Source organism: Panthera tigris, chromosome E3 (genome assembly GCF_018350195.1).
Source record: "Panthera tigris isolate Pti1 chromosome E3, P.tigris_Pti1_mat1.1, whole genome shotgun sequence".
NCBI classification, from domain to species: domain Eukaryota; kingdom Metazoa; phylum Chordata; class Mammalia; order Carnivora; family Felidae; genus Panthera; species Panthera tigris.
Window position 1 is genome coordinate 33,973,808 of NC_056675.1, and position 280,325 is coordinate 34,254,132.

Genomic DNA, 280,325 nt, shown 5'->3' on the forward strand with positions numbered 1-280,325 from the left:
TTGGACGCTTAACTGACTGAGCCACCCAGGTGCTCCATTTTTATTTTATTTTTGAAAAAGAGAGAGAGAGAGAGAGAGAGAGAGAGAGAGAGAGAGAACGAGTGGGGGAGGGGCGCGCGCGCGCCCACACACACACACACACACACACACACACACACACACACAGAATCCGAAGCAGGCTCCAGGCTCTGAGCCATCAGCACAGAGCCTGACGCGGGGCTCAAACTCCCGAACCGCGAGATCATGATCTGGGCCGAAGTCGGATGCTCAGCCGACTGAGCCACCCAGGCGCCCTCTGCCTTATTTCTTTTAAGCTCAGACCCTCCTCACTAACCCTGTGGCTGTGGGGTTAGGTCATCTTTCCAGACATGGATTATCTACAAATTTAGTTATCCTGAAAAATAAAGAGCTCCCGTTAATCCCTTCTTTTTTGTCTGACACTTCCATCAAATCATTTTAGACCCTGGCCCACATAGCTGCCAGGTAGATAAATATTTTGGTTCTTAAGAAGAAAACCCAACCGGCTGTTTATGCCAAGTCATGGCTCTGGCCCTGGGAGCAGCAAAAATATGTTTTGCTCCGAGAGTAATGATAGGGTGGCCCCTCCCTGCACCTACTGACTCTACCTAATGACAAGTCAGCTGCTTTAGCAGTTCCTGTCTCCCCGGTTTCCCGTCTTTCTTAGGTCCCCGGTTTCTGAACCAGGGTACAGGGGTGTGAACTTTTTAAGAATTGGCAGTGATTAGAAATGGTGCCCTAGTAAGTCGCCTTGCCCTTTATTGCTCTAGGTCCTTTGGAGGCATCTTGGCATTCCAGCTCCCAGGAAGCAGGCATTACTCAGCTGATTGGTGTCTTTAGTGTTCTTCCCTACACATTCCTTCTGTGAGCAAATGGGCTTTACAGCTAATGCAGACCTGATTCCCCAAGGCGGAGATGCAGAGGCTAGCAGAGGCCTCTGGGATAACTGAGTCTGGACCTTCTTCGCAGGCCTCAGAGGGCACTGGTACTGCTGTTTTGAGTAGCTGAGGCGGCCTTGAAATGAGGCCTCCTCCCTGCCCCCCATCCTCTACTCCTAGGTGAAAGGCAGGAAGCTGCAAAGAAGTTCTGTAACTGAATCCTTACTAAAAGCCTTTAAAGCAAGCAGGCAGTCTTTTGTATCCCAGACAGACCCTGGCTCCTGGCAATTAGTAAACATTAGCTGAGGCGAAACCATTCCATCAGGCTTTATCAGGCATCTACTATGTACCAGGCACCGTGCTAGGATACAGCTGTGAAGTTTCTTCCCTTTGAGATGCTTCTAGGACTGGAGACATATTATTTGTGTGTATTCATTTTTTTTATTATTGTGTCATAAGTGACCACAAACTCAGAGGCTTAAAGCAACATTTCTTCCTCTCCCACAAACTCCAGCCTATCAGCAAGTCTAGCCAGTTTGACCTGTCAACACACCTACACCTGTTCTTTTTCTCCAGGTCCACTACACCTGTCTAGCTCACCTCCATCTCTCCTCTAGACTGTGACCAGCCTCCCTTCTGGTCTTCCTCACTCATTCTTGGCCTTTGCAAGATACCCTTTTTTTAAAAGAAAGTTTTACTGCCGTATGATTCACGTATCCTACAATTCACCCATTTAAAGTGGACAGTTCCGAAGGTTTTAGCATACTCGCACCATTACCAGAATCAAATTTTAGGATATTTTCATAACCTCCCCAAAGAAACCCCTGGCCTAGGAGCCATCACTGCTCAAAGCCGGAACCCCTCAATCTACTTTGTCTCCATAGATTGATTTGCCCGCTGGATGTTTCATGTAATGGGAATCATTCACTATGTGGTCTTTTGTGTCTGGCTTCTTTCACTCAGCACAGTGTTTTTCAAGGTGTATCCACGGGTACCATGTCTCAGTGCCTCATGCTTTTTAACTGCCAAATAGTATTTCATGGGATGGCTATACCACATTTATTTTATCCACCACGCAGGGTATCCTTTTAACTCCTCATATATTTCCCAGGTTGGCTTTGAACCCAGTCATAAAAATAAGGTTGGGCGGTGTGGACCCTAGTAGGCATTGTGTATTGCTCTCTGCCAACTGCCCCCCCCCCCCAAGGTCCTTTCTGCCCTCCCCAAGGCTCTGCAGAGCTGGAGGGGAGGATTCCTTTGCATCTGAGAACAGTTCATTAGCATTTGTGAGAATCTGTGTGAATAACAACACCTCTTCGGGATCTGGGGGTGACCCAGGGACTGGGACCGATTCTTGGTGAAGTCACTCCTTCCCTCTCATTTGCTGCCTTCCTTGGTCTAGCAAGAAATTCCGCTGGTGGGAAACCTTCGCATATATGAAATGCTTGGTGGGGGGGGGAGGGGCAGTCACATTTGAATCAAGCATTCATTTAACAAATATTCATTGAGTCCTTGCAATGTCCCACGCACGTGGGACACCACAGTGAACAAAACGTTCTTTTGTGGGTGTGGAGATGCGATCCTAACTAAACTGGAGAAGAATGCAGGGAAAGGAAATACGGAGATGGAAAGTGGGGTGGGAATCACAACTTCCTGGCCATTTTAGGGGGCAAAATTACATTCTCCTTTGAGACGGTCCCTTAGATGGGGACAGATGTACAGAGATGTATGTCCTTTTTGCCTATTTATTCACCTGCGCTGCCTCGGTTACCATAAAAAAGCTGAGACGCTACTCACCAGTCTGTGCTGATTTGAGGGGAACAGGTTAAATGCCACACGAAGAGCTTTTGGGGTCAGTTCTGAGGGACTTAACTTTTCTGGTTTGGACTACAATGAGAAAATAAGTTCTCCCACGTAGGGTATTGGGCACGTACAACACAGCTCGGTTAAGGGTGGAGAGCAATCCTACTACTACTGCTGACCATAGGCACTGGTGGTACGCGTCGCCCCCGGCTCTGTCCCAGACCCTGTTCTAAGCAGCCCGGTCAGCTACACGCCCAAGGTCACACGGCCGCGCCGAGGGCCCCAGGGTATGGGGAGGAGGGGGGAAGGCCCCTGCGCTGGGCCGGGCTCGGGGCTCTCACCCTCCAGGGTCGGGGTGCCGGGGGGCCCGCACCGGCGCGTCCCGGGACTCAGGGGCAGGCACCCGGGGCCGGGCGGCTCTGGGGGCGTGGGAGGCACGGGGGGGCGCGGTGCGACGCGGGCTGGAGCGGGAGCCGGAGCCGGAGCCGCAGCCGGCGGGCGGGCCGAGGCGGCTGCGGCGGCAGCGGCGGGCGGGCCGCTCTCTGCTCCGCCTCCCCTGCTCCGCCCTCCGCTCCCGCTCCGCCCTCCTGCTCGGCGCCCTCCCGCCCGCCCGCCCGCTCCCTGCGCCTCCCGCCCGCTCTCCGCTCGCTCGCTCGCTCGCTCTCGGGCCCCCCATGCGGATGTGACATTTCACGCCGCCGCCATTTTGAGAGCGAGCCGAGCCGAGCCGCCGGGCGCCGCGTCCGCTGCCGGAGCCCCGACGACGACGCCGAGGAGGCGGAGGCCGCAGCGCCCCGAGCGCGGCCGGCCAGTCGCCCGCCCGCGCCGCCGCCGCTCCCGCCGGCCCCAGGCCCCGCAGGCCCGCCGCGGCCGGCCAGGCCTGCCGCCCGCCGCGCCCGGCCCGAGGCGGGGCTGACTCCGCGGCCCCCGCCCGGCCGCCCTCCGCCCCCGGCCGGCCCGCGGCCCCGCAGCCCCGGCCCCGGCCCCGGCGGCGGGAGGCGGGCCCCGCGGCGGCGGCGGCGGCGGCGGCGGCCGCAGCGAGCGACGAGGCCGCCCGGCCCGGCCCGCCGGCCGCCCGCCCGCCTCGGCGCCGAGATTGGGCGAATCGCGAGCAAGTACGTGCGCGTCTCCCTGCCGCCGCCGCCGCCGCCGCCGCCGCCCGCCGCGGGCCGCCCCGGGGCCGCCGCCGCCGCCGCCGACGACGCGCGGGAGGAGGAGGAGGAGGCCGCCCCGCCGCCGCCGCCGCCGCCGCCGCCCCGGCTCGCCGCCGCCGCCGCCCGCCCGCCGGGCCCGCAGCCCGGGCTCCCGGCCGCAGGCGAGGCCCAGGCCGCGGCCGACATGAACCACCAGCAGCAGCAGCAGCAGCAGCAGAAAGCGGGCGAGCAGCAGCTGAGCGAGCCCGAGGACATGGAGATGGAAGGTGAGGCCCGCGGACCGGCCTCGGCGGGGCCGGGGGGCGCCTTCCATTGTGGCCGGGGGGAGCCGCGGGAGCCACGCGAGGGGCTCGCCATCTTTAAGCAGGCCCCGGCGGCCGCGGGCCTGGGCCTGGGCCGGGCCGGGCGAGGCTGCACCGTCATGCCGGGCCCGCGCGCGCTGGGGGCGGCCGGCGGCCCCCTGCCCGGCTCATTGTCCGGGGCGCCTTCCGGCACAAAGCGCCTGGATCCCGGGCTTGTGAATGAGGGCGCCCTGGCCGCCCGAGGGACGCTGGCGTGCTCCGGGGCTGCTGGCGGCCGTCGGGTCGGGAGCCGGGCTCCGGGGGGGTGTGGGGGGTGGGGAGAAGGTGGGGTGTGGGTGGGGGCGGGCCGTGCCCCGTGGCGGGCGTCCCCGGGATCTGCCTCGCCTGGCCCGGTTCTGGCCGGCGAGCTTGGGGAGCGCTCGCCCTCCGTGGACGCGGGGCTCGCCCGCACCTGCTCGCGTGCGCTCCCCCGGAGCGCCCACCGGGGCTGCGAGGCGTTCCCCCGGATCCCTTTAAAACGGCAATTCCTAGCGTCGGGCTTCATTTTGGAACAACACCTGCAAGGAAGGCACATGTTCTCCGCCTTGGGACTGGCCCCGAGTTCTGAGCCGGACGCTGTCTGTTTCTACTTACCTGTTTGGGCGGGGGGCGGGGAGGGGAGAGTTTGGTTACCCGACTGTGTGCGGTGCAGTCAGCATCCGGCCAGGTGTGTGTTTGCAACTGCGCGAGAGCCCCTCCGCACATGGCTACCTACAGCCGAATCAATCCTGACTCCAAAAGTAACTTAATTTTCTGCCCTTCTGGCAGCAGTTTCCTCAGGTACTTCCAGATACGGGGTCTTGGTTATAAAGGTTTGATGTCAAGAGTCTTTGGTTTACATATTTCGGGCAAGTTGGCCATTGGAAGGCATCTTTTAGTTCTCGTGGCCCCAAGTGTTTAAAAGAGCAAAGTCAAAGTAGTCTGGAAAAACAGCTTTTTTACCTGCCTTGAGGGGTCAGACCGGCAGGAGCCAAAAAAGGGGGTAGGGTAGCTAAGTGAACTGGGCACTGAATGTTCTTAGTTTGCTTTTAGCCAGCGATCTCGGGTTGCATAAATGAATGGAACCTTGCTCAGGAAGCTGAGGCAAAGGACCACATTTGTCCTGTCGGCTGGCTACACGTGTGGGGCACTGCCTGCCACCCTGGTTGGTGGGAACACTTAACCATGACTGGTGTTCCCCTGTGAATGACGTACTGCCAGTAATTGGATGTTCACTGAAAAAAATGGCTTGCCAGATTGCAAAAGGCAAAGTGGTGGAAATGCCTGCAGAAAGCACTTCCCAGTGGTACTTAACAATGGGCAGTCGTGGGGGACAGGAGAGCAGAGTCCGCGCCAAGGACCGGGCTATGTATTTCCTTTGGCTTCAGGAAGGCAGTAGCTTCACGAAGCTTTTGGCATGTGTGATTAAACCACCTAGTTGCAGGAATATGTTGCTGAGACAATTTTGGGTATTCCTTTTATGCCACATAACCAAACAGGTTGCTTTTCAGTCCCTCCCCCCCTTTTTTTTGAATAGCGCTCCATCAAGACAAAAATCCAACAGTGCTAGCATACTGATTTCCCCTATATGTCGTTTTACCCCTTTTCCAAGTGTTTTAAAATAGTAGTGAGAAGCAGTAAAGATGGACATCACTGAAGGACCTATTTCTGATGCAGAACCGTCTTTGGGGAAATTGTCATGCCCCGAGTTCTGCGGACTTTTCTGTAAGATTGGAGAGTGTTGAAGGGTACTGGAAGAATTTTCAGAAATCCACAGTTCCAAGAAATCCACACACTCCATGCTTGCAAGATGACTTCCTTTTCTCATGGAGTTTTATTTTCATATCAAAGTTCGTATTGGAAAGGTCACCCCTGAAATCATTAATCTGCGAATTTACTGGAATCTCAAAATTGGAGGGGAAGGTTGCGGTTATTAATGCTGATTTCTAAAACTTGAGAAAACTTGTTTCTTTTGAGTGGATCTCTGTCCCAAATTCATTATCCCACCGATACCTTGCCTCTGTAGGACTTGGGATTGTCAATTCCCTGTGAGCACCGACAGGTGTGTGGTTCACAAAGCTGCCTGTGTCTTAGGCAATCTATCAGCCTTTATTAAGCTTCCCACTCCTGAAATGTGCTGGCTTTAAATATTGTAGTTTAGGATCAGGAAGAGGGGAAGAATCCTTCCTACTAAAAAGCCAGCAGGGTGGGATTTAGTGACAATCAACTCCATTTGGCTTCACGTGCCAGGTTATGCTAGTGCCTTGAACCTGCCCTGAGTCCAATAGAACTGGCAGCTGGTAGCAGTTAGGGTTCTGATCAGCTTGAGGAAGGGAAGGCTTTGTCAATGAGGAGCATCCTACCTGCCCCTCCTGGGCAGGGCCTTTTCGGAGGAGCTTGGGAGACTGGTTAGGTCGGTTGTTCTTTCCTATCAGTAGGTCAGTGTTAGTTTGCTCTCTTTCTCACTCCACTTCTCTGGGATTGCATTTGCTTTTGACGGAACTTTGCTCGGTCCTTGCGTATCTGCTGTAGAATAACAATGCTCACGCTTCGTTATTTTAAAAATGACTTGTTCTGAGCAGTTGCAAAAGTTAGAAAGGGTGAAGGGCAGAGAGGGAAGAGACGAGGGAAAGGACGGCAGTTCATGGGGTCGGACCCCATGCCTCCTCTAGGTCCCGAAGCAGTTGATCACACGTTTCAAGTGGGGAGGCACACGCGGTGGCGGTGGTGTTATTCGGTCTGGCCAGGAAGGAATTCACTTAGCAGTTTATTCCTTGTCTAACTCAGAGGAGGTGCGGGCCGAGGGCCTGAAGGAGCGACTTGCGCAGGCCTCTGCCCTCTGAGTACTCGGAGCGGTGATCATCTGGTCAGTGCTGTGCCCTGTCCAGTCAACAGGAAGTTTTCCCAAGGCCCTTGCTTCTGCTGCATAGACGGGCCAGCACAAATGTAAATACCCTGATGTTTGTTCCCTGCTTCTTCGGCCCCTGTGAGCAATCTCCGTCTTAGACTGTTGGGGACAGACAGTTTTGTTTGACCTCGGTGCAACACTCAGACCACTGCCGTTGGGACACCAAGCTGGGAGCAAATCAATGAGTCATCTGCAGTTTGCGAAGAATTGATCATTGACTTCAGTGTTTTTGGTTGGGAAGAGGCAGCACTGGTGGATTTCTTTTTCTTTCAAACTTTCGTGGGGAGGTGGAGTTTCGAGTTACCCTTGTGCTAAGGCAGGTTTGGGAGTGAAAGGGAGTTTCCTTGCACACACGCACCCAGATAAACCAAACCGGGCACATTTTACTCTGTCTAAAATGCAAGTTGCCTTTTCAGATAGCCCTGTAACAAGACAAAAATCACGGGAATCCCTATTTTTCTCTCGCGTTAGCCTTGGTTGGTAAAACAACCGCGAAGCTACAAGATGAAAGTCAACTTAGAGAACCCAGAAGAAATACAGAAAAAAATTAGGCCAAACCTGGAAATGTCTGACTCTGAGCCTGGCAGGTTTTGGTAGGATTGGAAGTTACTCCCCACAGGCATCAACCCTCTCGATTTTCTCAGGCTGCTGATTTTGATGATCTGGGAACAAATAAAAGCTTGCTAACAGCAAATATGGGAAGAAAGTGAGTACCTTCCTCCTTGATTTTTATTTTTATTTTTATTTTTTTGCAGTCAGCTTGGTGGAAAGGGAGAAAGGGGCCGCTGAGTTCCAGCTCCTCGTGGTGCGGCAGTATGGTGGCTTGAGCACAGGCTTTGGGCCAGGCCTGAGTTTGAGTGTGGACTTTGCCATTTAATTGTGTGACAAGAGCACAGAGCTCTTGTAAAGTACTGTGCAGAGAACTGGGAGTGTGGATGTTCAATTCGTGGGGTTCCTGGGACAGTGGAGCCTTGCATGGGAGGAAGCGATCGACTTAGGACCAGAGCATGGCATACACAGGTAGGGCAGGTTGTGATTTTCCGTGGTGTGCAGAAATGTCCTACGGTGATTATGTCCTAGTGTGGACTAGGAAGAAAACAGGACCAGCCTCAATCTAAGCAGCATTATGGAATTCTGGGCTTGAGATGCCTAAAGAGGTACTTAAGGTTAATGGTATAATATTTTAAGAAACATCTGTGGATGACAGAGGACACGAGTGGACTTGGGGCGCTGACACACGGGCACTGAAGTGTGCTGTGCTCAGCTCAGTAGCCCTGTGATAAAGAGTATTCCTGTTCTGGGAAAAGTTTTAGAGCATGTAATGATGATTTGAGGTTGAGAATCAGGTCACCCAGTCTCCACACTTCGGGAGTTGGCCTTGAATTCTTCTCTCTGGATCCCCACATCCTGTTACCAAGCCCTTTGGTTTCAGCCACCACCCTAAATGAGGCCCCTGTTGCCTCATGCTGGGACTTTGCAATAGCCTTCTTGCTGGTGGCTGCTTCCATCCCTCCCGAACCTCACACGGCTCGTGCAGCTCTTTGAAAGTAGACTGCCCGCAGGACCGCTTGGCCCCTTCACCGCCCTGCTTTAGGGGGGCGCAGGTGTGCTGTATGTGGGGAGTCACACAGTCCCGTGTAGGCCATCAGAGTCCTCAGGATTGGCCTTGGCCTTCTTTGTGCTTTGGGGTCCGAACACACACAGGCTGGTGCTTCCTGGGGGGCAGCCCCGGCTTTGGGGCCTTGCATAGACGCCGATGGCTTCTCTTTTGGGAACGCGCACAGGATGGATACCCCAGGACAGGGGTTCAAAACCTGTTCCCATGCCACCTTCTCCCTAAACCTTTCTGGTTGCCACGGCTGTTTGGCTTGCACTGGAGTCCCGTAGACCGTGGTTGTCCCTCGCATACCCCTCTCTTCCTCAGTGTTGGCTTGTTAGTGTGGAAGGTGACCGTCTCCTGTTCTTGTTTTTGTTGTTTTGTTGTTCAATGTACTCGTGGGGGATATTCATGCAGGAAAAAGCAATTCTAAGGCTAAACGGCACAACAGGAGGCGGCTGGCTGGCAAGGTGGTGTGTGAAAGAGAAAGCCGAAGCCATAAACTGATGTTGCTTTGATAGCTGCTAATTCAGTTTTATTGCTTTTAACGTAAGTTGCTTCAGATGGCATTTTTGATCCTTTTGGAAGGAGGAGCTCATTTCTGTTTTCCAGACCAGGGTGTTGACGGGTCTATATAAATTACTGACTGTTTCTTCTGAGTATTTTAAAATTTGGTTTTGTTACTCTTTTGGTTTTTTGGACGAGTGGTATGTAGCCGGAGTCTTTTTGTTTGATTTCCAAGGCAAAGGGATCTTACTCTGGAGACAAAGTTGTAACGAGGCGCTTCTTGACACGTACCGTGACAGAGTTGACTGTTCAATGTCACCTGCTTCGTGAACTTGTCCTGAACTTACTTGGACTTAAGAAAGTTGGAGGAAGCAGGATTTTAAGTGTCATGCGTAGGCAGGAAAGTCAGTTATGCCATTTTTCTAGTGAGTTAACACATGCCTTGGCTAATGAGAAGTCAGACGTGTTGAAATTCTCTTGAAGAGAAGCAGGCCTACTTCTGAGGGTTGGTGAATTAGAACTTGGAAGTTGGGAATGGGGGTAATGAGAGAGTCAGGAAATACATGGACCTGGGCAAGAGCTGAATGCTTCCAGAACATGGGGACGACGGGGCTAAGTGGGAGTCGAGCAGGAGACGGGGGAGGGAGAGCTCGAGGGCTGCACCCTGAGAAGTGGTGGCACGGCGTGTTGTTGGGGTGGCAAGAGCTGGGGTTGGAAGGCCTCTGGGGGTAACAGGGAGCACGGTGCTCCTCGCCCCGCCCGGTGGGCCCTCCCTGGCCCCTGTGCTGCTTGTCGCCAGCTCAGTTCTTAGGCCAGCCTGGAGGTGTGGAGACTGCGCAGGTCACCGCTGCTAATGTGGACACACATGCCCAGGGGGGCCCGTGTCCTTTGGAAGAGAACAGGTTACCTGCCTGAGGGAGCTCTAGTCCACCGTTTGCCACGTGAGTGGTCAGAGTTTCAGGGTGGCTCAGGTCGATCCCTTTTTTTTTTTGGTCGGGTGTGGGGGAGGGGGTCATTGAGAGTCTGAAAGCTAGGGAGGAGGAGGTTCCCTTGTGTGACCACAGCGGTTCTGTGTGATTCTCCTGCCTGGCATAGAATATTCAAAGCCTAGGTCCTCCGGTTTTGATTCCGTGCCAGTGACTAAATTGGTTTTCCTGACATCCTGATACTGGTAGGACTCTTGTATCGTGTGCCAGCCCTCAGCATATCCACCTGGGGAAGGCCTTGCTCTCACAGTAAGTTGCTAAACTGGCCTCTGGTATGAGTTTACGAGAGTGGCCTGTCTTGTAGAGTGTGATACGCTCCAGGGCGTAGCCACAGGTGTCTGGGTGGAACTAAAACTTCTCTTGGCCACCCCTCCTGCCACCCGATTCATAGTACTTTCAGAAGGAGTTGATGGGGGATTTTCCGGGGGAGACCCTGTCCAGTGGCTCTAATTTGTTGGCTGAGCAAACCCCATCACTGCGGGGTCCCTTATAAAAGGACTTATGGGCCCCGTACCTGGAGTTGGAAGTATGTTTCATCAATGCGACTTTCGGGAATAGGTTCTGTTTCAAGGCTCTTAATTGACCCTGTGCAGTGGCTGTCTTAAAACGAGTGCGTGTAACAGTTCTTAACTGTCGGTGTGGTTATGCAGCCTAGCTTCTCTTAGTGTTGGGTGGATGATTTTGAAGTGCCTGCTTCTTGCATTCGGTGGTTTAGATCACCATGGAGGAGACATTATTCAGTCAAAGAAACTGTATGTGAAGTGGTTAAAAACATTCCTCAGTCCATAGTGCTGTTTTGTCTCCATCATGGACATTTACAAGAATTGTCCCCAAAGATTCTCAGCCTTTCTCTCTTCTATGCTGAGTGTGTAAGGATTAAGAGGATGCACAAATCGGGTGGAAAAGCCTGACTCGCAGAATGCCCTCAGAAGCAGCTGGTGGGGGCGTGGGTTGCTGTGGCCCCTTTGTGAGCCCCAGCCTTTGGGCTGACTCTCCCACTCGAGACTGGGAACGGTAGTGGCTGAGGGGTTGCTTGTCCTGGGTTGGACTGGAGTGGGGTGCTGTCCTAGCCAGGATTCCTCATTTCTCCGAAGCACTCCAGGTCTCCTCCTGGTTCTGATGAGAACAAACTGAGATCAGGTTCCTTCTTAGGCCCATCTTTCTCCAGAAATCCACTTGTTTTCATATGGGGGCGGGGGGGGGGGGGGAGGAGATGCCACATGGGTATAAGGACCCGTGCAGTGCATTACAGTGGCCACCAGCCCTGCAATTTTAGGTTTAAAATAAAATTGGGGCACCTGGTTGGTACATTTGATGGAGCATGCAACTCTTGATCTGGGGGTCATGAGTTCTAGCCCGTCGTTGGGTGTAGAGTTTACGTTAAAAAAATTAGGGGCACCTGGGTGGCTCAGTTGGTTGAGTTGTCTGACTTTGCCTCAGATCATGATCTCGAAGTTTGTGGTTTCGAGCCCCCCATCAGACTCTGTACTGACAGTGTGGAGACTGGAGCCTGCTTTGGATTCTGTGTCTCCCTCTCTCTCTCTGCCCCTCCTCCACTCATGCTCTGCCTCTCTCAAAAATAAATATTAAAAAATTAAAAAAATTTAAATTAATCCTATTCCTTAACTGACTTGCCATATTAAAAAATGTTTTTACTAGCCACATTTCAAGTGATGAATAACCACACGTGGCTGGTGGCCACCATGTTGGACAGTGCAGGTACAGGGTACTTCTGGCAACGGCAGAAAGTGTTAGTGGCCAGTGCTGGCCTAAATGATCTGGTTGGATCCTTGGCTGGTGGTGTTTCTGGAAGCATTGGTATCACATTGAATGTTGGGAAGTGTTCTGGGAGAGCTCAGTTAAAATGAATAAAATAGTTCTTGGGCAAACCCTATAGAGCTAGCTTCTCCAGTTATTTGTGGTGAAGAACCAGGTTTTTTCTTTAATTTCTAGTCCACTGTGGACATTCTAGACTGTATTTTGTAGAAATACAGTGCCAACAAACGATGTAAGTGAAATACAAGTAAACCTACAAAATACAAGCCCAAGTTTATTATTAATTCAACAAATGTACAGTTAACTGTTGAAATCAGTGATTAGAACAAACATACATCCTAAGAAAGAAAATTACAGAAACCGTTTGTGTTCATTGAAAGTGTGTGTCTAGACCATGAGTATAGAGAGACCCTATTACACTGGTAACTGCCCGTCGGTCCGCTCTGGTAACCAAACCCGACTTTGTGTGAAGTCGCAACCCCCACATCGAGAGCCTCCATGTGTAGTTCTTAAAGTAACAAATGATCTCGCTTCTGCTGCTCATGGGGGGTGATGTTTATCCCTAGTGTTTCTGTTTTGCTAATACTCCTGCGAATTCAGTGCTAGAGAGGTACACCGAGAATGGGGGAGATTTTTAAAGTGATTTTCTAGAATTTCTCTGTGGACAGCTTCAGCTGTATCTTATAAGCTCAGAGCTAAGTTCTCTTTTGTTCAAAGAAGTGGATTGCGGATCATATCTACTTTGGGGTTGCAGTTAACAAATGAACTCTGAAGTCTCGCAGGGTGTAATGTGGTCCGGTGTGACAGGCCCCTGCTTGGGTGTTGCGGGAAAGTCACATCACTGGAAAGTTCCTACATTCGATCTTCATTGTGGTTAGGTGCACAGAGGGGCACCTGTTCGCCGACCCTGTGCAGGGCTTCTCGTTTTTAGCCCTGTCCTCTTTGTCTTCTTGTCTGGCTTCCAGAGGGACCAGGAATGGAGGCTTGCATTCTCGCAGCAGCAGAGGTGATCTGTTGTGGTTCTCACAGAGCCTGGTTAGCGGGGCTCCTGTGTACCAGACATGTCCTGCCTACGGAGGGCCGGAGTTCAGGTGCCAGGTGCACATGTGCACGGGAGGGCCTCCATGAAGGGCTCCGAAGGGGTGGTGGACAGGAGGTGGCCGTGCCACATAGTAGGGACGGGACTGGCTTCCCTGGGAAGGGTGAGTCAGCAGAGGCTTTCCTGAGGGGGGCACATGACCGGTTTTGAGAAGGGGGCGCTGCGCTGGAGTGGTCGGAGGCAGATGTCGAATAGCACAACAGGGTTGGTCGGATCGGGACCTGTGCGTCTGTGTCCGCGGTTTAGGGTCTGTGGTAGGTGGAATAACCACAGATGTCCCTGTCCTAATCCCCAGAGCCAGCAACTATATTGCCTTACGTTGCAAAGGTAAGTGTCCCTCATGGGGAGAGTATCCAGTGCTGCCCAGGTGGGCCTGGTGTAATCCTAAGGGTCCTGAGGTTGCCGTGTGGGTGGTGTGGGGTGGGAAGGCCTTGTTGGCTCTGAGGATGGAAAGGGGAGCCAAGGAATGGGGAGGTCTCTAGAAGCTGGAAAAGGCAAGAAAATAGATTTCTCGGGGTACCTGGGTGGCTCAGTAGGTTAAGCGTCTGACTTCGGCCCAGGTCATGATCTCCCAGTCCGTGGGTTCAAGCCCTGCATCGGGCTCTTTGCTGACAGCTCGGAGCCTGGCGCCTGCTTCAGATTCTGTGTCTCCCTCTCTCTCTGCCCCTCTCACCCCTTCATGCTCTGTCTCTGAAAAATGAATAAACTTTAAGAAAGAAAGAGGGAAGAAAGAAAAAGAAAGAAAATAGATTTCTCCTTTGGAGCCTGCGGAAGCTACACAGCCCTGCTGACACCTTGATTTCAGCCCAAGGAGCCCAGTTTTCAGACTTCTAATCTCCAGAGCAAAGAATAAGGGTGTGTTGTTTAGGCCACTAAGTTTATAGTAATAAGTTCCAGCAGCCATCTGAAAGTCATAGCGGTCCAGGGAGGTGGGTGAGGAGCAGGTGTGTGCCCGATATTTGTAGCTGGCCTTGAACCTGTAGGGGGCTTTGGTGAAGCTTGATGAGTGCGAGGCTGCCCACCCTCACTGAGGACCCCTCACTCTGTTCTGGGCCACGTGATGTGCGGGCTCTCCGAGATGGCTGTATCATCATCCCTGCTTCATAGCAAAGCAGAACAAGACACCGAGTTACTCAGGGTCAGTAATGGGATTTGAACCCGTGCAGTCTGGCCTCACAGCCGATGGCGATTCGTCAAACCCAGTAGACCCTGTGGGTCGTGAAAGACGTGGTTACTGCTTCTTAGCTGAAACACCTCTGCTGCCTTCTCCCGCGTTCCTTCCCTCACCAACCCTGAATGGTGTGCTGCAGTCTGTCTTCCTGGTTGAGCGTTTTTGTGTGGTTCACCACACGCTTTGAATATAGAAAGTAGCTCACTGCCAGAAGTGGTTGGGGTCACGTGTACAGCTCAGCAAGTGGATGTGTGGGTCAAGAAGATACAGAGCAGAATATTATGTGCTTTCAGGGCAGGTGCCTCCCTCCTTGCGAGAATAGAATTGAAGTAACTGAGTCGGGTATTCAGTAACTGTTACATACTGAGATCCCTAGCTGAAATGGATCATCCCTAAAGCAAACCATTTGGGACTCTGCGTATATGGAGAGATGAAAAGTTGAGAAGGTTTATTAGCAGGGGTTCAGGACGTAAACATACTGCATTTCAGAGTTTCTGATTCTGTGGAGCTGGGTACCAGAGCCCCAGGTTCCTTTTCCTTTTTTTTGTTTAGTATTTTTTTGTTAAGTTTAAAAAAAATTTTTTTTTTAATGTTTTTATTTATTTTTGAGACAGAGACAGAGCATGGGCGGGAAAGGGGCAGAGAGAGAGGGATGCAGAATCCGAAGCAGGCTCCAGGCTCTGAGCTGTCAGCACAGAGCCCGATGCGGGGCTTGAACCCACAAACCGTGAGATCATGACCTGAGCCGAAGTCAGGCGCTCAACCGATTGAGCCACCCAGGCGCCCCCTCCCTTTAATGTTTGTTTATTTTTGAGATAGTGCCAGCGGAGAGAGGGGGAGGGGCAGAGAGAGGGAGAGAGGGAGACAGAGGGATCAGAAGAGGAGTCCGCGCTGACAGCAGCAAGCCCAGTGTGGGGCTCAAACTCACAAACTGTGAGATGGTGACCTGAGCCGGTTGGACACTCAGTGGCTGAGCCACCCAGGCGTCCCAGAGACCCAGATTCCTTAACCAGGTGGGTGCTGAAAGAAACGGGGTGACCTAAGAGGCCATCCTCCTTGCCTCATAGCCACCACCTAGCCGTGTGGCATTGCTTTCATGGCATATATTGAATATTTTTTTGGGGGGGGGGGCCCTCTTCCCCTGACAGGGAATGCGAAGGGAGAAAAAAAAAGACACACACACACAGACACACACACAATTTGTAGGCTTTGGGAAGCATGTTTAGTTTGGAAAGTGATTGCAGCAGTCAACGTCTATAGAATAGTTTTAAGAAACCCTAACATGGCTTCATGCAAGTCTTTGCATCTTGGACACAGCCGTGCGCTCCCACCAACCATAGGTGGGCGCTGGTGGTCCTCTTGGTGGCTAGCTCCGCTCCATTGCCGTGGGGTGATGTGAAAAGCACGGTTCCTGCCCCTTTAAGTCTTCAGGATGATTCACTTCGTTGTTAATTACCTTGGAGTGTATATGGGGAAGGGGAGAACTAGCACTGCAGATCTAAACGTTTTAGGGTCAGTAGTTCCTTGGAAATCAGAGGCTCTTATTTAAAATCTAATTTCTATTTTGATGAAGTTAGGTCCAATCATTTTTTAAAATTGTTTCTTAATGTTTATTTGTTTTTGAGAGAGAGAGAGACAGAGCCCGATCAGGGAAGGGCCAGAGAGAGACGGAGACACAGAATCCAAAGCGGGACCAGGCTCTGGGCTGACATCAGGGAGCCTGATGCAGGGCTCAAACCCGTGAGCCGTGAGATCATGACTTGAGCTGAAATTGGATGCTTAACTGACTGAGCCACTCAGGCACCCTGGTCCGATCAATTATTTGAAGGTCTCTTGGTTTTCTTGAAGTACTCTTTTCATTTTCGGTATGTTATCAGAAGCCGTTTGGTCGTATGATTGTGCGTTAGAGCAGAAAGTGTCTGTCATGCCTCTGCTCTACCGATGAAGAAACCAAGGCTCTGAGGGATGGAATGGTTTCTAGATTCACATTGACCAGTGTTGTAGCCGGTATTCACTCATGACTGAGTGAGTAGATTTAGGCTAATAAAAATTAAGTAAAATTAAACATTCAGTTACTTAGTCTCACGAGCTGTCGTTCGAGGGCTTCATAGCCACCACATGTGGGTCGTGGCTTTGGTATTGGACAGCGCAGCTGTCTATGGAGCATCTCCATTAGCACAGAAATTTGATGGGCAGGGATGCTCTGGACCCAACCTGTGGACTGGATTTTAGCTCTGCCTCTCTAGTGCACACTGCCTTGAACAGGATCATCTAGAATAATGGGAATTTTCATCTCTAATAATGGGAATTATCATCTAGAATAATGGGCATTTTCTTCTGTCATTACTTAGGAAGAAGGTTCCCCAAACCAGCTCATCATAGTGCATACTTGCTGGTAATCTTGGAATCACTGCTCAGGCACTGGGGATAGGGGTGGTTTCTCAAAGATGAAGAGGTGATAAGATGTCTTTGCTTAAGGAAAGTCAGCAGGATGTAGATAGGTCCCGTGAGCACAGAATTCGTGCAGGATACAAAGTGATGAATGCCACAAGAGGTGAGGAGATAAGGCTCTGGAGGTGAAGAGAAAGATTACTTTGGCTGTGGGGGAAGCAGTGAGGTCTGGTGCAGTGGTGTGGAGAGTGGGGTAGGAGGGCTGGCTGGGTGGTTAGGGTTTGAGTTCCAGGGAATTTGAGGTGAGAGCCAGAGGCAAGGCTTTCCAGTAGGTGAAAATAGAGGCATCTTTGTATTTCCCGATATGTTCTTTGTGGTATAATTAACACACTGCGTGGTGTTTCTTTCCTTTTCTCCCCATCAGACTTTGAGATCAGGGGAATAGGGAAGAGTCTGGGTCATTTGCTGTGCCTCCATCCACAGTTTCTCTCCCACGTAGTACAAATAATCAGTAGTACAAAAAATGCACTGCATTTTTGTATTTTAGTTTCAGTCAGATGGGAACACGCCACAATATTTGCTAACTCTTAATTTTACCTGCTTTGGTAACAGTTAACAGAGGATTAGATTTGCACCTGCCCTTTTGTAAGTCTTTTTGATAAAACGTGTTAGTCACCATGATTTGAAAAAAATGTTAATGTTTGTTTATTTTTGAGAGAGACAGAGCACTAGCAGGGGAGGGGCAGAGAGAGAGGGAGACACAGAATCTGAAGCAGGCTCCAGGCTCCGAGCTGTCAGCACAGAGCCTGACTCGAACTCACAAACCGCGAGATCATGACCTGAGCCCAAGTCAGATGCTTAACCGATTGAGCCACCCAGGTGCCCCTAGTCATCATGATTTTTAATTTTTTTTAATGTTTTTTATTTTTGAGAGAGAAAGAGACAGAGTTGTGCACAGGGGTGGTACAGAGAGAGAAGGAGACACAGAATCTGAAGCAGCCTCCAGGCTCTGAGCTGTCATCGCAGAGCCCAATGTGGGGCTCGAAGTCACAAACTCATGACCTGAGCCAAAGTTGGACACCCGTCTGATGTAGCCACTCAGGCACCCCCAAATTTCGAACATTTTCATTACTCCGAAACGAAATCCTGTACTCATTAGGGACACTCCCCATCTCCCTACAGCCTAGGCAGCCGTCCGGCTCCTTTTTTTTCAGATCTGCCCCTTCTGGGCCTTTGGTATAAATGGGATCCTGCATTGTGTGTGGTCTTTTGTGTCCAGCTTCTTGCACGGACTATCTCATCTTCAAGGCCTTTCGTGCTGTAGATGCGCCAGTGCTCCATCGAATGGGACCTCACCGTGATTTCTGTTGGAGCAAGAGGATGTGCGGGCTCCCATGATTCTGTCATCTGCAGTAGGTTTTATTTGATAAGTTAAAAAATTCTTTTTCCTTTTAGGGTTTGGTTATTTTCCAGCGAGCGAGAGAGACAGAATACGAGTGGGGAGGGGCAGAAAAGGAGGGAGACCCAGAATCCCACGTGGGACTCGAACTCAGAGACCGTGAGATCATGACCTGAGCCGAATTTGGACACTTAACTGAGCCGCCCAGGCGCCCCTTATTCAGTATGTTTTAAGGGGACTTGGAACCTTTCTGTGGCTGTGTATGTGCTTCACCACTAAATGAATGAACCGGGTGGCGCAGGGTGGGGCTCTCGGTGTCATTTGAGGGTTCGGTCAGAGCAGCAGCGGAGAGGAGGGGTTGGTTAGATTTTACCATGCACAACTGTGGGCGCCGCTGACCATCTGGTGACAAGGGATCTGGTGCTGGAGTTCACCGGGCGTGGGGTCTGAGGGGAGTTGAATGGGAAGCAGGGTGAGTGAGGCCGAGCTGGAACCACACCCCTGTGGGCCTCTCACCGCTTCCAGGTGCCGCTTCCAGGTGCCGTTCCGGAAGGGCCCAGAAGGCCGAGAAACCCCCAGGCATGAAGGAATGTGGGCTCCTTGACTGCCGCCTTCCAGGTTGCGGGCATGGTGGCTCCCAGGTGGGAGCTCTGCAGAGTAGGGCTTGTGATTCCAGTTTCGCTAGCCCCGCACAGCGCACATCCCCCGCTCGGTCTGGTCTTTGGACTCAAACTGTTTTTGCTGTCAGGATCCTGTTACGCTTTTTAAAGAGATGAAAACCCCCAAGAGCTTTAAGTAGGTGGGTTGTGTCTGTCATCATTTGCCATATTAGAAACGAAGCCTGTGCCCCGTCTTCGTTGCTCATTTAAGAATAACAAACCATTATGTGGCAACACGAATAACGTATGTTTTACAGGAAATAAATATTTTCCCAAACCAAATTCAATGAGCAATGGCATTATTTTTACATTTTTACAAATGTCCTTATTGTCTGGCTTAATAGAAGGCAGCTGGGTTCTGTGCTCTCTCTGTTCTCTCAGCTTCTGCTTTCTGTCACTTGCTGCATGTATTGTGGCAAAAGCAGAAAAGCCAGGCTCACAGAGGCGTCTAGTTAATACAGGGGACAGTAGGTTAACAGCCTGTTCAGATAGTCATAGCAGTTCTTTGGTACCACACCCAACTTTGGTAGCTTTTTAAAATTGACTGCACTGTGCCAGTTCGAAACCCTGAAGATCGCTTTTCTGTTACATTAAAATTCACTGTTCTGTCTTGTACTTTGAATGGAGCTGTTCTATGCCATTCGGTGCTCATTTGGAAAATATTGATTCACGGAGTTGTCCAGGTCTTGTAAATGTTGACACATTTCATTGTGCAGCTGCATTTTAAAGCATTGAGCGTAGGGGCGCCTGGGTGGCTCAGTCAGTTAAGCGTCCGACTTCGGCTCGGGTTGTGATCTTGCAGTTCATGACTTTAAGCCCCGCGTCGGACTCTGTGCTGACAGCTCAGAGCCTGGAGCCTGCTTCAGACTCTGTCTCCCTCTCTGCCCTTCCCCTGCTCACACTCTGTCTCTGTTTCTCTCTCTCTCAAGGATAAACATTAAAAAGATTAAAAAAAAAAACACAAAACATTGAGGGGGGCACCCAGGTGGCTCAGTCAGTTGAGCATCCGACTTCTGCTCAGGTCATGATCTCGCTTGATGGGTTCAAGCCCCACGTTGGGCTGTGTGCTGACAGTCTGGAGCCTGCTTTGGATTCTGTGTCTCCCCCTCTCTCTGCCCCTCTCCCGCTCATGCTCTGTCTCTCTCTATTTCAAAAATAAACATTAAAAAAAATAAATAAAACATTGAGTGTAAATGCATAAAATAACCCATTCATGTTTTATGCCCTTGTGCCTTGCTGTTACCTAATTGGGAACAGGATTGTCCTTAGAGTTCTAGGAAGCTCATCCAGACAAAGAGGGCAGTGGCTTTTTGTTGTGTATGAAAAGTCTTAATACTTTTCGGCAGAGTGGGTGAAGAAGGTTGGGTGGTAACTAGGGTGGCTGGGTGGCCGCTGTGTGCGCATGAGCTAATGCCATGGGGCAGGAGCAGGCAGGAGTGGGTGTCCCTGCCCCCCCCCCCCCCCCAGCCCCTCACGCGATGTGGAAGCACCCTGACTGGGGAGTGGACTCCAGAACAGCTTTCCCCCTACTTAAAGGTGTATACAAGATGATGCTGTTATGATCAACAACAGATTTCGTGAGCGTTCAACGAGGGAGGGCTTAAGCCAAAAACAACTTGTGATTTTGATTATTTTCCTTCCTAGTCATAATGGCGACCATTCCACTTGTTAATATTTATTGTTTGTATCTCCCTCCCCCACTTCCTCCAGTTTCCAGTAGCTTGTGTGGAACAGAGCTTGTGTGGAATTCTTGGGGAAATCAGTCTGGATTTAAACATTGCTCGTAAAACGGCACACCTTGTTAAATGTGCTTCAGTTTATTGGCGCATAGTTTGTGCGTGTTAGGAAACCAGTGTTTCTGTCGATACTTTCTTTCACTTCTGTTCTGACCTCCCGCTTCCCTGGTTCCTTGCCACCTGCAGCTCCCTCTCCCCCAAGAAGAATAAATTTTGATGCAAACAATGGTGTACTGCTTTGTCAAAGACCATCTGAAGGTCTTGGGGCAAAGAAGGTTTAGACTCTCCATCTTTTCTATAAAATCTTTTACTTCTCTCTTCCCTAAGAGTTAAGAGATCTGAAACCATACATCAAGGGAGTATTTAAAGAGTCAGTAAATTATTTCTTCTCTCTGCCCTGCAGGTGATTTTTTTCCCTTTTGGTTTTTTAAGTTACTGTAAAGTAAGATTGACTTGGGGAGGGGATTCTGCGAATTTAACAGCTGTATAGATTTGTGTCACCACTGCCACAATCAACATGCACAGTAGTTCACTCACTGCATGACCCCCCTCAAGTATTTCCTGTGCAGTCGCATCTTCCACTTGATGGGACCCCTGGCAACCACTGTTGTGTCCTCCATCCCCTGCGGGTTCGTCATTTTGCAGATCTCATGTAAATGGAATCGCACAGCATGTAACTTTTTAGACTGGCTTCTTTCTTCAGGGTGTAGCATCTGGGTTCGGTGTGTCAGCGCTTCATTTCTTTTTATTGCCGAGCAGTCTTCCTTCCGGTGTATGGACGTACCACTGTTTATCCGTCCTCCCACTGCAGGACATCTGCATTGCCTCCAGTTATGTTTGGCAGTTATGAATGAAGACACTCTAAATATTAGTGGCAGGTTTCGTGTGGACATGAGTTTTCCTTTGTCTAGAGTAAGACGCAGAGTTGTTGGGCCATATGGCACAGTATGCTTAACCTTACAGAAGCTCTTACCCAGACCGCTTGCCATCCTGCATCCCATGCCAGTGTACGAGAGAGCCAGCTGACCCACGTCCTTGTCGGCACTTGATATTGTCGGTGTTTTAGGTTTTAGTCATCCTAATGGCAGTAGTATCTCACTGTGGTTTTTTTTTTTTAATGTTTTTTTTTAATGTTTATTTATTATTGAGAGACAGAGAGACACAGAGCGTGAGCAGGGGAGGGGTAGAGAGAGGGGGAAACATAGAATCTGAAGTAGGCTCCAGGCTCTGAGCTGTCAGCACAGAGCCTGATGCGGGGCTCAAACTCACAAACTGCGAGATCATGACCTGAGCCGAAGTCGGTCGCTCAACCGAGCCACCCAGGCGCCCCTCTCACTGTGGTTTTAATTTGCACACACCTAAGAGCTGACGGTCAAACAACTTTCCACGTGTTTATTTGCCATCCCTACACCCTGTTGGAAGTGTGTGTTCAAGTACGGGGTTGTTTTACTCCAGTCAAATGTTGAGAGCTCTTTGTGTATTTGGGACACAAGTCCTTTGTCAGAGAGGCAACTTGCACATGCATTTTCTCCTAATCCGTAGCTGTCTTTTCTCTTAATGGTATCTTTCTGGAGCAAAACTTAGTTTTAGTGAAGTCTTATTTGTTGAAATGTTCTTTTATGAATTCTTTGCCCCACACTGTGTGTTTTCTTCTTAAAGCCTTACATTGTTAAATTTTATAATTGTATCTAAGGTCCATTATGAGTTAATTTTTGTGTAAGGTGTGGGGTTGAGGTTCCTTGTTTTAGCCTGTGGACGTCCAGTTGTTCCTTTACCATCTGTTGTAAAGACTATCCCTTTTCCGTGGTCACCTTTCTCAAAAATAGTAACATTTGTGTGGGGGTCTGTTTCTGGACTCCCCAGTTGCATGCATCTGTGTGCTCATCTCTTTGCTAATACAACATTATGATTACTTTGCTTGTCGTATTGATTACTGAAGCTTTAGAGTGAGTCGAATCAGGTGTAATTTCTCGGACTGTGTTCTTTCCAAAATGGTTTTATTGTCTGTATTCATCTTTCCATGAAAACTTTTTACTTGTCTGTAAGTATAAAAAAAATCATTTTGGGATTTTGATTGAAATTGTGTTCAAACACAAAGACAGATTTGTGGAAAACTGACATCTTGAGTCGGAGTCTTTCAGTCCATGAACATGGTATGCCTCCGGTTCTAATGATCTTACCTCTTGGAAGTCCAGTTTTCCCAGGGGATGTTTCTTGTGCATAGCAGATGGTCAAGGTCTACACTGGTTTGTAGACTGAAGTGTCCCCCTTCCCCCCCACCTTTTTAAACAAAACCAGAATTCCTTCGTTATTCTCTGAGAAACTAGTCTTCCTCTCACGAATTTATTTATTTACTTAGTTTTTAGAGAGAGACAGAGCTGGGGAGGGACAGAGAGTGAGGGACACAGAGAATCCCAAGCAGGCCCCATGCGGGGCTCAAAGTGATGAACCATGAGATCATGACCTGAGCCAAAATTAAGAGGCAGATCCTTAACCAACTGAGCCAACCAGGCACCACCCTCCACCCCCCACCCCCGAAATCAAACAATTTCTGTGGCCACTAGTGTTTTAAAAGGTCTTGGATTTGTCTGTTTATTGATAGCCTTGATGGGTCCCCTCAAAAGGAAGATGAGAAGAAGGTGTGGTGAATGGTGGTCGGCCTGCATCAATGTGTAAAAGAAATCAAACAATTTAGTCTTCTGTTCTAGGTTGCTGTTTTTTGCTTATTAACTTATTATTATTTCTTACATTTGCTCTGCACTCAACATGGGACTTAAATTAATGACCCCGAGATTAAGAGTCGCATGCTCAACCAACTGAGCCAGCCAGGTGCCCTTCTTAAGTTGCTGTTGGTGGTTTTATTCAAATAAATGAACCCATTTGAAATTGGTTGTGTTTGACTGCTTTTAAAAAGTTTTAATTAGCACAATCACGAGTTTGCTCTCCCCGTGTCTGAACTCATCCTCAGCCCCTAGACTGCCTTCTTTGTAACCAGTTCTTCAGGAAAACCCACACATTTAAGTAGATGCTGCCATTCGCCACGGTGTAAAGAGAACTTTCAGGACTCCATTCCCTCCTGACTCCACGTGTGCAACTAGTGTGTCATCTTTTTCCTTCTCTGGTGTGTTTTCTAAGGACTCTTGGACTGGTGTCCTGCCTTAGGAAGTATTTGGGTTGTATCTTTTGCACCATGGTTTGCTTTGCTGTGTGTGTGTGTGTGTGTGTGTGTGTGTGTGTGGTGCACGCGCCTCTTGTGTTTTTACTTTTGGATGAGGTAGTGCATATTCTCGGAACCATTGAGATGACACGGAAGCCAGAAGGCAAGGAGAAAGTGCCTGATTCCGTGGAAGTAAACGTGCACATAGCGTGTGGTGGGTCTTCTGTCCCAGGTAACACACACAGCCTTACTCATTGTGTAAGGACATCCTGGTGACCCACTCGGTGATTCGTCTCTTGGTGGGCATCTCCCCTCGTGACCGTTTTACTTTCCTTAAACCTACATGAATGTAGAGCGGACTTCACACATCAGTCAGTTTTGTAGATCACTGAACATTTAAAACACCAAAATGTTGCATATTCCTTTTAGAGGACTACTGCAGGAAGCCGAACAGTTCCGCTCCAGCTGGTGTGGCTCAGTTGTTCACTGTGCACGCCACTGACCCTGCGTAGCCTCAGAGACCATTGTGATTTCTGGAACTGTTTTGTCCCCACACAGAATGGCCCGTTTCTGTTAAGATCTTGTCTCTGTCTTTTGCATCCAGCTTTATCGAGCTCTAATTCGCCCTGTAGGTCATTCATTCACTGCACGCAGCTCAGTGGCTTTTAGTGTATTTACAGTTGTGCACCATCACCACGGTCCGTTTGGGAAGATTCTGACACCACACGAGCCCCTGCACTCCTGAGCTGCGACCCCTCCAACCTCCCCATCTCCCCAGCTCCGGGCGAGCGCTGATCACCGTTCTGTAGATTTACCTGTTCTGGACACTTCATAAAAATAGAGCCATTAACTTCTCTGTAAAAAATGGTGCTTCAGTGTAAAGCCTATGCTTGTGGAGATCTTTGGGCATGGATGCTAGTTTTCTTTGGAATGGGTTCCTAGGAATGACATTTGAGTAAAAGGGTATTTGGCATTTTGGTTTGAATAAATACAGCCCCTAGGTCGGATAGTTGACAGCCTTTTGACCCCACTCGTTTTGTGAGACCCACAGCATCAAGGGGGCATTTCCAGTATTTTTCACTGTTAAGCTGTTAGATGGAAATGGTATCATGTTAGTGAGGGAAGTCGAGCATGTTTATTAATCGTTTGTAGTTTATAGGAATTTCTCCTCTGTGGTAGTTGGATTGATTGTTCTTGATTTTTAGGAACTGTGTGTGTATTCTGGCTGTTAATCCTTTGGCCGTCGTGTGACGCAAATACTTCCTGCCTCTGTCCTGTGGCTTCCATGAGGCTGGGTCTCTGCTGGGCCTGCTGGGACTCACCTTTTCTTTCCCGCCAGTGGTCTGTGCTATACAAGTTAGTAGTTAGTGCCGCAACTCTAAGCTCTTCGGTGGTGCGGATCGCAGGCCCCTCTCCGCGCCAGCCAGTATGCACGCCGGCCGGCAGAATGTGGGACGTGACTGGCAGTTAGGGCCATCCTCTAGGGAAAGGATGGTTTTTACATAATCACGCTAACCTGGAGGTCCCAAACAAATATTTTTATTTAAGGTACACGAATTTATATGTGGCCGTCTTTGGGGCTTTTATTTTCATACTCCTAATTTAAATCAGGATTCAGAGCGTGAAGCTAACTGTCAGGTCTCAACACAGCGGGTCTGCTCTGAACCTTCAGGCTCTGTGACTTACAAGCTGTGCGGGCACTGGCCTTGGCCCCTGCGGTGGCCCGCCAACGGCAGAGGACCAAAGCAGGCCCTGGTTAGTAGGCCAGGACCGTGATCTGGAAATGGGCTCCCGGCCAGCCTCATGGGGGATGGGTGTAGCCACATTGTGTATAAAATCAGAAAAGTAATGAAAGCCGAGCACTTTGGAGTGGTGGTATTGATTCGGCCATGGTTTCATTGTTAACGATACCTCCAGCCTGGCAGGCTAGCCCCAAGGGGCAAGCTAGTAAAAACCAGTAACAAAACAAAACCCCCTCTTCCGCATCCATCCTCGGTGGCTTGGCAGAGGAACTTCTGACGGAAATAAGGAGCTTCTGACGGTCATGGGACCGACAGTCTCGACTCCGCGGCAGCAGACCTGGCCTGAGCAGTGGGCTGAGTAGCAGGAACCGACAGCCTGCGCAGCAGGGAACATAGGAGAAAGAAATTCAGAGTCCTTATCGGAGCCTTCAGGGCCCTCCATGGCCTTGGCCCTGCCCTCCTTCTCCGTGGCCCACTGCCCTTGACCCTGTTCGCTGAATCCAGAATAGTGTGCTTCTTTAGGATGTCTGACAGCCCGGCTCCTTTTCGTTCCGTGGTCTTTACCCACGTGTCATCCCTTCCTTCAAGGCTGATGGTCCCGCGGCTCCATCCCTGTACTCTGTTTCCCCCTCTGTTGGAATTCTTCCCTCTTGTCTGCTCCCACAAGAAAGGAGCACCAGGAGACCGGGGTGGGGGTGGGGGGCTTATCTCTGTGCTCCCTCCAAGGCCCAACCCAGCGCTTGGCACATAGGAGATACTTGATAAGCAGGTTGGCTCACTGGGTGCTGGTTCCACCCAGCCCCCCCAGAAATGGATGCCCTTACCTCTCGAGCTCTTCCCGCTCTTCCTGCGTTCAGCGAAGAAGTAATTAAAACATTGTCTTAGTTAGTAGTTACTGTAATTGCAGGCACACAGGGCCTGCCTGTGTTCTAGGGAGAGATGTTGAGTCCTGGGTAATGTCATGATAATGGATTAGAAAGGATCTTTTTGGGGGCACCTGGGTGACCCAGTTTGTTAAGCTTCCACCTTCGGCTCAGGTCATGACCTCACGGTTTGTGAGTTCGAGCCCCATGTCAGGCTCTGTGTTGACAGCTCAGAGCCTGGAACCTGCTTTGGAGTCTGTGTCTCCCTCTCTCTGCCCCTTCCCTGCTCTCTCGCTGTCTGTATCTGTCTCTGTCTGTCTCTCAGAAACAGACATTAAAAAAAAAAGAAAGAAAGAAAGGATCTTTTTGTTTTTTGTTTTTTGTTTTTTTTTTTAAATTTTTTTTTTCAACGTTTTTTATTTATTTTTGGGACAGAGAGAGACAGAGCATGAACGGGGGAGGGTCAGAGAGAGAGGGAGACACAGAATCGGAAACAGGCTCCAGGCTCCGAGCCATCAGCCCAGAGCCTGACGCGGGGCTCGAACTCACGGACCGCGAGATCGTGACCTGGCTGAAGTCGGATGCTTAACCGACTGCGCCACCCAGGCGCCCCAGAAAGGATCTTTTTGAAGCACGGTTGAAGTTTTCCAACTAGGACCGCATTCAGAAACTGCCTTAATTTTGTATTTTTTTAAAAAAATTGTTAACGGTTATTTATTTTTGAGAGAGACAGAGCGCGAGCAGGGGAGGGGCAGAGAGAGAAGGACACACGGAATCTGAAGCAGGCTCCAGGCTCTAGGCTCTGAGCTGTCAGCACAGAGCCTGACGCGGGGCTCGAACCCATGAACCGTGAGATCATGACCTGAGCCACCAAGTCAGATGCTTAACCCACTGAACCACCCGGGCGCCCTGGAAACTGCTTCTGAGAGGCTTCCCTTTCCTCCCCAGGCACAGAGAGTGACAGGAAAGCATCTGTGTTTCTCACAGCCCCCAGGCATGTGGTCTTTGTAACTGGGGAGGTGAGCATAGTCAACAGCCAGTGTTCCTGGTCAGTACCCGCCTCGTTCCACTCAGTGGCTGGGGGGGGGGGGGGGGGGGGGGGAGGTTCCCTTTAGAAATCACTGAGTCCTGGAATAGAGGAGGCCAGTTGCAGCTGCAGAGTTCTTGGGGCCCACCGTCCTCACCTTTACTGTCTCCTTGGTTGATTGCCACCCCCTTGTGACCTCCGGGTTCTGTTCAAGGCCTGGAGATGGTCCATGGTTCTGCCTGAGGCCCAGCCTTGCCTTAGAAGAATCCTCCACAGGGCCTGGCATTGACTCCACAGCAGCTGAGGCTTCCCGCGGTGCTGCGTGTTTGCCCGGACTCTTAGCCAGGTCTTAGGGGTTCCGGTTTCTTAGGGAGTATGCCATCTCACCGTGGCCTGTGAGTCCCTGATTCCGGGGATGTCCTTGGAGCACCCGCCTCCCCAGCCCCTACACGGGGGGGCTGTTTGGGACTGCCCACCCCCACCCCCACTTGCTGGATCCCACAGATGAGTCACCTGCTCTGTCTCCCTGTATAGCCAGCCTTCAGCGGCTGCACTCTCTGTCTCAGTCGTGCTGAGTGCATCCTCTGTGTCTCCCTGTTGAGTTATCAGCTGTCATTTTGCTCCTCCGGGTGAACTTAGAGCTAGGTTCTGTACGTTAGGATTCATGCTGTGGACCAGGACGTCAAGATGTCAATTGTAGTTGAATTCTGCAAAGCAAGAGTGAAGGAGCTGTGTCTGAGTTGGAAGAGCTCTCCGGAACAGCGTGTGAGCGTAGTGCAGGACGCAGGTGTTCTGATGTATTGCTGGGCATTAATTGGCAGCGTTGTGGGTCTTGGTGTGTCCGTGTGTCTGGTGGACACACAGACCTACGCGTGTCTTAGCGAAAGTGAACAGGAGTAGGATTAATGTGTTACTAATTGCCATTGGAAAGAGCTTGGATAATGACTTGGGGGGAGGGGTCCCACGAGTTTGAGAAAGACTACCTGGTGTTAAATCGTAGCCCAACAAAAGTCACAGTACAGATTGTCGCACCATTCAATGGCAAAAAACAAAACCCGACTGGAGGCAGTCCTTGTCAGGGAATGGTTGAATAAATCGTGATATGGTATGGTGCTATTCAGAATTAAATTAATACGCATATTTATGTGCACCGACTTGGGGTAGCTCTAGTTTGTTCGTGCCCTGTGAATACCATTTTGTGTTCAGAAGAATTTCACGTACGTTGTTGCACGTGCATGTATATGAACCTTGAAACCTGGAAGGGGGCGCATGAAACAGTGGCTTCCTTCATGTTAGGAGTGGAGTGGAGGAGTCCTTATTTGCCCATCTTCATCCTGTACTGCTTGCCTTGGTGCTGTTAGCATTTCATTCTTTGAAACCCAAAAGTAAAAGTAAATAATAGAACCAGGACCTGCACAAAAATGTTTATAGCAGCTTTATTTCCAATAGCCTCAAATTGGAAACAACCCAGCTGTTTGCAGGTCAGATGGTATGTCCCTGCCGTGGAATCCTACTCAGCGATGTAAAGAAACCAGTTGGTGACCTGAGTCTCAAGGGAATTATGCTGAGTGACAGAAGATGTTCCAAAAGGTTGTATGCCACGTCCATTTATGTAACATTCTTGAAATGACAAAAATATGGGGATGGAGATTAGTTGTTGCCGGGGGGTTGTGGGAGGGGGGGTGCACACTGGGAGCTGGGTGTGGCCATGAAAGGGCAACCCAGGGGTCCTTGTGTGGGACCCATTCACTGTCTTGACTCATGGACACGTAGACCTACTTGTGTCTTACGACTGCAAGTGAGCAGGAACAGGATTAGCATGTTGCTTCAGCACCAGTGTCCTGGTTGTGAATTACATAGTGCTATGATTTTGCAAAATGGTACCAGGGGAAACTGGGTAAAGGGAATTGGATCTTTATTCTTTCTTTTTATTTTATTTTTTTTTTATCAAAGAAATTTTTTTTTAACTTTTAGTGTTTGTTTTTGGGGGAGAGAAAGAGACAGAGTGTGAGTGCGGGGAGAGGCGGGGGTGGGGGGGGTGGGGGGCGGGAGGCAGGCACAGAATCCAAAGCAGGCTCCAGGCTCTGAGCTGTCATCACAGAACCTGATGTGGGCTTGAACCCACGAACTGTGAGATCATGAAACTTTTAACTGACTGAGCCACCCAGGCACTCCTAAAAAAATTTTTTTTTAATGTTTGTTTTTTGTGTGTGTGTGTGTGTGTGTGTGTGTGTGGGAGGGAGAGCACGATCAAGTGTGAGTGGGCAAGGGGCAGATAGAGGGAGACAGGATTGGAAGCTGGCTCCCTAGCTGACAGGAGAGAGCCCAGTGCGGAACTTGAACTCACGAACCATGAGATCATGATCTGAGCCAAAGTTGGCCGTTTAAATGACTGAGCCACCCAGGTGCCCTGGATCTCTATTATTTTTACAGTAATTGTGACTCTGTAATTTCACAGTATGTTTAATAAGGAATGAAATCAGCCTGATCTGATAGAAATTTGCAGGAGTACGGGTCATGTTGAGAGTAGGCAATTAAAAAAACCACATAAAGAAATTCAGCCTTGGGGCGCCTGGGTGGCTCAGTCGGTTAAGCGGCCGACTTCAGCTCAGGTCATGATCTCGCGGTCCGTGAGGGCTGTGAGTTCGAGCCCCGCGTCGGACTCTGTGCTGACGGCTCAGAGCCTGGAGCCTGTTTCAGATTCTGTGTCTCCCTCTCTCTGACCCTCCCCCGTTCATGCTCTGTCTCTCTCTGTCTCAAAAATAAATAAATGTTAAAAAAAAAAAATTAAAAAAAAAATTCAGCCTTTCCATAGCGTTGTCTTACTTTATTCAGGACCTCTTCCTTCTTTATTTCTTCTTGACTGGTGCCTCTGGGCTCATTTGGGGGCTCCAGTGAACTTTTAGTTTGTCTAAGGGGTGAGCATTTCTCCTTGAGGACAGACCACGTGGGCAGACTCAGTCTTGAGGAGGAAAAGCAGAGAATGCAGACAGGGTTCCCCTAGCAGCGGTGCCCCTCACATCCAGCTGTAACCCGAAGCCAGTGGGTCCATGTTAAAGAGGACTTGTGGTCTTCACCTGAGAATGTTTGCTCTGGGCCCACATTTATTTATGTATTTTGAGGGAGGGAGAGTGTGCATGTGCGGGCATGGGAGAGGGGGCCGAGGGAGAGGCCGAGAGAATCTTAAGCAGGCTCCACCTTCAGCGAGGAGCCCATCTTGGGGCCACAATGACCATGACCTGAGCCAAAATCAGGGGTCGGACGCTCAACCAGCAGAGCCACCCAGGCGCCCTTGCATCAAACTTTAGATCCTGTTTCTTCTGCTGGTCCTGCCCCAGCACTGACCCAAGCTCCCTTCCAGGCTACCTTTTTCTATCTTTAATTGTGTGAGAATCTCTGGCATGCTGGTGTGGATGCTTCATGCTGAAATTTCCCGCATGTATCTTTAATATCAGTTACATTCCTTGCTTCTTAGGCTTACGGGTCTTCTCTTTTGTCTATTTTCTCTCTCTCTCTCTCTCTCTCTCTCTCTCTCTCTTTTTTAATGTTTATTTATTTTTGAGAGGGAGAGACCGACAGAATCCGAAACAGGCTCCAGGCTCTGAGTTGTCAGCACAGAGCCTGATGTGTCACTTGACCTCACGTACCGTGAGATCATGACCTGAGCCAAAGTCAGACACCCAACTGAGTGAGCCACCCAGGCACCCCCGTTTTGTCTATTTTCAAGTGAACTTTTAATTTTGGATTAATTTTAGATTTACAGGAAAGATGTAGTTTGTGTACGGTGTGCCCATGTCAGCAACTAAGGAACTAGTAACCAAACTCCAGACTTCCTTTTTTCCCATTAACACCCGCTTTTTGTTTCTGGACCTCATTACCTTTTGGGAGTGATTCTCTAAATTGATGAGGTTTCTTGAATATGTTCCTTGTCCGACACCCAAGAATTGGGGGGGGGGAGGGGCTTTGAAAAAAAGAATGTTGAGGTAGAGTTCCTAGAGATTCTATGCATCACTCTGATGTGGATGAGAGAACCGTCCTGGCTCCAGCCCCAGCAGACTCTGCTGCTGAGCCATGCGGACATGGCGGGGAACCACAAGCTTGGACGAGAAGGTGACTTGGGAGTTCAGATGGGGATCTTTAGATGCTGATGGATTTCTAGAACCAGTAGTACCAATGTTTCTAAACTGTCCTTCTGAAGTACATTGGGGATTGCTAATTAAGAAATCATTATGCAGAAAGATACCCGTGTTCTCATTTACCGTGATAACCTCTGCTTCAGTAACAATCTTTAAAATGGGTTCAGGGTCTGGAGAGGAGATGAGGGGAGGCGGACTAAGCAGAAACCAGATGGCTTTTGCCTTGGAATTCCAAGTGAACCAGTGGGCCCGGAGTTGAGAGCGTGTGCTCTGCGTTGGCACTCCATATATTCTGGCCTCTTAACTGCGCTGTGGTTTTGCTCACTGGGTTGTAATCACTAGTTGAAAAGTTTGAGGGGGAATCTGGGGCCTGAGCGGAGACTGAATGGGAGGTGTGGCTCCATCTTTGTGGCTGACGCACCACCTGGTGGCAGTATACACCTCTTAGTTGGAAGGCTCTGAGGTCTTACTGTGGTGGTTCTCTGCCCCCCCTCCCCCCCCTTTTGGGGAGAGGCTTGAGTAATTTTTGTGAGGTGACAGAAAATGTCAAAAACGACAAATTGAAATTCTGCTTTGTCTGTTACTTCATCCAGGAGTGAGATTGAGATGCTGAGTTAGCACCACATCATTTCCATAGCAATCGGCCAGTGTTCTTTGTTGAGCGATCCTGTGTTATGACCTCACAAGTGGAAGTCTGTGGGAAGGGACGCAGAGTACAAGCATGGCCTCCTCAGTAACAGGAGGAGATATATAGGCTTCGTAACCAGCCAAGCTAGCCTTCTGTGGGTTTCTAGTCTTTAGAAAAGGCATTTTGTGCCCCTTCTTATACATATTAAAATATATGTACGTGTATATGTATACATTGTGCCTTGGGTGCTTACCACAGGGTTTGTCATAGCAAGGTTAACCAGTCACAAGTAATGGAAATGATCTTTGATTGTATTTGAGTCTCAAAAATACATTTTCAAATGATAACTCCTCCTCCGCACCCCACCGCACCCCTACAGATATTTGGCACATTAGGGAACTTTTGTCTTTCTATTTGAGGCATTCCATATTGTCATTGGTGCTTGCCACATGTCCCCAGTGTTATTTGAGACCATGTCTGTCAAAAAATTAGTGCTGTAGTTCATGTTTGGCCAAATGAGAGTTGACACATAAGGGAAAATTCCAATTAGATGGTATCTAAAATTCAGGAACAGGATCACTTTATACGTGGTGATAAATAGATACACACCCCAATCTTAAACTTCTTTGATGATAATGAAAGCAGACTTAATATTTAAGATAATTCTGGAAGCCTAGTATAGAGTTTTTGTGGGCTTCGGCTGCTTTCATCGTTGAATTCAGGTCCAGGGATTTACTGTGTCTTAATTAAATTTTTAATCCTCTTGCTGAACTAGCTCATTTATGAGGAGCTTTTTTTAACTGGATATATTCAGTCCCTTAGGAGCTAGACTTGAGTTGTCAACTTTTTCTACTAAGGCCCCATGGCACTTGGTTGGGAGCTTCACGGGGCCTGTCGTTGGTCAAGTTTCTCCTATACATGGTGGACCAACCAGGGACTTTTTGTCATTTCACAGCCACTGGCTTAGACTAGCATCTCCATGCTTTTGGAGGGTGGAAAAGAGCAAGTGGGTCAGCCCAGCACAAATGTGTAACTTGGTGTGTAAAAAGGTGAGGTGTACTGCTCAGGAGAACCCGGTTCAAAAGTAGAACTCTATTTACTTTGCCTTTAAGGGCCTATGGCAGAGAAATCCCATCTTACTAACACTAGGATGGGATCCCTTGTTTATAGATTACTAGCCTTTCATCAGTTGTCGCATTGTAGTTAATCCTGCTTCTGCAAAACTGTGACCCGATTTATTTATCTTCCCACACTGTACATACAGTAAAGTGCTGTGGAGGTAAGCCATAGATCTTTTGACTTGATCTTGATTTTTATCATTGCCATAACTTCTGGTGAGAAATACTCTATTTCAAGTCACAAAACCCTTAAAGATACCTTGTTTCAGCTATAATCTGAATTTGCTTGGATGTCAGAATCTTTGGCATTATTGGGGCGCCTGGGTGGCTCAGTCGGTTGAGGGTCCGACTTCGGCTCGGGTCATGATCTCCCAGTTTTTGAGTTCGAGCCCTGTATCGGTGGTCTCTGTGCTGACATCTCAGAGCCTGGAGCCTGCTTCAGATTCTGTGTCTCCCTCTCTCTCTCTGACCCTCCCCCGTTCATGCTCTGTCTCTCTCTGTCTCAAAAATAAATAAAATTTTTTTTAAAAAAGTAAAAAAAAAAAGAATCTTTGGGATTATGAATCAGTTGTCGAATTCTATGACCTACAGTAGTGCAGACTGCTTATATTTACACATCACCCTAGTTTTTAGGTGTGATGCTCTGTTTTGTATACAGAGATGATTTGTTTGTGCTTTTGTGCATTAAAAATCTTATTTTAGGGACGCCTGGGTGGCTCATTTGGTGAAGAGGCTGACTTTGGCTCAGGTCATGATCTCACAGTTCATGAGTTCGAGCCCCGCATCGGGATCTGTGCTGACAGTTCGGAGCCTGGGGCCTGCTTGGGATTCTGTGTCTCTCTCTCTGTCTGCCCCTCCCTGTTTGTGCTTTGTCTGTCTCTCTCTCTCTCAAAAATAAATATTAAAAAATAAATAAACATTAAAAACATAAGGCACTTGTAGTGGGACAGGTTTTGAAACAAGGAACTGAATTAAAATAGCAGGCATACGTGGAGCAAGTTACTGTGAGATAGTGCGTTCGTGTGATTGTGTGTGTGTGTGTGCGCGTGTGTGTGTGCGCGTGTGTGTGCGCGCGCGCGCACATCCCACTGCTGCTCCTCCTGCAGGACCTCTAGTTGTGTGTTTGTGTGTCCTTCCAGTGTTTGTCATGGAAGGGGAAATGAGAATTTATCCGTTCTTATTCCAACAGACTGTCTCTTTTGTAACTGAGGTTGTGTGTGGTAAGATTTATTGCTTGGTATCTTTAAATTTTTTTTTTTACTTAACATAGCTTAGAGACCTTTACATTTAGGTACATTGAGAACCTTTAAAAGAAAACTGCTGTATAATATTCTGTCGGTAGAATGTGCCAGAATTTATTTCATAGGCCTTCATAGGGGTTTTTCCTCATAAAATATTTTTAATGATGGTTAGATGTTAATTTAGGAGGATAAATGTGGGATGAAAGACATTTCAAAGTACCTGGTTTTTCATGTTGATTTTTAAGCACAAATGTTTTAAGAGTTTTTAGACTTTGAGGTAATTATAAGCAAGAGCAAACAAGAATTTGTCCTTCTCCCCCACCCATCCCAGGTTTTTGTCAGGGTGTGGTGGTCGAGACCAGTTTAAAAATGTATATGTGTTTGTTTTTAAAAATACCTTTAGCACAATTAATTGAAGTGTATATATATTGATAGTTACAGAATATCAGGATTGAAGTGATACAGATTTGGGTGGTAATATCAGTCTCTTGGCCTCCAAGGATTTTGAAGGTGTGCTTTGAGATGTGTAAGGGGAAAAGCATGGTTTATATCCAGAGATTCTTTGACGGATGTAATCGGATAGTTGGGGGTTTGGGAGAGTGTCTAGAGGGGAATGGCGAGGGTGCTGTCCGTGGTGCTGAATCAGACTGCCCGCTGATGGGGGAGACATGTCGCAAGACTAGGACACACTTAAGTAGCGCTTTTCAAAACCACATCTCCTGTTTGTAGCTGAGACTGCTAATTTCGATCAGAACGTGTACAGGCAACATATGGGGGCCCGCATTAGTTGCAGTGACATGACATGTGGAGGATGGAGAGGGTTTACACATGGTGTATGACCCTTTTGGCCAGTGGAGGCTATTTAAATCCCAAATCTTGACATAGTGTTTTTTTTTTCTTTTAAGACAAGGACCTATGTCAAAGTAAGAAGATTGTGCATAAATAGTGATGAGAATGTTACATTTGGCATTTACAAACCCTATATTTGCCCCTCCTTGCTTCGAAGTTTTGCATCCGTGCCTTTGATTATGTGTAAATGTTTGTCAAGCCAGATTTCAGCAAGCATTTAGAATGACAAAACCTTTTTATGTATTTCTCAATCCCTTCCAGACTCTTTATAAATGCCAGTCCTTCTAGGGACCCCCTTTCACACACCCTCTACCCCCTCCCCCAACTTCCAGTCCCTCCAGTTCTGGTTTTTGTGTGGATTTATAGTTTTTAATTATTACAGTAACTGCCCTGTGACACTTTGAGAGACACAATTTGATGTTTTAAAGCGTTGACATGTGGTAGAACATTCTAATGCACACTGCTGTGTATATATTTAGTAAGCTCAACAGTATTTTCTCTGGGGTTGAGTTTTAATGAGTATGAAGGCTATTTCAACATAGTGCAAATGGAACAAATGTGGTATAGTGATTGCATCCCATTTAGCATTTTGAAAACAACCAAAATTCATATTTATTTAGTAAACATACTAGTAAATACCTTTTGGGTTAGAGTATGTTTATTATGGCACACTTGGAACATACTAGTGACTGACAATCATCACAAGTACAAATGTGTTTTTAATCCAAGATTTGAGGATAAAAACCATGGAATTTCTTTGTTTTCTTTAAAGCTGGAGATACAGATGATCCACCAAGAATTACTCAAAACCCTGTTATCAACGGGAATGTAGCCATGAGTGATGGGCACAACAACACAGAGGAAGATATGGAGGATGGTGAGTACATGTGGTTTGTTTACTTGCAATGGGCAGAAACACAACTGGATGTGCTATAGAGTTCTTCCTTGAGTACTTGTGAGTTTCTTAGGAGTAGCTAGTTTTCAGGAGGTTTGTATCTGAGGAAAATTGAGGAACCTGTTTTGGTTTTGAATTTTAAGACGACCTACAAATTTCAGGGTAAGTTGGTTCTCCTCAGCCCAGGAGAGAAGGTTTCAGTACAGAAGTTTGTGATAGATGGGTATTTACTCAGGCTTGCCATTTCCCCACCACCGTTAGCGCTCAGAACAAGTGTATCTTAGTGTACCTTACTCTCCTTTCCTTTTTGTTTGCAGCAAGATACTTCTAGACATTGGAACTTGGCTTTCCATTGCATTCTTACTGTAGTGTGTATATCAGTTGTCTGTAGCCGAAAATCCCTCCCTACTCCCAATAGGTGTGAAAATCAGAATCCAGCTTTGGGCTTCATTCTCCCACACTAACTTTTGGTCTATATCCTCTATGCAAAAAGCGTTTGCATATGTGTATGCATGGACATTTTGTGCCCAGGAAATCCATTTCTTTCGAGGCTATTTCTTCTTTATAATTTGTCAGATACGTGACCTATACTTTTATTTGCAAGGTCAAAATCATGAGACGGTAGCAGCCAGTAATCACTTTATGCAGTCCCTGGAATCTTGCAGTGTAATATGAAACCATGTTCTGTCAAAAGCATGTCCATCAATCCTCATGAGGGTTGTGTCCTTCCCAGGGGAGTAACGGGGCAGTTGAAAGAAACCGTCAGTCACGGGCTGCACCACCAGAAGGACTGCTGTTCAGACCTCCTGCCAAAAGTTCAGCCTCCATGAGAAACTGCAGCCGTAGTTGAGAGTTCTCTCACAGTGCGGTTTACCCCCTGGCAGCTGGCTGAGGCAATATCTGAGGAAGGTAAAGAGGCGTGGTCTGAACCCCGCTGCTTTGTTACCTGTGGAGTGCGCTTTCCACCGTAGATCAAGGGCAACGGTGTGGGTGTGGTCTCTTTGGTTGCTGGGCTCTTGGTTTAATTTCAGACACCTGAGATGCCAAAAGTGCTTCTGTGAGCGCAGTTGGGAAGGTGTGACCAGGCCAGATGTGCCAGGTGTGAGTTAGAGGTGGGTTCCAGTCACTTGCAGAGCGGTTACTGGCCCACCCCAGGCAGCGAGCTCCCTGTCTAGTTCCACAGAGCAATTCCAAATGACTATTTCTGCGAGTGTTTTTGGGGAGGGCTTGGGAGGAGGTGCAGATGTAGATGAAGGGCAGGTTCTCAACCTTGGTGGCGCTGTTGCCTTTTTGGGCCGATCATTCTTTGTTGCGGGGCAGTCCTCTGTGTGATAGGATGCCAGTGCCATCCCACCCATAATCCTCGCTCCCCGTAGCCCCGACAACCAGAAACGGCTCTGCATTGCTAGATGTCTCCGGAAGTCCAGGTTGCCGGATTGCCTCGGTCTCCACACCGTACATAAAACCCCACTCCTTTTGAGGCAAATTCTACTACTAAATTAGTGGTAGTAAATAATGGTGCCAAACCATAGAACCTAAAAGTAGAAATATTGCTGTGGTGAGTTACCCCTTGGGAACATTACAGGAGAAAGCAGAGTGTGGTCTTCAGTTGCACGGCCTTCCCAGTTGGGGATTTGAGGTGTGTTTTGAAAGGTCCAGGCTAAGAGTGAAAAGATTGTATCTCTTTAATGGTAAAGAGCGGGAGGGAGATGGTTCTGGTTCTAGGAGTAGAATTAGTTTAGGGCAGCATTTTCCCAGTTGTGATAATTGCTTTGAAACCCTCTTCTGCAGGACGTTAGCATGTGGTGAGAGGGGCTGAGTCCAGTAACTTTCAGGGGCGCTGGGCCAAGCAAGGGTCTGCATTGTAGAGGACCTCCGGACCGTCAGCACCCTAACATCTTTCTCCAGAAGATTTGCTAATGATTCTCCAAGACTGAACTTTAGAACCCCCTTTCAGGAATCTCCTTCTAACATCGTAAAGTGGGGCACACAATCTGGGAAACGCTGGATTAGAGTGATGTACTGGGCAGAGGGGGGGTTTCCTATATAAAAGTTGAGTGGCTGACAGCACAGATGGACAGGTGTTTGCTTGAGACAAAGAGCATTTAAAAATCCTGTTAGGGGCCCCTGGCTGGCTTAGAAAATGTTCGACACTTGATCTCGGGGTTGTGAGTTCGAGCCCCACGTTGGCTGTACAGATTACTTCAAAAATAAAATCTTTTTTTTTTCTCTCCCCCCCCCCCCCCCCCCCCCCCGCCCAAATAAAATCTTAAAAAAAAAAAAATCATGTTAATGTGGAACTTGGACAAGAATTAGAATCATTTTCTGGTTACACCTACATATTCTACTTTGATTTTAGTTTCTTGCTTAGTTTTTTCCATAGATGACCGCAAGAAGTTTTAGAGCAAATACAGCCTCTGCAAATAGAGATTGTTGGTACCCGTGAAACAAAAGTAATTTCTGGGTATTAACTGGGACTTGGCAAAAAATGAAAAATTGAGGTTTGATAAGTTTACCGCAAGGGCGCCATTTGGGGACTCCGTAGGCCAGCCTTCTGATTTAAACAAAACAGAACAAAGTCCTGTATCTTCCTCTACCTTTTTCATGCAGTTGTACCCCAGGCCTCTGCCCTGCGAAGTTAAGGTTGGGGTACGAATGGGCGTGGTGGCCGCTTCGATGACAGCCAGTGCTGCTGTGGGAGGCACGAGTGGAGGTGATGGCTTCCCAGGTTTTCGGGCTGAGGAGGTGTGATGACAGCAGGGAGCGGGAGCTTTGTCGTCCTGTCCTTGACAGTAAACGGAGATGCGCAGTAATGCATTAATGCGCTGACGGCGGCATTGAGGCGGGTTACAAAGTCCCTGGACGAAAACTAATTCTGCAGGATGCGGGGCACCGTCCAGATTCCCAAGTGCACTGCTGTAAACATGTTTTTAATTTTTTTTTTTTTATGTTTATTTCTGAGACAGAGACAGAGCATGAGCGGGAGAGGGGCATAGAGGGAGGGAGACACAGAATCAGAAGCAGGCTCCAGGCTCCTAGCTGTCCTCACAGAGCCCGATGCGGGGCTCGAACTCATGGACCGCGAGATCATGACCTGAGCCAAAGACGGTCGCTCAACCGACTGAGCCACCCAGGCGCCCCATGTAAACATGTTTTTAATCGTGAAGTGATTATAGACACAGGGAAGTTGCAAAAATAGGACTTTTGAGTACTTTTCACCTGTCTCCTCGGGTGAAGACATTTAGGTCTCCTTTAATTCCTCATGGGACTGTCATCAGGCCAGGCCTTTCTGCCAGAGATGGGTTTCAAGTCTGCTCTACTCTTTTGTAGACCCCCCCCCCCCCGCCCTTATCTTTTGGTATATAATGTAGTTTTTCAATTCATTCAATTGGTTATGAAGAGTTGGGAACCACAGGGCAACATTTTTATTCTCATGAAGTCTCCTAGCATATTTCAGAAACAAGTCTGTCCTAAGGATATGCCGTGAATGCGAGGCGCAATCTCACATGGAGTGTATAAATGCACGTGTGAGCTGAGCTCTGTGAGGCAGGATGGCTGCAGGCACTGGCTCCTGGCTGCTCCTTCTGCCTCTGAAGGAAGGGCTTGCCATCTTGCAGTCTCAGGGCCATGCAGAGTTCTGGTTGGTTCTGTTGCGTATTTAAGATCAACTTCGAATTTGGGCTGAAGTTTGGGATGGAGAAGGCATTTATGATGCGTTTCCATTTTGTCTGTTTAAAAATCTAATCCTATAATGGGTTGAATTGTTTCTGAAAACAAGTAAGTGCGTTACAAGAGAGGCAGGACTTTGTGAAGTTGAACTCTTTAGGTCCCATGAGTGTGTGGCCTCTGGTGACTTTTATTTGGCTGATTGCAGTTGTTTGGTCTCCACAAAGAGCCCAGTTTTGTGCTCTGCCTTGCGGGGGGTATGCTAAACTTCAGAATATGGCATTTTACAAACCAGAGGCAAGGTCACTGTTCAGGGTGCACAGATCATGGGTACTGAAACCCACTGTGGTCATTTTGTAAAACGCCTCAGATAAGATAAAACCAGGTAATCTCAGCGAGCCTCAGTTTTCCTCATCTGTGAAGTGGGACTTCTAGAACCCCTGCCCTTGCCTATCTTGCAGGATTTAAGTGCTGCTCACGTGTGATTTGTGTCTTTGAAATAGTGGCCCACGTCTTTCCTGCGCCATTCCAAGACATTAGAACACATTTCTTGGCTTTTTGGTACTTTGGTCCCTCAGAGGGATTAGGGTCATATCTGCCACCTCAAGAAGCTGGAGTAAATACTGCATCTCTCAGACGCACACCCCCCTGTTCAGCCGCTCTTCCTCCCAGAGAGCCTCTGCGGTCTGCTGAGCAGGGTTGTGTGTAGCAGAACAGTTGGGGATGAAGAGTGTGAAAAGAAGGTGTCAGTGCTAACTGTCGCATTTCCTCTTGGTTCTTATTTCTTTGGTAAAGAATACTACCCTCTCATGAGGATTGATGGACATGTTTTCTTAGGAACAAATTCAGACAGTCACAAACGCAAGCAGTCTCTGTACCCTGAGAAGTCTCTGTCCTGAGCGTTTGGTTGTCTTAGAAGTTAGGAGACAGAAGGGTGAAGGAAGGCGGCATGTTGTTCTTCCGAACATGCCCTTCCCCGAGCCCGAGAGTCTCCTCTTGTGCGTCAGGAGCCTGGGGGGCAAGGATGGCAAAATAGCCCCCGCTGCCACACCAGAAAAAGCCTTCCACGGACCTTTGATTCTTGCATACGCCAGTGGTGGCTTTTCACATCGTGGCCCTCATTCCCCTGCCAGCCTGTGAACTGTACCCCGTCTCCAACCAGATAGTCACCGAAAGTGAGAGAAAGCATTTAGAAGCTTGTATGGCAACTTGACCTTGCTGTGGCAGCTCTCTGATGTCTCGTAAAAGTGCCGGTCAGTAAGGGTGGCGGGGCAGCCTTGGGAGGCTGCCACTCCCCAAGAGTTTGAGAAGCACCATATAGACAGCAGTTGGGGGCGGGGGGGCCGCAGATCTCCTGGCAGCCTGAGTCACTTGTAAATGAACAGTCACCATGGGCACAGGGTGGAATTCTAAAGTGTGACTTGTAATTGAAAGTCTGCTAAGAGGCACTCTATCGATATATTGCTTTCTATTGGAGGAAACCTTAGTTCTGTACATGGCCTTCACGTCTTGTTGAGTAAATTGAACAATTTTTACCATTCGTGTTGAGAAGAATACCGGTTTCTTTCTCTATAAATTATTCCCCCTAGGGAGTCCAGGCTGATATTTCACAGAAACTGTGAACTGATGATGTTAACGTTTGTTTGGGGCTAACTTCTCAGCAGTGTTGTCTCTAGAACAGCGGGAATGACTGTTCTGCCCCCTCGGGGCCTGGTGAGCCTGCGGGTGCAATGCCCCCTCCCCTTCCTTTCTCCAGACTTGACTCGGCCTGAGTCTGCCCTCCGCTTTTCCTCCGCGCGCCCTGACCTTGAGCAGCTGTCCCACAGCCGCCCCGGGCCTTCTCTGCAGAGCCTGTCCACTCACCAGGGAGGACTTGGCAATTTCGGGGCTCGAGGGTAGAGTAGACGTTCTTACAGGCCCAGCTCTGGAATCTATAGGAGGGCAGGCAGGGGTGTGTCGGTAGCCCTCTGGGATTTGGATTTCATTCACACACAAATGGCGTGTCCCCTCCCTCTTCTAGGTGCCATGCTCTCATTTTCCCAAGAGTTAGGCTCTAGCAGTTAGGTCGCAGTTGTGCGGACGGCTCCCCGACGTGGTTGGTTGTCCCGCGCGGGTCCCACGGTTGTCGGCTGTCAGGTGTGGTCTCACGACGCCCGAGCCCTGTGACTGACACGGCCTTTTCTTGCAGACACGAGTTGGCGCTCCGAGGCAACCTTTCAGTTCACTGTCGAGCGCTTCAGCAGACTGAGTGAGTCGGTCCTTAGCCCTCCGTGTTTTGTGCGAAATCTGCCGTGGAAGATTATGGTGATGCCACGCTTTTATCCAGACAGACCACACCAAAAAAGCGTAGGATTCTTTCTCCAGTGCAATGCTGAATCTGATTCCACGTAAGACAGTTTAAATGATGCCATTACGAACCCACAAATAGTTATGCTCCGTGATTGGAGGCTCAGTCTGATCGGCCTCTTTGAGTTTAAAACTTTTGCCTTTCCTTGCTGCCTCTACATAGCCCTCTGATTTTACATTAGATGAAATACATTTCTCTCTTTAAAACTCAACGGTAGGTATTCTCTCCAAGCTAGAAAAGTATATGTTTTTCTTGCAAACAAGACACTGAGGTTCAGGTACTAGAATCTGCCAGCCCAGGGAACACGGAATCAGGGTCCATCTGGACTAGCTGACTACTGGATTACCAGGTTTCCTTATTCTACCAGTAAGTGCCTGAGGGGAAAACTGTAGCTAAGGAACATTCCTCAGGTCTTGAGGCCTCGGCATTGTTGTGTTAACCAGCTCCTGTGTGTTATTCAGAGAGTTTGGATTAAAACATCCTTTGAGGGTTTTACCACATGGGCCTCCCCAGCTTATTTTAGAGAAACTGTTTTGTTCTTACAATTCTTAAAAAGAAATATGTAGTAAAATGTCTTCAAATTAGGAAAAGTGTTTATGGTCCCTTTATTCACATGAAAACAAAGATCAGAGGCTTCACGTTTTCTACCTATTGATAGATCCTCAATAGCTTGGTTCTTCCCTTAATTAAAAACTGTCACCGGTCAGCGTATATCAGAAGCTTAGTTGACATTGTTTGAAAGGGTCCCAGATCACTTTGTCACTGTGTCCTTCTCCTCCCATATCGAGGAATCTATGAGAAGGCTGCTTCCTTGGCCCACATCTGTCCAGGCTCCCTGCCACCCCCAGATTGTCGCCCTTTAGACCTCTCAGTGAAAGCTGGTCCCCAGAGGGCCACAGGGCACTGGCCTTGGCTGCTCTGTCCGAGCTCCAGGGAACACAGTCCGTTACATTTTTCTTTTTTACGTGGATGTTTAAGAAGTGCCAGGCCAATTCTGTGCTGCAGCCAGGGCCTGTATATAGGTTAAAATTTTCCTTCCTGTGTTCACATTCTGATCTGATTTCCGGTGAGTATTGAGGCTACATTTTAGCCTAACAGACAATTTGGGCCTGACAGTAGTTTGGGAACGCGGTGAGCCGTCCGGCCCCGGAGCAGGCAGCCTGGGCAGACAGGAGCGCCCATACTGGGCCTGCACTGCCGTCACTTCAGAGCTCTCTGGAAACTCTGCTGTGTGTGGCTCTGCTGTGGCTCCGAGCCCCCGGTGGCCCTTTAAAGGGCTGCGTCCATTTGGTTTTTATGCACAGATCCAGAGGCTCTGTTGTGACCCGCCCCCAGCCTGACTGCAGCCCGGACAGTTGGGCTGTGGCTGTGACTAGGCGCCCCTGCTCAGAGTTTCCTGGGGCTCCTGGAGGGGAGCTCTTGTGTTTTCACCCAACACCCAACCCAGATACCAGAACCACTGTCTGACCAGAAGCTAGTCTCTTACAGACTCTAAAGGCCAGTATCTAAAGTTCAGAAACTGTATTTTATTGATACCAATTAAAAAAAAAACTGACCTAAAAAAAAACTTGTAAAAATTAAAATAAAACCATGGCTCGGGGCACCTGGGTGGCTCAGTCAGTAAACGTCCGACTCTTGATCTCAGCTCAGGTCTTGATCTCAGGGTCATGAGTTCAAGCCCTGCGTTGGGCTCTGTATTGAGCTCTGCGTTGAGCTCAATGCCTACTTAAAAAACAGAACAAAACAAAAACAACCCATGGGTCAAATCAGTACAGTCCATACTGGGTGGGGGGGGGGGGTTCCCTCGGCCCCTTTTAGCTTCTTTCTTCATTAAAGGTAAATGTGTCCCCCCACCCCACCTCCCCAAATAGAAGGACGGGAAAAAATGTGGGAATTTTCACATGCTCTGTTTTGAAACAATGTGTAAACGTCAGTTAAGTGGGTCACCTGAGGCTTAGGTTCTCTTTGACCAGGTCGTGGTCTTGCCATGCACAAGCTGTGCTGAAGATAATAAATTACAGAGACGACGAGAAGTCCTTCAGTCGACGCATCAGCCACTTGTTCTTCCACAAAGAGAATGACTGGGGCTTCTCCAATTTCATGGCCTGGAGCGTAAGTAACCGTGCCATTTCACTGACTGACCTGAGCAGCGTTCCTTCTTCATTCTGCAGATCCTTCTTTTCGCAGTGAGAATGTTTGCTCTATCAGGTGAACAGGTGTCTGTGAAAATGTGATCTCTCCAGTTTGCAAGCTGAGGTTTTGAAGCAGCCAGCAGACAGGGCTTGAGTCTCAGCTCTTTGTCGGACGTCCGTAAGGTAGTTCCTAGCTTTCCCAACAGGCCGAATCTCCTTTAAAAGGGGGCGCTTCCCTGAGCCAGGCCTGGTTTCATGTACCCTCATCAGTTCCCCACTTAGTTTGAGAGAGAGAAAGAGAGCGCGAGCAAGGGACGGGGAGAAAGAGCGAAGGAGATGGAAAATCCGAAGCAGGCTCCGAGCTCCAAACTGTCAACACAGAGCCCTCTGTGGGGCTCGAACTCACAAACCTTGAGATCGTGACCTGAGCTGAAGTCGGACACTTAACCGACTGAGCCAGCCAGGTGTCCCTTGGCTGCTTTTTGCAGAAGTGGAAACCAGGGCAGGTTTTTAAGGGGGCGTCCTGCTGGGCTGTCCAGGCCCTGCTCCTGTGAGCAGGTGCGCGTTCCTTCCAGCCTGTGCCCTGGCGAGGGGCTCCCCGGGACTTCCCAGATGCCTCCAAGAGGAACCATGCTTTTGCTGGTTTTGTTCAGAGGCCACTATTTAAAACCAGTCAAAACACTGCAAAACCAGAAGCACGATTTGGGTGTTTTGAGAAAGCAGTCTTTTCCTCTAACATGCAGAGGGTGTGAGGGTAATTGTCTCTTTGGAATGTAGCACGCGTCCGTGTGTTCTTATGCAAGTTGGATATTCTTATTTTTTATAGGAAGTGACTGATCCTGAGAAAGGATTTATAGATGATGACAAAGTTACTTTTGAAGTCTTTGTACAGGCGGATGCTCCCCATGGAGTTGCGTAAGTTTTTCTTTAATTGGGCGCTCTTAAGAAATGCCTTTTGTGCTGTAGCGAAAGAAACATCAGCATATTAACAGTGCATATATTTAACCGATAAGCACCCTCCCTGTGTTTGCCCCTAGGCACACACACCTTCCCCAGCTTCACATTGACCCCTTCACTTGACACATGTATTGAGCATTTTTTGTATGCCAGACACTGCTGTGCACTAGGAGTGTAATTCTGGTCGGCCAGTTAGCCACGGGTTTCTGTCCCCAAGGAATACACAGACTGGTGGGACCGTTGTGGCGGGGAGGGGGCAGTTCCTACCAGTTCTGGAAGTGGCAGGTGTGATGGTGGAGGGGTGGTGGGCGGGAGGGTGAGGGAGGTGTAGCCGTGCTTGGCCTTGCAGAAAGCATGGGGTTGGGCTACATGTTAAGGAGGTTAAGGGGTTGGGGCAGGGAGAACACCAGGAGTGAAGGCACCGGCAGCGAAGTGTGGGGTTGGGTGGCGCGTCTGGAAGGGGCGGGAGTTGAGGTGGGTGCGCCGGGCCATGGGGACCTGCTGACTTTTCAGGGCTGGGGACGGGGTAGGCTGGGAAGCACGGTCTGGGAAGAAGTGGAGTGGCGGGCGCCCGGCTCTCCCCCCTACCTGTGTGTCTTCATGCGGCCCCCGCTCTGGCAGGAGGGTGTGGTTGGCCTGGGTGGAATCCGGCAGGGACTGTGGGGCAGCCAGGGAGGAGCTGTTACTTAGCCCGGGTCCTGGCTGACGTGGCCAGGGCAAGTACAGGAGGGATCCAGCTTTTCTTGAGCAGCCTTTTGAGGGCTTGAGTTGTAGCAGGGGTGGAGGCAAAAAACAAGAAAACTCAGTTTTTTGGGTTTGTCCCCCCCCCCTTCCCCCCCATTTTAAAAACCTTTTCCCTATGTTTATGATCTACTTTTCTTGACTAAAAAAGTGGACTGGGTTTTTCAGCCTTACCAATCAAAACTGATTTCTTGGCTTAGTGTTACTTACCACAACCTATTCAGGCATTATCACCTAAATCTTTGTGATTATGGATTTTAAAATAACCATTTATAATTTAGGATTCTTGCCTTTTCTTGCCAATTTTTAAAATGATCCACAGATAGGCACATACTGTAACCAGGGCCGTGTGGTATACCCAAGTGTGTCAGAAAGGACTGAGCCCTGGAATCAGCACTTACTGTTGACCCTGACACCTGGTCTGGTGTTGACCACAGCTCAGTGGCGAAAGTGTTCGTTCTTGTCTTCATGTTATGTGCAGATGGGGATGAGCCCGGGGGTGGTTTGACTGGTATTCCCTCGAGCTTCCTGTCACTATGGGCTGGGGGAGGGGCGTGCAGTGGGGACCGCCAGCTCTGAGAAGACCTACCCATTCTGCTCAGAGAAGACCACCAGCCTAGCAGGTTAAAGAGAGAGAGCGCTAGTTCAGAAGTCTGAGCTCAGCTTGCCCCGGTACACGTGCCTGGCTTCGCTCGTGTGTATGAGTCTGCAGAAAAGAAGGGTTTCAGCCGTTGGCATTTCTTGCTGACTCCACACGTGACTTAATACGAATGCAGGAGAGCCACACTGGGAGCCAGTCTGATAGAATCCAGCCAGTACGTGCGAGCGGCGATCTCGGTAGACGAGGACAGCGCTGCCGTCGGCGGCATTAAGCTGCTTCTCCAGCGCTGGGTTCGTGCACGTGGGTGAACTGAGCCCATGATTGTGCCCAGAACTCCGGGCCCTGGTGCCCAGGCAGGGGCCTCGCGGTGAGGAGTGCGTGGCAGTCGCTCCCACGTCAGGATGGCGGGAGACAGGCGGTGGTGCACAGCAGTGTGGCGGCCACACGCTCCACACGCACTTGCGGAAGCGAGGCGGTGTCCTGTGCGGTTTTCCCTCAACCTCGAACTGGTCTTGTAGGTGGGATTCAAAGAAGCACACGGGCTATGTCGGTTTAAAGAATCAGGGAGCGACTTGTTACATGAACAGCCTGCTGCAGACTTTATTTTTCACAAATCAACTACGAAAGGTAAATGGATGGTATTTCTCTCCCTCAACCTCCCGCCCACCCTCTTCTCAAGTTTTAAGGGACAAGCAGAGTCCTGTCGGCGGGCTTTGCCGTGTCTCTCCCGGTACCACCACAGTGCTGTCTCCGGACGGGGGCCCCTCTGGGATCTTATGCGTATCTTTATTCGTCCGTGTTTGGACACTTGTGAAACTAACTTGGATGATCAAAAGTTTGCTGGCTAACCTAATTTTGTTGGGCTAGAGATACTAAAAAAAAAAATGTTTTTTTTTTTTAAATATGAAAGGCATTAGCAGCAACATCTGAAAAGTTTTTTATGTTAAAATTGAATTGCAAAGCCACCGGCTGTGAAGTCTAATTTCACATACAGGTAAAGGTCATTTTCACGAGAGCGCTAATAGTGAAGACCGCAGACACCCCCTGAGTCTGGTACAGGCTAGCTAGTTGGCAGTCCTTTCGGAAGGCCATGCGAGGGTGCAGGCCACACGGACTCCGGGTTGGGGGCGGGGGCAGGCACTGGCTGGTCTGCTCTGCTGGCTTTTCCTGTTACGTTGGCACTGTAGTGACCACGACAGAACCGGGGGTGGGGGTGTGGATCATCCCACGGGCACTTAGGTTTCGTGACACTTTTTGTTCACAAGCGATGTGAAGCTAAAAAGTGTTGTTCCAAGAGGTGTGAAATACAAGTGGTTCTCTTTGGATGGCGAGTTGTACGTAAATTTTTAAATTCTTTTTTGCTTTCTCATGGTTTTTATGTTGCCTCTACAGACTTTGAGGATCTTTTAAAAAAGTTTCCTGAGCTATTTTGGAGGGATAGTTAGAAGCCCTACCAACTACCTTAGCCGTTGTGATATTGGAAATGATACTTTCACATAAAATTCCATTTTTATTTCTTAATCGATTATTTTAGGCTGTGTACATGATGCCAACAGAGGGTGATGATTCATCCAAAAGCGTCCCCTTAGCATTACAAAGAGTGTTCTACGAATTACAGCACAGCGATAAGCCTGTAGGAACAAAAAAGCTAACGAAGTCCTTCGGGTATGTATCGTATTGCCTTCTTGGCCTTCTCCTTCCTTCTGCAAGGATGGGTGAGCGCGTAGTAGGAGAATCCAGAGCGCAGTGTAGGCATTTCAGTGCGCCTGGGTGTTTCGATCACTGGATTTGGTTTGTCCTTTCCGTAATAAAAGGCTGTGGTTTGGAATTTGGCCTGAGAAATAATTCACCACTTAACGACGTCCTCTTATGCACCGCAGGACGTTCAGAACAGGACAGAGCTGTGAAGATGTCGGGGCCCTGATAGAATTCAGTGGTCTTTAAATTGGGGACCCCTAAAGATAATTCCCTTAGAAGATGGATTGACGAATAGTGGCCTGTCCTACAGCTCGCTTTTCAAGTCTGAGTTGCTTAGTTTACTCTTACTTGAAGTCTGGAAGTGTAAATAAATACAAACATTCCTTTTCTCTTTCCAAGGTGGGAAACTTTAGATAGCTTCATGCAGCACGACGTTCAGGAGCTGTGTCGAGTGGTAAGTTCTCCGCCGTAACCGCACACTACTTAACATTGACTGCTGTAAAGCACTGTCGGACGTGGTAGCAAGTACAACCTCAGACCTGCCTCGCGCCAGTGCAACTCAGGTGTGCCCATCTCTGTTCAGGACAGAGCCAGGCCAGGAAGGAAAGGCAGCATCTGTCTAGTTTACAAGCCAGAGAGAATGAGAACAAAATTGTTCTTGGAGAGGGCAGCGTGAGGGGAAACTTGAATTTCGGTAGTGGTAGGTAGTGTGGTTTAAATCTGCCGTTGGTACATGTGCCCTAGTTACCAGTCGGAGAAACCACAGATTGGCTGACGTAGCTGTCCTGGCCGCCCTGTTTCGCCGTAGACTAGGGACTCCTGTTACTCCGTAGCGCCCAGACTTGTCCTTTGCACAGAAGTTCTAACAGAGGCAGCTCTCTGTGCGGGTGATTCTCCCCCAAACCGTCTTTAGTCACTAGCAAATTCCCGTCCTTCCAGTCGTGACCAAAGACGCACAGACACACATAAAGTCACACACATACACAACATGAAACGGCTATTCAAGGTGATTGGCTGGGCAAGGTGTGTTTTCTGTTTTGCAGCACTAGCTGGATTGAATCCAGTTCATTAAATATCCATGGACAAACCAGTCAATCCTGTTGACAGGCTCAACCTCATTTATCTCTTGGTGTGGACCAATACGAGTTAAGTTTAGTGCTCAATTTACATGCTTTTCCACAGAGGTAAAATGAATATAAAAAATGCTTCTAAAGGCACTACAGATTACTAATTCATTCCAAAGGCTGTATAGAGGTTAATCTCAACTGTTGCATGTAGATATTTTTGTAAATATCCAACCGAGGACGAAGATTTTGTATGTTTTCATAATTGCATGCTGGAGGTCATAATATTCATAGTCTAGAAATTCTTTGACCATTGAAATTTCCTAGTCAAGTTTCGAATTACTGCCTGTTAATGAAGCATCGCATTTTCTTAAAGCCCAAACTTTCTCTTCCAGCTGCTTGATAATGTGGAAAACAAGATGAAGGGCACGTGTGTGGAAGGCACCATACCTAAATTGTTCAGAGGCAAAATGGTGGTATGTGGCTGCCAGCTTTAGAGAATGATTTTAAGATGATTTAAGAACGCTACGATAGCGACAATTAACACTTAAGGCCTCTTGTTTTCCTTATTTGTAGTCCTATATCCAGTGTAAAGAAGTAGACTATCGATCCGATAGGAGAGAAGATTATTACGATATCCAGCTAAGTATAAAAGGAAAGAAAAACAGTAAGTTCCGTGTACATAATCTTGGCCTTCCGCTCATTTCTGTTTTGGTTTCATGCTTCATTGACCCCGGTGATTTCCATTGAAATCTAGTGCAGACAGAGCCCCCGCCCCCGCCCGAGTGATGAGCGAACAGCTTCCCAAGTGAACGCAGGCTCGCGGCCCCACACGGGTCACGCATCACGACGCCTGCCGCCCACATGTTGGTTCTTCCCGGCCACGACCTCCTCGTCTCAAAGGAGAACCACTGTTGGGCCTTTTAACACCCCCCCCCCCCCCCCCCCCGTTATTTTTGCCTGTTTTAAGTATTTATAGAGATGGGATCATACAGGCTACACAGCCCCTGCTTCTCTCATTTTGCCCAGCGCCACATCTGTGCATCGTGCATGTCGTGAGGAGCGGTGGTAACTTGATGATTTTCGTTGCTTTACGGTACTCCACGTGAGGAGGATGCCGCAGGTTTTTGGGAACCACTCTTTCCTTGGTAGATGTTTGCGTTTTCAGTGTGTGGCGCTTGGACATAAGGTTCCTTTCCCGTTGCTGTGCCCGTCTTCGGCACGCATCCTTCTGCGTTCATGGTGAGCGGAATTGTAGGCTCCAAGGGTACGCATATACATTCAGTGGGTGAGGCCAGCGAGGCTCCCAGAGCAGTCTGTTGATCTGTGTTCCCCAGCCATGTGTGACAGTGGCCATCGCTCCGCATCCACAGCGGGACCACCGGTCAGCAGTCTGGACATTTTGGTGAGAGTGTGGCACTCTCGCTGTCTGTATGCATTTCCCCAAAAGTCAGCGAGATGGTCACCTTTCCGGCTGCTTACTGGCAATTTGGATGTCTTCTTGAACATCTCGGATGGAGTTAATAATAGCTTGATGTCCTTGATTGCCAGTTTTGTCACCTGTGATTTCTGGGCTGGTTTCTGTTGATTCACTTTGCTCTTCATCAGGGGCTATTTTCCAGCTTCCTCGCATGTCTGGTCCTCTTAGTGGATGCCTGCCATTTTGATTTTTACCTTGTTCGGGTATGGACGTTCTTCACCTTTGTTCTGGGACCTGTTGGAGTTGCTTGGACGCCATGTGATTCTTTGGAGGCTTGTTTTTACGCCCTGTCCAGTGGGAGCACAGCAGTTTGTGGTTAGCGCTACATGGGCCCCCACCTGAGGCCGTGCCCGGAGCTCCGTGTACAAGGAGGTTTTTCACCGTGGCTGGAGGGAGCACAGACTGTTCCCAGGCTCGCGTGTGCTCTGGGGGCTCTACCCCCGGCCTCTGGGTGGTTCTTTCCCTGCCCCCAGATAAGTCTTCACCCTGCTTGCTGGTCAGCCCTCCCTGGGGGCTCTGGGAGAGCTGCCACTTTCTTCTTGGGCACTCTGCGCTGCAGATGGCAGCAGCTGTGGGCCCTGTTTGGGTTTCTCTCCCACACGGTGAGCTGGGACAGTTGAACTGCTCTTACCCATCATGGTCCCGTACCGCCTGTTTTCCCGGGCCTGAAACCTCTTTTGGATGGACAGTCCCGGGGTCCTTGTCCAGCGCAGGAGAGTGTGCCTGGTGCCTCTCCTTCCCGAGGGAGCCGTGACAGGGGCAGGGAGCTGGGCAGGAGCCGTTCTCAGTGCTCTGGGCACTGGCCCGGCTGTGTTGCTGAGCTGCTCCCTCTGTGGGGCTCACCTATTTTCACTCTTCTAAGTTTGCCACGTGTTTAATGGAATTGCAGAATTTTAGTGAAATCACCGAACTTTTTCTTTGCTTTTTGTGTCCTAAGAACATCTGTCCTGAAGTCATAAGGTCGTCTCTGATCTATTACTGTTTTATCTTTTCTGTTTGTCTACAGTCCCCACACAGTGGTGTTTTGCATGTGGTAGGATGTCAAGACCAACCCTCCCCCTGTGGGTCTCAGGTGATCCCGTCACGTTTTCTGCGTTGCTCTGCACCTTTGTTAGCGGCCAGTTGCTCATATTTGTGTGGGTTTGTTTTTAGATTCTTGCTTCTGGTCCACTGGTTCTCCCTGAGCAAATTCTATACCTCCCACCCCCAGCTTTATTTTGGTTAAATTGACAAAATCGTAGGATATTGAAAGTGTACGTTGTGATCGTTGCGGATATACTGTGAAAGGAGTGCTCTCTCCCAGTGACCACCTTGACATGTCCCTTCTTCATCGCGCGCGCATATGCATGAGAGAGAATATTTAGGTGCTGCACTCTTGGCAAACTTCAGTTAGACAACAGGATGTTGAGCCCTTGTCACCGTGTTCTGCGTTAGGTCCTTAGTCCTTCTCTGACGGCTGGAAGTTTGCACCCTTTCACCTTGACCCCACGTTCCTGCTCTATCTACACGGTCTTTCTTACAGCTCTATGTTTGGGTTAGATTTTGTACTTTAATGGTACTTGATTTTGGTAAAGCTATTAAAACACTTGATTCCGTGTTATAGCTTCAAACACCCTCAAGGAACCGTGTCAGTGTTCTCAGGGGTCCGGGTTTTCATGGAGCAGCGGGGGCTTGGTGGCCGTCCGGGGCAGGGGCTGGAGGCCACCACTGGTGTCCTCCCTGGCAAGCTTGAGCGCATGGGGCAGCCATGCCATCATGAAGGCCTTTAGTGAGACCATTGGCTGACTCACTCCCTCCCTCTCCCTCCCTCTCCCTCCCTCTCCCTCCCTCTCCCTCCCTCTCCCTCTCTCTCTCTCCCTCTCTCAAGTATTTGAATCATTTGTGGATTACGTGGCCGTGGAACAACTAGACGGCGACAATAAATACGACGCCGGGGAGCACGGCTTGCAGGTAACGCGGGAACAATGCTCTGCCTCAGTTGTGGACCAAACAGTCACTTGGAGCTTTTCATAAGCTGCTCAGACCCAGAGCTCAAAGGATTTGAATTCTGAGTGCAGCCATTACATCTTGGGAGCTGCGATCACACGGGGGGGGGGGGGGCTGGGGGGAGGTGCAGCTCGTTTCTCAGGTAGGCCTTTCACCCAGCACACGGCGTTTTCTCACTGTGTCCTTCCCCCCTGCTCCTGGCCTCAGTGCTGCCCACGTAGAGCTTTTCCTCCGCTTCTCCGGCTGCGGTGGACCTTGTCGCTCGGACTCCACTTTGGGGTGTATGTGTGGGGTGCAGTTAGTTTTTGAAAGGGTCGTGACTTAGAGGATAAGGAGTGCGTCTTCTGTCCTGGTTCTGTGAACACGTGCTGTCCCTGCTTATCTTCCACAAGGCCCCGCAGGGACCCGAAGCTTCTGGCAGAGCAGTGAGCCTTGTGGACCGGTGACCGGTCAGGTGGAGAGACACGGCCTGGGGCACGATCGGTGGGGCCAGCAGCGCCCTCGCAGACGCAGCCATCCAGGGTCTTTGTTGCAGACTCCTAACCCGGACACATCGGCTCAGCCAGTTGCCAATTTCTCAGACCGTCCTGCTTGCCAGGCTTGCCGATTTATAATTCATGGTGCTGATGTGCCCCTTGTTTCAATGGGCTTCGGATCTGCTCTTCTCCTGCTTGGTCAGGCCACTCAGGGATGCTGCACTGTGGATCAGAAAGTCACGTTGCAGACACGCAGCTAGACGTGCTCAGGGAGCACTGCAGTCAACTCACGAGAATTGCCTTGTCCACAGTGGGTTTGGGGGTCTGGGTGAGCAGTACATAGTATTTTAGAATCACAGTCACAATGGACCGTGGTGGGGGAACAATTCTTTGATTCTTTCAAGGTGTAGAAAAACCACGCCATTCCTTTGTGTGGCAAGAGGTTCCCAGGTTTTCATTTTTCTTTCCAGAGAAACCTTGTCCTCGTAAGCACACTGATTGAGCATCAGAGAACATTGTGGCTTGTCACAGCCCCGTTCCTCCGGGTGGACATAGCCCAGAAGCAAGGTCTGAATTGAAAGTGGAGCTGTGACAGGACCCCGGTGGCCTGCTGGTGGCTGAGTTTGCCACAGAGGCTTATTTTAGTGAGCAAACCGGAGTCGGGCCTGCAGGGGGGGGCCTCGTTCAGGAGCGGCGAGTCCCGCAGCACAGAGACTGAGTTGCTGGTACTGAGGACAGTCTTCAGAAGCGGGTTGGACTGAGCACTGAGGGCGTGCTCTGACGCGAAGGTCCCGAGAGTCCAGGGTGAGGGAAGCTGATCTAGTCTAGACCTCCCGGCGCACGATTGTCTGTGCCTCTGCCTGTTCTGTCCAGGTGTCTGTGGACACCTCGAACCTTACAGAATTGTAATCGTAGGCTTCTGCCTCTCCATTTAATGACTTTCTGTGCTTTTCCATATATTTTCCATCATGTTTAATGAGCGTATAACATGGCAGCATGATTAAGCCCCCATTCACCTGGCTATTGCCTGTGGTTGGGCCTCAGAGAGAACATAACCCAAAATAAACCTCACACACGAGCTGCTGCAGCATGGTCTCAGTTTTTGGTAGCAGACACGGTGAAGGTCTAAGTAGAGCATCTTATTTTATTTAAAAAATTTTTTTTAATGTTTATTTATTACTGAGAGAACATGAGCAGGGGAGGGGCAGAGAGAGGGGGAGACACAGAATCCGAAGCAGGCTCCAGGCTCTGAGCTGTTAGCACAGAACCCAACGCGGGGCTCGAACCCATGAACCGGGAGATCATGACCTGAGCCGAAGTCGGACACTTAACCGACTGAGCCACCCATGTGCCCCTTAAATATTTATTTTTGAGAACTCGTGAGTGGGGATGGTGGGGGGGATGGGGCGGAGGTGGAGTGGGGGTGGATAGAGGGTCTGAAGTGGGCTCTGTGCTGACATCAGAGGAGATGATGTGGGGCTTGAACTCATGAACCACAAGATCATGACCTAAGCCGAAGTCTGACGCTCGACAGACTGAGCCACCCAGGTGGCCCTATTTTATTTTTATTTTTTACTTGAAATGTAGTTGACATGCAGTATTTTATTTTAGGTGTGCCATGTAAGATTTGGTGTTGAGCATTATGAAATGCTCACCACGACAGGCCTAGTGGCTGTCTGTCCCCACATAGCGTTCTCAGTGTCACTACATTGTACTTCGAATCTGTGACCTGTTTATTTTATAACTGGAAGTTAGTGCCTCTCGATCCCCCTCACCTGTTTTGTCACATCCTCCAGCCCCTGCCCACCGAAAACCACCCGTTTGTTCTCTGCTTATGGGCCTGAACATTTCCAAAGCACCCCCACCTTGGATCCCATAAACCACCCCCACCCCCATCTTGCCAGCCGCCATTGTTGCCCTTGCTCCAGGGACAAAGTAGGGCCCAACTAAACTTGGTTTCTTTTCCAATGTTCAGGAAGCAGAGAAAGGTGTGAAGTTCCTAACTTTGCCACCAGTGTTACATCTACAGCTGATGAGATTTATGTATGACCCTCAGACGGACCAAAATATCAAGATCAATGATAGGTAATCTATTGTGGGGTGTTAAAGTTAAGATTGAATCGTCACCTGACTTCGGGGGGTCAGTCTCCATGCTTTGTCTGTCTTTTTATAATGTCAGTTCATCTCCGATCTACTTGGGAGTTCCCTTGTGCCTCAGTTTCCCAAGAAGTATAATTTTAAAGGGATAATTTCCTTTAAGAGTTTCAGAGGCTGCTCCTCCCATAACTCCCTCTACCGGAACCCTGCCCCCCTCTGTGCTGTGGCGGATGGACGTCCTGGGGAGGTGGGGGGGGGGGAGGGTGCTTTCTGTTCCACCCGATGTAGCTTAGCTGTTTGCTCAGGAGTGGGATTTGATGTTCCTGTCTTATTTTGTACTCTCCCTATCGACTTCTAGAACGTGTTGGAATTTTCAAGAAGAGGATGTAGATGGACTTGTGTGCTTTATTGCCAGTGTTTTCAAAATTCCAGATAAAAGGGAATGATAGTACACACACCCTTACCTGGTTTAGAATACATTATTTTTGTCCTGGTTAGTTTGAGCTCAGGATAGAGTGGTTGGTCAGTCCCCCCATGAAACTGGAGTGAGAGTGGACCCAGTCCGATTATTTGCCACCAGCTGGGTCTTTGCTGGCTCATCGTAGTCCACGGTCGTGGAGTGTGTAGTAAAGAAACCGTCTCCACCAGACCTCACACGTTGGCAGCGTGCAGACTAAGCCCCACCTGCTGGTGGGTGTCGTTGGGTCCTCACCTTGCTTTTGTTTCTGCTTTTGGAATTAGTTGCCAACGTTAAAACAAAACAGATCGAAACCTTGAGATTTCACATAAAAGCCCAGATTTCTGGCATCTTTTAGGAATTCAGAACATGTGGCAGCGCAGCCAGAATTGCTGAGGGCAGCACCGGGGGCGCCGAGCCGGCTGCCCCTGGAGACTCCATGCGCCGCTCTCCTCCGCGTCCTCGCCGAGCTGCCTGCCCTTCTTCCTGTCTCTCAAGGCCCTCCTAGTAATTAATCGTGACCCTGTTATTAAAATGCTTATGAATCCAGTAATTTACAAACAAATCAAGTTCAGATGTCTCCCGAAATCCCAGGGTGTACGGGATCCTTCCTCAAGTGTGTCCCCTGTCAGATTCGATCCCTCCAGGTTTCTCAAACCTGCAGCGTGTCCTCAGTGGTCTTGGTCCGGGACAGTCGGAATCATTCATTAATACATTTGCAGCCATCCACATCCTAGACAAGTCCTCGTGTGTGTTTGTCCTGAGACTGGCTGTTGTGTGACATCCTCAGCTTAGAAATCTGTTGGGTGTCTCCATGCGTTGGGCACGTCTTTTCTCATACCTAGCTTCACATTTTGTACTGATGTGTGGATAATTGTCCTAATGAATAGGAGCCGCCACAGAAGTCCTTCGGAGGGCCTCCCGAGTCAGAGTGATACTTCTCTTTCCAAATAAAGACGAGCCAGTAAATTAGAATGTCTAGCAATAAAGTCTCCACATGAAATATTTTACATGTCAGTGAAACCTGGATTTCTTTAAAAATGTTTTTTTAATAGGTTTGAATTCCCAGAACAGTTACCACTCGATGAATTTTTGCAAAAAACAGATCCTAAGGACCCTGCAAATTATATTCTTCACGCAGTCCTGGTTCACAGTGGAGATAATCATGGTGGACATTACGTGGTTTATCTAAACCCCAAAGGGGACGGCAAAGTAAGTGCCGGGCAGGGGGCGGAGTCAGATGTCATGGTGTGTGGGGCACTCACCTAGCGCTCAGCTTCGCCTTTTCCTCTCCCAACCCGATGGCCTGAATAGTGCAGGATTCCACCCTGGGCTCTGATTTATCTGTGTTCCCATGCATGAATGGCTGATACCTTAAAGGTGATAGTGAATGAGTGCTTGCACTTGACGTATGCACTGAAGTAGCCTTGAACATTGGACCGTTATTATTGCATACCTAATGGGAGGCACTTGCTCTCCACTTAAGAAATCCTTGGGCAGGTGGGAATGCAAGCTGGTGCAGCCACTCTGGAAAACAGTGCGGAGATTCCTCAAAAAATTAAAAACAGAACTTCCCTACTATCCAGCAATTGCACCACTAGGCATTTATCTAAGGAATACAGGGATGCTGTTTCGAAGGGGCACATGCACCCCAATGTTTATAGCAGCACTTTCAACAATACCCAAAATAGGGGAAGAGCCCGAATGTCCATTGACAGATGAATGGGTAAAGAAGATGTGGTATATCTATACAATGGAGTATTAGTCGGCAATCAAAAAGAATGAATTCTTGCCATTTGCAACTACGTGGATGGAACTGGAGCGTATTATGCTAAGTGAAATTAGTCCGAGAAAGACAAATATCATATGACTTCACTCATATGAGGACTTTAAGAGACAAAACAGATGAACATAAGGGAAGGGAAACAAAAATAATACCAAAACAGGGAGGGAGACAAAACAGAAGAGACTCTTAAAAATGGAGAACAAACTAAGGGATACTGGAGGGGTTGTGGGGGGGGGGGAATGGGCTAAATGGGTAAGGGGCACTAAGGAATCTACTCCTGATATCATTGTTGCACTCTATGCTGACTAATTTGGATGTAAATTTTAAAAAGACAGAAAGAAAGAAAGAAAAATCCTTGGGCAGGGGAGGCTGGATGAATCACACGTTCTGCGCGCCTGCTTGTCCGTGCTGCGTGATGCTCCGTCGCGTCTCCTGGTGTTCCCCAGGGGTGAGGGTGTCCTCAGGGTCTGTGTCCAGGATCGTGGCGCCAGTGCAGAACAGAGCGGAGGCCGAGCCCACCTCCCTCATGTGGGGAGACTTGGGCAGGGGGTGCTCACACAGCACCAGACCACGACGGACCTTTCCCTGCAAGAGTTAGTGCCATTTAAAACACCTCGACCCACAATGAGGAGATCAGAAGAGAAGTACTCTGTACAACTCTGCTGACCTTTTCTTAAGCCAGGCCCTCTCTTGCTGCGATAACATATCCTGTCAAATGTCCCATTGAATTTCGTAACCACACCGTAAAATCTCCAGTTTTACCGACGAAGTCAGGTGTACTCGGTATGATTTTCTCAGATCTGCAAAGAGTTGTACTGTCGGGAGATCGAATCTGATTCGAAGTGGGCCATTTGAGCATGTGACGGAATTGCCAAGGGACAAACTCACAGTGGCCCCAGAATACGGGTGCTGGCCGGCCTCTTCCCTGAGAGGGCGGCCCGAGGCGGCGCCTGGCCCGGCACCTCCCTGCATCACTTGTAGGTAAACGCTGCCTCTCCGGTTGTGTGCTTCTCAAAGCGCTTTCTCTCTGCTGCGTCTTGTTGCCAGTGGTGTAAGTTCGACGACGACGTGGTGTCCAGGTGTACGAAAGAGGAGGCCATCGAGCACAATTACGGGGGTCACGACGACGACCTGTCGGTGCGGCACTGCACGAACGCGTACATGTTGGTTTACATCAGGGAATCAAAGCTGAGTGAGTAGCCGGCTTGTTACCTGGGAAGCTTGACAGCTGTACCCTGAGCTGTGCCACCTGCCCCAGCACGTTCCGCGCTCTGCCTGTGCGGCCTCACTCCCGACCTTCGCAAGCAAGCTGGACGGGGCCGTGTGGGTTTTGATGCGGGCTCACGGTACCAAGTCATTTCCCCCGAATCAGTTCCGCTCCATTTATGGCGACGCTGAATGGGGGCGCTCTCAGGAGGGGATCCTAGAACCCGCGCAGAGGTAAACGCGGGCACATTTGTCGTGCAGGTGAGGTTTTACAAGCTGTCACCGACCACGATATCCCTCAGCAGTTGGTGGAACGACTGCAGGAGGAGAAGAGGATCGAGGCTCAGAAGCGGAAGGAACGGCAGGAAGCCCATCTCTACATGCAAGTGCAGGTCAGCACCCCCACTCCCCGGGCGGGACCCGCGCTAGGCCTTGCTTCCGGAACGCCGTGGCCTCGTCGGGGGGACTGCTACCTGGGCACGTGTGCTCAGTTTCCCTGGCCCTATGGGGCATACATTCCAGCGCAGGCTGAGGGCTGATGTTAGACGTACTCAGACCCCCAGACACTGGGCCAGGGGGTGGATGAGAAGCACCGAGGGGTCAGAGGGGAACGGCGTCAGGCGGGCGAGCTCCTAGTGGGAGGTGGCCCTCCAGGCCGTGGAGAAGCTTGGCCAGTGGTGGGGACAGAAAAGAGGGCTGGACGGAGAGGTGAATTTCCGGGTGGTGTTGGCTCATGGTTTGGTTGTGATACCAGGAAACGGGCGTTCCTTTTAGCGAGTTGATTGCCGGGAAAAAGCCACCAGCTCGCATATCCTGGCGGTATGCTGTACGGAGACTGCCAGGCAAGCGGGTTTCCCGCTGGTGCTCACGGTCAGTGGGCAGCGGCTGTGTGGAAACGGAGGCGTCTCGATTCTGATGAAACCCCTGATTTCCTCCGGTCACTTTGATGCTTTTCTCCTTGGGTCTTCTGAAGAAGGTCCTTCGGAGCAAAAGACTAGCTGTTCTCAGCATACTACTCTTGGAACTTTGTTTTGGCTGGGGTGGTCGCGTGGCATTTATGTATTGTGTGGAAAGTGTTGTGTTTGCTTGTGGCTTTTCAGATAGTTGCCGAGGACCAGTTTTGTGGCCACCAAGGCAATGATATGTATGATGAAGAAAAAGTGAAATATACTGTGTTCAAAGTGTTGAAAAACTCCTCACTGGCTGAATTTGTCCAGAACCTCTCTCAGACCATGGTGAGTGCCACCCGTTCTGGGGGTGGTTATTTTGTTCTCCCACGTTCTCCTCCCTTGCTTATTTAACTGCACGGGATCAGATCGGGCACCCAAGCCCTGGAATACTAGGAGCCCTGAAGGGTGAGTCTTGGACCACATCAGCAGGGAGAGCTGTAACTGTAATATAATCCTAGAATCAGCACTTTCATATCGAATTTTTTGTTACATTTTTATTATTTTGAGAGAGAGTGCACACATGGGCAGGTGAGGAGGGGCAGAGGGAGAATCCCAAGCAGGCTCCACACCGTCCACACAGAGCCCGATGTGGGGCTCGAACTCAGGAACCATGAGATCATGACCTGAGCTGAAATCAGGAGTCGGACACTTACCGACTGAGCCACCCGGACACCCCCGTATGGAATTAAAATGTGAGCTGCTTTTAATTACTTTGGTTTGCTTTTCTCCACCACCCCCCCACCCCCCCTCTCCAGGGGTTTCCACAAGATCAAATCCGATTATGGCCCATGCAGGCAAGGAGCAATGGAACCAAACGGCCAGCGATGTTGGATAACGAGGCAGACGGCAACAAGACGGTGAGTGTCGCGGGTGCCGCCTGTCCTGATGGGGGTTTGTGGAGGCCCCGCCTGCGCGCCAGCGTGCCTTACCTGCTTCCTGCCCACTTTGTGGGTGGTGGGCGTGTTCTTCACCCTCACACAGCCGCTGACACAGTCTAAAACCAGCCTCTCTTTTGGAAATAGATGATTGAGCTCAGTGACAATGAAAACCCTTGGACGATATTCCTGGAAACCGTTGATCCGGAGTTGGCCGCCAGCGGAGCCACGTTACCCAAGTTTGACAAAGATCGTAAGTGTCCTTGGAGCGCAGAGCCGGCTCCCTGGACCACCGTCTGGACACACAGGGTCGGGCGTTCTTCCCTGGCAAAGAAACCGGCCCTCGGCCCCCTCCTGTGTTCGTGCTTCTTGGCAAAGCTGGGTGGGCCCCACCGGCCGCCGGTGGCTGGAAGGCACCGGCCGCGTTGAGTCCTCCTGTTCCACTTTTGTCTGGGCCCATGGTTTGCCACGTGCCTGACAGGGGCTGTGACAGCGCTGGGCCTGTAGACTCTCCGCCAAGGGCCGGTCCTTAATAGTTGGGGCTTTGCGACCCGCACGGCCGGTGCCGCCCTGAAGCGGCCGCAGAGAGTGTGTGGATGGACGGTTTGGCCGTAGGTTTACACAGCAGGTGCCTGTAAGATGCTGGGTGGTTCTTGCTACAGACCAGGCTGTCCCTTCCAGCGAAGACACCATATTAGCATATTTCCATGGCAACGCTCAACCAGCTTGTTATACCTGTTCTGGAAGTGTGAGATTCCTGATGAGTTCACTGCCCTGGCTCCCAGCCTCACTGCTTCAGATTAGTGTTACCCGGGGCCTGTTTGGAATGATGCTGTTGACCTGGGAACGGGGCTAACCCTCACCTGGAACAATTGCTTTTAGGCTCTATAAGCCTTCCTTTAGGATGCCACTAGGCTTACTGTTAACATTTTTAAAACATTGTCCCGAGTGTTAAGATCCTAACAAAACCTGTTTGTTAATCTTATAGATGATGTCATGCTATTTTTGAAGATGTATGACCCCAAAACGCGGAGCTTGAATTACTGTGGGCACATCTACACACCAATATCCTGTAAAATCCGTAAGTCCTTGTTGTGCCGACCTCGGAGCTGCTTTTGTTAGCGTGCTGGCATGTTACAGCCTCGGATTCTTTGTTTTCTTGAACCCAGGTGATTTGCTCCCGGTTATGTGCGACAGAGCGGGATTTACCCAGGACACTAGCCTTATCCTCTATGAGGTTTGGACGGCGTGTTTTTCCATAATCCACGTATCTTGGGTGGTTGGGGGAGGGCTATCTTTGTTCATTTTGCTGGCCCTGAGTTCACTGTTCTGTGAAGTGTGCAGCTCAGTGGTGGGGGCCTCGGGTGGTGTGGAAGGGAAGTGACTTTCCCTCATTTAGGCCCAGTGATTATTACGTTTTTATGGGTATTAGTATTTCCCTTAGCGTTTCACTTATGGAAAATGTAGGGCTGAGAGTACTGAATATGCAGAAAGTGCAGGCGGTGTCTGGCCATATTACACATAAGGAGATGTTGAATTGTAACCATTCATCTCTTTTCCTGTAGGAAGTTAAACCGAATTTAACAGAGAGAATTCAGGACTATGACGTGTCTCTTGATAAAGCCCTCGATGAACTAATGGATGGTGACATTATAGTGTTCCAGAAGTATGTACTTTTTGAAGGACTTTTATTACTTTGTATGGGCATTGAGGTTTTTCCATAAGCCCTAGAACCAGGAGACAAAATTGCATCTAGACCCCAAGTTAAATTTGTATCTGAGATTGTGGATAGAGGCCGACCTTCTCTTGGTTTGGGGACGATGGGCAGTGAACCTCTTCCTCATTTAACGAATGCTTTATTTCCGAAGAAACGGCGTAGAGCAGCAGGGTAGCTCTTAATGGGGTGGCAGAAGTCTTTACGGAACTGCACGATGGTTTTCCTTCCCTTAAAGCATGAGGTTCCCCTGTGTGCACCTGCGTGCATAATCCGTTCAAATCGGTGTGCATTAAAACCCTTGGGGCTGCTGGGCTGCTGTCGTGATCCCTGGTCTGAAAGTAGCCTTTTCCCCTGCTCTTGAAGGCTTCTGTTTGGAGGGCCAGGCAGTAAATAACCTAGACTTAGCGACTCCCCAGCCCTGCTGCTGGAGCCCGAGAGTGGTCGCCCGTCCCGTCCGCTTCTGGTCAGAGAGGAGGCTCTGCCCTGAGGCGCTTGACCCCGAGTCCACTGTTATTTCTGTATTGAGACGAGGGGCAGAAGGCAGCCAGCACTAGCACTGAGCCGACTCAGGGCACCCCTCCTGTGCCATCCTGGCTGCTGACCGGGGTGCCCGGGACAGACTGTGGCACCCTAAAATGCGAGTCAGAATTTATGTCTACACTGATTTCTGTCTGTGTCACTGTGGTTTGGGAAGATGATGCCTCCCCCCCTTTAACCAATACCCCTGGCCTGGACTTTGATTTAGTCTGCAAACTGTTTTTTTCCTCCCACTAGGGATGACCCTGAAAATGATAACAGCGAGTTACCCACTGCAAAAGAATATTTCAGAGACCTCTACCACCGTGTTGATGTCATTTTTTGTGATAAAACAATCCCTAATGATCCTGGATTTGTGGTTACATTATCAAATCGAATGAATTATTTTCAGGTATTTGATAAATGCTCTTTTCCCTTCATATTCTACAGCAGAAAGACCAAGTTGTTTTTAAAACCGCACTTGTTGAAGGCTATTGGATTTGGTTCTGGAAGGAGGGCCTCAGCCCTGCAATGAGGAAGTTCTTGATTGAGGGGCTTGGCCCTGGGCCAGCGGCTGTTCTTTCCCGAGACCCACCCCGCCCTGCTCCCCCCACACCCTCCCCACACCTGCCCCACATCCCTTCTATCCACCCCACCCCACGCTGCACCCATCCGACCCTGCGCCCACCCCGGCACAGTTTGGTTTCAGAGATGATAGTCTGAACAGCATCTTTGCTTCAGTTACAACATGCCATTGGAAAATAAACCTGTAGACCTCACCATTAAAAGTTAAGAGCTTGGGGCGCCCGGCTGGCTCAGTTGGAAGAACAAGTGGTTCTCGGTTTCAGGGTCAGGAGTTGAGCCCCGTATTAGGTGTAGAGTTTACTCAAATAAACATACCAAGAAAAAAGGGGAAAGACCCTGTAACAGCTGACTTCACCAGTGTGCTCCCCCCATGAGGGCACACTGGGGAGTATCATTTATTCCTGGTAGGTGTCAAAGGTTCAGGCCGTTTAAGTTCAGGCTGTTCGTTTCATACTTGCGTAAAAACATCAGGTAAATGGTTTCAGTGGTAAGGTGTATACGCAATTCTCAGTTCATCCCTGAAGGAGACTTCCTTTCTGTCTGTGGGCCCCTTCCCTCCTCCCAGGTTGCAAAGACAGTGGCACAGAGGCTCAACACCGACCCCATGCTGCTCCAGTTTTTCAAGTCTCAAGGGTAAGCCGCGGTCGCTCGCTGTTCTGTCTGTCCCGCATGCCGTCCCTAGTCCGTCCAGACATCGTGGAACTAACTCTGATAGGTTAACACCTGACATGCCCTCACTTAGTTTCCGATAGAGTCATCCGCACGCATGTCCTGACCACACTCCTCCTGGACGTCAGACTAATTGGCGGCCTCATCCAAAGCCAGACTCACTGTAGATACATTGTCAGCACATCTCCCACACGTCCGGCCGGGCTGCCCCAGCCAGGCTTGTGCGTGCCGGTGGGACAGCCAGAGGGACGTGGGCCTCGGGAAACGGGAGTATCAAGGGAGGCCCCGTGCCAGGCCCAAGTTCAGGTGTAGGCGGAAGGCCGGTGGTTTGCTTTTACTCACACTCACGGGGATTTGGTGTAGGCAAATAACCAACAAGGCATTTGTTTATGTGCTGTTTTCTTGTGCAGTTATAGGGACGGCCCAGGTAATCCTCTTAGACATAATTATGAAGGGACTTTAAGAGATCTCCTACAGTTCTTCAAGCCTAGACAACCTAAGAAACTTTACTATCAGCAGGTATGAGCCCGAATTCATGTAACTGTGGGTCATGAAGAGAAGGTTTGGGTTTCGTGGAAGCACATCTGACGGTCTCTCTTTTCTTACCAGCTGAAGATGAAAATCACAGACTTCGAAAACAGACGAAGTTTTAAGTGTATATGGTTAAACAGCCAGTTTAGGGAAGAGGTACGTTTTTTTTTAACGGTAGGAAGTTTTACTTTTATTGGCGTTTAATGTTTCTGTCTGTCTAGCCCTCGAAAACTAAAACAACAAAGGGAAGGTGTCAGAGGCCCTCAGTCCCCTCCAGCCACCACGACTGGAGCATTTTCAGTCGGGGCTCTAGCTGCTTGGCCCAAGGCAGTATCCTTCTGGAACCCCGGCTGCCTCTGGGCCTCCTCAGGTGGGGCGGGTGCCGGGGTCTGCCATTGCTGAGGCTGGTTCTGCACGGAAGGCAGGCCCAGCCCGCCTGCACGTGGTGGTTCTAGAGAGTCTGGCCCGGCTTGGACCCCGGTGTTTTCGCCTTTGTAGTTCCACCAGTCTTGAAGGCGCATGTAGGCCACGTGCTGTACGCGTGGTCCTCTGGTGGAATTGACAGGCTGAGCTACTCCGCGCCTCCTCTGGGCCTCGTCTGGGCTGTCTGACTGTCACGTCACCGTGCTGGATCTGGCAGGCGGGGGAGGGGGGTGGCTTTCCGTGGGGTTTCCTGAGGAGCTGTCCTGTGAAGGGCGACCTTTCTGTATCAGGGTTGTTTCCTAAACTCCTCTCGGGTCCTAAACACCTCTGGGGTGGGGTGGGCATCTCCGGTTTGGGCAGGTGGGCACAATTCACGTATCTGGAGCCCTCGGGGTGGGGCGTCGGTGATGTGGTGGGAAGCTAGAGACGACAGAACGTCCCTTGCCATTTTTTCCTTCCTCGAGGAACATGGATGTGTTGTCACAGACCTCTTATGTTTTCTTGAAAGCATCGATTTCCTCCGGTCCTTTCCTAGGAAATAACACTATATCCCGACAAGCACGGGTGTGTCCGGGACCTGCTGGAAGAATGTAAAAAGGCTGTCGAGCTCGGGGAGAAAGCGTCAGGGAAACTTAGGCAAGTATTTCCTGAAGCTGCCGGCAGGCCGCGGGGGCGTCACCAGACCACCCGACACTGGGACCCGCGTACAGTATTGCACACCGGCTTTCAGCCCGTCTTCTGTGGCAGTTTATAGACCTTTCATGATGGGACCCCCCCCCCGCCTTTTTCTTTGGAGAGCAAGAGAGAGCACAAGTGAGTGAGGGGCAGAGAGAGAGAAAGAAGTGGGGCCCACATGGGGCTTGTGCTCACCCGATGTGGGACTCGAACTCCTAAACCGTGAGATCATGATCTGAGCCGAAGTCAGATGTTCAACCACTGAGCCATATTTTCTTCTTTCCCTGTCTCCTGATTATTACTAAGCTATAGGAAGAACTTGAGATTCAGGTGGAAAAGCCACTCGGTAAGGAAAGGGTGCAAACGGATCAGCCAGAACTGCTGTTGGTTGTGCGTGAGGAATCAGGGCGCTTCTGAGCCACGTAGCCGGTGTTGAGGCTGAAGTCAGAGGCCCCCGATTGACGAGCAGTGTTCATTTCAGAGAGTTGACCGTTCTTACCATGGGGCCGGACAGGCGCTCGCAGGACAAAACAGCCCTTGGGGCTACTTGGTTCCTGGAATGTTTGCTCAGTGATGTTAATAAAAGAATGAGATCTTTATTCTCTAACGAGCTAGAGAGAGAAAGAGCGCAAGTCTGGCCCCACTTGGAACCATTGCGGGAAAGATGTGCCTGGTTTGGGGAGACTTGGTCTCCTCCCTCTCCGTGCCCAAATGCAGCCGCATCCCCTCCAACCGGAGCATCCCCCCCGGCCTTTCCTTGAACCACACGCTCCAGGGGGACCACCGACTAGTATTCTGTGCCGTGTTCCCTGAGGACGCCTGCTTGGGACATTCCCAGTTTTTAACAAGGAAAACCATAAGCAAATGTTGATAGCTTCGTAATAAAGAATTTCTCTGTAGGGGAACTGCTCATCAGCCCCTTTTCTCCCGTGGATTGGTGTGGCTCACTCCGTGCCTCCTCCCCCCCCCCCCCCCCCCCCCCCCGGTTCTGTGCAGGCTGCTAGAAATCGTAAGCTACAAGATTATCGGCGTGCACCAAGAAGATGAGCTGTTGGAATGCTTGTCTCCGGCAACGAGTAGAACGTTTCGAATAGAGGTAACGGCCCTCGTGGGCGTGGGGCGGGGTCGTGGGGTGGTGGGACGGCCGCTGGCGGCGGATGCTGCTTCAGCTTTGTCTGCGCGCTGGGAGAAGTGAGCCCTGCAGTTGATTCTGTTCTTCCGGCTGCTGAGAAGTTAACGTTGCGTTGTGAGGAAGTACACACAATGTGCTTTTTCGCGGTAGTCGTGGGGAGTGCATACGGCTCAGCTTCCGGAAATCCGTTGGCGCGTTGAGCGGCCCTCCCTGCCCGTCACACTTGCCTGGTGGCCCACTCTGCTGAGACGCTGTCCCTTCACGTGCAGCTCTGCCCTCCCCCCCACCTGCCCTCCCCTCGGGGGCTGGCCTCTAGGTGCCCGTCCACAGGGGATCCTAGGGGAATTGTCCCCAGATGGGAATTCTCGATGTGCGCCCCCAGGCAGGTCTGCTCAGAAGCTCTGGCTCCCTGCCCAGTGTGGAGCAGCTGAAGTGTCCACAGTGACCAGAGTCGCACGCACTTTGGTCGCTGGAACCCCAGAGTTTCCTGCCGACACGGAGATCCCTTCCAGCTCTGAGCTCCCTGGTTCTAACGAGACCCAGACACGGCGCTGGGCAGGCGTGGGACCCCGCGGCCTTGATGGGCAGTGAGGCGGGCAGACGCAGTGTGTGTCCGCGTGGACTGCACCGCCCGGCTCAGTGTGCGCTCCCCCCCCCCCCACCCCGCGTCCCAGGAAATCCCTCTGGACCAGGTGGACATAGACAAGGAGAGCGAGATGCTCGTCACCGTGGCGCACTTCCACAAGGAGGTGTTCGGGACGTTCGGGATTCCGTTTCTGCTGAGGATCCACCAGGTGAGGCCGGGGAGGTAGGCTGAGGGCCGCTGCCAGACGTGAGGTCCCGGGCGCCACGCCGGGGCTTCTGCCGCGGGGGAGTGCGCACACGTGTCCTTTACCCTTCGTAGGGCGAGCATTTCAGAGAAGTCATGAAGCGGATTCAGAGCCTGCTGGACATCCAGGAAAAGGAGTTCGAAAAGGTAGGCAGGACTCCCGGGCCGCACGCCGAAATCCTGGCTCCCGCGGTGGCCGGACTTTGGCCGGGGGGGGGGGGGGGGGGTTTGCTGGCCCCCGGGGCTCACGGAGGAGTGGCTCTTCTGTCTTTCAGTTCAAATTTGCCATTGTGATGATGGGCCGACACCAGTACATCAACGAGGACGAGTATGAAGTGAACCTGAAAGACTTTGAGCCCCAGCCTGGTAAGAGCCCTCCCGTGGTCAGAGACGCGGGCAGCCCTGGGTCCCAGTTCCTTCTGCGAGGCAGGGAGGCGCAGTGCGTGACCCATGGGTTCCTCTAAGACGCATTCAGGGTTGGCGTGTCGGTGGCTCTCCGGCGTGTGCTGGGAAGCAGCGGGGGGGTGGGCATTGCACTGGGCTCGGCCCCGCTTCCTCGCCGTCTACCCTCGGCCCTCAGCCCTGCGTCTCTCTCTCCGCCAGGTAACATGTCTCACCCTCGGCCTTGGCTAGGGCTTGACCACTTCAACAAAGCCCCAAAGAGGAGTCGCTACACCTACCTGGAAAAGGCCATTAAAATCCATAACTGACTTCCTCACCCAGTGCGTGCGAGGCGAGGGGCCGTGCGTGGGTGTGTGCCCCTTTTTAACAGCCTAGAACTTTGGTACACGCGCACCATCTGAAGTCTTCAGCAAGAGGATTTGCTGCTGATGTTAATTTTATTTTGTTGAGGCTGTTCCGTTTGGCTTCTCTGTATCTATTGACTGCCCTTTTTGAGCAAAATGAAGGTGTTTTTATAAAGCTTGGATGCCAATGAGAGTTATTTTATGGTAACCACAGCGCAAGGCAACTGTCAGCGTAATGGGGGAGAAGAGGTGAGGGCCACGCGGCTCCGGCTCGAGGCCTCTGGGCTGTGTCCAGTCGGCAGAGGCCTGCCTGGCTGCCTTCCTGGGGTCGCGGGCGCCAGCCCCACAGCTGGTCTTACGTTGAGGCTCGTCTGACGTTTTCCCCTCAGTTCTACTTTCCAACCTTTTGTGTGCATCTGTAAAGGCAAAACCGAGAAACTCACAACCTAATAAATAGAGCTCTTTCCTTCACTGCGTGTACTGTCCCCCTTCCTCGGTCCCCCTCCCCCTCCCCCCGCTGCCCGGGTCTCTCGGTAAACGCGTCTCAGTCCGTCAGCCGCTACCGTCCTTCAGCCCGTGTGCAGCGTGGACGCCCCCGAGTGTGAGCACGGTCCTGGCGGACGGCCCGGGCCCCTTTGGTTCGCTTGAAAACGCTGTTCGATACAATTGAGTTGTCAGGCTTGCTGCCTGTGGGCAGACTGACTCCACAATCTCAGCAGTTCATACAAGCAGGTGAAAGAATTCTCAGTAGAGTTTCCTCGGAACGGAACAGACGGAACAAGAAAAGGAGAGCCTTTTAGCAAAGAGGGCATGCTCACTAGTGGTCAGTACGCTGTTGACTTTGTAAAAAAAACAAAACAAAACAAAAAAAACAAAAAGAAAAAAAAAAGAAAAAAAACCAGAGAAATGAAATTGTATATTTAATGAGTGAACATGTATAATTCACCGCTGGGAGGAGGTGACTTTTTGTTGGGTGCATCTAAGTGACTCTTCACTGATGTTGATATTCATTGTGTGTAGTTTTATTTCAGTCCCAGCCTCGTTTCCTCTTATTTTGGAGCTAATGCCGGCTGCGTGTCTAGTTTTGAGTGCAGTAAAATAGAATCAGCAAATCACACTTATTTTTCATCCTTTCCCAGGATTTTCCTTTCTTTCTGTAGCATCAGTGTATACCAACTCTTCCTGTATATTGCCTTTTTGCTGGAAAATGTTGTATGTTGAATAAAATTTTCTATAAAAACTGGAAATCAGTGAGTGACGTGGAGGTCAAGGGGAGACTTCTGCTCCCCCTGGAGGTCTGTGTTCCCCCTGCTGTCGGGGTTGCTCGTGGATAGTCCTGGTCGTCCGGGGGTTGGATTTCGCCTCTTCCAGGTCATGGTCAAGCTCGAGCAGTGGAAGGTTTCCCGGGAGGAAACTGTTGCCCACATCTGAGGACCAGAAGCATGCCGGAGCCAGCCCGGCACGACTTTGTCTGCAGGTTTCCATGGCCCCGTGCGCGTCTCCGCTCCCCCGGGACCTGCCCGCTCCGTGCCCTGCGAGAGTGGAATCTGGGCAGGCCGGCGAGGCTCTTTCACCGTGTGTTTGACTCTGAGCATGAAAGAGTTGGTCTTTTGTTTGAGGTTTGGCCGTGGGTTGGCTCTAGTAGGATAGCTGGATCGGTATTCTCCCTTAAGTTACCGAGTGACTGCCTGTCGGAAAGACTGGTGATGTGGACATACGCTATGCTTTTACCTCTCCATTCCCTCCGAGCTACAGGGTTCGGCGTCTGGGCTCCTAAAACTGATTTTGGGGCACGGGGTGGAACCCAGCCTTTCAAACAGCTCACTCTAAGCCCCGAGGACGTTCCCATCTATTGACAGCCATCAGAGTTCGCAGAAGGATGAGTCCCTTGGGAACCATAACGCGACCGGAATGAGGGGCATGGCCATCGCACGGGACCCGTACGTGGGAGCCGTGTGCAGAGAAAAATTCGAGCGTCCCAGGGTACGGCATGTGCCATTTTCTGTAACGGCTGTTCTTTGTAGGCAGCCATGCCCTTCCCGCTGGGGGACCAGTCGCCTTTCTCTAAGAACTTCCAAGTCTGCTGCCTCGGGGACCCCCACTTCCAGCAGGAAGGGGTGCGCGTCTCCTGCGTGTTGCCAGAGCGGTAAAAAGCGGAGTCTTGTGTGCATGGCGCTGAGAGGTGTGGCTTTGGGGCTTTGGTGCGTGACACCATGCTGGGGTGAGGCCCCCCGCAGCGTGAGTCCGTCGGGGTGGGGGACCCCAGACCGGATCCCTGGGACTGCGTGGTGGATCCTCGTCCGGGGCTCCCCCCCTGCACAGCTCTGTGCTTGTTCGGAGGCACGCGGTCGTGGTCTGCTTGGTGTTTAGGATGGGGACACATGAGCGTCGTGCTGGAGTCCCCAGCAAGAAGCCGCAGCGTGGGAGAGGATGGCTCCGGGGGCCCCGTGGTGGTCTCGGGGACAGTTACCGAGCTTTGCTGCTGGAGCCTGGTAGCAGCCTCGCGCCATACCTGAGCAGATGAGCACGGCAGCGTCCGGGGCACGAGTCCAGGGGGGAAGGAGCCGTCGGAGAGGCCGCGTGACCACGAGCCCGGGGCCAGGCCTTGCCGGAAAACACTGCCAACGCGGACACGCACCTCGGACGTCAGCACGCCGGAACCAAGGGCCCCACGGACTTCTGTGTGGGGCTCCCGCCTTTCCCTCCGTCTTGCCGTTTCTGTCCTGGCCCGGCCCTGTCCAAGAGCGCCTCCTGCCACGGCAGAAGGTTCTGTGCGTGGCCCAGAGGGGTAGCCGCAACGACGCATCCCTGCCGGACGCCCGAGATGTGCCGAAGCGGCTGAGGGGGCGGATTCGTAATTTCCCTTAAGTAGCCGCGTGTGGCCAAGCGTCTACCCTGTTGGAGAAAGCCGCTCTAAGCCGATTTTCCTCCTGTTCGGTAGGGGTCGTTCCGGTGACTGGCTCACGCGGAGCCTGGACTTAACGTAGAAAACCGTGGCAGGTTTTCCTGGCCTTTTCTTGCTGGATCCATTTACCGGATGGGAGCAAAGTCAAAGACCAAGCTTCCTGAGGCCTTTGCCTTGTCCCCGGGGGAAGCAGAGCCTGTGCGGACCCGTCCTTCCCGCCTTTATCTTTGAGTGAGGCTTTGAAGCCAGGCCCGTGGGGGTTTTAAGAGCGGTCCGGGCAAGATGCAGGGAGGGCCCCCACGCGTCTGACCCGCCGACGGATGGGTGGATCCAGGAGTGGGCCTGTGGGTGCTGACGCCACGATCTGGCCGCAGTCGGTTCATGTTCACAGACGTGATCGGATGTTGGGAGGGAAAGCCACTCCCCAGCCCCCACGGTGCTCATCTGCCCGCTTTGCCGGCACCGAAGAGCCTGTCCCTTCAGGCTCGCTTTGCAAAGTCCGCCTTGCGTCAGGCAGGCGGCACAGACGCGTTTGAGCCGCATCTGCAGCCACTTTCAGCCTGAGGCCTCTCCACACCACCACCGCCCCTGGCCCTCCTTGCCCCTGCGCGCACAGCACGGCTTCGCCTGGGTGCCCACGCCCCCCATCCCGCCCCGAGTGCTCCAAGCTCCCTCCCGACTACGCCCAAGAAGCCCCACGCCCTGCGGCCTGGTTCTGGGATAGGGCGGGGGGGGGGGGGTCCCTGTCCCGTCTCTGGGCTTTAGCCCAGATTGGGGGCAAAGGAAGCTAAGAAAACTCAGGCGCTCTTGTAACGATCCTCACTGTTCACTGTGCCCTGCTGCCTCTGGGCCGCCTGGAGTAGCCAGGGGACTTCGACAGTTTGTGCCACCTGGCTGGGGTCTGGGCTCGCCTGCTGGAGAGCTGGCCTCAAGACCCAGACTCTGCTGGCCTCGGCATCCTGCTTTCCAGGCCCTCCCAGCTGGCCCTCCTGGGTGGAAGGAGCGGGGCTGTGGGATCCCAGGCTGGGGCCTCCCTCTGAGCCCTGGGCCCTTCCGGCCATGCCCCCAGGTGGCCCTCCAGGAAAGGTGTGCCCTGGGAGAGTGAGGCCTCGGGGCCCCACACCCCAGCCTGACCTTCAGCGAGATCTCGGAACAGGAGTGTGGCTGGGGGGGCTCCCGTTAAGGCGGCAAGTGTGGAGGCCCTGGGAACACGGGGCCAGTGGGGAGAGGTGAGGCGCAGTCACACAGCACTTAGCCCAACGGTTGCTGGAGGGTGCCGTGCGGCTGGACCATCATAGGTTTGGTTTTTATTTTTTTACTATTTTTTTTAACATTTATTCATTTTTGAGACAGAGACTGAGCATGAGCAGGGGAGGGGCAGAGAGGGAAGACACAGAATCCCAAGCAGGCTCCAGGCTCTGAGCCGTCAGCACAGAGCCCGACACGGGGCTCGAACTCACAAACCACAAGATCAGGACCTGCACCGAGTTGGATGCCCAACCGACTGAGCCCCCCAGGGGTCCCTCATAGGTTTTAAAAGAAGTCGGAAAGTCTGGATTTTCATCGTGAGTCTGCCAGTCAAGTCCCTGAACAACATTTTCTTACGGTGGGCAGGCAGTCTGAGTCAGAAAGGACCGGAGGCTGGTCTGTGATGTCACAGTCGGGAGGCGGCCGGAGCCGTGCGGGACCTCGAGGGCATCCCGGGGACCCACCGCCTTTAAAGAAAAGTACTGTGGGGGCTGAGCCAGGCTGACGGAGGAGGCCCGAACACCGGCACCCTCTGACGCACCGCGAGCAGTGTGTTTGCCACGAGAGGTGCCTGTCCAGGGACTGATGCTCCCGTCGGGACCCATCTGGGAATCACAGTCAAAACCAGCAAGTGCCCCGGTGATCATCGTGGAATCCGTGGAATCGGAACAAGGGCCTCGAGGCGAGTTCACCAGATGCATCTGGTTCTGGCTCAAGACGGGTCTTGGCTTCCTCAGCAGAGCCAGGCGCGCCGGTGACCATCCCCATGTGGCTTGGGTGCCTCCGCGCAGGTGCAGAGCTCCCCAGAACCGGAGATTGGCTCGGTCCCGGTGAAGACGTCCCCTGGGTACTGGCAGCCGGGAGGCCTGCCCTGGCCTCTCAGGGATCATGTCCTGCCGTGTTTGAGCTGGCACAGTCTCCTTCAGGCGTGGACCCAGGTGGGTGGCCACCTGTGTTGTCTACCTGGGCCTGGGCCTCTCTGTCTCCCCGGGTTCACCTGGCACCCCTGTCCCGGCTTGCTGTATCACAGATAATAGACTGGCTCTTGGGTCCAGGGGCCCTATTGGGTCCGATGCTTCCGCTTTTTTTTTTTTTTTTTTAATGTTTATTACTTTTGAGAAAGAGAGCACGAGCAGGGGAGGAGCAGAGTGAGAGGGAGACACAGAATCCGAAGCAGGCTCCAGGCTCTGAACTGTCAGCACAGAGTCCGACGCAGGGGTCGAACTCACAGACTGTGAGATCATGACCTGAGCCGAAGTCGGATGCGTAACCGACTGAGCCACCCAGGCACCCCAGATGCTTTGGCTTCTAACCCTCAACACCTTGCTAAGATGGGTCCATTTAGGCGTTGAAATGGAGGCTCCCGACCCTGTAGCTAGCACTGAGTCGGAGGTCGGTGCTCTCCCTGGTTCTCCAGAGCATCTGGGGTGTGGGCGGAAAGCCACCTTCCCCTGGCATCTTCAGGGGGCTGACATTCAGATCCAGAGAAATCTGTCCCAGCAGGTTATATGCAGAGGGGCTCTCCCCTGACCTTGTGAGGCTTTGGGGAACTTCTCTGCCTGCTGACTGGTAAACTGCTCCACACACACACACACACACACACACACACACACACACACAACCTACCTCCATACCTTTTCAGGGAGCCGGGCCCTGCTGCCTCCAGTTCCTGGAGCAGGGAAACCCTCCTGCCTGGGCTTCCGCATCTATAGGATGCCGAGGGGTGAACATCACAGCAAATTTAGTGCAAATTTATTTAAGTAATCTCTATGCCCAACATGGGGCTGGAACCTACGACCCTGAGATCAGGAGTCAGTTCTGACTGAGCCAGCCAGGCACCTGGTTCTCTTTCTTTTCTGTCTCCTAATTCTCCTGCATTCTTCCCCCCTTCTGTAGGAAATTCACTTTAATTGAAAAGGTGGGTGAATAGCATTCATCTTGTTTTGCAAAATAAAAATCCCTTAGGGGGTGCCTGTAGAGATTACTTAAAAATCTTTAGAAACAAACAAATTCTCTTAGTTTCCTCCCCCCACCCCAGGGTTTCCCCTCCCCCCCACCTCATCCCCAGCAGACCCCATGTTAATTCAAGGGGGATCCTGGTCCTCGTCAGCTTGGGGCCTTTTAATGTCCCAAGCGTTGACCAAATTCTCGTGGATATTCGAGGCTGTGGATAATGGGGAGTGAGGTGTTCCCCCCACCCTGCCCCCAGCTGGAGGTACAGAGATGTTTTCAGATGCTGAAGCTTGAGCTGAGGGGAAGGGGCCAGGAGAGCAGGAGGTACCACGCCGAGGTCTCTGAGGGGTCAGAATGGCAGGCAGGGAGCCTGAGAAGCTGGTGTGGGGAGTCCCGCTCCCCACGATTCATTCATGTGTCCAATGCTGACCCAGCCCCCTAGCTGTGCCAGGAGGACAGAGGGCAGGCGCCTTCACCCCCTCCCTGGGCCAGGAGGGACCCCAGCAGGACAGACGTGAGCAGGCAGAAGTCACTCGGTGGACGTTTATTTGGTGGACCTTCACAGGCGGTGGTAGCAGAAGAGCTCTTGCTGGCACACGGGGCACGTGTGCTTCACGTCCATCAAGCTGTCCATACAGAAGGGGAGGAAGCAGCAGCCCAGGAAGCACCTGCAGCCTCAGGAGCAGCGGGGTGTGGGCCGGCGCCCCCCTCCCCGCGCCCCGTCCCCCAAGCCCAGCAGGCCCCGCCCCCGCTGATGCCCGGGCCCCCCACCCCCACCCCCCAGGAGGCCACTCACCCAAACACAAAAAGACCTGTACACAGCAGCCAGGTGAGAACCCCTGGGACCGGGGTGGTCACTGTTACAATGCGGTTCCCACAGTAGTGACATATGGACTGTACCGGGATGGCAGGGCCCATCCTAGGCATTCTGGTGAACAGAGCTGGGGACGGGGGGGGGGAGGGGGGGGCGGGGGGCGCGGCGCAACTCAGACCGTGGCCCTCTCCTGGCACTCCTGCAGCCTCTCCGTGCTCCCCTGTACACCCAAGACCCCAGGGTGGGCTCCAGCTCCCTCTCCCTACCCCGTTTCCCCCACCCCTGCTCCTGCTGGCCTGCAGGGCTCAGGGGCCTCTTGCTGGTCAGGAGAGACCCAGGGAATTTGGAAGCATCTCTAGGTTTAAACTGGGCCCCTTCAGCTCAGCGAGCTACCCAGGATAGCATACTCATCCAGCCCCTTTTAGGGGCGTCTGTTGGATGCTCTCAGTCAAAAGCTTTGATGCCCTGGTGAAGACGGTACAATCCAGAATCTACCTGCTGGCGTTCTTGTGTCGTCCTCTCGCGTTTGTACAGCGGGGCCAAAAAATGTGTTTAGATATCTAAGCCCTGCAACCACGTCTGCAGTCTCGGGTGTGCGGAGAAAGGGGGGCTTGGGTGGTGGCTGAGTTTGTGGTTAAGAAAACAATTCCCACGAGTTTTAGTGTCCTGGCCAAAGGCTCAGGGTCTGGTCTGCAGCCGTGAGGAGGGACTTAGGGGCCTCGCAGGCCTTGATCCCTCTGGGGTCCCGGGTGGGTGAGGGGTGCTGGGATTTGGAATGGACGGAGCCCCGATGTGCGGGATGCAGAATCCCCAGTTTAGCACGGAGCTAAGGAAAGCTCTGTGGCTAGAATGGGTGTCCCTACGGGCCTTTCCATTCTGCCCACTGGGAATGTGCAGAACAACCCTGCAGCTCCTGACCCTTTGAGACCTTTCTCGAGTATTCTGCATTCCTTAACGGGGTTGTGTAAAAACCCCCTGAAGCCCAGGCCCTACCCTGGGCAGGGGCCACCTTCCGCTTCTCTGGTTGCGGCCGGTGCCTCGCACTGCGGAGTCCAGGGGGTTTGCCCCACGAGCCTGCCCTGAGTGCCCACTGCAGACCAGCCCCTGCGCCACTCATTTCATGTTGGAGAGGAGGGGCTGTGGCCAGCCCTGGGGGGGTCACACGGCTCCCGGGGGGGCAGCGGAGAAGGACTTTCAGAGGAGGTGCTGTTGGGGCAGAATCTCGAAGAGTGGGGAAGGGCAGCCTGAGCCCAGGAAAACCGAAGGGGAAGGAACAGAGGTACTCACCCGGGTGAATGGCCGGGGGGCCTTGGACATATATTGGAGGGGGCCTTTGAACTCTTGGAGGCCAAGGACCAGGAGGAGGAGGGGGACGAGGACGAGGAGGCTCTTTGGGAGAGAGGAAGGAAACACAGCCTCAGACCCAAAGTCCCGCCACTTGCCAGGCGCTGAGCTGACAAGGTGGCCAGCCTGCCAGCCTGAGGGTATCACCCATTTTACAGGAGGGAAAGCCAAGGCCTGGAGGAACGAATGCCAAGGCTTGCGTAGCATAGATGGAGCAGCTGAGGTTTGAACACAGACGTTTCGGACCCCAATTGTGTCCTCACGTCCTAGAATGAAAGCTCTTCCGGGAGGCAGTACCAGGAAACTGAGGACGTAAAAAGAGCACGGGGCCCATGATCTCTTTAAAAGAAACAAAACATCGAGCATTTGTTGTTTACGTGTCAGACTCTGTGTCAGACGTTTTACACACCTGGCTCCATGGATTCTGGTGAAAACACCAGGGAGGTAACCGTGTGGTATTACTCCAATTTTGCAGATGTGGACACTAGGCTCAGAGAGGTTAACCAACTTGCCTGAGGTCCCCCAGCAAGCAGGTATGTGAATTGAGGATGCCCACCTCCCAAGGAGGAAGGAGCTCCAAGGCTCCAAGAGTGGCAGCGCTTCATTTGCTCCATCCCGGAAGGACAGTTGGGGCCACAGCGCCCTCGCATTCCTCCCAGCCTTCATTCCCTCCTGCCCCACAAGGGGACTGTCACGCCGTGTGCACGTGCAGCTTGCTCCCACCCCCACCCCCACCCCAACCCCAGCTCCCAGTGGTGAGCCCTATGCCAGCCCTGGAGTCAGGTGCAAGGCTGTCTGGACAGGGAATTCTGGGATCTGGAAGCCCAGTGTGTGGTCTGGGAGGTGGGCGGATGAGAGCCCCATAATCGTAATGACTGTGGTCAACGGATGGGGGTCCACATGTGTCTCTATGGGGAACCATGGGGACCTGCCCCTCCCAGGTGAGGGGCCTCGTGGCATAATTGGAGCTGCCTGGGATCCCCCACCCCCACCCCGTGCCTCTTCCCACAATGGGGGCGGCCAGGAAAGAGGAAGCCGCTCTCCGTTTTTTGCCCTCAAGTCTAGACTCTTGGGAACAGGAAGAGATTTCATACCCATCCGGTGCCCCCAGGTGTCCCACCTGAGGCTGGTTTTAGTACCCATTTTACAGGTGAGGAAACTCAAGGCCAGAAAAGAAGTATGCGGCCTGGAGCTGCCCGCTGCCTGGTTGACACTCACCCGACCCAGCCGAGTTAGCAGCCGTCAGCCCTACACCGACCATCCCTTAATCCTCTCAGCCGTTTTCCAGACGGAAAACGGATCCAGAGAGATTGGTGACTTGGCCCAAACCTCATCAGCAGAGCTGGGACCCCCCCACCCTGCCGCCCCATCCAGTCTGGGTTGTGTCTGGCCACGGGGGTGGGGCAGGGGATGGGAGGGACAGGCCGCACCGGATACCAGAGAGTCATTCGGCTTCTTTCTTGGCTTCTTTTTAACACTTTAAGAGAGGGCACAGGATGTCGGGAGGCCCCGATTTGTCCCCATTGGGTCACACAGTCCCCCAGTTGGTGGGGGACAGCAGGACGTGACGGTGGAGTACTGGATTCAGCCCCCAGCCAGGCAAGGGGACCCCCAGTCTCCTCTCCTGCTTCCCATGGGCGCCAAAGTCAACTGGTCACCGGGATGGCGGCGGGGGGGGGAACTCTCACCCTGGGAATGGTTCCATCTTGGTGTCCTGGACGTGTTTTGTTCCAGCAACGGTATCCCAGCAGCGGCGGGTTCCAAGCTCTGAGCAGCAGAGTGCTTATCTGGAGTCCCCATGGCGAGGCCTGGGTGCCCTTGGGCCAGAGTGCCTGCCTGCCTGGTGCCTCTCCCAGGGCCTGGCTCAGGTGGAACAGCCATTGTGATGTGCATCCTCACAGGGGCCAGAGGTGTGGGCTCTGTATGCCCTCCCTGCAGGAGGAGGGGGGACCCTCCCGTGGCCCAGCCTGAGGACCCTTTGGAGGCAACCCTTCTCCCACTGTCCTTCTCGGGTTGAGCCGAAACCAGCCCTGGGTTCTTGAGGGCGGGGGCGTGGGGACCAATCTGGAGCCTTAAAAATATGAATCTAGGCTGGGCTGCACCTGGTGGCTCAGTCCATTAAGCGTCCGACTTTGGCTCAGGTCACGATCTCCCAATTGTTGAGGTCAAGGCCCGTGTCGGGCTCTGTGCTGACAGCTCAGAGCCTGGAGCCCGCTTCGGATTCTGTGTCTCCCTCTCTCTCTGCCCCTCCCCTGCTCGTGCTCTCTTTCTCAAAAGTAAATAAACATTAAAAAAAAAAAAAAGAAATGGGAAAGGATGTATATAATTTCCAAGATGAAGTAAAGGAGCGATTTTTTAAATTCTTTGAAAAAAAATTTTCTTAATGTTTATTTATTTTTGAGAGAATGAGAGACAGAGTGTGAGCAGAGGAGGGGCAGAGACAGAAGGAGACACAGAATCTGAAGCAGGCTTCAGGCTCTGAGCTGTCAGCACAGGGCCTGACTCGGGGCTCGAACATACAAACCACGAGTTCATGACCTGTGCCGAAGTTGGACACTTAACCAACTGAGCCATGCAGGCACCCCGATTCTTTTTTTGTTTGTTTAATGTTTATTTATTTTTGAGAGACAGAGACAGAGCTAGCGGGGGAAGGGCAGAGAGAGGAGACGCAGAATCTGAAGCAGGCTCCAGGCTCCGAGCTGTCAGCACAGAGCCCGACGTGGGGCTCAAACTCGTGAACTGCGAGATCATGACCTGAGCCAAAGTTGGACTCTTAACGGACTGAGCCACTCAGGTGCCCCGGAACAATTTTTTTTAAAACTAAAGGTTGATGTTGAGGGAGATGGGGTGGAAGCACTTTCTCTTTAAATAAGCCTTGCTTTATAGGTTTGACTTTGGAACTATATCATTATTGTTACTAGTGTAAAAGGAAGCACAGGCAAAAGAAAAAAGCAACACCGAAAAACGGAAAGCAACGGAAAACAAACAAATGTGACTGTATATCAAGATTTCTTCCACGGGACACAGAGCACAAGCCATAAAGGGAAAACTTGAAAGACCCGCTTCATCAAAGCACCGGCTCTTCAAAAGGGGAAGAAAAAATGCTTAGCCACAGGCAGGAAGACAATATTTGCAGTACAGGTATCCAGACTGTAAAAGAACTCCAACTACTTTATTCTACTTTATTTTATTGTATTTTCTATTTTATTTTATTTTATGTTTATTTTTGAGAGAGAGAGAGAGACAGAGCGCAAGCGGGGGAGGGGCAGAGCAAGAGGGGGACACAGAATCCAAAGCAGGTCCCAGGCTCTGAACTGTCAGCCCAGAGCCGGACGCGGGGCTCAGACTCACAAACGGTGAGATCGTGACCTGAGCCAAAGTGGGACACTTAATGCCTCTCTCTTGCTCTCTTACCAGTACCTGTGGCACCAACACCCGAGATTCTTGAAACCTCCAGTTCCTGGGCCACCTGCCCAGGTGCCTGGTCTCCTTTGCCTCCACTTGGTGACAGCCCACCGTCACCTCTCCTGTGCTCCGGGGCAGGGTCGGGGGCACATCCCAGAGCCTGTCCACACCCCTGTATGTATTGGCATCTGAGATTTGATGTTTGCTGCATCCCCCAGCACCCGGCACGCAGAAGGTGCTCAATTAATATAGGTTGAATGTGCGAATGAACGAACGAATGAACGAACGAATGAATGAACGAGCTGTGTGCTCTAGTCACCCAGCCCACCCCACGTGACTTAAAATCCTCTGGATATTCCACCCCAAGAAACAGAGTCTGTGTATAGAGTTGAGGTTACACATCTCCGGATGGGGTTGGGGACAGCCTCCTTCTCTGGGAATTTTGAGGCCGGCGGTGTCCCTCCCGCAGGGTTGGGATCCGGGCTGGGGCCCTCTTGAGGGTCAATCAGCGAGGCAGCTGAGGGGCAGTGCTCTCGGGAGGAGGGGGGAGGGCGGGGGGAGGGGGGCGCATTGCGGCCACCACCACCAGGGGGCAGCACCAGGTTGCACGAGTCAGCCTGGCTTCCTCCCTCTGGATCTCTGGGGCCAGGATCTGGGGCTTGTGGGGTGCCCCCCGAGGCTGCTCCGGTGCCGCGAGCTCCTGTCCAGACCAGGCTGGAAGGAGAGACGAGCATGAGAGAGGGCCTGAGGCCAGCCGAGGCCACACAGAAGGCTGTGGTGGAGCTGGCACGGATACACAGGGTCCCACAGGGGAGCCCGGAGGCCTGGCTGGGCTCCTCGGGGACCTCTCTGTGGGGATCACTTCTCCACTAGACTCAGGGCTCTCGGACAACTGGTGTTTGTCTGGTTCCAAACTTTGCATCTCCAAAACAAGGCCTGCCATAGAGGAGGAAGTGGTTAAAGTGTGGGCTCTGTCACTCGCAGCTGTGTGACCCCGGGAGGGCATCTGCATCTCTCTGCAAAGTGGGTCTGATGATAACCCTTGCTGCCAAGAGAGTTCGGGAAATTTCATGAGACAGTTTCATCTTGTTGGCTGATCCTTGGTGCATGCCTACTTTCTGTTCTGTTCTGTCCTGCCCCGGGGGCATTTGTGCTTGCCCTTCCTGCCCCGCCCTGCCCCCCAATGCTCTTCCCATGAGCTACCCCATGGCTCATCAACATCATCAAACTCTCAGTTCATAAGCCGTTCCTCACGGAAGGCTGCTGTGGACCCCTGCCAGAGCACCCAGCCACCCTCTACCATAACCACCTGGTTCAACTTTTATTTATTTATTTTAATCAGTTACTTTTTTAATTGACATCCAAGTTAGTTAGCATATGGTGCTATAGTGATTTCAGGAGTACATTCCAGTGATCCATCCCCGGTGGGTAACACCCAGTGTTCATCCCAACAAGTGTCCTCCTTATGCCCTTTACCCACTTGGCCCATCCCCCACCCACAACCCCTCCAGCAGCCCTGTTTGTTCTATTTACGAGTCCACCCGCGTCGATTTTTAATTTTTTTTTTTTTTACATTTGTTTTTGAGAAACAGAGTGAGACAAAGCGTGAGCAGGGGAGGGGCAGAGAGAGAAGGAGACATAGAATCTGAAGCAGGCTTCAGGCTCTGAGCTGTCAGCACAGAGCCTGACGCGGGGCTCGAACTCATGGAGCCGTGAGATCATGACCTGAGCCGAAGTCGGATGTTCAACCGGCTGAGCCACCCAGGCGCCCCAACATGGTTCGATTTTGGCGACAGTTACCTCTGTCTGGAATTAACAGGTTCGTGTATTAGTTTACTTGATTATTGTGTTTTGCTCCTAAAATGTCAGCTCTGTGAGAGCCCAGACCTCATCAGTTTTGTTCACATGTGTCTCCCCCAGACCCTACCACAGTGCCTGGGACACAGTAGATGCTTAATCGAGATTTGTTGCAGGAAAAATGAATGAATGAAAGGAATCTGTGTGAAGTCCTTAGCTCCGTGCCTGGCATATTGAAAGTTTGCAATGAGTTAGCAATTAGTAATATTAGTAAGCAAGACAATAATACATTAAATAAGCAGAGTCATAAAAGCCAAGGTGGGAGGCAGGCCATCCTAGGAGCATATGAGCCTGGAGTTTTGGCAGCTGAGGGTCCAGGGAGCCCCACCCCCTGCCTCCGCTGAGGTCCTCCCCCGCTGTGTGACCCTGGGCATCTCACTCCCCCTCTCTGGGCTATGCTATCTTCTTGAGCAATAAGGCTTTGCAGCTGGGGCTGCTTAAAGGAAAAAGGCAATGGGACTCCCCCCATCTGCTTCCTGCCCAGCCTCTCTTCCCAGAAGGGCTCGGAGGTGATGAGGTGACGAGAAAGGAATCTGGAGGAATGAGTTCTAACTGTCACTCTTGTGCAAGTGTGGGGCGGGGCTTTCCCTGGAGCTCCCCCTGACTCCATCTGTTGGGTGGTGGGGAGCCTGCAGCCCTGGGCGGGGACTTGCTGGGTCAAATTGGGTCACCCCCTAACCTCTCTGGGCTGACTTTCCAGCTGTGCCACTTCCCTGTCGCCTCTTCTGCCCAGGCTGTGGTGAGCTGGGGGCTGGAAGAGTGTGAGGTGGGGTGCACCCTAAGCTCCGTTCCCTACTTGGGCGAGGAAAGGAAAGCGGCAGGAGGGGGGTGGTTCTTGTGCCCTGGGCACCCACGAAGGTCCTCTCACTGATCAGCGGGGACCCAGATGAGCGAGTGACACGGTTACTTCTTCCCTGGTGGCTGCCACCCATCCCCTGTCCTCAGAACTCTGGGACAGAGCCCCCCCCCCCCCCCCCCCCCGGCCTGCCTGGAGGAGGAGAGGGGGACTTTCTAGACGGAGAAGAGCCCCGGGAGCTGTGGTTCTGCACCCTTCCATCCGTGCGGACTTGTGTTGGAGTGTGTGCATGTGTGGTGGGGGGTGCTGGTGTAGCTGTGCTGTGGGTCTCGTGTGGTCAGGGGGTGTGCTCATCGGCACAGGGTGTGTGTGGTGCAGGCTTGCACGTGGACGTATCTGTGTGTGTGTGTCCCTGCCTCTCAGGTGGGCTGTGTGTGGGACTTGTCATGTCTGGGTGTCTGTGTGTGTCTAGGTGGCAGGGGTGCGCGGCCTGGGTATCCGAGTGTGTGGGCTGTCCGCATAGGTGGCTCCTGGGTCCGTCTTTTCCTCCTTCAGCCCGCGGGCTTGGCCAGCCTACTTGGACCTCGTGCTTTCAGCCTCAAGAGCTGCCTGAGGGGCTCAGTCCCTTCCCTGGGTGCCCCACCCAACCCCTTCTCCACTCTAGGCTCTCCTGGTGCCATTTTACACAAGGGGAAATCGAGTTATCTGTCAGGCCCCTCATCCTGGACACATCTTGTTCCCTCCCATCACATGGCAGCTGCCCCTGTTTCTTCAACGTGTTTATTGAGCACCTACTATAAGTCAGACATAAAAAACCATGGGACGCAGATAAGGTACCTGCCCTGGAAAGCTCACATTTTAGCGGGTACCACATTTGGTTCAGGGTGGGCAGAGGTGGGCACCTCTTCTGAGGCATAATGACTAGAAAGAGGCAGCATGGGAAGATGTGGGGTAAGACTGTTCCCAGCTGAGGGAACAGCATGTGCAAAGGCCCTGGGGGCCCATTAGGGCCGCAGTGGAGTGAGCAGAGCTTGGGCAGGGAGTGCTGAGATCCAATGCATGTTATGAGACCTCCTGGGGCTCCTGCACAGAGGGGCAGTGGCTGGAGGCAGACCAAGAACGGGGAAGTGACTCTCCAGAAAGTGGTGGCCCAAAAGACACAAAGAGCACCAGGCAGGGAGGAGCTGGTGTTCCCATCCCTGCTCTAGCCCGGGGAGGCCCCTCTTGGGGACGCAGACTGGGGCGACACATCCTGGGGAGGAGACTTCAGTCTAAGTCACCTAGGGAAGGAGCACCTTGGGGTGTGACACAGCAATGTCCAAATCTTGGCCTGTCCAGGTATTGCTGCATGATCTTGGGTAAGTCGCATTGCTGACCTGAGCCTCATTTCCCCGTCCCCAGAGCGTGTTCTTCTGGGTTGTGACGAGGGTTTCAGAAGTCAACCTGTGCTGGTCTTCAGAGTTGAAGGTGTCCAGTGTGCCTGGCACATTGTAGGGGGCAGAACTGGGTGGCTGTGGTCATTGCTAAGGGCGACACCTAGATTTAAGCAAGTGGTGTTTTAAAAAGCAAGTAACAATAATCATAATAATTCTCTGGGGGCGCCTGGGTGGCTCAGTCGGTTGAGCGTCGGACTCTTGATTTCGGCTCAGGTCATGACCTCGTGGCTCATGAGACTGAGCCCCACGTTGGGCTCTGCGCTGACAGCACGGAGCCTGTTTGGGATTCTCTTTCTCTCTGCTCCTCCCCCACTCCTGTGCACTCTCTCACTCTCTCAAATAAACAAACATTTAGGCACGCCTGGGTAGCTCAGTTGGTTAAGCATCTTGATTTTGGCTCAGGCGATTATCTCCCGGTTTGTGAGTTTGAGCCTCACGTCGGGCTCTGTGCTGACAGTGCTTGGGATTCTCTCTCTCTCTCTCTCTCCACCCCTCCCCCATTCGCTATCACTCTCTCAAAATAAACATTTAAAAACCATTAAAAAAATAATTCTCACAACGTGCCTAAGCATTCATGCACTCTCTCACTTTAACACGGCAACCTTGAGAGACGTGCTGACATTGTCCCCATTTTACAGATGAAAAAACCGAGGTGCCAAGAGAGGGGACCTGCTGAGAGTTAAAGCATGTGGGGACCCAATCCTTAGGGCCTCCAGACCTGCTGTATCCACCCCAGACGTATCCCCTGCCGTCGTCTTTTCCATGACACGTGTGCCTCCAACTTGGTGATGCTCCTTACTGGAGTTTTCTTATGTTAAGTCAATCCTAAGTGCTACAGCACATGAGTCTGGGTCTCATTAAAAGGGCAACAGGGAGTCACTGAAGGGTTTTGAGCAGGGGCAGGACGACCTGGTGACAGAGAGTCTCTCCCTGACCAGACTTTAGTTGGGCTCCTCTGAGCCTTCGGCTCGCCTGGGCACAAGCTGGAGCTTCCCACTCTGTCCCTGTAAGAGTCCAGTTTTGGCAAGAATCCTGACAAGTTGGTTTAGCCAGAATTCCCTGCCCTCTAGGTCTGACCAAATTCCTCATCCCCTGCCTCCTCCCAGGGGATGTGTGACCACCCATGTCTTCCGCAAGAATCCTGCCAGGCCAGCTTAGCCAGAGCCCCCCCTTCCCCCTGCTATTTCCTCCCAGCAGTCTCGCACTCCCGGACCCTGCTCTGTGGCTACACATCTTCTCCTCCCTGTATGTGGACGTGAGCCCCATCTCTCTCCCTGAATGCAAACCCCACTGCAGGGGCCCCTGTCCCTATCGCGACAGTGCTGAACAAAGTCCGTCTTACCATTTCAGCAAGGGTCAGAAATAATTTTTTTTTTTAGCAACAGTCAGATTTATACTTTTGAAAGCTCACTCTGGCTGCTGCACAGAAAACAAGCGAGGTCACAGATATTAGGGGAGGCATAAGGCAGGGGAGGAGGCCACTGCTTCTGGTGAGACAGTAGAGGACCAAGTCATGGTGGGAAGGAATGGGGGGCAGATGGGTGGACAGTTATACTTTGGGGGGAGGAGTCTCCCTCTCATCCCTGCTTTTAGACCTTACCAGGCTGCTGTCACTCTTAAAGTGAAGCTCTGTAATTGAGACCCATCCACTTAGCCCCCTCTGGCTCTGGCCATATCACTTCTGTCCACGTCGCTTCTCGTGTCCTAGCCCCACCACACTCCTGTCTCAGGGCCTTTGCACGTGTGCTAACCTTTCTCAGGAATGTCCTTTCCTTTGTCTATTCAATTCCTGGTCTTCCAGAAGACCCCAGGTCAACCAGCACTTTCCAGAGAAGACTCTCCTGGCTTCTCCAGCATGATGCTGTCCCTGCTATGGATACAGCGGGACTTTATACCATTGTGATTACTGGTTTAACATCTGCTTCCCCTAATTAGACTGTAACCCTCTGGGGGACGGGGGGTGGCAGGACAGGACCAACATGAGTTTTGTTTAGTCTAGGGCTTAGAACACAGCTCATGTGCAATAACTATTTGTCACATGGCTGGACAGATGATTGGTCTTTATTGGGTGGAAAAGTTAGGCCAGATCTTCTCATCTGCTGCTGGCTGAAGTCTGGCCACTAGGCCAGTGCCATGAGATGCGGCCATGATAGTGGGCTGATGTCTCTGGTTGCAGGAAGCTCAAGCTGTGGCAAGTTGGGAGAAAGAATTTCTCCACGGACCCGTCTTCTCTGATAGGGCCAAGGGCAGGGCACTCACTGAGCCAGGGATGCTTATCCAGCCCACCACCTGACACCCTACCTTATCAACCTGCCTGCCATCCAGGGCGGGAACTGGGTGGGCACTTTTTTTTTTTTTTCCAACGTTTTTTTTTTTTTTTTTTTTTAATTTATTTTTGGGACAGAGAGAGACAGAGCATGAACAGGGGAGGGGCAGAGAGAGAGGGAGACACAGAATCGGAAATAGGCTCCAGGCTCCGAGCCATCAGCCCAGAGCCTGACGTGGGGCTCGAACTCACAGACCGCAAGATCGTGACCTGGCTGAAGTCGGACGCTTAACCGACTGCGCCACCCAGGCGCCCCTAGGTGGGCACTTTTTACTCTGGATGCTCAGCACCGCAAACGGAGGCCTGGCACCGATGATACCCCAGTGAATGACTGCAGACGGGAACTGCACCAAACTCAGGTGTGGGATTCTCCGAGGCTGGGGTGCCCGGGGGACTCAGTTGGTTAAGTGTCCAACGCTTGGTTTTGGTTCAGGTCATGACCTCCCGTTCTTGAGTTTGAGCCCTGGATCAGGCTGTGCACCGACAGTGCTGAGCCTGCTTGGGATTCTTTCTCTCTCTCTCTCTCTCCCCTCTCTGCCCCTCCCCCAATGGTGGTGTTTCTCTCTCAAAATAAATAAATAAACTTAAAAAAATAAAAATTAAAAATATTCTGTGGTTAGTTGAGGAGGAAAAGGCTGTTCCTGATGCCATAACAAAACACCAGACTGGGTGGCGTAAGCAACAGAAAGTGACTTCTCACGTTTTTGGAACCTGGGAAGTCCAAGTTCAGAATGCCCGAGATTTGGTTCCTGGTGGAGGACCCTCTTCCTGGCTTGGGGACAGCTGTATTCTTGCTGTGTCCTCAGTGGTGTCTTTGCACGTGGGGAGGGGAAAAGAGGGAGAGAGAGGGAGAGATTGAGAGGCAAGCAGAGCTGGTGGGCTCCAGCAGGGACCCACGTGCCACTTCCAGCCCTGGGACTATAGGCCCAGGACAGTTAAGGGGTTTCCTCCCTGCCCCTCCACCAACCTGAGCCACGGTCCAGGGCTGGGCTGGCTTTTAGGGGCTCCTCTCGCAGGGACTTGCAGTGGCCAGGCAGGGGACGGGGTGTGGTCACCCAGCTCCATGCCTCAGTTTCCTCTCCTGTAAAAGGAGAGTATTGTCAATTTTCTGCAGACACAGAGGACTCAAGGAGGGAATGCAAATTAAGAACAAAACAAGAGAACAAATGAACGGTTTCCCCTTTTTTTCCCCCCTTTCTTTTCCTCCCTTCCGTTCTACCTCTCTTTTTATTCCTTCTCATCGTTCCTGGAGCTCTTTTTCTCCGCTGAAACGGAGGCGCCGCGGGCCTGGCGGATCCTGGAGCAGAGGTCAGCTAGGCCCGGACCTGCCGCGGGTTGTTAGGGGAGGGACCTGAACGGGACCTCCACTTTTCAGGGGAATGTTCCGACCGTAGGTGCAGCACGGGCGGGCATCCTCCCGGCTCCCGCGCGGGACGAGGGGCCGCGCTCCCGCCAGTCCCGCGGGCGGACACAAAGGTCCCGTCGGGGCTGGCCCCGCGCGCCCCGCCCCCTGGCCGTCCGGCGCCCCGGCTCCCATTGGCTGGGAGCTTGTGGAGGCGGAGCCTCGGCGGGCCAGCCCCGCGGAACACGCCCCCTCCCCAGCGAGCCTCTTGCAGTCGGAGCCGAGCAGCCGGCGGAGCGGAGCGGGTCGCAGGTAGGGAGCTCTTCCGGGCCCCCCAGAAGGGGTGTGGCGGGGTGCCCACCCCGGGGCCCCAGGAGCCGCCGGGACGCGGCCTCGGCCTCCTTGCGGCCGCGGCCCGCATTCAGGCCCCTCGTGCAGGGTCTTCCAGGCCGCCGGCAGGGGGCTCCGGGCTGGGTCTCTGGGCCCCCAGGAAATGCCCGGCCGCCGCGGCCTGTTTGGGGAAAGCAGGTTACTCATGCCCGGGAAGGGGCGGGTGTGGCAGCAGCGGGAGGGATTGGGGGCTGGCGTCGGGCAGCGCTCGCGGCGTGCAGTGAACGCCTCCCCCTCCTTCTCCTGTGGGCTGGAGCGTGGGTGGGGGACCCGCGGACCGGAGCGGGGCGCGGCACGGGGAGGGGGCGCCGACTCCCAGCCGGGCGGGGCGGGGAGGGCGGGGGGGGGGACCCCAGCCCTCCAGGCGGGGGCGGTCGGGGGGAGCCGCCCTGGCGCCGTGCGATTGGCCGCATCTAGGGGAGGAGGAGCCGCCGGCCGCTCGCGGAGCGTTTGCGCCCGGATGGGGGGCCTCTGGGCGGAGCAGAAGAACTTCACCCGCGCCCACAGGCTCCCTGCCCGCAGGCCCCGCCGGCCGCCCGTTTGCAGGCCGGAAATACAACGTCGTATTTTGATTTTTTAAAAGGAAGCCCCCGGTCCCCACGTCTTCTCTGGGGTTGGGAGTGGATGTGTGTGTGGAGTGGGCGGATCGGGGATCAGCCGGTTCCACGCAGGGCCTCGGTTCCCCCTGGTGGAGCTGTCTCCAACTAGGAGGCCTCCCGGAGCCTCAGTCTCCCCACCTGTAGACCGGCGGTATAACTTCTCCCTCTCATAACGGGGTGCGAGAGAGTAGAAGGAGGAGGCTAACCCAGTCCCGGGAGAAATGTCGGCTACCGTCGTATTTTTTACTTGCTTTTGTGATATTTCTCTGTCCCTGTCTCCATTCTTGCTCCTCCTGCCCTTTGGTCACTCGGAAGCCATAGGGAACTTGTAAAAACCATCGGTTCAAATCACCCCCCTGGCTTGAAATCACGGGCTCATGGCCCTAATTGTCTAAGTCCCAAACTTGTCCACAGGACTTTCTGGTACCCACCACCGCGACCTTCCTTCCCCAGGGCCTTTGCCCCTGCAAGTTCCCCTGCCAGGAATGAGCTCCCCGCCCCATTGTCTTGAAGTGATCATTTTAAGACTCAACGCAGAGCCCCCTCCCCCCACCCCCCCACCCCGCCCTCCGCCGGTTTTCGGCCAGGGCCCTCCCCATCTGCGCTCCTGCTCTCGGGGCGGCCTTGGTGACCGCGGGCTCTCAGTGCTCGCCTGTCTGCCCTCCCGCCCCCACCTCCCCCAAGTGGCGCCGGAGCCTCTCCAGGGCAAGAGCTGGGTCCTGTAGCGTCGTGGAGCTGAGCCAGACCCAGCGGGGCCCTGGGGGCCCTGGGGCACGGCTGAGGGTGCGTTCTCCTGGGAGGCGGACGGTCTTCCTTTGTCCCGTGGAGTGGCAGAGTCAGGGCTTTTCGTTTGTGTGCCATCAGCAGGGACTGGAATGGGAGGGATTATTCTAGGTCGCCCCATGCCTGACAGTTTCACCATTAGCGACTCAACTATTGTTGGCTGAGCCGTTTGTAGCTGGCACCGTCTGCGCCACGTTCGCGGGCCTGGGGTGCTGCATTACTCTCCCGTTTGACAAATAAAGAAACTGAGGCATGGAGCGGTGAGGTCTCTCGCCAGGGGTCACATAGGGGAGCAAGCAAAGAGTAGAGTCAGGCCGAGACTCGGGTCGGCAGCCTTAGCCGCTGGCTGGTGGGGTGGAGGCAAGGATGCCGTGTGGGAATACGTGACCTGGGGGTGATGGGGTTCTGGTTACGAGCTGGGGCGGGCCCGGGGGTGGGGGCGGGGCGCGGCGCGGCGCTGGGGGACCTTCTCCGGGGTGGGGGGTGCTGGTCCTGCCGAGGCCGTCGGGGTGCTCCTGGGTGGGGCGGGCAATGCTGGAGGGGCCGCCGGTCCTTCGGGTTTCCGGCCTCTTCCCGGCACTCTGGGGCCCCCGGCGGGGGTGGGGGGCGGGGGGAGTGCGGGAGAGCAGTTCCCGGAGGGGCGCGGCCTGGAGGGGACTCCGGGGCCGCGTCTCTCCGCGGGCGGGCGGCACCCTCCGCCTTGTTTGTGTTTGTCTTTGCAGCCAGCTCTTTTGGCCCCGGGCGCTTGCTGGCGCTCCAGCAGAGGCCGTCCCTGCCCCCCGGCCGCACTCCCCGCCCCTCCCCTACAGCTCCCCTTGCCTCCCCCGCCCCTCCCCTGCATCCCCTCCATCCTCTCCCTCCCCCGCGGGAGCTCTCTCTCCCGAACAATGGAAGGGAATGTGGCGGAGGCCAGCCTCAGGCCCCCTCCTGGGGCCTCTCTTGCTTCCTGGGACCCTTCTGTCGGGCCTCAGCCGAGCTGACCTGCCCCTCAGTTCCCCCACGTTGGGGCCCAGCTGGACTGGAGCTCTGGAGGGGAGTCCCCGGGTCTCAGCCTCAGTTTACAAAGGAGGAACCTGGGCTGACAAAGGAGTAACTGGCTGACTCATCTAGAACCTCACCCCTTTCCGCCCCCAGTTTCCCGTTCACCCACCTGGTTCCAGCCAGGGCCCTGCCACCCACTGGCTGTGAGGGTGGGCAGGTCGTCAGCCCCCCCAACTCTGGGGTTCCTGTGCCTTCTGTGGACCAGTGGCACCTGGCTCACCGGGAGCACTTTTGAATTCCAGAGTCTCGGGCCCCATCCTCGACCTTCAGAATCAGATTCTGCATTTTGTCCCCCTCCCCAGAGACTTGTGGGGACACTAAAGTGTGAGCACCTCTCTGTGCCTTAGTTTCCCCACCTGTAAAATGGGGATGATAAAAGCACCTCCCCCTGTTGTGCGGGGACGTGGGGACGCATCTACTCCGCCTGGCCCCAGTGCCCTGCCCCCTTCCTTTTGTGTGGACTAGTTTGGAGCCCTCCCCACGCGGCAGCAGTGGCCTGGCCCTGCAGCTGGGTGTCTGCCTCCCCCCAGCCAGAAACCCACACAAGGCTTTCCGGTGTAAGCTTGGTGTGGTCTGGCTTTGCCAAGAGCCACACAGAACGAAGCATGCCACTTGGACCCAGGTCTTGCTCCCCCACATCTCCACCTTCCTACCCTCAGATGTGTGAAAGCTACCAAGAATGGAGCCTTGGGAAATGAATTGCGAACTCCCTCTCACTAAACTGTGAATGGTTGAAAACACTGCCACGGCTCCACTCCCTGGACTAAGCACCCCGCTCTTTGGCTTAAGACTGACTCATCCTTGATGGGTTGCTGGGTTCTCAGGGCAAGAGGGCAGGAGGTGGGGGCTAATGTAGGGTTATCTGGAGCCCCCAGATACGTGAGGGGGTTGATGGGGGGCGGGTTGGGAAGGCCCGATTCTGGTGCCTGGCTGAACTCTGACAACCTAAGAGGAGGACCTGCCCGGCCTGTGGAAAATTCCCAGGCTATTTTGGGTTGAGGCCCCCTGCTCCACCCTTTCCTGGGATCTGGTTGGAGGCCTTGCTGACATACCCCTCCCTGAGGGCAGCCAGGGTGGGCGTGGCTTCCTGACTCCCTCACCTCTAGACCCTGGGTCCCCCCTCCCCTGGCTGAGCATTGTTGAGGACCTGGGGCCGGAGCTGATGGGGGGGGGGGAGTGGGAGGGGAGCACCCCCCCCAGACCACCTGCTTTGAAATGCAAACCCTCATTCCCGCCCCCCTCCCCTGCTTGCTTTTTCTCCATAACATTTTCACTGTCCCACATACTGTGGGTTTCACTAGTTTACTTACTAGCTGGGGGCCCCAGGCAAGTTACTGGACACTTTGTGCCTCGGTTTTGCCATCAGTGAAATGGAGATGAATGAGCTGTGATGCGTCAAGTGCTGTGAGCACTTCCCGGTTGCAGCACACTCTTCTTGTCCTGGTGGTTGTGGGGCTCCAGTCCCTGAGCCCAAGCTCCCGTGGGCAGGAATTAGCTGTCCTGGTTTCCATTTCCTGTGCTAGTGGGGGGCCCAGTAACTGTTACTTGGAAAGGATGCAGCCTTCGTCCGTCCTCGTCCTCGGGTGCCCCGTTCCTCTGATGCCCTAAGTGGCCAGTGTGCTCGGGGAGTAGGGGGGCACGTGCGGCCCCCGCTGGTCCACTAGTGTGCACACACAGGCAGTGACATGCCCGTGTGTGTGTACACACATATACGTGTGCATATACACATATACACGTGCACACAGCACAGTGGCTGTGACGTGCCTTGGCAGGAGGGACGTTGGTCCGAGTTTGCTGCAGGTCGGAGGCCCATCCCAGGTCTGAGCTTCGGGCACCTGTCTGCACCCTGCTTCTGCTGGGGGGAGTTGAGTGTGTGGGCTGCTCGCGGAGGGCGCTGGTCACAGAGCGCGGCCCTGCCTCCTCCCGCCCTGGGCTGTGCTGGGGGGTGTGGGGCCGGGCTTCGGGACCCCTCTCCCCATCTGTGCTTGGGGGGGCAGCAGCGGCTGCTGGGTTGGCTCCTGGGTGACTGGCTGCCCCCTCCCCCAGCTGTTTTCCTTACAGCTGGACTCTGACCCGACCTCCCCCACACAGAGGCCATTCACTGCTGGGCCCTGGGGGTGGGCTGGCTCCTGGCCAGGCCCCAGCTGCTCTCCTCCAGCTCAGATGGCCGGAGAGAGGCAGGCAGGGGGTGGTGAAGGCCCCGGGGTCTCCCCGCACCCCTCCATCCCGGTTTCTGGACGGTCCCCACCCCCGCTGGACCGTGCCAGCTGGAGCACACCGAGCGCACAGTGGCCGCCAGCCGATGCTCCTGGTTCTGGGGCTGGTTGAGAAGGGAGCCCTGCTCGGGGCGCCTGGGTGGGTCAGGAGGTTAAGCATCTGAGTCTTGATTTCGGCTTAGGTCATGATATCATGGTTTGTGGGTTCGAGCCCCGCATTGGGCTCTGTGCTGACCGCACAGAGCTTGCTTGGAATTCTCTCTCCCTCTTTCTCTGCCCCTCCCGTTCACGCTTTCCCTCTCTCTCTCAAAATTAAAATTAAAATTAAAATTAAAACAAAACAAAACAAGAATTTAAGGAGAGAATCGTGCTCTGTGCCGGCCCCAGCTCTGGGCCCTAGGGACGTGGAGGGACCCTGTGCAGCCCTCAGGTTCCTTGCCCGCCAAGGCTGTGGGCTGCTCTTGGCATCTCTGAGGGTTGGGTGTATTTGGGGATTCGGGGATGCTGGGATGGAGAGAAAGGGGCCCCTAATTTGAGCCTGTTGCATTAATTCAGGGGGAGGTGGGTATGGTAAGGGGCATGGGACTGACAGATGGACAGATGGGTGTGAGGAGAGGAAGACGCACACGATGTTGTTGATCCCTGTAGTTCCTCAGCCGGCCCTCTCCCGGCTCTCTGTCCCTGGTGCCCACCACACTGCCCCCTTGCTGGCCTTCAGCCACACCTGGGTGGGCTCTTGCCAACCACAGGGCCTTTGCATAGGCTGTTCTGTCTGCCTGGAAGAGCCTCCCTCTCTTTTTGAAAGGTTGACTCTACTGTTCAGGACCCAGCTTTCCCCTCATTAGAGAATCATCTCCACCCTGGTACTCTGTCTCCCTGTGTATTTCTTACCAGCCCTTCTGGGAATCTGTAGCGATCTCATTCATGTGTCTATTTACCTGTTTATTCTCTGACTCCAGACTCAGGCCCTGTGTCTCTAGTGCCATGAACTAGGGCCTGACACTGATCACCTGTTTGTTGAATGACCTTATGATGGCATTTATAACAGTCCTAGCTGATAGGCCCTGCTCACTTGTTCTGGGTAGATAGTGTGCTGAGTGCTTAGCGTGTAGTATTTCATTTCAACTTCATGGCCGCGGTGTGAGGTCAGATGTGCCTGACTCCAGAGGAGGAGAAGGAGACTGGACGGAAGAAGAGAGGGCTGTTCCCTCCCCCTGGTGTCCCATCTGCTGTCCTGGGAGGCCTGGGCAAGGTGCTCCCTTCTCTGGGTCAGCACCCTTCCCAGAACCCCAAGCGTTGGAACATTCCAGGACTCTATGACCTGTATTGGTGGGTGGTGCTGGAGCCCTGACCCCCCAGCCGAGCAGCCGGGGCCTGCATGAGGTGGGGGCTCCCCGGTCCTCCTTGGCGGTGGCTGCAGCTGAGAGAAGGGTCAGGAGGTAACTGTGTCACTTCCTCCAGGCAGGCAGCCGGCCTTCTCCTTTCCCAGCCAGGCAGAACTAAGGCCAGACGGCTGTGTGGGGGACTGAGGGGAGACTCAGGGGGAGGGCGACAGGTTGGGGGGAGGAACCAGGCCTGTTCCTTGGGGGGTTTGGGTTGCGGGCAGAGGCAGCTCTGCTGGGTGATGTAGGTTAAAACCCCAGTGCTCTGGGGCCACTGAGTCCGTATAAATGAGGGAAGCAGGGGTGGCGAACGGGGGTTCGAGGTTGTCAGAGCTTCGAGTTTTGTTTTTCCAAGAGTAGTGGGAAGCCTGGGTTGGGATGTTTTCGGTGTGAAAACCCTGTGTGAGCCGCATAAGCCCGTCGGCCCTGCTTCCGTCCCACTGTGGCGTGCCTGGGTGAAGTAGGAGTTCGGGCTTCCCCTGCCATCCCTGCCACGGGGCCCTGCTCTGTCTGGTTTGTGTCCTCTGCAGGTGCCGGGGGACGCCCACTCGGCCGCCCCACTTTGCAGATGGGGAAATTGGTCCCAGAGAGCGGAAAGGACTTACCCAAGCTCCTCTGGCTCCTGAGCTTTGCTTTCTTTCCTGGTGACCTTGAGCCCAGGCCGAGGTAGCGCGGGTGCCTTGGCAGTCGGTCACGTGTTCAGTGCAACGGCCACGTCCTGCTCTTGGCAAAAGTGCCAGAGTCCGCTCCCCCCAGACCCCAGCCGGGTCTGATCCCACCTCTGATACATGTTAAGGGTCACTGAGGGAACTGGAGTTCCTGGCGGCCAGTGACCCAGGCAGGGTGCAAACTGACTGAGCGCCTGGTGGATATGGCTGTCTTGGCGATGGTCCTGCCACTGAGGGTCCCTCAGGCCCACTGTCCTAGATGCAAGCTTGTGACGGCCCCTGGGGGATCAAGACCTGGGGTCTCTGCCTCTCGGGTGTGTGTCCAGAGTTTCTCGGGGGAATGCTGTGTGCTCTGCCCTCTTTTACCTCCGCCTTCCGGAACCACAGTGCCTGGCTAAGTGCTTGACTTAGCAGGTCAAGGCTGTTGAGTAGCTGGAGTGTGACCTAGGTAGCTGGCAGTAAAGGATCCCTGCCCGCCTGCCCTGCCTCCCTCCCCGCCCCCTTCCTTCCCTCCCTTTCACGAGTATTGACTAAGTGCCCTGAGTGTGCCGGGGTCTGTGCTGCCTCCCGGGGGCACAGAGGGGACTGATGGCATCCGTGATGTGGGGCGAGCAGGCATTTCCTGGCAGAGTGATGCCCGAGGGAGGCCGCGGCTGCCGCGGGAGCCGAGGAGGCACCTGACCCAGCTGGGGCGAGCCTGGCCTGCTGCCGGATAAGGTGACCTCCACGCCGAGTGAGCCTCGCGCCTGCGTTGCGCAGCCGAGAATGTGGGTCTCCGATGGGAGACGGTCAGACACGGGGGTGGGCTGCATCCGGGGTCCCCCCTTGCAGGGCATGAGCCCCTGAGAGCCCTCGGTGTCTTCCTAGGTCAGCCATGTCATCTGAGCCACCTCCACCGCCACAGCCCCCAACACACCAGGCTTCGGTCGGGCTGCTGGACAGCCAGCGGGCCCGAGATCGGTCACCGTCCCCTCTCCGGGGCAACGTGGTCCCGAGCCCGCTGCCCACCCGCCGGACGAGGACCTTCTCGGCGTGAGTCTCGGGCTAGCCTCCTGCCCAGGGCCAGAGTCGTTGTATCTGACCATCTCTGTGACTCACTGTCCTGGTCTGTCACATGGGGAGACTTGGGTTGGGGTAAGGACTGGTGAGGCACCCTGTAAACTCTGGAGGACAATGCCCCAGGCCCCTTGAGCCTGTGGCAGGCTGGGGTTCATAACAAGTAGGAAATCACTGGGGTCTTAAATCAATGGGTTTTAACCACGCACAAGCCTCTTCCTTTGTGGGACCTTGACTTCCTCAGCTGCAAAATGGGGACAGCAGCAGGTTGGGGCACAGTGCTGCAAAGGACCTGCACAGTGCCTGGGAGCTGTAGATCTCAGGCCCAAGTTGTAGAGGCTGCTGCCGTCACTAATAGTCTTCAGAGGGATGCTCGGAGAGCTTTTAGTCTAACCTGCTTTTTGGATAGAGAAACTGAGGCCTGAGAAAATTTGCTGGGGTCATCAGAGAGTCACTCTTATTAGAGTCTTTGTGAATGGCTCCCAGAGTTGTGCAGTGCACAACCTGCACAGCTGTACATAATGGCCCTGGTTACTATCCGGGGCACGGCTTTTAAGGGGGCACTGGGATGAGCTGGGTATGCCTCAGGAGAGTGGGTGGCTGTTCTGGAGGGCTGGTAGGGGCCCCCACTCACACTTTCCCCCCTCTTTCAGGACGGTGCGGGCTTCGCAAGGTCCTGTCTACAAAGGAGTCTGCAAATGCTTCTGTCGATCCAAGGGCCACGGCTTCATTACCCCGGCCGATGGTGGCCCCGACATCTTCCTGCACATTTCTGAGTGAGTCAGGGCTGGTTTGGGCGGTTTGGGGCTGGGCAAGGAGGCAGGGGGAGTGTGTGACTGACGGGCGCTGCGTGTGAGGGCGTGAGCCTCTGCCTGTGACCTGTGTGTGACTGTTCGGGGGTGGGGCGTTGTGGGAGGCTGCAGGTGACAGTCTGCACGTGTATGTGACGGAGAGCGAGACAGAGGGAGAGAGGGAGAGACCGTTGAGAACCATGGGATGGGTCCGGTGGATGGGAGGGGTGTCACTGAGCTGTGGAGTGCGTGTGACCCAGAGTCTGACTTCCTGCCTGCCTTGGGGGAGCCGCTCAGTGAGGCTGGGGGCTGCCCAGCCCCTCTGCTCCAGGAAGGAAGTTTGGAGCTGGACCCTTTCTCCTGCGACTTGCTCACTGACGTCCTTCCTTCCTGAGTGTCTGGAAACCCTTGGGAGGCTCAGGCGGGGCCCGCACGTCCGCGGCCTTGAGGCTGGAAAGCATCCAGCGGCCCGTGCTTCGCTCCCTCCCCCAGTCAGCCTTCAGCTATGTGGGGACCGAATCGGGCACCGCCTTGCCCCGGCCCCGTTCTTTGGCCTCTGCACCCCCAATCTTTTAGTCTGTGGCAGGCCGAGTCCTACGCCACACGGCAGACCGGGCAATATATAAACACCCCATTTTTGGAGATAGGGTACCGTTGCAAATGTCTGTTGTGAGGGGAGAATTATCCCTCCTTTACCTCTTGCCCCCCCAAAGTCCTTACACGTCAGGCCTCGCACAGGCTCCCGGAGAGTACAGACAGCAGAAGGGTGTTAAAGCCACGCATCTGATGGGTGCGTGAATGCGTATGTGGCTGTGAAAATGTGTCTTCATGTCGCCTCTTTCCGGAAGGGATCTGTAGTGGTTTACAAGGATATTCGCAGTGCACCATGAAAAATCAGTAAGGAAAACCGGGGGCGGGGGCGGGGGCGGGGGCGGGGGCGGGGGCGAGTCAGAGAGATGGACGTGCGGCATCCTGGTGGCCCGACCAAAGAGGGAAGCACCGTTGGCCACGTGCGCTTTCCCTCAAGGCAAGCCAGTTCCAGGATCTGAAGGGGATTTTCCTCTTGCTGGAGGTGTCCTCGGGGGGGCATCAGCATGGGCACCTCACCAGGGTGGGTGAGATGGTGACTTGTGTCCCATAGGGAGTACGGTCACAGGGAGGGGACCCTCCTGGAACTCGCGTTCAGCACGGAAGGGACTTGCCTTCGGGCTTGCTGGGTGTCTGGGAAGCGGGAGGGCAGAGACGCACGCAGCTGGGGTTCCGGGGCTCCCCTGGGACCAGGGTGGCTCTCAACCGTGACGCAGACGGCCTTGTTCTCTCTCTGGCCCAGACCGGCTCTCCCTGCTCTTGTGTCCACAGGCCCGTGACACCCATGCGATGGACAGTAGGAGCTCCTGCAGAGGCAGAGCTCGGTCTGGGCCTCAGCGTGCGGGGAGGCTGGGGGGACCTGGTCGTGCAGAGACACGGTGGCTCCCTGGTGGCAGGGCAGGAGGGGCAGGTGCTCCGAAAGCTCGGGCTGGGGTCCTGGGTGCGGCACGGAACTGAGTGAGGGTTTTGTGGGCGCTGGGCGCTGAACGCTGTCTCCCTGCCCCCACAGCGTGGAGGGGGAGTATGTCCCCGTGGAAGGCGACGAGGTCACCTATAAGATGTGCTCCATCCCCCCCAAGAACGAGAAGCTGCAGGCCGTGGAGGTGGTCATCACCCATCTGGCCCCGGGCACCAAGCACGAGACCTGGTCCGGCCACGTCGTCAGCTCCTAGGAGATGCCGGAAGCATCCCTTCTCCTGGGCTCGAGGGAGACTCTGGGGGGGAGGAGGAGGCAGAACCAAACTGCAGATGACGGTCTACCGCTGGAGATGGGGCTTCAGAGCGGGGAGCACGGTCCCTTTCAAGCATCTTCCGGAGGAAGGGGCGATGGGGACAGACACTGGCGTGCTCTCGGCCACCAGCGCAGCCTCGGACCGTTCCAACAGCCTCTCACCATCTGAAAAGCATTAAAAGCATGGAAAAAGGAGGGGTGCCCGCTGGTGGCTGAGTGGATGGTCCAACCCCAGCCCCGGGGGTGGGTCAGGTGGGCGCTTCCCCAGCCCACAGAGTCCTTGTGCCCCTGGGCTGGAGGCTCAGAATCCCCAGATCCAGCCCGCCCCGGGGGCTGACGGGAGGCCCTATGCGTTTCCCACCTGCGCCTACCCTCCTTGTGTCTGTGTTTGGCCCTCAGCAAAGCGGGAACTTTTCTCTTGGTCTGTTTGGTTTGTTCTAGGGGAGCCGGCCTCACCGGGCGGGGGGGGGGGGGGGGCACGGCACGAGAGCGGGGGTCTTTGGTGCCTTTGCAGCGGGAAGAATCCCAACTGGGTGCCTGGGAAAAGAGTTTCCCCAGGAGCCCTGAGCCCTCCCCTCGGCCATGCCGTGCTCAGCTGAATCCTCTCTCCTCCTACCCTCAATTTAGCAGACAGTTCACAGCCGTGGTCGTTTAGGGGGTGGGTCGGGGTGGGGGTGGGAGAAGGGCGGGTCTTTGTTTAAAATCAGAGCTCGGTCCAGAACCCTCCGGAACAGAGTCGGTCGGTCGTGGTGGCTCGCTTCTCAACAGCCTGGTAAAGTCAAAACTTGGAGGAGAAAATGCCCCTTTGGTGGTGGGGTTTTCCTGAAAACTGGTGTTAAGAACAGCTGAGGGTTGGTTTGTTTGTCTGTTTTCTTCTCTAATAACCAAGGCTTTTACCCAGGGCCAACCCTGTTTGCACTTGGCTGCCGACATTTCGAACCCTTGTAGATGTTTTCCATACACAAGTCCTGAGGATTTTCTTTGCGGTGGCTTGCTTTGGCTCTAAGGGTGATGTAAAAATAGAAATAGCTGGGTGGGTGATAATGTTTTGAAATGTGTGGCTTCTGTGTACTCAAAGGTCCGTTTTGTCAGTTGCAGGGAAGTGAACCCTGTAAAGCTGGCTTGGAGGCAGACGGCAATGTTGCAAAGGAGGGAGGGCGGCCGATGGGTTGTGGAAGAGGCGAGGCCGAGTGCCTCGGTCTGTGGATGGATTTGTCTTTAAGCGTAGGAATGGCTTCCTTTGCAAGATAGAACTCTTTTGCTCATGACCGGTGGGAGCTGTCTGAAAATTGGCAAATAGCTTTTGGCTGTGTGCATGCGAACAGCCCGCTGCGGTCAGCGGTGGATCTGCCAATTTCCTGGCCTGTCGTGCCCCTCGAAGGGTCCTCGGTCTGCTGCCTCTGCCTTCTGCTGGGTCCAGGGTGGCCCTTGCCCTCCAGCCTGTTTCCAGCAGGCCCCCTGGAGACACCACACTTCCTGAGCCACTTCTGCCAAGAACCTTCCGGCTCCCAGAGGTCGAGAGCCTGCGTCTAAACCCCACCCCCGGGGGTGTCCCTGGTCTTGGCCTCGCCTTGGCGGTCGGGGCTCTTGGCGGACGCGTTCTCGTTCTTGATCGGACACAGAGTCTCCATTTACAAGAAGCTCTGGGAGGAGCCTGGTGCCGGTGCCGGTGACGAGCTGGGGTGGCGTCCGGGATTCCTTCCCTCTCTCCTCCCGCCCGCCACCTCTGTCTCAATAAAGTGTGTTCTGTGCAAGGCTGGGTGTTGTCCGTGAGGGTGGAGGCCGGCTTCTTGAAGCCAGCAGGTAAGGGCGTCTTCCCAAACGAGGCTGACCCCCCTGCTCCACCATCTGGCTTTTGTGGCTGCTGAATAAGAGAGTGGGATCATCCCCTTTTCTGTAATCATCACATTCTCCAGCGTAGGGCGGCTTAGCAGCAGAGGGTGGCTTTGCGTGAGCAAAATGCCACTGACTGCGTCAGCTGTGGCTAAATGGTGATGCATTTGGATGTCTCCCGCGTGAGCAGGAGCAGGGAGAGGCAGGGCCGGCGGACAAAGGTTAGTCGGGAAGCAGGAGGTGCGAAAGCCTGTGGTCTCCTTGTCCGGGAGCGCAGCGGGGAGATGCAGGGCCACGGGCGGAGGCTGGGCCGTTCTGGGTTGGACTTTGGGTCAGGCTGGGACGGTCTTGCCCGGCCAGCGTCTCCAAAGGGCGGGTAGATCATTTTTATTAGTGCAGAAGTGGATGTTTTTACTGTGGTACTGATTTTCAAAGTGTACTGGGGAAACGTCCAGTCAGCCCCTTGAACCTGGGTAGGGAGAAGTTGAAGTAGGCATTTATTCACAACAAGGAGACGTGTCCCAGCGCCGCACTCGACATCGGACGGGGGTGCTGAGCCTGGAGAGGGTGCCCCAGTCCAGCTCCGAGTGAAGGGTTGAGCGGTGGTGGGAGGGAGCCCGGGGCCTGGCTGGGGGGGCAAGTGGCCCGGCGGGCCAAGGACAAGAGCGGTTAAGCAGGAGGAAGCAGCGGTTGGAGAGGAAGTGATTCAGGGCCTCCGCCGCTTTGCCCGAATCTGCAAGATGGGCCCAGCTCTGTCGTCCAGGGGCCGCCCGCCCGCTGGCTGGAGAGACCTCGCAGGGCGTCCTGCGGACCCCGAGACCCGCGTTCCCTCCCTCGGGATGGAGAGCTGGCGCCTCCCTCCAGGCGAGGACGGCCTTCCTGGGGGTTCTCCCTCCAGTAGCCCCGGGTGTGCCCTCCTCGCGGCCGCTGAGTCCAGGGCCAACCTCTGCCTCCCTCCTGCTCAACACTCAGCTGTGATGTGGGTTTGTTGTGATGGTGTCCCTCCTGCCTGCTGAGGGACCCCCCTCCCCACCCTGCCCGGCCCCGGGGGGAGGGGGAGGGGGACTAACAGTGCCTGCCCTGCAGGGTTCCTGGGGGCTACTTCAGTTAGTAGTAGCTCGGCTGCAGGTACTTTAAGTCCCCCACAGAGGTAGGGCTGCACCCCACCTGACAGACGAGCAGACGAGCTGGGGTGAACCAGTCCTGAGTCCCCCGGCTGGTCTGCGGCACAGCCAGGGATTGAGTCCCGGCAGCGACGTGCACACGTTGTTCTGCCTTATGTGTCCCCGTTGCATTGGGAGGGCAGGAGGCAGTGCAGAGGGAAGGCCTGGGAGGTGAAGGGCCCAGCCTGCCGGCCTCAGGGCACCCGGGCAGGACTCTCCAGTTAAAAAGGTTAGGACAAGTTTGAGTGAGACTCCATTGTCTCGCTTTGCTGTAGCAAGTTAAGGGACCTTCCAGGGAATCGTGGGTCCTTACCCCTGGGCAGGAAAGCTCATGCCGGCAGGCCTGGATGCGCGAAGCCCTGCCCCTGCAGAAACACCGGGAACCAGAGTGTCACAAACGGTGGCTTTTGGATCTGCACGGGCTGGGCTTTCTTTCCTGAATCCGAGAGGATACCACAGCTAAGCGTTCACTTCGCCATTCGTGTGACAAAGGAAGAAAAAGTCATCAGAATGAGAAATAGGAAACAATAAAATCACTTTAATTTGCTTCTTTTCATTGTGAAAGGTCATTACAATATCATTTGCAAAATTCAACAAAAGGTGCCACGGGGTAGCTGTGTCCTGGGAACCACTGTGCCACGTCACCCTGTGTGGTCGTGCGGGCAGACTGCCCCCAACCGGACCGTGTGGAGACAGGCCTCGGGGGTCCCCAGCAGGCTTGGACGGAAGCCGCTTTGGTGGAGATGAAAGCACCTGGCGGGGGTGGGGGTGGGGGTGGGGGTGGTGGTGTGTGTGTGTGTGTGCAGACGCCCGGTCAGGTCTGCGGGCCCCGTGCAGAGGCTGTGCCGTGGACTGGAGTGGACTGAGGGTTTGTGGGTCCTGACACGTCCAGGTTCTAAAAGGTGACCTGTGAACCGTTTCCCTGGAAGGGCCTGTTCCGCTGGGCCCTGGGGCTGCCTTCCACTTGAAGTCCAAAGCAGGGGTGAGGGTCACGGGCCCAACCACCGGGCTGTTCCCACCCCTCAGGTCACTGTGTGGGGGAGGCCGGAGCGGGCATGCAGGTTCATGAGATCTGCAGAGAAGCAGGCCGCTCGCGTTCCGGGAACCCTCCAGGCTCTTCTGTGATCCCTGAGAAAGTCGAGGTAAGGCCCCTGGGGAGCCTGCCGGGCACAGCAGGGAGAAGTAGGATGCCCGGGGCTGGTCTCTCTCAGCCCAGCCCGGGGCCTGCACGTGGGGGCAGGACCGCCTGTCCCTTCCCGTCCCCCTCGCACTGGAAAAGTCAGAGAAGCCGTGGGCTCCCCCGAGTGTAGTGAATCCGGGCTCCCCTGCGCCCCAGGCCAGCTGAGGTATGAGGCCATTGGGGTCAGCGGTCACTTAGCGGCCACCATGGAGCCCTTGGTTCAACACCCCCCCTTCCCCTGCCACCCCTCCACCCCCAGGTGACCCTCGGGCAGGAGCTTCACTTCCGGGAGGTGATTTTCAACTTCAGTCCCGGGGTGGGACGGCTGTAAACATCCTGTCCTTTCTCACCACCAAATCCCCCTTGCGGTACTGACACCGGGGGTCCAGACATTAACGCCTGGTACGTTTTGCACAAGACCATCGAGAGGGAGGGGCCGGGCACATTCGTTCTTTGTATCATCCTAGGATGATGGGGAAGTGTCCCCAGAAAACCGTAAGTACCATGATCGCATGGATGGAGGGTCTGAGTCTCGGGGTTGGGGGCGAAATCTGGTTGGAGGTGTTCCTTCAGGCCGTTCGTGACAAGTCTGGCTCCTTCCGGCATCGCCAGGACCGGGGGTACCCGAGGCCGGACCGTGTGGGGAGCCTGGCATGTGAGGGAGGCCTGTCGGCAGGACCCCTGCCCTCCCTCAGAGGAGGGGCGCTAGGAGAACAGCTCTTCACAGATCCTGCGGGTGTCCTCGGGCGCTGTCACCGTGTAGCCCACGGTCCTCGGGTCAGTGAAGATCTCGTGGTCGTTCCCGCCCTGCAAAGACAGGAAGGCAGATGTGGGCACCGCCGGGCGTGGGCTGCGGGAGAAACAAGGGACGGGCCTCCTTCACGGCAGTCCCCGGTTCCCGGGACAGGAACAGCATGAGCACCGTCACTGCTGAGAAGGGGTTCGTCACCTCCTCTTGAACTGCAATCTAGCTTGGAACGTGTAATTATGCCTTTGAAAGGAATCGCGACGCTCCGGGGCAGATGTGAGGCTTATTTTTCTGTAAAGCAAGCACGGGTGACAGCACGCCGTCTGCCGTCCTTTGCCCGGACCGTGCCTGAGCTGTCCTCGCAGGTCACAAGGACACACAGCCCACAGCGGTGCTGCCTTTAGAACTTGGGACCACGTGGACACGCCCGTCTCCGAGCCTGCAGCAGCCACAGGTGACAACTGAGCACTGGGCGGCACGTGGCCGGGGCGACGGGGGAACTCGGTTCACGTGACTTCGATCCGTTTAAACTTCAACGGTGCCTGTGGCTGGAGCGAGAGCCAGGCCCGGGTGCAGATCCCGGCTGCACTGCTGACTGGGGGTGCCGTGGGGCCTGGCCCTGCCACCCGCCCCCCCCCCCCCCCCACCGTCTGCTGGAATGGTGGGGGGTGGGGAGTGGGGGCGGTCACCAGGTCAGCAGCTGCCTGGGGCTCCTGCGGCCCTAGGCGTCCACGTGTTGCTTCGCCTGGGGCGCCGCTAGGAGCTGAGGGCAAGGCTAGGGGGCCCCGTGCTGTGGGTCGCCCCCTCCCCCACTGCTTCCCTCCCCCCCCCCCCCCCCCCCCCGTAGTCCAGCCGCTCCCACCCTCCCTGAGCTGCAGGAAAGCCCCTGCTTTTGTTCTCCTGCAAGTTCCTCCATTTTCCTCATGACATTGGACAGTCTACAAAACCTAGGAAAATCACTTAGTTTATAATCTGATGAAAACAAGTGGAGAGAAAAAAGGGCTTTTTCTCATAAAGACTGTACAGGAGAATCTGACCTCCCTTTAAAGGACTGACGGACACCGAGGTCACCGCTGCGCTTGTTTCCCCCAGGCTGCAGGAGGGGCTGCTGCCAGGGCCCAAAGCGCGCCAGGCAGAAGCGGCACGTGAGGAGGCCCTGGGGCCACGTTAGGGACTGTCCTTGCCCAGTGCCGACGGGGGGGACCTGCCGGGGTCTTGCGCCCGCCTTGCCAACCCGGGTGCCGTCAAGGGGTCCGGATGGCTCAGATGGCTGACCTCACAGCAGCACGGGCTGCTCCAGCAAGTCCACGCGAGACCGGTTGGTGGAATCCTTAGCATTAAAGTCAGTCCCGTTCTCCTCGGGACCAGCACGGTAGGTAAAGACCCGCGTGAAGAAGCTGACACAGGACAGATTCGGGCGCCATCCAGAAAAACCAACTATCTACCTGGGACACGCTCGCTCTCTTGTCGCTCACTCACGTGAGAGGAGTCCCTGTTCACACTTGAGCCCAACAAGCCTGGGGAGCACCTAGACCCGTCGCCTTCGCAGCTGGGGCCGGGAGGGGACAGGAGACGGAGCCCGTAGGGCAGAGAAGAGAGGGGAAGGGAACCGGGGTGACGAGGGAGGCCCCCGTGAGCACCGGCCTGAAGGAAGGGAGGGGACGAGCCATGTCTGGGAAGGCGGCTCCGTGGCCTGTGGCCCACCCGGGGGGTGGAGGTGAGGACTCGGGATTTTCTGTGAAGCCACCCGGAAAGCGGCAACCTGGGGACACGATCGGGTCACCTTCCAGATTCTCCTGCCAGAGAACGGATGGGAGAGGAGGGCGCAGAAGAGGAAGCACAGCAGGCGGGAGGCCACACAGCCAGGGTTCGCGGGCGGACGCCACTGCCTGGGGGAGCGGCCGCTGGAGCCCGGAGGGTTTGCTGCTGCCACGTCGGTCCCTCCTCAGAGACCACATCCACGCGGGGCAGTACGTGCACTTGACAGATGGCTCATTTGGCGACTCTCCAGGGGCCCTGCCGGTGGGGGAGGGAGACGTCTGTGGAGTGGAAGGACGGGCCCTGCTGCTGCGTAAGTAGCCCGATGGGACCAGGTCCAGAGTCACAACACCACGGGAGCGCGCCGGCCCTCCCCGCCACCTCGGCTCAGCGAAGCCGGCAGGAGCGTCCACGCGCCAACACCAAGCTCCGGACTTCAATGCCTCTCCTGCAGGGGACCTGGCGGCCTCTTCTGTGACTCGAGGTATGAGGGGGTGGGGGGGTCCTCCCTGGGGGCAGCACAGAGCTTGCAAACCCGTCAGAGGGAGGTCAGGAGAAGCAGAAGTGGAACACTGAGCTAGTGTGCTAGAATTGCTACAATTCTTCTAGGATCAGGCTCAGGGCCCCTGGGTGGCTCAGTGGGTTTAGAGACCAACTTCAGCTCAGGTCAAGATCTCACGATTCGTGAGTTCGAGCCCCACGTCTGGCTCTGCAGTGACAGTGTGGAGCCGCTTGGGATTCTCTCTCTGCTCCTCCCCCATGGACACGTTCTTCTCAAAGTAAACAGAAAAACTTAAATCAAAACAGGCTCCAGAGGAGTGGAAACCCCAAGCGGGGATCCGTACTGGCACTACAGGCCTTCCTGCTGAGGAGGCCCAGCCTCTCCCGGGGCTCCAGGACCAGACCAGTTTCTGAAAGAAGACAAAGGAACAAAGCAGGAAGGGATGAAAAGACAGTGTCACCTGACAGCCCGAAAGAGAGGCCACAGCTGAGTGCAAACGGCCCAATAGTACTTAAATCCCTCCAGGGCCAAGGTTGGAGGATGATACAGAAAAGCAGAAGGCAGTGCCTGCCCCGTTCCGTCCAAGTCTGGTCTCCAAGCCACCCAGCCCCATTTCTGCACACGCCGTGGACCGTCGTGGTGAACCCCGATTATCCTGACGTTGCAGCTGAAGAAGGGAACGGATCAAGAACGTCCAAGGCGGTGGGCCCAACTCTGTAGGAAGCGGGGCAGGGCCAGCTGGACCTCCCCGGGGTCTCTGCTGTGAAGGCCCATCGGTGGTGGCGACAGACCGGACCCTGCTGCACATCAGTTTAACAAGCACGGATCAGATTTCTAGGTCCCATGGGTACAGAGGCCAGCGCGACAAAGGCTCTGCTCTAAGAGACCTGGGGCAGCAGCGCTCCCTGGCTGGGGTGACTGTTGCTGCGGGAGCTTCATCAATACCTCCAGGGCTACTGGGCCACAGCACGGGAAGCCAGACGGATGCGAGTGCACGCTACGTGACCGGTAGGAGGCTGCTTTCTCATGGGGTAATGATTAGAGGGGATAGAAACAGTCACAGCGGTCAGATCTATTTGAAAAAACATGTGCCCTTAGATAACTGTACTCATGTTTCCTACAAGAGTTAACAGTTATGCTTAAAAGGAGGAAAAAAAAAAAGCCTGGCCCCGTGGTCACGATGTTTTGAAAACAGGAGATTCCCACGTACTTCCAGATTGTGATCCGGCGGGGTAGAATCTGGTGACTAACCACAGCCTGGGGTGTAGGGGAAAGTGGGCTCGCTGTCCTGCCCATGCCCCCAGGGTGACCCTCAGGGTCTTCGGGTCCACCCCCTCACCCACAAAATGGGGCTGAGACTTGTGTGACAGGGCTGGGCACAAAAGGGCATGCGGGAGACTCGGCCTTTGCAGACATCAGTGACTGTATCGGGGGACACACTTGAGGGGCCTGGAACCTTGTCCCCCTCAACAGAAGAGCCAGTGCAGGGGCTGCCGCTCCTTCAGGGCTCATCCAACCAGGGGCTGTGTCCCCAGGGGCAACAGGACCACAGATTCTGGTGTCCAGAAGGCAGGCAGGTGAGCAGGGACCCCAACAAATGCTTGCAGTTGTGGTGCCCCTGCCCAATGTCCTGCTTCCTGTCTTCCCATAGGAAAGCTGGTGCCACCTCTGTATCTGGGTAGAGAACCCATAACCCGGTCCCCCTTCCTTCATCAGACTTCAGGGAGCAGCGGTTTTCCTGGGGCCCCTCTGGGCGCGAGGGACTCCCCTCCCCATGCTAACCCACGCCTGCCTGAGACCTGGGTCTCAGATCTCACACTGAAACACGAGAGCAGTAGGGCAGGTCTATGCACAGGACACATCCTGTGCCTTCACCAGCCCTCTGGCATCTGGAGAGCACTGGAGATGCCCGGCATGGTGAGGACGCCCAGGCCACGGCCAAAGTCCACGGTCATTGGCAATCCCGTCTGAAGCCGGACCGGGAACTCGAGGTTCGCTGGTTCACAGGCGTCGCCCACCCTGCAGGCCCCCATCTCTTCGAGCAACCTCATGCCAGGTGAGCGCTTGGTTGGCTGCCTCCCCTGCTGGGAAAGACACAGTCGGGCTACCTGTCCTGTGCCGGCCCTGGGGTAGCCACCCTCCCCTCGAGGACCTCCCTTTCCTCTCACTGCGTCAGAGGAACCGCATCCCATGGGGCTGATGGGCACGGTGGCTCATGAACACCCAGAGACGTGTGTGGTCACTGTGCGGGCAGCAGGGGCCAAATTTGGGCCTTTTGGGTTTCAAAGCCCCGCTGCCTCGTCCCACCGCACTGCTGGGGCTTCTTTTAAGCTTAGAGGCACATTTTCCTTTTTAACGTCTGTGGAAAATGGAGTGTTGCACGATTTAATAGCATTTTGGAGGCAATGTGGGAGGGTGACGAGAGAGGCTTTTGGAAGCCACTAGGCTGCTGACCCTGTGCCCGTCCCTGCCAGACTGCCCAGGGACTGGAGGAGATAACATCCAAGTGCCCGGCTCAGCGTCTGACACTGAGAAAGTGCTTTAGAAAGTAAAGATTTGTTTTTTTCCTTTTCTCAGTTTGGTGTTTTAAAGCTTTATTTTTCAACAGCCCATTCACGTAGTTCAAAATTTAAAACCAGCTCACTCTCACAGTGGTAAGATCTCTCTCATCCCTGTTCCCACCCCTCAGGAGGTCTGTAATCTGCGTTTTTGGGTGTCTTTTGACATTCCCTTTATATACTCACAAGCAAGTGTGGAGACATTATTACCCCCTTGAGACAAAACTGTCAGGTTACTTGCACTGTTTTACACTTTACTGGGCTCAGTTGAGAAAAAATCCCAGCGATGGGTCTACATCTGCTATTTCCACAGCTGTAGGGCGTTCTGCTGTGTGGACGGACCACCGTGTACTTGTGGTCAGTCCCCTCCTGCAGGTGGGCAGGCTTCTTCCCCATCCTGCCGCTGCGTGTCTGCCCTTCCCACATACAGGAGCGGACAGACGACTCCATCACCTGCATGGATCTGCCCAGCTATAAAGTCGTCAAGTTTTTCGTGCTCCAGCTGCCCCGAAGCCAGGAAGTGATAAGCCAGCACGAGCTGTCTCCCTGGGAGTTCGGGAAGGCTGGGCGGGGCTCAGCAGCACAGCCCCCTGAGGAAGCCTCACAGAGGGCTGTGGGGTAGGTCTCTCTGGGCCCCGGCCATCCCGTTCCCTGCAGCAGACCATGGCACACCAGGCTGCACTCGCAGCTGAGTTTTAACAGACCCTGGTTTTTGGGGCTGATGGGCAGGAGGGAGGGCTCCCCAGGACTGTCAAGATTTGGACAAGCAAAGGCCGACGTCGCATTTCCTCCCCTGCTCTCTGGGGTTGCTCCAAGCAGGGCAGGTGGCGAGGGGGGCTTCGTGTGACACCAGATCCCATCAGATGGCCGTGGCTGCTAGGCAGGCCTCTGAGCCTGTGGGGCTTGGCTGGTGAATAGCACCTGACCCCAGAGCTGTCCGTGAAAAGCCGTTTCCCTAGAAGCCAGCAAAAACACTTGCCTGGATGCAGAGAAAGAAAGCAGCTTTCCAAATGTCTGTCACGAGACACAGAATAGGAGAAGAAATTGAGAGCTAGTATTTGGATTGTTCTGTGCCTAAAGTTCCAAGAGCTGATGTGCTGTGTTGAAAGGTTTAGATGGCCGAACTGCTAATGCCCATTTCCAGGGAATCACTGACTGCGTCAGAGGGCAGACAATGGAGCAAGAACGTCCCCACGGCGTTGGCTACGTCGGCCCCCACGGCCCCAGTGTGTGTGCTGAGGAAAGGGCAAATGAACTATGTCTCCCTGGTAGAAGGTCACACAGCCCCTGAAAACTCCACTTCAAGGAACATTCATGGACGCGGGGAAATAAAATATGCACCGAGAACAAAAGCAGAAAATTGAACCATGAGCATGCAGACTCCAGCTCTGGGATCATGTTCTTGCAAAGAGGAAAGATGGGTCAGCTGTGGTCACAGGTGACTTAGATTTTCTTCTTTCCTCAGACTTTTTCTTCATTTAAAAAAAAATTTTTTTTTAAATGTTTTTTATTTTTTATTTTTGAGAGAGAGATACAGAATCAAAGCAGGCTCTAAGCTGTCAGCACAGAGCCTGACATGGGGCTCGAGCTCACAGACTGCGACCTGAGCCAAAGTTGGAAGCTCAACTGAGCCACCCAAACACCCCTAATTATTATTTTTTTAATGTTCATTCACTTTTGAGAGAGAGAGAGAACGTGAGTGTGGGAGGGGAGAAAGAGAGAGGGAGACACAGAATCTGAAGCAGGTTCCAGCCTCTGAGCTGTCAGCACAGAGCCCAACACAGGGTTCAAATAGACAAACCGCGAGTTCATGACCTGTGCCGAAGTCAGACAGTTAATGGACTGAGCCACCCAGGCACCCACCCTATCTATCTACCTACCTACCTACCTTTCCTTCTTCCTTCCTTCCTCTGTCTCTTCCTTTTCTTTCTTCTTTTTCTAGTTTATTCATTTATTTTGGGAGAGAGAAACAGCACGTGCACAAGGAGGGGAGGGGCACAGAGAGGGAGAAAGAGAATCCCAAACAGGTTCCTTGCTGTCAGCGAGAAGCCCTATGAGGGGCTTGATCCCACAAACTGTGAGATCACATCCCGAGCCTAAATCAAGGGTCAGACTCAACCCACTGAGCTTCCCAGGTGTTCCCTCACACTTTTTCTAATGCTCTACGATAACGGTATATTAATTAAGAAGTGAGGGCACAAAAACAGATGCTCAGATCAATGGAACAGAATAGAGAACCCAGAAATGGACCCACAAACGTATGGCCAACTAATCTTTGGCAAAGCTGGGAAGAATATCCAACAGAATAAAGACAGTCTCTTCAGCAAGTGGTGCTGGGAAAACTGGACAACGACATGCAGAAGAATGAACCTGGACCACTTTCTTACACCAGACACAAAAATAAACTCAAAATGGATGAAAGACCTAAATTTAAGACAGGAAGTCATCAAAATCCTTGAGGAGAAAGCAGGCAACAACCTCTTTGACCTTGGCCGCAGCAACTTCTTACCCAACACATCTCCAGAGGCAAGGGAAACAAAAGCAAAAATGAACTGTTGGAACTTCATCAAAATAAAAAGCTTCTGCACAGCAAAGGAAACAATCAGCAAAACTAAAAGGCAACCAACGGAATGGGGGAAGATATTTTGCAAATGACATATCAGATAAAGGGTTGGTATCCAAAATCTATAAAGAAGTTATCAAACTCAACACCCAAAAAACAAATAATCCAGTGAAGAAATGGGCAAAAGACGTGAATAGACATTTCTCCAAAGAAGACATCCAGACGGCCAACTGACACATGAAAAAATGCTCCACATCACTCATCACCCGGGAAATACAAATCAAAAACCACAATGAGATCACCTTACACCTGTCAGAATGGCTCACATTAACAACTCAGGCAACAACAGATGTTGGCGAGGATGCGGAGAAAGAGGATCTCTTTTGCATTGTTGGTGGGAATGCAAACTGGTGCAGCCGCTCTGGAAAACAGCATGGAGGTTCCTGAAAACATTAAAAACAGAACTACCCTATGACCCAGCAATTGTGCTACTAGGTATTTATCCAAGGGATACAGGTGTGCTGTTTCAAAGGGGCACGTGCACCCCCATGTTTATAGCAGCACTTTCAACAATAGCCAAAATATGGGAAGAGCCCGAATGTCCATCGATGGATGAATGGAAAAAGAAGATGTGGGGTGTGTGTGTGTGTGTGTGTGTATAAAATGGGAGTATTACTCGGCAATCAAAAAGAATGAAATCTTGCCATTTGCCACTATGTGGATGGAACGGGGGGGGGGGGTATTATGCTAAGCGAAATTAGTCAGAGACAGACAAATATATGACTTCACTCATATGAAGAATTTAAGATACAAAAGAGATGAGCATAAAAGGAAGGAAGCAAAAATCATGTAACAGGGAAGGGGACAAAACATAAGAGCCTCTTAAATAAAGAGAACAAACAGTTGCTGGAGGGGCTGTGGGAGGGGGGATGGGCTAAATGGGTAAAGGGCACTAAGGAGTCTACTCCTGAAATCACTTTTGAACTCTATGATAACTTGGGTGTAAATGGAAAAAAGAATCGAGGGGGGGAAAATACCTCTGTAAATAGTATCCACCTTTAAAAAGTAGATGAGATTAAAAACCAAGCAAGCACAACTGAGGTGTGGTAGCACAGCAGCTCAACAGAACAGAAAATGAAGGGTTCCCCAAAGAAGGCAAGCTCCCGGTTATCTCAAGACCTGGGTTCCATTCAGCAAAGTCCCGATGCCTCGGATGGCCACGCCCACAGCACAAGCATCACTGCTAATGAGAACCTGTCCGAACGGCTCTCTTCCTGGGGTGCACGGAGTGGCACCGAGCTGCACAGCTGCAGAGGCCCCCGCCCCCCCACCTCAGATCCTACGTGCAGTTTCGCGAGCCTGCTTTTTCCGAACACGTCGAAGTCAGAGACTTTCTTCCAAAGCTTACGTCCAAAGCACGTCACCAAAAGAAGTCATGAGCCACGCCTCTCTGTCCCTAAGAACCGGGCTAGAGGGCACAGCTGCCGACAAGCAGCGCCATGTGGTTTGGGACCAGGACAGCGTCTTGCACAACCTGCACCCTGACGGAGGGGCAGCTCGTTGGACCGGAAAGCCCACAGGCCCGAACAGCAGGAGGTTTGTTCTGGTGCCACTGGCTTGGTCGTTAGCTGTGTGACACTCTGAGTCCCACTTTTATCATTTAGAAAGATGGACGCGAGACCGTGCTGCCCAGAAGCACACTGGAAAACTGTATGTGGGGGCCTTGCTGAAAAGGCAGGAGGTCCATCCCAGAAAAACCTCAGCAGAGCAGCGAGTGTTCTGGACCTGGGACCACAGGGATAAAACCTCCACATATGCAGCATCTGTGAGACACTGGCTGGGTGCAGGATGGCCACAGAGCCCGAAACAGGACCTCTGGTATCAGGCAAGGGGACTCCCATAACCGGGCGGCACAGGGACGCAGACGGGCACAGAGCAGGACAGGGGTTGAAAGGGAGGTGTCCATAGAGGGGCCTGGGGCTGGGGAGTGAACGGCCGGTGCTGAGCCTTCTCTTGGGGCCTCTACACCTCTCTGACCTCCTCGAGGCCCACCTGTCCTGCCGCCACTGTGGCTCTGGGGAAACCCTCCTCCGTGCTGCTCCTGCTGGTGGTGGCCTTTGACTGCTCTCGGTCCTGATTTAGATTCAGTCCGGACCCGGGATTTCCCATAGCCCCGGGTGGCTCCCCAAAACCTCTGTGATGCCCAGCTCTAAACCATCCCTGGCGCTATTTCTTGAATTTCAGACGCATGAGAGTCCCTGTCTTCCTACCATTTAGGATTCCTGCCCCCAACTCATAACGCATGTCCCTGGCAGGAAAATGCAGTGGAAAAATGACAAAGCCCAGGGCTTTGAAATGCACAAAGGATTGGACAGTGGCTCTGGGGCAGGTGTTCTGGAAGGCATGTGAAACGAGCAGTACTGAACTCAAAACCACTCAATTTCTGCCTCCATTGAGGCGTCCCGTGTCCGAGCACAAAGGGGAGGGCGGTTAATCACACCCCTCACGTAGGACAGAAGTCGTCACCGAGTGTGAGCTGGATCAGCGTGGAAGGCGGAGGAGAGAAAGAAGCCTGTTTGTGCATGTGCCCTTTTGCAGCCCAAACCGGACAGTCGAACTCCAAAAAACACTTCGGTACTTACCGGCATGGTTTTGTCTCCGAAGAAATAGATGGTCTTATAGCCGTCTTTTTCCACATGTCCCAGGCAGTACCTCTTGTCCCATCCATCAGGAAAGACGTCAATGCTGATCTGGCCTCCTGTAGGGCCAGAAACACAAAAGCTAAAGGTAGAAAGGAGGCTAAGGGCCCGGCCCTGAAAAGAACGTGTTGTTTACTCAGCAGCAACTGGACGGCCAAGGTTGATTTTTACTACCCTTGTTTGCTACTTAGGGACAGGTTCTAGATCATGCGACATGTTGTTTTCCCAACATGCTTTCACCTAAAATCTACAAGCGAGACAAACTGCCAGCTCAGAACAAGGCACGCATCTGTGTTCAAGTGCTTCACCAAGCGTGTGGGTCTGAGTGAAGCAAGCTGGCGAAAGAACCGGTAACAGCTTAATTCAGCTTTTAACTCGAGCTTTTAAACAGGTTTTAACAGGCGCTCGCTCTCGGTGGACAGTGCCCAGAAGCAGACGGCGTGTAGATCATCTTGCAGGAGAAAGGAAAAGCACGTGGACGGGGATTGCAGGCAGTGTTGAGGGCAATGAAAGCCCCGTCAGACCTTTGTCAGGGAGATGAACAGCTCACACCTCAAGGATATTTAAAAAACCTACCCCTTCATCTATCAGACATAATCCCTTCGCACTTCCAGTTTTCCAAAAGCTGTACCCCTACAAGAGGTGGTAAAATGAGGGGGCTTTAAGTAATTACTCACGAGTGCCAGCAAATCGTTTCCTTAGAGCCTCTGACGGGCGCATCCTACCAAAACCCAAGGCCAAGACACCAGCGCCACAGGCAGAACTCTATCAGACACCAGAAACGCTCGCACGCCAGTTTGCCCGTGTAGATAAAACCTGTGTGAGCTCAGACAAGTCCCGTTTCCTTCCAGGTCCTGGGTTTCTTGATTTGTAAAACCAACCCTACTGATTGCCAAGGTTCCCCGATACTCAAATATTACTATATTCTAGAATCTACCCAGCCTCGCTCTATTTCGGGCCAAGGGGAGGGTCCGGCCAGGTGAGAATTCATAATCAAACCCAGCAGCCTGGGCAAGCCGCCGTGAGGGCTGATCACACAGGAGCCGTTTTCTCCTTGTCGAAGGACCGCTCCCGAAATCCTCCCACCTGCCTTCAAACTGGGCACAGTCTTATTTTAAGAGCACCCTGGCCCACGGCAATCCCACAGGAAACATTACCCGCTCCTGAAGCCCGTCCGCATGCATGATACCTATAGAGAACGTGATGCCTTTTCCTGCAAACTCCTTCCGCAGATCTGCTACGAACTTCTGTCTTATGTTTTCTTTCTGAGAAAAACGGAGATACCGATTATCGTAGTGCAGTTTAGAAGGCACCCTTTAGCCGCTGGCCACGTGGCTGCACATCAGTCCAGGCGGGGTCAGGGGGACTCACCTTATCGAGTTCGTGAAACTCCATGCGTTCTTCTTGGCTGCAGCTTCTTCCAATGGGGGACACGTTTAACATCCCATTTCGGAACTCAATGAAAGTGCCTCTAGAGAAGACAGGGCCAGACATACGTTATACTTGGGCAATGTTATAGATGGAAGAACGGGTGAGGAATTCCAGAAGGCAGAGGCTGGTGTGATCAACATTTCACAGGCTGTGCTTAGCCACATGGCAGGGCCACCAAGCCCTGAGGTGTGGCCAATCCCAGCTGAGATTAGATTTCAAAGATGGAGAATGTCACCATCGTTGGAAATATTTTATCCTGAGTATATGTTAAAATGACTATGTTCTAGATATACTGAGTTAAGTAAAACATGATTAAAATTAATTTCACTTGTTCCTTTGTTTTTTTTTAAAGTGGCTACAGAAAACTTAAAATTGCACGTGACTCATGTGATTTCTGTTGGACAGTGAATTTCACCGTTAATAAAGAGCTATGAAAATGATTACCATCTCTCAAGTCCCCCAAGGAGTCTGGAAATTCATGTATCAGATACCTTTGCTACCGACCCGTTGAACCCACTGATCTGACCAAGCAAACCTATGGGAAAAGGCTCTGAGAACAGCCCAGTGAGCCTCAGTGATCGCTAAGGAAACACGGGTCACCCGTGGCCAACTGCTATTAAATGATTGTTTAGTAACTTTAGTTACTTTGAATAAAGATGTTTAAAAAACCCCATTTTCCCCCCACCATGTTTCCAATTTCCATCTCAAGATAGTTTCTTAGAAAATCAAATACCCATGAGCTTTTATATTCTTAGGATGGAATTTAAGTGTTCTGTGACAAACTGTGCACTCTGAAATGACTTCCAGTTCTAAACACTGACGCCTGTGAACCTCTGACACCTTTTCCCCGGACCCTTTCCACTTTCTGTGCACAGCCCTGATCTTGAGAAACCAGCCACCTGTAAATCTCGGGGACACATGCCCAGTGTTGAGCAGAGGGCTGTTTCAAGGCCAGCGCTGCCTCCTGAGACCCTATGTGACTCAGGGTGCCTCTCAGAGCCTCACAAAGGGGCTGAGGCAGTCCTTGTGGGTACCTCTAAGGGGTCCCGAGAAAATCAGATGGCCAGGTTTTGCAAGCTGGGAAGCAATGAATACTCATCGCATAAAGTCAATGTGGCAAAATCTCATCACTGCATCCCTTCCCTGGCTGTGCTCAAACTGCACAGGAGGCAAATGACATAACCACACACGTGCATCTAAGATGCTTCCTCCAGCAGCCCCCCCGCCCCTCCCCCGCCATACATCCTGGAGCTGGTACAGACCAGACTTGTGCCTGTATCTGCTACGTGTACCCTGGTAATCGTTCCCAGGGGTGACCCTAGAGCTGTGGGTCCTAAACGTCAAAGAGCTCAATGAGTTGTCCCCAACTCAAGGATACAGTATCCCTCTCATTCCCACGGAAGGGAGGCTGATGCATTTGAGAAAGGCTTCTGTTCTCAAAAGGCAGGATTACGGCACATTTTCTGGTGTTCGATTCCTCCCCGAAGATCTGGACTCCTGTACAGTCTTACTGCACCCACGTGACCCACATGGGGCATACAGCAGCGCTGATGGGAGGGGTGGGCAAATGCTGATCAACGTGGTCTCAGGCCTGCTCCCCAATCGAGGGGGCACCTCCTGCGTCAGTGGAATGACAGCTGTGCACGTGGGTCTCCCTCACTGGGATGACAACCCCTCTGAGGACAGGATTATGCCTTATCCTTTCCTCTTTTTTAAGCCTCTCTTAATGCTTAACCCAAAGGAAAGCCTGAGTTGACCTGGGATACGTTATATTTCCACTTTCTACTATGGAGAATTGCCATGATACATAAAAGCATACAGAACAGGAAAACGAAGTCCCATGTGCCATTACCCAGCTGTGGCCAGGACTACCCTGGGCCCAGCCTGTCTCGTCCGTAGCCCCTTCTGGGAGATGTGAAAAGGGAAGGCCCTTGCCCCGAGTGGAGGTGCTGGGCAGGGGCACTGGCTTCATGGATTCTGGTGGTTTTGAGCAGTTCCCAAAGCACATGCCCTGAAATTCAGCTGCCGTTTAAAAAACGTTTCTCCCCCTCATCATCAAGGTGTTACGTATTAAGGGCAGAAAACTGAAAAGAAAATGAACGTATTTCTAAGAAAACACCCATTACATCACCAAGAAACAGCCACTGTTAGCCTATGGGTTCATTTTCTGCCAGTGTTTTAACTGCGGGCATGTAACATTACTGTTGGTATTATTTAAAAATGGGAATGGAGGTGAGCACAGTATCCAGGGTGAGAGGTAAGTCCCCAAATCAGATGCTTGCTGAGGTCAGAACAAGGAGGGAAGGGGTGTGGGAAAGACTGAGGGTGCGGGTGGGGGGAGTGTGGCTGAGCCGGCTCCCGCCGCGCAGGAGCGGGCCCCAGACACCACAGGAGCCGGAAGTGCAGGCACTTTAGCATGTGAGCTCGGGTGTCCAAATGACAGCAACTGATTCAGATTTTATTTCACACCGTGAACCCAGCAAACACGGCCACGTGCGGGGTCTGGCTGGGCCCCCAGGTGACTCGCGCGTCTGGGAGCTGTTTCACAGGCCTTCCCCGCAGCCTCGGAAAGCACCTGGTGTCAGATTTCCACCAGGTGCAGATGCCATCGTTTCTGTCCTCACTTCCGCTGGAAGGTCTCCAGCAGTTCCCTCCTAAGCACAGGGCCGGGGACTGACTCAGCACCATGCCCCCAAAGGACACTAGTTCAGCCTCTAGCTCAGCCTGTCTGCTGAGAGCAAACCCACCTCTTTCGCGGGAGCTTAATTTTCGCGATGTAGCTCAGGCAGTAGTTGATTAAATCTTGGATCAGGGCCTCCCCCAGGTGACCCTGAATGTTCTAGACAAAGGAAATACGGGTTACTTGATTCAGAGACAGGCCATTTTCAAAATTACTTTCTCGCAAACCCGGGTCTTCAGCCACTACCGCTTGAGGGTCACGAGGCTGGTGTGGCGGCCGGGGTGACACACCCACGCTGCCTTTTTCCTTCTTTCCCGTATAAGCAAACCCTGAGGGGCTTTAATTAAAGCATGTTCTGTCTCATTACTCAAGATTTTTGTACTCATTACCTTTCAAATGCTTCATGGAAGGCCCAAAGAGTACACTACTGCTGCTTTTATCCAATTAAAATACCTACAGACGCTGACAGAGAACACTGTTGTTCCACTCTGGCCTTCTCTTATGTCTGAACAGACGATCTTATTACAAAGAGCTACACGGTGCCTCCAAAAATGCTTGTAGCAAGGGAGCCTGCCTTACTCTGTGCTATCACTAATGAAAATATTCGATTAGCTATCCTTAAAAAAACAATTACGAAAATTCAGTTAACCGTTTGGAATATGCGAGTCGCATGGTTCAACATGCAAGATACAAAAAACACGGGGTGGAGATTCATTCCTTCCCTGTGCCTCACCTCCCAGGTACATCTCCCCAGAAGCACTCAACATCAAATATCCTTTCAGAAAACATTTTAACAGTAGCATGTAGTTGTTTGCATATTCAAGAACGTACCTGTTTACACAAGAGTTTCCCATCTTTGTATGCTACCAGGCCATTTTCTGGAAACACATAATCATATTTTTCAACCACTGCAACCGAAACGAAAGAAAACAGCACGTGATGAACTGAAGGCTGTGTTTCTATTTCCCTTTTTTTTTTTTTTTAATGTTTATTTATTGAGAGAGAGCACTCGAATGCGCAGGGGAGGGGCAGAGAGAGAATCCCAAGCAGGCTCCATGCTGTCAGTACAGAGCCCGAAGATGGGCTCAAACTCACCAACAGTGAGATCATGACCTGAGCTGAAGCTAAGAGTCGGATGCTCAACTGACTGAGCCACTCCCACTTTTTTTTTTTTTTTTTTTTTTTACTTAAAGTAGGGTTCATGGCCAGCGTGGAGCCCAACATGGGACTTGAACTCACAACCCTGAGATCAAGACCTGAGCGGAGATCGAGTCGCACGCTTAACTGACTGAGCCAGCCAGGCACTCCTCTATTTCTTGATTAACACGCATCACCAATAAGATTGCTGAACTCTAGTAAGGACTGTAAAAGAATACCTCGTCGTCACAGATTGGGCGAGTGGGGAAAGAGCTCCTCAAGTTTTTCTTTTTTTTTAGAAGACTCTCAATTACAAACGCAAAAGACGGTGGCCAGGCTAGAGACTGCACACGTGGTGGGCCCTCTCACATCTCTGCCTTCAGCCCCCTCTTATGTACACGGGAAGATGGGCGTCCGTGACAGCCCTCAAGCCTCACTGTGGATCTGCATCACTGGGGTGGCAATGGAAATGCGCAGATTCCCAGGATCTGCTCACATTTATTTATTGACAGTTTATTTGAGAAAGAGAGAGAAAGAAAGAGAGAGAGAGTACATGCACGCGCTAGGCAGAGAGAGAGGGAGAAAGAGAATCAGTCCCAAGCAGGCTCTATGCTGACAGCGGAGCTTGATCCTATGAAGATCCTGTGAGAGGATGAGCTGAGCCGAAATCAAGAGTTGGGCACTCAACTGACTGAGCCACCCAGGTGCCCCCGTTCTCGGGCTTTCTGATTACGAATATCGAGGGGCGAGGCTAAAATCAGATTGTTTTTTAAAAAAAGGTCTTTGGGTGATTCTTACAAGCAGTCAGATTTGGAGACCACTCATACAAATCTAAATGGGCCCTCAAACTTCAGGTGCTTGTTAAAGTGCGGATTCCTACGTACCATGAGTTGGGTGGGGTCCTCACATCTGTATTTTACCAAGTTCCCCAGTGATTCTGATACGGCTGGACCGTCAACTTTCTCCAGCTTGTGGATGTTTTGATTCTGTTGCTTTGACTTACAGTCTTTGAAATATACAGACAGGGCCCAACCCTGACACAAAACCTCTTCGAGCCTGTGGTTTAAAATCTGGCCAGAGGCAGAAAGGGCCATCAGGGCCAGGTAACAGGATTTCTGGGGCTTAATGTGCCCCTGTTAAATTGTTTACAGGCTTTCTAAGTAAGGCATCTACAGGAAAAATTAAGTATAAGCAGAACAGGGTTTTAGAGAGAACGCACAGATTATACTTACAGTGACTGAGCCTGTAAATATAGCTTACACAGATGCTGACTGTAAGATATTACAGCCAAAATGCTCGTTCTCAACCGGGGGTGATTTTGCCCCCTCGACATTTGGCAATGTCTGGAGACATTTCTGGTTGTCACACTGGGGGTGGAGGGGCTACTGGCATTAAGCGGGTGGAGGCCCAGATGCTGCTGAACACCCTACAATGCACAGGACAGCCCTCGACAAGAGAGAAGGACCTGGCCCAAATGTCAACAGTGTCCAAAAGACGATCGATTCATCTAGCTCTCCATCCTCTATTTCTTACAGTCCAGGCACCCTAGAGACACGGGCTGCAAGATGAAGAATCCATAGTCCTAGTCTTCAAGAAAAACAGACAAGCAGCCAGTTTCCAACAAGCATGGAGTGTGGCGCTAGGGGGGCTGTGCATGAGGCCATCCGGGGGGAGCAGCTGAAATACGATTCCCAGGCCCCACGGACCTCAGAGTCTCCAGTGAAGGGGCCAATAAGTATGCCCGGCTTCCTGGGGTCCTGTGCTGGAGAGTCTGGTTCAAAAGAAGGGGAGCAGCCTGGGTGACTCATGAATGGGGAACTCTGGGAAACACCGTGTTAGGGCAACAGACGGCCCCCACACCCAGAGGGCACCTCAACACCCGGGTGAGAAGGACAGTCAGGAGACAGGGTCTGAGCGGAGCTGGGAGAGTGGACGCGGACAACATAAGCATTCTGGGCAATGACACAGACACTGGAAGTTCTGGGGAAACGCCCCACGCGTCTGAGTACCAAGAGGTCCACCACCGACTCCAGAAATTTACTCATGGGATTAAAAACAGGAAAGAGAAAGCAGAGAGAATGATCCCCCCAACAAGGAAGCATGTGGGGAGGAGGCCTCGGGCCGGTGCCACTTAACAGCGACAGGCCCTAACTGCCTCCTAAGAAGTTAATCTTCTACCGAATGCAATCAGCAATGTCGCATTACCGTCACTTCCCAGCTGCTCCTGCACTTTCTCAAAGTCGGACCCGCCCACCACTCCAATCTTCATCTTCCGTCTCAGGTTTTGGAGAAAGCCGTCCATTTCCTTGGTGATTTTCTACGTTTCAAGAAGGAAAATAAAAAGTCGTGAGCGGTAAAGGGATCAGGAGACGAAACCTGGAGGGACACAATCCTTACGTTCATACAAACCAGTTCAGGCTCTAGGTGTGTAGACGAGTCCAAGTACATCAGCTTTTCACCAGAAAAAAACCTGTTAACGTTTACTTATTTCTACCTAAAACACACAAGTAATACATAAACAGCCGGTGTGTGCTGTTCTGGCTAGTCCTCTCTGCATTTCTAGGCTTGTTTCTATGCAGAAAAATAAATAGGTCTTGTTTTTGGAAACACGAGTAGACTCATTCTAAGTCCTGTGCAATGACTCGCTTTTTCAGCCTTAAGTGGTGATTTTTCCAAACCAATGGACACGGACTAGCGCACTTCCTACAAATGTTACCCTGCGCTCTACTTACGAATGTAGGTGGCTGATTTTAACGAAAATAACACAACACAATTAAAGAGGACGTTGAGAATTGATTTGTTATAACTACACAAAACCAAAGCAAAAACAAAAGCCATGAGAGTAAAATCACTAGATTTTTTTAGTCTCTCCTAAAAGAAAAGCTCCTATCTATAAACAGTGGTCACAACAGTATAATTTTATGCTGGTTAAAATCCAAACTGTGCACTAATTCAAAAGAAATTAGAAAGTCACATGAAAAGACATCTCTGTTAAGACAAATCACAAGTAAGTTTTAAAAGTTATGTTGTTAGGGGCTCCTGGATGGCTCAGTTGGTTAAGCTTCTAACTTTGGCTCAGGTCATGATCTCGTACTTTGTGAGTTCGAGCCCCGCATCAGGCTCTGTGCTGACAGCTCAGAGTCTGGAGCCCGCTTTGGATTCTGTGTCTCCTCTCTCTGTCCCTCCCCTACTTGTGTTCTGTCTCTATCAAAAATAAATAAATGCAAAAAAATAAAATAAAAAAGTTATTTTGTTATTTTTTGTCAATCTGAATTGTACATTCACATGGGTATTTTTATTTTTATTTTTTTAAAATAAACTCTGCCCCCAACATGGGGCTAGAACTCATGACCCCGAGATTAAGAGTTGCCAGGTGCCCCTCACAGGAGTGAGCCAGTGAGGCGCCCCTGACAGTTCTATCTTTAGAAATGAAGTTACCAGAAATTAAAAACAAAAATAAAAATGACTTAAATTCAGTACATAAACATCTGGAATTCCATCTTCTCTTTTTCTTAAAAACAAAACAAAACAAACTGGTTTAGAGTAATCCACACATAGGACTAACCAAATTGCACAGAGGGCTTGTAACAGAGTCTTTTCTGTATCTTCAGGGGAATCTTGATGTGTCACACACAATGTAGAACTACACTGGTGGCCTTTGTGAGTCAGTGACTGTGAAAATGGGTCCTAGACCCACCCCCCCACCCCGGGCCAACTGGCTTACTCTCACCTGAGGTCAGAATGGCAGAAGTGGGGGAAGACTCCCTGGATTGCAAAATACTAAAAATGCAATACTTCTGGGCGCCTCAGTGGTTCAGTCGGTTAAGTGTCCGACTTCGGTTCAGATCATGATCTCGCGGTTCGTGGGTTCGAGCCCTGTGTTGGGCTTTGTGCTGACAGCTCGGAGCCTGGAATCTGCTTCAGGTTCTGTGCCTCCCTTTCTCTCTGCCCCTCCCCAGCTCATGCTCTGTCTCTGTCTCTCAAAAATAAATAAATGTTAAAATAAATTTTTAAAAAATGCAATACTTCCATCTTCAAACAGAAGCCCGAAGCTGCAATTTATGTGATCTTAACCCCTGTGCACAGTGATGAGCTCCAAGGCACTGTGGCCATCAGACATGTGTCTGCAATGTGAATGGGTTGTAGAAGGCACCCTTTCACTTCCAAGTGGCAGCAAATATTTTTTTGACAGGAAATAAGACCCAGCTGCTTGTGACCACAACAGGCATCTCAATTACCCATTGTAGGAGACATCTTTAGAGCAAAATAATCACACACCAAAGTTGTTGTGATGTTCCCAAATAACTCTTGTGTTGACAATTACAAGGAATTCTTTATAAATCACCCTGGACAAAATAAACAGAGAAAGATTCAAAAGCTTGAGATTAACGTCAAAGACTGTTAAAAATTCACCTTCTGACTACTAGGTATTTATTCAAGGGATACAGGTGTGCTGTTTCGAAGGGACACACGCACCCCAATGTTTACAGCAGCACTATCAACAATAGCCAAAGTATGGAAAGAGCCCAAACGTCCATCGATGGATGAATGGATAAAAAAGATGTGGTATATTTACACGATGGAGTATTACTCGGCAATCAAAAAGAATGGTATCTTGCCATTTGCAACTACGTGGATGGAACTGGAGGCTATTATGCTAAGTGAAATTAGAGAAAGACAAATATCATATGACTTCACTCATACGAGGACTTTAAGATACAAAACAGATGAATATAAGGGAAGGGAAGGGAAGCAAAAATAATATAAAAACAGGGAGGGGGACAAAACAGAAGAGACTCTTAAAAATGGAGAACAAAGAGAGGGTTGCTGGAGGGGCTGTGGGAGGGGGGAGGGGCTAAATGGCTAAGGGGCATGAAGGGATCTACTCCCGAAATCATTGTTGCACTACATGGTAACTAACTTGGATGTAAATTAAAAAAAGAAAAATTAAAAAAGAAAAATAAATAAAAATTAATAAAAAAAAATTCACCTTCTGAAAAAACCAACTATGAGAGACTTTTTTTGGGGACAAGAAAGGAAAACCGACGGCAGCAAAGAAGACTCAGCAAAATAGGGCGCAGCGGCCAGCACCGACCCGCTGCCTAGTTCTGCAAGGTACGACAGCAACACAGCGATATCCATTCATTTGTGTAGTGCCTGTGGCCACCACAACACAGTTGATTACTTGTGACAGATACCACATGGCCTGCAGAGTCTCAACGAATTATTTACCATCTGGCCTTGTGCAGAAAAACATTTGCCAACTGCTGGACTGGGGCATTACGTAAGATGAGGGAACTGGTGATAATTTTCCCAGGTGTGACGATGGCCCCTGTGGTCACCACAGATGTCCTCAAGAGATGCAGGCTGAAAAATTTAGTGGTGAAGCACCATGATGACTATGGCTTAAGGAGTGGTACAGCGCGGAATAAACAAGTAGAGAGACAGTTGATGTCAATCAGTGCTGAATTTAAGTGGTGGGGATATGGCCGTATACTAGTTTTTCAGTGGTTCTGGTGCCTGAATGTTTTCTAACACACAGCTGGGAAACAACTGTTTCCCATTCAGGCTTGTGCCTCCCTTCTTTTCACAGACTTTTATTCTGAGTCTCAACTGTTTTTGTTTTTATGTTTAGTTCTTTTTTCAAATAAAAAAAAATTATTTATTTAGAGAGAGACAGTGTGAGTGGGGGAGGGGCAGAGAGAGAGGGAGAGGAGAGAGAACCCCAAGCAGGCTCTGCACTGTCAGTACAGAGCCCGATGCAGGGCTCGAACTCATGACACCGTGAGATCATGACCTGAGCTGAAACCGAGAGTTAGATGCTTACCGACTGAGCCACCCAGGTGCCCCTCAACTGTTTTTAGATGGCGTGGCAGTCCTTAGGAAAGTATTCAGCCCAAGAAGATTCTACTTAAACAGTGATATGTGCAAGGCTCTGGACTCCATTCAAACTAGATTTTACCTGTTTGCATCATATCGTCCTTTAGCAGCTGCAAGATAACCTATTCTGCTTCCGGATTGTAATGTGCTTATCAGTGTTGGAGAATATATGTATTGAGGAAGGGAAAGGTTGTATAATGAATAGATCTGTTGGTAAAGTATATTTGTTTTTACCTGGAGCACCCAGCACACAGAAACAATTTTCTTTTAAATTAAGACTTTTTTTTTCAGTGTTAAAATTGTTTGCTGCCAAGAATATCATATTTCAGGTATTTTAAGGGAATACGTTGTGGGTTTCTTTGCTCTTTCATACTGCACGCTTATCTATCCTGATTCCTTCTGGGAGTCAGAAGCACCTTCTGGAATGGCAGAACCAGGAGCCAGAACAGCATCCGTCTTACAGCAATGGCAGAAAATGGGAAACTTAGCAAAGAACAATGCCCAGTAGACCAGAAACTTGTACCAGATTTGCTGTGACAAATCGAGATCATGGTTTCACTGAATCTCAGTTTCCTTTATTTAAAACGGTAACAAAAATTATCCTATTTGGAGGGTGCCTGGGTGACTCAGTCAGTTGGGTGTCTGACTTGATTTCAGCTCATATCAGGATCCCAGAGTCGTGGGATCTAGCCCCCATCAGGTTCCACACTGAGCAGGGAGCCTGCTTAAGATTCGTTCTCTTTCCCTCTGCCCCTCTCCCTGGCTCATGCTCTTTCTCAAAAAAAAGAAAAAAAAAATCCTACTTGGGTAAAAGAGGGAGACGGCTTGAGAGGGAGAAGGTTCTAAAAAGGTTTGGAATGTGAACCATAGACCGTTACAGCCAATGGGCCAAATGGAGCAGCTGTTTGTTTTCATAACAAATCAGTAAAGTTTTATTGGAACCGAATGAAGCTGGTCTACCTGTCGTCTATGGCTGCTTTTGCATTAGAATTGATTAGTTACTACAGACCACATGGCTGTCAAAGACAAAAATTCTTGCTATCTGACCCTTTAGGAACAATGAAATGCTGACTCTGGCTCTGGACCAGCAAGAACTTGTAGCTGTCCACAAGTGCAGGCTGGTCGCTGAATCTGTGTCAAAAGGAGCCTTTGAAGAACAAGGCAGTTGAGTATCACCACTAGATCCACTGAACCTGCGGGCCAGAAAGGCAAACTGATCTAAAACCACATGCATTTAATGTGGAAATGTGGAGCACACCATTGCCACCACTCAGCCCAAATCAAGAAGGTAGGGATACAATGTGAAGATAGTGAGGTCACTTCAGTGACCAGTCTGTGCAAGGAGGAGGTCAGAGTGAGCTTCATCACAAACGCAGACCTTAACTGAAACCTATCCATGCCTGTAGCAGCAAAATCAGGAAGTGGGAAGCAAGCTTCCGGGAGTCCAAGGAGGCTCTCAGGAGGCAGTCTGCAAAAATCTGGGCCTCCTTGATCACTGGAGAAGGGGGTGGAGAGGGGAGGGGTGCTAGCGGCTACTATTTATTATTACTGAACCCAGCCTATTGTAGCCAAGATACTTTAGTGAATTTGTTCGATTTCATTCGAGCCTCACCAATACCATATGGAACTGGGAATGCCCCCATTTAAAACCACTCGGGTTGGGGGGGCGTTATGGGAGGAGCCAAGATGGCGGAACAGCATGTAAGTTTTTTTGTGTCTTGCATCCATGAAACACAGCCAGATCAACACTAAACTATCCTGCACAACTCAAAAACCGATTTGAGGATTAATACAACACCCTGCACAACCTGAACCACAGAACTCAGCAGAGAGAAACTTCATTTTCAATTTTTATTAAAAATATTTTTCGTTAATTTTTTCTACTGTATTTTTTACTTCTATGTAATTTTTTTTCTAATTCTATTTTACTTTCATCATTTCATTTTATTCCATTTCAGTGTATTCATTTTTTTCAAATTTTCAAACGATTTCCTTTTTTTTCTTTCCCCTTTTTCTTCTAATCTATCAAGTACAATTCAATACCCAGACCAAAACACACCTAGGATCTAACATCATTTATTTGATTTTTGTGTGTGTTGTTTTTAATTTTAATTTTTTTAATTTAGTTTTTTTAACCTCATTAATTCCCTTTCTCCCTTCAAAATGATGAAACAATGGAATTCACCCCAGAAGAAAGAGCAGGAAGAAACGACAGCCAGGGAATTAACCAACACAGATACAAGCAAGATGTCTGAACCAGAATTTAGAATCACGATCATAAGAATACTACCTGGAGTCGAAAATAGTTTAGAATCACTTTCCGTGGAGATAAAAGAAGTAAAAGCTAGTCAGGATGAAATAAAAAATGTTGTAACTGAGGTAGCTGCAATCTCGAATGGATCCAGGGCGGCAAGGATGCATGAGGCGGAAAAGCGACAGACTAAGGCAAAAGAGCAAGGTTTAAGGATTAGAGAAATCAGTGACTCATTTAAAAGGAACAACATCAAAATATAGGGGTCCCAGAAGATGAAGAGAGAGAAAAAGGGGTAGAAGGGTTATGTGAGCAAATCATAGCAGAAAAGTTTCCTAACCTGGGGAAAGACACAGACATCAAAATCCAGGAAGCACAGAGAACCCCCATTAGTTTCAACAAAAACCAACCATCAACAAGGCATATCATAGTCAAATTTGCAAAATACTCAGGCAAGGAAGAATCATGAAAGCAGCAAGGGAAAAAAAAAGTCCCTAATCTACAAGGGAGGACAGATCAGGTTTGCAGCACACCTATGCACAGAAACTTGGCAGGCCAGAAAGGGGTGGCAGGATAAATTCAATGTACTTAATCAGAAAAATATGCAGCCAAGAATTGTTTATTCAGCAAAGCTGTCATTCAAAATATAAAGAGAGATAAACAGTTTCCCAGACAAACAAAAATTAAAGGAGTTTGTGACTACTAAACGAGCCCTCCGAGAAATTTTAAGGGCGACTCTGTGAGGGGAGAAAAGACAAACAAAACAAAACAAACCCTAAAAAAAATACATAAAGACCAAAAGCAACAAAGACTAGAAAAGACCAGAGAACACCACCAGAAACTCCAACTCTACAGGCAACATAATAGCAATAAATTCATATCTTTCAGTACTGACTCTAAATGTCAATGGACTCAATGCTCCAATCAAAAGACATAGGGCAAAAGAATGGATAAGAAAACAAGATCCATCTATATGCTGTTTACAAGAGACACACTTCAGACCTAAAGACACCTTCAGATTCAAAGTAAGGGGATGGAGAACCATCTATCATGCTACTGGTTGACAAAAGAAAGCCAGAGTAGCCATACTTATATCAAACAATCTAGACTTTAAAATAAAGACTGTAACAAGAGATGAAGAAAGGTATTATATCATAATTTAAGGGGTCTACCCACCAAGAAGACCTAACAATTGTAAACACTTATGCTCCAAATGTGAGAGGACCCAAATACATAAATCAATTAGTCACAAATATAAAGAAATTCATAGATAATAATACCATAATAGTAGGGGACTTCAACACCCCACTTACAACAATGGAAAGATCATCTAATCAGAAAATCAACAAGGAAACAATGGCTTTGAAGGACACAATGAATCAGATGGACTTAACAGATATATTCAGAACATTTCATCCTAAAGCAGAATATACACTCTTCTTCAGTGCACATGGAATGTTCTCCAGAATAGATCACATACTGGGACAAAATCAGCCCTCAACAATTACAAAAAGATCGAGATCATACTGTGCATATTTTCAGACCACAATGCTATGAAACTCGAAATCAACCACAAGAAAAAACTTGGAAAGGTAACAAACACTTGGAGACTGAATAACATCCTATTAAAGAATGAATGGGCTAACCAGGAAGTCAAAGAGGAAATTAAAAAGTACATGGAAGCCAATGAAACTGATAACACCACACCCCAAAACATCTGGGACACAGCAAAGACAGTCATAAGAAGAAAGTATATAGCAATCCAGGCCTCCCTAAAGAAGGAAGAAAGGTCTCAGATAGACAACCTAACCTTACACCTTAAAGAGCTGGAAAAAGAACAGCAAATAAAACCCAAAACCAGCAGAAGACAGAAAATAATAAAGATTAGAGCAGAAATTAATGCTACTGAAACCAAAAAAACCAACAACAACAACAAAAAAAAACAGATCAATGAAATCAGAAGCTGGTTCTTTGTAAGAATTAACAAAATTGATAAAACACTAGCCAATTTGATCAAAAAGAAAAAGGACACAAATAAATAAAATCAAGAATGAAAAAGGAGAGATCACAACCAACACAGCAGAAATAAATAAGAAAATATTATGAGCAATTATATACCAATAAAGTGGGCAATCTGGAAGAAATGGACAAATTCCTAGAAACATATAAACTACCAAAGTTGAAACAGGAAGAAATAGAAAATTTGAACAGACCCATAATCAGTAAAGAAATCGAATTAGTAATCAAAAATCTCCCCAAAAACAAGAGTCCAGGGCCAGATGGCTTTCCAAGGGACTTCTACCAAACATTTAAGGAAGAGTTAACACCTACTCTCTTGAAGCTGTTCCGAAAAATAGGAATGGAAGGAAAACTTCTAAACTCTTTCTACGAAGCCAGCATTACCTTGATTCCAAAAGCAATTCCAACAATACATTAAAAAAAGTATCCACCACGAGCAAATAGGATTTATACCTGGGATGCAGGGCTGGTTCCATATCTGTAAAACAATCAATGTGATTCATCACATCAGTAAAACAAAGGATAAGAATCACATGATCCTCTCAACAGATGCAGAGAAAACATTTGAAAAAATACAGCATTTTTTCTTGATAAAAACCCTCAAGAAAGCAGGGCTAGAAGGACCATACCTCGAGATCATAAAAGCCATATATGAAAGACCCAATGCTAATATCATCCTCAACGGGGAAAAAGTGAGAGTTTTCCCCCTAAGGTCAGGAACGAGACAGGGATGTCCATTCTCGCCACTGTTATTCAACACAGTATTGGAAGTCTTCGCCTCAGCAATCAGACAACACAAAGACATAAAAGGCATCTAAATCAGCCAAACTTTCACTCTTCACAGATGACATGATACTCTATATGGAAAATCCAAAAGATTCCACCAAAAAACTGCTAGAACTGATTCATGAATTCAGCAAAGTGGCAGGATAGAAAATCAATTCCCAGAAATTGGTTGCATTCCTATACACCAACAATGAAGCAACAGAAAGAGAAATCAAGGAATTGATCTCATTTATAATTGCCACCCAAAACCATAAAATACCTAGGAATAAATCTAACCAAAGAGGTGAAAAATCTATACACTGAAAACTACAGAAAGCTTATGAAAGAAATTGAAAAAGACACACACACACAAGAAAAAATATTCCATGCTCCTGGAGAGGAAAAATAAATATTGTTGAAATGTCAATACTACCCAAAGCAATCTACAGATTCAATGCAATCCCTATCAAAATAACAACAGTATTCTTCACAGAGCTAGAACAAATAATCCTAAAATTTGTATGGAACCAGAAAAGACCCCAAAAAGCCAAAGCAATCTTGAAAAAGAAAACCAAAGCAGGAGGCATCACAATCCTGGACTTCAGGCTGTATTACAAAGCTGTCATCATCAAGACAGTATGGTACTGGCACAAGAACAAACACTCAAATCAATGGAACAGAATAGAGAACCCAGAAAAGGACCCACAAACGTATGGTCAACTAATCTTTGACAAAGCAGGAAAGGATATCCGATGGAATAAAGACAGTCTCTTCAGCAAATGATGCTGGGAAAACTGGACAGTGACATGCAGAAGAATGAACCTGGACCACTTTCTTATACCAGACACAAAAATAAACTCAAACTGGATGAAAGACCTAAATGTAAGACAGGAAGCCATCAAACTCCTCGAGGAGAAAGCAGGCAAAAACCTCTTTGACCTTGGCCGCAGCAACTTCTTAACACGTCTCCGGAGGCAAGGGAAACAAAAACAAAAATGAACTACCGGGACCTCATCAAAATAAAAAGCTTCTGCACAGCGAAGGAAACAATCAGCAAAACTAAAAGGCAACCGACGGAATGGGAGAAGATATTTGCAAATGACAAATCAGATAAAGGGTTAGTATCCAAAATCTATAAAGAAGTTATCAAAGTCAACACCCAAAAAACAAAGAATCCAGGGAAGAAATGGGCAAAAGACATGAATAGACACTTCTCCAAAGAAGACAGCTAGATGGCCAACCGACACATGAAAAAATGCCGAACGTCACTCATCATCCGGGAAATGCAAATCAAAACCACAATGAGATACCACCTGACACCTGTCAGAATGGCTCACATTAACAACTCAGGCAACAACAGATGTTGGCGAGGATGTGGAGAAAGAGGATCTCTTTTTCAATGCTGGTGGGAATGCAAGCTGTTGCCGCCACTCTGGAAAACAGTATGGAGGCTCCTCAAAAAATTAAAAATAGAATTATCTTACGACCAAGCCATTGCACTACTAAGTATTTATCCAAGAAATAAAGGGATGCTGTTTTGAAGGGGCACATGCACCCCAATGTTTACAGCAGCACTATCAACAATAGCCAAAGTATGGAAAGAGCCCAAATGTCCATCGATGGATGAATGGATAAAGATGTGGGATATATATACAATGGAGTATTACTCGTCAATCAAAAAGAATGAAATCTTGTCATTTGCCACTACGTGGATGGAACTTGAGGGTATTATACTAAGCGGAAAAGCAAAATTTGACAGTCAGATAAAGACAAATATCATATGACTTCATTCATATGAGGACTTAAGACACAGAAGTGATAAACACAAGGGAAGGGGAGGGATGTGGGATTTCGGGAACATGGAGGGGGACAAAACATAAAAGACTCTTCAATATGGAGAACAAACAGAGGGTTACTGGAGGGGTTGTGGCAGGGGGATGGGCTAAATAGGTAAGGGCATTAAGGAATCTACTCCTGAAATCATTGTTGCACTATATGCTAACTTGGATGTAAATTAAAAATTAACAAATAAAAAACAAACAAAAACAAACAAACAAAAAAACCACTCAGGGGTTCAGTGATTTGCTCTAGGTCAGACAGCTGTCAACAGAGTGAAGTTGAGACTCTATTAGGTCTGTTTGACCTGGAAACCTATGTTTTTCCTATTAGGTTGCAAGATGCAGCTCATAGGTGACAGGACTGAGGAGGGAACATAGCTGGTAAGAGGGCTGAGTTGGGGTTCAAATTCAGGGCATGCGGTGAGAGTCCAAAACTGCGTTTTCCAACCCCATACACGTTGTTTGCTTTCAAGGGTTTTCAGCCCGTCTCATCTCTCCGAGCACCCTGAGGTCTTGGGGATGTGTTTCGAGTTTCCGTTTCACCCCTGGAAGGCACCTAGAACGGAGTTCAGCCTTGCCGAGGAGGTAGGCGGCCCTCAGCCGCCCCTCGACCCCCACCCTGGGCGGCCGTCAGCCCCAAATGTGAGCAGCAGGCGGCTCTGCACCCGCTGCCGCCAGCCGGCCGGGTGCCGCCTACCTGTCGCGGGGCGGTCAGGGTCCCGTCCACGTCGAAGAGGCATAGCGCCGGGCCAGACGCCGCCATGTCCCCCGTTTCCAGCCGCACTTGATGAGACTCGTTGGCAACCAGGAACTCGGCCCGGAACTTCCGGGCTCGGCCCCCGTGCCACAGGGCACGCTGGGAGAAGGAGGATCCATTCCCACGTGTCTGGGACCAGAGTCAGTTGGTCTTTAGGAACCACAAATCCCAGAATGCAATGCGTCCACACGCCGACCTCCTACGGCCGAGCAGGCGCTCTTAGAGGTTCCGGGGGCGGGGGGAATCACTTCCGGCGGCAGGTGTCCGCGCGATGGTAAGGAGGCGGGTGAGGGGAAGTACGGGAGGTGAAGCGCCTTGGGGGTCGTGGTCAAGGTTAAGCAGGCAGGCGGATTTCTGGGGTTCTGATTTGGAGGATCCGCGGGAGGGAGCTCCGGCGTGGGTTAAGGCTTGCCGTGCCTTTCTACGCCCGGGCCGCGTGGGCCGACAGGGCACTCTCCGATCATCACAAACCTGGGGTCCATTGAATGCATTTGAGAGCTTTGAAACCATGATCTCTTGTGGTATGTTGTGAACCCCCATTGTGAAAGGGGAAGAAACCGAGGCCCAGAGAAGTGAAGTAACTTACACAAGGAGCTACAGCTAGTGACTGGCCCCCAAGTCCAAAGCATCTGTCGCTGCCCTACTCAGGGTGTAGAACGGCGCACCTAATAAAAACCTTGTGCTGTGGGTTGGCGCCTCCCATCCCCGCCTGCTTTGGTCTTCCCCCCTCCCCCAAACAGGGCTAAGAAATCAGCGGTTCCCTTCAGCACCGAAGATGGTGCTTTAACCTGACAGCATAAGTATCGCAGAGATTTGTTACCCATTTGGACATTTGTTGTTTGGCTTCCTGCTGGGGAAAACGTTCATATAGCCTTACGTCTTCAGTGCCCAGCCCAGAGTTGGTCGTCCCTAGATACGTGTTGAATTGAATGGAGGCTGTGTCGCCTTTCTTGTATCTCTTTGAACTCCCTGAAGGAAATAGGACCAGTTTGGGGGTCAGACTCTGCCACACTCACCGGGTGTGTGTCTTTGGGTATGTTTCTAGCCTTCTCTGGGTTTAGTTTTATCCGTGGTAAAGTACAGTTGACCCTTGAACAATGCGGGTTTGAACTGTGTGGGCCCACTTCTTCGCAGATTTAAAAAAATATATATGTTGTGAAGTTTTTTTTGGAGATTTGCTCCCATTTGAGAAAACCAGCAGATGAACTGCATAGCCTAGGAATACTGGAAAAAAAAAAAAGATGTATCATGAATGCATAAAATATATGTAGATGCTAATTTATCATTTACTTCCATGAAGTATAATACACAAGTTTGTTACAAAAAGGTTTATCAAAATGTACAGACTGTACATGGCATCGTTCATAGTTGAGAGAAATGGAAACAAAGATGCAGTATTAAATAACTCCATAAAATTAACTGCAGTACATACTCTACGACTGTAAGAATATCATAGCCACCTCCTCTTGCTGTGGGGATCTCAAGTGTTGTGATTTCCAAGCTTAAAACTGTGTTGCTAATCTTCTCTGCGAGATCAGTTCGTCACTCGTAAATTTCAAATGGCTGTAAAAAGTGATCCCGTGGTTCTTGCATATTTTTCATCATGTTTAGTGCAATACTGTAAACCTTGAATAACGCCACGGGACCCATACGAAACACCACTGGTGATTCTGGAAGCGCTCCCAAGAGGCAGAGAAAGGTCACGACATTACAAGAAAAAGTCGAATTGCTTGACATGTACCGTAGATTAAGGTCTGCGGCTGCAGTGGCCCGTCATTTCAAGATGAATGAATCCAGCGTAAGGACCATTGTAAAAAAGGAAAAGGAAATCCGTGAGGCTGTGGCGGCAGCTACGCCAGCAGGCGCGAGCACATTGCACTTTCTGCGAGACAGCTTTTTATCTCGTATTGAAAATGCAGCTTTTACGTGGGTGCAGGATCGCTATAGGAAAGGCATACCTATAGACTCTAACACGATTCGAGAAAAAGCAAAGTCATTGTATGACCACTTACAGCAAAAGGAAGGTGAAGGATCCAAGGCTGGAGAATTTAGTGCCAGCAAAGGATGGTTTGATAATTTCAGAAAGAGGTTTGGCTTAAAAAATGTCAAGATAGCAGGGGAAGCAGCTTCCCCCGCCCAAGAGGCAGTAGATGAGTTGCCACCTCAGGCGCCCAGAGTCACCGCACCAGAGGAGTTAACAGAGGGTGAGTCGGCGGAGGCGAGAGCTTCCGGACCGGTGCCGGATGAAGATGCGCGAGAAGCGGCGCCAGAAAACAAGTTGACGTTAGACAACCTGGCAGAAGGGTTTCGATTATTCAAGACGGCTTTTGACTTCTTTCACAACATGGACCCTTCTGTGATACGGGCACTGAGACTAAAGCAAGTGGTGGAAGAAGGGCTGGTACCCTCTAGAAACATTTTCAGAGAGAGGAAAAGGCAGAGAAGTCAAACGGAAGTTACAAGGTGTGTCCGTGAAGTTACACCGGGTGTGCCTGCCCCTCTTGCCTCCTCTTCCACCTCCTCTAGCTCTGCCTCCGCCTCCCCCGAGACGGCCAGACCAGCCTGTCCTCTGCCTCGCCCGCAGCCTGCTCAGCGTAAAGATGACGAGGACAAAGACCCCTTCCACGTAATGAATACTAAATAGTCGTCATGCCGTACGGTTAAACCGACCTGTTGTGTGTGTGTGTGTGTGCGCGCGCGAGTGTCTCCGTGTGAAAGTCTGGTAACTGTACGGCAGGAACTGTGTAGGACTGCATCATCGCCTGGGTATTCATTGGGCAGGACGTCATATGCAAGATTCGCCCGCAAATGGATGGCCTGTCCTTAGAGGCATAAGGTGGGTGATAATTTAATATAAAATTAATGATGTGTCTTATTGTTTTGTCACGTTGCTCTCAAAGAGTTACGTTGGGGTCCAGTATGCCCCCCTCTCCTAACTGGAGAGACGGCATATCAGTCTATCGTCACAGCTAAGTGGTTTTTTAAAAAATAGTGTTTCCGGTAGTGTGTATTATGAATCCAACTGGGACACGGTAGGCCACGAAAACTTTCTAACCATTCATTCCTTAGTGTATAGGCGAGGCCCCTGTGAAACAGCCGTATGGTTACACAGGGTTACACTAGGCCACCATCAAAGGATCCTACTAGTGCGTCTTTGTTATCAATCCTTGAATCATCCTACTTATAAATAAATAGGCATCTCCCTTATTATCTTTCTATTTTTGTGTCTAGTGTTGGCAGGTAACAAAACACCTGTTGATGTTTCGTATCCTGTAAGGCAGTTATCGATTTATGTACTGACAGACGATTCATCTTGTGAACAACGTAAACTGAATGGTCTGGATAATACAGTACAGCTCCGTAAATGTGTTTTCTCTTACGGTTTTCGTAATCTCGTTCTTTTTTCTAGCTGACTTTGCTGTAAGGATACGGCGTATGATACATGTAATATACAAAATATGTGTTAATCGACTTATCGGTTTAGGTCCTGGTCAGCCGTAGGCTATTAGTAGTTAGGTTTTTGAGGAGTCAAAAGCTACATGTGGATTTTTGACTGCATGGGGGTGGCCGTCCCTCACGCCTCCATTGTTCAAGGGTCAACCACAGGGAGCGCCTGTCTTGCACTGCTTGTATGAAGATCCCGTGAGTTAAAGCATTTGGCTTTCTCTGTCCCTCCGTCTCTGGCAGTAAAGGCAACCTCGCAGGGTTGGCGGGAGCTTGTGGGTGAGATGCTCCGCAAACGTTCGTCGTGTGATCAGCACGGCTGAGTTCCCTGAGAGCAGTGGTCTCCTTTCTCCCTTCCAGGCTGCCCTCCTCCGCGCTGTGCTTCGGCGGCCCGGCCCGGCCCTGTGGAGAAGGCCTGTCTGCGGGCTGTGGTGCCGCACAGTCACCGGCCGGGATCCGGGGAGGTGGGTGGGGAGCGGGTGCCCCGCCCTGAAGGAGAAAGCGGCAGGCGTGGAGACAGAGAACTTCCAGATGGTCTACCGGTTTGACGCCATCAGAGCCTTCGGGTACTTGTCTCGGCTGAAGGTGGCACAGACGGCCCTCACGGTGCTGGCCCTCCCGCCTGGCTGCTACTGGTACTCGCAGGGCTTCGTGACGCTCGGCTCCCTGTGTGTCGCGGGCGGGGTGGCTGGCTTTGCCCTGGCCATGCTCTGCTGGATGAGCTATTTCTTCCGGAGGCTGGTGGGCATCCTGTATGTGAACGAGGCGGGCACTGTGCTGCGGGTGGCGCACCTGACCTTCTGGGGCCGGCGGCAGGACACGGACTGCCCCGTGGCCGACGTGATCCCCATGACGGAAACCAAGGACCGGGCCCAGGAGCTGTTTGTGCGTATCCAGCAGTACAGTGGGAAGGAGACCTTCTACCTCACCCTTCGCTACGGACGCATCGTGGACAGAGAGCGTTTCGCGCAGGTGTTTGGGACGCTGGACTCCCTCAAGTGAATTGGGAGCTGGGTCTCCAGCAGGAAGGCCGAGGATGAAACAGGGGATCGGGCACCTGAAGACTTCGGCAGGGCCTCTGGGCACCCGTCTTTTGGGATGTACAGAGTCCTAAGACAGAAGCTAGTGATCGCGTTTTGGAAAGAGGCCCTTGGTACCAATCCATACTGCATTTGTGTGACATTTAGTCAGATAACGGCCAGAAGTTCACAGCTGGTTCTCGGAGGAAGCTGTGTCCGGTTCACTCAGGCAGGGCAGTGCCGCGAAATCGGAAGTCAGGGAGGTGAGGCAGAGCAAGCTCAGGACGTGGCTTGAGCAGACGCGGGTGCTGTCAGTTCTCGACTGCCTGTGCTGGAGTCCTCGTGTCTCTCAACCCTGGTTTTCTGAGAAAGGGAAAAATCCTGTCTCCTGGCATGGGTGTGAAAATAAACGGTAAATGTCAAGGTCAGTACAAAGGTGAGTAGGGCTTACCCGAGGCCTGTGCCGCCCCCATCGGGGCCTCAGCAGCAGGGAAGGACGGGAAGAAGCCCAGGTAGAGGCGGGTCGTGTGACCGCGGCGGAGGGTGCTGGCCAGGAGAGCGCAGCATCCCTTTGCCAAGGTTGTGGCCTGGGGCCCTCCTGTCCGAAGGCTCTGGTGGATAAAACCAGGCGAGCTGTGTTCTGGTGCGTTCTTTTATAAGCTAAAGCTAGTTGTGTGCACGATTAGTGGTTAGTAATAGATGTTTGTTTCAGTCTGTAGCAAAATAAAGAGGAAGGAAGAGGTGATCGTCAACAGTTCCACCACTCAGAAGTCAGTGACTAGATGCTTTATTGTGGGGACTTCCAGTCTTTTATTGTGTTAAAACACACATCATGTAAATGTATTCCTTCAGCCATTTTTGAATGTACACTTCAGTGGTATTAAGGACGCCTACAACGTTGTGCAGCCATCACATCTGCTCATTTCCAGAACGTTTTCATCATCCCAAGGAGAAACTCTGTGCCCATTAAACGGTCATTCCCCATCTCCCCCTGCCTCCGGCCTCGTAACCACTCATCTGCTTTCTGTTTCTGTGAATTTGCTTTTTCTGGACATTCCACGTAAACGGAATCGCCCACTGTGGTTTTGTGTCTGGCTTCTTTCACCTGGCGTGATGTTTCCAACATGCATCCGTGCTGTAGCCTGTGTGAGAGCCTCATTGCTTTTCGTGGCTGGATAACCACAGTAGAGACCACAGTTTGCTTATCTGTCTGTTGATGGACATTTTGATAGTTTCCACCTTTTGGCTGTTGGGAACAGTGCTGCTGTCAGATTTGGCGCACGAGTCCCTGCTGTCGCTTCTTTTGGGGCTCCTGGATGCCGACAGGCGGACAGGTGGAAATATTGGATCTTACGGTGACTGTGTGCAAGTTTTTGAGGAACCGCCGAACTTTCCCACAGCCGCCATGCCTTTTTTTACCCGTCTCAGCCGTGCACGAGGGTTCTGGCTTCTCCACATCCTCCTGATGGGCAGGAGGTGGTATCTTACCGTGCTTGCAGGCTTTTTAAAAACATAGATGTTATCCTGTACCTGGAATTGGTTTTTTTTTTTTTTTGCTTCATGTAACATAGCTATCTTACTTGTAAACACATTAAAAATATTCTCTCACAAGAAAAAAAATACCTCATTACTATGTGAGATGCCTGATGTTAACTGACCTTGTCATAATCATTTTGTGATATATACGTGCATAAATCATTATGTTGTATACCCTAAGCTGATACGATGTTATATGTCAATTCTATCTCAGTAAAACTGGGGAAAGTTATTTATTTTTGAAGGAGAGAGAGACCAAGTGTGAGTGGGTAACGGGAGAGAGAGCGGGAGACAAAGAATCCGAAGCAGGCTCTGGGCTCTGAGCTGTCAGCATAGAGCCTGACACGGGGCTCAGACTCACAGACCGCGAGATCATGACCCGAGCCAAAGTCAGGTGCTTAACTGACTGAGCCACCCAGGAGCCCCAAATCCTCCTTAAAAAAAATTTTTTTTAATTTGTGTATTTATTTTTTTTAATATTTTTAAATCTTTATTTTGAGAGAGAGAGCGCGCGAGAGAGTGCACAAGCGAGCAGGGGAAGGGCAGAAAGAGGTGGACAGAGGATCTGAAGTGAGCTCCGTGCCTACAGCAGACAGCCTGATGTGGGGCTTGGACTCACAAGCCATGAGATCGTGACCTGAGCTGACGTCAGATGCTTAACCGATTGAACCACCTAGGTGTCCTTTATTTTTTTGAAGTCGACTCCACACCCATCGTGGGGCTCGAACTCCCCAAGATCAAGAGTCGCACGCTCTACTGACTGAGCCAGCCAGGCGCCCCTCATTCAAATCATACTCTTTTTGCAAAAACAAATTCAGAAATTGCAAAATATTCCACCGGGTGGATGTGGTTGGTCCTTCACTTTTTACTTTCTTTTTAAAATTTATTTACTTAGTGTGAGCAAGGGAGGAGCAGGGAGGGAGGGAAAGAGAGAATCCCAAGCAGGCTGTGCACTGTCATTGCAGAGCCCATCGTGGGGCTCGATTTCATGAACCATGAGATCATGACCTGGAGCCAAAATCAAAAGCCTGATGCTCAACCGACTGAGCCACCCAGGTGCCCTGAAAACAGCACTGTTTAATTTGTGTTCAGTTTTAGTTAAAGATGCAAATGAAAGGTGGTAGGATCATGGATTTGAATTCTCTATTAAATGCCAGCTGGTGTGAATTCGTTCCTGTGGTTGGAGACTGAAGTCTGGGGAGTGTGTGGTTGTGTCCCTCAGATGTTTGGGGACACTGGGCACCCACTGCCTGGGCATATCTATGGTTTTCCCAGACACAACGGCTCTGCACACAGGAGAACCCCCACTGAGCAGTGACCCAGGGTCTGGGTGTGGGCCTGGGCGTCCCTGGGGCCTCTTTCTTCAAGGTAAATGGCATGTGGTTCCATTGACTTGTTTCATGCGACTTTAAACAACTTTTTTTTGATGTTTACTTATTTTTGACAGACAGAGACCGAGCGTGAGCGGGGGGGAGGGGCAGAGAGGGAGACACAAAATCCGAAGCAGGCTCCAGGCTCTGAGCTGGCAGCACAGAGCCCGACGCGGGGCTCGAACTCACAGACTGTGAGATCGTGACCTGAGGTGAAGGTGGATGTTTAACCCCAGACACCCCAATGCTGACTCTATTTTAAAACTACAACCAGAAGCTGACCACCTCTCACCCTGTCCACCTCCTGCCATTCTGATCCACACTGCCCTCGTATGTTCCCTGGGTTGTTGCAGCCTGCTGCTTCTATTATCCTTACCCATCTAGAGCCTGTTCTCACAGCAGCCAGCGATAATAAACAAACAAACAAACCACGGCATTGCGGTAAAAACTGAAGTGCTCACCGTGGCCTACAAGTCTAACGTGGTCTGGGTCCACCCCTGTCCCCAGCTGTGTCTTATCCACAGCTCTGTCTTCAACCACTGCCAGTCATATCCAGTTTGCTGTCCCTTCAGTAATCAAGGATGCTCCAGCCTCAGGGTCTTTGCGTTGGCAGTTCCCTGTCTGGAAACCTTTCTCCCCAATGTCTGTATAGAGCACTCTTGCGCATGTGTGCTCTCTCCCCCCCTCTCCCTCCCCTCCCCTCCCCTCCCCTCCCCTCTTTCTCTGTATAACAGGTGTTCTTTATGCTCAAGAAGTTGTTAGTGAAGATTCACTTGTATAGAGAAGAGTCAGTTACATAGCAATTACATGTAGCTCTTGGTTTCCTTCCATACTGTTCCCTCACCCGCTTACCAGCTCCTTCAAAGACTGTGAACCCCTTTCCCCAAAGACAGTCTTTGCCTATAAAATGTCTCAGGCGGTATTAACGATTTGACTTTGACCTCATTAAAGATAAGAATTAACTCAAATAGTCCCTGGTGTCGGTCTAGTTCTAAGCTATTAACCTGAGTGAACGTCACCCCCAGAGATTTTAGTTATGTCAGGGGTGGGTCCCCAGAATCTGTATTTTTGACAGTCTCGAAGCCAATTCTGAAATGCAGCCAGGCTGGAATTTTAGTCTATTTCAGTCTATTTCTGAAACAGACTCTAGTAGACAGAAAACACCAGAGTAACTCCTGCCTCTGTGGACTCTGTGTTCCCTGGCCAATTTTTCCCCCCCTTAAAGAATACATTCTCAGCTCTGGTTCCGTGTGCAGAATCACCTGGGGAGCTTTTTAAAAATATTGCTGCCCAGGCCCACGACCAGCCGTTGCCATTGTCAGGGCGATTCTTACCTGTAGCCTGGGTTGCCAGTCACTGCTCTGTAGTATCACCACCCTGGGAGGTGAAAACCCCGTCCTCACCAGCCCACCAGCCGTGGCATGAGAGAGCCTCCATTTCGATGTGTGTCTGCTCACACGGTACCAGCAGAGGGCACACACAGCAAAGGCATCATGCATGCGTTCATTTCCGAGCCGGAATCGCGATCTCCACCTGACCGCGGCGGGACTTCAGCAGCACCACGAGGGCGGTCCCTGGGAGCCGCCCAGACTCCCCGGGTCAACACCAGCAAAACTAGCAAAACCTGTGCTGAGTCCCTAAGGACGGATTCTGGTAGATGCTGGGGAGTTTGAATCTTTATGCTTCCCAGGTAATTCCAAGGCACCCTGACTTTTGAGAATCCCTGCGTGGGATTTACCCTTCCCAAAAGCCGTGCAGCAGATGAGAAAGCAGTGTCTCGGAAAATGCAAGTGGTCTTCAGATTCAGGTGATGGATATATGGGTGATTCCCCCACTTTGACAACAAATCCAAAATAATAATCTAATAGAAATACCCAAGGAGACATACGAAGATGTTCACTGAGTGTTCCTAATAGCAAAACAAACAGCAATGACAAAACTGGAAATAAACATTTTTAAAAGAAATTTTTAAGGTTTATTTATTTTTGAGAGAGAGACAGAATGTGAGCAGGGGAGGAGCAGAGAGAGAGAGGGAGACCCAGAATCCAAAGCAGGCTCCAGGCTCTGAGCTGTCAGCACAGAGCCTGATGTGGGGCTCATACCTATGAACCGTGAGATCATGACCTGAGCCAAAGTCGGAAGCTTAACCGACAGCCACCCAGGTGCCCCTAAACAGTTTTCATTAGTAGGCGACACAGTTAAATAAATGTCGGTAGAGCCTTACTATGGAATATTGCATGGCCCTTAAAAAGAATGAGCTTGAACAGTATCTGCTGATGTGGAAAGGTAACCATGGCAACCGCGATCAGTAGAAAAAGCAAGTCACAGAACCAATAGAGTTTTGTGTGGTCTTGTGTTTGTAAAAACCCCCATACACTGCAAGTTCACAGTGGTTACATCTGGGGAGAGGGTGAAGTGGGGGGGGGGTGTGGAATGGAGGGAAGATACCCATCTTCAACGTTACAACCTTCCAATACTATTTTTAAGTATTCATGATGAACATCTTGTCTGTCTTAAGTGAAAAATGCTGTAAAAAGCTCGAGATCTCTCAAGTCAGCTTTTTAGGTGAATCCACCGTGAATTCCCATGCTGGCCTTGGAAGCTGGGCTGACATTAGGAATCATTCCGTTGTGGAGAGCATCGGTGACATGGCTATGCCTGTCCCTTCTAGAGTGGTTTTCCTGCCTGTCCGCTGAGACCCGCCTGCACGCCCTGGGCTGTGTAGAATTTAACTGCAGGGAATGGCGTGGTCTGTGCTATGTCCATTTTCGTACAGTACTTGCTGTGGACTGAACATGTATATCTACCCCCCACCCCTGAAAACTCCTATGTTGGAACCGTAACCCCCAATGTGATGGTGTTTGGGGTGGAGCCTTTGGGAGGTGATTAGGGTCCCCTTCGTGTGATCAGGGCCTGTACGAATAAAGAGGCTCTGTGTGTGTGTGTGTGTGTGTGTGTGCGCGTGCCCCAAGGAAGGCCATATGAGGACATAACAAGGGGCCTCACCAACCAATCATGGCCTTGCAGCCTCTAGAACTGTGAGAAATCTGTGTTTAATGTTTAAGCTGCCCAGTCTATGGTTGTTGGGGAGGTCATCAAGAAGGCATGACTGCCAGTTGACCCTCAGGCTGGCCCTGGGCAATCGGAGGCTCCCCACCCCCTCCCCTGTCCTTGGAATGTAGGTTCTACTTGGCTTCTCTGTTTCCGGAAGCTGCCCAAGGACACAGCCTTGAAACAGTGATGTGGGGTTGAGGCCATCTGCACGGTAGACATGCCTGAACCCAGTTAAGGCCTCCACATAAACTCAGATTCTGGCAGGTGGGTGTGGAGGCCTTATCTTGCAGCCGCCCAAGACAAGCCTTGTAAGTTAAGGCCCCTCGTGAGTTAAGTCCTCTTGCAGGTATTAGTGAGTCCTGCCGCCTGCCCACTGGAGCGGCCTCCTCTCTCTCCAGCCTCTCTCTGCCTTCCCTGTATGGGAGCCAGTCTCAGTTTGCACCCAGGGAGCTCGCGAGTGGGTTGTAGGCCAGCAGTGGTATTCGTATTCTGTCATAGCCCCCTGGGCAGACTGAGACATGGTCCCCCAGACCGCGGGGAGGTCAGCTCTAGCTGGGGACATCTGCGGTGTGCACAGCTGGGAGCTGGTGTCCTACCTGCACTGGTGATCAAAGATGAGACTTCCATGTTACAGGGCCGCATATCTACCATTCAGCGACCATGTTGAATGCACTCCCCAGAGCCGATGTGGGGGACTTAGCCGCTTATGGGGGTGGGGGCAGCCGGGGGAAAACTGCCCAGATGGCCAGGGCTGGGGGCTTTCGTTTCACTGCTGCTCTGTGACTTCAGGACTTGTGAGTCCCCAAATGGAAAGTAACAGGGTCCCTTTGAGTCCCAGGCAGAGTCCAACTTTTATGGCTTTGTTTTGCTCCCGTGGCATTCAACTGTAAAATCCTGTCCGATTAATCAGGCAGGGCCATGTTTTACCAACTCTGGAGACAAAACATCCATTTTACTGATTAACAGTTGAGATACACTCCGAGACTCCGAGACTCTGTGGGGCTTGTATCTGCATTGGGAAGTAGGTTTACTGCTGTGAGCAGGAACTGGAAGGTTGACAGAAATGTATCATTGTTTGGAATCATGGGAGGCACTATGCCCTGCCACGTTGTGGCTGTGGCCAGAGAAGTTCTCCGTGTGCCTTGGGTTCTTCATCGGGGAAGCAGTGGCAATAAAAGTACCCACCTAAGGGGGTTGGGACGATGGACTTAGTACCTGGAATCCACCTAAAATAGCGCTTGGTCCAGGGAAGCATTTGATACGTGCTAGGCTAGCAGGATAGCATTACAGAGGAGGCTCAGAGGGGTGATGGGCCACCCAGCTAGAAAGTAGCAGAGTCGGGTCATTCCACTGCCTCCCCAGCATGGAAGGAGAACAGAAAATAGGAAGCAGTGCCTGGCTTTATTTATAGTTTTGAGAGAGAGAGAGAGAGAGAGAGAGTGAGCAGGGGAGAGGGGCAGAGCGAGAGGGAGAGAGAGGAAGATTCTCAAGCAGGTTCCATGCCCAGTGCAGAGCCTGACACGGAGCTCCATCCCACGACCCTGGGATCGTGACCTGAGCCAAAATCAAGAGTCGGACACTCAACCAGCTGAGCCACCCAGGTGCCCCACAGTGACCATTCGTAACGAGGAGTATTTGAGGTTTTGGTGCCTTCCAATCACCCACCGGCTCTAAGAAGGTATGCTAAGAGCTCACACTGATGTTGACCAGTTCAGATGGGCCTTCCAAGTCTGGCGGCCAGGCTGGCTGTGAGGAAGGTCCCGGGGTGGAGGACAGCCCCTGCCCTCACCCGATCCCAAGCTGACTGCGCGCATCTGTTGATACACTAGTATGCCATCCTTCCTACGTCTGGGTTTCAAATCCTAGCTCCCGAGCTGAATGGTTGGGGCGGGTTCCCCCAACCTCTCTGAGCTTGTTTCCTCATCTTACAAGTAAGCACACAACGGGCTCCTGGGTGGCTCAGTTAGATGTCGACTTCAGCTCAGGTCATGATCTCACGATTCATGGGTTTGAGCCCCGCGTCGGGCTCTGTGCTGGCAGCTCAGAGCCTGGAGCCCGCTTCGGATTCTGTGGCTCCCTCTCTCTCTGCCCCTCCCCCACTCACACTCTCAAAAATAAACATTAAAAAAAAAAGTAGGCACAGCTCATAGGTTTGTCATGAAAATTATAAAGCACCTGCAGCCTATGCTTGCACATAGGAGATGGTCAACAAACGATAATTGTTACTGTATGTGATTATTTAAAATTTTTCTTTAATGTTTATTTTTGAGAGACAGACATGAAGCACGAGCGGGGAGGGGGAGGGGCAGAGAAACAGGGAGACACAGAATCCGAAGCAGGCTCCAGGCTCCGAGCTGTCAGCACAGAGCCCGATGCGGGGCTCGAACCCACGAACCACAAGATCATGACCTGAGCCGAAGTCGGACGCTCGACCGACTGAGCCACCCAGGTGCCCCGTTTATATGTGATTTAATTATTTTTTTTAACGTTTATTTTTGAGACAGAGAGAGACAGAGCATGAACGGGGGAGGGGCAGAGAGAGAGGGAGACACAGAATCGGAAGCAGGCTCCAGGCTCTGAGCCATCAGCCCAGAGCCTGACGCGGGGCTCGAACTCACGGACCGCAAGATCGTGACCTGAGCTGAAGTCGGACGCTTAACCGACTGAGCCACCCAGGCGCCCCAATATGTGATTATTTTTAAAATACGTTTTGTTTTGTTTAAAAAATTTTTTTTAAAGTTTATTTATTTGAGAGCAAGCGAGCAGAGGAAGGGCAGAGAGAGGGAGAGAGAGAGAATCCCAGGGTCAGCACAGAGCCCAACGTAGAGCTCAAACTCACAAACTGTGAGATCATGACCTGTGCCGAAACCAAGAGTCGGACACTAAACTGACTGAGCCACCACCCAGGCGCCCCTAAACAATACATGTAATAGTAAACCTTGCCTTCGACGATAATCTTATACACGCGTTGAGTGTCCACGGTGGAAGGAACCTGGGAAACCATGCAATCCAAACCATGCAATTTGCAGGTGAGAAAAGTCAGAGCCACACGGGGGTCACTGACAGCTGGGAGCAGGAGCCCACGGTCCCTGTCCAGGTTGGGTCCTAGACACTCCTGACTGGTGTGTCGGTCTCTCCGTCCCTCATGTCCTCGGCATGTTGGATTTCCCCCCTGCTCCGAACCTGCACCTCCTGCACCCCTGCGTGGAAATCCCCTGCCTCGCAGTGTGGCCCCAAAGGCCCTCTGAGGCCCAGTCCTGCCTGTTTGGTCTCTGACTCTTGTGGTCTTTCTCTGATCCACACCCTGGGATGCCTGCCCTCACCCTGCCTTTGTGTCCGGGGTCTGGAATGCCCTCCATCCTGCCTCCGAGTCACTGGTGCAGTTCCTGCTTGACCTTGAAGATGAAACTCAGGGACCAACTTCCACCCCAGCTCGGGGCCCGCCCTTTGTTAATGTGCAGCGTCCAGAGTCTACCCGTGTCGCTGTGACCTCTGCCCCACCAAAGATGAGCTGAGCGTAAGGACCACGCCTTGTCCATCCTGTGCCCCCGTCACATGGTAAGTCCTTGATGAAGCCTGGTGAAAATAGTGGCCTCACAGTATGTCCTAAGTACAGGCACACTTGGGCAGGTAGAGTATAACCCCCCAAGACCTCCCTAAGAGGTACAGAGTAGGTGCTTAATGTGTGCTTGTCAAACAATTATTTAACAAAACTGTTTCCAAACCCAAAAAGGACACATTCACTCTGTTTCCATTATAAATTTTTTTTTTTAAATTTAAGAATACCGATTAACACAGGAAACATTTAATTTCACGGAATTGTGCGTATGGTCATCAGTTACACTGTGACATGTTAACTTCTTTATCATTTATTCGCACTGTCAACAGAATACCGTAAACAAGATTTGAATGCATTAGTGGGCGGTGCTCCCTAGCTATGCTTCTCTACCATGAGCTGGTATATGTATACATTTATATATATATGTATAGAGATAGGTATAGATATATAGATGTTTTAATGTGCACAATTTTGCATGGTTACTGTCAGTAAAAATTATAAAAAAACATTTACAATAAAAGTGAGGATGTGCTAAGACTTGCTATTACAGGACCTTGCTTTCTGTAAAAGACTTCCTAGAGATAGTTACTAAAGTCTACAGCACTGATGGGAGATGGGTTCGTTCCCAGACCGTCGGCCACAGAAGCGCTCTGCGGGCCCAGCCCTGGACAGCAACCTGTCGGCCGGGCTCCCCGTTGTTACCCCCCTCTCCACAGTTTCTACCATCTTGAGCCCTGCCGAGAGTCCTCTGCTTTGAAATCCTTCCAGCTCTACCCCCACCCTGAAAAGAAGATGCCTCAGGAACTCCTACTACGCCCTGAGCCAACAAGAACGTGTTGATAAATGGCTTAAAAAGTTTCACGAGAAGTAACTTCCCTTGGTAAGGAGGGAGTAAGTCTGGACATGACTTCCCAGATAAAACGATTTCATTCCTCTATGACTGCCCCGTGGGAGAGAACAAAATGTCTACGGCCACTCTCTCCACCAAAGAGAGCCCAGTTTCTGGTCGTGCCCTGGCTCGGAAACCTTTGGGACCCCAGGAACCTTACTGAATGTCTGCACCCAACGTTAAAGTCCTCCAGAGAAAGCGTCCTTGTGCCAATACATGAATTATGGTTTGGTTTGCATCTGGCTTGTTAAATAAGGCCTTGAATCTTGGGATATTGCCTTGGGATATTGAGAATCTGGATCCCCAGCGAAAGGTGCGAGACTGTGGGCTGAGGTGCCTTTGAAAGTGTGTTCCCTTTCCTGTGACACTCTTCCTTGCCTTGTCTGCTTGGAGAACTCTTGCTTGTTCTGCAAAACCCTGCTCAAAGGTCACTTGCCCCCTGAAAACCCCCGCCCCTGACGGACACTCCCTCTGATTTCCTGACGTTCCCGTACATTCCTCTCGGCACAGCACTTGCCCCTCTGCTTTGACTACTGACGTAAGAGTCTGTTGTCCCCGATGACATGTGAATCCCTCGAGAGGAGGGACCATGTTGTATTTCCCCTCTGTATTCCTGGGGCTTTGCACTGGGCCTGGGGGCAGAGCAGGTACATAAGGACAGTCCCATGAAGGAGTGACCGGTTAAAGGGACGAGTGAACAGACGAGTGGCATCCAGCAGAGAGAGGAGCAGACACCTCCATTTTGCTGGCAGAGCAGATAGCCTGACACACGACAGAAAACCAAAAAAAAACAACCGCTTTGAGGTCTTTGGATGATTAGTTATTGAAAGAACAAAGTGCCGAACTGGGAACCTTGATATGCCCCTGTCCCGAGCCAGCCGGCCAGGCAGCAGGGGGTGGGCCGGGAGGACAGCCAGGCTTCCCGAGTCTGCACGGCTGCAGGACAGCCAGATGCTCTTTTTAGGGGCATCTGAAGTCCAACGAGTCCCAAGAATGCCTGGCCTCCAGAAGAGGCCCCTGAGCCTCAGCCACAGGCCGACTAAGCATTCCAGTATCCTCCGCCTGGAAATCTACACGCCCTTTCATGTCAGGAACAGCTGTCCTCTGGAGTGCCCAGTATGAGGATGCCACCTTGAACCAGCGGGCAATCTGGTTTCTGGGGGAGTTTTGGCACCCAGTGTTCTCGGTGCTTCTTGAGGAAGACAGCTCAGCAACTGACTGCCTGTGATGGAGTCCGGCAAGGGCCGCGCACAAGTGGAGCAGGGGGGTGAGGAGAAGCTAGAGAGCCCCCCGGGCGAGGGGTCCACAGGTCAGACCCCAGATGCCCCGGGGAGACAGGAGGACGTGGCTCTGCCGCTCCTGGGAGACCGGCTTGTGCTTCTGACCTTCCGGCTCCTGTGTGTCCCCTTGGATGCTCAGGCTGCAGTCCCGTCCCCTCTCCCCCGCCACCGACGTCTGGGTTCACATTTAACAGAGGGAACAGAGTGTGGGGAACAGAGGGTTGGTGAGTAAGAAGTGCCAGTAATGGCACAGAGATTCTCCAAGGCAACAGCCCGTCAAGGACAGAATTCACAATTTAGAGGGTCCCCAGATGCACCGAGCAGGGTGGCCCCAGTCGTACGTAAGGAGGCCACAGGACCCCTTCCCAGACCACAGCTCAATCCTAATGTCCTTGCTCTCCTGCCCCCGTACGATCTGTCCCATCCGTCAATGAACTGTGCACGGCACCTGCTCAGAGCTCCAGGGCTGGGTGGGAGGGGAGAGCATGTCTGCCAGGGCGAGGGGTGTCAGCATCCTCGGTCACAGAATATGGCACTTGAGAGGGACCGGAGCCCAAAAGTCCCGCGAGCAGCTGTCATTCCCTTGCCTGGCTTCCAAAGAAACGGTTGGGGTTGAGGTGGGCAGATATATGGCCAGAACCCTCATGGCCCTGCCTGAGACTATGTCCAGGGCTCAAGCAGAATTTCTGGGCTTACACCAATGTACATCATTGGCTCCGCAGGGAGGAGAATCAAAGCCAGCCCCTCCCGCCCGTCCCCCCACCCCCCAAGCCACCACAGACATCCCCTCCCTGCAAAGAACCCTACAGGTCACGCATTCGCCTCTGATCCTTTAAGTGAAAACATGAATTAGGCAAACTAATCAATTTGACAACTGTTGAGATCGGGGCTTTCTCAGAGCGCAGGGGAGATGGCTCCTTTACTTGAAGCCTGCTAAGATGTCACTGAAGATGTTGAGGAACAGGTGTGCGTGGTGATCCCTGAAGACCAGAGTGGGGCGGAATCGGATAGATTTGTCCCCGCAGCCTCCCAGCACCACGCCTGAAAGCGGACGAAGGAGGGAGGTCAGCCGCCTGGGCTCAGAGCCGCACGCGGGGCACCTCCCGTCCGTCCATCTGTCCTTGCCTCCCTCCCTCCCTCCCACCTCCAACACCTGCTCTGCTGCCCCTGGGCGAGGCCCACTGAGACCTAAGTCCCGAGGCAAAGCCCCTGTCTTGCAGGAGCTCGTGGAGGAGCCGGGACGGAAAGCGGCAAACAGGTAAACGCAGAAGTGCAGGCGGGCAGCTCGTGCGACGGGCAGACTGTCACCCGAGAGGCACGGACCCGCTGATCTCAAAGGCGCCCTGGTCAAGGTCTCGTGGCGCCTCTGAAACTCCGTTTCTCACGGGAACAGGAGGCGAGTTACCCGTGCCCCTCTGGGATCCCGACACGGAGCAGAGTGCCTGCCACACATCCGCCCTCTGACCTCCCCGCCTGGAAGCCCCTCCTCACGCCCCTCCTCACGCTCCTTTCCAGAGGCTTCCGCACCTCTGTCGGCTCCACCCTGCCTCCTGTAATTGCGCCCATCCCTTCCTCTGCCCACATGCCCCTCCCCACCTTCAGCTGGCCAACCCTGCTCACGCGGCTACACTTAAGGTAAAACGCCTCCTCCTCAAGGATGCCTCCCCTGATTTCCTCCTCCCGACACCTCCCCCAGCTATTCCATCCTTAGCCCCTTTTCCTGCTTCCTAGGGTGCACAACTGCAACCGATGGTTTATGAAAACTGTCTTCCATGCCCCCTTCCTGCTAGACTGGGAGCTCCATGAAGGCAAGGCCCCGACGGTCTAGTTCACGACCACGATTCTCTCCCGTGTCACTGCAACTCACCTTCTCGGTGCGTATCTACCGAGTGAATAAGTGCATAAGGAAATCCCACTGCCCACATTCTCTTTTGAGAAAGAACACTCAGACGCTGTCCAGTCCCCCTGCCGCCCCCTGCCCCACAGCGCCCGTCCCAGGTGACGGGGGACGGGGTGGGGAGGACCCTGATGGAGCTCAGCTTCCGCTCCTGGTGGACTTACCTTTGTTTCTGGCCATTGAAACGAGTTTATTCCGTATGGACTCATCGGGAGTGTCGAAGGAGCAAAAAGTGCCTCGTCCTCTCACCCTGCTGATGAACTGGGGGTACCGGGCCTGCAGCGGGGAGACAGGCCGGCGTCAGAGCCCGGCACCCATGCAGCAGCTGGGAGCTTCCTCAAATGCCCCCCTGGGTCTGGCCTTCCGGCCTTTGCAGGACCAGCCAGGACGGCTGCGGTGTCACGGGCTCGGGCCCTGGAGACCTCCAGTCCTGGGTTCAAAACCCACTCTGCCTCTTTCTCCTTGGACACCTGTGGGCCAGTCACATAAGTGGCCTGAGCCTCAGTTTCCTCTTCTGCAAACTGAAAGATGTAAATGCTACTGCCCCCAGTGGGCCACAGTGGGAATTTAGTGAGACAAGATTCCTGCGTCAAGTGCTGGGCCTGGTACTCGGCAGGTGCTTGGGAGACACCGGCCATCTTTACTTTCCTTTTCTAGAAAAGCGGTGGTTCTTCTAGAAGCAGCAGCTCAGCCTCACTGCAGGGTCTGAGGCTAGAAGCTGTCCTGGGCTGAACGGTGCCCCCCTCCCCAAATTCATGTCGACCCGGACACTGCGAAGTTGACCTTACTTTGAAATCGAGTCTTTGCTGATGCAATTAGGTGAAGAGGACATCATGCTGGACGAGGGTGGGCCCTAACTCCAAGGACAGGTGTCCATGTAAGAGAGAAATCTGGACAGAGACACAGGCACACAGGGGGACACTGGGGGCAGAGGCCGGAAAGGGGCACCCACAATCCTTTGGATGCCACCAAGGTCTGCGGACCACCAGAAGCTGGGACAGAAGCGTGGCATGGGCCCTCCCCCACCCCTGCCCCGAGCCTGCAGCAAGAGTCAACACGCACGCTGCTCTCTCGATCTCAGACCTGTGGTCTCTAGAACAGTAAGAGAATGGTTTAAACCACCCAGTTTGTGCTCATGTGCTCCAGAGCCTGAGGAAGCTAACATAGTCACTTGGTGTGGAAGCTTGTGGTCCTCCTCCGCTCCATCGTTCGCACAAAGGATAATGAACGGGGCTGGATGAGCCCAAATGATCTCAGCGCAGTGGGGGCGGAGCCCGGGGGGCCAAGGTCATCTCCCTGCAGACCCGTGGTAGAAAGTGGAGACAAAGCCACATTCTGGTGGCAATAGAGGCCCGTATACGTGCCACGCATGGTCTTGAATTCTCATTCCACCAGCGGAGAAGGGAGTATTTGGTGTCCGCGGGGTGGGGGGGATCTGAGGCTCGGAAGTCACGTCAGCAGTTCCTCTGCTTGGTCTGGCCCCTGCTGATTGCTGGGAGCCTGCGCTTTGAACATACTCCTCCCTTCTAACCAGAGTGTTGTCTCTGGGGACAAGGTCTCATCTGTTCAGACACCCGGACACACACGCCCGTGCGCGTGTCTGGTGACCGCTGACGTGATTAAGCGGCGCAGGACGTGGAGCTCCCTCCCCACCCCTCCTCATGGTGGGGCCTCGACTGCTGCCCCACCCCTATGGGCATCCTTTTCTTTCACCCACTCTTTCAGGGGATCCTGTAATCTGAACTCCTCCTCGCCTGTAGCTTTGTAAGGCCCTGCTAGGGACCCCTGACCGTTTGCATCCCTTGAGATGAACCAGTCGGGCCTCCCAAGGCACCATGCCAGGCTTGGCAATGGGGTGTTCTCCCAGAACCCTTAGCTGTGGCACCATCTCGCATCTGGAAGCCGCTTAGGGTAATACTATCCACACCCCTTTTCAAAGCCAGGGGCCTTAGTCCAGGGCCTTTCGAGTTGCCTGGTGCTTAGGACCTGCTCTCATGACTAAGGATGGCTGGCATTAATTGGGACATTTAAGAGACCTACAAAGAAAACATTTCTGGCGCTCTGTCCGCCCTGGGCCTCGCTTTGCTGGGGTGGCAAGACGCCACTCCCAGGGGCAGACGACCACGTCTGCCGTTTATCCCTGGCCTCTGCCCAACCCCCAGTTTAAATGTAAATCCAGACCGAGAGAAGAGAAAGAAAAAACTTCCACGCAGAGCACACGCACCCACAGCCACTGGGAGGTCTCAGCTGTTCTAACAGCCACACTTGACCCCTGCAGCGTCTTTGCAATCAGGCAGAACTGGGGTTAAAGCCTGGCCTCCTTGCTGCTGCTCACCTCCCCGGGCTTCCCTTTTCTCATCCGGAAAATGAGGACAAACATCATTTCTCAGCCTTTGGGCTAAGATCAAGTGCAGAAAATGAGGATAATTATGTTTTCCTAATTTCAAACTGTTCTGAGCTAGGGGTGCCAGAACAAATACAGGACACCTGGTTAAATCTGAATTTCAGATCAACAACTCATAATGTAGTGTAAGTATGTCCCAAATGGCACACAGGATATACTTATACTAAAAAAAAAAAATCCGTTGCCGTTTTTCAAATTTAACTGAGAGCCCTGTATTGTAATTCATTAAATCTGGCATCCCTATCTTGGGGTGTGGGGTTTGTCCCCAGAGCTCCTGCCACTGCTCTGTGTCTGGAACCATGTCCTGTGCCTGCCCCTCCCCACCCCCCACCTGGCCTCAGACTTAGCAAGTTCTCAATTAATGGAAATAATAATTACTAGGTCATTGATCATATCAGGGAGGTAAATGCTGGCAAAGAACATAGAAGCTGTTACTATTGCCAACCACTGTCACCACCCCTTGGCGGTTCTGCTCAGGTCATGGGATCCTCCAGATCCCCGGCAGAAGGACTCTTTGTAACCATCTGAAGAAGGTCATCTGTCCTCCAACTCCTGGGCTGGATTGGCCAGTCCCGGAAGCACCATGGCTCCCGACAGCTCGCACCCCGTCTAGGAGAGTCAGGCGTGCGTGTGGGTTGGGGTGATTTGTGGGGCGGGGGGAGGTCAGGCAGACAGAATAAAAGTACGAAGACACCTGATTATAACTGAGAGCTATGCTGTCCCACGCGGGATCCACACGTGGCCTGAAACGTGGCCAGTCCAAGTTGAGGTGCACACGAGGGAATATGGGGGCACATGGGTGGCTCCGTGGGTTGAGCGTCTGACCTGACTTCGGCTCAGGTCACGATCTCACAGTTTGTGAGTCCGAGCCCCGCGTCGGGCTCTGTGCTGACAGCTTAGAGCCTGGAGCCTGCTTCAGATTTTGTGTCTCCCTCTCTCTCTCTGCCCCTCCCCTGCTCATGCTGTGTCTTTGTCTCTGTCTCAAAAGTAAATAAATATTTAAGAAAATTTTTAAAAAGCAGGGAACATGAAAAACCACATTAATTATTTCCTCTATTGGTGGCAGGCTGAAATCGTAGTATGGATAGAAGGGGTTAAAGTAAACTACATTATTACTAGCTTTGCCTCCTTTTGTACTTTCAGTCTGGTTGCTAGAACATTTAAAGTCCCTTCAGAGGCGTGCAGAGTCTCCCACTGCACAGCGCTGCTTGCGTGGGGGGGGGGTGTACATGGAGGACGGGACCCACAAGGGAAGAGGGATGCATCGGGGACGCTGTGAGTGGGGCGTGTTTGCGAGAATTCTCAAAGGACAAATGTCGGAACCTGGTGTCAGAGGAGAGCCAGGTGTTCAGGAGCTGGGGATGGGGGTGGTGCGGGGTCCACGGAAACAAGGCTCAGATGTTGCCCTGGGGGTGTGTGGGGAACCATGCATGGGTGGGGGTCCGGGAGGGGTACCTGGAGGTCCAGCAGCCCCGTCAGCAGGACCTTCCCGGCGCGGGCCGCGTTGTTCAGCAGGTCCTCCCGCTTGATGATGTTGATGACCTCGGCCAGCAGCAGGTTCTTGGACGGGTCCCCCAGCCAGGTGTTAAAGATCCGGTATGGCTGGAAGGAGGCGCGTGGTGTCAGCAGGGTCGCACGCAGGCGCACCCTGGAGGGGCCCCGCTTCGCCCGGACACACCCTGTCCCCCGCTTAGGAGGAGAGAAACTAACCCAGGGAGCATCTCCCGAGGCCAGGGAGGATACCACACGGCAGCTCAGTGCATTCCTTCCACAACAGCTACCCCACAGCCCGGCACTGCCATTAGGGAGACCAAGCTGGTCCATGCCCGGGACAGTCCCTCAGTCCTGGGGACACCGAGACAGCTGGCTCTGAACTACTACAATCCTCGTTTTATAGGGAAAGAGCCGAGGGTGCTCGCTTCGGCAGCACATATATTAAAATTGGAGAAAGAGCCGAGGTTCTGAGAGGTTAAGTGATTTGTCCTGGAAAAATACAGCCCGTAGGTAGTAGAGTCAGGAGTGGATTGAGAGCAGGCTGACCCACAATGACCACCCGATATATCCCTCCTTCAATTAATCGGGGTGTCAGTGCAGCCAACTAAAACATACTTCCCAGCTCCCCCTTGCAGATAGGAGTGGCCATCTGACCAGATCTCAGTCAACGTGTTAGAAACAGAAATGTTGTGAAATTTCTGGGAAGGCTGCTTTATAAAGACAAGAAGGGGGCTACTTTGTCCTTCCTTCCTTTTTCCTTCCTACTGCCTAGAATTGATATGTGATGGCCAGAGCTCCAGCAGTGATTGTGGATCATGAGGCAATCTTGAGGGGGGAAACTACATGCAGGATTGGTAGAAGAAAGGATCCCAGGGCCCTGGTAACTGTGTGTGTGTGTGTGTGTGTGTGTGTGTGTGTGTGTGTGTGTGTGAATCCCTATGTGTATCTGGCAGTGCAGTGTAGTGGTTTAGAGCATGGGCTCCAGGTTTGAGCTTTGTCACCGAACAGGCTGTGTGACCTGGGACAACTTACTTAACCTCTCTGTGCCTGAGTCTTCATTACTAAACTAGGAGAGAAAAAATAGCATCTACTTGGTTAGACTGTTGTGAGGGTTACAAGTACACGAGGACTACTTAGAACTGGGCCAGGACATAGCAAAGGCTCGGTCCACAGCAGCAGCGATGAGCTCTATCATTGTAGGTGCACAGGGAAATCAGGAGACGGACAGTGGGCTGCTAGGAAGCCGCCCTGCAGAGAGCTGGGCGACCACTACCGCTGGCTAGTTACACTGGTAAACAGCGGGCGTCAGGAGACCTCTGGGACTCGTCCGGTGTCCACTCAGCTCCTGGTTTGGAGAAGGGAGCGGTCCTGAGCGAGGAGACGAGGGCAGGGCTGCTACTCACAGCGTTGGGCCTGAACTCCTCCTTGTGGAAGTAGCCTCCTGTCATCATTTTCTTGCTGAAGGTCATCACGTCCGCCGGGTCAGCCAAGCCCCAGTGCTCGTGGGCCCAGAATTTGCCAGTGCAGCCCCCTCCTGTCTGGACCTCATCCACCAAGAAGGCGCAGCCGTGCTGACCAAGATGGGAGAGAAGAAGGAAGTCAACACCCACCACCGCCAACCAGCCCGGAACCCCGCACCCAGCCCGCCTCTGTGACCAAGCCCCCGTTCCGGGGCCGTGCGAAGCGAAACCGGGCGGCTCTGAGGTCTGAGCTTCAACTTGTCCTCAGACTGCTGAGCTGGAACAGAACCGTGACGTCAGGTACGCCCTGAACCCCAGAGCACAGCGACACTGCATTCGGCTCAGGCTGGAGTTGGCCAGCTGACTTCCTCCGCCAGCCTGCTGTCCCAGCAGAGAGGCCGAGACGTGCCTCCCAGGCCCTGGCTGTCCTGTCTGCCAGTTCTGTCACCCCCCCCACCCAATGCTAGTTCCCGAGCACTTGTGCTGAGAGCAGCTCCCATCTTACTGGCCGGACGTGCCCGTTCCGTGTGCACGACAAACTGAAATACACACACGGAAGCAACAACGTGTGCTCACTAGCGTCTGTTGGGTGTGGCTGAGAGATGAGGTGGGCTCTCTAGAGAGAACAGGGAGGAGGCTGAGGTCTTCCCAGGCATCTCTTGAGTGGGAAAGTGCCCAGCTAACACTGCAGGGTGGAGGCTGATTCTGCAGTGAGATTTTAGGGAGAAATTCCCTCCCTTCCTCCTTCCCTACTTTCCGATGCCTCTACCTGTGAGGCCACCAGGCAGCCTCTGACCACCTGGACGTGTACAAGGACCCCGCGGCTAACACTTTGCTCTGGGAAAACCGTTGGAAACAGCCCATGGCCCCATCCAGCCCCAGCCCTGTGCACTGACCTTCCTGGAGATGTCTCTCAGCTTCCGGAAGAAGTCATCAGATGCGTGGTTGTCTCCGCCCTCAGACTGGATGGGCTCCACGATGATCCCGGCCACCGTCTTCTTCTTTTTCCGATATTTTACGATCAGATCCTCTACCTGCATTCCCAAGGGGGAAGTAACCATAGCTGGCGGGAGCCCTAGAGCAGCATCCGCCGATGGGGATGTGGGTTCCACGACCCCCTGAAACGATGCTGAGTATGTGTTCGTGTGCACTCCGGTGAGGACTGTGGTGTCCACTCGGGGCCGCCCCTGTGGGTGGGAGTGTGCCCTACCTGGGCCTGCTGCTGCACCTGTGGGACAGAAACTAAGGGCTCGGGTCACAGAGCAAATGAATGAAACCATGCAGCATGGGGTCCGGCGTGCAGGACGGCGTAGCTGTGGCCGTTGCTGGTAATGCCATCGCTGTATCCTTAGTGTGATATTACTGTTGGCGGGAGAGTCCTTTCCGTGCAGAATCTGAGGCGTGTATTTGCTCAAAAGAACTGTTGCAAAAGTCACCTCTCATGATAGGAATCTAATCGGTCGTGTCACGGAGCGGGGTAGGGGGTGGGGGTCATGGGTTGAACCTTGGATTGACCTGAGGGTATTTTGTGGGGTGATAAGAGGCCTTTGATCAGGGTGGTAGTTCTATGGGTATATTTGCTTGGTAAAGCTTTTTGAACTAGACACTAAAATGAGTGCACTTGGTGGTAGATAAGTGATGTGTTAGTGAATTAAAAATAATTAACTAAACAGTGACAGGGTACTCAGAAAAGCACCTTTTTAAAAAAATGTTTGGTTATTTTAGACAGAGAGAGAGAGAGAGACAGTGTGAGCGGGGAAGGGGCACAGACAGGGAGAGACACAGAATCGGAAGCTGAATCTGATCAGAATCTGAGCTGTCAGCACAGAGTCTGACACGGGGCTCGAACCCACGAACCCTGAGATCATGACCTGAGCTGAGGTTGGATGCTTAACGGACTGAGCCACCCAGGTGCCCCAAGCGTCTGACTCCTGATCTCAGCTCAGGTCATGATCTCGCAGTTCATGAGATCAAGGCTCACGTTGGGCTCTGTACTGACAGCACAGAGCCTGCTTGGGATTCTCTCTCTCTGCTCCTCCCCCACTCAAACTCTCTCTCTCTCTCTCAAAATAAATAAATGTTAAAAAATGTTATTAAAATTAATTTTACCCATTTCCTTCCACTTTTTTTAATTATTTTTTTTAACATTTACTTATTTTTGAGACAGAGACAGAGCATGAACGGGGGAGGATCAGAGAGAGAGGGAGACACAGAATCGGAAACAGGCTCCAGGCTCTGAGCTGTCAGCACAGAGCCGGACGCGGGGCTCGAACTCATGGACCGCGAGACCATGACCTGAGCTGAAGTTGGATGCTTAACCGACTGAGCCACCCAGGGGCCCCTCCTTTCACTTTTCAAAAATGTGATTACTAGATCCACTGCAGTCACACATGGGGTTCACATCTCTGTTCGACAGGTCTGTACTAGACCCCCTGTAGGTGTTAACCATGAATTGATTGAAAAGGATGATGATGTGTCTAAGAGGCAAACCAGCCTCAAACCAGCCTCACTTGAGCTCAAATTCCAGACCTGAAGAGTTTCCAATTTCTTTTCCCCGCAATGGAATCCTCCAGTGTCTAACACGGAACCCCAATATTTGGAACAGATGAAAGGAGGGGTGCTAGCTGTGTCTGAGGCATGGCAACAGGGGGCTCCCTGTTCCCAGTCCCTCCCCTGGCCCCATTTCAGCCCCCAGGGAGCCCCAGGACTTGGAAGGAGGCTGAGAAGCAGTGGACAACAGGGTCCTGTGGATGCACTTTTCCTACGGGCTGCCTCATATTCTCATAAATTCCTTCCTATTCTGCAGTCAGTGAAGCTTGCCCCCAAAGAAACCTAAATACAGAGACATCAGTACCACAGGTGGGGTGACGGACGCCAGGTGGAAAAATCAAGGTGCCCCCTTACTTTTCCTGATGTGCCTCTCTGTCCCTACGACCCTCCCAGGGAGCACCACGCGGGTCCCACATAAACCCTGTGTTCTTCTTCCCCTGAGCTGAGCCTTGCGGCGGTGGTGGGGAGCCGGGGGTAAGGAGACAGGGAGGGGAAATCTGCAGGGTCCGCTGTTACCTCTTCCAGACAGCGGGCCTCTTCTTGCTGGTTCTCTTTCACAAAGTCTTCCAGAGGGTATTTTAGCCGTGGGAACGGTGCGATGGGCCAGTCGAAGGAAGGGATGTCGATCTTGTGAATAGCTTTGGAGTGCGTGGTCGCTAAGCACCCTAGGGAAGCAGGAGGAACAGTCTTGGAAAAGGGGATCACGGGCAATTCAGGCCACGTTCTCGCAACACCCAGGGAAGCCGCTGCCCGCAGTTCCTGTAACGTCCCGAAGCTGACCCCGTGAACCTGTGTGTGCGCGCGTGCGCCCTTGACTTTCTGATTCATCACAGATTAAGCACGGGCTGCGAAGGCACAGGGCCAGGGTTCGAATCTGGCTCTGCCCCTGGACGGCCTTAGAATGTTCCTTCCTTGCTGGGCCTCCCTTTCCGTGTCTGCAGAGCGGGACTAACAATCCTCCCCCCTCAGAGAATAGAGTGGAGTCCGTGAGAGACGCAAGGTGGAAACTGCCAAGGTGAAGATCGAAGCCGCCTACTGTGGTTGCTCTTATCTAACAGCCACCTCGGGGTCACGCTGCTCCGCTCCCTCCTTACCCAGGGTCCTCCCGTGGAACGCGCCCATGAAGGAGAGGATGCTGTACTCGGGGCAGCCGGGGGCCTAGGACCAAGAGACAGTGGTCACATCAGTCACCGCTGTGAGGACTGGAGGGCCGTGTTGTGGTCCCCACACACCCACAGAAGTCCATCAGAAGAACCTCAGTCCCTTTGCACGGACAAGTTACACACCAGGTCCCGAGACGTCCAGCCCACAGACGTTTTGTTTTGTCAATAAAGTAAAAGTTTTTTTGACTTTTTCTTTTGTTAATTTTAAGTAGGCTCCACACCCAACATGGGGCTCATTGAAGTCACGACCCCAAGATCAAAAGTTATATGTTCTACTGACTGAGCCAGCCAGGTGCTCCAGTAAAATTCTTTAAAAATTTTAATTTAATTTTTTATATGTGTATGTTTTTCTTATTTGCGAGAGAGAGAGAGAGAGAGAGAGAGAGAGAGAGAGAGAGAGAGGGAATGCGAGTAGGAGACGGGCAGAGAGAGAGAATCCCAAGCAGGCTGCACCATCATCAGAGTCTGACTCACGGCTTGTTCTCAGGAACAGTGAGATCATGACCTGAGCTGAAATCAAGAGTCGGAGGCTCAACTGACTGAGCCACCTAGGTGCCCCTCAATTTTTTTAATCAAGAGATTTCACTGAACTCTCCAAACTTCTGCCTTCTCACAAATTCCACATAATTTGGGCCCGTTGTAGTCAAACACAAAGGCTGCTCGAGCCGGGCTGCCCCAGGGCCTGACACCCGCCTTCTGCCCTGATGTCACCTGCCTGGGCTGCTGGGGCTGTTGAGCTTTCGGCCCCCATCTCTCGGCCCTGCTGGGGCTGTTGAGTTTTCAGCCTGTCTATGGGCTCTGCAAACTCCTCCTCCTGCAGATTGCCCTGACTTCCCTGCTCCAGGTGGGCCTGGTGCCTCCTGGGACAGGAGGCCGGACCAGCTGTCTCACTGGAAATGCCCCAGGGCTCTGGAAGGGGTCTGTGGGGCTGGGGCCGGAGCGGCTGCCCCTGGGCTCAGGAGGGACGCAGGGACTCCCCAGCGAATGGCACAGCTGCATTATTTCCTGACCCTCCACCTGGCCAGGGAATCAGATGGGTTTTCAGCTGCTTCAGGCACACTACCAGGGACACCACCGCAGAGGCAACCACGGGGCCCAGAGGCGCTGGGAGGCTCACGTAGTGTTTTCTCAGGCTGGCTGATCTCCTCTAGGTCCCTGAGACGCCCCCGGGAGAAGCACCAGGACCCCCAGCCCCAGCAAACTCTGGAATACCCCCCTCCCCGTCATTTTCCTTGTTTGTCCCCTAATGCAGCCACTCAACGTGAGGAATGGGGTCTAAAAGTGCTGATGGACTAGGATGTCCGCGGGTATCAGATGAGAAGGAGGGAGGGCACCATCCACTGTTTTTAAAGATGGCCAGAAGAAAAAAAAGAAAATACTTAAGTGTACGGAGGTCTGTATGAACACAGAGAAAGGGCTGGGTAGATTTGCCCGCAAGAGGTGGATTAGGAACAAAAACATTTAAGGAAGCATGAAAAAAACCAACCTTACCGCCCAGAGGCAAGGCCTGTAAACATGTGAGCGGGATTTCTTCCAGTAATCTGTGCATTTATTTACATGGTTGACAGCACAGCGTCCGTGTAATTTACATTCTCCCGTTTTCACTAAATTACGGCATGCGTGTCTCCGGGCCAAGAGAAACCCTCTGTGACTATTTCTGCACAATACTGTGGATGCATGCAGGGGGGTACTCGAGTTCAGTGGCTCTTGATTCTTTTTTTTTTTTTAAGCAGCAGACATTTCTGTCTAAATCATAAGCGGGGAGGGGCCCTCGCTGAAAGGGGGAGGACAGGCCTGCTGGCTGGTGAGCTTGGGATGTACCCACCTCGACCCCTCGCCTCCGGCACTGGCCGCCTTGCTGCCTCTGTGAACTGCCAGGGTTCCATCTGGAACCCCTACACTTAAGTCCTCTTTCCCTGTTACTGGCTGTAAAGGCGGGTTTCCAATCTTTTCTGGTTATCACGACTATAAACACCAGTGGGGTGAACACCCTGGTACATACCTTTGTGTTGACATTTTGAATTATTCTAGAGAATACACTAAAGGCTCCTTAAACAGTCCAAGTCAGGCAGTTGTCCTGGGAAACTGAGGAGTGCTGGTCAGGAAGGGTTCCCCTCAGCCTTGACATGAGGGGAATGGACCCCTCTGTATGACAGACTGTGTCCTTTCCAGTTTGAAGCCCTCTCCCTCAGTGTGATGGTGTTCGGAAGAGGGGCCTCTGGGAGGTGACGAGGGTTGGATGAGGTCATAGGGTGGGGCCCCTGTGATGAGATCAGTGTCCTTACAGGAAGAGACCCCAGAGTTCCTGCTCTCTCGCTCTCTCTCCCGCACACGTGAGGACAAAGCGAGGAGGCAACGTCTATAAGCCAGGCAGAGAGAGTGCCCCAGGGAACCAAATTGACCTTGACCTTGGACTCCAGCCTCCCGAACCGCGAGGAAATACATGTCTGTCGTGTAAGCCGCCCAGTCTGGGTGCGGAATTTGGTTACCGGCACCGAGCTGCGTAAGACCCCTCCTATTTGAGAAGGCCAGGGCCAGCCAGGGCCAGCTGGAGGGACTGTGGTGACTGACCCCCCGCAGCTGAGACCAAAGGGCCCGCTGCCCTTACCTGGTTGATCATGCACGTCTCCAGCTCCTCTTTGGAGAAACCCGTCTGGCCCCTTTCCTTGCTCTGACAAAACAGAAGAGACACAATCTGAGTCGCTCCGGGGGACGCGGGGCTTCCACTTTGCACTCAGAACCCCCACAAGTGCTCTCTCAAGGCTGACTGGAGATGCCGACCGTTCCGCTTGGGTACTAACACATGAGATTGTTCAGCAGGCTTGCAGCAAAGTAAGTGCACGGATACACAGGTGTGCTATTACTCTGTCCACAACAACCCAGGGCTGCGAGGATGGGGTCTGTGATGCCGAGGAAAACCCGTGTCGTCGCATCGGGTGACGGCTCTCTGCACCACATGCCAGGGGCCGTCTGGAGAGCCCTGTCCAGGCAGTGGCCCTCTCTGGATTTGACCGTGGCCAGGTGGGGTGAACAGCTGGACAAGGGGTGAGCGTGTGGCTGGGGGCTGGGCGCGTGTGCGCATGTGTGTGTGTGTGCATGTGTGTGTGCACATGATCATGCCCCAAACCTCACCCGGTACCACATGAAGATGGTCTTAAAGGCATTTTCGTTGGAGCAGGAGCCGCAGGACATGGTGATGAGCTGGGACATTCCTTTGGGAGCCACCTGCAGGGAGGGAAACGGCGGTCGGCTCGCTCCATCTGGACTCCCGCTTGCCCAAGACGGAGCTGAGCCTTCACAGGGGTACAGTCTGGGCTGGGGGAGGCTGGGCAGGGGTGGGGGGGAACCAGGACCGTCCCCCAGAGCAGCGGGACTGGGGAGAGTGGACGGAGGCTCTTCCAGGGGGTGGAGGACAAGCCCAGGAAGGCCCCGGGGCTGGAGGGGATGGAGGAGAACAGCATGAAGAAAAGCCCAGACTGTCCTGCCCGGTGCAACCACCGTCCCCCGAGGTGCCCATGTTTTACAGGTAGGAAGTTGAGATTCAGGAGGATTTGAATCATCATAACAACTAAAACCGAACTGTAGGGGAGGGTTGAATCACACGCAATGCTCCTATCGTGGAGCAAATATTCATTTCCCCTGGATCCTTTGTTCCTGCGCACAAGGAGTCCCTTCCTGTCCTTTGAAAGGAAAAGTGAAAATACTCTTCAGGAAAGAAACAGCACAAGAACAAGACCCAAGCAGACACATGGCATCCTCTACCCTTATGGATCTCCTTTCCCCCTGCTGGCATTGCCTCCCGGAGATCAGCTGGCCTTCCCGCAGGGGGTGGGGGGTGGGGATGGGGTTGCTCCCGGGGACTCACTGAGAGCAAGGACTCCCGGAGCTTCTCCACAAAGTTCTCCGGGGGAAGGATTCCGAGGGCAGGTCTGTTGATGAAAGTGCTCTGCAAAAAGGTAGGACACCGAGGGTGACTTCTCGGACTACTACGGGTGACTACTCCCTGTCGACCAAAGACCAACCAAGCTTTTCACAGCGGGTGTGTTCACACAGGCTCACGGTGTTTCCTAGGGGGTGGGATCGGCCGACCTCCCCGCACTCTCCTGAGAAATCCCCTGGGCTTGCTCTGGGTGTAAAAGACGACTGAGATATTTCTTTCTTTCTTTCTTTCTTTTAATTTTTTTTCTTTTTAATGTTTATTTATTTTTGAGAGAGTTAGAGACAGAATGTGAGTGGGTTAGGGGCAGAGAGAGGGGGAGACACAGAATTGGAAGCAGGCTCCAGGCTCTGAACTGTCAGCACAGAGCCTGATGTGGGGCTCGAACTCACGGACCGTGAGATCATGACCTGAGCCGAAGTCGGACGCTCAAATGACGGAGCCACCCAGGCGCCCCAGACGGAGACATTTCTTGGTTGCGATATCGCATTGCAGTTACAGATACTACCACTGGGGGAAGGGGGGGGGGTACACGTCGTACTATTTTTTGCAACTTCCTGTGAATTAGGATTCAGTTAGAATTTTATAATTATAGTATTATTTTATCACCGAACTATAATGATCATTTTAACAGCCCACCCATCATCATGGCTAAAAAACAAAAAGTGGACGACAGGAGGAATGGGTGAGGGAGCAGAGCCGCCAGAACCCTGGTCACAGCCGGAGGGAACCAAGTTTGGCTCTGGGAGGCAGCTGGCAGGGCTGTTTCTTACAACGATGAACATACACACACACCCATCACTGGGCAGTTCTCCTCCGAGGTATTTACCCACGCGAAACGGAAGCACACGTCCACACAAAGCCGTGAACGTACGTGCCTGTTTACAGTGGATTTTATTTTTATTTGCCCCAAATTGGAAACAAACCACATGTCCCTCTGCTGGGGGAAAGATAAGTAAACTGGTCCCTGCACACTGCGGAACACCAGTCAGCGACGGAACCGAACAATCCGCTGACACGCGGTGACGTGGACGAACACGGGAGTCTCAAGGTCACGATTCTGCGTGAAAGCGCCCAGAATCAGAGTTGCACACTGGGGACGCCTGGGTCAGTTAAGCGTCTGACTTTGGCTCAGGTCACGATCTCAGGGTTTGTGAGTTCCAGCCCCGCGTGGGGCTCTGTGTTGACAGTTCGGAGCCTGGAGATGCTTCAGATTCTGTGTCTCCCTCGCTCTCTGCCCCTCCCCCGCTCACGCTCTGTCTCTCTTTCAAAAATAAAAATAAAACATTAAAAAAAGGAAAAGAGGGGCGCCTGGGTGGCGCAGTCGGTTAAGCGTCCGACTTCAGCCAGGTCACGATCTCGCGGTCCGTGAGTTCGAGCCCCGCGTCAGGCTCTGGGCTGATGGCTCGGAGCCTGGAGCCTGTTTCCGGTTCTGTGTCTCCCTCTCTCTCTGCCCCTCCCCCGTTCATGCTCTGTCTCTCTCTGTCCCAAAAATAAATTAAAAACGCTGAAAAAAAAAATTAAAAAAAAAAAAAAAAAAAAAAAAAAGGAAAAGAGTACACACTGTATGGTCCCCTTCATAGGACATTCTGAAAAAGCTAAAACTATAGGGACAGACAACAGCTCCTGGCTGCCAGGGGCTAGGGTGGGACTGAGTACAAATGGGCTTGGGGTAATGTCTGGGTGATGAATTGCTGTTTGGATATTTTAAAAAATTGTGGTTAAAAGAAAAAACAGGTAACATAAAATTTTAACAAACTTAACCATTTCTTTTTTTTTAAGTTTATTTATTTTTGAGAGAGAGAGAGAGTGAGAGTGAGAAAGAGAGAGAGAGAGAGAGAGAGAGCGAGAGAGGCAATGCGCATGTGCAAGCAAGGGAGGGGCAGAGAGAGAGGGAGAGAGAGAATCCCAAGCAGGCTCCGCATGGTCAGAGCAGAGTCTGCTGCGGGGCTCGACCTCCTGAACTGTGAAATCATGACCTGAGCTGTAATCAAGTCGGATGCTCAACTGACTGAGCCCCCAGGCGCCCCACCACCATAACCATTTCTTTTTTATTTATTTATTTTTTATGTTTATCTTTGAGAGAGAGAGAGAGAGAGAGAGAGAGAGGGAGCACTAGCAGGGGAGGGGCAGAGAGAGAGGGAGACACAGAATCTGAAGTAGGCTCCAGGCTCTGAGCTGTCAGCACAGAGCCTGACACAGGGCTTGAACTCTTGAACAGTGAGATCACGACCTGAGTGGAAGTGGGATGCCCAACTGACTAAGCCCCCCAGGCGCCCACCATCTGAACCATTTCTAAGCATCCAGTTCAGTAGTGTTAAGGATATTGTTGTGCAACCATCCATCCATCTCCAGAACCTTGTCATCTTGCAAAACTGAGATTCTGTTCCCATTAACCACTAACTCCGTTCCCTCCTCCCCCAAGCCCCGGCAACCACCCTCTACTTCTCTGGCTCTGTGAGTCTGACGACTCCGGGTGCCTCATAAAAGTGGAATCACACAGCATTTATCCTTTGGTGACTGGCTTCTTTCGCTGAGCATCATGTCCTCAGCGTTCATCCATGTTGTACCAGGTGTCAGAATGCCCTTCCTTTCTAGGAGCTCAGTAATATTCCACTGCATGGATAGATCACACTTTGTTAATCTATTTCTCCATCCACTGATGGACACTCTGGTTTCTTCCACCTTCCCAGTGACTGAACGGTGCTGCTGTGAATGCGGGTGTCCGGGTGTGCCTCGATTTTGGCAGTGACTACATGACTGTGTGTTTGGTGAAACCCACAGAGCTATACAGCACAAAGGATGTGTTTTATTGCATGTGAATTATATTTGAAAAAAAATGGGGAAAAGTGCATTAAGAGGCAGTGGTGGCTCCGGAATTTCTACCCAGAGCAGGGCTTAGGAGAGCAGTCTGATCAAGGAGCTGGCTGCAGCCCTTCAGAAGTGGAATGGGTTGAGTGTGAGAAAAGCAATGTTAGAAAGATCACCTGACTCCTTACATGTTGATGTTTTATTCTAATTTTGATCGATGTGGGTCCAGAGATGTATTTCCCTCGGCAAGGAAATCAACAGTGCACGCCTGATTCTAAATGGACACTTGCTTCTGATAACCCAAAAGGGAGGGGGGCATGGTGGCCACTGAGGTCAACCTGTCCAGCTGGCCAAGGGTCGGTCAGCCCTTACTGTCACTTCAGAGCAGGAACTTGGGCCAAGGGAGCCAGGGCTTCCAAATTTGAAAAGGGAAATGCAGCTTTTAGTGGGAAATCACCTCACTTTAAAATGCTGGCCAAAATTATCTTTTTTTTTTCTTTAAAGTTTATTTATTTATTTATTTTGAGAGAGAGAGAGAGAGAGAGAGAGAGAGCGAGCAGGGGAGGGGCACAGAGGGAGGGACAGAGAATCCTAAGCAGTCTCCGAGTGGACAGTGCAGAGTCTGACATGGGACTCGAACTCAAGAACCGTGAGATCATGACCTGAACAAAAATCAAGAGTTGGATGCTTAACTGACTGAGCCACCCAGGTGGCCCTGGCCGAAATTACCTTAAAATAGCCTCTGGCCAAGGGGCAGTCCCACACTCAGGTAGCTGCGTTCTTGGAGAGAACCGGGCCCTGCCTGCTGGCTTCAAATCACAGGCACGGCCACTGGCTGCCCACACGACAGGGCCCACGCAGAGGCCCACGTAGGATCAAGGGCTCCAAATTTCCCCATGGGCTGGTCACAAATACTTGCTTTAAAGCGAGGCTGAAGGATAGCATTCAATTCTGGAGATGCTGACCTCAGTGGGGTGAGGCTCCCAGCATTTTATACTCTGACCCGGCTAAGCTCATTTCTCCACCTCCTCTCAAGAAACAATTTCCACCATGGACAAAGGTTATGCATCTAATTATTCAGGTAGCCTGAAAAAGGAGAAACACTCAAAATGCCAACATCAGGTTAAGTAAACTGAAGCATGCTAACTCAAGAGATGTTCTGCGGCTAGTCAAATAGTCTTTCTCTTTTTCTTTCTTTCTTTCTTTCTTTCTTTCTTTCTTTCTTTCTTTCTTTCTTTCTTTCTTTCTTTCTTTCTTTCTTTCTTTCAATTTAAATTCAAGTTAGTTAACATATAATGTAGTATTGGTTTCAGGAGTATAAAATGGTGGGTTTCTTTTTTAAGTTTGAGAGAGAAAAAGAGTGCGGGTGCAAGTTGGGGAGAGGTAGAGATAGAGAGAGAGGGAGAGAGAGAATCCCAGGCAGGCTCTGTGCTGTCAGAGCAGAGTCCAACATGGGGCTCGGTCCCACACAACTGTGAGATCATGACCTTAGCTGAAGTAAAGAGTCAGACACTTAACCAACTGAGCCACTCAGGTGGCCCTAAAATGGTGTTTTTTAAAAAGGTTACAGCTGTCCATAAGGGTTCACTCTTCGTGGAGTACATCCTACAGGTTTTCACAAATGGATAATGACATGTGTCCATCATTCCAGAAAAGACACAGATGGGAGCACAGATGGAATAAGACTAGAGCTGTCTTCCCCCAGAGTGCCCTGGGCACGGGTCAGGAAGAGTCTGGGAGGGGTCTGCACAATGGTAAACAAGGAGGATGGCACAAAAACAGACACTCAGATCAATGGAACAGAATAGAGAACCCAGAAATGGACCCACAAACGTATGGTCAACTCATCTTTGACAAAGTGGGAAAGAATATCCAATGGCATAAAGACAGTCTCTTCAGCAAATGGTGCTGGGAAAACTGGACAGCGACATACAGAAGAATGAACTTGGACCACATTCTTACACCATACACAAAAATAAACTCAAAATGGATGAAAGACCTAAATGTAAGACAGGAAGCCATCAAACTCCTCAAGGAGAAAGCAGGCAAAAACCTCTTTGACCTCGGCCACAGCAACTTCTTACTCAACACATCTCCGGAGGCAAGGGAAACAAAAGCAAAAATGAACTCTTGGGACCTTATCAAAATAAAAAGCTTCTGCACAGCAAAGGAAACCATTAGCAAAACCAAAAGGCAACTGACGGAATGGGAGAAAATATTTGCAAATGACATATCAAATAAAGAGTTAGTATCCAAAATCTATAGGGAACTTATCAAACTCAACACCCAAAAAACAAAGAATCCAGTGAAGAAATGGGCAAAAGACATGAATAGACGCTTCTCCAAAGAAGACATCCAGATGGCTAACAGACACATGAAAAAATGCTCAACATCACTCATCATCAGGGAAATACAAATCAAAACCACAATGAGATACCACCCTACACCTGTCAGAATGGCTCACATTAACAACTCAGGCAATGATAGATGTTGGCAAGGATGTGGAGAAAGAGGATCTCTTTTGCACTGCTGGTGGGAATGTGGTACAGCCACTCTGGGAAACAGTATGGAGGTTCCTCAAAAAGCTAAAAGTAGAACTACCCTACAACCCAGCAATGGCACTACTAGGCATTTATCCAAGGGATACAGGGATGCTGTTTTGAAGGGGCACATGCACTCCAACATTTATAGCAGCACTATCAACAATAGCCAAAATATGGGAAGAGCCTGAATGTCCATTGATGGATGAATGGATAAACAAGATGTGGTGTGTATACACACATACACACACACACACAGACACACACACACACAAACACACACACACACACACACACACACACACACACAATGGAGTATTACTCGGCAATCAAAAAGAATGAAATCTTGCCATTTGCAACTACATGGATGGAACTGGAGGGTATTATGCTAAGTGAAATGAGTCAGTCAGAGAAAGCCAAATATCATATGACTTCACTCATATGAGGACTTTAAGACACAGAACAGATGAACATAAGGGAAGGGAAGCAAAAATAATACCAAAACAGGGAGGGGTACAAAACATAATAGACTCTTAAATATGGTGAATAAACAGAGGGTTGCTGCAGGGGCTGTGGGAGGGGGGATGGGCTGAATAGGTGGGGGGCGTTGGTGGGTCTACTCCTAAAATCATTATTGCACTGCATGCTGGCTAACTTGGATGCAAATTTGGGGGGGGGAATAAAATAAAATTTAAAAAAATTAAAAAGAAATAAAAATATAATAAAAATAAAAAATAAACATTAAAAATTAAAATAAATAAAATACTTAAAAAAACAAAACAAAAAACAAGGAAGATCAGCAGCAGGTGGGTTTGGTTATGAGAACGGATTGTGCCAAACGCAATGTGGCACCCTGGACTGGATCCTGGAACCAGACAATGAGCATTACTGGGGAAAGTGGGGAAATCTGAATGCGGTCTGTACCACATAACGTGCCCTCGTTAATGTCCTAGTTTTGACAAAGGTGCTGTGGAGAGGGCGGTATGGGCACTGGGTGAACTTGGGGAAAGACAGGTGGGAACTGTCTCTGCACCTGCTGTGTGAATGTGAAACTAGCCCACAGCCGAATCGCCCGTCAAAAGTGGGAGGTACTGACTGGGCCTAGAGACTGCTCGGGTACCTCTCTCCTGACATAATCAGTGCAGTAAACCCAGTGCAAATCCGAACAGCGGCTTCACTGCATCAGAAGGCCCCAGAATGCGATCTCCTTGGTGGCTTTGGAACTTGCCTTGGACTGCTAGAAACTGGGGCAGATTCATGCTGCTTTTTCTGCTTTGTGACCACATGGGTGAGTCTAGGGTAAGTAGTGGGGGACGGTAACCCTCCTCGCTGTAGAACTGGGGAAAGTGAGGAGCAGAGAGGTCAAGCTACCTGCCCCGAGTCACACAGACAAGGAAGGGGCAGAAGCATGGCTCCAAGCGGGCTTGCTGACCTCAGATTCCATCCTCTGCCCGACCTGCAGGCAGCATCCGCCTGTAGATGTTGATGCTGGATCTGGATCCGAGTCTGCTTGGTGCAACCCAGAGACTTGGCTGGCCTGTGGGGGCCTTTGCAGGCATCTCCTTGCGGCTCCTGAGAAATCTAGCTCACTGTGAGACCAGGGTCGAGGCGAACTGCCAGCACCGGTTCCGGGGGAAGCAGCTCACGGAGGGGACGGCTGGGATGGCGGGCTGGCCGCCTGACTGCCTATCTGGGACCGCGGAAGATGTGGGGGTGGTGCTCCTGTTCGACAAAGTGTGACATTAAGAACAGAAGGTATCTGGGACTTCGGGTAGTGGGATCCAGTAAGGACAGGTTTCTAGAAGCTCTGCTGTCAGGCTCAGCATCCTGAAGTGCAGTGTGAAGGGGATGGGCTTTGGTTGAAGCGGCTGTGCAACCTGGAGCAACTCACTTAACCTCTCTGGTCTTCACAGTCCTTATCTGCCAAAATGGGGGCTCCTCCCTTGGTGCTTGTAGGCAGCCAGTGAGACGGCAGAGCAGAAGCTGAGGCAGCAACTCAGTCTAGATGAATGGTCAGGAAGGCGCAAAGGCCTGGGGGTCACGGTGATGGCACGTGTCTTACCTGACCGGGTCCACACTCCCCCATGTCACGGACGTCAGACTGCACCCATCACTCAGCGCAATGACTGTGCACTGACCATCGTACAGATAAATGATCACTGTACAAATTGTGGGCACTGTCACGAGTGACCCTGGTGACATAAGAAATGGTAACTGGAGCCCAGAAATTGGATCCAGGGGTCGTGCCTTCATTTTTGCAGCCACGTGAAATAATTATGTTGGAGTATGAGGATGGTGTGGTTGGGGGGCAAATGGGTTGATCAGCCCCTTCACGGGACCTCAACGGCCTGGCAGGACCCTGCCCTCCACTTGCAAATTACCATCATCACCGAGTGAGTGCACCCCTAGCCAAGAATTTGCAAGACGCAACATGTCGGCCAATGGTCCCCCAGCCTGATGCCCGGGGTGCACCCGGCTTCTCTAAGACCGTGCCAGGGGGCTCCTTTCACTTGCCCAAGCCCAGACTTCTGCAGCAGAATGACGTCAGCAGGGACTGTGGTCCCAATCGATCTAGACCGTGACCTCACCGGCACCCAGAACGGTGCCCGGCACGCAGTAGGTATTCAATCAATAATCGATGACTGAACAAATGTCAAGAAACGAGACTGAAGCAGCAGGAGCCAGACCGCGAAGGGCTTTGCATCTGAAGCGGGGGAGGTGGGGCGCACTCTGGGGGCCGCGGGTGCAGTTTGGAGGCAGTGAGCGTGGGCCTGACGGGGTCGGGGGGGCTGGTCCACAGGGGCCACTGGGAAGACGCAAGGTCAGGACAGGTCCCGACAGGGTGAGGGTTGAGAGGTGGGTGGGAGGAAGGGAGGATGAAGCGGCTCCCAGGTTCCTGGCACAGACAGGTGGGGGCAGGGCATCCCTGAAATCAGAATCCCCAAAGTCACGTGTTTTCAGGGATGATTCTGCCTCTGCAGGCAGCTGACACTGCAAATGTGTGTGACATGTTTGTTGACACATTTTTCCCAGCACCAACTGCCGAGGCATCTGGGATCCGCACAACGTTTCGAAACAAAGCCAGGCTCTGGATGTAAACACACCCGCGGAGCCTCCCCAGCGGCCTCGCCAGGCACCTTCAGAGGGGGACCTTTAGAGGGGGACGCCCTTTCTGCTCCCGCAGCTCCTGAACTTGTGCGTCCCCAAGCCCCTCCCCAGCGGGGCACAGCCGTTTGTGAGAAGGGAAATGTAGCTCTTTCCTATTCTTTTCAACTCTGCCAGTTAGAAGGGGCTTTAAGCTCGGGGAGTGGGCTCCCAATGCTCCGCGCCCCCCCTCCCCCAATCCCTGCTGTCTTAGATTCCTCTTTTTAGGAGTCACACTCCCTGTGCCACCCTGGGTAGGACACCCGGTGTGGCTGAGGATGTGCAGCAGCAACGGAACTCACACGCTACTGGGGGCAGGAACGTCCACAAGCAGCTGGGGACGCTGGCAGGAGCCGCTGAAGCCGCTCTCGTGCGCGCACGGCCATGGGCAGCAGGGTGGCTTGGCCTTGAGTCCCGTGGCCGCGCATGCACGTGTTCCCCAGAGCACACGTGTTCCCTGGAGCACACGTGCTCCGACGTTCTAGAAGGATGCAGCCCAAGGGCCCGTCGGCAGTAGGATGAAGTGGTCCCTGGCAGTGCGTGCACACAATGGAAGGCCGTGAAGCCCTGAGAGTGCACGGTCTGCGGCCACACACAAGGATGGACCCCGCAGACGGACTTCGAGGGAAACAAGCCACTGGGCACGCTAAAGACCACGCATGCTATGGTTCCATGTACGCGGGTAAAGAACGGAGGAAACGCACGTCTGCCGTTAGGGGAAGGGCATCCGGGCAGGGGTGCATGGTGGGGAGACCAGGTGCAATTCATGCATTCCCAACTGGGGTGAGAAACCGCTTCCCCCCCTGTGGTGTGGGGAGCACAACTGTCTACACGGTATGCGTTTACCATATTGCAGAGGGGTGCTCTAGATGGCACAATTTCTGCCCATCCCGGGACCCAGAACTTGTAGATGCGATTCAGGATCTTGATCAGCTCAGATGGGGACAATATTCTGGATTTTCAGGGTGGGTTGAGTGCAACCACATGAGCCCTTAGCTAAGAGCAGAAACAGGAGGAAGGCAGAGAGGACCGGCCACTGCTGGCTGGAGGACGGAGGGACCACACGGAAACCATGAGAACGAGGTGCCAGGGACCTGCATGAGCACAGGAGCAGATTCTGCCCCAGAGCCTCGGCTAAGAGCTTCTTGTGCGCCTTGTGAGACCCTACGCAGAGCCCGCCAGACCCCTGGCCCACAAAATCCGTGCCAAGATACCCGGGTGTTGTTGCAAGCCTCTAAGCCGGCGGTCATTTGCGACGGTAGTAACAGGAAATGTGGCGGCATTAAGACTGCGTGACGGCGGGAACAATTAGGAAAACTGTGTCTAAAAGGGCTCCTTAAGGAAGTGATAACAAAGCAGAAGGGAGACAATTCACTGAGCAGTGCGCTCGGGGCTGGAGGGGATGCGCGCTTCTGCGCGGGTTATATCCAGTGTGACTGATCAGCAGCTTCCTGCCCCTCTCCTGCAGGGGTGCTCGCCTCGGGGCCTCTCCACGCCCTCCGCTCCACTAGGGGCACCTGGCAATGTCTGCAGACAGGTTTGCTTCTCAGAGCTGAAGAGGGGACACTGCTGGCACCGAGCAGGTGAGGCCAGCAGGTGCACTGGAGGCCCCCCACTCTCGCAGAGAACCACCTCTGTAACCATCACCAGTGCCGAGGCTGACATCAGCCTGTGTGGTCCCTAAATCTGCACGCTGTCAGGTCCCTCCGGCTTGGCTCTGGCCACGCTGTCCTCTTTTACTCCTCAGCTTCGAAGCTGCTCTCCCACCCTCTCCCCTCTCCCTGCAGGGGCCCTGGAGGCACCTCCTCCTTCAATCTCAGCTCAAAGGTCACTTCCTCGGAATCCTTCCCTACCCACCCCCCCGCAATCCCCCAAACCCCCAGCTCCTGTGGGTTTAACTCCCAGCACCTCCTCCTGCTGTGTGACCTTGGATAAATACTTAACCTCTCTGTGCCTCAGTGTCCTCATCTGTAGGATGGGGATGACAGCAGAACCTGCCTCCCAGACTTGTCAACATCACAGCTGTGAAGTGGTGAACATGGCGTTTGGCACATATTATGCTCTCAAAAAATGTCCACCGTTGTCACCACCGTGACTGTTTCGTGCCCACACAGCACTGTTTGCCTCTCTCTGTAGCACTTAATATGGATGCAATTCGCTACTTACCTGTGTGGTTACCTACTGCCTCTGTGGGAGTGGGCACTGTGTGGCTTTGCTCACCAAGGCATTTCAAGTGCCTAGCATATAGTATGTGCTCAATAAACATTTGTGGAATGAATGAATAAATGAGTGAGCGAATGGGGTATTTCCCAAGGCTGCCCAATGACACTCTGGATCTCCATGAACACTGTGTAACCCGGGACTCACCGCGTTTTGAGGCTGTTGGACCAGCTTCAGGAGAGCGGGGTGGCTGTAGCCTGCAGAGAGGGGGCACGGTTAGGGTCTTGGTTAGAGGCCCGCACGGCACACAGGGTCCCTGTGCCCCTCCCCCACAGCCTGCCCCTCCCTTCACAAGGGGCCCTGTTATCTCTTGCAGACAACAAGACCCACTCCTCGGGTCCACCCAGACCTCTGGACTTAGAATCACTCAGGCTGCCGCCAGAAACCTTCACCAAATTCTCTCGTCGATCCTGAAACCCGGGTGTGAGCCCTACCGGGCTAGAACCCCAGACAAGGCAGTGAACGCAAGGTTAAGGCACATTCAGGACCGGGGCTGGGAGTTCTTCCCCGGGCCAGTGTGATGAACCGTGGCCCTCACCTTCTTCCCAGGGCCGCTGCTAGAGTCGAATCGCAATACCAGTTTGCTCAGGAACCGAGCACGTCAATGATGCAGTCTGCAAAGTCTGCAACCCCGTGACATGCACGCCTGACCCTTCGTGCGTTTGCTGCTTCCTGGAGCCCTGCTGTCTCGACTGCCCAGCACGAAAGGGCTTAGGATACCCCTTGACTCAGCAACTGCCCTGCTATGAATTCGCCCTCCGCACGCGAATATAGACCAATGCACAAATCTTAACCATGACGCTTCAATATCTCCAGGCCCAAAAGCAACCTAACACGCGCCAGAAGCCCTAAACCAAGAGAAAGCCCGCGATACTCTGTCAGCGGGAGCCTTCATCGGAAAAGAGGGAAACTCACTGGGGCCAGAGCGCCCCGGCCTCAAAGCCTGTGCTTCGAGTTTCTGTTCCTCGTTCCCAACACTGGCTGTGACTCCCGCGGGATGGCCAAGTCTGTGGGGGGCGCGCGGGGGCCACAGAGGTCAGGAGACCAGACTGGAAGACCCTCCAAGGCAGTGGCCAAATGTGCCGCTCAAAGGACACCAGGTGAATGATAATGACATGGGGATCTGTGTGTGACACGGCGAGAGCCTGGAACCTTCGCAACAGGAGAGACCTATTTTCTTTAAACCAACTCACTTTTTAGTTTAAATACACTTGCTCTGAAAGGAGAGAGGCCCGCCCGAGGCTCTGGGCCTGGGGCCTGCTCTGGCCTGTGAGAGGAGAGGAGGCTAGCAAGCTCAGAGGGGAGGGGAGGCCCCAGTGTCACCCCGGGCAGACTTTCTCCTCTGCGGCATCGCAGAGTGAAGGGGCTTGAAGAGCCTTGTGGTTTCACTCTGCCTGGTGGGAGGAGGGTGGGCCCCGGGGGGGGTGGGGAGGGGACCTGGTGTCCCAGGGGACAGAGCTGTGAGCAGCCTCTCTGATCTCCCACCCAACTTCTTGGCCTGCTGGGCCCACAGCTGCAGGGTGTCTGTTAGTCAAGGAAGCAGGCTTCTGTGGGTTTTTTTCCAGCCATACTGTGGCCAGAGGCCTTCAGTTCTGGTTCTTTATTGTGCTGCCTGGGTGTTTATGACTTTCTTGCCTCAGTAGATAAGCCAGTTCCAGGGAAATCTTACTAAGTCACAGATGCAGCCTGTCTTAGTGGCTTCAGAAGGAGAGATGAGAGCAAAGCCAGTCCATATGGATCAGGAAAATCCACGCCTGAGCTTTCAAAGCCGTGGGACCCCCGCACTGCAGGGCAGGGGTGGCCGTCTGCGAGGTGGCTATCACAGGAGTAAACTTAGAAGGCAGACACTGTTTGGTTCAAATCCTTGGGCTCCCTGGACATGCTGGGCAGACCCCATGGCCTCTTGAAACCTGGCCCCCGTGGGCAAGGTGGAGACGATGATGAAAGGCCCGATGTTATGGGGCTGCTGCAGGGGTCTAACGGGATAACATGTAAGGTGCTTAGCAATGTGCCAGGCATCTGGCACATCCCCAGTAGTGACCAGTTAGAAAAAAAATCCCATCAAAGACTAGAGATAGGGGAAGAAAATGGCCGCAAGAAAACTTTCACAGCTCCCAGTATTTTCCCAACTTGTGCCGGCCTGTTCCCCAGGACCCCACACGTTTGGCGGCCGGCTGGGGTTGAGAAGTGAGGGAGGCCCTCGGGGGCTTGGGGGGGCAGGGAGGAGCCAGCTGGGAAGAGAATGGCCTGCAGCCCGTGGCCGATAAGCCTGGCCCTTCCACTCCGACACAGAGCACGGACCAGGTTGTGCAAATCACAGAACCCCAGACACCTTCAGAGGCCAAAGCATCTCTGAATGACGGGCTTCCCAAAAAGAACAAGTCACCTTAGTGTCTAATCGCATCTTAACGGGAAATAAACAGGGGCTGGCATCACGCACCAAGGGACAGGCTTCACCAGACGAGACGCTTAGCCCACAGACCACTAAGCACAGCCGCAACCTTCGTGTCTGAATCAGCCCAAGCGCCCCACGTCTGCCGTGCCCTCCTCCGGCAGCGAGCCCGGAGGTGAGCCTGGTGAGGCAGACGCGGCCGTGGCCCCCCACTGCTCACCTTGACTAGGCGGCCACCCCTCTCCTGGCTGCCCACGTGGGGGTCAGGAATGGCTCCAGCCACCTCCTTCTCTGGAAATCTGCCCTTGGTGAATGGAAGCTCCTTGGCCCAAAAGATGAGCCACGCGCTTCCTTCTGGCAGCTAATGGGCAATGACTGACTAGCACTGGGTACAAAAAGGCCAGCCTCTTTGGCACAGTCTGGGACCAACTCTAGGGTGCAATTCATGTTCCAGAGCCACCCCCCCACCCCCCATTGTGGGATCAGGCTGTGGCTAGTCTCTGGCTGAAACCTCATCCTTCTTAGCCTTTCCCTGCCTCCCCAGTCTCCTGAGAGTGTGCCCTTAATAAGTGACTTGCACAGAACCCCTGCCTCAGGCTCTTCTTCCAAGAGACCTAACCTAAGACAGCTGACATTGGAGGCTGTGGTCCCGCAGACCTGGGTTCACATCCTGGCCATGCTTCCCCCGCAAGCTGCATTAATCCCCTCTCTGAGCTTTGCTTATCTATCAACAAAATGGGGGTATTAATACACACTCACCTTGCGGGTTTTCCAGGAAGAATAAATAAGAGAAGACATCTAAAGTCCCTATGATAGACCCTCTACCCATGACTTGTTCTTTTTCTCTGCCCTTGAGGAAAGAGTCTGGCAATACACAGGGATGGGCCTGCTGGAGGGAGCAACTAAAGTCAGGACGGCCACAACTAACAGAGAGAGGACATACATCCAAGGGTGGATTTCCCAGCTCTTACCTATGGGGACAGAGGAAATCTGGGAGTAAAGGTCCAACATCCGGTTGCCATCCACATCGACCAGGTAATTGCCTCGGCTCTCTTCGTAATTGCAGAAAAAATGCACAGCGTCTGCATTCTTGGGGAAAGTAGAGACTGGTTCAGGATCGCTACAATCCCCTAGACTCCCCATCTTTTGGGATGAAGCTTGAACTGGTGAGGTAAGCCATGTTTTGTCCATTCTATGGTCACACAGAGGGTATATTTGGTTGCTTACATGAATGGTTTGCTTTATAATGGTTTATTAAGCTGTGAATTAGTATTTTATGAATTTTTCTGTATGTGTTTTATATATTATAGCAACAGAAGGTTCAGATATAAATCTGAAGAAGATTCTGATGTTAAGATGTACATGGTAAGCATTAGAGCAACCACGAAGAAAACTGAAAAATATATAGTAACTATGAAAGAAATGAAAATGGTACATTAGAAGATATCCACTGAATGTAAAAAAAAAGAGGAACAAAAAATATGAGACACAGAGAGCACAAAAGGTAAAATGGAAGATGTAAATACCACCATACAGGTAATACATTAACTGTGTGCACATGAAACAACCCAATAAAAAATCAGAAACTGTCTGACTGGATAAAAAGATACAACTATATGCTGTCTACATGAGACATACTTTTGATTCAAGGATACAAATATGTTAAAAATAAAAGGATGGAGAAGAGTACATGATTCTCACAGCAATCCTAAGAAAGCTGAAATGGTTTATACTAATTAGACAAAATCACCTGTAAAACAAAGAAACAAAAATGCTTCTGGAGGTGAAGTCCACTAAGAAGATATAACAATTATAAACATGTAAGCACCCAATAACAGAGCCCCAAAATACAGGAAGCAAAAATGGGCAGCATAGAAGAAAAATATAGTTATAAGAGAATGGCTGGCAAATTTAATATTTGGTTTTTGATAGTGTATAGAACAACCAGGCAGAAGATTAGCAAGGAAGGGGAGCCTGGGTGGCTCTGGCATTTAAGTGTCACACTTCAGCTCAGGTCATGATTTTGTAGTTCGTGGGTTCCAGCCCTGTGCTGGGTTCTGTGCTGACAGCTTGGAGCCTGGGGCCTGCTTAGGATTCTGTGTCTCCCTCTCTCTCTGCCCTTCCTAGTTCTCTGTCTCTCTCTCTCAAAAATAAATAAACATTAAAAAATTAAAAAAAAAAAAGAAGATTAACAAGGAACCAAGACTGGAACAACACTCTCAACCGACAGATCCCACAGACACTTTTACACAACACTCCACCCAATAGTGGTAGAGTACACGTTGTCCTCAAGTGCCCGGGGAATATCTTCCAAGACAGACCATATAAAAGCCTCAGTGAGAGGACTGCATTCACGCAAAATATATTTTCCAACCACAACAGAATGAAATTGGAAATGAGTAACAGAAAGGAGAAGCTCACCAAAAAGTGGAAATTAAACACCATATAAGTAACAAATGAGTCAAAGAAGAACTCACAAGGGAAATTAGAAGCAAAAAAAACAAAAAAGGTTTAGAACAAAGTTGCATTTTTTTTTTTAAAGAGCCAGCACAGAGGAAGTGTGTCTCTCAGCTAAGTCATAACCGAGAAGCTTGGAGGGTGAGCTCATCCTCACTTACCTGAATCATATTCAGCTGTTTCATTAACTCCTGCAGGCAAGAATAACAAAGGATTAGAGCAAGGACACACTCTTGCCCAACTAGCTTCAAGTCTTTCATATCTTCCCAGGTCTTGGGGCGTCTCCCCCTCCCCCACCACTTATACCAATAACTTCACAGTCAATTAGCCAACAATATTATAAATATTTAAAAATTGCTTAATATAAATAATTGGCAGGAAACTATTCCTGCCAGTTACATTACCAGGATAGCAGGGATTTAGCAATTTGGAAAATAATAATAAAATAAACTAAAATATTTAACACACAAAAAAATTTAAGCACAAGGGGTTTATCTGGTGCTCATAAAAGCATAGGTTCCCCTTTTATTTTGGGGGGAAAAAGGCTTTAACACCCTGTTAGAAAATATAAAATCAATTGAAAACAGAAACTCGCACATCAAAGAACGATTTGTAATGATAATCTAAACACTCCATAAACCACATGTACATACAGAAATTGGGAATTATAAATTGGGAATTGGGACCTAGTTGCTTTGTTATTACAAGTATTTAATCTCTAAAAATAATCCAGCCTAAAGTCAACCAATAGCAATGACAAGAATATAAAAAATTATTCCAGGTACTTCTCCACTATGAAATGAAAATCTGCCTCTCCTCCAGAGAAATATGCATGAAAAAGTCTCTCCTTCTGCTAGCAAAACACTATCAAAACAACTATAATCACTTGCATTAATACAAAGATTTCTGGATTTGTAAAGTGGTTGCAATGACAAAAGGCCTATCTTTTTTTTTTTTTTTTTTTTAAACAGGAGAAAAGCATACAAATCTAAGTTTTACATGACATGGGGGGTCTTCACAAGGAAATGAAGACTGGAAGAAACAAGTTAGAGACTTGTTAGAACACTAGTTAGAAACTAACATTTTTACATTAGTTTCGATAAGAATGGACAGTCACGTAGAAACACGGTAGGTTAAGGAGTATATAGTAATTATAATTAACATCATCTTCTAAAAAATTCATTTCTGCTTGTTGCTGGAAGATATAGATGCCAAATGACTTTTGTGCCCACAAAACTGCTAAACTCTCACGTTCATCTCAGTAAGTTATGTACGTGTTCTTTTGAATTTCTTTTTTTTTTTAATTTTTTTATTCTTAAGTTAGTTATCGTGCAGTGTAGTCTTGGCTTCAGAAGTAGAACCCAGTGACTGATTGCTTACACAGGACACCCGGTGCTCATCCCAAAAAGTGCCCTCCTCAATGTCCATCACCCATTTACCCCATCTCCCCACCCACCTCCCCTCCAGCAACCCTCAGCTTGTTCTCTGTATTAAGAGTCTCTTATGGTTTGCCTTCCTCTGTTTTGATCTTATTTTTCAAAAAGGGGCATCTTCTGACAGTAAAAAAAAAAAAAAAAAAAAAAAAAAAAAAAAAAAGTGACACTGCAGATAAAAATCTGCAAAACCTGCAGAGAAAAAAGCCAGTGTGTATTAAAAAGGTTTACACTGCTATTTTTTAGGTGCGAACATTAGAAACAGTATTGTACATCACAACACAGAGTCAAGGTTAATCAGCCTCCTGAAGGGTGTAATATGCAGGCTTTGTAGTATCTTTGAGGAGGAGTCCCAGCCTCCCTCATCAGACTCGTCTTGTGCCTCTCCCATCTCACACAATAACATCTATCCCAGTGTGTCTCATATGCCACGTCCTGTCACCCTGCACACCTCTCTCCACTGGGTCTACAACAGAATGCACTCCTCTGGTGAATTCTTCCTTTTTATCCTTCAAGGTCAAGACCAAGGGCCTTTGCTACCTCACCCTCGGCCATCTAGCATTGCCATCTGACTTGGTTTCAAGGTCAAGAGAATGAGGTAGGAGTGGTGGCAGACCAGAGTGGAGCCTAGACCTCACGAGACTCCTTGTGCGGTCACCTCTGCCATCACCGTGAGGACGAGCCCGGCCCCGCTTGCTGGAGGATGCTAGAGACATATGGAGCAGTGCCACGTCACTGCACTGGCCAAGACAAGCTTAGCCTAGATCATCCCACAGTGGCCAGTCATCCCACGGGAACATAGATGGACCCACCAGAGCTGCCTGGCTAACTCCCAGTGAACCCTAGATGCAGCAGCAAGCTGTATGCTATGGAGGTTTTGTGCTCGTTTGTTACACAGCAGTACTGTGACAACAAATAACGGATACATCTCCTCCGAGAAGCCTTCTTTGACTTGTTATGGCAGAATGTCTTGGAACTCTAGTGGTAAGCTCTCTGAAAGTAGCTAAGAATACAGGTCTCTAAGCTCGGCTGTGTTCTTGCCTCATGGACCCTTCTCACTCTGTTCTTAAGAACACCACTCAAGTGTGCTCAACTCACCCGAGATCTAGGCCCAGGGACTTCGGTCTTCATCAGGGGCCCGTCATAATCAAATTCGACGTCGATTTTGGCTGCGGCCTGACTGATGTGTCTGGAGCCTGGCAGTAAAGAGAGATGATGAGGATCCCTGGAGACGGTAGGTATGAGAATTCTGCCCTAACAGATGCCCAACGTCCCCAACGGAGGCCATGCCAGGACCTCAACCCCATCTGAGCCAGACCACCCACACACACAGAGTCTGGCCAGACCTGGGCACCACCAAAACATTGAGGATTCTAAAAAACAGGAAAGCCCAGTGCTAGTGAAGTTGTAGGCAAACAGGCATTCTCATGTCCCGTTGGCGTGAGTACCAGCTGATGCTGCCTTCCTATTCCTTTCGACTGAGGCATCTCATTTCAGGGTTCATCCTAAGAGAATGATGGGACCAGTACACAAAAATGTAGGTTAAAATATTCATCCTAGTACTATCTTTTAACAAAAAATCAGTGGAGGGCAGCTAAACAGACTATGACACCTTCCACCATTTCGTGGACAAGGAACATCAGGTATCTGTTCATGGGACTGAGGTGGGCAGTTTGAATATTTATGGACATGGAAAGGTGCCCGTGGCATTAGCATGTGAAAGGTCAGATTATAAAAACTACCCAAATTTTGTCAAAATTTAATCCGTATGCAAGTGTATATCCAAAAGTACATAGAGACAAGAGTTTCTCAGCAGCACCACTGACATTTGGGTCCAGATAACTCTGTTGGGGGGTCGTCCTGTGCCCTGGAGGATGTTTGGCTGGATGCCAGCATCACCTGGCCCTGAGTTGTGCCCCGAGTTGTGACATTCAGAAATCACCTGGGAGTGAATAATCAAATGGCTCAATACAGGTGGTCCCCACTTACAGATGCTTTTTATTAAAAAAAAAAGTGTTGGGTACAAGTCACTGGTTGAGATCCATTTCACACTTTTGCATGGTAATAAATGTAGAGAGGGGAGTTCCCAGGCTAGACCCACAAGGCTTTTGAGCTCAGCATGTTGCTGAAGTAAAGGGCAGTCTTAATCCCAAGTCTTTTTAAAAAGAATTAAAAATGACATTTATCATTTTTGAGAGACCGTGAGCAGGGGAGGGGCAGAGAGAGAGGGAGACACAGAATCCGAAGCAGGCTCCAAGCTCTGGGCTGTCAGCACAGAGCCCGACATGGGGCTCGAACCCACAAACCGTGAGATCATGACCTGAGCTGAAGTCGGACACTTAAGGTCACCCAGGCGCCCCTAAAATGTTTTTATTTTAAGTTTATTTATTTATTTTGAGAGAGACAGAGAGAGTGTGAGTGGGAGAGGGGCAGAATGAGAGAGAGAGAGAGACAGAAAGAATTCCAAGCCGGCTCTGAGCTGCCGGCACAGAGCCCAACGCAGGGCTCTTTCCCAAGAATGGTGAGATCATGACCTGAGCCAAAACCAAGAGTCAGATGCTTAACTGACTGAGCCCCCTAGGCGCCCCCCAGGCTTGATCCCTTACTGAAAGACAGCTGTGGAGAACCTACCATGGTAAGTGTGGGGTGACTAACCGTCAGTAACCCCCAGAATCCCTTCAACGTCTCTGCTCGTCTTTGGCCTTCCCAGGACATGTGTGGCAGCTGGGAAATGTTCCTTCCTCTTTCTTGCCACCTTCCATTAGACTGGGGAATAACTAGACACTGTATTATTATTTCCTTTACATAAGAGAGAAAACCAAAACTCAGAGAAGCAAAGAACCATTCTAGGATAGGTCTCTCCCTCCATTCCTCTCTGTCACGCGCGCGCACACACACACACACACACACACACACACACACACACACACACAGTGTGCCAAGCTATACAAAGCAATGATATGAAAAAACCTATTTAAATGCATTCTTAATTTTCCATAATTGCTTTGGATATCAAAGAGGGTTTTTGAATTAATTATGTAACACAATGGAACCCTGTGAACGTAAAGTCCAGTTAAAATCCAACGCTGCCCTTATTTCAAGGCATGAGGCAGCCGGCTTTTATTGTCTTCTGTTTGATCTTAAAATGAAAAGGGAGTCCCTCGAGTCTGTTCCATTAGCAGAGAGCTAAAAGGTCGTGGAACACACTGATGACTTCTTTTTTACATTAAGCTGTTTATTTCTTCCTTGGCCAGAACTCAGGGCTACAGGTCAAGACCGATTCCAGCTACACCTGCATAACACGGGGACGTGTGTTTGGATAAAAACAGTTCTTAAGTGGTGCTGATCCTGCTTTGTTTCCAGTAAGGGGGAGAGTGCAAAGTTCAAAGTTTGCAAGGTATCCTCCAATGAGGACACGCAAGTCCTCTCTTCCTTCTCCAGAAAGTGTCCTGACGCCATGCTGCGGCAGTCAGATGTCCCGGGGTCTGCAGGATGGAAATGCTGGCCCCGGAAGCAGGTCCCAGTGGGAGCTGCGGCTGAAAGGGTCTCAGGGGAATGACGGGGTGAGTGGGGTCTTGTGGGGCTACAAGTACGGGGATGCCAAGGCTGCGGGCAGACGCAGGGCGGGGAGTGGAGAGAGGGCGAGAACCTGTCCCTGGGGACTGGGGACGGGTCAGGCACGAGACGGGGAAGCTGAGGGCCAGGTGCCAGGCAGACAGGTCTGTACCGAGAGCTGCGTGGGTTCCTTCCATGTGCCAAGTCTTCGCGGGTGTGGATGGAAGAGGGCCCAGGGGCTCTGGGCAGAGATCCTGGAAACCACAGCCCAGTACGTTTGCTGGGTTCGTGCTATCGAACAAGGGGAGACGGGGTAGCAAACACGGATTCAGCATCCACTGCGTGCTAGGCAGGCAGACTCCCATCTCCCATCTGTGTTAATCCATCCACAGCCCTCTCGAGTGATGGTTCTCAGGTTATAGATGAGGAGCAGAGAGGTGAAGCGACTTTCCCAAGGCCACACAGCTAGTGAGTTGCAGAGCCCAGATTTGAACCCAGGTCCAATACTTTTGCCTTTCCTACACTATCTCAACTTTGACCTCCTGTAGAGGAAAAGAGCCAAATTCCAATACAAAGAATGTTCTCTTAATGATAATATATAGTGCCGTAAGCCAGGAGAAGAAAGAGCACAATTTAAATTCCCTGGGATCACTTCCATCAAGTCACATGAGGAGAGAGCCATGTGACTCTGCATGCCGGGCCTCGTCCTGAGCACTGCACGCGGATTGCCTCACTTAAGCTTGAATCCCCTCTGGGAGGTAGATGTTGTGATTGCTCCCATGTTACGGAAGCAGACACTGAGGCCCAGAAAGGTCAACTTATCTGCCCACGGTCACGCAGCTAGTAGGCGGCTAGGCTGAACATTTGACCTCTCCTGTCCCAGACGCTCCGAGTATAAGTGACGCTGTTCACGTCATCTTGCGCCGGTCTTTGAAATGAAACGTTTATACTGAACCATCCGGCATTCTCACTCACGAACGACGCAGCACAGCCGGGAGAGCTGGCACGGTGGGGAAGTCCAGCCCAGCCCTCTGCCTCTGAAACGAGGCCGGCCACCCTCGCGGCCTTGACCAACTGGAGTCAATGTTTAACTCCAAGCTATAGAAACAGCCATCAGATGCGTTTAATGTTCTCTTGATCTTTATACTGAGAGTAATAAATGAATGCTGTTTTCCCAAACAGCAAGGGCTCCATATGTGAGCCAGGCCAAAGTCAAGGTCAAGTTCGATCGGAGTTGGGTGCTCGGCTCTTCTTTTAAAAAATCTCCCCCTCCCCAACTGTCCACCCCATTTATTTTTTTTTAACCAATTAAGATCTGTATCTTTAATAAACATCTGGAGAATACCAGTAGCCTAAATTGCTATATTCCACGCTGTCCCGGAGAAGTGTTGTTCCGTAGAATCTGTTTACGTCTGATAGACCTCCAGGAAGAACATGCAGTGTAACCTATCATCCCATACAGGTGCCCAGACTCATACTGGAGGCACACCTGGCTGGAACCCTCTTCCCAAGACGGGGGAGGCCAGAAGCTTCCTGAACCGGTTCTGTGTTATCCCCATATCCTCAGCATGTTGTTCAGCCTCTTTGGATCCTCTCCCAGCAGCGAGAAAGAGCATCACAAGTCTTCCAGCAACGTATCAGGGTTTGAACATTTGGATTCGTGTGGTCAGTGAGCAAATGTGGTTGTGAATGATCTACACACGCTGAATATCAGAGCGTAACTGTGCCACGGACAGTGGAAATTTTGCAGCGGATTTAGCCTCACAGCCTGAATGCTGGCATCATATCAGCCGGTATAAATCATACTTTCAGGGAAGGTCGTGCACACAGTCTTGCCTCTGTGTCCTCCATAAACTTGCAATTGCTCGTGGCAACGTAACTCACAGACAAGGACACATTTCTCCAGGCAAGTGGTCACCATTGCTGTTCCTAGGATCCGACACAGTCACTGTGAGATCGTGAGTTTCACAGACCCACACACGGTCACCAGTACGGATGCTGTGGGCATGGGTGGACTGATCAGGGCTGCAGCCACTGAACACAAGGTCATGCACCCGCTTCGCGCAAAGCTCGGTTTGCTGGGGCCCTCTGGAGGACCCAGAGCAGGAATCCATTCCGTGCATTTAATGCTACAGAATGTGAGGCCTGACCATGAGCACCTTTGGGGCACCTTCCTAAACTGTGGCAAGACAGCTGACAGCCCGAGGGCCACAGCGTTCAAAGATCTCAAGTCGTGGGGCGCCTGGGTGGCTCCGGAGGTTGAGTGCCCGATTCTTGATCGTGGCTCAGGTCATGGTCTCACGGTTCGTGCGACTGAGCCCCGCGTCGGGCTTTGCATTGAGCGTGGAGTCCGCTCAGGATTCTCTCTCTCTCCCTCCCTCTCCGCATCTCCCCTGTTTGCGTGAGTGCACGCTCTCTCTCAAAATAAACCTTAAAAAAAAGATCTCAAGTCATTTATTGTTCTTCACGTTGAAGGTGACCACAGTGCCACCTGCTTGTCCCGCAGAGAGGATTCGCCATCTAGAACGAAGGCAGAGAACTCCTCTTGTAGCTGAGGCTGTTGCACACACTCTCCTGTCTTAACACTGTAGCAGCGGATGGTGTGGCCACTGGAACCAGCGTAAAGGGCAACATTCTTTCAGTACCCAGGAGGCAGCTCACTTTGGAGACATGGCCAACGCTCTTCTGACTTGCCACATACAAGCTCGGCCGGTTTTCTCTGCTGAACAGGAAAGTTCCCCAGTATGTGAATGGCATTCGATGTGGCTTGGGGCCCCTCAAGTCTCCTTCGGGGGGCTCGTCAGCATCTCCTGGCTCTGAGGATACTTATAAAGAGTTCTTTGATCCCTTCGTGAAGGTGTGAGTTTTTGCCACACGTACAGGGACACCATCTCACAGCGACTCCCAATCTCACTGGTGGAGTCAACTCCATCACAATCAGAATGAGGAGTTTCTAATGAGTTTTGCTCTGTAGGGGTCTCAGATATCCTTTCCAGAAGGACTGTCTGGTTTCTCTTGTCCCAGATTCAGAAGAATCCATGGGCACTCCTTGAAACCGAGGACTGAAACTTCTAGGACTTCTCCCCTCTGACACTCTTGTTCTGGGCCACTTCCCACGTGAGGGCTGTAATTCTTCCTGCTCCAGCTGGCTTTCCTGTTTTTACTTTCTTGCAGGTTCAGTGGCAAACACATCCTGTTTGGTGTCACTGTTCTTGGGAACATGAGCCTTCTTCTTCCTGTTTTTCCTCCTCGTTTTCCCTCATTCCAGCAGATGTCGGAGCGGGTTCTGGCTGCCGTGCAGTCTGGTCAGCTGGGGCGTGGGGGGTCCTTCTCCAAGGGGGTGTCCCATGCAAACGACAATCGTGGCAGACCAGCTGTTGCCTGTGGGTGGTCTTCACCTTTTAAATTTGTGCTCGGGGGAGGGGGGCTGTTGTGAAGGGGGAGCCGTCCCCCTGTTCCTGGTATTTCCTCGCTCCACGGAGAACTTCGCTTCTTAGGCTCCTGGAGACCTTCTGTTAGCTCTGAGAAGGACAGTGTTGCAGTAATGGCCGGATAAAAGGACAAGCCTCACTGTCCTCTGAGCTTGCCGTAATTCCTCAGACACATCACAGGCCACAGCCTCGGGACACAGAGTTCCATTCTGGTGTCGTTCAGGAGATGGTGGCATCTCGTTTCACCTGAGCTGAGGCATCTGGAGCAGGGACATGGCCACGGACTTGGAAAGGAGGAGACAGGCCCCTCGCAGTGGATGATGGAGACGTAGGGGACGGTCCATCTCCAGTGGTTCTTCGTTTCCTTCTAAAACTCTGGCGGTCCTTTCGCTCAGCACAATCTATGTCTGCACCTGCCGGGAGGGAGACTGCGGGCTGAGGATGTGCCTGATGATGCAGGGTTTCCTTCTCAGTTACTCTCCTGGGCACTCTGTTCTCTCCAAAGGGGGCGGGAACTCTCTCGGCTGTTCGGGTCTTTTGCCAAATGCATCGCAGGTCCGGTACGGCCAGAGGGGAGTTGTGCACTATGTCGCCACTGAGTAGCAAACTTCCAGCCCTTTCTTTCACCTGCTCTCGTGGAGGCAGCACCCCACTGAAGTTTTTGAGAACATGTTCATTGAGGAAGGTATCAGTGATTTCACCACCCGGACATAACGGCTTTGCTGTCCAGTCTCCCAGTCTCTGCGCTCTATTTGCCGACATCAGATTATCAGTGATTGTGGGGGAGGGGCAAGAAACAATGCCGCTGGGAGCACTGATACACGAGCCACCACCGTGTCTAAGGGCTCCACAGCGGTTCATGGGTGGAGATGCCACACAAACACCTAAACACTGTGGGTGTGGTGGTGGGCTGAAGCACCCTCCCTCCCTCTGGGGAACACAGGTGCCAGGCTGTGAGCTGCGCTGTGGAGATGTCCATGTGGAACCAAATCCAGCCAGTGCCACGAGAGTGAGCTTGGAAGCGGAACCCCCAGCTTCCACGGTGAGCCTTCCGATGAGACCACAGCCCTGACTCCTAGACCACAGGAACTGTGACATAATAAATGTGCATTATTTTAACCAGCTAAGTTAGGGCTATTTAAAAAAATATATTTTTAACGTTTATTTATTATTGAGAGACAGAGAGGCACAGAGCATGAGCATGGGGGGTGGGTAGAGAGACGGGGAGACATAGAATCTGAAGTAGGCTCCAGGCTCTGAGCTGTCAGCACAGAGCCCGATGTGGGGCTCAAACTCACAAACTGTGAGATCATGACCTGAGCCGAAGTCAGTCGCTCAACCGACTGAGCCACCAAGGCGCCCCAGGGCTATTTGTTATACGGCAATAAATAACTAACATAGTGGTTAAGGTTGGAACTTTTGGGGCCAGCCAGGCTTAGCTCAAAGCCAGGTTCAACCACGTCCTAGCACCAAGGTTCTGAGAAAGTTACGGAATTTCTCTGAGTCTCTGCTTTCCTCTCCCAGGGGACTAAATGGGTTAAACGTTACCTACCATTTTAAAACTATTTCCCCTGGGCACCTGGGTGGCTCAGGCAGTTAAGTGTCAGACACTTGATCTCAGCTCAGGTCTTGACTCAGGGTCGTGACCTCAAGCCCTGCCGCACTGGGTGTGGAGCCTCCTTAACACACACACACCTCAAAAAACTATTTCCTTATTGCTACTTACCTATGAGCAGTGTATGAACACACATGCTCCTCTATCTTTGCCAACACCGTGGCTTAGTATTAAAAAACTCTTATCTCTGGGGCGCCTGGGTGGCTCGGTCGGTTAAGCGTCCGACTTCAGCTCAGGTCACGATCTCGCGGTCCGTGAGTTCGAGCCCCGCGTCGGGCTCTGGGCTGATGATGGCTCGGAGCCCGGAGCCTGTTTCGGACTCTGTGTCTCCCTCTCTCTCTGCCCCTCCCCCGTTCATGCTCTGTCTCTCTGTCTCAAAAAAATAAATAAACGTTAAAATAAAAATTAAAAAAAAAAAAACTCTTATCTCTAAATCTGGCACAAGTGTGCCAAAAAAAAGATTTAACTCTTGCCAAGAAAATGCAGACCTGATAACTCTGATTAGTCGTTTGTCTCTTTTTTTCTATGCATGCTTGTGTAAATATAAACGAAGGGTGTTTGCATTGTTAAAAAATATTTACTTATGTTTTGAGGGCAAGCGTGCCTGCTGAGAGAATCGGAGTGCCCTGGCGCCCCTGAACTGTTCCTTCTGATAGAGAAGTGTGCGAAGCAAGTAGGACCCCAGCACTGCCCTCAGTCTCCCGAGGAGACCCACTTGCCTGATAAGAAACAGAGGCTCAGAGTTCTGCCCGTGGGGGAGGCTGACTGGGTGGAATGTGGCCCAGGTGCAGGAGCCTTGACTCAAGGCTCTCCCCTGCTTGTCTCCCTGGGAAGGGATGTCCTTGAGAATGACCTACAAAGGCGGAGCCCCACAGGCCATGCTTTCTTGTCAGTGAAGCGTCCCCAGCACCTAGTACGGCACTCGGCCCCCAGCGGGTGTGAGCAGTACTAGTTATGGCCGACTCTCCCTCCCGCTAGGGGCGCACTACTTGGGCATCATGCGTCGGTCTGGGTTCATTTTTAACATAATAATGGGTAAGCGTTAAGATGCTTCTCTTATAATTGAATAAAATAAAACAAAACCTCAAACCTACTCACTTCTTGAGGCGATCAGGGCCAAGAACAAGGGAAGACAGACACGGTTGCCGACCGGATGATACCGGGGAGTTGGGACCCCAGAGTGCACTGTGGGAACTCGCACTGGATCCTGGGAGGGAAAGAGGCACTAAGGGAAAACCTGGTGAAATCCCCAGAGAAGTCTGGAGCTCGGGTAGCAATAATGTACAAGGTCAGCTTCTTAGTTATTGACAAGAGCATCCTCGTGATGTAAGATGTTAACCAGGGCGACGCTGGGGCCGATGGGATCTGTCTGTACTGTCTTAGTACTTTCACTGTACTTGTAAAATCATCCCAAGTTAAGAGATTTATTTCAATATTTTTATGGGTTTTTTTTGTTTGTTTGTTTTTAATATTTGACAGAGAGAGAGCGAGCATGAGCAGGGGAGGGGCAGAGAGTGAGAGAGACATAGAATCCGAAGCAGGCTCCAGGCTCTGAGCTGTCCACACAGAGCCTGACCCGGGGCTCGGACTCACAGACCACGAGATCATGACCTGAGCCGAAGACGGACGCTCAACAGACTGAGCCACCCAGGTGCTCCTAAAAGGTTTATTTTAAAGTAAAACCTGCTAATACTCCTGTGTGTATGGGAGAGCATGCCTGCTTTTTTACCCCACCCAGGATATAAACCCCAGCATTAAAGATGCAGACCAAGGTTGTGGGCAGCACTCTTTCTTCAAAAGGCAGATGAGACTAACAAAGAGACATCGTGATGGCAAAGCACGGGGCTCTGAGAGAGCTGGGACAGATGCGGGTGGGGGGGTACAAGGTGCCCACAGGAGGCCACGGCCAGCCCCTGTGTCTCCCAGAACCCCAGGGAGGCACATGGAGGAGGGATAACAGCCCGGCATCTGCAGCCAGACTGACCTGCATTCAAGTGGCCGTGTGACTTTGCCTCTCTGAGCCTCAGCTTTCTCCCCTGTAAAATGGGCTTCATGCGTGCCTTCCTCGTGGAAAGGAGGGAGGGAGGTCTATCGTGAGACCTCACCGGCAGGGCGACTGCTGATGGGGCCAGCCTGGCTAAGCCGCCTGAACTCAGTGAGGCAGAGAGAAACAGAAGCCCCGGAGAGATGCGGCCAGCGGTGCCGCGGGCCGGCTGGGTGCGGGTGAGCGGAGGTGAGGGACAGGGCAGCAGGGGGCTGCTGCCTCATGTCCAGGGCCCTGGAAGCACACTTTGCCTTGAGGTCAGTCACAAGGACGCTTGTAGCCTTCCCTTTTTCTGGCAGCAAGCTCAGCTGTGTTTCCCCCAACAGTCCCTGTGAGGGCAGCCTGGAGCCTCCCGGCTGCTGGGGCCACCACCTCCAGGCCGCATCAGCTTCCTGCCCGACCCAGAGCTGTCCACGCAGGGACAGGAGCATGTGGCGGAGACGGGAGACGGGGGTGGTGGTGATGGGGACGGTTTTACTGCGTGTGTGGCCGGGGAGAGGGAACAGCCCCAGAACGTTGACTGGCTGGTCCCTTCACCCGCCAGGGCTCTCCCAGCCCGGATTGTGTTTCCCATCAGGGCCAGTTCTTGCCAAGACCCCCCAGGGCTTACTGGGCACGAGCAGGCGGTAGTTGTGCTGGAAGGTGCAGGCCAGCCGCCGGGTGAGCAACATGAAAGCCATGATCCCCTCCTTCAGGAACAGAGGCTCCCTGCACACGCTTCACCCTGAAAGAAAACAGAAATGCACAGTCAGACCAGCCAAGGGCTCGTCCCTGCAGCCAAGAATCCCATGCCCTGCGATTTCCCACGTTGTGGAGAAGGTGCTTCCGACATCACATCCTTTGCTTTCATGCTGAATATACACTTGAAAAAGGCAGGGGGGCACCTGGCTGGCACGTGACTCTCCACCTCTGGGGCGCGAGTCTGAGACCCACCGTTGGGTGCAGAGATTTACTGAACTACAAACCCGTTCGCAAGTGTTTTCATGGGACCCTGGCCACACTGCAGGGAGGGTCATTATGCCTATTTCCTAGATGGAAAACTGGAGAAAGGGGACAGAGCTGGCTTGAGAGCCCTCTGTAGGCAAGCTGATAAGTTCAGTGCGTCATCCACGGGGGGGACAAGCAACTGCACTCGGCGAGATTGGGGGTGGGGCTCAGATGGAGGAGGATTCAGGGCAGCTGGGAGCCCCCCTGCCCTGCCCCCCAACAGAACACTGGTCTCCCCGGGGCTGTCTGGGAATCCTGGGACCCAGAGCAGTATCTGATGGTCCGTTTTGGGGAGTGCATGTCTCCAGCGTGACCAACTGTCTAGAGTTTGCTGGGGACGGAGGGGGCTCTCGGGATGCGGGGCTTTGTTCTGAAACCCACGGAGGGAGGGTTCTCGGCCCCCGCGCTACCAGTCTGTTGGCTGCCTCCAGACGGCTCCCCAGTCCCGCGCTCCCTGGCTAGATCTGCTAGTCGCCCTTTGCACTGTGGGCCTGGAGCAAGCCCCCCACTTTGTTTTCTTTTATCATCTCCCCCCGCCCCACCCCAGGCCACCCCAGGCAGAACAGTGATGGAGCCCTTCCCGACTCGCGGACCCCGTTTCCTTTCTGCAGCTGCACACCGCGCTCGGCTCTGCGTGCGGCACAGTTAGCATTCGTTATTGTTAGGAGTGCCCACAACAGTGCTCTGTGGTCCCCTTTTTGCAGACGAGGAGACTGAGGCACAGAGAGGTTAAGAGTGGATCTGTAAACAGATCTGTGTGGCCCCAGAGTCACTGAGTCACAGGTGTCCCTCATTCACTCTGCGACGAAGCACCAACTCGATGACAGTGTGGAGGAAGTGCCAGCTGGAAGTGGCAGGCGGGCTTCGCAGCACGGGTGAGGAAATGTGTGGGCATCTGGCACCAGGCTCAGGAGGACGGGCTGGCAGGACTCCCAACCCAGTGCCCCCAGCGCTAATGGGACGTCGGGCTGTATTATTAGAAGCAAAGACGGAACAAAGGAGCGTAGGCAGATGGCACTGGCCTGAGGACGCACCAATTCTGTGGACACGCACGGAGCACCTACTCTGTGCAAGCCGCCCAGTGGGCACTGGGCACTGGGCACAGGGATCAGTCAGGAGCAGCGCTTGCCCTGCGAGCATCATCACGCCCTGAGAACCTAGATGTGCTGCAGATAGCACCCTGTTTCACCCCAGGGCCCCGGGAGATACGCCATCATCTTCACAGACGAGGCAACGGAGGTGCCCTCTGGGAAGTGGGCACAGGAGGTACTTTTTGGGGTGTCTGTTCCGCACACCATGCCTCCCCGCCGTCAGAAGCCTCCCCCTCTGTCCGCAGGGGAGCAGACCTGGCGGCCGCGTCCGTGCCGTGGGACCCACTGGCTGCGGCTCACCGGACCAGGATAGGCCAGCGTCCTGGGCGTGGTGGGGTCGGCCACCTTCCACCCCGTGAGGGCAGCGGGCACGCAGACCGAACGTGCCACAGAGTGCAGCTGCCAGACAGGATGCAGACCCTGGACGCTGAGGCTCCCTGGTTCCATCTCAAGCCTGGAGCCCAGTGTGGCCACATGTACGGCACTCACTGCTGAACAGTGCTGGGGCAGACCCGAGCCCCGCTCTCCCTGGGGGTGAGCCGGTGTGGAGGGGGAGGGCCGGGAACATCGGGCTCATCCACGTCTCGCCAAATGGATTCGGAAGGAAACATCAGGACTGAGGGAGAAGGGCTCGCTTCTACCCGTCCTTGGTAACAAAGCCCAGAAGAAAGATGCCACCCCACCTCCCCCGCCTCCTTCTTCTCCTTAGCTTGCTTGAGTTTCCAGGTTTTCTATTGCTTGCAAACAGAGTCCGGCTGACAGTGCGGTTAGAGTATCAGACTGACGAGCCCCAGATCTTGGGAGGCATGGGACTGCTGATGGTCTCTCCTCTGGGCACCGCAGCGGGAATTAAGCCACAGGGTGGCTAGGATAAAGTCTTCTCTCCTGGTGAGGGATCTGGGATGCCTCCAGAGTGGCAGTGACAGTAGTCTGAGGGCCTGGGGAGGCTCTGAAGGGCACTTCATGCCCTCCAATCCCAACCATCCAGCAGGGAGGGTGTCTCCCCATTTCAGAGGTGAGGGCCTGGAAACTCGCACGGGTTATGTTCTTGGCCTTGGGTACAGGAATGCTTGAGACTGTCTGACCCTGAAGCCCTCGCTTTTTCACTCATTCCAGCATCGAATAATTCAGCGGGTAACACAACACCTGAACGCAGTATATACTGGGGCTTGATGATTACAAAGGGTCTAGCTCGGAGAGGCAATTTTTGCTGCTTTTCGCCAGAGGAAAGCACGGGCGTGGACCGTGTGACCATAAATTAACTGAGAACCCATTCTTTCCTTGATCACTCAGTGGACGTTTTTTCTTCTTTTTATCTATTCTGGCACGTCCAACTCAAAGCGGGCCTGTTGATTCAGCGGCAAGGTAACTGTGTAGAAAGAGCGGTTGCTGACTCTTGTTCAAAACCATTTGTCTCCAAGGGGACTACTTAAGGCTGCACACAACCCAATTTCCATTAAACACGTGTTTGCAACGGCGAGAATCTCCGAGAACTCGCGTATCAACATTTGAAAGCTCTGCCAGAGTAGGAGTGACACCTGCAGCACTTTCAATTACAAAATGTCACCGCGGGAGATATACGGTGGTGACATTTCGGTGGCCTGCACTTGAGACTGACCTTATAACAGAAACGCGATCTCCATCAGACGGGAGCTCTTAGCACGATATGCCTCCAACAATCAGAAGAGTCTATGTCACGCGCTCACTCTCTCCAGCCCGCTAATTCAATCAACGACAATTAATTAGGCTCCTGTTATGGGCAAGGCACTGCATTAGGTAAGTTCTGAGATGGAAAAAAGGCCCCTCTCTTTCTGAAACTCATGATTCAGTGGCGGGGCTGGGGGGGGGGGGAGTACCGGGGAGGGGGGAGAATGGGAGAATTTAATGTATGAGGCTGCTTTCCCTTTCATGGAGATAAATCCTTAAAATAACCCGGTGAGAGATGTGTATAAAAATTTTCCAGTTCGCTGTCAGCGAGTAATTCTGTATAAGACGGGGTGAAATCACGACGTTTGCCTGTATGAGCAAGGCGCTGTGGGAACGTGGACAGATGCGTTCTGGCAGGTGCGTGGTGATGCCAGTGAGATGTCACCAGAGCTGCCCCTTCAAAGGGGAGCAGATTTTTGGCAGCCACCGAGGAAAGGGGAGGTGAGGCCTGGGCAAATGCTCTGGTGTGACGAGATGTGGAATGGTGCACGGGGAGGGTCAGGTGCACGGGGAGGGTGAACAGCACATGAGACCACAGAGCGCTGGAAGAAAAGATGAGGTGCAGGGCCTCCTGGAGACCCCCTCTATGGGGGAGGAGCCCCAGCTCTCCTGTCTTATTCACAAGGGTCCTGCTCAGCCAGGTCCGGGAGTTGGGTGGGGGGTGGGGGGGGGCAGGGAACAAGCACTCAACATGTCAGTGCGATGCAGGGGGGTCACCGTGAGCTGAGGAGGGAGGCTCCCCAGGCATGTGGGAGGGCACCTTCTGGGTGAGGGATGATAGGGAGGGAGCCAGAGACCAGCTCCCACACCTCCAGTCTTTAAGACTTAGGGGTTCTGGGGCGCCTGGGTGGCTCAGTTGGTTAAGTGTCTGACTCTTGATTTCAGCTCAGGTCATGGTCTCACAGTTTGTGAGTTTGAGTCCCTCATCGGGTCTGTGCTGACGGCACAGAACCTCCTTGGGGTTCTGTCTCTCTGCCCCTCCCCTGCTCTCTCTCTCTCTCTGTCTCTCAAAATAAAAAAACATCAAAAACAAAAAAGAGGGGCACCTGGGTGGCTTAGTCGGTTAAGCCTCTGACTTTGGCTCAGGTCATGATCTCCCCGTTCGTGAGTTCGAGCCCCATATCGGGCTCTGTGCTGACAGCCCAGAGTCTGGAGCCTGCTTCAGATTCTGTGTCTCCCCCTCTCTGCCCCTCCTCTGCTTGCACTCTGTCTGTCTCAAAAAACAAACATTAAAAAAAATTAAAAAAAAAGAGTTACGGGTTCCTCGGAAAGTTAAGCTTTCCCACATGGTCCAGCAATTGTACTCCTAAGCGTACAGCCCAGAGAGTGGAAGATAGGAGCTCGAACACATACGGGGACGTGCACATCGACAGCAGCACTATTCACAGCCCACATGAGCACCAACGGCCGAAAGGGTAACCCAGAAGGGGTGCAGCCTCACCACAGAGCCTTCCTCCACCATAATAAGGGATGACGTACTGACAGAGACCACAGATGAGCCTCAAAACCATGATGTTCAGCGGAAGAATCCAGACATGAAAGGCCACACACTATGGCATGTGCAGAGTACTTCTAGATCAGGTGCATCCAAAGGGAGAGAAAGCGATCAGTGGTAGCCAGAACTGGGAAGAGGGGATGGTGGGGTTTCTGCTCGGGGTGATGAGAAGGTTCTGGAGCTGGTGGAGACGTCTGCCTAACACGGTGAATGTGCCAAGGGGAACCAGATTGTTCACTTATACTGGTTAATGGGTAATCTTGTTATGTGAATTAGACCTCTGTAAAAAAAAAAAAAAAAAAAAAAAAAAAGCAAACGAGGGAATTAGGGAGCTGGCTGTCCCCTTTTACAGGTGGGAGGGGACAAGACAAGGTCTTGTACACTGAGGTCACGCAGGCCTGCGTCTGAATTCCTGCCTGCTACAGTTTGCCATTTACCCGCTCGCTTCAGTTATCCACTTAGCAGGTAATGACTTAGCTAAGTCACTCACTTAGTGCCCCGTGACAGGCCAGGCACCGTGTGTAGGTGCTGGAGGTGAGCTGGGGACCCGCACCCAGCTGTGATGCATTAGCGATGTCTGTCATGTGCCCTGTAACGGATGCTACAGACGTGTGTGCTCTGCCTGGAGCTTGGGCTTCAGCTGTGAAACTCGCTGTCTTTTTTTTTTTTTTGAAGAAGAAGACCGTGAGCGGGAGAGGGGCAGAGAGCAAGAATCCCAAGCAGGCTCTGTGCTGTCAGCACAGAGCCCAACACGGGGCTCGATCTCACCAACACTGAGATCATGACCTGAGCCGAAATCAAGAGTTGGCCGCTTAACCAACTGAGCCCCCCAGGTGCCCCAAAGCTTGCTGTCTTAATGTAGCTAACAGAGTAAAGCTCATGAAAACACTCTGAGCCTCAGTGTCCTTATCTACAGGATTCGAGGGCGATGCCTCTCTTCCTGGTTGTGCTGGGAATTAGGCACAACTGATGTGAACAGCCTGGCGGATCACAGGCTCTTGAGACAACTGAGTTTCCTCTGTCTCTGACTGGCCCCTGTCTTTTGTATTCTCTGCTGATGATGCAGTCCTTGGGTCTAGAGCTTGATGCCTGACGTCCCTGGGAGTTTTGGGGGTCACTGAGGAAAGGGGCCTGACAGATGGGCACAGTCTCCCTGGGGACTTGCTCAGGAGCCTCTCAGATGCTCGGCAGTCACAAGGGAAGGCTCCCTTTCCCTGATGGTGACGGCAGGGAGCTGGGTGCCCGGGGGTTTCACTCTGCTCGAGCAATATGGTCCCTCCTGGACTGGAGCACTGAGTTCGGTGTTCTCTCAGTTTCCTCTCCTGCTTTCCTTCCATCATTTTCTACTTGGTCCCTGACCTTTCTAGGGATAATTCATCTCACATCACTCTCCTTCCTGGAGCACTCCAGTCCCACTTAGAAACATGCAAGCCCCAAGAGAGAGGGAATCAGGCCTTTCTTTCATCTCATGGTACCCAGAGTTTAGCAGTTCTCCAGTCAATATATGCAGCGAGTGAACTCAGCACATCCGAGCCGTGGAACACGGACAGCAACATCTGCCTTTTAAGGTGCCCCTGAGGACTCACATAGTGAGCAGAGGGGCGCCTGGGTGGCTCAGGAGGTTGAGCGTCCGACTTTGGCTCAGGGCATGATCTCACGGTCCGTGAGTTCGAGCCCCGTGTCAGGCTCTGTGCTGACAACTCGGAGCCTGGAGCCTGCTTTGGATTCTGTGTCTCCCTTCTCTCTCTGCCCCTTCCCTGCTCACGCTGTTTCTCTCTCTCAAAAATAAATAAAAACAATTAAAAAATTAAAAATACAAAATTAGGGAGCGGGACCGAAATTTGTGTTAAAACAGTTTAACAATAATATTCCCCGCCCCCCACCAAGTCAGAAGTCATCACATACATGATTGCCCACCACTGTTCCAGTTTGGCTCCAAAGACACATCCCTCCCCTGGTCTCAGTTTCCCCACGTGTTGGGTCACATGGCTTTCACAGCCCCTTCGGATCCTGAGAACCATCTGACAGGCACGTGGCCAAGAACCCCAGGGCTAGGATTCCTCGCTGCAATGCTCCGGACCCCCTAGTCCTGCACAGAGGCGGTGTGAGTAGCTGTCTCCCTGCTCTCTCCACCACGCCCTGGGCAACGTGCACCAGTGGAGACAGACGGCAGTCGGCAGTCTGTGTTAAGGCAGGCTAGCTTCCCCCAGGGCCGTCCCTCCTTGACGTGATCAGAAGTGCAAGAGAAATTTAAATCAACCCATCAACTAAACAGAATAGGAACTATCCGAGTGCAAGGCGAGGGAGGGGGATTTTGGTTTCGGCAGGCAAGGCATCTGCAAGAAATGCTGTTTCTTACCGTGTGCCTCCGTGGAAACAATTCGCAAACCCTGGTGCAACCAGACAGTCAGCCCTCCAGGCCCACCCACCTCTCCCCGTCCCCTTTCCTTTAATTAAAATGCTAATTAGTTCTCTCAGCTCCCTCTTATCTGCCATTTGCATTTGGAGGGTGGGATGGGATGGGGCGAGGCCAGGGCAGTTTTAAATCAATGGGGAAACCAGAACGCAGGGAAAGGGCAAAAAAAAAAAAAAAAAAAGAAAGAAAAAAAAAAGCTCTGGAGGGAGAGTAAAAGTCATCAAAGCACTGGCTGCTGTTTAACGCTCACCTACTACACACGACATAGCTTCCAAATGCAATTCAGCCATCTGCAGGACGGCAGGCTCAGAAGGTTGATGGGCTCTTCCTGGGTCCCAGAGCTCAAGGCCAGTGGTGCTTATCCTTGGCTGCTCCCGAGAACCTCCAGGACCACAGCGCCTATGACCCTATGACGGGCTCCACCCACCACACCTAAACCAGGGTCTCCTGGGCGTGACGGTGTCATCTGGGCACTGGTAAAGCTCCCTAAGTGAGGCTGGGAACCACCGTCCTAAGAGGTGGATGGTGGACCCTACACTTGACCCAGGCCTGCATCATCCCCAGGTCTCCGGAAACGGAGGGTTTCTGACTTTGAGAGGCAAACGCCTCAGAAATGCAGGGAGAAAGAATCCGGTGAGGGCTGTTTGGAGAGGTGGCCCTCAGGGCGCTGACTGTGAAACTGGACTCTTTGACCTGCTGTGTGTCCTTGGCATGTTAAGCAACCTCTCTGTGCCTCATTTTCCCCCTTTGCAAAATGGGGATCATACCATTTGAACCTAACCTCTGGGCTAGCAGAGTGTGAACTGAGACCCGAGACTTGGGTCCCTGCTGTATCCCCAATCCCAGAGCAGTACCTGGCTGCAAGAATCATTGAATCAATAGTACGTGCTCCAAAAACGTCCTGAACACGGTGTGTGACGCACCTTTCCACTAGATTGCCCCACAGGCCCTGTGAGCATGAAAGCTTTGCATGCGTCATTGGCTAGAAATGGACCCCCAGACCTCTCTGGGGCCCCCAAAGATGCTCTCATTCTGTCTGCTCTCAGGGCCAAGACAAAAGTGCAGGCAGAAGTGTGGGACACTCGTTTCCTGTCTGCAGCCCCAGCTGTCGGCTTTTCCGCAGACTCAGTGGGACAAGACAACACACTTAGCCAAGGGCGCCTCCGTTGTCAAGGCCAGGGGTCGCCATGGCAACCAATAGAGCCGCAGCCCTGGGCCAGTGCAGATGGCTAGCAGGGCCTCATTCATGGGGCCTTGATGGATGACGCCAGGACAGAAGATCCAGCTCCTCGAGCCCCCCCCCCCCCCCGGCTGCCTCTGCAGCAGTGTGGGCCCCAGCCCTTGCTCTCTGCACGCCGCATGCGTGATTTCCTATAACCTGCATCTTGGGCATCACACAGTCCTCCGCGACTTGTACGAGGGGAGGGCAATACTGTTCTTGGGAACAGGCAAGTGTTGACTCTTGCAAAAGACAGAGGGGGCAGCTGAGAGAGTCCTGTGACCCATAAATTGGGTCCGGGTGTGCCATGTACTGGCTTGGTGATTCTGGACAAGCCACGTGACTCATTGGGGCCTCAGTTTCCTCAGCTGCGAAATGGGAAGAATGAAATCTACCCACGAGGTCACGAGGCGCTTGGTTTGATGAGGGCCGACCGAAGGATACACACAGGACCCACACCACCTTCTCGGCTTCCAAAGAACACTCTATCCGGCAGGGAAGGTTAGTTGCACAGCCTGAAGTGCGAGGAAGAGCTGTTGACACAGACAGTGGCCCTGCTATGAGCCTGAACTTCCAGGCTCCACCAGAGGGAAGCTGGTCTGCGCCCCAACCTCCTCTGTCCTCCTCATGCCTGTGTCTTGCAGCTCGCCCACCTGCCCCGCCCGCCAGCCTCCACCAGGAAGGATGAGGTGGACTTAAGTCACAAGTGCAGGAGGCATGAACACTCTGATGCTGGGAGACAGGCAGCCCTCAGCCTGTGAGCAGGGTGAAGGGGAAAAAGAAGAGGCAAGGCTTCAAATCGGAGCCCTCCAGGAGGGGAGGACGCAGACCCTTGGTTCTGGAGGCAGTAAGGATTCGTCAAGAAGCGTCTTCAAGCGTTTGAGTTGCTGTGTGTCTCCGAGCCTACGAAGGGGAAGGACGGAAGGAACTGAATCTGGTCGGAAGGGATGCTTGTGCTAACACGGCAGACGCCACTGCGGGTCAAAGCCGGGAAAGGTCCGGCCCTTAATGTCTGTTCACTTCCACAAGTGCTAAGGCCCCAGACGCCATGCGGAACAAGGACCTGTGTCCCGCTTTGTTCTCGGGACTCTCGCTTCCCGTGGGAGGACCAGCGACAAACAGATAAGGTCAGCACGACTGGAGGAGATACGTTTCCTGTGCAGAGAAAACGAAGCATTTTAAGGACTCCAGGAACTGCTAAGGCCCAGGACAGAACAATGGAGCCATTTCGTTCCCTCGCAGGTCTGCAGGGCGGGCGGCCTGGAGACGCTGTTGGGTCATTTGAGTTACAAAGTGCACCTGACACTGTTCCCACCATCCCTTGGGACTGTCTTCGCTTTTAGTAATTCAGAGGATCGTTCATTTCTACGTGCATGGGGGGATCTGCTACAATTCAGGAGAGGAAAGCCTCCTGGGTCAAGGTTCAACACACTGTCTCGCCTGATCCCGGAAGGCAAGTAGTACTCTTCTCGTTTTTCAGGTAAGGGGGAGGCTCAGAGAGGTTTTGCCACTTGCGCAAGGACACACAGCTGAAGACTACAGAGCTGGGTTAGAACCAGGGCTGGCTCAGCCTGCAGGCCAAGACCTGGCCACATTAGCAGGTTGGTAGCTTCTGTCCTCACCCAGAAATCTCATCAGACAACTCAGGCTGATAAAGATATTTTTTACAGGAACCAAGAACTTCAAACCAACAGTTACCACTGTCCATAGCCTTCCCGAAGACTCTCATCTTTTGGCTACATGCTCATCGGTAGGGGCCTACCATTGCCCTAATTGACAGTTCCAACCTCAGGCCACATTTGGCCCTTCCCCTACACCCAGACACCTGTCCCTGGCGTCCCTTCCAGGGTGCAGAGGCCCCAGTTCTACGAGGAGCCCAATGCAATGGAAGGTCCTTTCAGTGGAAGAACTGGAATTTTTAGAGTTCCTTAAGTATCTAGGACCACAGCTCTGGGTAATGGAGAAGGCTTGCTGAGCGACTGATTGACTGATTGATTGATTGATTAGGCTTTCTGCCCAGGGTGAAGCCCAATGTGGGGCTTGAACTCCCAACCCTGAGATCAAAACCTGAGCGGAGATCAAGAGTCAGATGCTTAACCGACTGAGCCACCCAGGTGCCCCGGCTTGCTGAGCTTCTAGAATATTAATCTGTGAAAAAGAGTTTGTCTACCTTTTCTTGTTTCCTCATTTTTCTGGCAAACTCTTCACACATATTTGGACAGGTGAGGCAGGGGAGGGCAGGTCCAAGGATACAGTAATGAAAAAGCATCCCAATTCATCACCTTCTGTAAGAACTATTCCAACCACACAGGCAGGCTCACCCCTTGCTTTTGATGTGGCCACAGTGGCCGTCAAGCACGTGACCTCGGCCGAACAAGGACTCCGGAAGTCCTCATGCCCAGCCCTACCTCCCCAGCTGGTCTTCATTTTTCCGAGACAGAAAAGGTAATCTGTTCACCTGGGGATGCCTGGCATCTCCTCAAGGGGTGCCAGAGGGCAGCCGGTGGGAGCCATTAACCACACAGCTGCCAGTGCCTCCTTTAGCTTATGAGCTAAAGGAGTGGGGCCCCCAGAGGACAACACGGCACCAAAGAAAGAGCTGGGCTTTTGAGGCCAGAAAAGTGTCCCTTTTGTCCCAAACCAAACGAACGCACAAAAGACAACTGTTTTCCCTATGTTTTGTCCACACAGAGCCAAATACTCGGAGTGAATAAAATTGTGATGTAATTTATCCTGGCTTGGCACTTTTGATGGTGGGGAAACCCATTCAGGTGTCCAAACCTCCCTGGTTGTCTGACTCTCAACAGGAGGCGTCTCCACCTTCCTTCCCTTTGAGAAAAATGCCCCCGCTTATGACTTTTTGATACCTTTAGGGGAAAACAATCTTGCTAAGTTAAAAAAAGCGGATCTCTACAAGGATACTCCTTGAAGCAAACAAAAACCCTGGACATCCTCCAGGGGAAAAGAGAAGGGTTGGGGGAACAGGTAGAAGGCTTGAATGAAACCATTTTACTGTTTCACATAGCAAAGCTACCCAGATGCTCTCTGACTTGAATATTCCCTGGCTCTTCACTACTCCCAGAATAAAGGCCCGCTGCTTGGCTGGGCACACGGTCGTCCCTGCCCCAAACCTGTCCTTCCTGCCCCTCCCTGACCTCTTGACACTGACTTGCTCACACTCTGCTCTTTCCTGTGCCCAGGTCGTCACCCACACGCCACTGTTTGTTGAAATGTCCTTCCTGCCGCCCACCTCCTGTTTACATTCCCCTAACTCTGGCATACTTTTTCCTAGTGCCCCTCTGGCCACTTCCACCAGGAAGCTTTCCTGATTCATCAATTCAGGGTTAGATGCCACTCGTCTGTAATTTCTCCAGCACCTACCTTTTTTTTTTTAAGAAAAAATTTCAAATACTCATGATGAACCTGTCCGTACCCACTGCCTCCTTTCAACAACTGCCAACCCCTACCATGTGTACGTTATCCATAAACTTATATGCATGTTCTTTCCCGGTTCACTTGTAATGTGACAATCTCTGTCTCTCCCTTTAGCCTGTGAAATTCATTCATTCATTCATTCATTCATTCATTGCCTGACTGCCTACTGCCTGAAGACAGAGTACTCAACCCTAAGGACCAGGTGGGGGAGGTGGAACCGGACAGCACTCTCTACTTTCTGTTTCCAGGGAAGGAACCAACAAGAGATAAGACAGTTTCACATTGTGATGAGGACCATCAGTGTAACTTGACAGCAAGCGACCGATGTGGCTCAGCACCCCCAGTGCCTAGTGCCATGTCGCACAGAGAAAGCTCCATGAACGTGTCCTACACCCATGGAGCTGAATGCCCGACCACGGGGTCCCACTGAGGCAGCCTGTGTTCTGTGGCCACTATGGCCAGGGGGACAGCGGGGGGCACCAAGATGGCTGAGGATCCATCCACCTGCTCAGGACTGAGACCACCCCCCTTCCACAGCTGGCTTGCTTTTCAAGCGTGTGAGCATCCCACTCATGACACCAAAGGGCCACGAGAGAATTTAAACACACTGCCTGTCTAGGTTCTGTTTTGATCACTCTGAGGAGCTATAACCTCAGGGCAGGGCAAGTCCCAGGTCATGATTTCATGGTTCCTGAGTTTGAGCCCTGCATTGGGCTCTGTGCACACAGCTCAGAGCCTGGACCATGCTTTGGATTCTGCGTCTCCCCCTCTCTCTCTGCCCCTCTCCTGCTCAAGCTCTGTCTCCCTTTCTGCCTCTCAAAAATAAATTAAAAGAAATTTTTTAAGGTGGGGAAAGAAACACAAAACAAACAAAAAAAACCCGCAAGAGGCTGGCTCCTCTGGTGTGCCCGTAGAGACTCAGGGCACTGGGGCCTGTCCTGTGTCACACGACTCGTAAGACGCAGAGCCAGGCTGCAAACCCAGGTCTGTGAGACTCTGCAGCGAGGGCTGCTCTGTGTCCCTGCACAGGGAAGATAAGCAAAGGGCCCAGGCTCACCCCACAAAGGAGAGCTGATCTCTTAAAATCCTCAGGATTTTAATTCCTGAGTCAGTTTTTCCAATCCCAAGTTCAGTGCTCCTGGGGCCACTGTGCTGCCTTGCAAATCTATTTAGGCCACTCGACCAACTCTTTGGGTATAAAAGTATCTTGGGGGCATTTTAAGAAGGAAAGGAAAAGAAAAGAAGGCTGGCCAGCAGCAGTGACCCCCCCAGAGAGAGGTGCCTGATGGATTCTGGTGGGGGAGATATGGGTTAAAGCTAGAGCATCAGGCCTGGAGTCTGGTTAAAAGCCTGGAAATTAGGGTGCCGGGGTGGCTCAGTCAGTTAAGCGTCTGACTCTTGATTTGAGCGCAGGTCATGATCTCACAGTTCCTGAGCTCCGGGTCAGGCTCTGCACTGAGAGTATGGAGCCTGCTTCAGAATCCCTGTCTCCCTCTCTCTGCCCCTCCCCCACTCATTCCCTCTCTCTCTCTCAAAAATGAATAAACATTAAAAAAAAAAAAAAGCCTGGAAATTGATTCACTGGGCTGTCATCTCTTGGTTTGGTTGACAGTCATGACAGGTAATCTGGCGGGAGGCAGTGCTGTCCAACAGAAATATAATGCAAGCCTCAAGTGCAACCCACAGAAGTTGTTTTACACTTTCTAGTAGCCACATCAAAAAGGTAAAAACAGGGGCGCCTGGCTGGCTCAGTCAGCGGAGCCTGCGACTCTTGATCTCAGGGTTGTGAGTTCGAGCCCCAGCTTGGGTGTAGACGTTACTTAAAATTGAAATCTAAAAAAAGAAAAAGTAAAAGCAGGTGTAATATAATAACGTATCTTATTTAAACCTACAATCTAGAAATACAATCATCTCAACGTGTAATCAGTATGATTATTAATAAGATATTTTACACTCTTTTTCTTTTCTGCAACATCTTCAAGAGCCGGTATAAATTTCTTACACGCACAGCACGTCTCTACTGGGACTAGATCCCCATTGCAAGTGCTTGACTGTCACATGTGGGGAGCGGCTGCCGTATTGGGTGTTGCAGGCGGACGACACGCGGTGTCACGGCTGGAATGTGCCTAATGTGCCTGGGCCCGCCTGAGCTATGATGCGGTAACAGGGAGTTTAGTCTAAGAGCTCTTCCCAGTGGGGTCTGATAAAAAGCCTGTGCAGACAGAACTGGCTGGGTGATTTGTGGGACCCAGAGCGAAGATGAATATTCAAAGCCCCTTGTCGAGAAAGGATTAAGAATTTCAAGATGATGGAGCGCCTGGGTGGCTTAGTCTGTTAAGTGTCAGCTTCGGGTCAGGTCATGCTCTCACAGTTCGTGAGTTCGAGCCCCGAATCTGGCTCTGTGCTGACAGTGCAGAACCTGCTTGGGATTCCCTCTCTCCCTCTCTCTCTGCTCCTCCCCTATTCCTTCCCTCTCTACTCCTCCCCTGTCTCTCTCTCAAAATTAATAAACTTAAAAAAAATAATTTCGAGATGGAAACAGGAGGGCATTAAACCAAGCGTGGGGTGAGGCTCTTCTGAGCATGGGTCCTGTGTGATCACCTGGGCCGCAAACCCATGAAGGCAGTTCTGGGTGCAGAAGAGAAAGACCCTTCTGGCACACTCATCGCAGGGTGCCAGGATGACACTAGGTAACCAGCAACGGCAACAGCAAGCATCTACCGATCACCTACCTTGGGCCAGATCCTGTGCTATGCTCTTTACACAGGATACGGCACCTATAATTTTCAGAACAATCCTCTAACATAATTACTATTAGCATCCTCTGTTAACAACAACAACAACAACAACAGAAGGACAAGGACGTTCCATGTGCCCTCAGTACAAATGATCTGACATACAAGTATTTCATGTTCAGGTAATTTATCACTAACGTAATGCTATTGTCTGAGAGACAGCCTACATTCAGATTCGCTCACTTGCCCCCATGACGTCCTTCGTGGCCGTCCTTTGTGTTCCAGGAGCTACCCCAGGACCCTTCGCTGCATCTGCTCACACAGCTGCTCTGTCTCTTAACCTGCAACCGTATCCCAGCCGCTAGGCCTTTTATGACCTGGACGCTGTAAGAGTCCGGGCCAGTTGCTCTGTGTGTATTTTGTCTTGGTTGATATTTTTCTCGAAGTCCTTGTAAAATAAAGTGCAGCTCATGGGCAAATGGGGAAAGGTGTGTGGGGTGCGTAAGCCAGAGGTACGAGGTATTCAGGGACAGGGAGAGGAGGGCGTTCAGCGTCACCTCTACTTGACTGAGTTAACTAACGGTTTCCCGGAGGCAGTGACAGTGGATGTTGGAAGGTGATGAGGGCTTTGGCAGGTGGACCAAGGTGGTGTAGACAGAGGTCACGGCGTAGCGGGGGACAGAGTGCCATCCTTGGCCTGCAGCCTTCCTGAGGCCGTGCCAGTGTCTAGACCCGTCCTCTCCCCCAAGGCGCCCCGGGCGTGCCCAGCCTGCAGTTAGCATCCACCCAAAGCGACCGGCCACCAGGTCCCCCAGTGTTCGGGGTCAGGCGAAGCACGAAGGACCCCCGTGGCTGCCAGGCAAGTTGTCAGGTTCCCACATCTTGCCCTGCAAGTGAAATTACGCTTTCTAAACCTGCTTCCTTCTCGCCACCTCTCGGGGTGTGAACAAACCCAAGATGAAGTTCTAATTGACTGCAGAAGTGAAAGACACGAGGGGGGGGAGTCGCCGTCCAGAGTTTCCTTGGGCCAGCTCTTGGCACGAGCCATCCGGGCTGGTGAGCGAGAGATTCTCCCTACAAAGTCCGGTCTTGACGAGGGCAAAGCGAGGTGCTCCCGAAGGCGACCCCCCTGAGCCTTCCATTCCCGAGCGTGTGCGTGTGCACGTGTGTGTGTGCAGAAATACTTTTTCAAGGTGACCCTCACCTCATTTCCTGGGGACGGAGGCAAACGCATGTGGTGGTCCTTCTGCGAGCCCACCGGCAGAAGCAAATCCCTTATCATTTTCGTGCCGTTTTTGTTCATTTTGTTCCCACTTTAAAGGGGCTCATCCCACTGTGTTCCCTCGGCTAAGCATCCTTGAAAAATCCGTCATGGACATCTGCATGTCCTTCAGACCAAAAGCCACACACAGGCATACTTGCACACATATGCATGGGCACACACGTGTGCACACACTTGCACACCCAGCACCACAGATCACAGCCACCGATACGAGTTGAGACACACCTCCACATACCAGTAGATGTGTGCAAATACATATCGCATGCACACACGTGTGTGCACGGGCACGTGCACACACACAGACACACGTCTGCACTCACAGTGCCTGGCAGTCGGGGTCCTGCGGCAAGCCCAGCTCCCGCCTGCTTAAAACGCCTCCTCTATGCCATTCTGCAGAGTCCCAGGGATGAGATGCGCCGGGATCATCCTAAGAGATGCCTCTGTGTACCAGCTCTCCCTCCGGAGGACGCTCCGGACTTCCAGCCAGTCCCCGGAACATGGGCTCAGATATGGGAGGAAGGAAAGGAGCCTGAGAAGCAAAGCAGATTTGGGCAAAGGATGCTCTCAGCTGGTTCCCAGCAAGTGCTGGAGGCAGGGGGATGCAGAGGGGGTGAAGAGGGGGGAGGGAATGAGTGAGAGGCTGAGAGGTAGCCTCACAAAGAGGTTTTCAGATAGGAACAGACAGAAACAGAAAGGAAAAGATCCTCAAAGAAACAAAGAGACAGGAAAAAAAAAAAAAGAGATAAACACACAGAGAAAAATAGAACAGGGCCTTTTTAAAAAGACATTTTAAGCCCAGCTCAGCTTAGACCGGAAGAATGAGCCACCTGACCTGGGACCTTCTGAAATGGGGTCCCTGTCCCCGCCCCTTCTTCCAGGATGCTCTTCCTAGATTTTTCTCTCATTCGCTTTCAGGACCCCTGGAGTACAAAGCAAAGATCCAAGGCTTTGGATTCCTAAACGACAACCCCACCCCCCCACCGGCACTCCGGTGGGGACGCCCCAGCAGATCCCGCCTATGGCATGGCCACAGCCAGGAAGGGGCTCTGAGGGCCACCAAGTCATCTCCGAGACCCCCGGGGGCCAGGGGGGGCGGCTCTGGCTCTGACAATCCACCTGACCCTCTCTCGGGGTGGGGGTTCTGGGGCACTGATTACTCTAGTCCCCCCCCCCCCAGTATAGCCCAAGCTGGGGTCAATGCCTATCCACAGGGGGCTGAGAAGTGGGGAAGGGTGCAAGATGGGGAGGGGCGGGGGAGGAGGGACACAGAGCTTTTGGTCACGTGCTGCTCCTCAGTTGCCATGACGACAGCAAGGGGGTGGGGGCACCCGGACCGGAGGCTGCAAGAGACATGTTGGTTCTAAATCACCGTGACAGCACTTCAGTTGAGCTATTACCGCTGTTGCTGTGGCAACCAATGGGATCAAATCGCAGAGGAAATCTATAATTATTACAAGCTAGATACCAACGAACTTGGTGCAGCAATCGCCTCATTAGGGCAACTCAGCATTAACTTTGGGAGGGAGAAACGCTGACCCCCAGCCCCCAGCTCTGGGAAGAATAAGGCCAATTCACAGATGGGAACCCAGAAGGTTCTCCTGGCCAAACGAGGGAGAAATATTAAGTGAAGTCACGGGGAACTGCTAACATTTGGAAAAACGTTGTCCCTGAATTTACTGTGCAAATTTCCAACAAACAGAAAAGTTGAATTTGCCACTGAATACCTGTCCACAGCCTCCACCTCCCAGCTCCTGACGATGACATTTTACCAGTCTCGACCCTGTGACCCATCCATTAATCCTCTCCGTTTTTTGATGCATTTCGAAGTAAATTGCGGACATCATGTTGTACCTTCCCCCTCGAGTACTTAAGCCTGCGTAAACTTAAGTATTTTGTTATTTTTGAAAAACAAAGGGAGCAATTTCATATGGTTCAGTCGAAACAGAATCAAGTCTAGATGTCTGTCATCCATGTGCCCATCTGTCCATCTGTCCAGCCACCCACCCACCCATCCATCTTTTCTTCCATCCGCCCATCCACCTGTCCGTCCGTCTGTCCATCTATCCAGCCAGCCACTCACTCGTCCATCCACGCAGTCCAGGGAGATCTCATGTGCACTCATGATTTCCACCAATGATTCACCATCCCTGAATCTTCCTCCCTAGGCCAGTATAAACACCCCCCAACAGGATGTCCTGAATATTAAAAAAAATTTTTTATGTTTATTTTTCAGAGAGAGAGAGAGAGAGAGAGAGAAAGTGCTAATGGGGAAGGGGCAGAGAGAGAGACACACACACAGGATCCGAAGCAGGCTCCAGGCTCTGAGCTGTCAGCACAGAGCCCAATGCGGGGCTTGAACCCACAAACCATGAGATCATGACCTGAGCCGAAGTCTGAAGCTTAACGGACTGAGCGACCCAGGCGTCCCCAGGATGTCCTGCATATTGAACTCAGTAGGTTCACACTTACTCCCTGTCCTGTGTCAGCACCTCAGTAAACAGACCCAATTTGCCGAAGCTGGAAACCCGACACCCGCGCTCGCTTCCTCCCTCCTGTCATCCTCGCTCAGGACCACGTCCTGGGTATTACTTCCACACTAGCTCTGGCCTCCACCCTCTCCTCTCTCGCTCTTGTCTGTTTCCTAGCTGGATGGCTGCCCCAGCCTCTTGACCGGCCTCCCAGCCGCCACCAAACCCTCCCTCTGCTTTTTCCACGCTGACCTCCTACCATGAACTCTCTGGCCATGTTGATGGTGTGGGGGAACCGACACCCCATATTTAAAAAAAATTTTTTTAATGTTTATTTATTTTTGAGAGAGAGAGACAGAGTACAAGCAGGGGAGGGCAGGCAGGGGCAGAGAGAGAGGGAGACACAGATCCGAAGGATGCTCCAGGCTCTGAGATGTCAGCACAGAGCCCAACACGGGGCTCGAACCCACGAACTGTGAGATCACGACCGGAGCCGAAGTCAGGCACTTAACAGACTGAGTCACCCAGGCGCCCCCAGATCTACAAACTTCTAAATGCACTAACCACTCTTTCCCAGCATCGGTGTACCTGAAGGAATTTTTCTCACTGATATGAACAGAAAGCGACCTAGATGTCCATCCGTGGGAACTGGCTGAATACATTTCAGTGGGTCATGACACAGAATCACATTCGGCCAAGACAAAGAATGAGGTAGCTCTCTCTGTACTGACGAGAGAGAGTGTTGCACATCTTAAGTTACAGCAAGCTGCAAAGCAGCATGTGTGGTGAACTGTCCCCTGAGCCCCCAGCAGCGCATACATCTGGGCATCAGGCTGGTCTGAGACGTCAGCGGGTGCCCAGGTGTCCAGGGAGCGTGGCTTTGTGAGCCACCTCTTATCTGCCTCAAGCCACAACACTGCTGTCCACCAGGCTGGAGAACAAGAGGCCCACGGGTGTGCTTCCCGCCTTTCAAGTCGGCTCCGATGACGCACTGCCCCCCGCCTGTGCTGGCAGGCAAGGGGGCCCTGCAGGCTGCTGGGGCACATGAGGTATTAGTTTTCTCTCTGGATCAGGGGACAGCGGTGGACGCCCTCTGAAAGTGAAACCCGCTTCTGGGAAGCTCTGCAAGTTTCGGGAAAGCGCGGGGTTGGCAGGAAAGCATCTGGTTTCCAGTTCCTGCTCAGACCTTGAAAGGCTCCCGTGCCTCCGTCTCTCCAGCTCCGTAAGGGGCTGACGGTACCTCCCAGGGTCGTTCTGAAGGTCAAATGTGGCAACGGAGGTGAAAACAGCATGCCAACGTAATCTTGCTGGACAAGGCAAACCAGGGTCAACTCAGCCCCCCCTGAATACTAAACACCCCCAGCACCTGTTACAAAAGCTATGACCTTTGTTTCCATCTGAGCACCTTTCTTGTGTGCCGACGGCGGAGCTAAGCACTTCACGTATATGATTTCATTGAAGCCTCAAAACAATTCTTTGTGGTAGGGATGTCTGCTCCCACTTTGCGGATGAGAAAACTGAGGCGCACCGAGGGTAAGGGACTTCCCTAGTGGCATACAGAGCGTGGTGCTACCCAGATAAGCCCCTAAATCTTTCTGGCTGGAGAGTCTACGCTTTTCCCACTTCTTAATCATTCCTCTTTCTTAAATCATGCCTCTAGACCACTGCTGTCGAAAAGAAAGATAAATGAGAGTCTTAGAAGCAATTTGAAATTTTCTAGTGGCCACATTACAAAAAAAGGGGCAACAGATGAAACTAATATGAGTTGTATGTTCTATTTAACCTGATATATCCAAAATATCATCATTCCAGCAGATAATATGAAAACTAACTAATGAAATTTTAGTATTTCCTTTTTGGTCATCCTACCTCTTTGAAATCCCATGTGTACTTTATTAGTTGTTATTTATGATATGAGGGTTTTTTTTCATTTTCTTTTCTTTTTTAAAATTTAAATCCAAGTCAGTTAACATTTAGTGTAATAATGCTTTCAGGAATAGAATTTCCTGATTCACCACTTACACAGAACACCCAGTGCTCATCCCAACAAGTGCCCTCCTTAAGGCGCCTTGCCCACTGAACTCCTCCTTCCACCTAACACCCCGCCAGCAACCCTGTTTGTTCTCTGTATTTAAGAGTCTCTTATGGTTGGCTCCAAAGTTTTCTTTTTAAGTTTATTTATTTTGAGAGAGACAGAAAGAGAGCGGAGGAGGGGCAGAGAGGAAGAGAGAGAATCCGCACTAACAGCACAGAGCCTGACACGAGGCTCGATCCCATCAACTGTGAGATCATGACCTGAGCTGAAATCAAGAGTCAGATGCTCAACCAAATGAGCCACCCGGGCGCCCCTGAAGCCCCGTGTGTATTTTATGCTTACAGCACATGTCTGTGCAGACTAGCCACCTTGCAGGTGCTCAGAAGCCACGTGTGGCTTACTGGAGAACGCAGCTTGGCTTACAGATAGCTGGAATGAGTCCAAACCTTAGTGCTATTGGCCGCCATTTAGTGAGGACCTGCTGTATGCTTGAGCCTGTTCTAGCTACTTCCTTCACGTATGTTAAGTCCACTTATTCTCACGACTCTGAGAAGCAGTACTCTTACGAGCTATGGGGGGGGGGGAACACGAAGCTAAGGTAGTTTGGGGAACACACCCAAGATCGTAGAGCTGATTAGCTAGCCTAGCCACTGGCGTTGGAACCAAAGTTCATCCAGAAACCTGGCCCCTCGCGTAGCCGCCGACAGATGCCGAATATCCTATTACAACACGTCAGTCACACGGGTCTGTGAAAATTAAACTCCAGAGAAGACGATTTGACTTGTGGCACTTAATTTTAAACAACCTGATTAATCAATACATGAGATCATGTAAGCATTAGCTAAAAAGTATACAGCTCACTCTGAACTTTGCACCAGCGTGGGACCTTAAGAATTGATAACAAACCAGACAACGAATGCCCCCACCAGAGGGCCTTCTTTGGTCCCAATGGGATGTGAATTCGAGGGACCAGTCAAGTCCGGCCACTACCCACTTAGAGCGGCTCCCTGTCAGACACAGTGGTGGCTTTGCTCCTTCACGGGCTGACGTGTGGGATGGCCAGCCGGCCCTTGCTTGCCCCTCCCGTTCAGGCCAAATCTGACCTCACCTGTGACATACAAGAATTGGCTGTCTCACTCGGGATGGAGACGGTGGTGGCGACTTTGTGGCTGGTCCCGGGATGATCCTGGCCAAACGCCAAGAGATACACGCCCTGGAGCTGCCAGCATCCCTGACTCCTGGCTCAGTCCAGCCTGCTTTTTGGTCCACAGCGTGGCTGCTGCTGCAGAAATGCAGGCTTCGCTCTTGCCCCTTTGCCAACTGGCATAAAAGCCTACCACACTTTAGTGTTGACTTCTTGAACTTGACCAGAACAACCTCATCATCAGCTGGAGGATGAAACCAGACAAGGGAGAAGAAAGGGAACCCAGATCTGCCTCTGAAGTAGGTCTCTGATTCATCCGTTTCTCTCCCTCATTTCCACTGCCTCCTTCAGGCCACCAAGGTCATCTACTGCTGGGACAGTCCCCTTCCTGCTCCCACGTTCTTGGCTTGGCACTTCAAAGCTCAGCGTGGGTTACCAGGCTTTCAAAAGGTCTCTGAGACATTGCCCAAGCAACCCCTGCCTCTGATTCCTAGAAAGCACAAAGCTCTGTGGCCTCAGGGCCTTTGCATGGGCTATTCTTGCTGCCTAGACTGCTTCCTTCACTCCTGCTTGGCCAACTTCCGTGCATGCCTCAGACCTCAAACATCCTATGCTATTTCCTCAGAGAAGCTGCTTTATTAACCTCATGGAAATAAAAGCATCCACTGTAAATTCTCAGAGTGGTCTGTGTTATGGTTTCTTCCCACTTGACCACAGTTTCCACGTGTATATTTGTGTACCATCCGAATGCACACCTTCCATGCCATTCCCCACTCCCCAGGGATGTGGTGCATCCCCAGCAGACATTACGGGCCTGGCACGTAAGACGGCCACGGTCAGTGTCTGCTGAATGGATTCTTACTATCCCTGTCTTACAGATAAGAGACCCGAGGACTTGGAAGAAAAGAAACTTCCCCACAACTATTTTTTTTTAAGTTACTGATATCCTACTGTGTGCAAAGTCCTAACTCAAAGGGTCTAGAGGCTCTACCCAGAAATGTGGGCAAATGGCTGGTATACAGTTACACTCAAGAAACAGCACTGTTCCCCACAGGAACTATGAGGCCTCTCTTAACTGCTCTGTGAAATGAAGGGCGTGCGTTAGGTATGGAGTAAATGTCCTTTCTTAGAAATTATGCCCAGAAGGAAAAACCAACGGACCAACCCGGGGTTATGCTAATGCCTTTCTGATCTCCGGTTCTGAGCATCAGAATATCACACCTGGCTCTCCAAACAGACCTTGCTCCAGGAGTATCAGGGTCTAGCCTTTTTGGAAAAGGATGTAGCCACAAAGAATCAAGAGATAATAAATATTTTAACCCCAAATAATTCCACCTCCAGAAATTTAGCTAATGCAAATAATCCTGAATAAAGGACCTCAGAGAGGGCCACAGGAGTGTAATTTACAAGAGCGAACAACTGGAAACAATGTCAATAAACCTACAGTAGACGATCCCTCAAGTAAGTTGTGATAGGATATCTTAATTATTTACCGAAAACTGTGTGAAAAGGCAGGGAAATGATTTTCGAAGCAACGCAACGAGAGAGAAAGGACCATGAAGGTTCACGGGCAGTCTGGCTATAATCTTGTTAAGGCGCAAAAACAAAACCAAAAACCAATACATGGGGAAGCGACGCTGAAAGAAAGACATCTATTTTCTGTTCAGTACTTTTATCTCTGGGGTGGCAGTCGACTTTTTTGTATTTTCTGGATCATCGCAATGACGTGTTACTATTGGTTCATTCAAATGTTTGGAGGAGAGATACCTCTCTGGCTTTCTCCAATAATATGCACAGAGAAAGTATATCAGGGGTGGGTACAGCCTCAGTCAGCAGCCGAATGCGTCTAGACGTTTAATTATAGGAAAACAACTGCTGAATAATTTGACATGGCATTAATACAGAGAACCAGAGGCACTCGAAAATTGATCCGTGTTCAGTTTGGTTTCCGAAGGTGTGGAAAGAGGAGATGAGCTTCCACATGGGTTATAAAAAAGTACATTAGTGTTCTGGCACTGAACCAGGTCAAACTGGGTTCCAATCCCCAGGTGGAAATGCTCAGCAGGAGAAAGTGGGTCAACGCGGGGGCAGGGAGTTTAGTCCACGCAGAGCGGGACTCGTCCGTTCACCCCCAGACAGTCAGCTCCAGCTTGGAGTCTGGGGTCCACTGAAGGCCTCAGGAGAGGACGCTCTCCACCCTGTGATTCAGACTCAAGGATGGGGGTCTACAGGCTCTGGCCGGCTGCCTGCTTTTGCGAAATAAACGTCTTCTGGAACATGCGATCATTTGTGGCTGCTGTGGCTGCCTTTAAGGGCTACGCGAGCAGCAGAGCAGAGACCGCGGGGCCACAGGCTGATGGCATTTACCATCTGGCCCTTTGCAGACAGGCCGCTGACCTGCGATCCAGGCACCTGCCGCCTCAAAGCCACAGATCTGTCCCATTTTCCTGGTAAACCGGCAGTCCACCTCGCTCCCTTCTGTGAAGAGTTCGGTTTTTCGAGAGGACACGTGCACCCTGCCGCTTTCCCAAAGCAGACACTATCTCCTTTTTCTGCCAACACGTCGGCAACACCAGAGGAGCGCGTTTCTCCAGACGTGGCACCTGCAGTCTGCCCAACTTTCCTGTATTTGCCATTACTTGTAAGACCCTTTCCCTTGAAATGATCTTGCATTTGAACAGAAAAAAATTTAAGTGATTTTGCATCACCATTCTGTCTGGAAAGCAGGATATCACTTGCCATGGACATCAGGGCCCTGTAGAAATTATGCGACAGCAACAGAGCTGTGCCGGTCCACGGCACCGGGACTCAGGCATCCGCACGAGGCTCCAGGCTGCCCCATCCTTCCGGATGGCCCCCCTCCTGAATCCCCTCTAACCCATCAGAAATCCTGCTGGCTTCACCTGGAAACAGATCCAGAATCTGCCCAGTTCTCCCAACTCCCACCTGCCACTCATGCCCAAGCGCCCAGGGCGCCCCCCCCCCCCCCGTGGCCTCCCAACTGGAAGCCAGACACAGAAGGAGAGGGTACGGTCTACTTATATGAAATATGTTCACCAGGCAAAGTCCCAGACACGGCAAGCAGATTTAAGGTTACCAGACCTTACTAGAGCTGGAGCTCTAGCTTTTACTGGTTGCAGAATTTCTGTTTGGGGAGGTGAAAAGGTTTGGGAACCAGGTGGTGGTGAGGGTTGCCCAGCACTGTGTGTATAATTCATGACGCTGAATCGTACACTGAAAGATGACAGATTTTGTTATGTATATCTGATCACGATTTAAAAACACTGATAATGTCATATCGCCAAACCCAAGCTAAATGTCTTTGAAGGGGTGAACTGTAGGGTATGTGAATTGTTTCGCCATCAAGCTGTATCGTGGTGGGAGTGATGTGGTGCCAGTCCAGGCATGGCCTCTGCTTGCCTCCACGGGATGACAGATGTCCTGTGAGACATTCGAGCCGTGAGAAGCCCAAGTCATGAGGAGAGAGAGATCAGGCACACCGTGGTGCCAGGCCTGGGGGTGAATAAGCCACCTTGGAGGTCCAGCCCAGTTGAGCCTTCAGATGATGCCAGCCCCAGGTGCACCCGGCCCAGCAGTGCATGAGAGACTCCCCACCCACAGGCCAAAAGGGCCAGGTGAGGCCAGCCAACCCTCACGAGTGCAGGAGATGAGGGTCACTCATTGTCTGAAGCTGCTAAATTTTAGAGGCTGGCACTGTGGGAGCCATCCGGTGGAGGGAGAGCTCTCGGGGCACCGCCTGCCACAGCAAGGAGAGTAAGCAAGCTTTGCATCAAATATTGTCTCTTCTGGTCACGGCCCTTTCGCTCTGGCAGGTCACTGAAAGGCGGCTTCCTTAAAACAAAGGTCATACCTGCTTTACCAGGCGGTTCTCAGGACAGACGCTCTAGCCGGGGAGGTCGTTCCACTTTGTCCCCCTCTCTGGCTGACCCTGCTGGCTGGCCCAGTCCCCCTCCCCCTGCTCTCCCCTCTCAGCAAACTATGATACGGCATGTTTTAGGGGCCATGGGCTGAGAGGGGGCAAAGCTACTGCTGGAGACCTGTGAGCTCAGCAGCAATCTGTCCTCCCTCTGGCAGCAGCAGCACACCCCTTTGGAGGGAGCACAGCCCTGCTGACTTGACTTTGGAGTTCTGGCTTCCAGCACCTGGAGAGAGTAAACTCCTGCTGTTTATTTATTTTTTTAAATTATTATTATTTTTTTTACATTTATTTATTTTTGAGACAGAGAGAGAGAGCATGAACAGGGGAGGGGCAGAGAGAGAGGGAGACACAGAATCTGAAACAGGCTCCAGGCTCTGAGCTGTCAGCCCAGAGCCCGACACGGGGCTCGAACCCACGGACCGCGAGATCATGACCTGAGCCGAAGTCGGCCGCTTAACCGACCGAGCCACCCAGGCGCCCTAACTCCTGCTGTTTAAAGCCACCTCGTCGGTGGTGCTTTGCTTATCAGTGCTGAGAAACGAGGGTGTTATCTCAAAGAATGTTTCCAACAGTCCGGGAGGCCCCCTTCTCATCACCTCCGATCTACAAACCGTCATGTCCTCCACCTTAACACGCACACACAAGGGGAGTAGGGCCCGAGCTCATCCATGTACCACACGGGCTGGGGTCTGAACTCAGGCACGGACTCCTGCCCTCGTGGCCTGACTCCACTCCACACAATTCCAGGACGTCCTCCCTTCCGCCTCTACCTGAATCCTAGCCACCTCTGCCCCAAGCAGCCTCCTAAACGGTCTCCCTGCTTCCACTGTGGCCCCCGTGTGCAATCCACTTTCCTGGGGGCCTGCTGGAGGCACTAAGCTCAAAGTCTCCCCAAACCTGCACCATGCACCTGCTGTGCCCCCTAGTCCCCCATCTCTGAATGGCCGGCACCTCCTTCGGCTCAGATATCACCTCCCTCAGAGAGGCCTTCCTTGATCCCCACTACCACACGTCACCGAATGTTATTTTCATCGTGGCCACTCACTCTTCTCTCATTTGTTCATGGATGCGGCTGTCTTCCTGCCCGGAACTCAAGCGCTTCACCTCTCTTGTTCACCTCAATTTCATAGTGAGTGTGCAATATAAATTATGTGTTGAATGTTGCCGAGTTCTTGGGATGTGCACCCGTCTGGGGATGGTAACAGCAGGCTGACTTCGTACGAGGGAAACCTAATGTCAACAAATGATCATTCAATCCAGGCAGCTTCCCTCTGGGCAAGCAGGCGGTCTTGTTAACACAGAGAGGCCTGTCCGATATCAGTGCTCTTGTGTCTACCTCCCAGGGCAGCTGGCTGCTGGGAGCACTACTCCCCCACCTCTCCTGCCACAGTCCCACCAGCTGGTCAGCGTCTGCACACAAGACGGGCTGGCCCGGACCCCAGGGACACAGTCAGATTTCCGACTCCTCAAATTCTGGAGAGCTCATGGGCAGAGGGCAGCCTTCTTCCCCAGGATTCCCCTGCAAGGTCATACTGGCCCTCTGCTGAGTCTTGGGCAGGGTGGAACGAGCGAGAGGACCCTGAATGACAGAGGTAACAAGGTCCGGAGGTCGTGGGCGTGAGCTGCGCAGTGAGACTCAGACTCGAGTCCCAGTACTGTCTGTGCTAGGGTGGCCGTCTTGGATCACTTATAAAACAAGAGAGAAATAACCAGAATGGGCAGATGTCGGGTCCATAACTAACAAAGCTTCTTATATTGGAACAGGTTCCGCTACAGAAGCTGGACATCCTTTCTAGGCTGCAGGAGAGGGGCTTCGAGCATCAGGGAAGGGGCTTGGTGAGACTGGATGGGCTCAGAGGTCTCCCCCCACTCCCGCCTCCACCAGGTTGCAGGTTCTGAGATTCTGTGCCTGTTTGATTGCCCGCTCTCCTGGGGCCACGGCTGTGCTCCGAGGAACAGCAGGTAACTGGACGTCCCCGGGGCAAACTCCCGCACGAATAGCTGCTGTGCCTGAGCTCACAGCAAGTGCTATTCGTTTGAGACACAGCATCCCTCCCTCTCAAGCCAGACTCATTCCCATTGCACAGATGGGGAAACTGAGGCTCAGAGAAGTTTAGGTGAAACTCACCCCTACCCTGGTAGCAAATAAGTGGCAGCCGGGATTTGAACCCGCATCTGTCTGGCTGCCTGGCTTTTCTGCAGAATCACAAGCACAGTGCTATGGGGGGATTCCACAGAGGCGGAGAAGTGCCATCTCAATAATCACTTGGCTCCTGCAGAAAATGGAAATGACGGCAAGGCGCCGGCCTCTTACCGCAGCCAGTAGGAACCATCCATCTGCTTCTCATTCGGTCTTTTAACAGAAATCTCTGAGGAGTGCCCCCCGCCCCCGCCACGGTGCCAGCTTAAGTGGGGAGATGTATACTCAGCAACTTTCTCTTGAAACCTGTGGCACCGACATGCCACTCTTATTGGTGAAGGCCATCCCCCAGCAAAGCTTGAGGACACTCAGAACAAAGAGCTCTGGTCACAGGGTGGATGCCAGTGGCCCCAGTCCCAGCGGCTTGGGCTCAGCTCAGGCATGGACAGAACAGAGCCCGCGGGGCCCTGTGCTCCTGTGCAATGCGTCGGGAACGGGGAGGTGGTTGGGGAAGAGCAGCACGTGGGTGACGAAGGGAGCACGGAGCTGTGTCCCCAAACTGGAACTCAGGATGTGGTGGCCTGACTCGTTTTTCTCTTCCTTCTCTGCCTGGGAGCTCCTGCCTGGACGTGATGTGAGGTCAGATCCCTAAGTCACTCTGGGGGTGCCTCAGCCTCCGGAGTGCACCTGTCACAGCCACCTCCAACTGCCCATTCCGCCAGAACACGAGCCCCTCTTTTATCAAAGTGGAGGCAGCGACTGGGAATCTCAAATTTAAAACCTTTAAGAGCTAGATAATTAGCTCTTAAAAAATGGGTCCCATCTCTTGAGGGTCCTTGACAACCAAAATCTCATGTGGGTTCTAATATCATGCCCATTGTCCAGAGGAGGAAACTGAGGCTCAGAGTCACGTGCCTTCCCAACACACATGGGTAGAAGGCACCTGCTGAGTCACTCCAGATCCTAGGGTCTAAAACTGCATCAGTGTGTGGATACGGGTGCCTGGGAGCAAAACTCTGTGAATAAAGCAAATCAATTCAATTTAAAGAAATAATGGCAATGATAATGCAGGGGTCCACCGAGCAATTACTCTGTGTCAGGCACTCTTCCGAGGGTCTCCGTGTACTACCTCATTTAATCCCCACAGCGACCATTGAGGAAGATATGATGTTATTACCCCATCTTATACTGGAGGCACAGACAGGTTAATCAGGGTTTCACTGCTGGGAAGCAGCCGGCCTAGGATTCGAACCTGTGGACAGGTTACTGATCTCAGGTAACCAGGCACCTGCAGGGTTGCCCAACCTCACCATCCACAGCCTCTAGCTCTGAAGATCCCAGACCCAAGCCCTGAGTCACCCTGAGATGCTGTCACCTTTCGGTTTTAACTATCCCCCTCGTGGGGGCGGAAATCATTGTTGTTTAAAGACGTACAAGGTGGGGGCACGTAAAACAGAAGAAATCTGAGTATGCTCAGTGGATGGCATCAATATCGATTTTCTGGCAAGACGCAACCACTGGGAAACTGGGTGAAGGGCACACGGCATCTCTCTATTATTTCTTACAACTACGTGTGAATGTACAATGATCTCAAAACAAAAAGCTTATTGGGGGAAATAAAAACAAACAGGAAAGATGAAACAAAAGAAATCCCTCTGAGCAAATTTGGCTCCTAAATATACACGGAACCCTGTCAAGAACTTCTGCGAAAGCGTTAATCCAGATAATGTATTCATGTATTCATTCAACCAACACTGGCCTCATGTTCACTTTATGCCAGATCCTGGGACGATGCTGGGGACACACAAGGGACATGGAAGGCCTGTATCCTCATGGGATTCATGGTCTAGTGCTGGAGACAGAGGAATGGAGAATTACAGCAGAGAGGGTTAAACCCCTGTGAGAAGGGGAGCCCGGTGATGACGAATGAATGACGGGGACCTGTCCCAAACCAGAGGCGGCTGCCCCTCTGGGCCAGGCTGTCCTTGAACCTTTGATCACTTCAGATGGAAATTTCAAAATTTCAACCGTGTAGGATCTTGGGCAAGTGACTTAGGCGCTCTGTGCCTCAGTTTCCTCGTTTGCAAGATGTGGATGAGACCAGGACCTACCCTGGGGGTTAGATAATAATACGTGTAAAGCACTAGGAACGGAGGTTAGTCAAGGCGTTACGTGCGCCCTTTAGTTGCCTGTGAAAAGCAGAGCCCTGAGCTGCCTCCGGACCAGTGACGAAGCTACCTGACGGCAAGGGCTGTGCGCCTCCTGCACGGACTCCCCTGAGCCCTGCACATGGCTCTGCTCACTCACGTTGGGGGCAGGATGCAGAGAGGGGTCCCTGCGGCCCTGAGCTGAGCCTCGGCAGGACTTTGTGGCACTGGAGGGGGAACATGCCTCATTTTATAACCTTCTCCAGGTTAAAGATTACCAGCCCCTGGGGAAAATTCAGTTACAGCCCAGGATCTCCTACGACAGAACTTTCGCTCCTTCCAAGGCCTGCACCAGGCGAATCTCTCCCTAACCGTAGCGGGAAAGCGTTTTTCCCGTTGGGCAGAGCAGCACGACCCCTACACACAGGGCACGGAGAGGCTTGCGGGCTTGCTCATTCCCTCCAGACAGGCGTTCACACAACACCCCTGCACGAACACCGCGAGGACCTCCGGCCCGCCGTGCTGAGCAGCCCGGCCGGAGTTGATGAGCATTCCTCGTCCCCAGAAGGAGGGTAGGAATGCGATGTGGCAGGAACTCAGGGTTTCAGGTCCCTGTGGGGGATTTTTCATTTTTCTCAACTCATCCACAACACAGGGGCGAGTCTGTACCGTTGGAAGCGCTCTGGAATGAGGATCCGGAAGGGTGAGTTAAAATCTACGCTGAGCTAAACATCACGGGCTCCGCTGCCCTCTCCTTACTGTCGTCACCTAAAACATTTTACCGACTCCCAAGGCAGAGTTCCCCCAACCCAGTGGGAGAAAGACCCAGAAACCCCGTGAGAAGCCATCGCCAGGGACAAGGTGCTAGGGAGAGATGAGCTCCCCAACAGAAACGCCCTCAGATAACTCTAGAAAAGGTATGGAAAAGGCGTGCCCCTTAAGCAGGGTCTCTCAACCTCAGAAGCCTCGATTTTGTGGGCCAGATCATTCTTTGCTGCGTGCGGTGGGGGCTGTCCTGTCCACTGCTGGATGGTTAGCAACATCCTGACTTCTACTCTCTGGGTGCCAATGTTTCCGTCCCCCGCCCCAGCTGTGACAAGCCAACATGTCTCCAGACCTTGCCAAATGTCCTCTGGTGTGGGGGGAGGGACGGGGTACAGTTGCCCCGGTGGAGATCCCCTCTTATTTATTTATTTATTTATTTATTTATTTATTTATTTATTTAGAGAGCAAGTGAGCACGCAAGCAGGGGAAGGGCAGAGACAGAATCCCAAGCAGGCTCCTCACTGACGTGGGGCTCCAATTCACGAGCCTTGAGATCAAGACCTGAGCTGAGTTCCGGAGCGGGACGCTCAGCTGGCTGAGCCCCACAGGCACCCTGAAGTCCCCTCCCCCTAAGGGACAAAGGCAGATCACCCCCGCCAAGGCGATGCAATACCACGTGGGCGTGAGCCAACCAACAAAGCGCTTCTGCTGAAGCCGTTCCAGCCCCAGTTCCCACACTTGGTTTCTGGGGAGCTGGTGCAAGTTTTGTAATGGCTCTTTCTCCACGAAATAGTCTGAAATCACGTCACAGGGTCGTCCGGGGGCTCCCAAGAGGGTGCTTGCAGCACACTGCCTGCCCAGCACAGAGCAGATGCTCCGTAAGCGGAGTGTGCCGAATGCAGGCAGCACGGTCGGCCAGAGGCAGGGACTCAGGGCAGTCTGTATTCCCCCTGACACATCCCACCGCACAGGGGAAAGCCAATCCGTATTCACAATCTACACCATCTTCTCTGGGCTCTGAAACCTTCCCGAAGCTCCCGGCTTCCTTATTCTCTTGCCAACAAATTCCTGCCTTGGAAACACACAAGGAACACAACAGATGCCTGGATTCATGAAAACAACATCAATCTTGTCGGCTCTGTCTGGATCTGCCGTCCCCAAACAGGGACGGGCCCGTTTAATGAGATTTTGAGTGCTGGTGTATTCAGATCTCCTCCACACCTCCCGATCCTGCAAAAACCCAGCAGACATATCTCGTGACTAAAAGCCTCTCAATTACTCGACTTAGTGCAGAAAGAACCAGAACCCCACACTGGCGACCAAATTAAAACATCGGTGTCAACAGCAGGACCAGGGGCCTTAGGCCTAGGAACCCATCAGTGCAGCCCCAGGCAAGGAGCCTGACTCAGAACAGTGTGGCACTTACTCAGGTGAGTTTCCTCATCAGTCTGACCCACTCCTTATTCTGAAAAGAAACATAAAGTACCACTCGGGTTTAAGAAGTTAAATTTGGGGGCATCTGGGTTGCTCAGTCGGTTGAGCGTCTGACTTCGACTCAGGTCATGATCTTGAAGTTCACGAGTTTGAGCCCCATATGGGGCTCGCTGCTGTCAGCACAGAGCCTGCTTCAGATTCTCTGTCCCATTCTCTCTGTCCCTCCCTGCTTGAGCTCTCTCTCTCTCTCTCAAAAATAAACAAACATTCAAAAAAAGAGAAATTAAATTGACAGAGAGCTGGAAACAGTCATGTTTGTCCCTTGGATGCTGTGTGGTCTTAGGCAAGTGACTTAAGCTCTCTGGTTTCCGTTTTCTCATCTGTGGAGTGAGGATAGCACCGCCCGCCAGGGTGATGAGCAGAGATGATGATGAAGAGCAAGAGGAAGGAAGAATTCCGGCCCACGGCACCAGGCGCACCCAGAAGGGCCCAGCAGGCAGGACGCGGCTGCCAGGCTGGGGGCAGAAGGGCTCCAGACCTGACACCGTGCTGGCAGAACCCAGGCAGACCCACGTGGGAGGGCTGGGCTTGCACGGCTGGCAAAACCGAGACGCTCGGTGCCAGGGGCTAGAGGGAACCGAGCTGTCGCTCTGGAGGTTGCTGCACTATTTCCTCCTGTAAAGAAGCCACCCCAGGGGTGCGGAAAGGGCTCCTGGAACTGCTCTTAATCTGGAAGATTCAAGGAGACTCTTGTTATTTGCTCAGGGTAATTGTTCTTGGTGCATAAAACCCAGCCCTTGAACACAGTTCAAAGGCCTGGAGGCCTGGCCCTGCTCACTGTTCTAATCTCCACGCATATCACCTTCCCCTCCCTCTGAGTCCTGCCAACTGGATCCAGTGTCTGTCCTATGCAGGCTTCTGCCTCAGAGCCTTTGCAGATGCTGTTCCCACTACTCCCAAATGCTTTTCCTTTGCTTCTGATTCCTTAATTCCTATTCCACTCATGATGCACCTCCTCCAGGAAGCCTTCCCTGACCCTGTCTCACCAGATGAAATCCCCCTCTTCACACACTCTTGAACCCACAGGCCTCCCTCTCCCTTTGGTGGCACCCCCACATTTACATGGCACCTCTGTTTGTACAATTATTTGGCTCATGTCTGACTGCTTACAAGACCGCAACACTCTTTAAGCTGTACTTAAAACCATATCCCTTGGGGCACCTGGGTGGTTCAGTCAGTTGAGCATCCGACTTCGGCTCAAGTTATGATCTCACGGTTTGTGAGTTCGAGCCCCACATCAGGCTCACCGCTGTGATCACAGAATCTGCTTCAGATCCTCTGTCTCCACTTCTCTCTGCTCCTCTCCGGCTTGTTCTCTCTCTCTCTCTCCCTCTCGCCCTCTCAAAATTAAACATTAAAAAAAAAACCAACAACAATAACCCTAACATCACACTGTCTGGCACCACACTGGGCTCTCCATACATTTTTGATAAATTGTTGGAAGTGTTGACTGGTAAGTCTCTTCGGCGGGCAATCTGGCACATTCTATCATATTCTAAAGCTACTGTAGTTAAGACAACGTGGGGTAAAGACAAACATACCAATGCAACAGAACAGAGAATACAAGAACAGACCTATGCTAATATGGAACACTTGGTTTCTGACAAAGTGGCAGTGATATTGGGCTGGCTGCATTATCCCCATGGGAAGAAAAATGTGTTGTGATCCTCCCTAATGCAATATATAAAAATCAACCCTGGGTGGTAGGAGACATAGATCTGAAAGCTTTTCGGAGATAAGAGGGGAGTAACTATGGATGACCTCGAGTTTCTCAAATAGGACACAAAAAGCATTAACCATAAAGGAATGTGAGCTACATAAAAATTAAAAATTCCTATTGCCAAAAGTGACCACTGAAAATGAAAATCACACCACAGGGTAGGAGATACCTACAAAACCTATAACTGCCAAAGGGACAATTTTACCAAGCATGACAAAAACTCCTACAAAGCAATCAAAAAAATGACAATTCAAAAGAAAAATGGACAAGAGATATGAACAGGCTAACTTTAGAAAACAGCAAATCCAAATGACCAAGAAACACATAAAAGAGATGATAAAATTCAGTTAGTAAGCAGGGAAATTAAAAAAAAATTAACATTCATTTATTTTTGGGAGAGAGAGAGAGAGAGAGAGAGAGAGAGACAAAGTGCAAGTAACAGAGAGGCAGAAAGAGGGAGACACAGAATCTGAAGCAGGCTCCAGGCTCTGAGATGTCAGCACAGAGCCTGATGTGGGGCTTGAACTCATGAACTGCGAGATCATGACCAGAGCCCAAGTCGGATGCTTAACCGACTGAGCCACCCAGGTGCCCCAGTAAGTAGGGAAAATTTAAAAACCACTATGTACACCCTGGACTACTGGCCAAGAAAGGAAACAAATGGACGATGCTACAAGGTGCAGCATGGATAGATTGCAGATGTCATGGTCTGCAAAAGAAGGTAGACACAACGGAGCACGATGGCAAAAACCAGACAAAACTAATCTGCCACAAAGGACGTATCCTCAGGTGGGACAAGTGCAACTACGGAAGAGCAAGGAAGGGTGGGAGGGACCGGAAGGGGCACCACAGGGGTAGGATGACGACTGAGAAGGGCACGAAGAACCTGCTGTTTCTTGCTGACCTGGTTCTTGGTCATATGACTGCCAATTTCGTGAAAAAAGACTGAGCTGTTCTTTTTTGTTCGGGGTTGGCTTCTGTACACAAAATACTTTCCAAAGTATTTGGGAAAACAACAACAACAACAACAACAACAACAACAACAACACACACACACACACACACACACACCTTTTGATGTAGCAATTCCACTCCTAGGAGTTTATCCCATGGAAATATTCGCACATGTGTGAAATGACTATGATATATTAAGGATAAAGAACAAAGCACAAAACGGTGACCTTGTGTAAAGTATGGAGCTGCCTCGAGGGAGAGGAAGGGGCCCAAGAGATGTGGATGAGGGAAATTTGCTTTTCTCTGTAAACCGAGGTGTATCGCTTGAGTATTTTACCACATGCTACTTTGCCGATTCGGAAAATGAATTAATTATCACTTAAAAACAGAATAAGCACATACAGGGGTGTCTGGGTGGCTTAGCCAGTTAAGCATCTGACTTCGGCTCAGGTCATGATCTCACGGTTCGTGGGCTCAAGCCCCGTGTCAGGCTCTGCACTGACAGTGAGGAGTCTGCCTGGGATTCTCTCTCCCTGTCTCTGCCCCACTTAAATGTGCCTGCGCGTGCACGCTCTCTCTCTCTCTCAAAATAAATAAATAAATGAAGTTAAAAAGAAAAACAGAACGAGCGCATACAGACTGGGCAGAGGAAGGCATGGGAACAGAGGGATGCGGGATTTTGATTCTCTGAACCTTGGAGGTCTCCAGTGAAACATGTTTGAAGACGGGTTTTGGAGCCAGGCAGGTCTCGGGATCAAGTCCAGTTTCTGGCTCTTCCTACCTCTGACCTTGGTAAAGAGATTTTAAAACTCTCTGATTCTGCCTTCATGCACACAAGACAACCTTACCATCTGGGTTACTGAGAGCGTTAAGGGAGATTATCCAAACGGAGCCTGGTGTCTGGCAGGTAGAGAGCACTCAACCACGTTCGCCCTTATCATCCCCCCAATAACCAGCAACATGCTGCCCCAAGACGTATTGTTGCTGCCATTTTACAGATGAGGAAACTGAGGCCCAGACGTCACAATCTCCAGCACCCTGAGCAAGCCGGCACGACACAGCTGCTTTCTGAGTGTGTGACTTTTCCCTGGACCCCATAGGAGCAACCAAAAAACCGACCTCAACCCACGCTCTTACAGCAGGCCAGCGAGGGGGTGCCCGTGGCCGAAAGGGATCAGTCACCACAAATAGTCCGAGTTGTCTGTGGGCGGTGGCTGCTGAAGGAGGTGCTTTGGACTTTCTCTGCCCACCATAGGTCTTATTCAGAGTTTCTGACTTTTCAATTCTGCTTTCTCATTTGCCACACAGCAGCTGGTCCCCCCAAACTGCCGGTCAAGGGATAAGACATTGTTTTTTAAAAAAAATTTTAAGGTTTGTTTATTTTTGAGAGAGAGAGAGAGAGCGCACACAAGTCGGGGAGGGGCAGAGGGAGAGGGAGACACAGAATCTGAAGCAGGCTCCAGGCTCCGAGCCGTCAGCACAGAGCCTGATGCAGGGCTAGAACTCACAAACCACAAGATCATGACCTGGACTGAAGTCAGACACGTAACCGACTGAGCCACCCAGGCGCCCCAAGTGATAAGACATTGTGATTACCCTCGACTGAGAAGTAGCAGAGGTCAGAGAGCATGGGGAGGGGAGGGGAGGGGAGGGGAGGGGAGGGGAGGGGAGGGGAGGGCAAGGGTGAGGGCAAGGATGGGGTGGGGCTTGGGATCGGGAGGGCACATCCAGGGGCATCCACATGGCTCAGAGTCAGGGCTTGGGGCCTCGGAGTCTGTAAGCCTGGGTTTCTCCGCACACAAGCTGCTGTTACTCTGAGGGCCAGGTTGAGTGTGCCATCTTCTCTGGGCCTGCATTGCCCACCTCAGCAATCTGACCGGCCTTTCCTCCAGGGTTGTTGTACACAATGACATGAGCAACTACACAGAAAACCCTTAGAATAACCCTAGCAGCCACTGCCTTCTCGGCAAATACGAGCTGCCTGCTATTTATGGGTGACGGACTGCCATTAGGTGGGCAGAGACTAAGCTGAAACTCTGTTCCAGGGTCCTCCGAATGTTTCCTCTTGTCCCTCTGGCTTCTCATTACTCTGACAGCCCAGCTCTGAATCCCTCCTGGACCCCGTCCCCGGGTCAGGAGGCCCATGTCCTTGTGTGTGTGGCTCTTCTGTGAGCCCTGCCCTCGGCCCCGGGGAGGACTGTGCACTTAGGCCTGGGGAAGGACGCCAGGCGCGCAAACCCGCATGCAGGCAGTAATTTGCACAAGTGCTCCTTCGTGTGCTCATTTCCAGCCTGTCCCCAGAAGGGCGCTCAGCCTGCAAAGCCAGCAGAGAGCTATTTACAGCACTGGCCAAGGAGACAGGAGGCAGGCTCTGTTCCCACCCGGGAACGGCCCTGCCACGGTGGCTTGCTCTTTTGGCTGCTTATAAGAGGCTGTTGGGTCAACCTTGCCCCAGAGGAGCTTTGAGGTCCTAAAAGCTTTTGCTTGAAGGCCAGCGATCTGCCCCAGGGGTTGTCTGGTTCCCTCAGGGAGCTCGTGCTTAAAGGCAAATGGGAGAAGGTGTCCCTGGGTTCCCCCAGGAGAGCTGCCAATGGGTTCTAAACATCTAGGCGCAGGAGGCCTGTCAAAACCATGGACAGCTCTAGCCACTCAACTACCACTCTTGGACAACTGGCCCAGGCCCACCGGCCCACTTTTGTTTTATTAGAACATAGACTCCCCATTCGCTACATTGTCTATGGCTGCTGGACTGTAACTATATGGCCCCAAAGGCTCAAGTATTGACTATCTGCCCCTTTACAAAAGAAATCTGCCAAGCCTTATTCTAGGCGATGTCCCCATCATCTCATCTTTTAACAGGTTTCTCTGTTAAAAGCCACCTATAGTTGGGGTCTGCTCTCCACCCAGCTTCCGGAAGGATCTTTCTCCAGTGCTAATCAAATCAGGTCACATCCTTGCTTAACATCCTTCCGTGGTTCCCTACTGGTCTCTGGTCAAGTCCACTCATTGTCGTGGGTCACCTGGATGTCCACGATCTCTCTGGCCCTCCAACAGCTTCGCCTCTCCTCACTCACCCATGCTGTGCTCTACCAAAGACCTCCCCCCATCCTCTGAACACAGGTTTTACAGGGGAAAAAAGTATGCCTCAATGGAGTATTTTGCATTATCTGTGTACAGGACAAACTTTCAGGTTATCTGATTTCTAGCCCTGTTCACTCTCTTTGAGCTATTTTTCCCAAAGCTTTGTAAGTTGCAGGAAATGGATACACAAGCAAATTCTGTCTTGTCCAATCATTTCCCCCCGCCATTTGCAGTTAATTTCAATATTCCTTTCCTCCACATACATAGTTGTGCTTTAGTCGACTTTGCCTTTGGGCCAGTTCTAACATCTGCCGGTTCCCTCACTGAACGAGCCTAAAACAATCTTGAACAAGTGTTCCTTTTTGCATCTGCACAGGACTCATGGTTTTACCCCCCCCCTTTTTTTCCCCCTGAAGATTTCAACAGTTTCCCACAAAGTCTCTGAGCTTCTGTTCATGTTATCTCTGTCAAGAACATCTTGCCTGCCCTTTCTTTCTGAAATTTCTTCCCCAGCATCCCCAGGGTTCCTCTGAGTTCCAGCCTCTGTGTGCCCCCAGCCTTCCCCGGGGACACATCTCACTGAATGGCAATCGTTCTGGGTCTGTCTCCCCACAGCCAGCCTAGAGGATCCTCCAGTGAGCAGCTGGGTCTCCATCTCTCCCTCGTCACACGCACACACACGCCTAGTAATGCACAGGACACATGAGAGTTGTACAATAAATGGACACGTTAATGAATGAATGAACGTCAGACTGCCCACCTAGGCAGAAGCCACTGAGGGTGACGCCTTGTTCTCTTTGCTCAATACCATATACACGATGCTGGGGTCTGGCATCTGCTAACCCAATTAATACTTGTTGGATAAATGAAAGAATACACTTACATTCTGGTTCTTGGCCTACTTTTTCACCAGTCTCCCATTTCTCCACTTTGGAACAGCAAAGCCAGCAGCTTCAGGCCAGTGCCCTCCCACCCAGTGATTCTGTGTCTCACCACCGTTGACACTAAGCCTCTCCGGGTGCTCCTCCCCAGTTTCCATTCTGCTTCACCGTAGTCGCGACCCTGAGCAAGGTACCACCCCTCTGGGCCTCTGTCTTCCCCTGCACGAAGCCATCAGTTCAGACATTCCAGGCCATAAAGTGGGTAAGGCAAAGATAGGACCGACCAATAATGCCTGAATGATGTTCCGGCCCAGATACCATTTACCTTGGAACAGATGCTGCCGGAGTAACTCATCAGCAAAGCTACGCCGGGCTTAGCTTCTTAGCACAAGCTTCCCAAACTCGAATGTGACCATGAGTCCCGCCTCCCCCAACCCCCACCAAATGCCAACCTGGGATAATGTTAAAATGTAGATTTGCATTCTGTAGGCCTGTGAGGGGCCCAAGAGTCTGCATCTTCTTTCTTTCCTTCCTTCCTTCTTTCTTTCTTTCTTTCTTTCTTTCTTTCTTTCTTTCTTTCTTTCTTTCTTTCTTTCTTTCATGTTTATTTATTTTTGAGAGAGACAGAGCGTGAGCAGGGAAGGGGCAGAGAGAGAGGGAGACAGAGAATCTGAAGCAGGCTCCAGGCTCTGAGCTGTCAGCACAGAGCCCAACATGGGGCTCAAACTCAGGAACCGTGAGATCATGACCTGAGTGGAAGCTGGGTGCTTAACTGACTGAACCACCCAGGAGCCCCAAGGGTCTGCATCCTACTGAGCACCCAGATGTCGTGATGCTGCTGGGCTCTGTACCTTGCTTTCAGCAGCAAGGTGCTAGGACACAATGGGTCACAGCTTTGAAGAAATTCTCAGTGTGGCCAAGGGACAGACTTCCAGCCTGCTGACAATAGTTCAAGGCAGTAAATGTGAGCACCTAAATGGGAGACGTTGGGAGTTAAGCCTATAGACCTCTGAGGACAGACAGATTGGCAAGGTTGGGGAGTCTGGTGCAGGGATGTCAAAGAACATGGAAACTAGGCTCAGAGCATTCTGCCAGGCCCGCGATTCTACTGAATCATCAAGTCTGGTGGTGGGGCCCACCAATCTGTGTGTTAACAAACCCTCCAGGGGCTTCTTATGCTCAAGTGTGAGAACTACCGTGCTAGGCAGAGAGAAAGGGGTAGAATATTCCAGTTTGAAGAACAGTGTTTTGTTTGCCCACAGGAGAATTTCGGGCACGTGTCTGGGCTTTGTAAATTGCATTCATTTATTCATCCATCCATTCGTACACTCCTCCATCAATTTATCCAACCAAAAAGTGGTCGGGTCAATGCATCCATGCACCCATCAACCCATCCACTCACCCACCCAACATCCAGCAAGTATGTCCTGAAACGCCCACCATGAACCCTCTTAGGCACAAGAGATATGACTGAAATTGCAGATACGCAGATCTCTCTTAGCCTCTAAACCAGTGATTCTCAACCAGGGAGAACAAGTTTGCCCCCATAGGACATTTGGCAAAATCTGGACACATTTTTGGTTGTCACACAGGGGTGGAGGCACTACCGGCATCTGGTGGGGTAGGGGCCAGGGATGATGCTAAGCATCCTGCCATGCACAGAACAGCCCCCCACAGCACAGTTAATAGTGTTAAGGCTGAGAAGCTTTTCTCTAGACCGTGAGCCCCTTGTGGGCAGTAACTGTATTGTAGTCCCCTGGGTATCCCAAGGTCACAAGACAGTGCCCGACCCACAAGGAGCTGAGCAGATGTTTCCATGCAAGAGGAAAACGCGCAACACAAAAATACACTCATGTCTATAAAGAGCTCTGAAAGCTCAACAACAAAAAGACAACCCAATTCAAAAATGAGCAAGGGGCTTGAATAGACGTTTCTCCATAGAAAATCTACAAACAGCCAACAAGCAGCTCATGAGTCACTAGAGAAATGCAAATCAAAACCACCATGAGGCATTGCTTCACATATGCTAGAACGGCGGTAACAGTGATAATAACAACAATAACGATAATAATAATAATGAATATAATTGGAACACAACCAGCGTTGGTAAGGATGTGGAAGTACTGGGCCCCTTGCACACCTACTGGTGTGAATGGAAAATGGCGTCTCTTGGAAGTTCCTCAAAAGGTCAAAAGAGGAATTATCATGTGGCTGATCACATGACCGAGGAGTTCACTTCCAGGCTGATGAGCCCAAAGAACTGAAACCAAAACCTGTATATACGTATTCTTAGAAGCAGAAAAGGCCAAAGATGGGGAAATGAAACCCTGAGGGGTCTAGTGGTCACGACCTCTAGTGAGGCCATCGTGCTGGTAGAAGCCCAGTCTAGCTGCACTCATCCAACCCCCGGGCCCACTGGGAATTTTAGAAAGAGCTCCCTCAAGGCCCAGGCTGAGATTCGGCCTGGGGCCTGGGGCCTGGGGCCTGGGGCGGGGGGCCTCAGCTTCCTGTCTCCAGAACTCTGAGACTCCAGAACTCTGAGTTTCAGCAGCTAGAACTGCTGGTTGAGTGCTTTCCCCAGAGAAAGGGACGGGTCCAGGCAGAAATGTGCCTGACGCTGGGGCCGGGGGCTGGGCTTCTCCAGCGGCGGGGTCAAGGCAAAGGGCCCCAGCCTGGGCTTCAGGACTAGGCCTGAGTCCCAAGCCTGTATTTCCTGGCTGAGTGACCTAGAGCAAGTCTGTCAACCTCTGTGTGCTGTGCTTTGCTCATTTTTACTCTTGTGTCCATCTACCTGTGTACACGAGTGAACATTTCTAGAAGAAGGAGAGGTGGGCCAAAGGGCATGCAGTTTGAGTTCTGGAAGAGGTGGCCAGATGACCTTCCAAAGAAGGCTCCAGAACCAGGTTATTTCTGAAACTCTTGCTGGAATCAACATTTCTTTGACCTCTAGCAGGGAAGGGAGTAATGCCCTTAGACAAGCCACGTAACCTCGGTGAGGCTTGGTTTTGCTCATCTGTAAGATGGGAGGCCCAGAGCAATGCACAGGAGGTGCTCTGGAGGTAGCAAAGGGCTTTTAAAATTTTTTTTTAATGTTTATTTATTTTTGAGAGAGAGAGACAGAGTGTGAGTGGGAAAGAGGCAGAGGGAGAGGGAGACACAGAATCTAAAGCAGGCTCCAGGGCTCGAACTCGTGAACCATGAGATCATGACCTGAGCTCAAGTTGGACACTCAACCGACTGACCCCCCCCGGGCGCCCCAGCAAAGTATTATTTAATATGAAGGACTGAGGTTCTCATTAACACAGGGAGGCTCAGTGGCTGGACACCACCCCCCTCCATCGTGCAGAAAGCAGAGAAGGGAGCCCGACCGAGCAAGGAGAAGGAATGTGTTTTAAGTCAGGCATCAAGGGTATGCAAGACACCTGCGGTAGTGGGAGGGGTGGGCGTGATTCTGCCCCCCAGGGGACAGCTGGCAATGGCTGGAGACAGTTTAGTGGCCTAACTAGAGAGGTTTCTACTGGCACCTAGTAGCTAGAGGGGCAAGAATGATGCTAAACATCCTCGGTGCACAGGACAGCCCCTGACACTGACAATTATTCCGCCCCCAGTGTCAGCACTGCTGAGGATGAGAAGGCCTGGTCTACAGCTCTCTCTCCTCTGAGGCCTACCCGCCAACAACCTCATTCAGAAGTAAGGAAACTGAGGCTCAGAGAGGGAGTGACTTTGCCCAAGATTCCCCCGCCAACAGGAGGCAGGAGTCAACTCTTGGCTCCCCCTGACTTTATGGTCTGCGGTCCTAAAACACAAAGGTTTTATGACTTTGCACTTGAAATCACAATCATTGCTCCCACCCATTTGCGGTAGCAGCTACGCACATGACGAGGATTAGCTCATTTTATGTGGATATAAGATTAATAATCTCCTCAAGATCACACACCAAGGAGCAGATTTGGGTTCCAGACCCAGATAAGAGGGGTCCAGAGACAGATCTCTTGCCCCCTGTGCAGGCCAGTTCCCTTGACGCTCTGAACTTTCGCCTTGGCACCTTGGACCTGGCTCCCTGCTCTAAAATGGAGCATGACAGCCAACCCTTTAGCTGGAGGTGGCGGGGGTGGGGGGAGGGGAGAGAGAAGCCCCCACCTCAAGACCCTCCCATGTGCAGGGACCCAGTCGCTGTTGCCCCGCTGGGTGGTTCTGGAGAGGCTGCTGCTGCCCGTTCCAGCTTCTGCCCCATCCGGTGGCTCAGGAAACGCAGCCATGCTCTGAGCGGGGACAGCAGACTGCTGTAGGGTGGGCTCAGTGCCACGATCACATGGGGTGAGCGGTGAAGTGCAGACCCCCAGGAAGAGATTCTACAAGGTGGCCTGTGGGGTGGGGGGGCAGTGCTGAGTTCCAGCTCTGCTCCTTCCCACCTCCGTGACATTCTCAGAGCCCCTGCGCCTCCTCTGACAAGCCGAGGGGCCAGTGCCAGCAGGCGCAGTTGTAAACGTGAGGCCTGGAGCCTGTGTCCTGGACCCCAGCACCCCACGATCCCTGGAAAGACTGTGACCAGATTTGCCACCCACTGGCCGGATGACCTTGAGCAAGTGTCTTCCCCTCTTTGTGCCTCTGTTTGCTCAACTGTCAAATGAGGGAGCGGATCTTTAACCAAGAAGCCCTTTGGGGCTTTGGCACTCCAGACTTGCCTCCCCCCGGGGCTGACCTCTTTGGGCCTCCCGGACACACATTTCTCCATACCCCATATCCTGCGTGCAGGTCTAAGGAGTAAGGCAAAGCTCCTCGCCTTTCTCCTTCCTGTCCTCCACCCTGGCCTGCCAGATAAGAGCTGGTTCCGGCCCCCCTCAAGTCACCAACACCCTGACCCTTGGCCCAACAACGGCAACATTGTCTCCAGCCCAATGGATGGTTCCTGCAGCATCTGCCTCCCTTGGCCGAGTGCCCAGGGAGTCCCACTGAGCAGTGCCCACTGGAGCTGGAGGGAAGGGGAGCCCCAGGGAGCAAGCTGGGCCCCCCTCTTTGCATCTGACACCCCCTTCTCCAGGGAGCCTGGACTGCCTCAGGGGAGAGTATCCTGAACACTAGCGGTGGTCCTGTTGCCTTTAGGGGCCATCTCTGCTGTCAGAGTTCAGAGGGTACTAGAAAGGGCCCCTAGGCTCAGGATCCTGACTTTAAGGGCTTCATTCTTACTCAACATCCTCTGGTCCTATCTCTGGCCCAGGGGGTGGAGGGGTCGGTGGGAGAGGGGAGGTGGGATGGAAACAGGTGGAGCAGTGAGGTGTGGGGGTACAGTCGGGGAAGGACTGGGTTCTGGAGGGGCAGGGAGAGTGGGTGGAGGGTGTTCATGAGCGGGGAGTGGCTTGGAAGGGTTAGAGGGAGGTGGAGTCAGGTGGGCGGCTTGGTCCAGATGGGTGGCCAGCTCCTTGTCCTGTTTCTGAGTATGAAAGGCCCTCGCCTTGCATCTGTTGGAGGAAGAGGGTAGCTCCCCCAAATGCTTTTACTGTGGTGGTGTCTGAGGCAACCATGTCTCCATCATGGGTGGGAAGGGGGCCATGGGCGGGGTGGGGGAGGGGGAGGGAATCCTCCACATCCGAAGGCAAATCTCAGAGTCCAGTTTGGGAAGTGGGGTACACAGGGCAGTCCCTGTTGGGTGTGAGGGGCTTCATGTGAGACATACTGAGTCTCTGCCCTCCTATTTCCTGGTCTTAAGGAGGGGCTTATTTCCCAGGACATCTGGGGGGGCCTTCGTTTTCCATGGAGGGAGGGTCCTGTTATCTACGTGCTGAGAAGACCCCCACCATTCCGAAGCGAGGGTGGAACAAGAGATCCAAACTTAGTTTCCGAGGGAGGCGGAAGGTGCATCCATCTCCGAAGAGATGAGAGGGGCCCTAGATACGCGTGGAGGCTGGACCCCACTTTGGGGGGGGGGTGCACATTCCATTGCAAGGGGTAAACCGAGCAGGGGAATCCTACCTCTGGAGCCTGGGGCCCGGAGGAAGAGCCCTTTTCTTTTGGGAATTGGAAGCTATTTTCCTCTCTGGGAGGTGAAAGACCCTCTCCTTTTACGGGGAGGGGACCCGCGTCTCGAGAGGATGAGGGCCCCGTTTCTGGGAGAAGACGCCCCGTTTTTGCTCCCTGGGGGCAACGCCATCTCGGTGGACGGGCCCGCCTCATGCGACCCGGCGCCTGGCCCTTACCTCCAGGCCCGGGCTCCGGTCTGCGGACTCCGGTGTGCCGGGCGCCGACTTGAGGCTCCTGCGCTCTGAGCTCCGGGTGCGTCCGGTCTCTGCCCCACTTCCCCCAGCGACTCGCGGGGTTTCCTGGCTCCGCCGAGCCGCGCTGGCCAATCAGCGCTGCCGGCCCCGGCCCTCGTTCGCGCCGCAGCCAATGAGCGCGCCCGCCACGGGCCACCGCCCCCGGGGGGAGGGGGAAGGCAGGGCGGGGGCAGAGTCCGGCCTCCGGGGGCGGGGGAGCCGGGGGCCTGGAGGAGGGACCTCGAGGGCCGGGGAGCGAGGGTTGGGGCTGTGGAGGAGGAGGCTGAGGAACCCCACCAGGCCGGAGGGGAGCCTAGCGAATGCGGGGTGGAGGACGGCTCCATAGGTTGATTTAACCTAGACCTTAATTACCTCCTGTCCCCTTTCCTGGATCCTGGGGTCTGCGGGTGAGTGTAGCTGCCCCACCTGCTCCCCGCGTTCTGGCTCTGGAACCCTAGATCCAGAGTCAGAATCCGTAAGATGCCCTGCTCCTCTCCGCCTCCTAGTGCGGGCGCTCAGGGCCCTCTCCATCAGCCCTCGGAGCTGCCCCTTAACACCTCACTTAACACCTCCTGGCCCACCAGCTCCGCAAGACAAATGGCTTGTGCATGCTGGAGGCAACGCTAAGAGCACTGGACTAGAAGTCCATGGTTTTGTCTGCATGATCTAGGTCCGGCCACTCCACCGATCCGATCCTCAATTTCCTCAAGAGTAAATGAAGACAACAATAGTGGTAGTACCTCCTTCATGGCTGCAGATGAGACCGTAGAGGTGGTGAAGGTGCTCTTATAAAAATTAAAATGCCCTATCAAAGCTAGGTAATACTAATCTGTGAATGAGTAATAGCCCAGGAGCTTTCTAAAGGTATTTGGAGAGAGAATGCATTCATTCATTCAGTGGTAGAGTCAAAGACACAGAAACTGCCCATCAGAACAACATGAGATCACCAAGTGCTCACAGTGATTGAATGAATGGAAATTCCAGACCCTAAAAGGCCAAGAAAGAATACGGCTTGGTTTTCCCTACTCATCCTGATCACTAATTATTTCCCTAGTCTGCACATATCTTGCGGAAACCTGAGGTCCCTCCTTTCTGCTTTCCCGCAATCCAAGCTGCCCTGTCTCTGGTTAGGCAAGGAAGACTGTGTTCCTAGAAATCAAGGAACTAAGATAAATATAAAACAAATAACTAAGTAAATAAAAAACAACAAAAAAACCCCTACCTGCCCTCTAGTATGGTCTATGACCGTAGGGACCAAAAAGAAACAATAAATAAGAATCATTCAAAGGAACAGACAGAAAATTGATCCAAGGTTTTGCTGAAATTGAGAGAGCTTTGCCAATCTCTTTGGTATGTTAATCCTGCCACCTTGCTTGCAGAACTTTGGGAGGGTTATAAATCTAGCAATTTTTCCTTAAAACTTAAGCCATGCAGATAATCCTCTTTATTGCCCGTAACTCACCCAAAGAAATAAAATGGTTAATAAACATGGGAGGAAATAAAGTTTGTCAAAGAAAGGCAAGATAAAGAGACAGAAAAATTCCATCTACCAAAATGGCCTAACTTTCATCATTATAACTACTATTATTTGTGGGGGTTTCAAAGAAGTAGACAATTTCATGAATTGCTGATGGGACTATAAATGGTCAAAGCCTTCCTGGGGAGAAACTGGGTATTCCTATTAAAAACATTTTTCAAATGGGCTTACTCTTTGACCAAGAAATTAAGTCTCCATGAATTTATCTTAAACAATGAATGGTACAAAGCCTTAGTGATAAAGTGGTTTACTATCATTTTGTTTATTGTGGCAAAAAACTGGAAGCAAATGTACAACCATAGAGACTCTAAAGGGACACTCTGTCTGTTTCACGAACAGAATACCTCCAATAAAACATAAGTATTGAGTATTTGAATGGCATGGAAATGTCCTCTCTAAATATTAAGTGAACAAGGATATTCACCAAAAAAGTATTGTCCTGTATTTGTTAAGACTATACAGAGAGATGTGGAGAGATCAGTGCTATCTAACAGAACTTTCTGCTTTGGGTGGAAATGTTCTGTATCTGTGCTGTCCAATATGGTAGCCACTAGCCAGACATAGGTATTGAAGAATTCACATGTGCTGGTTGACAGAGAAACTGAAATTGAAATTTTATCTAATTTTTGTTTCAGGTCAAATAGTCATATGTGGCTACCGGCTATCACATTGGAGAGCATCAATATAGATAGAGAGGTAGAAAGATAAATGCCCATTAGCATAAATAGTTATAGCTGTATGTTGAAATTATGGATGATTCTAATTTTACTTTATTTGCATGTTGCTAACTTCTAATTGTTTTATAACAAATATCTATTACTCCTACACTAAGAAAAAATATTTAAAATGAAAAACAAAAAAGCAAAGGTTTAAGCCCAATGTAGCCTAGCCCACCATTTGTTTTGTATGACCTGCAGGCTATGATATAAAATTCGTTTTATGTTTTATTTTATTTATATATTTTTTAAATGTTTATTTATTTTGAGAGAGAGCGAGAGACAGTACATGCGTGAGCCAGGGAGGGCAGAGACAGCGAGAATGGATCTCAAGCAGGCTCCACACTCAATGCAGAGCCCAACGTGGGGCTCGATCCCATGACTGTGAGATCATGACCTGAGCTGAAAACAAGAGTCAGATGCTTAACTGACTGAGCCACCCAGGCGCCCCGGGTTTTATATTTTAAACAGTGGAAGCAATCAAAAGAAAAATGATATTTTCTTTCACATGCAAATGACATGAAATTGAAATCTCACTGTGCATAAATAAAGTTTTATTGGAACACAGTGATACCCCCCCCTCACCTATGCATCATCTATGGCTGCCTTTGTGCTATGGCAGAGCTGAGTAGTTCTGACAGAGACCGCACAGCTTGCAAAGCCAAAAATATTTACCGCCTGGCCCTTTTTTAGAAAGTTTGCCAAACCCAGGTCTCAGATGATTGCAGGAAACAAACATTCACAGCATCCACTGTGGGTTAGGCCTTGGTACTGAGTGTTCAGGAGGAGCTGAGCTGCTTCTGGTTGAGGAGGGTTGTGAGAGGGATATTTATGGCCAGGTGCTTTGCAAGCTGATTCTCAAGTAGCTTCATTGTGATACTTGTGAAGGAAACTGTCAGCACGTGAAGGCCCTTCTCACATTAGCTTCCCTTGCATTTTCCACAGCCCCATGCTGCGGGCGTCTTCCAGGGGTTGCTGAGAATGTTTTCCAGAGGCTGGCTGAGGCCCAGGATGAGCTCCTCAGAAAAGCATCTCTGAGCAGGGAAATGAGGGCAATGGGGCACGAAGCTCTCAAGGCACCAGCAGTCTGAGCAGGAAAGGCCCTTAGAGATCAGCCACCCATTGTACAGAGGGGGAAAATGAGGTCCAGAGACAAGGATGAACCTTCCTGGAGCCAGATTAGAATATCTGCCTTATTTCTCAGGTCTGTGCTTTCCATGGTCCCTGCTCACAAAATAGTATAGGGATATCACAGAGGGCATTTGGGTGTGAGGAAAAGGGGACCAGCCCGGGACTTGGTGGGGAATTCCAGTTCTACCTCTCAATGGTCGTGTGATGTTGGGACAAGTCATTTACCCCTTCTCAGACTCTGTGTTCCCATTTGTGAACTGAACAATTAAAGCAACTACCACAACATCCACATGTGAAAGAAGACAGTTGGACCCTTATCGCACACCGTACACAAAAATTAACTCACGATGGATCAAAGAACTAAATATAAGCCCTAAAACCACAAAACTCTTAGAAGAAAACACAGAGGTAAATCTTCATGACTTAGGGTTTGGCAATGGCTTCTTAAATATGACACCAAAGACATAAGGAAAAAAGAAAAGAAAAAAAATAGATAAATTGGGATTCATCAAACTCAAAGGCTTTTGTGCATCAAAGGACATGATCGAGAGAGTGAGAAGACAATCCACAGAGAGAGAGAAAACATTTGCAAATAATATATCAGAAAAGAGTCTAGCATCCAGAATATATAAAGAGTTCCTACAACCCAACAACCAAACGGCAAACAACCTGATTCAAAAAATGGGCAAAGGACTTGAATGGACCTTTCTGCAAAGAAGACATACAGATGGCTGATAAGCACATGAAAAGATGCTTATCATCATCAGTCATTAGGGAAAAGCTGATCAAAACCACACTGAGGCACCACCGCGCGGTCCCTAAGATGTCCGTAATAATAAAACGGAAAATGACAAGTGTTGGCAAGGGTGTGGAGACACTGGAACTCTCACACACTGCCGGTAGGAATGTAAAATGGTGCGGCCACTGTGAAAAACAGTCTGTCAGCTCCCAGTAAGTCAAACATAGCCACCATATGACCCAGCAATTGCAATGCCAGGTCGATATCAAAAAAAAATTGAAGACAGGTTTTCAAACAAAAGCTTGTATATGAATGTTCATAGCAACACTGCTTACAGTGGCCGAAATGTGGAAGCAAACCAAATGTCCATCAACTGATGAATGGATGGCCAAATTGTGGTATGTCCATACAGTGGAGTATTACTGAGTCATACAAAGGAATGAAATACTGGCATATGACACAGTGTGGGTGAATCCTGAAAACAAAAGACCATGCACTGTATGGGTCCATTCATAAGAAGTATCCAGAATAGGGAAAGCCACAGAGACAGAAAGCAGATGAGTGGTTGCCAGCGGCCGGGGGTGGAAAAAGTGGGGAGTGACTGCTTAATAGGTATGGGGTTTCTATTTGGGATACTGACAATGTTCTGGAACTAGATGGGGGTGATGGTTGCACAGCATTGTGAATGTGTTTCATGCCACTGAACTATTCACTCTAAAATGGTAAATGTGTTATGTGTATTTTGCCGCAAGAAGAAAAAGGTATGTAGCACAGTAGGTCACCCTTTGGGGTAAATGATAGGTGTTCATTCCTGGTCCCTGGTGGATACCCACACACCAGAAGCTGTTGTTATTACCGGCTTCACCAAGCAACTCGCCCAATTGTGCGAGGCTGGCCCAGAGCTCACTCATTCCCTCCTTTAGTAATTTATCTGTTCTTTCATTTAGTCAGTCAACAAACACGCATTTAGCATCTACTCTGTGCCAGGCCCTGAGCTGTTCTAGGCATTGGGGGTTTGAGGTCCCATCTCCACGGAGCTTCCATTCTGGTGCTGGGAGACAGAGCATAAAAGAGGCAAACATGAACTAAGGAAACAAATTTTTAACAATAAGTGGTTTGAGAGACACCAAGTCCCTCAGAGCGAGGACATCAGCCATGATGGCCAGGGTGGGGGGGTGGGGTCACCTGGAAGGACGTGACATGTGTGCAGAGGCCTGAATGCTAAGAGGGGGCCTGGGTGGGATTTCCCTGCACTCATTCCCATGCACCTGTCTCCTCAAAGACCCAGGGGCTGCCTCTGGCTTTCCTTTACCGGCCAGACCCCAACCCCGACCCCGTAAGGTGGGTGTGCCACGCCCAGCTGCTGCATCTGACACATCACAGATGTGTCACAGCTTTATTCTACTGGCATTACCATGACTGGGCCCTTCAGAGCTGCCAGTTCCCAAGAAACACAATGGTGAGATTCTCCTTCTAGCTCAGGACACGCTGAAGTGACAGGGGAATGGTGTTGTCCCCCAGTGCCACTCCCATTCCCTGGAGGGCTTCCCGGAGGCAGCCCCTAACCACAAACAGTTCTCCTGCTCAAAACATCACTGGTGCTAAGGTTGAGAAACCCCGTGTTGGAAAACATGTATGTAGTTTCAACACTATGCAAGGTGCTCAGTACATTCTAGGTCCCCTCCTCCTGTGGCTGGAGGTGCACTCACACTCGCCCCAATTCTTCTTGCCTGTACATGGGAGGGCATTGCAGGGCACCAGACGGAGGAATGAGGCTCCCCTACTCATCTCCACTGCTGGAGAAAATAACTAAGCATTTACGTCTCATCTGAGATCTTTGAGGACTTTGTTAGCATGTCTGACATCTATGGCGTTTCTGAGATCTCTGAGGACACTACTTGGCACACAGCAGGTGCTCTATTAATACTGCTCCGTTCCACTGCATGCAAAGGACAGTGTCAAGCAGGATGCTGAGGGAAGGTGCTGACTCTTCTCACCCCTCCCTGGGGGAGCTGTTGGCCCCCAGGAGCTGTCCATCAACTCCCTGCTGAAACCTCACCAGACTGAAATCAAACTCTTCCTCCAGGGCCAGCAGATCCAAAGTCCTTACACCTCCCCATCCTTCCCTCTCCTCCCTACAGACAACAGAAGACGAAAATCAGGAGACAGAGCCGTAGGGCTGTTATTTCCTCAAACTCTGGAGATCGCGGCTGTGACAATGAAGAATCCCATAAGATGAGGCTGTATTGCTGGCCGGCCCGGGCTCTCGTGCGTCTGAAACAGGAGAAAGGTCCCTGCAGCATGCAGCAGAGCGGGAGGCTCGCAGTGAGTCCTCCACAAAGATTAGCTATTGTCATGAACGTTATCAGAATCATCACTCCCATAGTTTGGGTCCCTCCAGAAACAGACCCTGAGACAAGGACAGAAGTGACCCAGGCGATGCCAGTAGGGGTGGGCTAGTCAGACAGGAAAGGAAGAGTAGGCAATGATGCGATCGCAGGGGCAGCTGGGGTGGCATTCCGCTGGGGAGTGCTGGGGGCTGGCTGGGTAGGGCATTCACTTCAGAGTTACCCCACTAAACGGCTAGGGCCCGGGGCATTCACGCACCAACGACTACCAGTCACTGGTCGAAGACTGCCCGCCCAGGGTGTCAACTCCCCAGCGCTTCTGGCTCGCCCCTTTTGGGTTGGGCAGGCTGAGGTGGCTGTGGAGAGCCCTTGGGGTGAGTCTCAGGCAGTGACGGTTAGGAGGCAGGCGAGCATGCAAAGAAGTAGAGAATGCTGGGCCAGGTCATCGGCAAGGGGCTGCTCCCACCGCCCCCATCACCAACGTTGCCGGTTGACCACGGCTAGGGTCTGTTTCTTACTTTTTTTTCCCCTTTAAAATGACTTTAGAACAGGTTCACAGCAAAATTGAGGAAAAGATAGAAAGATTTCCCATGCACCCATCCCCTGCCCCCACACATGCACAGCCTCCCCATCAACATCCTCACCAGAGGGGATGTTTGTTACAACTGACGAACCTGCACGGACACATCAACACCCAACGTCCGTAGTGTTCACGGGAGCTCGCTTCTGGTGCTGCACACTCGCAGGTTTGGACAGATGTATAGTGACACGTGTCCATCATTACAGTGTCATACGGACTTGTTTCGCTGCCCCCAAATCCCCTGTGCTCTGCCGGCTTGCCCTCTCTCCCCTTAACACCCTGAAACCACTGATCTTTTTACTGTCTCTGTAGCTCTGCCTTTTCTGGAATCATCCAGTACGTAGCTTTTTCAGATTGGCTTCTTTCACTTAGCAATATGCATTTAAAGTCTCTTGCACGGCTTGTTATGGCTGGGTCACTCATTCTTTTTTAAGCACCGAATAATATTCCAGGGTGTGGATATGCCACAGCTTGTCTATCCATCCACCCAGTGAGGGACATGTTGATTGCTTCCAACTTTTGGCAATTACGAATAGAGTTGCTGTGGGGTGCCTGCCTGGAGGCACCCCAATGCTCAGTTGCGTGTGACTCTTGAAATCGGGGTTGTGAGTTAGAGCTCCATGTTGGGGGTAGAGATTACTCAAAAATAAACTCTTTAAAAAACGAGAGAGAGACAACAGAAGGGTGCCCGGGTGGCTCAGTTAGTCAGTTAAGCGTCTGACTCCTGATTTCAGTTCGGGTCATGATTTCACGGTTCCTGAGGTCGACATCCACGTTGAGCTTCATGCTGAAAGTGAGAAGCTTGCTGGGAGTTCTCTCTCTCTCTCTCTCTGCCACCCCTCTCTAAAAACAAGAGAGAGAGAGAGACTGGAGCTGCTATAAACATTTGTATGCAGATCTTGTGTGGACGTCAGTTTCCAACTCATTCGGGTGAATACCAAGGGGTCCGTTGCTGGATCATCGTATGGCCCAAGTATGTTCAGTGCTGTAAGAAACTGCCAGACTGTTCCACAGGGGCCGAGCCATTCTGCGTTTCCACCAGCAGTGAACGAGAGTTCCCGCTGCGGCGCATTCAGAATTTGGTGCTGTCAGTGTTCCAGATTTGGGGGCAGTTTTCTCCTCTTCCTCCCTTCCCTCCTCCTCTACCACCATCATCTTTGGCCGCTGCTAAGGTTTTAAAACGCCATTCTCCTGTGCTCTCGCAGCCTGTGCTCACCTTTTTCATGGCATTCACAAGCCCATTCATTCAGTCGCTGGGTCGCGACTGGACGAGCGGATTCAAGTTCTCATTCACTCCTCTGTTCCCTCGTAGTCTATTCTCCCACACTTACCAAAACTGTTGGCCGAAAGCTTACTCTGTGTCAGGGACTGGGCTGTTAAATGATCTATACCAGGGGGTGTCTCCTCTGGCCAGTGAGCTCCTCGGGGACGGGTCCTTGGCCTGACTCATCATCTATGGGGCAGGGGGGTGTCAGGGGGGGCAGGCACAGCACCCAGTGCAGAGCAGGACTCAGTATGTGCTTAGCTGACACAAATTAGAGAAAACAGTCTCCTTTTATTTTTCTGTCTTTCCAAACTGAACACCCCGCAGAGATACCAGGCTTTGTGGGAACTAAACAGTTGCTTCACTGATATTTCAAAGGCCCTTCCCACCAAAAAAGGCTTCCTGAGAATGAATCCCGGGCCCCCTGGGAGTCTGCAGGCCTGGAGTCCATGCAAATGCTCAGTCTCCTGCTGAATTCGGAGGCGGTAGATGGAGTTGTTTTGCCAGAAGGTACCAGGCCCTGGAGCCAGCTCCTGGGAGCAGCTCCGGAGGTGAACTCCAGTCCGAGACCCACCGCTGCCCCTCAGCCCTGTGACTTTGGGCCTGTCTCCGACCCTCTCTGACCTTGGCTTTCTAAAGGCAGATGGTAGCGTCCCCTTGCTGGTTGCTGAGGGGGCTGAAAGTGGTGGCTTGTGCTCAGAGCTTGGGACATCAACACTCACTCTCCGTCCTCCTTATGAGGACCACTGCATCGAAGCCGCGTTCTTTGAAATCCCCTCCGCTGGCCTCTGGACCCCAGGGAGATGACAGCCCTCCCCCCCACGCCACTTCCCTGTGTGTCACCAAGGCCTGACATCTGTGGTGCTGGTCCTGAGCTGGAGTGCGCGCGCTCTCGGCTGCCTTGGCCAGTCCTCACGTCTGGGACACAGCACAGTGAGCTGAGCTGGCCGTGCCGTGTGCACAGAGACCGCTGGTGTCTGGACTGGTTAGAGGCTATACTGGAAGCTGCCCGGGCGGCCTCGGGTCAAACCCATGTGAGCTCCCAGCCAGCCTGTTGCTCACAGGCTGTGGGACCCCTGGGGGCCCCTACTCCTCTCTGACTCTTGTTTCCTTGCCCTGTAGAACAGGGTGATCCCACAAGGGGCATTGGCCCAATGGATGAGCGTTGACAGTTGGGTTTCTCCCTGACTTCCTGAGCACCTCCCCTGACTCAGGGAGTTCGGCTGCCACAACTGGGAGGAGGAGGGAGCCAGTCCAGCATCTAGCAGGTGCAGCCAGGGATGCTGGGAGACATCTGGAGTGCACAGGACAGCCCCACCATCGAGGGTAGTGGGACCCAGATGTCAAGAGTGCTGAGGTCGAGAGGCGCCCCCCAGATCCTCCAGTGCAACAAGTGAAACCCACAAAGGCCCAAATCACCCAGTGGCTGTTGGCACATTTCAACCTCTCAATTGAGTTGAGTCTCAGTTTCTTTATCTGCACAGTGGGGGTGAGAACCACAGCGGGGCCGTGGAGAGCTTTAAGAGAGAGAGAGCCTGTAAAGCGTCCGTCCTGCCCAGGGCTGTACAAACAGCTGGAAAAACAGCAGTGGGAGGACCCCCACCCCACCTCTGGAGTCTCGTTCTGATTCTTCCCCTGGGAGGCCGCCTTCCCCTCCCCGCTGGAACAGCCAGGTGTGGGTTGTCGTGGAAACCTTTCAGAGATGGTGCACTCAAGGGTTTGATTTTTTTTTTTTCTCCTCAAAATAACCCATGCTGTCAGTCAAGTAACACTGAGGCGCAGTGGTGTGGCAAGTGAGATCATTTTTGCCATTAGCAGCTGAGCATGGTGCCTGGCTGGGGAGGTTCCGCCCCTTGCAACAGGCTGTTAATAGCAATGCAGCAGCGAATAATTAAGAATAGTGATGGTGATGGTGACAGTGACGGTGACAGTCACGGTGTCTTGCACCTCCCCCCACCCCCAAGCCAGCTCACGTACCAGGTCCTTCACAGGCACATCAAGTACGACCTTGACAGTAAGTACCATTAGCGTGCCCATTTCACAGACATGGATGCAGAGGCACCGAGCTTTAGTGCCTCTCAGAGGCCCTCACTGAGAGGGGATGTAGGGGGAAGGCTCAGTTCCTTTAGTCCGTGGCCCCAGCATCCAAACTATCGGCCCCAGGCTCTCTTCTTAGTGAGCTTTGAAGCTGGAAACACCACTACCTGCCTCTGGAGCCCATTTCTGAGCTCGGTCCTTCCTCATCCAGACACTCCCACCCCAAAGACGTGTTCCTTCCTGGCTCCGAAACTGTCGCTTCGTAAAGCCTAAGGCAGAATTGGGTCTCAGCCCCAGTACATCAAACCCTTCCATCTACCCCAGGACAATGGCACAGCATAGCCTCCAATCCATTCCACTCTTCCTTGTCTTCAAGCAATCCCTACTCTGGGCAGGAGGCAATAGAAAGAATGCTGATTACAGCGTCGGGCAGACCTGGGTATAGACCCCTCCCTCGTTACTTCCTAGTCCTGTGGCCTTGGACAGGCCACGTATGCTTTTGAGCCTCAGCTGACCCACCTCTAAAATGGGTTCAGGGTTGGTATACTGATAGATGAGATCAATGTAAATGCCTAATAAAAACGTGGGTTTGATCTGAATTAGGTGTGGGGTTAGCTGGGTACTGGGCGGCAATCAGAGCCAACATGTATGATATGCAGCAGGTTACTTAGGGTCCCCCAAGAGTCGCTGGGGACCCATGCTTTGGAGCAGCTGCCAGTGGCTTAAGGGGACTGATGACTGTCCTGAATTCCTTTGCCCAGGGGTGGGGGGTTGGGGGGTGGATAATAGGTTCCTGCTGTCAATTCACGAGGCTGGGGCGCCACCTCGTGGCAAGGGTCCTCCACGGAGCCGGCCCTGAGGTGAAGCGCCCCACGGGGCCAACGTCCTCAAACCTTGCAACCCCCAGGAGAAAATGACCCCTAGGCCCCTTCGGCGGACGGGAAGCCAAGAGCACGCTCGCCTCCTATATTCACCATTGGCTGCCCCGAGCAAGGACCCTGCAAACTGTGTTTCTGCTCAGTTCGTTCATTCACTCATCCGCTCATTCACTTGGCAGGGCGGGCTCATTCCTCAGGATTTACCTCCCATCTTGGGCCCCCTCCCCTGCCCCTGGTGGATGCTCCCCTGGCCCCAGGATGGCTTTACTTTTCTTCACAGCCCTTATCAACCCTGTCCAGGTTATAACGCCGAAACCCCTAAAACATAATTCTTTTGAAACCGATAGCACGTGTCAGTCTTACGTGATTCGCCAATGAGGGACAATGCAGGATGACAACGCTGGTTCCAAAGGGAATCCGAGACACAGGGCTGTGTTCCCTCCCCAGGGAAAAGCGACAAGCTGAACTCGCCATAGTAGACACAGACTTGGTTTGTGTCCTGCGGGGCAAGACCACTGTCCCCCTGGGGGTTATCTTCCTGCTGGACAGAAGAGAAGCCATCATGTGGCTTCAGGTTTACAGAACTGCAAAATGCTTGCGCTCAGACCAGTCGGGTACATGAACGCGCTTTTGCAAATGCTGCAGCGTGCAGCCCCCTTCTGGCCTTACTTCTGGTTTTTGGATCACTGTTCTTCCCAAGATGTGATGCATGCTATGTATTTATTTGTACTTTTTGCCTGTTGTCTCATCTAGCATTGGACTCCGGGAGGGCACGGATGTGAGATGTCTTGCTCCCTGCCGCTTCCCAGGCAGCCTGGTCAACATCCAGCATGGGGAAAGTGGTGGACAAATATCTGCAGAATGGCCAGGTGTGTTAGGCTGGGGGATGATCCAGTCCTGTCCCCATGGAGCTCACCATCTATGAGGGAGGCATGCAGGGAAACAGACAGTTATCACACCAAGTTTTAAAAGGGTCATATTGTAGAAGGCTCAGGGGCTGTGTACACCTGGGGAAGGGTTTCGGGAAGAAGAAACTAAGGAGAGGGACTGGGTGAGAGGAGTTTCAGAGGGTGGGGGCTGCTAAGAGCATGGTGCATTCTGGGAGGAGGAGGGAATTCAATATGGCGGACAGGATGGGGCTGGAAAGGTAGGCGGAGACTAGACCTTGAGGGTCTGGTGGGCTTTGCAAAGGGGTTTGGGTTTTATGCAGTGATCTCTCATGGCAGTTCCAGCACAGCCTTAGCACCCACGACTGGTATCCGGCCTGAGAAGCAAGTCTCCAAATTCACAAGGATGTAGATGTTCACAGCAGGAAGATTTTCCATTACATTTAAATGCTGAAGCATAAATATTTTTCAGAAGTCTCATCATCTGCTCACTATGCCCTTCTGGTCAATCTGCCCTTGGTGGAGGGGGCAGGGGTGGGTCTTCAGAAGCCGCAGTCATCCAAGTCAGAATGCTGGGTGTCACCCCCAGCCCTTCTTCTTCCTGTACCCACACCTTCCTTTCATCCCATCACTTTTTTTCCCATCAATCAGGAAATCACATGACTGAAGGCCAGACCGGGCTGATGAGAAGGAGGGTCTGTGTGGCGACCAAGTGCAGGGCTGTGAGCTTTTCATCACCGAGGCCAGAGTCTGTGCCGGCAGCCCTGCCCCCTCACTTCCCATGTGACACGGCCCTTGGTGGCTTCAACAGAGGGCTGAAAGGCACAAAACCACCAGACCGATACCAGTCTGTCGGGAGAGAGCTGTGACATCCCTTAAGAGGTCACGGATTTAAAGGCCACCAGCTGGCTGCCCCACGCTGCCGGGCAGCATCGCTAGCCCACGTCGTGAGAGCAGATCCCCGCTGATACCTGCTTCGGGACGCTGCACTGAGCTGCCACATGAGAAACAGCACAACCTGGAAGGTCTCTGTGGTTCGAGCCGGGATCCAGGGCTGCAAGTCCCGCTGCTTCCAGTGTCTGTGCCGCAGCTGTCTGCTGGGCACGTGTACTGGCCACCTGGCGGAGGTGGGTTCCAACTGGCAGTTACTCCCAAGCCGCCTAGGTGTCAACCTAACTGAGTTAGCTTTCTGGGAGGACGCAGGCAGGAAGCGCCGTGCGCCCGGAAGCGCCATCCCCCTGGAAGGACCACGCACACAGCTGTTCTGCCCCTGCACTCGCGGGTGGGCACAGACGGCTGCGAGAGCTGAAAGCCAAGGTGTATGTAGGTCACCTTGACACACGGACGGCGAGACGGGTCTCCTACTGACGTTTCACATCAGCATCACTGCCCGCCAACTTACGGCTCCCTGAGTCTAGGCCACCCCGCGTGCAGGGGTCTCACTGCAAACAGGATTCTTTTTACTCTGTATGCAGAATTGGTCTCTGAGGTCGCTTCCCCAGGAAGCACGTCTCCCCCTGCTGGCAACCCACGGCATGTCTTGTTGGACGTGGGGTCAGCAGTGCGGAGGATGGCTTGCCTGTTCCTCTGAGGGCCTTCCAGGTCCCCAAGGTGACCCTCGTGTGTAACGCAGAGCCCGGATTTAAGGCAGTCCTGTTCCACGTGACTTTTCATATTTGCTCTTTGCCCAGCTACTGCCTCAGGATACAGGAACAAAGAGGGTCCTCTCTGTACCAGAGAGAGGTACAGACTGCTCACAAAGATTTCTCTAGCAGGTGGTGATGCCAGGCCACAGTGTACAAGCTGAAAATGCTCCCAAACCAAACAATTGTATTGCATCTACTGAAGACTCCCCTGGTATATCTTACGTGGATTATCTAATACAATTTTCACAGTAACTCTGTAAAGACAGGAGTCTTACCATTTCACAGATGAGGAAACTGAGGTTCAGAGAGGCTAGGCCACTCATCCAAGGTTGTCTGGCTGGTCTGGGGGGCAGAGCCAGGATCAGAACCTGGGCCTGCCCAGCCTGAGTTTGTGCTCCTAACCAGGAACGGCGCGTCCCAGCCCCACTCCCCACAGTGGTGGCTGGACCAGCAGTACCAGGGTCACCTGGTGGCTCGCTAAGGTCCAGGAGGACTGGAGTCAGAATCTGCATGTTGGCAAAATCCCGGGTGACTTGTGTACACAGTAGTTTGAGAACCGAGGGGGCCACGTTTGTTGGTTTTAGCAAATCCTTTCCGTGCAGGCTTGACCAACCAAGTCCCCACCCTGGGGCCGTATATTCTCTGGAAACGTTAGAATGTGCAAAATAAATAGATAAGTAAACAAACAGACAACTCCAAAGGTCTATCTAGATTACTTCCCTAGCAGAACATCTCGATGTTTTCATGATTCTGAAATATTGCTGCCAAACAAGCTCTTAGAGGTTCAAGCAAAGCTATAAAAACAGGGTGAGAAGGGTGAATTTTGACTCTGAGAAGTGAAAATCTGACGATGCTTTGAATTATAGCCGATCAAGATTAATTCCAGGCCCCACTTAGAGGAAGATTTCAGGCGGAGTGCTTTCTCGCCCTAATGTGCCAGGTGAAAGGAGCGATGACTCTATTGCTTGGTGCCGCTTACATTTATGGGCTTGTCCCCACAAGGGCTGGGAAAACGTCAGTTAGGGCTGACACGGGGCCAGCTGGGGGCTCGGTCCCGTGGGGCTCTGTTTTGAGGACTCATTATTCACGTATCCTGTTGTGATTCGCGACTCTGTTTAATTACGGCAATTTTATCGGGGAGGGTTTTGTGTCAGAACCTCGGGAAATGGGAAGAGTCAAAGGCTATGCATCTTGAACCGCTCACCGCACACAAAGCACCAGGGTCTTGTCAAGGAGCAGAATCCGCGTCAGGCCTGGGGCTGGGGCTGCTGCCACCGGTGGCCGGGGAAACCTGCCGCGGGAAAGCGTGGAGACTGTGGGCTCCGAGCCCGACGCTGCCATTTGGCAGCTCTGTGATGTCGGGAAGGTGGCTTAACTGCTCTGAACTCCAGACTTCTCATGTCAAGTGGGGATCACTCCTGCCCTCTAGGGTCTTTGTAAGGCTTAGAGACGATGCATGTGAATCTCCTTCCCACTCCCAGAGGGGAGGGTGAGACTCATTCATTGCACGTTCAGCTGAGATCCGTCTTTTTTTCCTAAACAAGCTAACATTCTCCCTGATCCAGATCTCTGACCCTCAGCGCTGCTGCCCTGGGGGCCGTCCTGTGCATTACAGGATGTTAGCAGCATCCCTGACTGGTAGCACCCACCTCCCGGAGTTGTGACCACCAAAACCTTTGCAAACACTGCCAAGGGCCCCTGGAGGTAACAATGTCTGCAACTGTGAAACCCTCTCCCCAGCCACAGTTCCTATTAATTGTTCATTCAACGGTTTGTGTTGAGTACCTACTTTGGGCCAGACTGTGTGCCAGAAATATGTGGATATTTAAGCCAGACCGGGCTCTGACCTGTGGACTTTTTGTTTAGAGCCGATGTCTTCTCAACTGTTCGGTGGATGTAACCAGACTACTAATGTCACGTCCCGGCTGGGAGGATGAGGTGAGTTAATCTGGTGTCCGAATGGAGCCGGAGAGATGCCAGGAGCAATCTGGGCTGTGGGGCAGGCAGGGAGGCGCACATGCTGGGCCCGGGGTCCAGGCCTCCAGGAGCAGCAATATGGGAACGGGATGTGCAGGGAGGGCCCAGGCAGCAGGAAGTGGGACCAGACCGGAAGGAGGAGGAGGGGGAGATGGTGGGAAAGGTTGTCAAGCAACAGGAAGGGGTGGAGACAGGAGGGCCAAAGAGAAAAACAAAAAAATCAGACGGAGATGTGCTCCTGTGATAGAAGCCGAGCAGGGAGCCCCAGGGCAGGAGGGGAAGGAGCCGGGCTGTGGGAGGGAAGGCTGTGGTGCAGATCATGGCACGGACCCCGGGGCAGCCACACAGGGTGGGGAAGAGCGGCTCTTTCTGTTCCGGGCTCCCATGATTTTGGTTACAAAGAGTTAAAACAGAAAATAAAGGTCACTTGGCCAGCTCCTGCAGCCCCCTCTGAATGGGGCTCCCCAGAGGGACAGGAACGGATCACAGGCAGCCTTGGAAGGAAATGAGGCTGCTTTGCCTCAGTCTGCGTGGTGTTATTGCCGCCGGTGTGGCGTGGACATTAAACACATCTGTGAGCAGGTGACAGGGGGGCACTAAATGCCCCTGGCCGGGCCCTGGGTCCCCTGCCCCCCAGGAGCCCTCCAAGTAGTCCACTCAAGTGGAATCAAGGTGCGAATGTTGATTCCAAGCCAGCTCGCAGCTCTCGACACGGCCCTGGAGTGCGCGTGATGAGCTGGCTGCACGGAAAACACGGGCAACGACACGACTTCCAGCCCAGAGCAAGAACGCTCTCCGGCTGCTGCTGGGAGGCAGCAATGGCCCCCAGAAAACAGTCTTGAGGCCTGTAACGTACACGCGCCACATTTTTAAAACGATAAAATCTCAAGCACATCACTTTGTGAGCTTTTGATTTTATTAGAGATGTACTCTAAGAACAGTCGAGAAGCCGTGCTTGGGGATGCGGTGGGTCACATCACCGGTTCCACAAAGATCTTCCAGAGCTCCTGCAGCAAACAGAGAAAGCGGGGGTTCCTGAGGGGCACGAAGGAGACCTCGCGACGTCAGAGAGGCAAGTGATTCACCACGGAGGACAGCACACAGCACACGAGCTGCCCCAAGGGTGGGGAGCGCCTCCTGATTCTGTCGCTCTGCCTCGCCACGGGAGAGCGAGGAGCTGGACGGACGAGAGGACGTCACACATCAAGATGGGCCAGAAGAGGGTCAGCCAGCCACCGCTTTCCCGTTTGGGGAGCTCTTAAGTGCCATGCCCCGTGGCCGCCGACTTTCCGGGCCGTGTGCCTCTCCTACCGCGAGCAGGTGGAGAAGGTGCAAACACACACCAGCTCCCGGTGGAAACCCGACGTCCTCGCGGGCAGAGGACGGTTGGCCGTCTGTGGGGGGCGGCCCGGAGGCAGCGGAGCCAGAAACACAAGGTGGCTCCTCGCGTGCGGCAACCACACGGATTCAGCGCCGTGCTTGCTGGGCGGGCTCCCTGTTGGCCCTCCTCCCCCCTGTCCTCCTCAGAACTCCACCTGGTCTCCACGCACCCGGAGAAGGGGCACCCACAGCCAACAGGCAAGGAGAACAAAAGACATTAGTCCCAGACCTTTGGACTGCAGCTCCCAGTTACGTAAGTGATTATTATCAAGGGTAATTTTGACTTCTCAGATTTCCTCCATGGGGGGGTTTAAAGCTGTAACGGGAAGCGGCCGGGCCCCAGCTCCGTGGCTGCCTGGCGGGGTGACTTACCTGGTCTCGGCATCAACTGAGGCCGGGGAGGAAGGAGCTCGGCCCGGTACCCGACCCGTGTACCGCTACTGGGAGGCTTCCTCAGAGGCCTAGTCTGATGGACCCAGCGGGCCTGGTCGGAAGGGCCACTGGCCATTAGACAAGCCTGCCCAGTCCGGGAGGCCAGCCCATGTCCATGGAGAAGGTGTGGCCTCCAGCACTGGGGCTCCTGCATCGACAACCCCACCACGTGCCCCCCCCGGCGGACTTCCTGCACCCCAGCCGCCTCCTGTGCTTGGCCCACTTCCTCCGCAGCAGGAACTGCCCGCAGGGAAAGAGCGCCCTGTAAGTCCAGGGCGACAGACGGCCCGCGAGCCCACGTGCAGACACGGTGGCCCCTCAGGATGGGGAGACCCCACCGCCGTCTTTGGTGCCAGCCGCCCCTCTGCCCCGGCAGCACCGGGGTGCGGCGCCCGCGTGTGGGGGCCCTGGGTCCGTGGTGTCGCGCACGGCAGTGACAGCCCGCACCTACCAGTTGCTGGATGCGCTCGTAAACCAGGAGCTGCGGGAAGGAGGCCTCCACCCGTTCCACCGCGAAGCGCAGCCGGCCGTCAGCCAGCCCCTCCAGCCGCCGCAGCCAGGAGCGGAAGTGGTCGTACGCCTCGCATGTGACGTCCAGGTGTCTGAGCGTGAAGTTCAGCCTGCAAACAGGCAGGCGACACACACACACCTCGCCCTCCCGCCGCCTCCCCGACCGCACTCCCCACCGGTGGATCTTCACCGCACGCCTACTGGTGCTGAGCACTGGGCGCGCTTCCTTCCCGAATCTGCAGGGGAGCCCGGGAGGTGGTTCCACTTCACAGACGTGGGAACCGGGGCTCAGGAAAGTTGAGTCAGGTGCCTGAGATACCACCGCCCGACAGACGGGCCCCGCCCTGGACTTCAAAGTGGTGCAGGAGGCGGACGCAGAACACCGCCTGCCGGCTTCCCCACTTCCCCAGCACAGAATCTGCGCGTGGGGTGCCCACGGCTGCATATGTGACCAAAGGACGAAGGGCAGGGGCCTCAGAGCAGTGGGCGCCGAAGGCCGCCGGGAGGGGGTGGGCCAGGGCGACTTCAAATGGGTCCTTCCAGAGCCCTCCCAGCCCAGCTGCTCGGCCATTTCTCCACCCCAACCTGCAACACGTTTCGACCTGAAACTCAAATTCTTTGCCTCTTTCCCTTTGCTTCCCCACATCTTTTACTAAGAAGAATTTCCAACAGTGTGATGGACGGCCCCACTTGCACCACCACCAGCTCACAGCCGCCGAGGCCCCTCGCACACCCAGAATAGATTATTAAATAGTTAAGGCCAGCCAGCACAGCATTTCTCCCGCGAAGATGGACACAAGCATCTCAAAAACATAAAGCCTCTTCTGTTTCTTTGTTTCACCTAAAACAAATTTAATGATAATTCTTTATCATTCCAACATTCAGTTGGGGTTCAACTTTTCCTGACGGTCTCGCGTTCTCCCTGGGTGGTCTATAAAACCAGTCTCCAAATGAGATCCACATGCTGTCAGTGGTCACGTGTGCCTCAAAGGGGCTCCTGGACATTTTAGGTATGAACGATATGCCCAGATGGATGGTGTGGACACAGCCATGGTCATTTCCATAGGGCGGATTTCTAGATGCCGGACTGCTGGCTCACTAAGTACGTTTGGTTTCACGGCTTTTTTTTTTTTTTTAAGATTTTATTTTTAGGCAATCTCTGCACCCAACATGGAGCTCGAACTCACAGCCCTGAGATCAAGAGTGGCAGGCTCTACTGACTGAGCCAGCCAGGCACCCAGGTTTTATGGCTTTTGCTACATATCCTGAATTGCCTTCAGAAAAGTTGTGGGCTAGGGTTCCCTGGGTGGCTCAGCTGGTTGCGTGTCCAACTTCGGCTCAGGTCATGATCTCACGGTTCGTGAGTTCAAGCCCCACATCGGGCTGGCGGCTGTCAGCACGGAGCCTGCTTCCGACCCTCTGTCCCTCGCTCTCTGCCCCTCGCCCGCTTGCGCTCTCTCAAAAATAAATACACATTAAAAAAAAAAAAAAGGACAAGTTATGGTCTACAACATGATCGGAGAAAACCGTGTGAAAGGTGTCTGCTTCTACCATGAAATGCCATTCCCTCAGCGGGAGCCCCAGGGCTTCCGGGTGGAGGGGTCTGTCTGCACCAGGGGAGGACAGACGGACAGAGGCCTGGGGTGCTGAGGAGACAGATGGCGTCCCGGAGGGGACGTTCAGAGAGACAGGCCCTGGACAGCGTGGTGGCCACGCGTCCATGGTGCAGCTACGTTCAAGGGCTCGTCTGCTTGCAGACCAGCGTGACAGGCTCCCTGGCGCCCCTCAGCCTTCCTCTCCACCGGCAGGGCGGGGGCGGCCGCAGGTACACACAGGGCTGGGGGATGACACAAGGTCACGTGTGGGAGGGCAGCACGGGCTGGCACACAGCAGGGGCTCCGTGCGTGCGCGTCGGGCCGGCGCGGACAGGAGCGCACTCCAAGGGGGGCGCGGAGCTCACCGCTTCTCCACAGACAGAATGGCCGTGCAGGCGTTCTGCAGCTTGTGAGCGAGGCGGGACAGGGTTTCAAACAGAGCGTCGGTTAGGTCATCGTCGTAAAACACTGCGGGGAAGGAAACAGGCATGAGGGGAAAACCCACCACCACGGGCAGATCTGCCCCTGGGAGGACCCCCGGCACCGCACCGAGTCCCTAGAAACGTGCCCCCGCGATGGTGCTCAGGCTGGAAACCGCAGGCGGGCACGGCGGGCGCCTGGGGGCTGGGAGGGCTCCGCGGAGGAGGGGCGGGGGCACCGCTGCGACCAGGACGCCTCACCTTCAGCCGCAAGCAGGATGGTGGTGTGGCTGTACAGGTCAGAGACATCCTCCTGCGACCAGCTGAAGGGGACCTCCGGGTCTGTGGAAGAGGAGAGGCCACTCTGTGCACGGCCCTTCCCCCGTGGGCCAGCTGGGAACGGCGGGCACCAGCAGGCAGGGCTGCACCCAGCAACGGCACGTGTGGCTGCCAGGGGTCTGCCTCCCCACCGAGGGGCGGGCACTGCTGCCCCGTGAACTGCTGTGCGGCCCTGAAGAGGGTGCTTCCCCTCCCAGGGCATCACACTGGAGTGGGCGTTACTAGACATGCCCTCAAGGGCGGCTGGGGAGCTCTGGGGCTATGGGCAGACCCTCGACACGCAATGACTCTCCCACCTGACACCTGACGGGAAAGGACACTTTACACACAGCAGGCAGTTCACACAAGCATGTAGGTCCGACACAGACTGGGTGATCAATTCAGAAAACTCCCCCACCGGGGGGCCCTGTCCTTAGGACAGGACAGAGTGCTATGTGCGAGGCTGCTTCCCAGCCCTGGGCAGGTGCTCAGCCCTGAGCGCCAGGCCTCACCTGTAGCTCAGGGGCCACTGTGCCTACTGTACGGGGACGCTCCCAGTCTGAGTGACAGAGCGGGTGGAAGGTGCCAGGAGCTGACACTCATCAGCTGACGGAGAGAAGTGGCCGTGGGCCGAGGGGCTGTGGCACAGCCGGGAGCCTGCAGCTCAGCCCAGGCCACAGGGAGCTAGGCCAAGGGGCTGTGAGTCCGCTGGGACGGGGGTGGGGGGCGCACCTGTGCACAGGTCGTCGCGGAGCCAGTCCAGTTCTTTGACCTTAACCACACCGCCTGCAAGAGCAAAACGAGGCAGAACGTCCAAACTCTAGTAACAGTCGGGGAAGAAGATAAGCCTTCCCATTCTACGCCGAAATCCCTCCATCCAGCACGGATCCCTTGGCCAAAATCCCTTGGCCAGCACGGAGCGCCAAGCATCAGGTCTGGCACCGGACATGGGGAATACAAAGGTGTATGAGACGTGTCCCTGTCCTCGGGGACCGGCAGCCCAGGAGAGACTGGCGGGTGGGCACACACCGACAAGGCAGGGGTCAGGGCACTGTGATGAGGACAAGCCGAGCAGAGGAGGAGAGAGGAGCTCAGGTTCAGGCGGGGGTGTCAGGGAAGGCTCCAAAGAAGGTGAGTCACACCTGCCCCTCCCATGCCACCCTTGCTGACTAGGCATTCGACAAACAATGTGACGGGGATCAGGCAGGCCCTGTGGCCCAGCAGGGTGTCACCCAGTCACACACAGGTCAAAATGCAGTGGTTCAAGGCGAAGCCAGGCTCTGGTAGGGAGCTGGGACCTCGTCTGGAGGTCTGAGCATGATTAGGGGCAGCAGCACGAAGGGCCAGGGGGGGAGCCTCAGACAGGCTAGGGTGACCAGAACAGAGGGAGCCCTGTGAGGCAGGCGTCGCAGACGGCAGGGCCAGACCCCAGCGAGATCCGGGACAAGCAGAGGGGTCCGGTGTGCACTCAGACAGCAGTGGAAGACCTGGAGGGCCTGAGGCCCGTGGGCTGGAGCGGCCGGACAGTGGGAGAGCGCCCCCGGCTGCTCGGGAAGGGTCTGCACATACAGTCAGGGGAGGGTGGCCGCTGCTTCCGTCGCATGAACTGGATTCTGTGGGTTGGGGGGAGGGGTGGGGGGAGGAGGACGACAGTCTGGGCAGAGGGAGGAACTTACGACGTGAGTGCTCTGCTTGCCAGTGAGGCAGTCAGTGGAAAAGGGAGGGGGAGCAGGCAGGGGCCAGCCCACGAGGGCTGGGAGGCAGAGGGGCTCAGACTTCACCCTTGAAGCTTTTTCAGAGGGGACTTAAGGGGTCAGGCTTCCATCGTCACTCTAGATGCTTCCCGGAGGACACCTTGGGCGGGCCACACAAGGAGCTGGGAGACCAGGTGGGGGCCACTGCGATGTCCAGGAGGGAGCAAGCTGAAGCGGGACATGGCAGGGGATGCGGGGAGGAGGACAGGGCGCGAGGACGGAGTCATCAGACGTGAAGCTCTGGGAAGCCAGGGCGGTGCCCAGAAGGGCAGTGGCCAGACCCCATCTCCCAGTGTCACAGTACAAGGTGCTTGTCCCACCTGCCAGAGAACCCTCCCCCCAGCTGGAAGACCCACCGGGCCTCACCTCCAGCGGCAGTCAGGTGGCCGTTGAGGGCAATATTTCGCTGGCACATGGCCAGGAGATCTGCGCCGACATCTGGAACAACAGAACGGCAGGCCATAAGACCCCAGCCGTCACCACACTGTCATCCCCCCGTTTCTGCCTGGAGAGAGCTGGGACGACAGCATGACTGCAGAGAGGCACAAGACGAAGAGGAGAGCGTCTCCCGCGTGCGCACTGCCACGGTTCAGTGTGCTCCCCTTGAGGCTCTTCTCGATGACCTTTCCCTTAGGGAAGAGTTGACGGTGCTGGTGGGGATGGACTCTGTGCGCGCTCCAGAGGGAAGGGGTGAGGGCTCGCAGTGCGGTTAGCGCGTGTGACACAGACGCAGGTGTTTGGATGTGACGAATCGAGACGCACAGCGGGTTCCAACGAGCCATGGGTGCCCTCCCGTGCATGACTCGCCGTCACGGCCGTCGTGCGTCCCGAGCCTCCCACTGCTCTGACCAGGCGGTGTCTCTCACCATTTCAGCACAACCCAGGCACACTCAGTGCATCCATCCCTGATGGGCACGAGGTGTGGGCATTTTACCAAAACTTACCAAAACCCCTAACATGCGTCAGGAGAACGCACGTGTGGAAGGCACCGAAGGCCATTTGGAGACGCCTGCCTGGCCTACGGCTCTGGACGCCCAGACTCTGTCCCATCACTCACTGTGGACTCAAGGAACGCGCAGAGCCTGGTTGTGGGTGGGGGAAGTGCCCTGCTCAGCACAGGGACACATCTGTCCCTTTCCCTGGGCCACTGGCTCGAGGGACTACTGCACACACCAGTCCAGCGGCTTGTCAGTGTTTAGGGCAGTTCTTGTCCAAATAGATCTCGTGTGGGATTCTGACACAGAAAATGGGACAGAAGAGAGCAGCTCTGGCCGAGGGGGCATGGTGGTAGACCAGAGGCCTGGGGCTGGCCCCCAATTATCCCTCTGCCAGCTGCTGAGGGAGCTCTCACAACTCTGCTCCGTGGAAAACTCTGTTCCATGAACCACCGGCGCCCTCCCCGCGCCCCACATGACAGTAGCTGTGTGTATGACCTGGGGCCAGCCACCCGACCTTAGCCTTAGTCTGCCCACCTGGACAGACTGGTGCCCGGCTCCCTGGCGAATGCCCGGGCTCACTGTGAAGGTACAAGCAGGTGCAGAAGCACGCGAGAGGCCGTGAAAACTGCAGCGTGCTGTCTAGAGGCAAGCTCTCTTCTCTGTGCCAGGAAACCTCCCTCTCAGGGGTAAGACAGCTTGGTCACGTCCTGCATTTGGGCACCAGGCACAGGGCAGAGCACCCGCGGGTGGCATTATGGCCTGACTCTGAGAAGCGCTCGCTGGCAACCAACACGACCCAGTGATGGAGCAAAGGCGGGGACTGTCCCGCAGACTCCCGGCAGTGGCTGATACAGAGTATCTGCCAGGCGTGCCCCGTCCCAGGCGACCCCCAACCTTCCTTTCCTGTCTCAGAAGCAAAAGATGGGCACCGTGAGCAGGTGGCCGGGCGTCAACGAGATGCAGACCACAGCAGCAGATGCCCCTTCCCGCCTAGCAGACGTGGAAGATGTCAGCCACAGCGACACTAGCTGATGAGCTACTGCCCTCTTACGAGCTGGTTCCCACTCTCTGAAAGGGTGTGTGGGCCAGCGGGGAGCCGAGAGCGCTGCTCCCGCATCGAGCTGCCGGCGTCATCGCCGAACTATGGTTAAGTAAGACATCATCACTGCGGGGAGGGGAGTGAGGGCTACACGGCATTTGCTGTAATATTTTCGCAGTTTCCACGCCGGTATAGTATTATTGCAAGATAAAACACTGAAAGAGAAATCCCTTGGCAATGTGTAGCAAAAGCTTATAAGGGGTCACGCCTGCTTCTAGGAGTCCAGCCTGAGGACTATGAGACAACGGGGCACAAACATGCTCACCACGGTGCAACGGACAACTGTGAAAAACACAAACAAACAAAAAAGACCAAAACGCATGGCAACCACCAAAATGCCCAGAGATAAATATTACCTGGTCATTAAAAGTCATATTTATAAATAATTTCTAATGAGTTTGGAAAATGCTCTTGGAAAAACATTTTTCAACACTTTTGGCAACACACAGCACAGAATACACAGTCTGATCTCAGCTACTGTCTGGGAGTAGGTACGTTCCAAACAAACAAACAAACAAACAAACCACAAGGGAAAAAACTGTGTAATGATCGATCGCAAAGCTCCCTGCAGACAGCAACTTCATCTGTTCTATTCGCTCCTGGATCTCCTGCATCTAAGACCCTGTCTGGCATATTGCCGGCCAGAGCTCCATAAATTGCACACTGTTGAATGGATCTGGGGTTGGTAACAAAATGAGTAAATTGTATCTGCTGCCCTAGAAAGCTTCCACAACACGTAGGCAAGATTTCTATAACTGAGAAAAAAACGATAAACCTGTTTTCAAGCCTTATAAAAACCATGCTCCTCGCGGTTTTCTGAGATGTCTGCTCTTTCCCAGGGTGATGGGGTGTGAGAGGAGCTTTCAGGGGGGTAGCTGGTGCCTCCTGGAGTGAGGGGTCCTGCACTGTGGGTGTGGCCGGAGAAAGCAGCAGAACGGGATGGCAAAATCAACAGCGGCCAAGGCCCAATTCCCAGCGGCTCCTCCCTTTCTGATAGCACGCTCCCTGCGAAGAGACGACGTCCCCACAGCCCGAGGTGGCGGGCTTACCTGTACAATATACCGTGCGTGCCACGGTGGCTGCGATGATGCTGGCCAGCCCCGTGCCCGCCCCGAGCTCCAGCACGGTGCGGCCCTGGAAGAGGTCCCGCTGAAAGAGGATGTAGTCTGCCAGGAGCAGGGCGCCCCGCCACACCTGGAGGAGACACGGACCAGGAATGACAGGTGACGTGAGGCTCCGGGGAGACCCCACAGGGCCACAGGAAGTGGATGGGGCCTACCCACCTGCTTGCCAACATCCTCCAGGGGGGTGGCCATGGTGTGCTCTGGACAGGATGGAGACCAAAAGAGAAAGGGCCACTGTGAAAATGCAGACGGACAGAACACAGACAGACGAGGCGCATGGCATCTGCAAACACGGCCAGATGGGCCCTGAAGTCGGGTGTTCCAGAGAGCGGCAGAAACACAGGCCACGCAGCAGTCGGGGTGGAAGCGGGTGGGTGAGCATCACTCACAGTGCAGGCCCTGAGGCTGCTCAGAAAACGGGGTGTCTCGGACCCACAGCCTGAAGACTAGGGTCACCGTGGGTCGTGGGCCCACCTCGTCAAACACGCACACGGCACTTCATGATGCTCGATAACTGCATGTTACGTTACAACATACTCCTGTTGTCCTGATCAACTGTAAGCTGGTAGGAGTCACAACGCATTCCAAGTATTTTCTTTTTTCTCTTTTTTAAATTTTTTCTAACATTTATTTATTTTTGAGACAGAGAGAGAGCATGAACAGGGGAGGGTCAGAGAAAGAGGGAGACACAGAATCTGAAACAGGCTCCAGGCTCCGAGCTGTCAGCACAGAGCCCGACGCGGGGCTCGAACCCACGGACCGCGAGATCATGCCCTGAGCCAAAGTCGGCCGCTTAACCGACTGAGCCACCCAGGCGCCCCACTAATTTTTAAATTTTTAAAAATTTATTTATTTTTCAGGGGGAGAGAGAGAGAGAGAGAGAGAGCGAGCGAGCACGAGCGGGGGAGGGGCAGAGAGAGAGGGAGACACAAAATCTGAAACAGGCTCCAGGCTCAGAGCTGTCAGCACAGAGCCCGACGCGGGGCTCGAACCCACGGACCGCGAGATCATGCCCTGAGCCGAAGTCGGCCGCTTAACCGACTGGGCCACCCAGGCGCCCCATTAATTTTTAAATTTTTAAAAATTTATTTATTTTTCAGGGGGAGAGAGAGAGAGAGAGAGAGAGCGAGCACGAGCGGGGGAGGGGCAGAGAGAGAGGGAGACACAGAATCTGAAACAGGCTCCAGGCTCTGAGCTGTCAGCACAGAGCCCGACGTGGGGCTCAAACTCATGGACCGCGAGATCATGCCCTGAGCCGAAGTCGGCCGCTTAACCGACTGAGCCACCCAGGTGCCCCTCCAAGTATTTTCTTACACTTACAACCACACCAGAAGTCAACAACGTAACTTGGAGCTTATATCCTTTCTTAGCTGAACTATGATAAGAAGTCTTCTCAAGCGCAAACTATATTCAGCTAAAGTCGGTGGAGGTATGGGGGCGAGGGGGAGAGAACAGAAATATGAGACCAAAGGGCAAAAGGAAAATGGCAAATACCCTTGCTGTTAATCAGAGCTGGCTGTCGTATTTCTTAAAATTTTTTTTTCAGGTTTATTCATTTTTCAGAGACAGAGAGATAGAGTGTGAGTGGGGGAGGGGCAGAGAGAGAGGGAGACACAGAATCCGAAGCAGCCTCAGGCTCTGAGCTGTCAGCACAGAGCCCGACTCCCAGATGGCAAGATCATGACTTGAGCTGAAGCTGGACGCTTAACCAACTGAGCCACCCAGGTGCCCCGCGGCTGCCATATTTCTAAGCAAGATGGTGACAGCCACCAGAGGAAAATGCACACGGCACGCGCGCAGGGGGGCATGCACACAGTGGGGCAGCTCCGTGTGACCGCCAGCCTTGCACAGATCAGACCACACACTCACAACAGGAGCAGGGACTGAGGCCCACGGGGATGTGTCCCCACGCGCCCTCCGTGAGGGTCTGCCCGAGGAAGCGAGGGGGTCCCCGCGCTCTGAGTGCCGGCATCTCAGGGAGTCCCGTGAAAGCCGAGAGCCGTGCATACGAGCGGGGTCCAGAACAGAAGGCAACCTCTCTCGTGCTCAATCAAAGCGGCAGCCACCTGTCCCCGGGCCAGGGGAGAGACCGGTCGTGTGAGCTCCTCCCGAGAATCGGGGCCGCTGCTCTGTGGGCTTCTCCACGGTAAATCTGACCCAAGATTTTTGCCTGACATGCAGACTTAAAATCTGATCCCTGAACGCATGACTGATGCGCTGCCTGGTGGCACCTTGGCTGGACAGGATACTGGTGGTTCGGGAGAGGCCACGTCTAGCCCCGACACGCACCCTTCAGGACTTCAGGCCACCAAAGCCCAACACGTACCCACCCACCAACAACAGAGTCCTTTCACTGAACACTGACTGGACAGATGCCCCCTGAGCCAGGCCAGGGGCCACCGAGGTTGTACCTGATCCTGACAACAGCCCTGTGAAGTAGCCATCACCACCCCACCTACAGACGAACACACGGAGGCCAATGCGCAGCACTGTGGTTGTAAAAGTTATGGAAAAAGCACCTTTTCTCCGAACCGGGCACCATGCCAAACGCTCTGAGGGCAATCTCTCATCTCACCCTCAAAACCACCAGGGGAATGGGCTTGAGTGCTATCTCACAGATGAGGAAAGGAGGCTGACAGAGGCGAAGCAGACGGCCTGAGGTCAGAGCTAGTAAGTGGCGGGCGTGCGGTTGGACCCAAAAGGGTGCCCAGGGATGGGGTGTAAAGAACAATGGGCAGGGGGACCCCTCTGGCAGGCTGAAGAACCTGGAACTGAGAGTGGCAGGGAAGAGGCTTCCCTGGGGTCCTGTTTCTGCAGCCCTGCTCCAGACCCTCGGTGTCGGCTGCCCCCAGCCTGCCCCCTCCCCAGTCTTCGCACCCCCACCATGCACCATCCCCTGGGTGCGGCCCGTCTTTCCTCCCATGGGCCTCCTCCCATGCTGAGCACTATGCCCATGAGAAACTGGGCTTAGCAGATGGGCTGAGACAAAGTTTCAGAGTCTCGTCTATGTCTCTGGACCTGTGGGAACCTCCCTCTCTCTCAGCCAGCCTCCCTCCCTGCACTCAGAGCAGACCCCAGGGACTAAAGCTAACGATGTGACCAGGCACTGTGCTAAGAGCTCTTTGCGAGCCATCTCCTCGTTCTTCACAACTAGAAGTGGTTACATCCATTTTACAGATGAGGAAATAGAGTTTGGAGAGATTAAGGGAACGTGGCCAAGGGAAGAGGCACAGGCATCAGAGGCTGACAGCCTGAGTTCCAGCCCTGCCTCTTCCTCTTCTCTTTGGGTCTCAGTTTATCTATAAAGCAGAGAAAATGGCCATAATTTACTGTGAACCTTGGGTCTGTGGATTCCTAGCAGGTCCATGGATAAAGTTTTTAAGTTTTTGACAATCCCTTGAAATGACCTGGAAACCATTCTCTTTCCGTATTTTTTAATCGGCTTCTCAGATGCGTCCACACCCTGAAAAAAATGACTTGGTTTATGGCTCGGAGGAAAAGGGTGGTCAGGAGACCGACATCAGCTTAGCATCTGCTCTGTACCAGGCCCCGTACAGACACTTACTGGGCATTATTTATTACATTATCATCAAAAGGCAGTATCCTGGACTCTGTTTTATAGGTGCAAAAACAGGCTCTGGGTGTGCAAGACACTTGTCAAAAAGATCACCGGGCTTGTGAGGGTGGTGGGGGGTCAAAGCCCAGCTCTGCCGGTTGCCAGATTCCAAGACCTGGTCCCTTACGTCACAGTTGGAACAAGAGGTTACTGCTGGAAGCTAATTTAATTGCCTTGCACTCCCCTCCCTCGGGGCAGGTAGGATTGAATGACGCTTGCTGAAAGGAAGGGACCCCGCCATGAGGTCCGTGAGATGCACTGGCCGGCAACCTGGCCATACACTGGCCCTTAGCTGTGGGACTTTGTTCTCAGTTTGCAAGATGGTAAATTCTCAGCATGTTAAACACACACACACGCCAGAGGCCGAACCCTCAGTATGAACAACCAAGTCGGCCACTCTCTGCTCAGGGAAGCCAATTAAGTGACGAGTGAGAGCAAAATGAGGCATCGTAGCATTCCCCCCAACCTCCCTGCCAACAGCTCCCCAGAACAGAACTTCCCAATGTTTGGATCAAGTGACATTGAGTAAGAACATAGGCTGTGGTGTAGACAGACCTAAGTGTGAATCGTCATCCTGCCACTGACTGGCTGTGTGACCTGGGGCAAGTTCCTCAACCTCTCTGAGCCTCAAATCTCACATCTGTGAAATGAGCATGCTCACCCCTGGAAAGGCTGTGAAGAATAGAGGTAATCCATGGAAAACATGGAGTAGGGTTCTGGTGTGAATTACACATCACCCCAACGGAACGGTCTAGAACAGTCGGCCTCGTACCAAGCAGACACTCAGCAACTATGAGTCGTATGGCTGCGCGGATGGAGAAGAGCTGCTCTGCTTCCGAGAGGGCCCTAACTGACCCTCCGGCCCCAACCTGCACCATTGCCAGGGGTTGTGGGACCCTGGATCTCAATGAACAGACTCAACTCAGAGTTCTTTTCCCCCAAAACAAGCAGTGTCGGGGTGGCAAGAGTCCTGGCTGTGGAGGTGGACGATGTGGATTCAGAACCTCCTCACTGCCCCCCAGCTGCATGGCCTCAGCTTGTCACCTCCTATGTGTACACTCCCCCTGACCCTCAGAGCAGGGCTGTCAAGACTCCTTTTTACGAAGTGATGCAGATAAAATGTCTAAACACAACAGGTGTTTAACATCAGTGGCTCACTTCCGGCCCCAGCTCCCTACTGCTCCTGGCGTTTCTAATGTGCCCGCTTCCAAGATCTGAAATCCTGGTGTCATCAAGCCCCTGTGCCCAGCGGTGACCACGTGATGCTGCCCTGCACGTCTGCCAGAACTCATTCCTTCCCTTCTCCTGCCATGTCACCGCCTCCCCTTTCCCAGCTGGCCTCTAGCTCCCAGGCCGTCTGATTAGCCCACAAGCCTCCTCCAGATTAATTCTGGTCCACCTCCTTCTCCCCCCTGCCATGCTCCAGCTCCAGCATCTCCCATGGCTCCCTGTTGCTGGCCAAGTTTTCCACAAACTCTACCCTGACCCGTGGCCCCAGCACACTGAGTTGTATCAGAACATCGACGCAAGAGGGGTAAAAGCAGGGCTCCCTGGAGGAGGCGATGGCTAAGCTGATACATATAACAACTAGCAATGTGTTAAGAAAGCAAAGGCTGGGGGCAGTCTCTCCAAGAGGCAGGTGGAGCACAGCAGAGGCCCGCAGCGAGAAAGCGCATAGAAGGGTGTGCGGTGCCTTGCGAGCTACGCCCAGTGGCCTGGACTGTACCCTGGGGGCAGTGGGGAGGGGACCTGTGTGTCCTGAACAGCTCCCCCTACTGGCAGCGGCACCACCTGCTCTCAGTTTCCGCGGAGCTGGCTCTGGTCCCTTGTCTGGTCCTACTGCACCCAGACTTGGGCCTGCACACAGAGCCCCCCCCACACGGCCCACGCCCTGGGCCGTGATCAGCACTGCGGTGCGACCCACAGCGCAAACCGGACCTGCATTTACCTATTCTGACGATATCCCGGGGGCTGCTCTCTCGTGCTCCATCTGCCAGTGGGTCCTCTTCCTCCTGCGTTAGAATCGTGGGATGTACCTTGTCTCTCGGAGGCCCTGCTGGCTCGGGGTCCGAAGCAGTCGGTGGTCTCCTCTCCACGTCCAAATCCCCGTCTTCGTCCAGCCGAGTTCCCAGCCCCACCTGGCTGGTGGCGTCACTGTGGCCGCTCCCCGGAGGGGGCCTGGCACTGCCCGGCCCGGATGGCGGCGTCTCCTCGGCAAGACGAGCGCCCCGACCATCACCCTCGGCCCCTGAGTCTGTCCGAGAGTCTCGGTTCCACAGAAGCTTGAACTGGGACAGGAAAACTGAAAGGCAAGACGAACACAAAAGGAGAGTGTCTCCAAGCTGTCTCCTCCTCCTTCCAGAAAATCTTATTTCCACCCAGAGTTTTAAACGCCAGATGGAGGCATCCTAATGCCCGCAGCAAAGGCCCGCTGGGCCCAGCCCAGATGCTGGGGCCACTGAGAGCAGCTACCACGTGATGAGCGTCTCCCGTGAAAACACTTAGCTCTCATTATCTTAGCCCTCCCTGTTGCTATGAGGATAGTGGCACCAGCTCCATTTTTCAGATGGGGAAACTGAGGCTTAGAGAAATTAAGTGGGTTGACAAGGCCCCACAGCTTTGGACATGGCTGAGGCAAGACTCAAACCCGGAGTCTGCTCATTCCTAAACTGCTACCCTTCACACTACACTGTTCCACCTCTTGAGATCTGGAGGATGGGGCGGGGGGGCTTGGGTGACTCTGCTGGTTAAGTGTCCGACTTTGGCTCAGGTCATCATCTCATGGTTTATGCGTTTGAGCCCCACGTCAGGCTCTGTGCTGACAGCTCGGAGCCTGGAGCCTGCTTCGGATTCTGTGTCTCCTTCTCTCTCTGCCCCTCCCCTGACTGTGCTCTGTCTCTCTCTCAAAAATAAATACACATTAAAAAAAAAAAAAAAAATCTGGAGGATGGGACAAGGACACCAAGTAGCCGTCCCCATCTGGTGGCTAGAGAGTTACTGGGACAAGTTTCAGTAAGAGCACAGGTTCCAGAGAGGGGGGCTGGAGGCAGGGGTGCACCCCAGGCTGTCTGACCCCAGGCCAGTCACCGATCTGAGTCCCAGGCTCCTGAGTTCAGGATCCACACGGGACACAAAGAAAGGGGAGCACTACAGAGGCACCTTGGTGGCTCAGTCAGATGAGCATCCGACTTCGGCTCAGGTCATGATCTTACAGTTAGTGAATTCAAGCCCCACGATGGGCTCTGTGCTGACAGCTTGGAGCTGGAGTCTGCTTCTGCTTCTGTGTCTCCCTCTCTCTCTGCCCCAATGCACTTGCATTCTGTTTCTGTCTCTCTCAAAAATAAATAAACATAAAAAAAAAAAAAGAAAGGGGAGCACTGCACCCAAGGACAGGCTAATACAGGGAAATCAAAGCCAGGGAGGGTGGTCAGGGAGGACCTGTGTGAGATGACATGTGGAGTCAGGGCTGGGAGGGAAGAACCTTCTGGGTAGAAAACCGGTGAGAGCCAAGGCACTGAGGGAGGAAGTGCACGCAGCGCATAAAAGATGGAAAGGAGCAGAGAAAGATCAGTGTGGACACACAGGCAAGGGCTGGGTCAGGCTGGGCCACAGGGGCCAGGCTAAAGAGTTGATTGTATTCTAAGAGCAAGAGGGAGTCACTGGAGGGTCTACATCAGGGCACTGACGTGATATGCATTTTCAAAAGATCCCCTTGGCTTCGGGGGAGAGGAGCAGGGGGAAGGTGTGCAGAGCAAAGCCAGGGAGCCCGGGTGGGAGGAGCCGGAGGCGAACAAGTGATGCAGGGGGCCGATGAAGGGGGCCAGAATGCCTGTGGTGGGGGCACCACTGGGAGCCCCAGCCTGTCTCCCTCCTGGACCACGGGCTCCCTGAGGGCAGGGCTTGGCTCATCCCCTGCTGCACTCCCAGCATCAAGTCCTGGTGCCTCTCCTCCTCCACAAAGTAGGTGCTCAGGAAAGCACAGTTTACTCTATGAAAGAGGGCGCTTAAGTGGAGTGAGGTCATGCACCCCAATGTTTATAGCAGTACTATCGACAACAGCCAAAGTATGGAAAAGAGCCCAAATGTCCATCAATGGATGAATGGATAAAGAAGATGTGGTACACGTACACACACACACACACACACACACACACACACACACACACACGTACAATGGAGTATTACTCGGCAATCAAAAAGAATGAAATCTTGCCATGTGCAACTACATGGATGGAATTGGAGGGTATTATGCTAAGTGAAATTAGTCCTCGAAAGACAAACATCATAAGACTTCACTCACATGAGGACTTTAAGAGACAAAACAGGTGAACATAAGGGAAGGGAAACAAAAATAATATAAAAACAGGGAGGGGGGCAAAACAGAAGAGACTCTTAAATATGGAGGATAAACAGAGGGTTACTGGAGGGGTTGTAGGAAGGGGGATGGGCTAAATGGGTAAGGGGCATTAAGGAATCTACTCCTGAAATCATTGTTGCACTATATGCTAACTAACTTGGAGATAAATTAAAAAAATAAAATTAAAAAAAAAAAAGTGGAGTGAGGTTGGGGTGCCTGGGTGGCTCAGTTGGTTGAGCGTCTTAACTCTTGATTTTAGCTCAGGTCATCTCAGTTTGTGGGATCTGGCCCTGTGTTGGGCTCTGTGCTTACAGTGTGGAGCCTGCTCGGGATTCTCTCTGCCCCTCCCCGGCTCACTCTCTCTCTCTCTCTTTCTCACTCACTCACTCACTCAATAAATAAACGCTTGGAAAAAAAAAAAAAAAAAAAAAAAAAAAAGAAGTGGAGTGAAAACAGCTGAACGATCCAATCTTCCCAATCTTCTCCCCAAAGAGAGGAGTAGGAGAAAACAGCAAACAAAACAGGGTCCACAGGGTGCTGGGCCCCTCCACACGCACCCGGGTCTTACCAGGCTGCCCCATGCCGTTCAGCCGCACCATGAGGTGTCTGTGGTTCGGGGTGTAGAGGTGGACGTCTGACAGCACAGTGTCACTTTTGAAGGTGACCTCGTCCATGGCCAGGGTGGGGGCCAGCTACCATGGCCGGGCTCCACGGGAATCATGGGACAGGAGCACCTGGAAGGCAAGATCAGGTCCTCACGATGGCAGGTCTCAAAGGGGAACAGTGTAAATACTTAAATAGCTTTGCATTACCCCAGGAGAAAATGCTTCCTTTTGTAATTCCCTTCATTTTTCCTAAAGGAGAAAGTCTCAGGGCCTTTGCAAGGGCCTTCGCGAGGGAAAAGAATCCAGCTAGAATTGTTTTATTTTGTTTGCACTGTGTTCGCACAGTAATCTTTTATTTATGGCAAGGGATCTGAATTTCCATGTATACTGATATCCTTCCCTTTTAATTTCCAACTCTTCTGTGAAAATTTTCAAACAGACTAGAAAGCTGAGGGCATAGCATGATAAACAGGCATATACCCGCTGCTTAGATCCAATGATCATCAACACCTTGTCATAGGAGGTCAAATGATCTACTGAGGTTTTTGCCCTCCTGAACTGAGAGTAAATTCTAGATATTTTACCTCTATATTCCTCTGGCATCTGTCTCCTAACACATGTTCTTACATTACCACAAGACCGTTAGCAGATCTAAGATGATTAATTCCTTTGTATCATTTAAAACTCCATCCATAGTCAACTATCCCCATTTCTCATGCAAACGTATTTCGTAGCTGGTTTTGCCTAAAACAGTATTGGATTTACAAAGTCAACTCAATTCGCGCTTTGCATTTATTTTCCCTTTACTTTTTTTATTCTAGAAGTTGACCCTAGCTGTCCAAATGCCCTTCGTTGCTTTGAAACTTTCTTTTTAAATTTAAAAAAGAAAAAAAAAGAGTAGATCCAAAGGAAAAGCAACCAAGGGGCGCTCACTATGCAGGTGATATGTAGATGGAGGAAATTATACAGGTTAACACAGCAACAACTGAAGTCTGGAAAACCACACCTGAGGCAAAGTGGCCAGAAGAGAAAGGCTCCCCCTCCAAACCAAGTGGTCCGCCTCATCAAAAAGCATCAAGCAGAACCATGTATACACCCCAGTCTCCCACCTCGTGGTGATGAGACTTGGGGGAAATTACGTCACCTATCTGGACCTGCTTCTCCAGCTATATTCTCACTATGCAGGGGTCCTGGGGCGTAAAGCACTGAGCATTGTCCGTGGTCCACAGCTGTTAGTTCCTTGTCCTGGGGGTGGTTTCAGGCCTTCGGCCCAAACCTGCCCATAACCCCCGACAGGACTGTTTCTTACCTGGCTTAGGTGTGTGCACTAGCTGTGTGTGTTAGGCATGTCATGAAACCTCTCAGGCCTCCATTTCCTCAACTGGAAAACAGGCTCTCCTTGCAATCTGAATGCACGTACTGTCACAATCTGAGCACGTGGAACAGAAGTTCCTCGGTTTAAGGACTTGATGTGGGGGAGCCGAAGTTTCACAAAAGTTTCCAAAAGTTGTTTCGTGAAAAAGCTGACACCTTGTTAAATTAGTCTCTATGCTGGCTCTTCCCACATGACAGTGTAAGCCAGGACAGAGCCAAGTGGGTTGTGAAGGGAGGCTGTGAAGCTAGTAAAATGATGATTTCATGATGCCAGTGGAAGTTATGGAGGAGACATGCCCCATCCTCAGGCAGAAGCACTCAGCCAATGAGGACTGGAAAAGTTCGGCTGGATCCCAAAAAAGGACCGAAAGTCTTAAAGGTAGATGTGGCTCTCCCAGCACTGAAAGATGTCCTGGGGGAGATTGAGGACTTCCACCTATAGTTTTGGAAGAAAAAAAAAAAAAGATCCCCTGTGACGATGCTGTGAAAAGTCAAACTTGAACCAAAGGATGCTGTTTCCTGCCATAGTGCCATTTTGTTGGAAAAATGACATGCCACAAAGGAGCGTAATATTACAATTACACATCAGCTTTTCTTAAAGACGGACCAAAATAATACTCATATTCTTAAATGCTAGTTGAATTTTCAGTTTTAAAAGCCGAATTACCCAGGCTTCCTGGAAATGTGCCTTACAACTGAGAACCAGGAAGTGGAACCCCTTTAAAGGGCTTCTTCTAGAATCAGTTATGGGGGAATAGATGTGTCTTGTACATACCTTGGGGCTTGTGTGAGGATTAAACAAGACGAGGATCAGTTTTAAGGTTTGGGTCAAATAAAGAAAAAGAGTAAGTATCAGTCATTATGGCAATAATCGTAATTCTTGACGAGCATGCTTGGAGATGGAGAAAGGCAACAAGTTTTTCCATTTGGGAACAGCTGACTCGGAATATCTGTCTGGGAATGCTACAAATGGATGTGCCTCGACCCGCTCTCCTCACTGGAGAGGAGGGAAAGGGCACCCACACTGCAGATGGGATCCCCTCCGACTTCCTTGGGGCTGCAGGTTCATCCCGCAGCACCTGCTGACAAGTGTGTCCTTGGCTCTTACAAGCTGTAGGGGCTAGACTAAGACGCCGTCATGCTTTCTACGGCGGTTCCCCAGTCAGGGTTACCCCCCAAAGCAGTTTGCTTTCTCTGACAGTAGGTGGCCAGGCGTGGGATAATACAGACCAGGGGTGAAGACGGGGAAGCTGGAGGGGCCACCGCCCAGAGTTGGGGTCAGGGGCCCCAGGGACCTCCTCCTCCCCCGGGGCTCTTTCCGTCCTGCCTACTCCATGAAACCCTTTCAAAACTCATAGTTCGGCCTCGCTCTCCCTTCTTAATCCGGAACCGAGGTGGCTGCTTGGGCCCGGGACAGAAACTCACATGACAAGAGAGCTCCTTCTCTCTACACCCTTGCTCGGAAGGGAACACTGAGACCAAGCGGACTTGGGCTTTAGGTTCATGGGAGCCCGGTCTCGAGGCCAGGCTCGCTGCCAGGAGGCTCCCTGCACTCCCCGCATCCGGCCGCCTCTCCCAGGAACTTACCCGCCGCGAGTACCAGGACGGAGTCCGGCTGAGCCTTCTCAACCCCGGGCTCAGGCGGCCGCCATAATAGGCGGCCTGCGCAGGCGCGGCCCCGCCTCCTCCGCGCGCGTCGGCCGGCGCCACGCCGTAACCACGCCCACCTGCTAGAGCTGCCCGGGCGAGGACTCTCGGGACCCTTCCTTAACAGGAAGCTGGTGGCCCTTGGTCCTTAGTACTTTGTCCCTTCTTCCATTCAGGAGGCCTGACACAGACCTGCCATGTTAGGCCATGAGGGTCCTACCTTAAGTTATGACCCAGTGGCAATCCTACATTGGGGTCACCTCCTCCAGGAAGTCTTCCCTGAATCCTCTTCCTCCAGCTCACGTTGACCAGAGTCTGCGCTCTCCCAGTCCGCTATACTCCGCCTATCAGAGCATCTGTGACTCTGGTTGTCAAGACCTGTTTACCTGTTTCCCTCACTAGTTTTGAGTGCCTTGGGGGCAGAAGCAGCTGCTGGTTCACATCTGCAACTAAACTTCTCCCTATCTGGAAAGGATAATAGAATAATGCTTGTAAAGCAGTTAGCATCATCCTTGGCATGCTGTGAGTACCCAAGAAATGACAATTATAAGGTTTTTTTGAGAAGCTTTTATTTTTTATTTTTAAAATTTTATTTATTTATTTATTTACTTCAAGTTTATTTGTATTTAGAGAGAGACAGCGTAAGCAGGGGAGGGGCGGGTGGGGGCGGGTGGAGAGAATCCCAAGCAGGATTCACACTGTCAGCACAGAGCCCTATGTGGGGCTCGATCCCACAAACCGTGTGATCATGATCTGAGCAGAAACCAAGAGTTGGACACTTAACTGATTGAGTCACCCAGGCACCCCTTTAAATTTTATTTTTATTTTTTTTCATAAGTGTACTCTTAAATCTCCACCTTGTATTTCCCCCATCCACCTCCCTCCCCTTTGGTAACCATCAGTTTGTTCTGCATAGTTGAGAGTCTATTTCTTGGTTTCTCCCTCTCTTTCCCTTTGCTCATTTGTTTTGTTTCTTAAATTTCACATGAGTGAGATCATACGGTGTTTGTCTTTCTCTGACCGACTTAATGCACTCAGCATTATACTCTCCAGCTCTAACTGTGTCATTGCAAATGACAAGATTTCAGTCTTTTTAAAAGGCTGAATAATATTCCATAGTGTGTGTGTGTCAGAATGTATGTTTATATAAATATATATATTTATCATATCACATCTTTATCCATTCGTCGATCAATGAACACTTGGGCTGCTTCCATTGTTTGGCTATTGTAGATAATACTGCAATAAATACAGGGGTACATGGATCCCTTTGGATTAGTATTTTTGTATCCTTTGGGTAAATGCCCAGTAGGGCAATTACTGGATCATGGGGTTGTTCTATTTTTAACTTTTTGAGGAACTTCATGCTGTTTTCCATACGGGCTGCACCAGTTTGCATTCCCACCAACAGTGCACTGAGGGTTCCGTTTGCGCCACATCCTTGCCAACACCTGTTGTCGATTTTAGTCATTCTGACAGATATGAGGCGGTATCTCATTGTAGCGGGTTTTTTTTTTCTCATTGTGGTTTTGATTTGTATTTCCCTAATAATGAGTGATGTTGAGCATCTTTTCATGTGCCTATTGGCCATCTGGATGTCTTCTTTTGAGAAATGTCTGTTCATGTCTTCTGCCCAATTTTTAGTTGGATTTTGTGTTTTTGGGGTGTTGAGTTGTGTAAGTTCTTTATATGTTTTGGATACTAGCCCTTTATTGGATATGTCATTCGCAAATATCTTCTCCCATTCCGTAGGCTGTCTTTTAGTTTTGTTGATTATTTCCTTTGCTGTGCTGAAGTTTTTATTTCGATGTGGTCCCAATAGTTTATTTTTGCTTTTGTTCCCTTGCCTCAGGAGACATATCTAGAAAGAAGTTGCTATGGCCGATGTCAGACAAATTACTGCCTTTGTTCTTTTCTAGGATTTTTATGGTTTCATGTCTCACATTTAGGTCCTTAATCCATTTTGAGTTTATTTTTGTGTACGGTGTGTGAAAATGGTCCAGTTTTCCCAACACCGTTTGTTAAAGAGACTTTTTCCCACTGGATATTCTTTCCCGCTTTGTTGAAGATTAATTGAATTTACAAGCCATAATCATTGCTAATCCTAAATCATTCAGGTAGTAATCACCCCCGACATGCTGGGGGGGGGGGGCACACGCGTGCACACTGTCTGGTCAGTGGGCCTAGGTGAATCTGATCTTCACCCCTCCTTCTAGGCCCTGCAAATGTAGGCAACAAAACTATTAATGTCCCGGCTGAGGTAACAAATTGCCATAAAAATGGGAAGGCTTAACTCAACGAGGATTTATTCGCTCACACTCCTGGAGCCCACAAATCCAAAATCAAGAGTCACCAGGGCTGTACCCTCTCCCAAGGCTCTAGGGAAGGATCCTGTGTATTAGTCAGCTCGAGCTGCTGTAACAAAACACCATAGACTTCGTGACTCAAACAAAAGACCTTTACTTCCTCACACTTTGGGAGGGGGATGCTGAGAAGTCCATGACTGAGGTGCCACCGTGGTTGGGGGTTGGTGAAAGCACGAAGTTCTTGGCTGGCAGACCTCTCTGTCGTCAGGCGGCCGCGTTTTGTGTAGGCAAGGAGAGAGGGAGCAAGCTGTCGGCGCTTCTTCCTATAATGATATTAATCCTCTGCCATCAGGCTCTACCCTTATGACCTCATTTAACCTTACTTACTTCCATAAACGCTTCATATTCAGAAACGGCCTCACTGGGCTTTGGGGCTTCAATCTATGAATTTAGGGGGACAGAAACATTCAATCCACACTACCTCCCTGCCTGCCTCCTAGCTTCTGGTGGCTGTCAGCTGTCATTGGCCTCTAGATGCATTACTCCAATCTCTGCCTCTGTCTTCACATGGTCGTCTTTCTTGTGTGTATGTGTCTAAATTTCCTTTTAGGAAGGTACCGATTACTGGATTAGGGCCCACCTCATCCAGCATGACCTCATTTTCCCCTTATTACATCTGCAGAGACCTTATTTCCAAATAAGGTCATGTTCCAGGTTTGGGGTTAGGACTTGAACGTATCTTTTGGGGAGACACAATTCAGTGCACAATAGAAACCATGTTGGAAGGGATGCCCCGGAGGGACCCAGCTCTTCAGCCCACTGCTGTAAGAGTACCCCCCTGCTCTCCACCCGCCCTCCACTCGCCCCCCCCCCACCTGCCCCTACCCCAGACATCATAGAGCAGAAACAAACCTGGCCCCATGGTGCCCTTCTTGAATTCCTGACCCGAAGAATCCATGAGCATAACAAAAGGGTTATTGTTTATGCCACTGAATTTTGGGGTAGTTTGCAACACAACAGGAATTTATGGGAATAAGGGGGAGCGAGAGTCAGCCCTTCTTTGCAGAGCTCTGCAGGCGTGGGGGAGAGGTCCCTTCCCATTCCGTGTCTCAGTTATTTACAAGCCCCTCTGCTGGCCCCTTCGCCCTTCAGTTCCTCCTTCATCCACACAACAGCCCTGAGGCTCAGAGAGGTGACGTGCCTTACCAGGAGCCGCCCAGCTTCTGCATGGCAGAGCTGGCTCCCAGACCTCCGAGCGGGTGTGCTGGGTGAAGCCTGCACGAAAGGCCCTTTCCTGCACGCCTCTTCCCTTGAGCAGCTGTCCCAAGGCTCGGTGACACAAGGGTTATGGTGCTCGCTCACGCATGCTGGAGTGTACATTACCTTCACCATCAGGGCTAATGACAAATCATGTATGCAACAGAGGAAGGCGGCCGGACTGCCAGATGTGTGATAAGAAACCAGGTTGCAGGAAATTGCTGTCAGGTGATTCTTATTGGCTCATGTATTCCGAGCAGCCCCTTTCCAAAGGTCGTGTGTTTACTGAATGCTTGATGTGTTTTCCCCATCAGCTCTAGAAGATTGTGTCCTCCTGAGGGAGCGCTTTCCCAACCCCCACCCCCCTCGCCCCGGGACTGCTGAGAGCAGGTGATTAGAACTCTGCCCCCTGCCTCCCGCCAGCTTCTAAGAGCACCTGCTGCCTGTCTGGTTCCCGGGTCTGTGTGCAGAGGCACCAAGCTGACCTTCGGGTGCTCCAGCACTGGCTTCAGATCAGTTGCAGGGCCACCGACCAGTCCTTTCCACTCGTTCGACACCTAATTGTGGAAAACGTTCCACACGTGAGGTGGTCGGGAGTTCCTTTACTTCCCTGAAACTTAATTTTCTGATTTGTTGAGTATTGTTAATCATACCTATCTTTAAAAAAATTTTTTTAATGTTTATTTATTTTTGAGAGAGAGAGATTGACAGGGTGTGAGCAGGGAAGGGTCAGAGACAGAGGGAGACACAGAATCTGAAGCAGGATCTAGGCTCTGAGCCATCAGGACAGCGCCTGACGTGGGGCTCAAACTCACGAACTGTGAGATCGTGACCTGAGCCAAAGTCAGACGCTTAACCGACCGAGCCACCCAGGTGCCCCTTCTGTTTGTTTTTTAATATTTATTTATTTGTTTATTTTGAGAGAGAGCGCGAGAGAGGAGAGAGAGCGAGAGAGTGGGAGAGCGTGCACTCACATGCCGCTGGGACAGAGAGAGAGGGAAAGAGAGAATCCCAAGCAGTCTCCATGCTCAGTGCAGAGCCCGATGTGGGGCATGATCCCGTGACCCTGGGATCGTGACCTGAACTGAAATCAAGAGTCGGATACTCAACCAACTGAGCCACCCAGGTGCCCCCAACATCCCTTGCATTTTATTTATTTATTTATTTATTTATTTATTTATTTATTTATTTTTTTGTTTTTGAGACAGAGAGAGACAGAGCATGAGTGGGGAAGGGGCAGAGAGAGAGGGAGGCACAGAATCCGAAGCAGGCTCCAGGCTCTGAGCTGTCAGCACAGAGCCCGACGCGGGGCTCGAACTCACGGACCGTGAGATCATGACCTGAGCCGAAGTCGGACGCTTAACCGACTGAGCCACCCAGGCGCCCCTACATCCCTTGCATTTTAAAGAACACATTAGGGGCGCCTGGGTGGCGCAGTCGGTTAAGCGTCCGACTTCAGCCAGGTCACGATCTCGTGGTCTGTGAGTTCGAGCCCCGCGTCAGGCTCTGGGCTGATGGCTCGGAGCCTGGAGCCTGTTTCCGATTCTGTGTCTCCCTCTCTCTCTGCCCCTCCCCCGTTCATGCTCTGTCTCTCTCTGTCCCAAAAAAAATAAATAAAAAACGTTGAAAAAAAAAAAAAAAAGAAGAACACATTAATTTCACTAATTTGACCAAGTCACATTGTTAGATTAAAAAAAAAAAAAAGCAAGTTATAGGGTCATAGAAACTGTATAAATATCAGTTATATAAGAGCAAACATTCACAAAATATTACATGTTTTTTTTTTTTTTTTCAGGATGTATGCACAGAAAGAAGTCTGGAAAGATGTCCTCAGACAGAAGTAGCAGTCTCTTCTTGGGGGAAGGGAAGGGGGCGACAGGTCCAGGAGGACTTCTAGCCTCAGACGTCCAGCCTCCAGAGGTGTGAGAGGTAAATCTCTGTGGCTGATGAGCCCCTCTGTCTTTGGTGTGCTGTTATCGCAGCTGGAAGGTGAAATTTACGTACCACACACGTCCCCCGGGGAAGTATATAGATGGGTGGATTTAGTGTATTCAGGGAGACTGTACAACTGTCACAACCATCTCATTCCAAAACGCGTTCGTCACCCCAGAAACACGCTCTACCCCCACGAGCGTTCATTCCGATTGGCCTCTTCCCTGGCCGCTCCTATTCTATGGATTTGCCTCTTTTGGGTATGTTGCATACTTGGCATCATACGAATGCTCTCTTTTGTGTCTGGCTTCTTTAACGGAGCATCTTTCCAACGTGAATCCACTGCTACGAATTAGGGGGCTATGAATATGCACGTGAAGTTTCTGCCCAGACATACGTTTTCCTTTCTCTAGGCTGCGTACCCAGGAGTGCAGTTGTTGGGTCTTCTGTAATTAATGCTGTATTTAACGTTTTGAGAAACAGCCCGCCCGTTTTCCAGAGTGTCTGCCCCATTTTTCGTACCCCCTTTTTGAGGGTGAAGGCTCCGGTTCCCTGGAGTTTCACCTTGTGAGGGAATTCTCGGAACCAGCGTAAAACATGTGCTTCTCGGAGTTGTCTCACCCAAGAGGCGAGGGCTCTGGGCTGTTTGTACACCAAATCCTGCAGTCGTTGGGTAGGGCTGCCGATTCCTTGGTGTGTCTGGTCAGCTGTGTGTGAGCAGTGAGTCCAGAGAAAACCTTCTGGGGCTGCCTGTTAGAAGCACAGAAATGGTGGGGACGAGGGGCCATGGTGAGGGGTCCATAGTGCCTGCTACTGTTGTTCTTGCTAATCATTTTAGAATCACTCAGCCAGTCTCCCCCTCCTCCGTAGGCCTGCAGATGACCGGCTGCAGTGTTAAAATTGCACAATTTAGGGTCTGCAGTGGGCTGAATGGTATCTTCCAAAAATTTGTATCCACCTGGAACCTCTGAATGTGATCTCATTTGGGAACAGTCTTTGCAGATGTCATTAATTAAGGACTTTGAGATGCAATCATGATCCTACAAGTGTCCTTATGGAAAGAGGAGGGGACGCAGAGGGAGGAGGTCCATGTGAAGACAGGCGCAGAGATTGGAGTGATGCGTCTACAAGCTGGGGAATGACAAAGATGGCCGCAGACCCCGAAAGCCAGGAGACGGACGTGGGACAGACTCTCCCTCAGGGCCTCCTGTAGGAACCGGCCCCTGTGGACACCTTGACCCCGCAGACTCTTGGTGTGCAGGGCCGCGGGAGAATGAATTCCTCTTGTTTCAATCTCCCTGTTTGTGAGCAGTTAGCAGACTGATGGAGCGTCCCAGCTGGCTCAGGCCTCTGGCTTTGCTGCCCCCTTGGCCCATGATGCCAGTGCCCAGCCCAGTTTCCACGTGCACAGACGGCTTCTTCACCGTGTAGTTCATGGCTAAATCTCCCTGCTCGGAGAGCTCTCCCCGCCCCCCTGTCCTGTGTTACCCGGACCGCCTGCCTG

General features: G+C 52.0%; 7 protein-coding genes and 4 long non-coding RNA genes across 28 annotated transcripts; 5 read left to right on the top strand and 6 right to left on the bottom strand.

Moving 5' to 3' along the window:
• Window positions 1-4,003: 4,003 nt before the first annotated feature.
• USP7 (ubiquitin specific peptidase 7) lies at window positions 4,004-68,871 on the top strand. 5 transcript variants are annotated; one of them, XM_042972567.1, is made up of 31 exons: window positions 4,004-4,119; window positions 35,936-36,040; window positions 41,913-42,111; window positions 44,045-44,183; window positions 45,030-45,118; window positions 47,021-47,129; window positions 48,037-48,167; window positions 48,600-48,654; window positions 49,660-49,740; window positions 49,841-49,931; window positions 52,612-52,694; window positions 55,182-55,291; window positions 56,816-56,972; window positions 58,594-58,738; window positions 59,014-59,144; window positions 59,853-59,987; window positions 60,458-60,559; window positions 60,725-60,830; window positions 61,566-61,658; window positions 61,747-61,814; window positions 62,143-62,243; window positions 63,069-63,222; window positions 63,961-64,028; window positions 64,475-64,583; window positions 64,674-64,751; window positions 65,554-65,654; window positions 66,690-66,789; window positions 67,500-67,619; window positions 67,730-67,801; window positions 67,930-68,020; window positions 68,258-68,871. In XM_042972567.1, the coding sequence occupies exons 1-31, from the start codon at window positions 4,038-4,040 to the stop codon at window positions 68,362-68,364; spliced, it is 3,312 nt and encodes a 1,103-aa protein (XP_042828501.1). In that variant the 5' UTR covers window positions 4,004-4,037; the 3' UTR covers window positions 68,365-68,871. The 5 variants fall into 5 exon arrangements, with proteins under 5 accessions (XP_042828501.1, XP_042828502.1, XP_042828500.1 ...); XM_042972568.1 differs by lacking the exon at window positions 4,004-4,119 and adding an exon at window positions 28,646-28,781; XM_042972566.1 differs by lacking the exon at window positions 4,004-4,119 and adding an exon at window positions 31,197-31,301.
• On the bottom strand, window positions 25,438-31,159 carry LOC122234769. Of its 2 annotated transcripts, XR_006212725.1 has the most exons (5): window positions 31,070-31,159; window positions 27,705-27,898; window positions 27,349-27,509; window positions 26,126-26,148; window positions 25,438-25,677 (listed from the first exon to the last, which is right to left on the bottom strand). It is a non-coding gene; the product is annotated as an uncharacterized LOC122234769 (long non-coding RNA). The 2 variants fall into 2 exon arrangements; XR_006212724.1 differs by lacking the exon at window positions 26,126-26,148.
• Window positions 68,872-75,035: 6,164 nt separating the features above from the next.
• Window positions 75,036-78,557, bottom strand: LITAFD (LITAF domain containing). Of its 4 annotated transcripts, none has more exons than XM_042971511.1 (4): window positions 78,353-78,557; window positions 76,608-76,709; window positions 75,303-75,447; window positions 75,036-75,132 (listed from the first exon to the last, which is right to left on the bottom strand). In XM_042971511.1, the coding sequence occupies exons 1-4, from the start codon at window positions 78,555-78,557 to the stop codon at window positions 75,066-75,068; spliced, it is 519 nt and encodes a 172-aa protein (XP_042827445.1). In that variant the 3' UTR covers window positions 75,036-75,065. The 4 variants fall into 4 exon arrangements, with proteins under 4 accessions (XP_042827445.1, XP_042827444.1, XP_042827447.1 ...); XM_042971510.1 differs by having other exon boundaries at window positions 75,036-75,174; XM_042971513.1 differs by lacking the exon at window positions 78,353-78,557 and adding an exon at window positions 78,102-78,344 and having other exon boundaries at window positions 75,036-75,174.
• LOC122234577 lies at window positions 78,495-80,159 on the top strand. The gene is made up of 3 exons (XR_006212412.1): window positions 78,495-78,574; window positions 79,586-79,805; window positions 80,082-80,159. It is a non-coding gene; the product is annotated as an uncharacterized LOC122234577 (long non-coding RNA).
• Window positions 80,160-82,967: 2,808 nt separating this feature from the next.
• Window positions 82,968-87,917, bottom strand: LOC102969911. The gene is made up of 4 exons (XR_444239.3): window positions 87,704-87,917; window positions 87,452-87,565; window positions 87,185-87,296; window positions 82,968-84,258 (listed from the first exon to the last, which is right to left on the bottom strand). It is a non-coding gene; the product is annotated as an uncharacterized LOC102969911 (long non-coding RNA).
• A 178-nt stretch (window positions 87,918-88,095) lies between these two features.
• Window positions 88,096-98,766, top strand: CARHSP1 (calcium regulated heat stable protein 1). 3 transcript variants are annotated; one of them, XM_042971042.1, is made up of 4 exons: window positions 88,096-88,138; window positions 95,773-95,937; window positions 96,615-96,737; window positions 98,350-98,766. In XM_042971042.1, the coding sequence occupies exons 2-4, from the start codon at window positions 95,780-95,782 to the stop codon at window positions 98,510-98,512; spliced, it is 444 nt and encodes a 147-aa protein (XP_042826976.1). In that variant the 5' UTR covers window positions 88,096-88,138; window positions 95,773-95,779; the 3' UTR covers window positions 98,513-98,766. The 3 variants fall into 3 exon arrangements, with proteins under 3 accessions (XP_042826976.1, XP_007076950.1, XP_042826975.1); XM_007076888.3 differs by lacking the exon at window positions 88,096-88,138 and adding an exon at window positions 94,186-94,294; XM_042971041.1 differs by lacking the exon at window positions 88,096-88,138 and adding an exon at window positions 95,573-95,672.
• A 3,319-nt stretch (window positions 98,767-102,085) lies between these two features.
• On the bottom strand, window positions 102,086-132,403 carry PMM2 (phosphomannomutase 2). The gene is made up of 8 exons (XM_042971040.1): window positions 132,274-132,403; window positions 121,029-121,140; window positions 118,518-118,594; window positions 117,754-117,845; window positions 114,947-115,046; window positions 114,765-114,840; window positions 113,519-113,634; window positions 102,086-103,554 (listed from the first exon to the last, which is right to left on the bottom strand). The coding sequence occupies exons 1-8, from the start codon at window positions 132,337-132,339 to the stop codon at window positions 103,453-103,455; spliced, it is 741 nt and encodes a 246-aa protein (XP_042826974.1). The 5' UTR covers window positions 132,340-132,403; the 3' UTR covers window positions 102,086-103,452.
• On the top strand, window positions 105,249-107,493 carry LOC102971268. Of its 2 annotated transcripts, none has more exons than XR_006212286.1 (3): window positions 105,249-105,737; window positions 106,061-106,763; window positions 107,407-107,493. It is a non-coding gene; the product is annotated as an uncharacterized LOC102971268 (long non-coding RNA). The 2 variants fall into 2 exon arrangements; XR_001509696.2 differs by having other exon boundaries at window positions 106,281-106,763.
• A 173-nt stretch (window positions 132,404-132,576) lies between the features above and the next one.
• On the top strand, window positions 132,577-138,512 carry TMEM186 (transmembrane protein 186). 3 transcript variants are annotated; one of them, XM_042972125.1, is made up of 3 exons: window positions 132,624-134,959; window positions 135,071-135,169; window positions 136,138-136,223. In XM_042972125.1, exons 1-2 carry the CDS (start codon window positions 134,069-134,071, stop codon window positions 135,158-135,160), a joined length of 981 nt encoding a protein of 326 aa, XP_042828059.1. In that variant the 5' UTR covers window positions 132,624-134,068; the 3' UTR covers window positions 135,161-135,169; window positions 136,138-136,223. The 3 variants fall into 3 exon arrangements, 2 of the variants coding, with proteins under 2 accessions (XP_007076952.1, XP_042828059.1); XM_007076890.3 differs by lacking the exons at window positions 132,624-134,959; window positions 135,071-135,169 and adding an exon at window positions 132,577-132,607 and having other exon boundaries at window positions 136,138-138,512; XR_001509694.2 differs by having other exon boundaries at window positions 132,624-135,169.
• A 7,988-nt stretch (window positions 138,513-146,500) lies between these two features.
• Window positions 146,501-236,458, bottom strand: ABAT (4-aminobutyrate aminotransferase). Of its 2 annotated transcripts, XM_042972497.1 has the most exons (17): window positions 208,231-209,349; window positions 207,719-207,927; window positions 191,642-191,755; window positions 181,485-181,582; window positions 179,115-179,144; window positions 177,468-177,585; window positions 174,252-174,301; window positions 163,318-163,398; window positions 162,585-162,677; window positions 162,061-162,123; window positions 159,384-159,447; window positions 158,806-158,954; window positions 156,636-156,773; window positions 155,683-155,850; window positions 154,241-154,387; window positions 150,546-150,657; window positions 146,501-149,525 (listed from the first exon to the last, which is right to left on the bottom strand). In XM_042972497.1, the coding sequence occupies exons 3-17, from the start codon at window positions 191,709-191,711 to the stop codon at window positions 149,404-149,406; spliced, it is 1,503 nt and encodes a 500-aa protein (XP_042828431.1). In that variant the 5' UTR covers window positions 191,712-191,755; window positions 207,719-207,927; window positions 208,231-209,349; the 3' UTR covers window positions 146,501-149,403. The 2 variants fall into 2 exon arrangements, with proteins under 2 accessions (XP_042828431.1, XP_042828430.1); XM_042972496.1 differs by lacking the exons at window positions 207,719-207,927; window positions 208,231-209,349 and adding an exon at window positions 236,362-236,458.
• Window positions 236,459-253,057: 16,599 nt separating this feature from the next.
• Window positions 253,058-273,343, bottom strand: METTL22 (methyltransferase 22, Kin17 lysine). Of its 4 annotated transcripts, none has more exons than XM_042971782.1 (11): window positions 273,267-273,343; window positions 270,269-270,434; window positions 267,292-267,645; window positions 261,887-261,927; window positions 261,653-261,797; window positions 258,933-259,004; window positions 257,545-257,598; window positions 256,756-256,836; window positions 256,441-256,543; window positions 254,422-254,590; window positions 253,058-253,165 (listed from the first exon to the last, which is right to left on the bottom strand). In XM_042971782.1, the coding sequence occupies exons 2-11, from the start codon at window positions 270,372-270,374 to the stop codon at window positions 253,130-253,132; spliced, it is 1,161 nt and encodes a 386-aa protein (XP_042827716.1). In that variant the 5' UTR covers window positions 270,375-270,434; window positions 273,267-273,343; the 3' UTR covers window positions 253,058-253,129. The 4 variants fall into 4 exon arrangements, with proteins under 4 accessions (XP_042827716.1, XP_042827715.1, XP_042827717.1 ...); XM_042971781.1 differs by lacking the exon at window positions 273,267-273,343 and adding an exon at window positions 271,615-272,092; XM_042971784.1 differs by lacking the exons at window positions 253,058-253,165; window positions 254,422-254,590; window positions 273,267-273,343 and adding exons at window positions 254,600-255,321; window positions 271,615-272,093.
• Between the last annotated feature and the right edge of the window lie 6,982 nt (window positions 273,344-280,325).

Coding starts and splice junctions, on each gene's coding strand:
- LITAFD (XM_042971510.1), bottom strand. CDS start 78,557: ATGCACATCACAATGGCTGTTCCACCTGAGCCAGGCCCTGGGAGAGGC. Junction 76,710..78,352: donor AAGATGGAACCATTCCCAGG/GTGAGAGTTCCC, acceptor TCTCTCCCAAAG/AGCCTCCTCGTCCTCGTCCC. Junction 75,175..75,302: donor ACAGGTCTTTTTGTGTTTGG/GTGAGTGGCCTC, acceptor CTGAGGCTGCAG/GTGCTTCCTGGGCTGCTGCT.
- CARHSP1 (XM_042971041.1), top strand. Junction 95,938..96,614: donor CGGACGAGGACCTTCTCGGC/GTGAGTCTCGGG, acceptor CCCCTCTTTCAG/GACGGTGCGGGCTTCGCAAG. Junction 96,738..98,349: donor ATCTTCCTGCACATTTCTGA/GTGAGTCAGGGC, acceptor CTGCCCCCACAG/CGTGGAGGGGGAGTATGTCC.
- USP7 (XM_042972566.1), top strand. CDS start 31,208: ATGTGGATGAGAGAACCGTCCTGGCTCCAGCCCCAGCAGACTCTGCTG. Junction 45,119..47,020: donor GATGCTCCCCATGGAGTTGC/GTAAGTTTTTCT, acceptor CTGGTCTTGTAG/GTGGGATTCAAAGAAGCACA. Junction 60,831..61,565: donor ACCCAAGTTTGACAAAGATC/GTAAGTGTCCTT, acceptor TTAATCTTATAG/ATGATGTCATGCTATTTTTG.
- TMEM186 (XM_042972125.1), top strand. CDS start 134,069: ATGTACCGTAGATTAAGGTCTGCGGCTGCAGTGGCCCGTCATTTCAAG. Junction 134,960..135,070: donor AGGACAAAGACCCCTTCCAC/GTAATGAATACT, acceptor ACTGTACGGCAG/GAACTGTGTAGGACTGCATC.
- PMM2 (XM_042971040.1), bottom strand. CDS start 132,339: ATGGCGGCGTCTGGCCCGGCGCTATGCCTCTTCGACGTGGACGGGACC. Junction 121,141..132,273: donor CCCTGACCGCCCCGCGACAG/GTAGGCGGCACC, acceptor CTTGAAACGTAG/AAAATCACCAAGGAAATGGA. Junction 117,846..118,517: donor GGAAACTCTTGTGTAAACAG/GTACGTTCTTGA, acceptor TCCTTTGTCTAG/AACATTCAGGGTCACCTGGG.
- METTL22 (XM_042971782.1), bottom strand. CDS start 270,374: ATGGACGAGGTCACCTTCAAAAGTGACACTGTGCTGTCAGACGTCCAC. Junction 261,798..261,886: donor TGGAGGATGTTGGCAAGCAG/GTGGGTAGGCCC, acceptor TGTCTCCTCCAG/GTGTGGCGGGGCGCCCTGCT. Junction 254,591..256,440: donor ATTCTGTCTGTGGAGAAGCG/GTGAGCTCCGCG, acceptor GCCTGTTTGCAG/GCTGAACTTCACGCTCAGAC.
- ABAT (XM_042972496.1), bottom strand. CDS start 191,711: ATGGCTTTCATGTTGCTCACCCGGCGGCTGGCCTGCACCTTCCAGCAC. Junction 177,586..179,114: donor AACAGCTGAATATGATTCAG/GTAAGTGAGGAT, acceptor ACTTTCCCCAAG/AATGCAGACGCTGTGCATTT. Junction 163,399..174,251: donor TCCAACAGCCTCAAAACGCG/GTGAGTCCCGGG, acceptor ACCTTTTTGCAG/AGCACTTTCATCAACAGACC.